The sequence below is a fragment of the Ursus arctos genome, unplaced genomic scaffold (assembly GCF_023065955.2).
Source record: "Ursus arctos isolate Adak ecotype North America unplaced genomic scaffold, UrsArc2.0 scaffold_14, whole genome shotgun sequence".
Taxonomy (NCBI): domain Eukaryota; kingdom Metazoa; phylum Chordata; class Mammalia; order Carnivora; family Ursidae; genus Ursus; species Ursus arctos.
The window spans coordinates 15,397,438-15,654,882 of NW_026622808.1; the positions used below are offsets into that span (position 1 = coordinate 15,397,438).

At 56.9% G+C, this 257,445-nt stretch overlaps 5 protein-coding genes, 1 long non-coding RNA gene and 1 other non-coding gene across 29 annotated transcripts; 3 read left to right on the top strand and 4 right to left on the bottom strand.

The window, feature by feature from the left end:
• Window positions 1-2,144: 2,144 nt before the first annotated feature.
• TICAM1 (TIR domain containing adaptor molecule 1) lies at window positions 2,145-15,268 on the bottom strand. Of its 2 annotated transcripts, XM_048227166.2 has the most exons (3): window positions 15,152-15,268; window positions 10,109-10,401; window positions 2,145-4,771 (listed from the first exon to the last, which is right to left on the bottom strand). In XM_048227166.2, exon 3 carries the CDS (start codon window positions 4,632-4,634, stop codon window positions 2,403-2,405), a length of 2,232 nt encoding a protein of 743 aa, XP_048083123.2. In that variant the 5' UTR covers window positions 4,635-4,771; window positions 10,109-10,401; window positions 15,152-15,268; the 3' UTR covers window positions 2,145-2,402. The 2 variants fall into 2 exon arrangements, with proteins under 2 accessions (XP_048083123.2, XP_026336900.3); XM_026481115.4 differs by lacking the exon at window positions 10,109-10,401 and having other exon boundaries at window positions 15,152-15,246.
• Window positions 15,269-22,335: 7,067 nt separating this feature from the next.
• Window positions 22,336-43,190, bottom strand: PLIN3 (perilipin 3). Of its 11 annotated transcripts, none has more exons than XM_048227056.2 (9): window positions 43,140-43,190; window positions 40,554-40,637; window positions 36,773-36,971; window positions 36,516-36,598; window positions 32,133-32,430; window positions 27,134-27,333; window positions 25,580-25,705; window positions 24,774-24,971; window positions 22,336-23,196 (listed from the first exon to the last, which is right to left on the bottom strand). In XM_048227056.2, exons 2-9 carry the CDS (start codon window positions 40,617-40,619, stop codon window positions 22,855-22,857), a joined length of 1,512 nt encoding a protein of 503 aa, XP_048083013.2. In that variant the 5' UTR covers window positions 40,620-40,637; window positions 43,140-43,190; the 3' UTR covers window positions 22,336-22,854. The 11 variants fall into 11 exon arrangements, with proteins under 11 accessions (XP_048083013.2, XP_048083011.2, XP_048083012.2 ...); XM_048227054.2 differs by having other exon boundaries at window positions 22,336-23,199; XM_048227055.2 differs by having other exon boundaries at window positions 24,774-24,974.
• Window positions 23,353-26,648, top strand: LOC123000189 (uncharacterized). Its single transcript, XR_006408011.3, has 3 exons — window positions 23,353-23,786; window positions 24,223-25,779; window positions 25,923-26,648. It is a non-coding gene; the product is annotated as an uncharacterized LOC123000189 (long non-coding RNA).
• Window positions 43,191-53,465: 10,275 nt separating the features above from the next.
• Window positions 53,466-67,935, bottom strand: ARRDC5 (arrestin domain containing 5). The gene is made up of 3 exons (XM_026481140.4): window positions 65,229-67,935; window positions 63,343-63,548; window positions 53,466-55,368 (listed from the first exon to the last, which is right to left on the bottom strand). Exons 1-3 carry the CDS (start codon window positions 65,578-65,580, stop codon window positions 54,841-54,843), a joined length of 1,086 nt encoding a protein of 361 aa, XP_026336925.2. The 5' UTR covers window positions 65,581-67,935; the 3' UTR covers window positions 53,466-54,840.
• Window positions 57,789-57,861, bottom strand: TRNAE-CUC (transfer RNA glutamic acid (anticodon CUC)). Its single transcript has one exon. It is a non-coding gene; the product is annotated as a tRNA-Glu (tRNA).
• Window positions 67,936-68,605: 670 nt separating the features above from the next.
• On the top strand, window positions 68,606-98,305 carry UHRF1 (ubiquitin like with PHD and ring finger domains 1). Of its 3 annotated transcripts, none has more exons than XM_044377932.3 (17): window positions 68,606-68,816; window positions 70,113-70,279; window positions 78,488-78,751; window positions 79,236-79,396; window positions 81,355-81,570; window positions 86,067-86,167; window positions 86,283-86,469; window positions 86,845-86,968; window positions 87,067-87,174; window positions 87,475-87,579; window positions 88,360-88,466; window positions 89,783-89,945; window positions 90,023-90,160; window positions 91,570-91,720; window positions 91,798-91,952; window positions 93,708-93,812; window positions 96,854-98,305. In XM_044377932.3, exons 2-17 carry the CDS (start codon window positions 70,127-70,129, stop codon window positions 96,998-97,000), a joined length of 2,385 nt encoding a protein of 794 aa, XP_044233867.2. In that variant the 5' UTR covers window positions 68,606-68,816; window positions 70,113-70,126; the 3' UTR covers window positions 97,001-98,305. The 3 variants fall into 3 exon arrangements, with proteins under 3 accessions (XP_044233867.2, XP_026336923.2, XP_048083134.1); XM_026481138.4 differs by lacking the exon at window positions 68,606-68,816 and adding an exon at window positions 69,336-69,451; XM_048227177.2 differs by lacking the exons at window positions 68,606-68,816; window positions 70,113-70,279 and adding an exon at window positions 71,148-72,433.
• A 4,330-nt stretch (window positions 98,306-102,635) lies between these two features.
• Window positions 102,636-234,360, top strand: KDM4B (lysine demethylase 4B). 10 transcript variants are annotated; one of them, XM_048226814.2, is made up of 25 exons: window positions 102,636-102,753; window positions 137,404-137,494; window positions 148,688-148,853; window positions 154,352-154,527; window positions 155,363-155,477; window positions 159,657-159,850; window positions 180,849-180,898; window positions 185,045-185,148; window positions 189,806-189,943; window positions 206,023-206,219; window positions 212,845-212,946; window positions 213,736-213,935; window positions 219,625-219,887; window positions 219,972-220,076; window positions 220,322-220,442; window positions 222,550-222,728; window positions 224,953-225,175; window positions 226,396-226,472; window positions 226,795-226,850; window positions 227,082-227,190; window positions 231,132-231,317; window positions 231,396-231,560; window positions 231,897-232,016; window positions 232,497-232,589; window positions 233,741-234,360. In XM_048226814.2, the coding sequence occupies exons 3-25, from the start codon at window positions 148,713-148,715 to the stop codon at window positions 233,915-233,917; spliced, it is 3,291 nt and encodes a 1,096-aa protein (XP_048082771.1). In that variant the 5' UTR covers window positions 102,636-102,753; window positions 137,404-137,494; window positions 148,688-148,712; the 3' UTR covers window positions 233,918-234,360. The 10 variants fall into 10 exon arrangements, with proteins under 10 accessions (XP_048082771.1, XP_048082772.1, XP_026336928.1 ...); XM_048226815.2 differs by having other exon boundaries at window positions 219,975-220,076; XM_026481143.4 differs by having other exon boundaries at window positions 219,625-220,076.
• Window positions 234,361-257,445: the final 23,085 nt, after the last annotated feature.

Below are 257,445 nucleotides of genomic sequence, written 5' to 3' on the forward strand. Positions count from 1 at the left end.
GGACGTGCGAAGTATTGCAGTTCCAGGCCTGAAGTCACTAGGACCACGTACGGATGGGAAAGAGGAGGCCCAGGAAAGGGCTGCGACTTGTCCCAAGTCTCAGAGTTTCTCAGGGACGAAATAAAGACTCACGCTCTGAATGTGCCCACTTGTCCCTCCTGTGCCTCCACCTGGGTCCAGCCCCCATCACGGCTGTCCTGGACCAGCGATGTTGCCACTGCTCTGGTCCCAGGCTAAGGGCAGAGCCCCCGCTTCCCGGGCTGTCCTTCCAGAGCAGCCACCAGAGGGCGCCTGTGAGCCCTTGAGGCAGGTCCTGCCCTCCTCTGCCCACAGCCCTCCAGGGCTCCCATCTCCCTGAGGGAAAAGCCCAGGGAAGCCCGCAAGGCCCAGCAGGAACCCGCTACCGTCCCCTCCCTGCCCTTCCCTCCTCCCTCTCTCCCCTTCGCTCATTCTGCTCCAGCCACACAGGCTCCTCACTGTTCCACCAACTTGCCAGGCAGGGCCCTGACCCAGGACCTTTGCACGAGCTGTTTCCTCTGCTCAGAAAATCACCCCAGTCCTCAAGCTCTTCTCATCATGGCCAGCTCCTCTTCCTATGGGTCTTGGCTCTAACACCACCTCCTCAGAGAGGCCCTCTCTGGCCCCTCGGGTCAAAGTTGTCCCTCCTGGAACACTCCATCTCACCGTTCATTTCTTCTGCTATCCCTTCGCTATCTGAAATTATCTCACTTTTTCATGTGATGACTCATTTGCTGTCCCCTCCCCTCCATGTCTGACTGAAAGGAGAGCAATGGTTAGATTGCGTCTGCCTTTGCGTCTACTGTGCTCCAGTGCCTGGAACAATCTGGGTACACAATAGGTGCTCAATAAATGTTGTTCACATGAACGAATGGCCTGTTCACCGCAATTGTCCAGTTATTTGCAGCTGGCCCTCGCTTCCATGATCAGAGACTGGCCGTCCACAAAGCCAGCCCACCTCGGCCCAGCCTGGAAGCTGGGCTCCCGGCTCCTCCCTGGGTTTCACTTCAGTGCTGCGAAGCCTCCAGGAAGCCGAACCCAACAAAATCTGAGTCAGCGACTGAAATAACCCTGTATCTGACGGCCTGGGTGACTCAGCCAGGCCCGCCCTCTGGGGCCTCAGGAAACCGAGGAAAGGGCTCGCAGAGTTAATGTTTGACCGAGGCTGCCGGGTGGGAGGGCCAGCAGCTTCCTGGCTCCGCCAGCTCGAGTGCGCCCTTGCTGCACTCCCTCCCTTGAAAATGGTCATTCCTCCACTTCTGACCCGTGTGCTCGTGGGGACCCGAATCCACCCTTTTTGAGCCTGTTTTCCCTATCTGTAAAATGAGCCCAACAGTATAAGCTTCTACCTTGAGGGGGGTCAGTTTTAGGTATTAAAATAGGGTCAGGAGTGCCAGGCTGGCTCAGTGGGTGGAGCATATGACTCTTGAGCTCAGAGTCGTGAGTTCAAGCCCCACCTTGGGCTCAGAGATCACTTTAAAAGTAAAAATAAAATAGAATAGGTGTAGATCTTTAAAGCCTGTGTTATCTGTGAATGTGAATGCCCAGCAAGTGTTAATTCTATTCTTTCTCAAAGGTCTGTGACCCTGAACAAAGATTAACCCCCTCCGTGCCTGCAGTTAATGAGTACTTATGCTGTCCCTGGACCTTCAGGGCCTCGCACAGGATCTGCTGACAACCTTGAAACATCAAACCCACTTCTCAGACGAGAGGTCGAGGCTCGGAGGGCCGAAGGCCCTTGGCCAAGATCACGTGGTCAGATCTGAGCCCAGCGAGGAGGAGAGTGGGGGGCACGACACAAGGCGGGAACCCTTGGCAAAAAAAAAACCCAAAAAAACAAAAACAGAGGGACTACAGCAGTAAGTGTTAAATGTCCGCCCGTGTCTTTTCTCTCCGTGTTCTCTGGTTGGAACCAAAACTTTTAGCAAAGCGCATTGCTCAGCAGAAGACTACATTTCCCAAAGTCCCGTGCAGCCGAGGGCCACGTGACCATGCTCTGGCCAATGAAATGAGAGAACCTGTGCACAACGTCCGGTCCATGCTTCACACAAGGAGACGCGAGCTCCTCCCTTCCGGTTCCCTTTTGGGGAAGAGTAGAAGTCTCCCGGAGGAGAACGGCACCGGTAGAAAAGTTCAATAAATATTTATTATAGTTAAAACACAGTACCCACGTCCCCCAGCCTGCTCCCCCCCCCCGACCACCACCACCCAGGTGAGAATTTGTAAATGCCACAGCCAATCCTGGTCACCCAGCGCGCCGGAAGCTCATCGGGGCCCATTCTGCACGGTTTCCAGAGAGGGGCAGACGACGTCACGATCCTCTGCAGCCCCGCAAACGGTGCGGGGCGTCCCCGAGGTCCGGGTCCTCCGGCCCAGCCGCCTGGTCACTCTGCTCCTTGCGTCTTGTCCTCGGGCGCCTGGGCCCCTCTCTGGTTCCACATGTGGTTGTTGAGGCCAAGCTGCACCATCTGGGCGTGGTGGATGATGAGGGGCTGCAGCCCGGGGCTCTGAGGGGGCGCCGGGGCCGCCTGCGGGAAGGCGGGGTGCGGCGGGAAAGTGGGGGGCGGCGGGTAGGTGGGCGCGGGCGAGCCGGCCAGCCACGGAGGCGCAGGGGGTGGCTGGTGGCCCGGCCAGGAGGGAAAGGGCGGGGAGGGGCTCCCGGGGGGCATCTGAGTCCCAAACGGCATGTGGCTGTCGAAGGCCATCCGGAGGGTCTCCATCTGCGCCTGCCAGGACAAGCAGCTCTGGAAGTAAGCCGAGTAGGCGGCGTTCAGCGCTGCCACCTGCTGCCGCTCGCCCTCCAGGTGCCGGCGCTGCTCTTGCAGGGCCCGGACGTCCTGTTCCTTCTTCCAGTTGGCCTTGCGGGCTCGTAGCCTCTGCGCCTTGAAGGTGTTGGCCACCCTCCTGGCGAAGATCTGGGAGCGCTCGTCCAGCCACACCAGGCCGGTGAGCAGCCTGGTCGTGTGGGGACTGAGCGGGGCCTGGGAGCTCTCCAGGGGCAGGAAGGGGATCACGCAGTCTTGCCGCCCAGGCCGGGTGAGGCTGTTCATCAGCGACTGGCTGGCCTGATGCAGGCCCAGGCGGCAGTCGAAGTTGGGGGTGAGCAGCAGGATGGTGAAGGCCGAGTGGTCGATGGCGTCTTGCAGGCAGTGCAGCTCGCCCCGCCCGGGCACCTGGAAATCTTCACAGAAGGTGGCCCCATCAGGGACCCCCAGGGCCTCGAGCCTCTCCCGGACCCTCAGGGCAATGTGTTCGTCCGCGGCAACGTGCAGGATCACAAAGTTATAGAATTTCTGCTCGGACTCCAGCTCGGGAGAAGGGGGGCACAGGCTGGAGGAGGCCAGGCCAGTGGAAGGAAGGGTGGCTGGAGAAGGGCGGGGAGGGGACGTCCTCGGGGGTGAGGGTGGAGGTGGGCTGGCGCTGGCCACCTGGGAAGCGGTATCTTCTACAGGAAGTGGGAGTGGGCTCTGGCCCTTGTCAGGCCAAGTGTTTCTGGAGGGCAAGGAGAGAGATTTGGGGGCTGCCAACGCATCGGTGCACTCCACCGGGTAGTGGGTGCTGATTTCCAGAGCTCTGGGGGGGTCAGGCTGGCCAGCAGAGCTTGCATCTGGGACCAGCTCAGTAAGCCTAGGGGCTGCGCTGTTTGGTGGCATCCGGGAGCTGGTAGTCTCCCCAGGCGAGGGGCTGGCAGTCTCCCCCGATGGGGGGCTGGCTGTCTCTCCTGATGAGGGGCTGACAGTCTCCCCTTGTGGGGGGTTGGCAGTCTCTGCCGATGGGGGGCTGACAGTCTCCCCTTGTGGGGGGTTGGCAGTCTCTGCCGATGGGGGGCTGACAGTCTCAACTGACGGTGGCCAGCTCACCTCCTGAGGCTCCTGGCAGCCCGGGGGGGCAGGCTCAGGCACCAGACTGGCCTGGGGCTCGTCACACAGCTTGCTGGGCCCATGGCAGCTGCGGTGATGGCTGAGAAAGGGCATGGTGGGCGACTGGCTGATTTCCAGATTGCTGGCCAGGGAGGCGGGGCTGCCAGTGGATCTCAGGGAACGCCCTCTGCTCCAGCCTGAAAGGTGCTCTATGGGCTGTGGAAGGCTGCGGGTGCCTGAGGGTGACACTGAGGATGGTGGCAGGCAGCCCAGATCAGAGTGAAGGGGCTGGAAGCTCTCTGGGTCCCCGATGATGCCCCACCCACACCGGTCCTGGGCCTCTCCCTGGAGCTCGGCGAGCCGGTGGTCATCCCTGGAGCTGAACGTATGGAGGGCGGCCTGGTAGGCCATGTCCCGCATAGTGGCTGGGCACAGCTTCTCCTCGGCGAGCAGGTGGTATACCCGGGCAACTGCCCAGGACAAGTCTGGGGGCTCCTCTGGGACCTCGGCGCTGTCCATGCCGGCCCACTGGCGTGCCACGAGCCGGGCCACCGCGTCCGCCTTCAGTGCTTCCAGGGAGATCCTGGCCTCGGTCTCCTGGCCCAGCTTCAGGAGCACCATGGCGTGCAGGAGGTCCGCCCCCCGGCAGCCCGGGCGCAGGGTCTTCAGCTTGTGCTTAAGGTGCAAGAGCTTGCCCTCCCCTGCGGCACCTAGAATGTCAAAGGCGCTGGAGAGCGACAGGTCCGCGCAGGCCATGGGCGTTGGTGGGTGCGGCCTCGGGCAGCAGAAGCACAGGGTGGTGGAGGCATGTTCCACAGCACCTGGCTTCCTGCATGCTCGGAGTCCCCTACGTGCTCACCATACCGAGTCCCATGGGGGACACTGCAGTAGACCTGGGAAGCAAGAGAGACACGGTCACCTCCAGAAAAGGGGCAGTTCTGGGAAGTGGCCCAGACCCCCCTCCCCCACCTGCCTGCCTTCCAATGCCACCACGACCTATCAGGGTGACCTTGGGAAAGATGCGTCACCTCCCGCCACCTCCATTTCCTCCTCTGCAAGATGAGAGCAGTCAGCACTTGCCCGGTGTCACCCAACAGGTGCACACTACTATTTCCCCCTTTGCAAATGAGAAAAGTGCGCCAGAGAAGGGAAGTCACTTGCCGCAAGTCGCACAGCCGGTGGGTGACAGAGCTGGGACTTGAACCTGTGAAATCTGGCTCCAGAGGCTGAGTGCCCAACCACAAAACTATACTGCCTATTGGAAATAAGAATATGCTCACTCATGGGGTCATTTCAGGGAACTGTGCTGCCTTCACATACGGAAAGTTCTGAGCCGGATGACCGGAAGTCGGTAGGCACTCAGTACGTGTTCGCTAGGGAGGTAACCGGGCTCCCAGACGGTCCCCAGTGGCCTCCGTCCTGGTGTCCACGGCCCAGGGCGGTGCTTCCAGCGGTGAGTCAGAGCCGACCGCTGTGCCTGACGGACTCCGGCATTAGCGAGGGGCTGTCACTAGTGACTTCAGGTTATAAGACCTGGCTCTCAGTACTCTCTGTCACCCTGTCGGGGGGAAGCCTCATTGTGAGCAGCCTCTGGAGAGGCCCATGTGGTGAGGAACTGACGCCTCCCTCTGTCAGCCACATGAGGGAACGTCTTGGACTCCGGGGAACTCTGGCCCCGGCCGAGCCTTCAGATGAGGCAGCCCTGGCCAACAGCTTGACCGCGACCTTGTGAGAGCTCCAAGCTTCCAGAGCCACCCAACTCATCTTCCTCCAGATTCCTGACACCGAGGAACTGTGTGAGAGGATACCTATTTGTGGTTTTTACACCACGACATTCTGGGGTAATTTACACAGCAACGGCTAATTGCTGCCGGTAGTGATGTTGGCATGAGGAGCTAACCATCACTGAGGCCAGCTCCAGGCCTGACAGTGCTGCCAAGCCATTTGGAGACTATTCCTTACTCTCCATGTCTCAAAAACTGCCAGGCTGGTTCCGACCTCGGGCTCCTCGCAAGCGCTGTTCCCTCTGCTTGGAGCGCTCCTTCTTCAGACGTTTGCCTGAGGGACGCTAGTCTCATCATTCGGCTCTCAGCACAATGGCGCTGGCTTGGGGGCCCTGAACGACCCCACTGTCCTTCCCAGTCTGTCTCTCCCACATCACCTTGTTCCCCCCCAGCGTGTCACTGGGTGAACTTTTCTTGTGTGTTAGACTTTTCACCCTTTTCACACTTTCCACATGCCTTCTGACCCCCAGGGACCCGAGGATGGGGCTGAGGTTCTCCCAACGCTGCTGGCTCACTGAACCACAGAGCGGGGACCTAAGCTCGTGGAATGAATGAATGAGGCCAGAACTCCTATCCTCCCAATGCTGTGGATGAAAAAACAGGCACAAAAAATGCCTTTCAGGGCATCTGGGTGGCTGTGTCAGTGAAGTGTCTGTCTTCGGCTCAGGTCATGATCTCAGGGTCCTGGGATCGAGTTCTGCATCGGGCTCCCTGCTCAGCCAGGGAGCCTGCTTCTCCCTCTCCCTCTGCCCCTGCTCCTGTGCTCTCTCTCTCTTGCTCTCACTCTGTCTCTCAAATAAATAAAATCAGAAAAGAAAAGAAAAGAAAAGAAAAGAAAAGAAAAGAAAAGAAAAGAAAAGAAAAGGAAAGGAAAGAAAAGAAAAGAAAAAAGACCTTTCCCAAGGGCATGCCACAGGGTGCTAGGGAGAATGTTCCAAATCCCATAACGGAGGTCCCCAGGTGCTCAAATCACATCATATTCAGACTTAGGGGAAAAAAAACAACACAATAACAACAGACCACGACTTCAGATCCATTCCAGGAGACTGAGAACCCTTTACATGCCCTTCAGCTGGGCTGGGGCTTCTGTGTGGTCCCGCCCTAGCACCCATGACGACACCCCTAGAGCCTAGAGCAGTGCTTCTCAACCAAGAACACCTCAGACCGCCAACACCCTGCCCCCACCCTTGATAATGTCTGGGGACATCGAAGGTTGTCACGACCGCAGGGAAAGGTGCTCCTGGCATCGGGTAGGTGCGGCCAGGGATGCGCTCACTCCCCCTCCCCTGACAGAGGGTGACGCAGCCCCAAGTGTTGCTCAGAGCTGACATTGAGGATCCTGGTCCTCAAAAGCTGACTCATGGATCACAGACCGTGAATCACAGACCTCAGTGCAGAAATGATTCAGGATTTTTTTTTTCTTAATCATTTTGAGTAGATGCAGGTCACTGGGGCCCCAGGGTCAAGGTCAAAGATTCGAGGAAGGTCAGACACAGGCCAGAAAGAGCATGGAGAGAGGCAGCCGTGGGGGCAGAAGTGCAAGGGGGACAGGACTGAGCTCCCACCAGGAGCCGGGCAGAAGAGAAGTGGCCAAGAAGGGGCAGAGGGGGTGGTGCTGGGGGGAAGGATGTAGAGAGGCGAGTGGCTGTCTGGCTGTTTCAGAAATAGAAGTGGCCCGATATGCTGACATGCGGACTTGGGGGGGTGAAAAGCACAGACACCCCCCCCCCCATGCAACTGACTTCCTTGTGTGGAGGACAGACAACCGACAGATGAGTGACATTCATAGCACATCAGCTGGGAATAAATGCTGTGGAGAAACATGAAGATGGAAGGAGGGTCACGAACCCTGAGAATCGGGGCGGGGGTGTTCACAGTTTTAAACAACATGGTTCAAGAAGGCCTTGATGACAAGAGAGATTTCAACAGGACATACAAACGTGACCCAGAGGGATAGCTGAGGGAAGAGAGTCCCGGCAAAGGGAGCAGCATGTGCAAAGGCCCTGGGGCAGGACCAGCCCAGAGTGATGGAGGAGCAGTGAGGTCGCCCACTTGGCTGAGTGAGTGAGGGGGAGAGAGGGAGGAGGGGGGCAGGGAGGGGATCCGGCAGGGCTATGTGGGCCGTGGGGAGGACTTGGGCTTTCACACAGAGGTGGGACCTAAAAATTTTTAACCATCTTAGACCTGACTAAATGCGGTGGCTGTGACTTATGTGTGTGGCCATGAGGAAAAACAACTCCACGGGACCACATCAGCTAACACTTCGAGACAAGCCAGAAATGCAGAGTTTCAGGAAACTGCTAAGTTTGGCCAAGTTCACAGGCAATTCAAATATTCTTTTAAAGACTTATTTATATATTTATTTGAGAGAGAGAGAGAGAGCGCTTGAGCGGGGGAGAGAGGGAGAGAGAATCCCAAGCAGACTCTGCGCTGAGCGCACAGCCCCACGTGGGCCTCAGTCTCACGCCCCTGAGATCACGACCTGAGCTGGAACCGAGAGTCAGAGGCTCAATCGACTGTGCCCCCCGGGTGCCCCTCAAATATTTTTGAGAGACCTTGGGAGCTTAAAAAAAAAAAAGGGTGTGGGGCGCCTGGGTGGCACAGCGGTTAAGTGTCTGCCTTCGGCTCAGGGCGTGATCCCGGCATTATGGGATCGAGCCCCACATCAGGCTCTTCCGCTATGAGCCTGCTTCTTCCTCTCCCACTCCCCCTGCTTCTGTTCCCTCTCTCGCTGGCTGTCTCTGTCTCTGTCAAATAAATAAATAAAATCTTTAAAAAAAAAAAGGGTGGGCCCATATGCAATCTATGGGGTAAAAACTCCACACGTATTTGTTGCATGATACATAATGAAGTGTGTGAGAAGGAGGAAGGAAAACATTCATTCGAGGAGGAATTTCCCAGCATCTGCCAGGTTTTGGGCACCGCTGAACCTACCAGGACAGAGAGAAGAAAACAGAAACAGCTCTTTGCTTTTAGAGCTGCCAGTCCAGTGGGCACGATATTTATATAGCGTATGTCTGTATAGTGTATGCACAATAGGGTGGTAAAGTGGATACGTGTGTATATAATACTTAACCTAGCAGACCCTTCCCCGAGGACCTACTCTAGGCCACTGGTCTTCCTGCGGTTCTTCAAACTCGCCAGGCATGGTCCTGCCTCGGGACCTTTATTCTGGCTGTTCCCTCTGCCCGCAACACTTTTGCCAAGTACCCCCACCGCTCACTGTCTGTCCTCCTGCAGACTCTTTTAAAATCAAGATTGGCTTGAGGATGGGGCGCCTGGATGGCTCCATCGGTAGAGTGTGTGTGACTCTTGATCTCTGGGTCGTGAGTTCAAGCCCCACGTGGGGTGTAAAGATTAGTTTAAAAAAAAAAAAACTGCAAAGAACTACCTAGAACAGAGACCAATGACATTCCAGACACTCTGCATAACTGCCCTGGACAGACGTCACTGGCTGTTTTCATATTCTTGGCACACACCACCGCGTGGCCACTGACCGCCCACTGAGGGGCTGCAGCCGTGCCCGCGTCGCCTGCAGCGCTGAAAATATTCACTTTCTGGCCCTTTACGGGAAACTGGCATGTGACTTTTTTCTCCACTAAGATGGCCCGGCGAGTGACAGCTACTGGGCACCCCTGGATGTAACCACACAGCCCAATGCCTCTCTCTTTGGCCCATATAATCATTGCAAAGCATAATGGGCTATTCCTGGCTGAACTGGGTCTCCGTGAAGAATTCACGGGCTGGAGCCCTAAGCCCCGGGACCTCAGAATGTAACTGCATTTGGGAATAGAGTTTTACAGGGGTGCTGAAGTTAAAATGACTTCATTAGGGTGGGTCCTAATTCAGTATGACTAGTGTCCTTGCAAGAAGTGGAGGGGAGGACACAGACGCGCACTGAGTCATGACCCGTGAGGACACGGGGGCGGGGGGGGGGGGGGACTCGGGGTCAGCACGCCCAGGAGAGACGCCTCGGAAGGAACCAAACCTGCCCCCAGCTTGATCTCAGACCGCCGGCCTCCTGAGTCGTGAGACCACACGCCCCTGGTGTGCAGGCCGCCCCGTCTGTATTTTAAGGCAGCGACGTGTGGCTACTGAGCCTTAAAAATGGAGCCACTGGTACTAAGGAGAAACCGAATTTTAAAGTGGGTTCATTTTTAAATAATCAAAATTGAAATTGATAAGCCGAGGCAGCGTCAAATATTCTCTCCCTGTGGAACACAGTCTTGTCCTGGAAGGACCAGATTTCCCTTAGAAACTGTTGAAAATACAGCGTGGGAATCGAGATCCGGTAAAACACACACCAGATTTTGAAGAATTAGCACGTGCGCGTGCGTACACACACACACTCACAGGTAGGTAAGATGCCTCACTGGTAAAGTTTTATATCGGTTACACGTTGGCTCTATTACCACACATAGGATATATTGAGAGAATGATTTTTACCTGTTTCACTTTTCCTTTTGTTCATAGAGCTGCCGGGAAGTGTACAGAGAAGGGTTTAGACGTTGGCAGCACGACCCGGTAAGGCTGGGATCATCGGCGTTTTTGACGCAGGAAATACGGAGCTCCGAGGAAGCAGCCTCAGGTGACGGCTCCGATGCCGCGCGGCTCCCTGGGGCCCGGGAGGCAGGCTGCGCGGTAGCGGCTTGCTCCCTAGTGCAGGTGCAGGTGAGCAGTAAGACACAGAGATGGCATAAGGTTCCTCCTAGCTGTGAGGTGAGCTCCGGGTCAGCTGCCTAACGGGATAGAAACGACATTCAAGATCGACTCCCGCACGACGGGCAAGTCTTTTTGAAATTAGCAAGATCGCTGCTTGGAACATGGTCTGATATCCTCCCTCAACAGCAACGACTCACAGATCCACTGTATATACAACTTAAAAGGAGAAAAACCCAGATGTGTTGACATGTGCCCTCCAATTTTTTAAAGATTTTATTTATTTATTTGAGAGAGAGCGCTGGAGAGAACAAGCAGGGGGAGCAGCAGAGGGAGAGGGAGAAGCAGGCTCCCCACTGAGCAGGGAGCCGATGCGGGGCTCGATCCCAGGACCCTGGGATCACGACCTGAGCGGAAGGCAGACGCTTCACTGACTGAGCCACCCAGGCACCCCCCCCCCGTGCCCTCCAATTTTTAACAGATAAAAGGCACAGCGGCACCCGGGAGAGGGCACGGGGAGGGCGGGGCTGGACGGCACGTTCTGTTCCACGCTGTGTTCGCTCTGAAAATTCATCAAGTTCAAGACTTCGTATTTGTGTCCTATTCTGAATTCAGGTTTTACGTCAATAAATTAAAAGAAAAAAGTTCAGGGCGCCTGGGTGACTCAGTCGGTTGGAAGTCTGGCTTCGGCTCAGGTCATGCCCCTGGGGTTCTGGGATCGATCCCTGCTTTGGGTTCCGTGCTCAGCAGGGCGTCTGCTTCTCCCTCTCGCTCTGCCCCTCCCCAACCCCTGCTCATGCTCTCTTTTGCTCTGTCAAATAAATAAATAAAGTCTTTAAATAAAATAATAAAAGGAAAAAAATTCAAAAAGAGTTCTCCAACTCTGCTCCCGGCAACAATATAGCCAGCGAGAACAGAGCAGCGGCTGTCCTTGTCCGAGGGCCAACAGAACAGAGCAGTGGCTGTCCTTGTCCGAGGGCCAACGTCCGCCTCACCCATGGGAGGCCCACCTGAAGTGAGTCACCTCCCAGGGCAAGAGAGAGCAGTCGGTAGGCAAAAAATGCCCTTGGGGTTCCAATCTCAGCTCCACCACTCCCAGGCTAGGCCCTTGAGCAGGCCATGTGCACACGGGTGCCTCAGTGTTCTCATCTCTGAAATGTGTGCAATGGGCAGCCCTATCTGCTGGCGTCGTCATGGATTGAAGGGGGTCACACATTACAGCCGTTGGAGCGGGGCCTGGCACTCCGTGGGTGCTCTCTGGGCATTCACATGCATGACTGCTGCCTGCTTCCAGCAGCCTCCGGACTTGGAGGCCCCCCCAGGGAAGGCTCAGGCTCTGAGCCAAGATCAGAAGCAGCAAGACAGGACCGCCCCGCCTGCATTCCTGGAAAATATCGGAAGCCACACACGTTCTCCATCTCCCCACCTCCCCACCTACCGACCTGAGTCCTGACTCAGGGGCTGCACCAGCTTTGCCCGCCTCCCAGGACCAGCCTCCAGTCTGTCCCCCATCCACCCGCCCTGCCCTGCCCAGCTCCCACCCCTGCCTGCCACAAACCCGGCTCTCATTCTGCCCCACCCTCCACGGCCTCCAGGGCAGAGTCCACTGCACACCCCACAGCATGGGCGCCTGGTAGGATGAAAGTACCCACAGGGTGGGGGGCCTCGCTCCGCCACCGCCCGTTTGTGGTGTCCGCTTACATCAGTTTCCTCAGAACCTGAAAGGGGTGCTCCCCAGGAGCCGGAGCTCAGCGTAACAACATAATAAAGCATAAGAATGAATAAAACTTGGCAGAACTTATTTTTTCCTTCTTTTTAAAACACTTTTAACCACATCTGGACTCATGCTCATTCCCTCCTCTTCTCCTCTCCCACAGTCGCCAATGTCTCTCTGTGCGTGGGCAAGTTTTCATTGAGCACCTACTATGTGCAAAGACCCGTTGTAGCTGCCGTTGCAGCCCACGATGCACAGAGACCCTGCCCTCGCAGAGCTCACAGGCCAGCTGGGGGAGACCGATAATAGATGAGAGACCGATCCACTGCAGAGAATGAGAAGTTCATGGAGAAAATGAAACAGGGTGTAGTAGTGAGGAACAGGAGAAAGGCTACTGAGGAGTGAGGGAGGCCTCTGGGAGGAAGTGAGAGGGAGCAGAGATCTGAAAGAGGGAAGGGAGTGATTCAGGTGAAGATCTGGGGGAAGAGAGTTTCAGGCAGCAGGAATAGCACGTGCAAAGGTCCCGAGGTAGGACAGAGGCTGGTGTGTTGGAGGAACAATGAGGACGCCCGTGTGGTTGCAGCAGAGTGAGCGAAGAGGAGAGGGGCACGGGGGCAGGTCGTGCGCGGGGGGGGGGGCTTGGGGGCAGGGGGGAAGTGGGAGCCCCGGAAGGCTGTGGGCTGAGGACGGCGGGGCCTGATTCGGGGGCTCAGGGGCGTCCTCCTGTGGCTGCTTCAGGGAGAACGGACTTGGAGGCGGGGCAGGAGTGTGGGGCCTGAGTGGTAACCATCTGCTCAGGCAAGCAATGATGGGGGCTGGACCCGGTGGGGGTCTCCAGGAAGGTGGGGAATGGTTGGATTTGTGGATAATTTGGAGAAAGGGAGAGGCACAGGAGGAGGCAAGGAGGGCACCTGGGCTTTGGTCCCAAATGCTTGAGACAGGAAATGTGGAAGAGATGGTTTGTGATTAGGAGGGAGAAATCAGAGGTGTCTCAGGCAGAAATCATTTGATGGGTCTTCCCTGTGGCCCCTGTCGCCTCCCTGACCCTCCCATCCAACCATACCTCTCCTTAAATGCACCACACTTGATCCTGCCTCAGGGCCTTTGCATCGGCTGTGCCCTCAGCCTAGGACACCGTTCCCCAGATAGCTGCATGGCTGGCTCCCCTGCCTCCTTTAGTTCGCAGCTCAAATGTCACTTCCTCATCAAGGTCAACCTTGGCCACCCTGCCTAAAACTGAAGCCCATTCCCCCACACTCCTTGCTTTATTTTTCTCCTTCCGACTTCTCCTTACATGACACTACAGATTCACCAACTTTCTTTGTTGAGAAGGCATCGCTTCCCACCTGAGTCAGCACCACTAAAACAGGGAGCTTCATTTGTCTTGTTCACAGCTACATTTAATGACTGGCACACAGGAGGCGCTTAATAAATGCTGACTGACTGGATCAATCAGTGAATGGACAGAACAGCACCTGGCACACAGTAAGCGCTCAATAAATGTTTCCTGCTGAATCGTCTCCCCAACAAGACAAAAAGTCTAATGTGCTCCCACTGGGACTGGCGTGGAGTCGAGGCACCCTTCACTCCTCTGGGCTGATTAAGAAACGTGACAGGACATGGAAGACAAAACGTCGCCAGACTGTCCCTGAAAAGTCTGCAGGAGCAGGAAAGCGCCTTCGGTCACTCCGTGTTTACCGAGCACCCACTAGGCAGCGGCGCCCGATGAAGCACACTGTTTTGACGTTAGGACTGTTTTGACGGCCCTTGTGCACATCAGAAGGGAGGCACAGAGAGGGAGCGCCCCCTGCCCTGGGTCACACAGATGGAAAGTAAGGGGGCAGGAATTTAAACCAGGCAGCGGGGCTCCAGGGCCCTCACCCTTATTCACGGAGTATGGACTGTGTACGGCCCCTTTCCGCGCCCGGATCTGAGGAATCCTCAAGCCAGGCCAACGGAGAAGCTGCAGGATACCCGCTCTCCACGTCGGGCACACCTCGCCTTGACCATTCACGGTTTTTGCTTATTTTCTCGACCTTGTGAGGGCACGACTTTGCCCCTGCTGTGTGCTCACACGGACAGCAGGTTCTTAGCCAGTAGTTGCTGAAGGACATGCCCCTATTCCGAGGCGGAGACAGAGGCCCAGGCGGGAGCCCCCTGCACCCACCTACCCACCCCCAGAGGCCGGAACCTACACCCCGGGCCTCCAGCTTGCCTGGGCGTCTCGGCGGGGCCTCCTACTTCAGCCACAGGGAAAGGGAAGAAATGGGGGGGGGGGGGCCGTGAGGATCTCCTGGGGCTACCCAGGTCTGAGTGGTGACGGCAGCCAGCACTGGGCCGACTGGCAGTGGCTCCTAGGCGGGTAGCAACCAACCCCAAACCCCACCGGAAGGGGTGGAGGTGTGGGGCCTGGAGATTCTCAGATCTCCGCTGATGAGGGCCCGAGCCCAGGGAAGCACGCTCCTGCCTCCGGCCGCAGGAGGGGGGTCCCGAGAGCCCCTGGGAAAAGTGGATTCAGGGTTCGGAAGGGGCTGGGGGGAGGGGCGGCGCAGGCGGGGCAGGAAGAAGGGGGGCGGGGGGGGGGCAGAAGGCTCCAAGCTCTGGGAAGAATCAGAAACGTGTGTGTGTGTGTGTGTGTGTGTGTGTAATGGGCTGTACCGGAGGAGAATGGGGGGGGGGGGTTGGGGAGAGGTACCGGATGTTAGGGAGAAATCGGGATGTCGGAGAGGAATTCTGGGTGTGGGGAGTTGGAGAGAAATCGGTGGCCTTCGGAAAGAATTGGGATGTTGAGGGGGGGACCCAGGAAGGTGGGAAGGAATCCGCGAGGGTGGCGCGGACTTCGAGGTGTCGGAAAGGAATTCGGGGTGTTGGGGAGAGATCTGGGGTGCTGGGGAGCAATATGGGGAGGAGGATGAGGAGAAATCAGGGGGTCGGGGAGGACCAAGGCCACCCGGGAGAGGAGCTGAGCGCTGAGGGGGGCACCGAACAAGGGGCGCGACGGCACCACGAGCGGGGCGGGGGAGGGAGGAGGTGGTGTGCAGCTGGTCGCGAACCCGAGGGAGGAACCGCAGCCTCCCCAGCCCAACCCAGCCGGCGCTCGTCCCCTCGCCACCTACCCGGGATTCCGCTCCATCGGTGGTCGGCGCGGGGGGGGCTGGCGGCCTGGGCGGCCTGGCGACGGTGCCCGCGGGTGGCCAGGCGCGGAGGGTGCGCGGGCGGCTCCACCCACTCCCGCCCCCCCCCTCCGCCCGCCCCTTCCGCGTCCCGCGGGGAGCCAGGCAGGAAGGTGAGGTCACACTTTACCCGCGGGACAGGGAAAGTCCCCGAGGCGCCCCGCAGCGACACCCTGCGCCCCCCAGTCGTGGGCTGCCGCCTTCGGAGACTTTGGGCACGTCCTGCGCGGGCGCTTCGGCCCACGGGAGGGACAGAGCCTCACCCTCAGGGCGCCCGCAGTCTAGGGAGAGCGTAACTACAATTTAAAAATTAGATCATCTCAACTAGTGATAATGCTTTCCACGGAATAGAACAGGGGGATAGGGTAATACTGGGGGAGGGCTACCCGAAATTAGCCACCCCGGAGGGGCTTGGGCATCCCCAGGTGGCTGGAAGAGGGGCAGCCGAGATGGCATATCTTGAAGCTGCAAACACATTTAAAAATTCATAAGGGGCCCTAACCTTTTGGGGGTCCCGGACCTGGTGCACACCTGTCCACTGGGCATAGTTAAGATGTGGGACCATCACACTTTTAGGGACCCACGAAAATGTTTTCATTTCTTTCCAAATCGGAAAGAAAACGATGAATATGGTCCATCCTGCATTATATTCGTCTTTATACCAACACAGTTGGAAATATAATTTTTATTCATTTATTTATTTTAGTGGACAGAGGACCTATGAACGTCATAATGCCTTTGACTGGGTGTCTTTGTCAATTTGGAGAAGCTCCCAGCGTCTTCTCAAAATACCATTTGCAGATGCGCGGAACAAAATACAAGAAGTTACAAGGAAGTCCATTATGTTGAAATACATTTATTAAAATATTTTTTTTAAATGACTTAGTGATCCGTTATCACTAAATGGGTAAACACAAGTTGGTCCATCCATACGTGGGACTATTATTATTCAGCCTTCAAAAAGAAGGAAATCGGATATCTGCTACAGCGTGGATGGACCCTGGGGACATCATGCTTAGTGAAATAAGGCAGACACAAAAGGACAAATCCTGTCTGATTCCACTCATAGGAAGTCCCTAGAAGAGTCCAATTTATAGAAACAGGAAGTAGATGGTGGGAGCCAGGGGCTGGGGGAGGGGGTGGGGCGTTAGTGCTGAACGGGGACAGAGGTTCAGTTTGGGAAGACGGAAGGTTCTGGAGATGGAGGGTGGGGGTGGGCGCAAGACAGTGTGAGTGCTTCGTGCCACCGAGCTGTGCGCTTAGAGATGGTTAAAGCCGTAAGTTTCATCTTGAGTATATTTCACCACAACTTAAAAAATTGTGTTTAATACTTGTAAGATAATCATTTCAAAATCCTTTTGAAATAGAGCTACACTAAAACAAACAAGGCTTCGGGCTATGCCTTTATATTTACCACCTCATTAACTGACAGGATCTAATAACCACAGGTGTCTGCCATATTTCGAGTTGTTCGCAGCAATGCAATCTAATATGAAAATATCTGTGGGTTTCTATTGGGGACAAAGTCACAAGTTCTACTGTTGCCTTCATTCATAATTGAGGAAATGGTGAGTATCGGTCAGTGAAAATAAAGACGTGATTTTTCCCCCCATTACTTCATGAATTCCATCATCAGGTTCCCATGAGGTCCGCGGACCCCAGGCTGAAGTTCGTGTAAGGAGTCATGAGAGGAGGATCAAATGGAAGTTATATGAATGTTAATTCCTCCCCACCTAGTGCGCCTTACTTCGCGCGTGTGTCTGGTGGGAGAGAAATCTTACTGAGCACTTACTGTGTGCCAGGCATGTCTAGGCTCTGGGGATCCATTGGGGAGGAAGAAAGAAGTGGTCCCTACCTTCAGGGCCTCTGCAGCTAGAGAGGGAGAGGGCATTAAGCCCATCTTCCCATGCCTCTTGGGTCTCCCGCCCTCGTCCCACCATGAAACTTTTGGAGTTTCATTAGGTACTTGTTGCCACACGTCTTGGTGGTCATCTGATCCATGTTTTTAAAACAGCCCTCCCAGGTGGATTGGAATGTGCCCATTTTATAGGTGAGAATACTGAGGCTCAGAGAAGGTAATGTGGCGGGAGCAGCCAGGCTTCTGGGGGGAACCCCTAAGCTGCAGATCAGTAAATCTGACCGCCCGTGATGGTCTCACGAAGCATGGCTGTATTACAACTTCCTGAGTCCCCAGTCATTGGACACACCGCTTGCTTCCACTATTCCCTGGGAAACAGGCATCACTACCATCTAAGGTGGTAGTTGTGAACACCAGGCAGCGGATGTCTGAGTGCTGGGTTGAAATCCTTACTCTGACACTTAGTAGCTATGAGGTGGGGCCGAGGGTCAACCCCCTGAATCGTGCCTCAGTTTCCCTCCCTTATAACCTGGAGATGCTAACGGCACCTGCGTCGTGGGGTCGATGTGAGGCTTAGGTGACTTAGTGGACAGCGTTTCTCTAGGATGGCTGTGGAGAAGGGGAACTTCTCAGACTTCTCCTCAGACGTGAAGAATATACATTCTCACTCTTACTAAATACTGCCCAACTGTTCTCCAAATTAGCACTCCCTGGGTACACTCCCACCGGAAGGAACAAAAGGGCTCATTTCCCCCAATCACCTCAGCATGTTACTTTCTCTTTCTTAATTTGAGTTGAAGGATAAATCATAGACCCTAAAGAGTGTAAATCCTTTTTTTTTTTTTTAAAGATTTTATTTATTTGACAGAGAGACAGCCAGAGAGAGAGAGGGAACACAGCAGGGGAATGTGAGAGGAAGAAGCAGGCTCCCAGCGTAGGAGCCCGATGTGGGGCTCGATCCCAGAACGCCGGGATCACGCCCTGAGCCGAAGGCAGGGCAGATTGAGACATGTATACGTCATTCTCAGCCCCTGGAAGGCCCCGAGCCCGTGGGCAACACTTTCTGATTTCTCTCGCCATAGCTGAGCCTGTGTTTGGAAACTTCACTGACAGGGAATGAGAGTATGGGTTTTCTTGGGTCTGGTTTCTTTTGCTCAATATGGTTCGTGTGAGTTTCACCCATGATGTTGCTCTGGACCTTAAAAATGAAATAGCCCGTTATTTTTCCAGCAAAATTAACTTATTCAAGAACAGCAGAAGAATTGCAATTTGGGATGGCAAGATGTGGCAAATCCTAGCCAAGCCCAGACAGCAAAGGGGAGAAGCTGGAAGGTACTGCTTTGAAGGAAAGTTCGTTGGAGGAGAGGGAGAGCTGGTGCAGAGGATGGCTTCTCATTGGCTGAATGTGGGTGGCTTCTCATTGGCTGAGTGGTGGCTGTTCCTCATTGGCTGAGTGGTGGTGGTTCCTCATTGGCTGGCTGGGCTGTTGCTGAGCGGGAGAAAACCTTCCTCCTGCTGGGGTAGTAAAGTAAGCTTGTTCCTGCGCAAGGTTGCTATGTGAGAGCTCCCCCTTTCTGGGTTTTCTGACTCCATTCTTAATGAGGTTTCTCTTTATTTTCCTTTTTTAAAAAGGTTTTTCTTTTTAAACAAGTATTTCTTGATTTTTAAAAAATATTTTAGTATTTATTTAAAGTAGACTGTACCCCCAGTGTGGGGCTTGAACTCATGAGCCCAAGATCAAGAGACCCCGGCTTCACTGACTGAGCCAGCTAGGTACCTCTTTATTAATTTTCATATTGTGAATGTCAGTGATTTATCCATGTTCTTTGCTGCATAACATTCCACCATGGGAGTCTTTCCCAATTTATTTGTCTACTCTCTTTTGGATACAAACTTGCCTTTGAGGCTATTAAGAATTGGGATGCCTCGGTGGCTCAGTTGGTTAAGTTCCTGCCTTCAGCTCGGGTCATGATCCCAGGGTCCTAGGATCGAGTCCCACATTGGGCTCCTTGCTCAGTGGGGAGCCTGCTTCTCCCTCTCCCTCTGCCTGCCGCTTCCCCTGCTTATGCTCTCTTTCTCTGACAAACAAAATCTTAAAAAAAAAAAAAAAAGAATAAAGTGGCATGAACATTTGAGGTTCTTTGTGTGGACATCGGTCACACCGAGCTTGGGTGTAAACTCAGGAACGTGAGTGCTAGAACCCGGAGGTGCCCCAGGTTGCTTTTTTAAGTAAAGGTTTGTAAAACTTTGTCCAAACCCAGAGCCCCTGGGAGAAGGTGAGAGCATCCCGTTTTGCTGATGAGAAAGCATAGACGGTCATTTCAGTTCCCTGCTGGGGCTGGAGGGAGACCCCAAATCCCCCTTCTCACGCCTGTGTCTTGGTTGGGGACAGACATTGTACTGGTCCATTCCATCGTGCCAGCACCAAGGATTTGCTTCCCTGTCCCCCAAAACCGCCACTGTTACCCTCTGCTGGAGATCCGCCCACACCCTTAGCCCGAGCACCCTACGTGACTCCACGATGTTTCCAGGTCCTGCAGCTAAACACATTGCAGCTTTTAAGTACTGGGAGAACTGTTCTTGTCTAAGCAGTTAAGATGCGACAGGAAGTTCTCAAGCGGGGGCTGGCCAGCTTTTCCTATAAAGGGTCAGGTGGTAAATACTTTAGGCTTTGGGGGCACAGACCGTCTCTGTTGCATATTTTTGTTTGCTTTAACACCCTTTAAAAATGTAAACTTTTCTGGGGCGCCTGGCAGGCTCAGTTGGTAGAGCATGGGACTCTTGATCTTGCAGTCACGAGTTCAAGCCCTCTGTTGGGGGTAGAGCTTGCTTAAATAAATAAAGAAAAATGTAAACTGTTCTGAGCTCACGGGCCATGTCAACACACACGAACAGCTCTTTGGGCGGCCTGTGAGGATTTGCGCTTTTGGTCTAAATAATTTTGCACCGTGACTGCACGTAGAAAGTATTCATTACCAAGTCTGAGAGTCAAGGTTTCTGGTGTACCTAATTTTGAATTTGTAACTGCATCTTCTTCTTCTTTTTTTTTTTTAAGATTTTATTTTATTTATTCGACAGAGATAGAGACAGCCAGCGAGAGAAGGAACACAAGCAGGGGAGAGGAAGAGGCAGGCTCATAGCGGAGGAGCCTGATGTGGGGCTCGATCCCATGATGCCGGGATCACGCCCTGAGCCGAAGGCAGACGCTTAACCACCCAGGCGCCCCTGTAACTGCATCTTCTTTTTCTCATATTGCCCCAAGATGTTGAATCTTTTTAAAAAATTGGGATATACTTGGCAGAGAGCACAGTATTCGTTTTAGGGGTAGAAGATAATGATTTCACAGGTGTGTATGTTGTGAAATGCTCACCCGAGTAAGTCTAGTTGATGTCCGTCATAGCTACAGTTGTTTTCCTGTGATGAGAAGTGTTCAGATCCACTCTCTAAGCAACTTTTAAGTTGACAACACAGTGTTGATTATAATCACCACGGTATTGTTACGTCCCCGGGACTGATTTCCTTTCTAACTGGGAGTCTGTATCTTTTGATCCCCTACCCACCCAACCCCAGAGGGTTGAGATGAGGCTGGAGCTAACAACATCGGGCAGGTGGTCAGAACAGCACCCGGCTCCCGGCAACACCCAGTGCTTAGCGTTGTTAGGTGCAAAGAGATTTGCTCCCTGACAGAGGAGTGGGCCCGCAGGCAGAACCTCGAGGACTCATTTAAGCAAAAAGGCAGAAAAAGACGTGTTTGGGGGTGAAGCCAGCTGACTTGGTGGTTCTCACCAGGGTCCGGGTCTGAGGACACGGATGGTTGTCACAACTTGGGAGAGGGGGAGTGCCCGTGACATCAAGTATGTGGGGCCAGGGATGCTGCCCGACACCAGGGTACCCAGGGTGGCCCCCAGAGAGCGACTCGGCCCCAATGTCAGCAGTGCTGAGGGGGAGACGCTAAGATAACCTAAGTGCCGGGTTTGTCAAAGGCGCAGTCCTACAATCTGTGCTCCAGATCTATGTGGAAGCTGGTCTGGGATGATTGCTGAAGGCCAGAGAGGCCGAGGCCCGCCCAGGGTCACTCGCGAGGGGACCAGGGAGCTGGCCGGCGCACCCACGACCCATCCCCAAGCTGGAGCATGGGACGCCGGCCCTGGGGAACGTGCGAAGGACAGAAGGAGCAGGACTGTGCCGTCATGGGTGGGCCGAGGGAGGTAAGCCCCCGCCCGGCAGTGTGCTCCCGTCCCTTCATCCGTGAAGTGGGGACACCTAAGCCGCAGAGCGGACACAATTAAAAGGGCTGGCGGGTGACGTGAGTGGGACAGCCCTGGGCCAGAGTGGGCACGACAAGAGGATTCGGTTTCAGTGTTTTCTAAGGAGATGTGAGCACGGCAGTGGGAACATGGCCAGTCAGAGAAGGGGATGGAAATTTGGGAATCTCCGAGCTGGGGTCTGTCCAGGAGCAACCTGGAGTTCCCTGTGCCCGGGATGAGTCCCCCGGGGCTGCTGTCACAAAGAAACACACACTCAGAGGCTGCAAACATCACAAACAGATCACCTCCCAGGTCTGGAGGTCAGAAGTCTGAGATGAGTCTTATGTGGCTAAGATCAAGGTGTCGGCAGAGCTGGATCCTTCTGGAAGCTCAGGGTGGGGGGATCCTGTTTTCTTTGCCTTCTCCGGCTTCTCCAAGCTTGAGGTCTCTTCCTCCATCTTCAAGGTGAAGAGAACACCCACCCATCTCAAATTCTGACCTCTGCCTCTGTCCTCACACCCTCTCCAACCGACCCTCCTCCCACACACCGGGACCCTCACAATGATGTTAGGGCCCACCCGGATCATCAGGACCCCCCACCCCCCATCCCCAGCTCCCTCACTGAATCCCATCTGCACAGGGTCCTCTGCCACGTGAGGAACCATATTCATAGGTCCCGGGGATTGGGACATGCACAGCTTTGGGGGGCAGCTTGCCACACCATTCCCCCACATGTCTAGGAAGGTCTGGGAAGAGCAGTAGGCCTTCTGCTTCTGCCGGCTCCCCAGGACACAGCACAGGCGGCAGGACTTAGGGGAGATGAAGGACCCTCACACCCTGCTCTTCTCCTGTCCAAGAACTTCAAGCCCCACGCCAGATCTGGCCCTGTCCTGTTCACGTCCTTGTGAGCAGAGCAGAAAAGGGGCCAAGGCGGCCACACACGGACCCCGTGTTGCTCAGCTCCTGGGGGAACGTGAGCACGCACACACATACATATACACACGCGTGCACACAGCCCACACTTAGCTGCAGGTAAAATTTATTAAGGCACCACTGAAGCCTCAAGCGCCTTCGGCCAACCAGGCAGAGCTCAACCCCCGTCTGCTCTCGAATGGGCCTCAGCAGCCCTGCCTCAACCCCATCCCCAGGAGGCCCACTTCGGAGGCCAGAAGTCCCAAGTCCGCAGCTAAAGGCTGAAACCCAGGGGCCTTGATGCAGAAAAGGAGGCGGGGATGTAAGAAATCTGTCGCTGGTTTTTAAGAAAAAAGAAACTGGGGGGACTGAGAACCTCCTGGAAAGCATTTTTTTTTTCTGGAAACTTCCCCCTAGTGACTGAGGAGGTGAGGCTCAGGACGTGCTCCGTCTGAGTGTGCAGAGGGGGAGGGACTGGTCGGTGGTCTGCTTCCCGAGGCGGCAGCCAAGGCGGGCTGGGGGGATGGCGAGGGACGCGTGTTCCAAGCGAGGCGAGGCGGCGACGGGTCCGGGGCGCGGGCCGGCCCCTCCGGGAGAGATGAAGTCGCTCGCGCCTCCTCCTGCCCGTCCTATTTCTTCTCTTCCGGGGCTTTCTCAATGAGGCCCGGGGCGAAGGGTCCCACCAGCCACATGATGGGCGTGTTCTGGGCCACGTACTCCACCATGTGGTCCAGGGCCTCTCGGGCCTTGGCCACCTGCTCTCGGCTCTGCGTCAGGATCGTGCTGGACAGGTCCTGGAAGGAATGGATGCCAGAAAAGGTGGCTTGGAGGTCCTCGACCTGGCGGCGGGCCTGCTGCACCTGGTCCTTCACGTGGCTGGGCAGCCCCTGGATGCTGGAGCCCAGCGAGGCGCACGTGCCCTGCAGCTGCTCGGTGATGTCCCGGAACATGGTGAGCGTCTGGGTCTCCACCTGCTGAGAAGGGGCGGACAATCAGGACCGGGCGCCTTGGGGGCAGCCGGATCCCAAGCCAGGGGAGAGAAAGCGGGGCTTCTCCCGCCGGCCTTCCAGAAAACCCTTCCCTAGGAGAGCCCGTCCAGGACGTGGTTTGGGACACCTGCTCTTTTGAGTTTCGGACACGTGACACATGTACCAAAGTGAAAAAGAGGCGGAGAGATTTTTTCCAAAGGAGATCAGCAGGTGGCCAATAAGCACATGCGAAGATTCAACTTCACAGTCATCAGGGAAACGCGGCGCAGACCCTCCGGGAGGCACCAGCTCGCGCCCACCAGGACGAGCAGGATCAAGAAGGGACCAGTGCTGGCCAAGACGGGGAGGACCTGGAGACCTCATACGTTGTGGGTCTCGTGCAGTCACTTTGGGAGACAGCCCGGTGGTCCCTCAAACTGTCCAACTACAGAGCTGCCCTACGACCAGCAACGCTACCCCTAGGAATCCCCCCCAAGAGAAATGGACACACGTCCACACGAGGCTGGTTCACAGGGCACCGTCCACAGGAGGCAAAGTGGAGACAACTCGCACGTCCATCACCTTGTAAACAGGTAAACACATGACCCACCCACACGCGGGCACGTCACTCGGCCGCGGACAGGAGCGGGGTACCCACCTGCGCTGCCCCGGGGACGGACCCCGAGGCCATGGCACTCAGGGAGGGAACCAGACACAGACGGCCCCACGGTGTGTGAGTCCACGTGAGAGACAGTCCAGAACAGGCTCCTCCACGGACGGGAAGGGGGCTCGTGGGGGCCGGGGGGAGTGACTCCTGATGGGGACAAGATCTCCTTTTGGGTTGGCGGGAACGTTCTACACAGATCACGGTGACGGTCTCACAACCCCGTGAATACACTGAAAACCACTGAACCGCACACATGGCTGACTTGTAGAGCATGTGAGCTGTATCTCAAAACTTTTTTTAAATAGAAGAAACTGCATTTTATATCTCCAGTTTTAAAGTTTTTTTTGTTTTTTTTTTTAAAGAGGTCTGGAAGAACCTTCCAGGTGGAAGCCGTACGTGGTGGGAGAGACTGCAGTGCACATTGGGACCTTAAGCTCCCTCCCCCACAGGGGAAGAGCGCAGGCTGGGTGGCAGGACTTTGCCCTGAACTCGTGGCAGAACACTCTGGATTTGAACGTGGTAGGAGGTGCCGACCAGAGTCAACATCTGCGTCTTCTTGTCGCCGCACTCGGCAGCTGGGGGAAGGGAGCGGGTCTGGGTGGTTTGGGTTTGAACGCTAACAGTTTTGCATTTAGAGGTACTGGTGATGGCTGCGTAAGTATCGACTGTGCGGCTACGTGTACTTGACATAGCAACTCAGAACGTCTCCCACTCAAGTGTGCCATTCCATAGTCTTTAGGAGATTCACAGGCTTGTGCGACTACTAGCTCTACCTCCAGAACATTCCATCACTCCCCCGAAGAAACCTCATCCCCATTAAGCGGTCAGCCCTAAGCCCCTCCACCGGCATCCCCAAGCCCCCTTCCCATCCATGGAGGAGCCTGTTCTGGGCATGTCTCTCACGTGGACTCACACTGTGGGGCCGTCTGTGTCTGGTTCCCTCCCCGAGCGTCGTGGGCTCAGGGTCTGTCCCCGGGGCAGCGCGTGTGGGCGCCGCGCTCCTGCTCGTGGCCGAGGGACGCTCCGGTGTGTGGATTAACACGCTGTCTTGCTCCGTTCGCCCATCAAGGGACACCTGGACCGTCTCCACTTTTGGCAACTGTGAGTCCTGCTGCTGGGAACACAGTGTGTGGGTTTGGCTCACTTAGCCCGAAGAGCCCTGCAGGTCCTACAACCCACTGACAGATGGGGAAACCAAGGCCCAGGGAGGTTAAGCGGAGAAGCTATAGTGTGAGGTCAGCCCTGAGACCGAGGGATGTTCATAATGGGGCGTGAGAGTCACGTAAGGTGTTGACTCAAGGAAAGTCTCCGTGAGCGATGGTAGAAGCAGTGAAAGTCAGAGCCCGGCAGGACAGGCCGATGCCTGGGACAGATGGAGGGACCAGAGGACGTTAGTGAGAAGTCGTCACCAGGAGCCAGGCAGGGGAGTACGGAGGGCTCGATGACGCCGGGATGGGGGAGAAGGTAAGTGAGACATGGCTTAGAATTTTAGCAGGTTGAGAGGTGTCTCTATCAAGTATCCCACAGTTCAGAAGCAACACCCACACCCAAGAGAGGAAATCCAGGTGGGCTTCCTGGAGGAGGTGCTGTTGTGACCCAAAGGCAGTGAATGGGAGGAGAGGCTGTGGAAAGTATTCCCAGCAGGTAGGTCCATCCGGCAGAGGCATGGAGAGGGAAGTCAGGGCCCTAAGCACCCCCATGTGTTCCCCAGGCTGGTACCTCCGGTTTGGCCGGGTTCCCGTCTGTGTCCTGGAGCTGCTTCTGGTTCCAGTTGAGCCACATCTGGTGTAGTTTCTCCTGGCCCTCCACCAGCTTCTGATCGACCCCTTGCTTGACGGTTTCCATCTGGAGCAGGAGAGCAAGGAGTGAGAGAGTGAGAGACACACAAGGAGAGAGGCTGCCTCCAGCGCCTGACCGAGGTCAGCAGAGCCCCGTACATGTCCCAGGAGAGGCCCACGAAGTCCTCTTCCTATCTAATATGGGATGGTTGAGAGGGGGAGGAAGGCAGGAGGGATGCTGTTCTCACACAGGCTTTCCACAGCTACGGTCTCATCACCAACAGGTGCGTGCACCGTCTGCCACGTGCAGAGGAAGGGGCCGAAATTCTCTGCAGCTCCTCCCATTCTGTCTGGTTCTCCTTGTGACTGGGCCTGAGCCACAGCACTGGCTGTGGCCAACGAACGTAAGCAGGAGGAACATAAGCAGGGTCTTAAAAGTGCTCCAATGGAATGTTATTCAGCCTTAAAAAAGAAGGGACCCTGACACCTGCCACAATGTGGAGGGACCCCGAGGACACAGTCCTCAGCGAGAGGAGCCAGACCCAGAAGGACACATCCCGCAAGACCCCACTCCCAGGAGGTCCCCAGAGGAGTCCCGTCCATACAGAGGAGACGGTGGGAGCCAGGGCTGGGGCAGGGGCTGGGGAGTCTGTGCTTCCTGGGGACAGAGTCTCCATGTGGGGAGACCGGAAAGTTCTGGAGACAAACGATGGGGGTGTGTGCACGAGGGTGTGAGTGTGCTTCGTGCCGCAAAGATTTCATGTTGTGTGTAGCTTACCCCAATTAAACATTTACAAAGAGAAAGGAGAGCGCACTGAGTGGAGGAAGCTAGGCAAAGAGGAAGACGGCAGGAATTCAGCTCTTAGGGAAGAGACAGAGAACCCCGGCGGGGAGGGGCGGATGTGACTGCAGACAGGCGGGTGGCCCTCTCTGGGGTGATGGCATCCTTCCACATCTTGACTGTGGTGCTGGTCACGTGTCTGTTGATGTTTGTAAAACTCCTCAAACCATATACTTAGAAACGGGTGATTTTGCTGTCCCTGAATCACACCTCCACAGAACAGACTTGAAACCAAAACACCGCGTGGGTCCCTCAGTCCCCGGCCAGGAGGACAGCCTCCGCCGGCCTGTCTGCGCTGAGTGACGTCCCCCACGCACCTATGCTGGAGCCCTGACCCCCCAGGACCTCAGGATGGGCCTGTGCTTGCAGATCCAGGCTTTAAAGACGCAGGGGCCCGACTCCAATACGAGGTGAGCAGAGGGACGCCCGCTGAGGCCCCGGGGAGAAGACGGCGTCCGCACGTCCAGGCGGGAGGCCCGGAGGAAGCCGCGCTGCCGCACACCCTGATCTCACACCTCCCGCCCGCAGGCCTGGCTGACAGCTCGTCCTTGAAGCCCGCTGGTCGGGGGCCCTCCCGAGGGCCGCCCCCACCCCCCCATCCAGGCGGAGATGCACACGGGGGCGGGGGGAGCCGCCGGGTGTGGGGGTGCTCACCAGGCTGAGCGCCTGCGCCAGCTGCAGCAGGGCCTCCTGCGCGCGCTGGCGCGTGAGCTGCAGTTTGCCCAGCGAGTGCGCGTAGGCCCGCCGGCGCAGCCGCTCCGACAGCGAGCCCAGGCGCACGAAGTAACTCTGCTCCTGCCGCTGCTGCTGCACCGATGCGATGTCGAAGCCCTCCAGGGACGTGGCGAGGCTCGCTGCGGGGAGGAAGGCAGGAGAGGCCACGTCAAGGCCCGGATGCGGCAAGCGCGGCCCGGGCTCGCGGGGCGCACCCCTGGGCGCGGGGCCCGTGCGGGCTTGCACCTGCTGCCAGGGTTTTCTGTCTGGGGGCTGCCGCTCACAAGCAGGGAAGGCTTGGCACGCGGGAGTCCCCTGCCTTGCTTTTCCCCATCTGTGAAATGGGTATGAGGGGAACCGAACTTCCCAGGATTAAGAGACCTTGGACTGACTAGTGTGAGGGTCTGCAAACCAAGACCCTTGGGCCACATTCGCCCGGCCTCTGGTTTTGTACCACGCCTGAACACAGCCCTGCACGTCGGTTATATATTTTTACGGCTGCTTTCAAACTACAGTGGTTTGTGGCCTCTTGGCCCATGGACGCTAAAATATTCACGATCTGCTCCTTTGCAGAAAAAAGCCAGCCAAGCCTGTATTAGCAGCCGGCACATATGCGGCCAATATTTCACAAGGTTCTGGTGCGTTGTGTGTGTTCTCTTTAAATCTCAACAACTCTTCGAGGGAGGCCCCGTTACCCCGGTTTTACAGATGAGGAGACAGGGACTCGCAGGTGAAGTGACTTGCCCAAGGTCACGCAGCTAGGCAGTGGCGAGTCAGGATTGGAAGCCAGGCCTTCTGACACCCGTTCTTAACCATGATACTTGCCAGGGGGAGAAGTCTGAGCCACATGAAAACCGTCTTAACAGCTTGTAAGGAAAAGTCAGGGCTGTCTAGTCCAGAAAGAGCCCATGACATTACAATACGGCAGGATGGAAACTGCCCGCCCTGATGATTTTATCCTAGTTCATCTGCTCCTTTCAAACTTTAACATAGTAGGTATAAGCCTGAGTTTTGGAAATAACCTGATATGGATTCGACTCCAGACCTCCTGACTCACTGGCTTTGTAATGCCCTATAGCATGGGTCCGCCAACTGCGGCCCCCAGGCCGAACGCCGCCTGTCTCTATAAATAAAGTTTTATTGGCACACAGTCACACTCATTCGCCTATCATCTACGCTTCTGTGTTAACAGCAGACTTAACTAGCTGCAACACAGACCGTCCGACCCAAAAAGCCAAAAATATTTACCATCTGGTTAAGAAAACGTTTGCCACTCCCTGCTCTGCACAAAAGTGATTTTGTAAGTAAGTAAGTCTCAGTTCCCCCTTCGGTATGACCACCCCAGTCAGAGCTGCCTGGATTGTGGAATTTGGGCTACCTCGTACTCCAAAACGGCACCCAAACGAGCATTTAGTCATTTTCGTCATCGATTTACAGCAGATGGTACGGCATCCTGTTTTCAGTAAGCGCTAAAGTTTCCTTTCTAGAAGAATCTGGAAAAGCTCATTTAAAGAAGTGTATCAAATAAATACTAGAGGGAGCAGGGTAACACAGGAGACGTGCCCCTGGTCGGGCAGGAAGCGCCTGGCTGTTCTGATAAGTAGGTGAGCTCTCTACTTTAGCCCCATTTTTCTGCATATCCTTTGGCCAGCCACGTTTCCAGAAACAAAAAACCGTGGAAAATCAAGGAATGAAATCCCACAGGCGGTCCCTGACCTCTTGCTCAATCAAGGTAAGCCTTCAATCAGGGCACTGCAGTTGCTTCTGCAAACATTACAAGTTCTGGAAGAACATACTCTCACCCGGGGGGCTGATGAACTTTCTGTATGCGGCCAGATGGGCAATGTTTTTGTCTTTGCAGGCAGTTCTACCGCGCCTCAATGAGTCAAGTCCGCAGTTGTCGTGCAGACACTCACAGACAACACGCGTGCTGGTGCGTGTCGCCGTGTGCCAATAAAACTTTATTTACGAATGCAGGCGGTGGGCCTGATGTGGCACGGAGGTAGTCTGACACAGTCAGCTGGGGAAGAGGAGGTCATGGGAGGATCATTCCGTGGTGACATTTAACAAAAAATTAACTACAGACACGTGGGACACTTAGAGGCGGACAAAATAGAAACCTGCATCTTGAGAAACAGATCTTCCCCCTTCTCCCACCAAAAGCGGGTTTGCAGAGCCTATCCCAAACCAGCGACGTCTGGAACCTGCTGCAGCCCAGAACTTCATGGCCCTCCGGGAACCCGGGGCTCTGCCCTTGGAAGTGAAAGCTTTGTTAGTTAGGCCTGGACGCCTGGCGGAGTCCTCGCACGTCTGAGCAAGCCGGCAGGGCCTGGCGGAGTGGGCAGGGGCCCTTGGCAAAGGGGAGAACCCTGAGGGGGGAGGAAAGAGGGCTGTTCGCCTGGGCCGAGCCCCCGAGCACACACGCCTAGGTCTGCCCGCTGCTGCAGAAGCTCGTACCTTCCCCCACTAGATGCCCGCCCCCCCCGAAACCACAAGCACCGGCGTGCACAGCGATTTCACCCTTACTGGGCGGACACAAATACACAAGCAGAGCTGGTCAGATGGATCCCTTCTCTGCAGTGGCCTCCCCGAGCTCAGGACTTTCCTTCCAGCAGACCCTGCTTCTCCCCCTGCCTTCAGGGGCCGAGACCCACGGCTGGCTCTACCTGGCTTCGGCACCCACCATGGGCCGGCAGCTCCCTTCCTTCGAGAGGTTCGGGGTTGGGTTTGGGACCCTCAAAGGACAAGTGACATGCTACGCTCAAGCCACACACTTCAGGGCCGAAGATGACCAGCCCACCTGAGACATCAAGTTTCTCCAGAGAGCAAAGGACCATGACTTTCCATGGAGGAGTCCCAGGGAGAATCAGGGAGACTCAGAGCCAACCTGAGGGGGGTCTCCAAGCGGCCAACAGTAGCGGGACAAGGGGAAGGTCAATAAAGCAAGCGTGTAGGATTGGAGTATGTCGTGTGATCAGCCCACTCACACCTATCACATGAAAACCCGCTGCTGACAGTGGAGGAGGCAGACGAACCAGCCCGCGAGGCCAAAATAAATAAGGGGGGGAAGCTAGCCACCTGCCCTGCTTTTCCTCCACAAGCCACACCTGGGTTCATCAGAGCTGCCACAGAGAACTTTCTCCAAGACAGTTTCCAGCTAACGGAGAAAGCGGTGACACTTGGAGTAGTGACATTCTGCAGTCTCAGGCGAAGGAGGCAGTGGGAACGAGGAGGAGGTGCCCACCCACCAGGGAACCCCACGATTCCCTCTGCGTGAAGTTCTAGGAGAAGCGGGGCGTCTCACCCGGGAGGGGACACTGGGCAGTGTCTGGTCGTACTGGGGGTGCTCCAGGCACCGAGGGGGTGGGGCCAGGGATGCGCCCCCCCCCCCGCCCCGAGAATGACCGCTGCCGTGGGGAACCCCTGATCTGGTCTGTCCTGCAGCTTTCTCCAGTTGTCCCAAATGTCTGGCTCCTCATTCAAACCAACCAACCCTGGCCAAAGTCGGATGGAGCGTGGTGTCTAGTTACAACCCCGTGGGCCCTGGCTGCCGTGGGCACCAGAGTCTGCACCGTGGCGTGGCCAAAGTCACAAGAGCCACGGGTACGAGAGCGTGACTGTGGACCACAAATAGGATGCTGCTTCATCTCAACAGCTTTGTCCCCGGTTTGTCTGTCTATTCCTGCCTCCACCTGGACCAGCCCGCGTCACAACTGCGGGAGCAAGCACCGTCCCCTCCACCCTGGTCCCCAGTCCCGCCCTCACCCCCCAGTCCGCCATCCCCTCAGCGGCCACCAGAGGGCGCCCGTGAGCACCGGAGTCAGGTCATGTCGCCTCTGCCCACAGCCCTCCAGGGAATCCCACCTTCCCGGGGTTAATCCAAGTCCTCCCCGCGGTCCCCTAGGCCCTGCACGACCTGCCCTGTACCCCTCCCCATCTCCCCCTCGCCCTGGAATTCCTCTAACCCACCAGGCAGGTCCTGCCCCAGGGCTTTTGTTATCAACACTTCTCTCTACCCTGACAACACGCAGCTAGCCTGCTTGCTCGCCTGCCCCATTCGTGGTCATGTCACCTCCTCAGAAACATCTACCCAATCCTCCCCCCTGAAACTCTCTCCTTTAATCTGACTTCCTTATACTTTATACTGTGAATTCCACGAGGCAGAATTTTATCCACTGATGTATCCCCAGGACTTGGCCACACGGCAGAAGCTCAAGGAACATCTGAAGGGACAAATGCATGCCTGGGGGTGGGGGTGACAGAGAAGAGTTTGAACGCCTGCTGAGCACCAGGCCCCGTTCTAGACGTGGGACACAGCAGTGACCAAGACAGAAGCGGCTGCTTCGTGGAACTGTGAGAAAACACAGAGCCCAGCCGGGAGGGGGCGGGGAGAGAACTGTATGGACGAGGGAGTAGCTATTTTAGCGGCTTTACTGGGGAGGTGGCATCTGAGCACAGCTGGAGGTGGAAGGGCATCTAGGGAACATCCAGAAGGATGTCTAGGGGAAGAATGTTCTCAGTAGAGGGAACAGCTGGTGCAAAGGCCCTGCAGTGGGAGCATGGTCAAGGATCAGCAAGGAGTCAGTGTGGCTGGAGTAGAATGAATGAGGGGAGGTGGATAAGCACAAGGGGGGGGTGTTATGCGGAGGACTTGGGTTTCTACCCTGAGGGACCTGGGAGCCCCCAAGGGCTGTGGGCAGAGAACAGGACCTGACTCGGGTGCTCACGGGGGCCCTCTAGTGGTTGCTCCACGGAGAACAAACACTGGGGGCCAGGGTGGAGGCCACCGCACTGATGCAGGTGGGCGCTGACAAGGGCTGCAGCCGATCCGAGGGGAGGTGGCAGGGTTGAGCTGCCACGGAGGGATAGACTCGAGGTGGCTGAGAGGGGTGGGAGCTCTGGCGGGCGGTGGGGGGTCCCAGGCCCAAGGGCTACTCACCCAGCTCAGCGTCCGTCATGGGCAGGTGGTTGTCAACCCACTCCTCCGACTTGCCCAGCACCGTGTCTACCCCACTCAGCACCATCTGGCCCACACGGGAGCCCATGACCGACTGGACGCCGCTGGTCACCATGGACTTGGTCGCATCCACACCAGTCTGCACGGCACCCCGGGTCACATCAACTGCCTCCGTCACTCGGGTGGCCACTGTGTCCTTGGCGCTGGACACTGTGCTGGACACGGCTTCTCGGGCCCCCGACACCTTGGACGAGACGAGCTCCTTGGTGTCCGCCAGAACCTACAAACAGGCTAGCGTCAGCATCTTCGTCCTCTCTTTGAACCTGGGGACCCCCACCCCTGCACCCCAGCCTCCAGGGAGGCCAAAGGGAGGAGTTCCAGCTCCTGGATGACCCCGAAGGGTGGACGTGGAGTCTGGCAGCGAAGACCTCGAGCTCTGGAGCCTGGCGTGAACCCTGGTTTGTTAGGTCCTAGCTGTGTGGCCTCAGGCAACTGGCCCCACCTCTCTGTGCTTCCATTTCTTTATCTGCAGTGTCACGGGCCTCAGTGTGTTGAACCCTAATCCCCATGACGTCAGAATGCGATTATTTGGAGATAAGGTCTTTACAGAAGTGATGAGGCCAGAGGGGAGGCCAGCGGAGGCCAGTCTGAAGTGCAGCAGGGGCCTCCCGCAGAGGAGGCAGCCCTACCAGCGCTCTGTGACCTCTGGCCTCTGGGACCGGGGGACAGGAAGTTCCTGTGTAAGCCGCCCAGCGGACAGATGTGGCGGGTCAGAACAGGGCTCGGCTCAAGGCTCCATCTGCGTGGCAGAGGAAGCTAAGATACCCCTGCGACGTGACCGCCTAGTCAGGCGCTGAGAATCCTAACCTTGGCCGGAGAGACCGTGTGCGAAGTCCCTTCGGACAGTGGTTCTCTAGGGCGATTCTGTCCCCAGGGGATGCTGGGCACTGTCTGGGGACACGTGTGGTTGTCACACTGCGGGAGCTCCTGACATCCAGGGGGTGGGGCTGGGGACCCTGCTCTGCCCCCGAGAGAATGCCCCCCCAACATCAGGGGTGCCAAGAGGGGAGGCCCGGACCTAGAGGCCCCGGAGCAAAACTAGAGCGACACGGAGGATGTACGCCGGTGTCTAAACATTCTGTCCCCACGAACTCCCAGCTAACCACCTTCAACTCCGCACGGCAAATGGGGCTATGTGCCCAAAACGTCACTGTGTTTGGGGATTTATTCCTGAAGCTTGTATTAAAACAGTAAAAACCAACACTCTATACGAACCAGCCGCTGTTCTGAGCCTTCAGATGATGGACCCGCTTCCGCCCTTTAAACCCCTGAGAGAAGGAGCGTACCCATTCCACCCACGAGAAAGTGAGGCCGGGAGGCTAAGCAGCCTGTCCGAGGGCCGTCTAGGTGCCAAGGACAGGACCTGGATTTTAACCTCGTACCTTGACTCCGCCACCTCTAACGTGGGTTAGCAGGACAGTTAAGGGGTCGGCAACTTTCTCTGGAAGAGGGCCACGGAAATATTTTAGCTTGGCAGGCCGACGGTCTCTGCCTCAATGACTTAAGACTGCCCCTTGTAGAGTAAAAGCAGCCCTGGGTGCTGGGAACACGCGGTGTGTCCACGTGCGAGGAAAACCGCATTCAGCAGAGCTGGTGCAGGGCCGGCGGTGTGGACCCCTGGAATGGCTCTGGAACCCCGGAGACGCGGCCACAGCACCCACTGGGTGTTCCTGGATCCGCACCTATTGTTCCCGAGTCTACGCCTCGGAGCAGACCTCTGTGCGCAGAGCTCTCTGGAAAGTTAAAAACCACACCACCCCCTTCCTACCCTTCTCAGCTGGCACCCCTCTGAACACCCAGACCTCTCGTTTCTTTGGGGTGGGGCTGTCACCTAGCTCACGCTGGCCCAGCTGACCACGCCACGTCTCACAGATCCGGGGACCGCTACGTCTTCCTGGGGCGAGCCCGGGGCGGGGGGGAGGGGGGTTGACGTCACAGGCGTCCAGAGAGCACTGCGCCTCTGAGCTGGGGGCAGCTCGGCTGGGTGACCTTGTAGAGCGTCGCCCCGAGCTCATCCCTTCTATAAACGGAAGGAATGTTGGCCTCGAGCGGCGGCAGCAGGACAGGAGAACGCAAGCGCCTGGCCCTGAGGAGCTGGCTCTGCGGGGAAGCTTCTCCAGCCTTCTGTGAATTGGGCAGTTTCCGCAGTTTCCACCTTCAACCCCCAGCCTGTTAATGGCCTTTGCTGGGGAGACTCCTCCCCGGCTGCACTGAGTGCTGCCTGAGAGGCTGGGGCCGGCCTGGGGGGGTGCATAGCAGTCTCCCACCGACAGGAGGCGCCCGATAGCAGGTGGGGGGAGGGGCCAGCTCCCTGTGGAAGCAGGGGGGCCTCAGGGCAGAGCTCAGGAGAACTGGAGCTGCGGCGGGCTTGGCCCATGGCTCCCCCCCGCCCCCACACACACATCGGGGACCACAGAGCTCTGGTGAGAGAAACTGGACACGAAGAGGCACACCTGAGCGTGGCCGTGTGTTCCACGAGGCGCAAGCGGGACTCAGCATCCAGTCTGCCAGGCTAGAGTACGGGCGCCAGACAGTGCCCCCAAGCAGTGCGCAGCCTCACCCCACTCGGGAAGACAAACGCGCAGTTAAACAGCCCTTCGGATGGCGTAGGGCCTTACAAGCCCACACAACCGGGACACCCGCGCTCAGAGCGGCGGGACTCACAAGCCCCAGAAGTGGAAGCAATCCACTGACAGGTGCAAGGCTAAACAAACATGGTCCGTCCACACCCTGGAATATTGTTCAGCCTGAGAACGGAAGGGACCCTGACACAAGCCACGCCATGGAGGGACCCTGGGGACACCAGGCTCAGCGAGAGGAGCCAGACCCAGAAGGACACATCCCGCAGGACCCCGCTCCCAGGAGGTCCCCAGAGGAGTCCCGTCCACACAGAGAGGAGTTGGTGGGAGCCAGGGCCGGGGGTGGGGAGTCCGTGCTTCCTGGGGACAGAGTCTCTGTGTGGGGAGATGGAAAGTTCTGGAGACAAGGGGTGGGGGTGGCTGCAAGACGGTGTGAGTGTGCTTCGTGCCACGGAGCTGTGCGCTTAGAGCTGGTTAAAGATAACACATGTTATGTTGTAAAAGATTAACGTAACTGGTGCACAACTGTCCAGCAACATTCCAACAGCCAAGAAGTGGGAACGACCTGAACGCCCATCGCCCGCTGAATGGATACACACATGGTCCCCCCGCTCGGGAGCGAGGCGCCCACACGTGCTGCCCCGGGGACGGACCCCGAGCCCACGACACTCAGGGAGGGAACCAGACACAGAAGGCCCCACAGCGTGAGTCCACGTGTGTGACACGTCCAGACCGGGCTCGTCCACGGGTGGCAAGTACCTGAGTGGTTGCCAGGAGTGTTTGGCAGGAAAGAGATTAACAGCCAAGGGACGTGGGGCTACTTTTGGGGCGATGCCCACACAACGGCTGCACTAGAACCACTGAGCTGTAGGCGTTAAATGAGCTCATCGTGCACGTGTGACTCACGGCTCAGGGAAGCTGTCGTGGCGCGCTACAGCGATGCTGGCCACGGGCCACGCGCAGCTACTTACACCTAAAATTGGTCAGTGAGTTCCTCAGTGACACCAGCCTCATTCTAAGGGCTCCGCAGCCAGATACAGCTGGTGGTTTCCAGACTGGACGGCGCAGAGAAAGAACGTGGACATCGGACACAGTTCTGGACAGAGCTGAGCGAGCAGGACCTTCTTTAAGAGGGAAGGGAAGGCCTCTGAAGAGGCGGGATTAGAACAGAGACCTGAAAGTCTGGTTCATGAAGAAGGAAGTGCACGTACAAAGGGCCTGAGGTAGGACTGGGACAGACACGTTCACTATATTTGCTTCCCACGGCCTCCCCTGAATGAAAGTCCCACGAGGGCAGGTACTCTGTTCCCATCCCTGTGTCCGGTCCACACGGGTACTGATGTGCCTCGACACGGAGTGCAGAGGCTGGCGGGGCCGGCGGGGGACAGAGGAGGTGGGCAATGAGGGCTGGGAGGCTGTAGGGCCTGATCGGGTGGGCCACCTGGGCCGTAAGGACAGCCTTGGCTCTTGCCCCAGGCAAGGTGAGAGACCCAAGGGGGTTCTGAACACATCTGGCTGGTGTTTCGATCACTCCTCCAGCTGCCCAATGGGGAGCAGATTCAAGGCGGGGGTGGGGACAGACCGAAGAGGGCTCAGGGAGAAAGCAGTCTCATGGGTCTATTCTAGCAGAGGCAGGGGTGGGACCACAGACTCCAGAGCCCAGGAGGCCCCCCACCCCCGCGGAACCCCCAGCCCCCAGGGGCTGCTGATGGCGGAGCTCAGTTACCTTCTCCGTGTGCTGCTGCAGGATGGGAAGGTTCTCCTCCAGCTTGTCCAGCCCCCGGTGGGCGTATTCGCTGGCCGACGCGACTGCACGGGGCAAGACAGGAACCGTGGGTCACAGGACGTACGCAGCCCTCGGGGCCGGGAAGGCCGGCCGGAGCTGGCTGGGGGGAACAGGGCCAGGAGTGGGGCAGACCCCCCCCACTCCACCCCCCGAAACCGCCAACAGGAAGGTCCCGGGCTCTCCGGGGCTTCACTCACTCTGTGGCTCCAGCTTGGAGAGGATGGGCTGGGCCCCGCTGACGGCGGCCGCCGTGAGGGTCTTCACGCCCTTCTCGGCTGCGTCGCAGACGGTCTTGACGTGGGGGTGGCTCTCCTTGGTGGAGGCGTAGGCCGCGGACACCATGTTGCAGGTGGAGCTGATGAGGGGCATGCCGGCCACGCGGTCGACCACGCTGGGCTACGGGGACAAGCAGCTCAGCGGGCTGGGCCTGCAGCTCGGGGTGCCCTGCCGTTTCAGGCCACGGCTCCACGCACGCTTGTCCTGCATCCAGGGGGTCGCACACGCCACGGCTTCGAGGTTGCCCCACGAGCACTTCTTACACCTTAGCCCTGCCGCTCATCTGTTCGAACGTACACTGGACGCCCACTGGGCGCCGGGCACAGACAAGAGCCCCACTCTCACGGCGCTTCGCGTCTACCGCTGGGGTCAGCAAGCGACAGCCCACGGGGCCCACACCTCATTTTCTTATTCTTGTCTGGTTTTTCCTAACAGCTGAATCCAGAAGTTCACAGATCGTTAATTCCACTACTTTACAGCGCACGACTCTAACATTTTTAGTGTTTTCATTAGGTTGTGCAACGGTCGTGGCTAATTCTAGAACTTTGCCATCCCTCCAGAAAAATGGTCACTCCTCATTCTCCCCTCCCCCAAATCCCGGCCCCCACGAGCCCCTTTCCCGTCCATGGATGAGCCTGTTCTGGTCGTGTCACAGATGTGGACTCACACGCTGTGTGGCCTTCTGTGTCTGGTTCCCTCCCTGAGCGTCGTGGGCTCAGGGTCCGTCCCTGGGGCAACGCGGGTCAGTGTTTCATTTTTTAAATTGTGGTAAAAATGCACATAAAACTTACCATCTTAACCATTTCCAAGTGCACAGCTCAGTGGCATGAAGCACACTCACGCTGTTGAGCAGCCACCCCCACCCTCTGTCTCCAGAACTTTCCATTTCCCCACACGGAGACTCTGTCCCAGGAAGCACGGACTCCCCACCCCCGGCCCCGGCTCCCACCATCTCCTCTCAGTCTCTGTGGACGGGACTCCGCTGGGGACCTCATCTAAGTGGATTCATACAGTACTTGTCCTTTTGAGTCTGGCTCATTTCACTAAAGGATCACGTCCTCAAGGTCCAACCACATTGTGGCAGGGGTCAGTGCTTTCTTCCTTTATGTGGCTGATATTCCATTGGTGGCTGGTTCTATAAAGTTTTATTAGCACATATCCACCCCCATTCATTTACCCTCTAAGAGCGGAACAGAGTCGAGACAGCCCTTCTGAGGCTCAGCTTCCCCACCCACCACACGGGGAGACTTCCTGTCCGATAGGAGTCACAAAGATCACTTGGGAGAAGGCACCGGCAGAAGACGTAACTCACAGGGGCTGTGTGGAGAACCTGTGTGTGGGGAGTGTCCATTCATTTTATGGAAGGGTTAACTGAGGCACGGAAACCTAAGTCAGCCACCTAAAGTCACAAACCCAGCCAGCGGCAAAGCTGGGCCTTGGACTCAGGCCCTCTGCCTCCAGCTTACCCCCGAGGTCTCTTTAGGAGTTAATCCCAAATCTCCCCTGCAATCCAGCAACTCTGCTTTTAGGAACCTAGCCCAGGACAGGAAACACACGTCCACACAACACGCGTACGTGAATACACATGGCAGCCTCATTCAGAATGGTCAAGAAGTAGGAACAGCCCAGACGTCCATCGCTTGGTGAGGGGATTAAAGAAATTATGGTGTATGAAGTATGTTTTTTAAAAATTCACAGCCTCAGAGCCTCAGTGAGCCAGGCTGGGCTCACTCGGTAGAGCATGTGACTCTTGATCTCGGGTTGTGAGTTCGAGTCCCATGTTGGGCATAGAGTTTACTTAAAAAAGAAAAAAACTGGGGCGCCTGGGTGGCGCAGTCATTAAACGTCTGCCTTCAGCTCAGGGCGTGATCCTAGTGTTCTGGGATCGAGCCCCACATCAGGCTCCTCCGCTAGGAGCTTGCTTCTTCCTCTCCCACTCCCCCTGCTTGTGTTCCCTCTCTCACTGGCTGTCGGCTGTCTCTGTCAAATAAATAAATAAAAAATCTTAAAAAAAAAAAAAAGAAAAAAAAGAAAAAAATCATAGCCTCCAAATGGTCAATAGGTACACAAAAGACGCTCAGCGTGAGGGATCACGAGGGAAATGCCAAAACAACAAGGAGACACCACCTGACACCCGTCAGGATGGCTACTAGCAAAATGAAACAAATTAACAAGCAATGGTGAGGTTGGAGAGAACCTGGAACTCGTGTGCCTTGTGTGGGAGGGAACAGGAAGTGACCCAGCCACTGTGGAAAACAGCACGGCGAATTAGAAAGAATTACAAACAGAAATCACCCTACGAGCCCGCAATCCACTTCTGTGTCTATCGACCAAAGGACTGAAAACAGGGCGCCTGGGTGGCTTGGGTGGCCGAGCGCCTGCTTTTGGCTCAGGTCACGATCCCGGGGTCCTGGGATCGAATCCCGCCTCAGGATCCTTGCTCAGCAGGGAGCCTGCTTCTCCTTCTCCCTCTGCTGCTCTCCCCCTGCTTGTGCTCCCTCGCTCTCTCAAATAAATAAAATTAAAAAGAAAAAAAAAAAGGAAATGAAAACAGAATCGCGAAGAGATCCTTGGACACTCATGTTCAAAGCAGCATTATTCACAGTGGCCGAAGGATGGAAACAGCCCAGGTATCTGTGGACCGACAAACGGAGTGCAGTCCGGGCAGATAATGGAACACTAGCCCGCCTTACAGAGGACATCCCGACACCTGCCTCGATGTGGGCGGGCCTTGAGGACATTGTGCTCAGTGACAGAAGCCAGACCCAAAGAGACAAATCCTGTAGGATCTCACTTATGAGGGACCTAACGTCAAAGAGTCTACTTTTATAAAAGTGATTTTATCTTCCTACTTACGTGAAACGTCCAAAAGAGGTAAATTCATACAGAAAGCAGATTAGTGGGTGCCAGGGGCTGGGGGAGGAGGGAATGGGACTAACTGGTAATGGGGATGGGGTTCCCATCTGGGGTTTGATGGAGGTGGTTCTCCTACATCATGAATGTACTGAACGCCACTGAACTGGACACTTCAAAATAATATTTTTTCTTTGTTATGTGTTGTTTTACCACAATTTTAAGAAAGGGAGGAAGCACTGACACCCGCTACAAGGCAGATAAACCCCCAAAACATGACACTCAGTGAGAGAAGCCAGACAGACTCCATTCGAAATGTCCAGAACAGGCAAACCCACGAGACAGCAGATGAGCAGCTGCTGGGGCAGATGAGGAAGGAGGAGGGAGTACGAACCGGACGGGGTCTCTCTGGGGGGATGAAGCATGTCCTAACGCTGTACGCTGATGGCTGCAGGACTTGGTAGCTGACTAAAAACCACTGGGGAGCACCCTTCCCAACGGTGCATCTTACGGTATGTAAATGATATGTTAATAGAGTTGTTTATGAACGCTACATAGTTATTACTGAAGCTGCGAACAAGGAGAAGAAATGGGGGCTGACTTCCTAGGATGACCCTCCAAGCACCTGCAGACAGGACAGCGGTGGGGGTGGGGGGAGACAGGCGGCTTCAGAGCAGACCCGATCTGCCCAGAGCCTTCGGGATTCCCGGTTCTGCACCCCCCCCCCCCCGCCCCGGGTCTGCGTGATGGTTCCCCTCAACCGCAGAACCCCCCCCCCCCCAACGCTACCAAAGGCTCCCCGCCCTACGGTGTGGGAAGCCTCATCCCACGGTCCTGGCCCTCCCTCACCTGCTGGGCCGGTTCTTCTGCTGTCGCCTGGGTGCTGGTGGTGGCTTCTGTCTCGTTGGCAGACATGGTTCCCCGAAGCAGGCACTGTGGTGGACAGACGGGCTAGTCAGGTACAGGGTGCCCTATCCCTCCCTCCAGGAGAAAGTGCAAGTTCACAGCACCCTGCAACTCCTCCCCCGTTTCTTAGAGCCCCGCCCCTCAATCTTTCACAAGCACCTGTGGCCGGGGCAGAGGCAGGGAGCTGATTCAGCAGGGCCAGGTGGGGCCGGGAGTCTGCATCCCTAACCAGCTCTCAGGTGCTGCTGATGCAGCAGATATCAGGGCCACACCTCGAGGGCCAACTCCAAGGGCTCCACTCCGTCAATGCTTCGGGGAGACGCCTGGGGTGCGAAACCTTTGCGGAGAGCAATTTGCCAGGGGCTGCCTGCTTTCAAGAGTCATTGTCCCTGTGACCCGGAAACCCTGAGGGGATGGTCCCACACCTGTACTGCCATGTGGGCAGAGCCGTGTCGGCCACAAGAGAGTGGAAGCAACCTGGTTCCCCCGCAGAAGGGACCTGGAGAAAACAAGGACCTAGCCCAATGCAGTGGCCACAGACTAGAGACCTACGCATCCCTGGCTGGACCAGGATTTTCAGAGACGAAGAGTGTGCACGGGGCGAAAATTGGTGCTTCGTTTGCTCAGGATCTTTAGATACAGGAAACTGTTAACAGTGACCACCTTCCAGGGAAGATCAAGCAGCTGGGGCAGGCCTGACTTTTGAGCCACGTAGATAATATTACTAGTTCAAAAAAAAGGTTAAGCATTAAAAACAAAACACCCCACAAACCAAGTAAGGGAGACCATGCCTGGCCCTACCGCAGACCAATCAAGTCAGGCTCGGGAGGGAGGGCAGGGCAAGGGGGGCGCCCCAGGTGAGGCCCAGGCGCATGTTCACAAGGTACGATGCGAGCCACCACGGCTGTGCTCCGTTTTCCTGGCCAGCTGGCAGGAAGTGGGTAAAGCGTCATTCCCAGTCCTCCCATGCTATACCGTGCTGAGCAAGGAGTCTTCTCTTCGCTGGCCTCAGTCCTCTCACCTGTGCAGAGGAGCTAAAGGCAGAACCTGCCTTCAGGGCTGGTTCCCCTGGTAATTCTGGGATGAGCCTGTTGTGAACCCCTGACCTTGACTCTGACCATTTCCTTCTAGAGGAAGGGGGCCCATCCTCCTGGCTGTCGTGTTGCCCTGTCCCCCAAGCAGAGCTCAGCAAACTGAGGCTTTGAGAGCATCAGTGCTGGAGTCCAAACCGGTTCTAATCCCAGCTTTGGAACTCGCTAGCAGTGGGAGCTTGGGAAAGCAGCACCCTCTCTCAGAGCCTTGCTTGCCCCATCCGTAACATGGGGATAACCCGTCCTAGCTCAGAGCCCCTACAGATTGGCAGAGCGACATGTGGCGCTTAGCTCAGGGCCTAGCATAAAGTAGGTGCTCAATAAACGGAACCATTTCACACATGGGTGAAGCCGGCCAGGAATGGGCTTCTGCTTGGTACTAAGGTCCCCAGACTGGGAAGTGAAGCGAGTAGGCACACCCGTCCCCGGTTATCATCAGGAGTCCAGTTATTCCCCTCGCCCTCCCTGGAGCCTGAGCTCACGTGGGCACCTTGGAGGCCCATTCTCCCATCAATCCCTCCTAGAGCGGGTTCAACCAAGGGCGGCCACTGCAGATGTCAGCACCCCATTAAAGTCCTTGGGGTCCGCAAGCCTCCCCCTCAACCGCTCAGTGAGAGAATTGGTTTGAAGCTGGCTCCAGCTGCCAGAATGAGAGCTAGCTGGAACCGGTTGTAGTCACGCAGACGTCCAGCTGCAGCCGGAGCACGCTGAGACAACTTCCAAAGTTCCCGGAGCCGAGGTCCCAGGCCCCTCCGTTCCAGCTCAATCCTGACAAAGGTCCCAAGGACTCAGATAAGGGGTAGGCCTTCCCAGCCGCCTTGAGCAATCCACTGGCCACACCCACCTAAGGGAAGAGGGCGGGGTCTGCCCGGGAGCTCCCCAGAGCCAACTGGGGTGGCGGGGTAGAAATCAGAAACTCGGGCAGGGGAGGAGCTAAGCCCCCGGGCGGCCAACCCATTTGCCGAGGAGGGGTCCTTGCTAGGCAGAAGGCCCCCTGATTGGGGGGCTAGGGGCGCTCTGGACCCAGGGAGGGCCGATTTCCTGTGCAGGATAGGTTGCGGCTCGCCTCCAAACTGCGTTTGCAAAGCACGCACACTTTTTAGAGAGGATGTGTTTTAGCAGGGGGGGATTTACCCCCTCTTGATACTGCCACTTCTAGGGGGCTCTTTCAGGCGCCCCCTCCCCGCCCAACGAATGTCTCAGGAATTGAAAGGGTAGAGTTTTAAAGTTTGACTCTGCTCCAGAAATAGGTGGGAGGGGGGTTTGAGGGGGCGGAGCGGGAAGAGACAGGAGAGCTCAGGCCAGGCTGGAGACCCCTCCCCAGGCCGCAGAGACCAGCAGAACCCCCAGGAAGGTTCTCCCCGCTTCTTCCTGCCCTGGGACGCCCCGGGACTCGGCGGACCCCGCCCCCCACCTCAGTCGGGCCCCCTCCTCTCACCGCGGTCAGCGGGACGTACACGACGACGAGCTCCGAAACCGTCTGGCCCGGCCCTGGGGAGGCTTTTATACTCACGGGGGCGGGCGATCGGGAATGACGGGCCGGAGGACCAATCGTATAGGGAGATTGCCCGCCGCCTGGCCACGCCCCCGCTCGGTCTGGGACGTTGGAGCCACAAGTGAAGTCCGGGAAGGGCCAGACTTTTGCGGGCGGCGCGTGCGGTCAGCGCGGTGGGACGCCTGTAAGATGCCTGATCCAGCCAAGGGCGCCTCCTCCCGACCTAGGGATCCTATGAACTCGGCCCAGGGAGGGGCTATCCGAGTTCTGGGGTCCACCGGTCCCCCTTTTCTCCGGGGGTGGTGAGAACTCAGAGATCGTTGTTTGATGCCCCCAGCGTGTCAGGAGTCGCGCCCCAACCCTGCCTGGGCAGAAAGGTGATAGAGCCAAGCTCGACCCAGCAGTATGAGCAGCCTTCACAACAGCGGTGAACAGAGATGGAGTGTTTTCCTCCTGCCCTGACCTGCATGACACCATTTAATCCCTTCCCAAACTGGTCCTTTATCATCCCCATCTTACAGATGAGAAAACTGAGGCCCAGAGACGGTCAGCCAAGGGCAGTGCTGGGATCAACTCCCGGATCTCTGACTCCTGGATCAACCCCTTCCTGAAGCAGGAACCACTTGGATTCCACCCTCCCCCACATCCTTTATCTTCTTGGTCTATAAAACGAAGTCTCAAACTCAGATAGCCCCAGAGACCAAAAGGAAGTAAATGCCTCCTCTAAAGTGTTAGCAGCATGGCAGAGCATTGCCCTGTGGAAGACCCACCCAGAGATTCCCATATCCATGGGGATTCTAGACTAAAGCAAGTGTCCTACCTTTTAGAAAACCATTGGACCAAATAAAACCCAACCGGGACCATATTCAGCTAAGGAGCCACCAATGTGCCACTTATACTAAATTATGTGGGGTGGGGTAGGGCGGGGCCTCTGAAACCTCCGGAAAGAACGTGGAAGGAAAGCTGGTGTCTATGACTGAGTGCGTTTTTTGGACAGTGGCTATAGCAACACCATGCCATAGAGCTTTCTGAGATGCTGGGGATTCTCTAGAATTTCCACCGCTCAGAATGGTGGCCACGAGCACCATATGGCTTTTGCACATCAAGAAACAGAATATTCACATCTAAGTAACCACATGTAGCTAGTCAGATTCTCGAGTGAGTCTGAGGCACCAAAAGGATTAAAGCAATCAGCTACAACAGTTAAAAATTTCACATTGGCTGCTGGCCTTGTTTCCTACTCATTCATTCAGCAAGTTTTATTGTGCTGCTATGCTGGGTGCTGGCAACATAGCCGTGAGTAAAACAGATCCCAGCCTTGTGGCGCTCACCGCCAGTGGCAGAGACAGACAATCAGCAAGAGAGATGAGTGAAATGCGTAGTGGGTCAGGTTACTGAGAAAAGCAAAGCACTGGGATGGAGAATGTGGGGTGTGATTTTTTTTTGTGGGGGGTATAATTTTTAATGGGGTGGTCAAGGGAGGCCTCCCAGATTGGCATCTGAATGCAGAAGTGAGGGAGGAGAGGAGAGAACCATGTAGAGAGCTAGGAAAGGAGCATGTTCAAAGGCCCTGAGGCAGATCATGCTTGGTAAGTTGGAGATGCAGCCAGGGAGTTGATGTGGCTGGAGTGGAGTGAGTTCTTGGATGTATAGAGCTCTGAGAGGTTAAGTGAGTTGTCGAAGGTCACACAGCTCCAAAGTCACTGGGAGAAATGTCTGGTGGCCTTGAGCTTCTAAGTGGCCTTCAGTGCTGGGACATGGCCAAAATATTCCTGGTCAAGGAGATGTAACGTAATTCTGATTTGCAAAATAAAGTCCTGGTGATTTTGCCCCACATCTTTTCAACAAAAGGAGAACAGCCATGCTCACCATCCTTCCTGGTGTGGCACTCAACCCCCACCTCCAGTTCCCTGTGAGTGCAATCAAGGGCGTTTGCCATTGCGCATGTGCACTTGGTGGGGGAGGGGAAGGAAAGGGCGCTGCCCCACCGGCCCTTAGCACTTCCTTTTCAACCCCACAGCGGCCTCCTCCTGGAAATCTTTCAGCCTTCTTCAGTCTCCCCCAAGGCGAAGGCTGCCAGAGTAAATAGAGGATGCCCACTTCAATTCGAATTTCGGATCAACAAGGAATACATTTGGGGGGTATAAGTATATTCCATGCTGTACCTGGGATATACGTCTATTCAAAAATTATTCCTGTTGACCTGAAATTCAAATTGAGCTGGGGATCCTTTTTATTTTATTTTATTTTATTTTATTTTATTTTATTTTTTATTTATTTTATTGTTTTCGCTAACTCTGGCAACTCTACCTCCAAACTCAGATCCCTTTTTCTGCCCCAGCCGTGTCCCTGGAAAACTGTCACCTCCCAGCCTTGGTGGGCTCCTTGAGGGCAACACCTGTCCAGGATTCCCAGTGTGGGAGGTAAGAAACATATCGTTTTCTGAGATATTTTATTTCATTATTCAGAGGCCTCTTTGTATTGTCCCCGCTTTCTGGGTGAGGAAGCTGAGGACTGCAGAGGTGATTAACGGGCCCCAGGTCACACAGCCAGAAATGGACGGCCTGAGCTTGTTTGAGATCTCAGTGTACCCTCCTCCTCCGCACCCTGCCTCCTCCCTCTCTCCTCCTTCCCCCTCCGTCCCTCCTCCTCCCCACCTCCCCTTTCTTTCCCTCCTCTATAGTGCCCTTCTTCCTCCTCTTCCTTTGCACACTTTCCAGTGGAAGGGCTCTGAAAACTCCCCAGCTGTTTCCCACTGAGCCCAGGGAAAGAAGAGACAGACCAGCATTGTAACACAAGGTGGCGCTGCTGGTCCCAGATTGGTCTCCTCCTGGCCCAGGTGTTCCTCCCCCCACCCCCATCTACCCTCTGACCCTTCCCACCTTCCAACCATCCATCTAGTTATTGAGTATCTCCTATTATTGTGAGCCAGGCCACCTGGCCGTGAGGACCCAGTGATTCACTGGCTATGCAGTCAGGCAACAAGCAATTATTAAGCACCTGCTGTATACCAGGCCCACACTGGGCAGCCCTGGGGATTCGGCCTCCACCTCCACTTTCAAGGCACTCATAATCCAGTAGGACGCATGCATGGGACCAACAGGACTGCCTTAAGACTTTCACAGCCCTGGGGTGCCTGGGTGGCTCAGTCAGTTAAGCAGCTGCCTTAGGCTTGCTGGGCTCCCTGCTCAGTGGGAGTCTGCTTCTCCCTCTCCCTCTGCCCCTCCCTCCCGCTTGTGTTCTCTCTCTCACTCACTCGCTCTCTCTCAAATAAATAAGCAGCATCTTAAAACAATTTTCACAGCCCTAAGGCACTTTTGCCATTGTGGGTCCCTCCCTCTGCGAAAAAATATTGCAAACAATCTTTTACGACTGCATTGGTATTATACTCCTTGTTTTCTTCTGATTTTAAGATAAATTAAAAACAAACCACTTCCATGGGCTCTTAAAAGTGTCATGGGCCTGGGTCTCCTGTGTCTGACCAATGAGTTGGCTCTGGTGACTGAGGGCATAAAATACAGGTGATCGGGACTGTGATGGGGGCTGCACATGCATGGGGGCCCAGAGGAGAGCTGGGCCCAGGTTGTGGGTGGTGCTGGGAAGTCTCCAGGAGGAAGTAATGTCTAAGCTGAGGCATGAGAGAGAAATCAGCATCAGGCAGGTGAAGGTCCTGGAGAGGTATTCCGGGCAGGGAACCTCTGGAGTGTGCGGGTGCACAGTGAGGCCGGAGGGTAGAATGTGGCCCCGGCAGCGTGTCAGGGAAGAGAGCCGAGATCAGACCGTTTGGCAAGGGCCAGGCTGATAAGAGCCCCGAGGACATTACGGAGCCACAGGAGGTTCTGAAGCACGGTCAGCAAGGGCAGGTTGGAGCATTGGAAAGATGTCTTGGGCTGCCCTATGGATAAAGGAAATTAGGAAGAGGAAGATGAACCCCCTTGCCTCAGGTAAGTCTTAAAGAAATGGTGGAAGTCATAGGAAGATGGAAGGGGGTGGTGCAAGGGGATATTCTAGGCATCTTGATGAATTATTCATTCAAGAGGTATTTATTAAACACCTCTGGTGTGATCTGCTGAATACAGCAGTGAAACAGAGAAAAAGACTCTCTGGAAGAGGTGTGTTCCAGGCAACAGGAATAGCCTATGCAAAGGCCCTGGGGCAGCACTGGGCCCAGTGTGTTGGAAGAACGGCAAAGGCCCTAGTGGCCAGAGCAGAGTGATCCAGGGGGAGAGAGGGAGAGGACAAGGCAGGTGGGCTAAGGGAGGACTTGGGCTTGTACCCCAAGGGAGGTGGGTGGCCTGAAGGGCTGTGGGCAGAGGAGGGGGGCACCTGACTCAGGTGGGGGCTATGGTCTGTACCAAGGGTCCTGAAAGATCAGGAAGCTTTTGGGGAACCATGGCTCCTTCTGGGAGAGGGGGCTGGGAACTGGGAGTAGGGGTTGCTTGGAGCCCTGCTGGGGAAGGGGCTTCGAATGTCAAGCAGAGCCTTTGGGCCTTTATTGTTAGAGCAGTGGGGAGCAACTGTGGGATGCAGAGCAGGGAGGCCCTGTTTAGGTCTCTGGGGAAGGGGGGTGGAGACTTCAGGATGCAGAGAAAGGCAGGGGTGAGGGCAGGGCAGGCGGGAGCTGATGGCCCATGACCAGGCCTGCAGGAAGTGGGGGTAGATGGGAGAGACTACAGCATGGAGTGGACAGGCCACGCTTCAGGAGGTGAGGCTGACTTGGGCCTCTGTGAAGGACCCAGGGAGGTGGAGGACACCTGGGCCGTCCCCAGGGCTAGGACCAGCGGTGGAGCAAGTGTGGGAGGACGTCAATGAGCTTAGTTTTGCCTCTCTGAGAGCCTGTGGCCTAGGGTTGCAAATTTATCACATAGAAATACAGGATACCCAGTTAAATGTGAATTCCAGATACACAATGTATCGTTTTAGCATAAGTATGTCCCAAATATTGTAAGGGACATACTTATGCTAAGAAATATTCATCTGCCTGTCCTGTAGTTTTTCTAGCAGCCCTGCCCCGGCCACCACAGGCCTGCCTCTGTCTTCCCCACGGCTGCAGCTATGGCCAGCGGCTGGACGGTCTGACCAACGGTGGCCCGATGGCCAGAAGGCAAGGTTTTGTCTCCTTGGGCCGGCTCACGGCGGGAAACCGGGGTCTTTTAACATGCAGGCCCTGGCCTGTCCCCGCCCCCCCTCCCCGCCCTCATGGCGCCAGCTGCCCGCTGTCCTTGCACGGAGGTACGGGCTTGGGGGAGGGGAGCTGCTCTGAGACCCACTGTCTGTCCCCTGGGCCAGCCCCTCCCCGGCCAGGCAGGTCCCACTGGGCACCCCTCACCCCAGAATGCCAGGTCAGGGGTCCCAGCGGCCGGAAGGGCTCCACGTGGCCTTTGTCCCCCCAGCTCTGGTGGCCCGTCCAGCTCCAGCCAGACGTCTGAGGCCCCGTGGCCTCTCTGTGAAGTCCTGCAGGCAGAGCAGGCTGACTTCCTCGTCAGAACATACCGGAAGGACCGAGGCCCAGGGCCGGTTGACCAGGAACTAGATCCCTCAGTGCCACAGCCACCCCCTGAGCGCTCCCACACTGAGCGGCCTTGTCCGGGGTGGCCAGGCCCGGCAGCTCAGGGCACGGCTCTCCAAGTGCCAGCTGCCAGGATGTGCCGGTCACGTTGGTGGGGAAAGAACACGCCGTTCTTGGCTTTCCTGGCTGCCCCTTTGTTCCCAGGCAGAGGTGGGGGGCTGTTGCCCTGGCAACCAGCCCCTTCCCCCTCAAACAGTCCCTTGAGGTGAGGATTGAAGGCACCTTGGGTCTGGGGGTTCTGGCCGGGAAGGGTGTCCCCTGTCACCCAGGGGGTCAAAGGAGCACCCTCCCCCCAGCCGGCCCTGGCTGCTCAGAGCTCAAGTGTCCTGGGCCGTGGGGGAGGCCAGGTCACCCCCTTGGGATTGGAATGCCGGAGGTGGCAGCAGCAGGGGGGAGGACATTCCCAGCGGGGCAGGCGCCGTGGTGGCAGCTGCTGGGCCCCGCCTGTCCTATGTCCCCTGAGTTGGAGGCTGCAGCTGGTGTGGTGGCTTTGGTTCCCGGGGGGAGGTGTTATTTTTGGGGTAGGGACACAGGAACGTGAGAGGTGCCTCCCCCCAGGGCAGGAAGTGGGGTGGTCCCAGCTGTGTTCTCCCGTTGGCCCACCTGTCCCAGTGGGCACCACAGGCCACCGCACAGGAAGTGTTCCCAACGCCCGCCTGTGTGACCTCCTGAATCTGGGGCCCAGAGGGGAGGCAGCCAGTGGGGAGGGTGCAGGGGCCCGCTATTGCGAGTCAGAATCTTCCAGAAGCCCCCAGCTGTGGTAACAGCAGTGCCTATGGAGTAAGCGCTTACTTTGGCTGATGCATTTATAGACGTAGGCTGTTTGATCCAGCATCTCGGGGAAGGAGGGACTAATGATGAATTTGAGTTTTACAGGTGGGGTTACTGAGGCTCAGAGACACCAGTGACTTGCCCAAGGTCACACAGCATATAAATAGCAGAGCTGGGAATCTTATTAGCATTTACTATCAGATACACTAACTCAGCATAGACCGCCAACCCTATCATGTGGACAGGGGCTACCACTTGGGTTCGATTCTTCTCCCAGAACCCTCAGAGATTCTGTCTCCGCTTGGGATATCTGGAGACATTTTTGGTTGTTCTGACTGCGGGTACTCCTGGCACGGAGCGGGTGGGACCAGAGTTGTGCCAAGGTGAGTAATAGTAATTAATATTTCATAACAATGCCAGCTATTATTATTCATCGCATTATTCTAAGTATAATAATTATTTCTCATAATTATTTATGAGAAAACTGAGGTTCAGAGAGCCTGTATTTTGGACCTCCAGCCCTTCTGAGGTACATGAATCCTGACTGCTTCCATAAGACCTTGTAAGCTTTGCAGGAACCCATGATGATAATGAGGACTCAAACCCACAACCCCAAGGACAGGCTCAGACAGCCCACCACACCCCCGGTCCCCACCTCAGCTTGGCCACGCACTGGGAGCCCAGGCTGGCCATGTCACCTGCCTCAGCTCTGCATCTCTGAGACGGGTCCCTCCCTCCTTAGCCGAAGCAGTAAAAATAAGAGTCTCCGTGGTGCTCAGAGAGGCACTACCGAGGGTGGTTAGGGGATCTCATCCTGGCTTTGCGAGCCTGGGCACCCCTGCACTTCTCTGAGCCTCTGTTGGCTCGTCTGTGAGATGGGGCATTCATGTCCTGACTCACAGATGATGGGAGGATTAAAGAAGCAGTCCACGGCTTAGCTCGGTGCGCGGAGTACAGTAAGCACCATATAAGGCTTGGGTGTTGCTATAATTAAAAACATTTTAATGGTGGTAAAATACACATACATAAGCTTACCTTAATTTATCTCAGCCATTTTTAAGTTCAGTGGCATTGAGTGCATTCACACGATTGCCCAGCCATCCCCACCATCCCTTTCCAGAACATTCTCATCTTGCAAAACTGAGACTCCGTCCACATGAAACACTGACTCCCCACCCCTGTCCCCATCCCTGGCACCTACCATCTACTCTCTGTTTCTGTGGATGGGACGGAAGCCTCTAGGGACCTCCTAGAAGCAGCAGACAGGAATCGTCCTTTCGAGATGGGCCTATTTCACTTAGTGTAACATCCTCGAGGTTCATTTATGTTGTAGTGTGTATCAGAATTTCCTTCCTTTCTAAGGCTGAGTGATATTCCGTCACGTGGATGGACCACATTTGTTTAGCAGCTCATCCATCCGTGGACACTCGTGCTGTGGGACCAGCCTGGTGATAATGGAAAGAATAAGAGTCTAGAAGGATACTAAAGGTGGATCCAATGGGATTCATCAAGGAATCAGGGAATGTGGTTTTAACAAATATACCCATGGGGCGCCTGGGTGGCTCAGTCAGTTAAGCACCTGCTTTTGGCTCAGGTCATGATCCTGGGGTCCTGGGATCGAGCCCCACACCGGCTCTCTGCTCAATAGGGAGCCTGCTTCTCTCTCTCCCTCTGCAGCTCCCCCTGCTTGTGCTTGCTCTCTCTCTCTCAAATAAATAAACTCTTAAAAAAAAAAAAATACACCCACAAGGGGTGCCTGGCTGTCTCAGTCCATAGAGCATGTGACTCTTGATCTCCAGGTTGTGAGTTTGGGCCCTAAGTTGGGCATAGAGCTAGCTTAAAGTAAAAAACAAAACAAAAAATAAGACAAAGAACCCCAAAAAACCATCCACCGATGTTTTGACACTCCTTTAAAAAGGTGGAGCTTAATTCTCTTCCCCGTGAGTGTGGGCTGAACAGAGTGACTTGTTTCTTAAAGACAAAATATGGCAGAAGTAATTGTGTCGAACACCTCAGAGACTAGGTCGTGAAAGTCACCGTCCCCTCTCTGCTCTCTCTTGGGTCACTTGCTCCAGCGGAAGCCAGCTGCCATGTTGCGAGGACATCCAAGAAGCCCAGGTGGCGCCAAGAGGCATGTGGGTGGGGCTTCTTGGGAGGGGCTTCTCCAGCCCGTCAAGCCTGTAATCGCGCTCTCTCTCCAGCTGCTGTGTGGACAATGGACTAAGGGGGCAGGGGTGAGAGCAGAGCCACTTGGGAGGCCGGTACAGCAATCATCCAGGTAAGCATTGGTGGTGGCCTGGATTCAGGCGGTGGCAGGGGAGATGGAGAGAAGTGGACAGGTTAAGCAGTTACGTAGGAAACAAAACAAACAGAGCTTGGGAGAATGAAAGGCTTAGGTGGGGTCTTCAGTGACATGGGGAGCTGAAGACGGAACAGGTGGGGTACCGGTGGGAAGAAGACGAGGTGACAGGTTTAGTTGTGGCCGTGTTGAGTCCATGTCCCTAAAATGTCCAAAGGCCTCCGTAAATGTAGCTACTTGTATGATAAGAGTAGACTAGAGGCTCTCAACTGAGGGTGATTCTGCCCACCCAAGGGATTCTTGGCAGCGTCTGGAGAAATTTCTGTTGTCACAACTTGGGGGATGCTACTGGCATCTAGTGGGTAAAAGCAGGAGATGCTGTTCCACGTCCTGCAGCGAGCAGGATTGTCCCTCATAAAAGAAATATCTGACCCCCAAATGTCAATGCGCAGAGCTGGAGAAATCCTAGGGTAGACCAAGGGCTGAAAGAAGTAATTGTCAATTTCAGCGGATATTGTTTATTTAATAAAGTTTTATTCCTTGTCTTTGCAAAAATCGCATAGATCAAGTTTCCTGAGCAACTTCCCTTCAAACAGTCCTCTCCAAACAGCTGGCAAGAAGGGAAAGAGAGGACAAGATTCCTGTGGCCACTTTCTAATGGATCTCGCCTGAAGTGACTTACATCACTTGGCCAGATCAGGCACATGGCCATTGGCCATGATCGTCTTACTTGCCATTGGTCAGATCAGTCACATGGCCACACCTGACTGCAAGGGATGCTGGGAAATGTAGTCCAGCCTAGGTGCCCAGGAGGAAGATGGAAAGCGTGATGTGAGTGGAGCTAGTCCTTGCCGTGGTGTTATTGTCCTCATTATTTTTGTTATTATTTAGATCTATTGTCTGCAGGGATGACCCTTGAAGTTCAGGCATGTTTCAGTACCTAGTAGAGGAGGGTGAGAGGTGCTGCCTGGTAGGGGTGGAAGGCTCTCTGAAAGAAGAGGCATGGGTCATGCGCCTTTGAAGAAAGCAGACACCAAAAATCTGAGAAGTGGGGGAAGAATAAGAATGGTGTGGCATCGGGGAAGTCATTCCTTCATTCCTGACCATGCAGAGCCTTGTAGGCCAGGGTGAGTGCCGTGGGGACCCAATGGGCCGAGGTGGCCTGATTTGTCCTGAGAGCCTTCTAGTTGCTTGAGGAATCAGATCGCCAGGTGAAATACAGGACATCCAGTTAAACTGGAATGTCAAATAAACAACAAATGATTGTTTAAGCCTCAGTATATCCTAGATATAGCATGGGATGTACTTATGCTAAAATGGTATTGTCCTTCTGAAATGCAAATGTAACGGGGCATCCCAGATTTTTATTTGCAGGGAGGACAGAACGTAGGGGACAAGGTCAGGTGCAGGTGACTGACGATCATGGATGAGACATCGGCAGATATGCAGGGCCTGTGTTGGGAGAACTTTGGCTTCTACTGAGTGAGGTGGGGTAGCCCTGGGAGCCTGAGTGTAGGACAGCTGTGCTCTGACTTGGGTAGGAGGCTTCCAGACCCAGCCCTGGCACTTGGCAACCACCTGCCCCCGTGGATTGTCCCCGCCCAGCGTCTTTCCCCTTCAACAGTGCTGACATTTGGGGCCAGATCATTCTCTTTAAAAAATTTTTTATTTAAATTTCACTTAGTTAACATACAGTGTGATATTAGTTTCAGGTTACAATACAGTGATTCAACATTCCCATACATCAGCCAGTGCTCATCGCAGCAAATGCATGACTTAATCCCCATCACCTATTTAACCCATCCCCCTACCCACCTCCCCTCTGGTGACCATGAGTGTGTTCTCTGTACTTAAGAGTCTGTGGGGGCCAGCTCATTTTTTTTTTTTTTAAGATTTTACTTATTTATTTGAGAGAGTGAGTGAGAGCGCACAAGCAGGGGGAGCTGCAGAGGGAGAGGGAGAAGCAAGCTCTCTGCTGAGCAGGGAGCTCAATGCAGGGCTCGATCCCAGGACCCTGGGATCATGACCTGAGCTGAAGGCAGACTCTTAACTGACTGAGCCCCCCAGGCGCCCCAAAGGGCCAGATCATTCTTTATTTGGGGGGGCCCAGAGCATTCTTAATTGTGGGGGGCCGTCCTGTTCACTGTGGGATGTTGAGCAGCATTCCTGACCCCCACCCACTCAATGCCAGGAGCGCTTGCAGTCACGACAACCACAAATGTCCCCAGGCATTGCCCAGTGTCCCCTGAGGGGCAGGATCCCTCTGGGTGAGACCCACTGGGTTAGGGGAATCTGTGGACCCCCAGGAGACTCTGCGTTCCGTGACCACCTGGCTGACTGACCGAGGTCCTGGGGTGCTGCACACATTTAAATACACACATCAAGCGGGAGGGAGAGAGGAGGGAACTCACAGACGCTGGGGGGGTCACCCGTTTCCACCGCCTGATCCATGGGGATTTGTTCTGGTGTCTAGTGTGAGCTAGGGATCAAAGTCAGTTTTTCCCTCTGATAACGAATGCACATTTTCTCCCTCTTGGCACTATGGACCTTTGGGGCCGGATCATTCTGTGGGGTGAGGCCAGCCAGGGCATGGCGGGACAGTGAGCAGCGTCCCTGGCCCCCACTCACCCAATGCCAAGTGCAGCCCCGCTTCCCCTCAGTGGTGAAAACCAGGTCCAGCAGACTTTGCTAGTGCAGCCGGCAGGCAGAATCGCCCCAGCTGGGGACCCTGGGTCTAGGCACTGTGCGACCCCAGCACGGAAGTGGGTCTGGAGTGCTAACCACGGTGGGGAGCTCCCGGAAGGCCTTGTCAGTTCCCTTCATCTTCTCCTGGCGTTTAGTGAACCGTCTGGGGTGGGAGAAACTGATGCCCAAGTGGCTGCAGTGTGGGGAGGCTCAGGCACGTGCCACCCACGCCCCGACCCACCCGAAGCCCGTCTGTGCCAGACAGAGAAAGGGCTGTCCTAGGGTCTGATAAAGCTTTTAATATTTAGAAGTTTGGGCACTTAATCCTGGCACTCCTGGCTCTCGGGTGACGCTGCCCCCTCTGGCAGCGGGCAGCCGTCTGGGTCCACAGGGGCACTGGTGATGATGATGGGAACCTTGGCCTTCACACTGGTCAGGGACCAGGGCAGGTGGACTGTGCTGACCAGCTCGTAGCGGGTACTCATGATCTCGCCGTCCCGCGTGCAGCTGCTCACGGACAGCACCTGCGGGAGGTTGAGGGTGCTGACGATCTTGGTGGTGTTGAAGGGCGTGATCTGAGTGTTGGCCTCCTGCCGGAGCAGCTCACTGCTGTCCACCCGCGAGCGCCGCTCCGCGTTGGGGGTGAAGCCCTCGTATTGCACGTGGGCGTAGAGGGCGAAAATGACAGTCTTGATGCACCTGCTGGTCTGGTTGTTGATCTCCGTGGTGAAGATGACCCTCTCCCCCGGCGCGAAGGTGTTCTTTTCCATCTGGATCTGTAGGCAGATGGTGCCCTGGCTGCAGCAGTTGTAAGAGACCTTCTTCTCAGCCTCCACCAACAGAGGGTTCTAGAAGGGGGGATGGACAACTGTGAGGGATCGTGGCCACAAGATCCGCTCGCCTGCCTGCCATTCCTCCATCGTAGCTCCTGCAAACCTTGAGCTTCTGGGACTCTCTTAAGTAAGAGGCACTGAGATGGGATCTGGAGGCTTGGGGATGTGGCAGCCAGACGCCTGGCATGATCTCCCGGCTTGCCTTCATCAATACCCTTTGCCTTTCTGAGTATCAATTTCCTCATCTGTAGAATAAGCCTAAGAAATCCACAAGACCCTGGCTTTACTCCTACCTCCCATGCTCGCTTGCTGTGTGACCTTGAGCAAGTGGCTTGACTTCTTTGGGCCTTGGTTTTCTAGAAGACAGGAAATGTCTCACAGTCTAAGCCCAAGACTGGGGCTTACCCAGGCAGTTCAAACTTTAGGAGCGAATATTATGGGCTCTGAATCATGAAAGGAAAACCGTAGAGTTGAAAGTGGGTAGTGTGTTCAAATAAATGCCTCAAAATGCAGCCATTCTATCAACTAGTCAGCCGCTGGATTGCAAATAAAGTCACACATACACTATATTTAATGAGTGGCTTTGGTGACATTTTACTTTTTATTTGTGGATAATAGTTTAAAGGATTTGATGTGCTGTTGGCGGGGGGGGGGGGACTTAAAATGAGCAGTCTCCACTTTTGCTGGCTTCCGGTGTCTTCTTGCAGAGGAACTTGATACTTTTACAAGCGTGTGTGTGTGTGTGTGTGTGTGTGTGTGTGTGTGTGTGTGTGTGTTCCCTTTCAGCATACCAAAAGAGAGAAAGAGAGAGAGAGAGAGAAAATGGTGTGAAAAATACTTCCCAAACTCCCTCCCACTTCCCATTAGTGATACCAAGTTGGTCACTTGAAATTGGCCCTGATGGGAGTATTTTCACCAGGGAAATTGGGAAACATCACGCATCGGGGCTGCCGCACACCAGAGCTGGGTGTCGGCCATTTCCTAGCCCGGCACCACCGTTTTCCTACGACCTGCTTCATCGGCATTTACAAATTCTCCTGATTTGTTTCAGATCTCTGCTCGTTTAAGGAATAAAATATCAGACTTGCACAACTGTGCTAATGTACTCAACACTAGTGGTTAAGATGGTAAATTTTATGTCATGGATATTTTGCCGCAATTTAAAATAAAAACATGAGCGATCTGGTTGAAGGCCCCACGGACCCCTCCCTAATGCCATCCCCCCATATCCCTTGGCTCCCTTTGTCCTGAACTGGGGGTTTATCATATCTGGATTTTTAAAAAAGATTTTATTTACTTGTCAGAGAGAGACAGAGAGCACAAGCAGGGGGAGCAGGAGGCAGAGGGAGAAGCAGACTCCCTGTCGGGCAGGGAGCCCGATCCGGGACTCGATCCCAGGACCCTGGGATCATGACTCGAGCCGAGGGCAGACACTCAAGTGACTGAGCCACTCAGGCATTCCTGGATTTTTTTTTTTTTAAGATTATGTATTTATTTGAGAGAGAGAGAGTGAGCAAAGCGGGAGGGGCAGAAGGAGAGAGAGAGAATCTCAAGCAGAGTCCGTGCTGAGCACAGAGCCCCATGCGGGGCTTGATCTCATGACCCTGAGATCATGACCTGAGCCAAAACCAAGAACTGGACACTCAACCGACCACACCACCCAGGTGCCCCATATCTATGGATTTTTAAGAACACTCCTAAACATTATTAAGAAATCTAACTCAGGGAGGGGCGCCTGGGTAGTGCAGTGGTTAAGCGTCTGCCTTCGGCTCAGGGCGTGATCCCGGCGTTCTGGGTTCGAGCCCCACATCAGGCTCCTCCACTAAGAGCCTGCTTCTTCCTCTCTCACTTCCCCTGCTTGTGTTCCCTCTCTCGCTGGCTGTCTCTCTCTGTCAAATAAATAAATAAAATCTTTAAAAGAAAAAAAAAAGGAATCTAACTCAGGGAAAACTCCATGCAGTAAATATATAACTGTGAGTTATTATGAAGTCAACTCTTGTAACCTCCATCCAAGAAGTAGGGATTTGCCAGTCCCGCCCCCCCGAAGTCCCTTACATGTGCCCAGCCCCCACCCCTGCCTGCAAAGGGCAGCCTCCTGAATTTTATAGCAATTGCTTTGTTGTGCCTACACACTTGTGTTATTATTTACATAGAGGGACCTATACAGGATGTATCATCTTAGAAGAAAGTGTGTAAGGAACAATATAACAAGCTCAAATGTATGTTCTAGGAAGAAAAGAAACATTAAGGATTCCCCTGAAATCCTGTGGGTTCTGGGTGCTTTGACCCTTGCCTCCTCCCCTTCTTTGCCAGACTGGCGTTTGTCATCCTCATATGAACTTTTAGATTATTTAGGGATGCATCTGCTTGTGGTAGAAATATACAATACTGTTTTACATATTTTTTTAATTAAAAAAAAATTTAAGTATCCTCTACACCCAACACGGGGCTCGAACTCACAACCCTGAGATCGAGAGTCCCATGCTCTACCAACTGAGCCAGCCAGGTGCCCTGTTTTACCTATATTAATACTTTAAATATATCGAGCTGTCCATGTTTTCTCGCATCTCGCTTTTCTAGCTCGCATTTTGTGTGAAATGCATTCATGCCAACGCCTGTCATTCTGCTTTATTTGTTTTCACCATGGCCACTGAGTGTGTCGCCAAATAATTTATTTACTCATCCGCCCCCGCCCCCCGGACAAGATGGACACTTACATGCTATGTGCTACATTTAGGTTTCTGTGTGCTTGATATCATAAAAGTGCTGGAAGAAGCATCCCGAAGACAGTTTTTCCTGGTCTTACACACGAGAGCTGCTCTCGGCCATGAGTTGGTGAACTTTTTCTGTAAAGGATCTGATGACAAGTATTTTAGGCTTTGCAGGCCACATACAGTATGTGTCATATAAGTATTCCCTTATACTATTCCCCAGCTCATGGTGGGGCGCCTGGGCGGCTCAGTGGGTTAAGCGTCTGCCTTTGGCTCAGGTCACGATCCCAGGGTCCTGGCATCGAGCCCCGCATCGGGCTCCCTGCTCAGTGCGGAGCCTGCTTCTCCCTCTCCCTCTGCAGCTCCCCCTGCTTGTGCGCTCTATCAAATACATAAAATCTTAAAAAAAATAAAACAAAAATGTTCATCGCAACCTTCTGGATTGTTTTCTTGTTACGTTTAGTCTTTATTCTATTATTTCGTTTTATATAAAACCAACACTCCATAAACATTAGCTGGTTATAACCCACCCAGTTAATTTTGTTCTGATAAATTCGATATGCTACTTATTCACAACTATTATATCCTGCCCGACACATTGATGTTATCAAAACAAAGCTGTTGAGACCCACCGTGTTTATATTTTGTTCGATTCTTTCATTTTTACAAAGTCGATCGCAAGCCACCAACCAGATTTTCTTCACTTCCTGTTCTACTTATTTTATTCTCTGTTCTGTTTTCTTATTCTATTAAAAACACACACACACAAAATGTTTGCAACCCACAAAATGGACTTCTTTCTGATATTTCCTAGTTCGGTCTTGTGTATTCTTTCATTTTACACAAATATACGTGCACCCCACTGAACTGATTTTGTAACCCGTGAATGGGTCGTGACCTGAGGTTTGAAAAACACTGCTCCGGATCAGCCGCCTTTCCTCTTGGGAGACCTGGGGCTGACCCCTGACCCCAGGTGACCTCACCTCTTCCCTAGCCTCTGGCCCCCTTGCCTCCTCAGTGTTCCCCTCCCTCCCTCTCCACCGGGAGGCTAATTGCAGCGGGTTTTATTCTAAATCCCTCCAGTCTTATTCGAAAATTCCTCGCATGCGTTAGGACCCTGCGGGCATTGAGGAACTTGTGGCTCTAACTCAAGGCCTGTTCTGGCCTGTACCTGCGAGAGGGGTCGCCCCGCAGTTCCGACAGGGGCCCAGGGGAGACCCCCGCGCTAGGTCAGGCAGGGTGGCCAAAGTGCCCCGATTCCCAGTAATGTTGCGGGTACACACCCAACACTGGATTTCCTGGATCTGGGAGTGTTTGGGAGCCCTGCGTTTCTTTGGCATATGTGAAACTTTGGGGGGATTCATCCAAACGGTATTTATTGGCATCCACTTGGTGCCAAGTTCAAGGGAAACCCATAGCAGTTAAGACCAGCGCTGTCCCTGCTCCGGTGGGGGGTAGACGGACACACAATGGGCTCACTGAAAATGAACCAGGTCATTTGTGATAGGGACAGTGATGAGGCTGTGGCTGGGGGCACACTGGGGCTATGAACTACGGAGAGGTGTGGGAGGGGGGCTCCCTTGGAGCCAATGGTTAGGAAATGTCTCTAGGACAAGCTCCTTTCCCAAACGGGGAGGCAACACCGTCTTGTCTTTCAAGATTCTAAAGGTACAAAGAGTGGAGAGGAGGTGGGGAAACTGGAGCCTGTGCAGGGCTGGAGGGAAGGCAACAACAGTCCAGCTACTGTGGAAAACAGGCTGGGGTTCCTCAAATGTGCAAGGGAATGATTGTCTGACCCAGCAGTTCCACTCCAGGTATCTAGCCAAGAGAAACAAGAAGATACATCCATGCAAACGTGCAGGGCAATGTGCGCAGCTGCACGATTCACAGTAGCCAAGAAGAGGAAACAACTCAAGTATCCACCAGTGAACGAACGGATACACACAAGGGGGTCCAGCCCCGCAGTGGAATGGCAACGGAACATTATTCATCGGTAAAAAGGGGCGAGTCACTGACACAGGCTACACAGGTGAGCGAAACCTGCCAGATGCCTAAAGCCTCCGTATCATACGATTCCATTTCCGTGAAATGTCTGAAACAGGCAAATCCACACAGAGAGGAAGGGGCTTAGTGGTTGCCAGGGCTGGGGGAGGGGGGCGTGGGGAGTTCAAGGGGGGTGACAGCAAAGGGAGGCAAGATTTCCTTTTGGGGTGATGACGGTGTTTTAAAATCGACTGTTGGCGACGGCCGCACAGCTCTGTGAACACGCGGGAAGTCGTTCAGTTGTACACTTTCCAGGGGTAGATTGTCAAAGATGTGAATTACAGCTCCATACAGCTGTTAAGAACAAGGGGAAGGGGAAATGTTTGCTCCTCCTAGCTCCCCGGCTCCCCTCCCAGGGGTGCAGTGTCTGTTGCTAGTTTCTCTGATCTCCTTCCGGACGTTTGTTACACCTGCAAGGAAGTGCATTTCTCGCTTCCACCGCCAATGTGCCAGGCTAGACATGGTGTTCTGAACTTCGCGGTGCTCACTCAACCCAGTGACTGAGACGTTGATGCCAAGAGCTGCCTTGTTCTGTCCCTGTTTCTCTCTAACTTACCTATAGAATATTCCTTTGCTACTTTAATTCGCTTAGCAATGAACGTTTAGGCTGATTCCAACTTTTTTGCCGCAAAAACATTCCTGTGAGAGGCCATGTCACAAGTGAAAGGATATCAGTAGGAGAAATTTCTAGAAGGAAAATGGCTGGGGCAAAGGGCATGTTCATTTTAATTTGAATAGATACAGCTAAATTGCCCTCTGCTGGGGTTGTGAGAGTTTATTCAGCCAGGTGAGTGCCTACCGGGCTTCTGAACAAAGATCTGAAGGATGAGGGGGAAGGATAGGAAGGTCATATCGTAGTGTTCCAGGTGGAAGGCACAGTGTGTGCAAAGGCCCTGGGGCAGGACCAGGTCTGGTGTACTTGAGGAACAGCGAGGAGACCTGTTTGGCCGGAGCAGAGAAAGCAAAGGGGAAAGGGCAGAGAGGAGGGTCGCGGGAGGGGGCAGGTCATGCAGGGCTCTGTGGGCAGGGGGGACTTTGGCCTTTACCCTGAATGAAACGGGAGACCGGGTGGGCTGTGGGGACAGAGGAGGGTCATCACCTGACTGCCTCTGGCTACTCTGAGGACAGACTATTGGGGGTCAAGACTCTGCTTCTACCCAGGGATGCCTGGGTGGCTCAATCCATTGAGTGTCCCAACTTTTGCTTTCAGCTGAGGTCATGATCTGGCATGTGTGGGATTGAGCCCCACGTTGGGCTCTGAGCTCAGCGTGGAGTCTACTTCAGACTCTCTCTCTCTCTCCCTCTCTTCCCCCTGCTTGCAAGCTCTCTCTCTCTCTCAAATAATTTCTTAAAGTCTTAAAAAAAAAAAAAAAAGACTGCCTCTACTGGGTTGAGCCCCATCCTTGCTCACTGGGCCAGAGTGGTAAGCTCTGCCCTGGTCCCCCAGCTCCTGCCCTCCCCTGGCCCCCAATGTCTATCCTCCTCCAAGCAGCCAGAGGGAGTCCAGTGATGACCCCCTGCCCACCGGGGGTCTTACCTGCATCAGTCCAAGTCTTCCTGAGGCCTCTTATTACCTCCCTGCCGTTACCTTCTTCCCTCTCACCCCCTCCTTCACTCTGTCCCAGCCATGTGGCCCCCTCACTGTTCCTCCAACATGCCGGGCACCAACCTGCCCCAGGGTCTTTGCACGGGCTGTTCCCTCTGCTTGAAACCTTCTATCCCAGATATCCCCATGGTTTCCCCCCTCTCCTCTTTCAGTTCTCTGCTAAGATGTCACCTCCTCCAAAGGGCTTCCCTTGCCCAGTCTGGTTAAGACAGTACTGAGTAGTTGAAAAAACACACTATTTTCATATCCTCAGAACTTATGTGTGATAACTCCCTTTGCTGCTATGGTCTTGATTTTAGATCTTCCCACTTACGGGACACTTCCTGGGTGTGGAGACACCGTGCTGAGCACTTTGCAGTCTTCACAGGCACCCATCTAGGGAAGTATTATGCTTCTCATTGTACAGTCAAGGCTGTGGGAGGTGTTGTGAATTGCCCAAGGCCATCTAGCTAATGAAATACCTGTTGGCAAGATCTCAGGCTGGGTCTCACGCAACCCCAACATTTCACCCCAGCCTCTGCCTCGTGCCCCCCGCACTCTAGATTAGCTCTGAAGGGAAGGCCAGAGAAGGGCCACAGTCTGCTCAGGGTAACACAGGGAGGAGGTGGTCAAGCGGGCCTTGAGCTCAGGTCTGGTCATCCCAGGGCTAGTCCACCCCTCCAAGCATCTACTCTTCCTGGGACTCTCTAGGACCATCCCAGGAGGTTGGCCAGGCTAGAGGTATCCCTGTGACATATATAACAATACTGGTGGTGGAGGCAGTGACAAGATTCTTGGGGCCCATCCCCCAACCCGTGCCAGGCACTGTGGGAAGTTCTTCAAGCTAGGCACTATCTCTCTGCCCATTTTACAGACAAGGAGATGGAGGCACAGAGAGGCAACGTCATTTGCAGAGGGTCACACAACAAGAAGTTGGGGGCTCTTGGATTTTTACCTAGATCTTGAAAACTAAAATGAGCCACCATGCTCTGATAACAGAGTCCCCAGGGGAGTGACTTGGGCCAACATCACTCCACCCACCTCGACTTCACCTCTGCACCTGGGCCTCCAGGAACCATCCAGAAAACCTCCTCTGCTCAGCCAGACCAAGGCCGCATGACCTTTTCTTTCCCAGGGCCAGAGCCACCCCTTTTCCTTGCTTCTTTTGGTGGAAGCACCATCTCTGTTGTCTGAGGGCTCAAAGACCCTGGAGAGTCATTGAGCATCCAGGCCTCTCACCCATGAGTCATGGGGTGGGGGGGCTCTGAACAGCTTTGACTTATTACAGGGTCAAGGACATTGGGGCCCAGTCATTCTTTGGGGCGAGTGTCCTGGGCACGGTGCGGTATTGAGCGGCACCCTGGGCCCCCACCCCCTCCATGGCCAATAGCCCCTATCCCCAGTCCTGTCAACTGTAGATGTCCCCGGATACCACCCCATGCCCCCTGGGGAGGCAGGATTATCCTGGTTGAGAGCCACTGCTGGCTTAGGTCCTACTAAGGATTCACCTTTTGTGAACTCGGGGGGCCCAGGGGAGCCATCAGCACCTTTCCTTCTTCCTGGTAGGGGCTCTCTCTGTTCGCTGCCTTCCCGCCTGCCTCTGGTGAGCTTGGAGGACAAGCCCCACCGCTGCCCCTCCCCCATCACTACCTGCAATGGGTTTTCTTTGTGGAAGTCCGAAGTCCCTTGAACCAACAAGTACATTCTCTTCTTCGCCAGAATGTGCTCCCGGCCCATGCAGGAGGCTTGTACAAAGTAGAAGACGTGGCCAATTTTGCTGGCGAAGGTAGAAGGAAGCCTGGGAGGTAAGCTGAAATGGAAGTCAAAGGTGTGGCTGCCTGCACTTAACCAATTATCTGAAAGCAAAACACACCGATGCCATCAGAAGGTTCTAGAATCTTTTTTCTTTCTCCCCTCCCCCCCTTATTTATTTGTTTTGGCAGGGGATTTGTTCTGGGCCTGGCCCACCTGTCCCTGAGCTAGGGATCTCCATGGTCCACAAATATCAGGCCTAGGCTTCAGCTGGGCTGGAGGGGGATGCGTGGGTAGGTGAGGTGGCTGAAGTAGTCACCCCGAACTACCTGTAGGGCTGTGCTCACCCCTACTCTGGGTCTGAGAAACTGGAGCTCCAGCCCTCAGTCACACATTGGTTTAACAAACCCATCTTGAGCCCCTCCTGTGGGCGAGAGGCTGTTTTAGACAGTATTTACAGTAGTGAGCAGGGCCAGCACAACTCCTTGCCCTCATGGAGCTTGGCTTTCAGTGCACAGCATACAGTAGGTACTTAACATTGGCTGAGTGGCAACTGAGGACCAGGGAGAAACTCACATGGCCCCCATTTCTGCAACCTCTGCATTTTATTTATTGTTTCTTTCATTTATCCAAAGCCTCTCATTATTGTGTCTTTCCCACTGGATGGCAATCCCAGGGACTCCAGGGACTGCGTTCGCTTTATCCGTTGCCCCACCCCCAGCTCCTGGCCCAGTGCCGTACACAGAAGGTGCTCAATAACTGTTTGCAAAATAAATGAGGGAATCCATCAAAGGCTTGGGCTTATGCTTTTGAGGGGAAATGCTTGGCAGTGGGAAGAGGTGGTAGCTGATGCTGGGGGTGTCTAGGTGGGGGAGTGTTAGGGTCGAAAAACTAACACTTATGAAGCACTTACTGTATGCCCCACACTATTCCAAGCTCTTTATATACCATTAAATCATTACATTCTCAAAGCGATCTTAGGAGGCAACCCCTTTTTCTAGTTTCCGTTTTCCAGGTGGGTTAATGGGACTCAGAGTGGCAACAGGACGGATGAGCCGTAAGGGCTGGCATGTTGCCATTCCTCCCCTAGATACCTGCACGGCTGGTGTCCCTCCCATCACTCGGATCTGAGCTCAGTAGTTCCCTCTTTGAAGAGACCTTTCCATGACCTCCCTATCTGAAAATTTTAAAAGTCTAAAATTAAACTTTGTTCAGCCAGGCGTTGGCCGAGAGTTGTGGAATACCTGGGAACACTCCCATGAGCACATTTTGGAAAGCACATGTTGCTCCAGGCAGCTCAGCCTCCCTGATATCTGTCCAGACTGTGGATTTGAACCTGCTGGAGTTGGGAACTGGTTATTCTCGCCCTAGAATGTCTCCCCTGCCTCCTCTCTCTTTCCCTGGGACCATAGGACTCCTTATTTTGTCTCCTTGCATTTCACTGCCAGAGGGAGATTTATCTGTAAAATAACAAGACAGATGTTTTTATTGGCCTCCCCAAGTAGTCATTGGGCTAAGGATAGCATTCCCCCCTCCCACCCCAGGAAACAACTTTGAAAGTTGATTTCAAATATCTGGGTTCTGATCAGCTCCTCATGTCTTGTTATTTTCGTGTTAATGTGTATCTGATGGTCATTGTTACACACAGCTTCCCTCCCAGGGGGGAACCAGGCCTTTGCCCATTTCTGCTATCCCTGGGGGTTTGCAGATCCACTACAGATGTGTTTACCTTCCAGACCCAGCTTCCTATTATGGCCAGAGTTGGCTGCTGGCTTCGCCCTTACCCTCTACTGGGAACGTCTTCAACTTGTGCACATAGTCGGCCTTGTTGTTGCAAATAACATCTCTGCTATAATCACGGGATGCCCCGATTTCTTCATTCCACTCCACATAGCCCCTTCCCACGAGCTCCACCCTCACAGTAGGGTCCACCAGGGTGCTGTTCAGGATTAGAACCACCTGCCCTTTTATGCCGGAGCCGGCCAGGTAGACTGCATCCTTGGGCAACACTAATTCGATCGACTTCACCACAGACATGGGGGGTTGGGGTGGTGGAGAAACATCCTCCCTCCTCCCCCATGCCACTGAGATTCCCGGTTCCTTTGGCGCAGTGAGGTCACCTGTCTGTGACATCATCCAGCCAGGGTTCTGGGAAGGGGGTCCCTAGTGGCCAGGAGGGGAGATGAGGCTGTTGTGCAGGGGTGGGACCGAGCTTGGGTATTCCAAAGACCTCACTGGTGTAGGAAATGATAGCCTGACCACTTTTTCCTAGGAAATAACAGATAAATAAGCCAAACCAACCGCAAGACCCTAGCATTCCTTCCTCATAGGAACACCTCTGTCATCATGCCGGGAGGTTAGAGGCTTGGGTGGGAAGAACTCATTATGAGCTCTACTTAGAGATGGGGAGGAATGAAGAATGAACCCCAAGGTCTTTTCTGCTCTATCAGATGGCCCCCAAATGTGGTATGTGCATTTCTCAGCGTTCGTACACAGGTTAAGTTCATGTACAATCATTGTCATTTTAATGGCTTGCTTTCTATATCAACCAGTCCCTGTTAGAAAAAAAAAATGACAGATATGGCCAGGACATGAAATCCGGTGTGTCCCGACTGATCGGAGCACTGTGTGCTCCATCTAAACACGAACACCGTCTCCTTACACATCTGACATTTCTCTTTACACCTGTCTCCCCCATTGAATGCGAAGTCCCTGCAGGGTGGGACTTAGTTTCTGTAAGCTTTGTGCCCACCAACGTCTGCTTGACTCCGTTCAGACATGAAGGGTGTCAATATGTTTGTTGAGTGACTTAACAACCTTCAAGAATAGATCATTTTGCAAAAAGGAAACTGAGGCTTTTGCCCTCTAATGGTTTTCCTGGTGCCTGACTCACGCATGGGCTGATGCCTATGCAGGAGGGCCACTGGAGAGGAAGAGGGGCCAGGAAGTGTCCATTCTCTGGACTCTGGCGGGCCTCCTTCATTGTCTTTTTTGTACCTTGCTTTGTTATTTCATGTGATGTCTTTTGAGACATTGCCATCTCGTCTCCCTGAATGGTTTGTAAGCTTCCTCTGGAGAGACCTGGCATAGTCTTTCATTCATGTATGTTGATGAACCCAGGCAACCTCTCCAATTTTCTCAAAATGGCTGGAGAAATGGGGCTCTCCAAAATCTTTTCTGCAGGGAAAGCCAGACCTCTTCCTGGGTTACTTGACTTGAGGTATCCAAGCGGCCTGGGCTATGCCCTGCTCTAAATACGCCTGAAGAACGTATTCCCTCTTCTGGTCCTGTTGAGGTTCTGCGACAGTACGTACAAACAAATGATATGCTCTCACCAGGAATAGGCCAGGTTCCTGTGGCCGGTTCTTCATGCGAAAGATCTCATCTGCCTCACCAACTCAGGGAGGCCTGCTTGAAACCTGCCCGTGCCTGAGATGTGGTCTATACGTGGCTGATGACTGTGGGTCCAGAAAGACACTCAGTAGCAAAGACGGAGTCCTGAAGTTGGAGGACGTTAACAGCAGGATTTGGACTTTGTATTTGGACTCGATTTGTTCCCTATGAGTTCTATAACAAATCCCCACAATTCTAGTGGCTTAAAAACCACAAATTTATTCTCCTACAGTTCTGGAGGTCAGAAGTCCAAAATGGGTCTTAAGTAGCTAAAATCAAGGTGTTCTAGGAGAAAATCTGCCCCTCCCCGTTTCCCACATTCCTTGTCTGTTGGTTTCATCGTTCCAACCCCTACTTCCCTTGTCACTTCTTCTCTGACATGGCCCTTCTGCCTCTCTCTTTCACTTGTTAGGACCCTTGTGATGATTTTGGATCAGCCTGCATCATCTAGGATAATCTCCCCCACCGGGAGATCTTTAATTTGATCTCATCAGCAAAGTCCCTTTTGCCACAGAAGCCACCATATTCACAGGCTCAGGGATTAGGATATGGCTAGCTTGGGGGGCGGGGGACATTCTTCTGTTTACCACCTGGGGAAAGAACAGCAGAAGGACCAGTGCCTGGAAGGGACTCTGCTCAGTGCCAGAGAGACCTGTACACATGGAAGTTAGAGGTCATCGCTCTTCTGCTCACAGCCTTCCCGTCCTGCTTACTGCTCTCAAGAGATAAAGACCAAAGGCCCCCTTGAGGCCTTAGATGACAACTCTCTGACCTCGTCCCCTCTTTGCCCAGCTACACTGGCCTTCTGGCTGCTCCCCTTACATTTCTAAGCCTTTTCCCGCCTCTGAGCTTGTCTGTTCCTCCTCGACCCATCTGTCCTTGGTTTCTATCTCAGATCTCAGCTCAAATGTCATCCTTTCAGAGAGGCCCACCTCTCCACCTCAACCAGAATGTCCTCTCTGCCCACCCCCACATGCCTCTCCAGCTACTGTCCTCTCTTCATTGCACGTAGTAGTATCTGAAACGATTTGCTTTACTTATTCATTTTTTGCCTGTCTCTTCAGACAAGAATTTACCCTTCTGGAGACCACCAACAGGGTTGGCCTTGCCCACTGTTGGCCCCCCTCCCCCCCCCCCCCAGCTCCGAACACTGTGTCCAGGCGCTGTGTAGGTACCCAGCATGGGTCACTGTGTGCCCGCCAAGACTGGCCAGAGCAGAGCAGGCAGGGTGGAGGGGGCAGGGCAGTCCTGCCCGCCTGGACAGCCGGAGAGGCGGGAAAACGAGGCGGGAAAACCCAGCAAACAAGCCCTGCGGGTGGGTAGGGTGGGGAGCTCTAGCAGGCCCAGACGCCAGGAAATGGAGCTTGGGACGATCAGGCTGGCCATCGGGGTACAGGCGGTCTCGAGAGGGGGCCCCACATTCTACTGCAGCGTTTAAACATTGATTTTGGCCTTCTTTGCCCTACTGGTCAGTGCATGCCCATGCCCCGGGAGAGGGGCTGTGGAAAAGGACTTAAAAGGTCAGGTCAGGGGGTCTCTACCCGGGGGTCCCTAGGGCTCCCGAGGGACACGCATAGTGGGGGGGCCCAGCTCCCGCCACCGGGCCGGGTTGCACACTGGGCGCGCCCAGCAGAGCGCGCAGGGCTGGGCGGGGCCGCGGCCCGCAGGGCGGAGTGGGGGTGGATGGAGGAGGGGGCGCCCCCCACCCCCTTTCTCGCTTCCCGCCACTGCGGCGGCCAATCACCAAGCAGGAGCCCGCCCCTGGCGCGGCCTCCCGCGGCCCCGCAACTCCCAAACGCCGAGTTTTCGCGGGAAAAAAAATCAGAGCAGCTGGCAGCGCGGCGGGCAGTGGTGGCGGTCCAGGCGCTCCGGGTCGCAGGCAGGTCCGCGCGGGGTCCGGAGCCACGCACGCGTCTCTATTGCCATCCCCAGCCGGGCCAGGCGCGCAGGCAGGAGAGTGGATCGGGGCGGCCGGAGAGGTGAGCCTCCGGACTGATCGGACTGCCATCCCGGGCCGGGGGAAGGGCCCGGCGCACCAGGCGGGGAGACTTTGCAAAACTTTTGGGAGCGGTCCGGAGACGCGCGGCCAGCACCAGCGCACGCGTGCCCCGCAGCGTGGCTATCCTCCACGCCGTCTCGGGCTGTGCCTCCGCCCCGGCGGCCCTCGGGAGTCCTCTCCCGCAGCCCGGGCGCCGGGAGGGGCGGGAGGAACATACCCAGAGCCCCGCGGGGGTCGCGCCGGCTGGGTGGGGGAGGGCCTGGCGAGCCGCAGGGGAGGATGTCAGGCTCCGCGCCTGCGCGCGGGGCGCCCGCGATTCAATTGTCGCGCCCGAGCCCGATTTCGCGCGCCCTTAGTTCCCCGGGCGCGCCTGGGCCAATGGGGAGCGGGCGGGGCGGGGCAGCCGGGCGCGGTGGAGCCAATGAGCTAGTCGGCTCAAGTGAAGGGGGGCGGGACTTGGCGCGCGGGGCCCCTCGGCCGGTCCCGGCGGTGGGGGTGGGCGTGGGCTAGTTGGCGTGGCCCGAGCTGGCGGGCGGGAGAATAAGAGGGGCTCTGGGTCCGTGGGTCGGGGTCCCGGGAACGCGATCCTGCGCGTGAGGCCACCGCGGGGCCGAGGTGAGCAGCGCGGCGCGCGCGGGGGCGGCCGGGACGGGGCGGCCGGTTGCCATGGCCACCGCGGGGCCGGCCGTGTCGCGCACGCGCGCGGGGGGCGGCGGGGACCGCGGGCGCCCAGGGTTGGGGGCTCCAGGGTCAGGGGGGTGGTGGTCCTTCCCCTTGGGTCACACTTAGTTGAGTTACTGGGACTTCTGAAGTTCCAACCCGCGCCGGACTTTTGGGTTTTTCTCTTGCGTCAGTATTGATCTAGGGAGTGAATGAATGAATGAATGAATGAACGAACGAACGAAGGAACCTGGTTCCTCGCTATTTTGCTGTGCCCTCTTTACTTCTCTGGATGTTGTGTGTTTCCCACCCCCCGCACCACCCCGCCGTGAAAGACGGAGTGGGTTGGACTGAGTGGTCCGAGATGCCGTTTACCTTCCCCTACTTCCCTCCTCACTCCTCCGCCGTTGCTGGTCATTAATGCGTTAATTCCTTCATTTACTCTGCGGGGCCCTGGTCAGCTGTGGCTAGTCCGCGGACCAGCGCGCCGGGAGGGCGTCCTGGGAGTTTCCTAGTGGTCCACAGACTGGACAAAAGCCGAGGTGACCTGAGTATGGCACGGTCTGGTGGTGGCAGCCGCACCACTGACCTAGAGGTCCCGCTCTCTCGCTCTCAGCACCAGCAGACACCATGTGGATCCAGGTTCGCACCATGGACGGGAAGGTGGCCCACACCGTGGACTCACTGTCCAGGCTGACCAAGGTGGAGGAGCTGAGAAGGAAGATCCAGGAGCTGTTCCACGTGGAGCCGGGTCTGCAGAGGCTTTTCTACAGGGGCAAGCAGGTAAACGCGCCCTGCCGGCTGCCGCCCGCCCAGCACCTTTGTTCTTGCCTGGTCCAGGCGTCGTACATATACTCTCCCCGCCCCTCGTCCGGTCCCGCTTCACGTCTCCACAGAAACCTCAAATGCCTGAGCCAGGAACAAAGGCTCCACTTGCAGATCGACATACGGGGCAGGAAGCTGGCACTCCAGTCTGTAGCATTTGGGCTTTTAAGTCTGCCTCCCCTGTTTTTTGAAGCTCCCCTCAATATAATTTCTAGAAAAGGAAGTTGGAGGTAGCCAATGGAGGACGGATGAATTTCAAGGAAGAGCCTAGAATGCTTCCTCAGATAGGACAGAAGGGACCAGATTTCTCTTTGAAACACACACTGATGGCCCACAGCCTGGACCTCTTTTGAGTTTGACCCCACAGGATCTGTTTTCGAGAAATTTGGATCAGCTTGTTCCGAGGCCGGAGATGGCGCTTGCTGGTCAGGAATTTCCGCCACCCTGGGCCTGCTCCGTGGAGTGAGCAAGAGCTCGTGCTTTCCTCGGGGTCTGCGGGCCCCGCTTTTCTGTGTCTTTTCTTCTCGCTCTCTCCCTGGCCCCTGGTAGCGTTTAAAATGGCCACCCCTTGCTTTCTCAGCTGCCCACATTTGGGACGCTTTCTCCAGGGGCAGTGGGGGGTTTCCGTTTTTGTCGGTGTGTCTTTGTGGGGGGGACGGCGCATCCTACTGTGAGTGGGATTTCCCCGGGTAAGATAAGATGGTATGACACAAAGCGTCAGTCCTGTCTGCCGGGGCCATCGTGGAGTGGGGTGTACGGTAGGGACAGCGGCAGGGACAGCGGCGGCGTAGGGACTGTGTCCTGGATTAAAAGTCTTCAGTTGGGCTGCGCGTGCTTGACTTTGTTGTTGTTGCATTTTGAACTGGGTACTGCCGCCATCTGGTGTCTCCATTGAGAAATAAACACTCTGCAACCGGCCAGGAGTTTTGGGGGCTGGGAGGATCCAGTGTGCTTAACTTGAAATGAGACCTGCTGATTAATTTCTTGGGCTCTTGGTGCCCTGGGAGACCTTCGCCTCCTTCCCGGGAGAGAGACGACGACTTGAATGTCTTTAGAATCTGAGTGAACCCGCCCTGCCCGGGGAGGGGAGCCGGGCCGGCGGACTCGTTCGGCTGCGTGTTGAGCAGACAGGGCTTGTGAGTAAGCTCTGCCGAGGTGCTCTGTCCCGCCGCCTCCAACGGCTCATTTTTTGTGGCATCCAGACTGACTTCGATTAGCCACTCAATCTCTTTGTTCAGCTGAAGGACCTTTCACAGAGTTTCTGAAAACCTTCCGCGTGTGCCTGCTAGGCAGTTCACGGCGTGATTCAGAGGTGGGACGGCTCGCGTCCTCTCAAGTGGGAGTATCTGTGAGCGCCTGCCACGTGCTAGGCACTGTTGTTAATGTTTCCAACGAGCAGAGAAGTTGCAAGAGCCACGAACCCCTAAGCATCTACCCCTAGATTTTGCCCCCGACATTCGGCCACGTTCCAGTTAGCACATCTTTCTCGGTCCTGCCTGTCCACCAACCTGTTGTGGGTTTTGGAGTGCGTTTCAAAGTAAGTTGCAGACACAGGTTCACGCCAGCCCTAAGCACTTCGTTAACTGTCATTAACTAGAGTCCAGGACAGGTTTGTGGGTCTTGTTTATTCAGGTAACACACGTATGTAGCGAGATACGCACACGTAAGGCGGGCCATTTGGAGTCTGGACAAATGTCTACACCCCTGTAACCAAATCCCCATCTCCCTTCATTCATAACACGAGATCTGACCCATACAAAAGCCCTTACGACTCCTGTGGAAGTTATAAAGCCTGATGATACCAGGAACACCTGTGGGCGGGAGACGCGAAGGGTGTACCTTTAATTGGCGGGATGTCCGCGATGAGAGACGGAGCTCTTGACGCTGCCTGCTCACGACACGGCTTTCACACTTAGCACAGGCTTCCTGCTTCCCCTGTGACCTCCGTGACTGTCGCCCGATCCCCCGCCTGGCGCTCCTTCCCCACTCGGCAGCTTTGTGAGGGAATGTGCAGTCGTCTCTGTCTTCCGGCCCAGGAAGCCAGGCCTAGAGCGTGATGCAACTTCCCCCGGGGATGCCGGCGAGGCCCCAGCCTGGCCTGGCTGCCGGGAGGTGGGACAGGCCCGGAGGTGGGACCGTGAGGGTGGGGGGGACAGGCTGGGGGGGCGGATGGGACACGGACAGGCAGGGCATACGGCAGCACCTCACAGTGAGCCAGGGAGTCGGGTCTGCCAATAGAGCAGACTAACAGCAATAGAAAGCGGCAGAAAGCAGCGTAGTTTCCAGTGGGGGCAAGAGGGCTGTTTTTACAGAATGTTCTAGAAGTCTTCGCAATCCTTTCCTTTTTTTTCCTTTTAAAGAAACATGTCGTGAGCAGTTCAAGATCTGCAGTGAGGTTGATTGAGACGATAAAGCAGAACATAGTTGAGTCTTTCTTCAGGATATGGGAGGTTTCGTGGCCGGCTTGTTTGGGCTGAATAGGTTGGCGGTTATGTCGCTTGATTGGCGGAAATGCAAGAGGCCGAATGGGGGCAGGGACCCGGGCGGCAGGCCCAGCCTGGGCAAGGGCGAGAGGCATCTGGCGCCTTTTTCTTGGCTGCCCATAAAAATAACAATAGCTGTCATTTGTGGGGACTCCAGCACGCTCAGGTGCAGGGCTCTGCCCTTTACATAATCCTGCTGCGTCCCCTGCCCAGGTGGCCCCGGCCTGAGCTCGGCGCGGCTCTCCCAGTGCGGCCGGTGCGCGGCCGGGCGTGGCCCCTCGCAGTAAAGGCGCTGTGAGTCAGCGCCGGGTCTCTCCCACCTCGGCCTTGCTGATGTGGGAGGCCGGCTCATTGTCCGGAATTGCCCCCATTGAGAAGTCCTAATTTAGTAGATAATTTACGTTAGGAAAACAGCGAAATCGGCCTCAAAGGCCATATTAAGATCCGTCTGAAAGATAGGTCTGAAATGGTGCCCTGGAAACGGCCTCGCGAGGGTCACCCATGTCCTAGCACCCCACCAATTCAGATTGGCTTTTCCCGAGTGCTGTCCCTGATTTCCCAAAGGGCAGAGTGGGGCAGCAGAGCCCTGTCCTTCAGGCTGTGTGAGGGAGGGTCCCCTTCCCCTGGAAGAGCTCCCAGCTGGAGGGCATGCCCTCTAAGCCAGGCGTCAACAAACCCTTTATGTAAATATTTGTCTCCCTGGGGACTGCTTACCCCTGCCATTGGAGCATGGAAGCAGCCACAGACAGTATGCAAATGAATAGGCATGTCCCAGTACAATAAAACTTTATTTACAAAAACAGGCGCAGACTAGACCGGCAGGCTGGCTGTAGCTCGCCAGTCACACACTATCGTTGTTCCATCCAGCGCCCTTAGTTGCTGATCCGGGTTTTACTGTTAGGAACAGCACTGCTGTGGAATGTACTAGAACAGGTCCCCTAGGGCACAGGGTGCAGAGTGTTCGATCCCAGGACTTCTTTTCCCCCTCCAAAACCAGTTGAAGACCCCAAAGAGCTTTTGTTGATGTGGAAGGGTCACGTGTGGCTTTGAGGTGCCATCCACTCTGCTCGCTCCCCGCAGCGTGGGAAGTCGTGTCCCCTCTCCCGCGTCTACGCTCCTGCTTCATGCAGTTTTCTTCTCTCCTGCTTCTGTTGGGAGACTGCATGTCTGCCCGTGGGGTTGCTGCGGAGCCCGGAGGCTGAGCAGGACAGGTGAGGGCCCAGGGCTGTACCCACAGGTACAGGGGGGCAGAGCAGTTTCCTGCTTCCTCCCTCTCAGCCTCCCAGCTCAGCCCGGCAGGCCCTTGTCAATGCTCCCTTTCCTCCTCCAGCTGTAGGTCCTTATTGGTACGAGGCTCACTGTCCCTTCCACCTCACCCCGAAATGGCTGCTTAGAGCCGACCTGAGAACTACCACTTGCCAAGCCCAGGGACACGTGTTTCCTGCCCTCTTGGGCCTCTGGGCAGCACCCGGAACCCTGAAAAGTATCCCTTGAAAATGTTACGAGGGGGCAGAGAGCGGACAGAAACGGTAGGCACGGCAAGCTTTAATCCCAGTTTCCAATAGGTACCAACATGCTTAGTTGTCAAATTGTATACGTGTTTATTTTATATGGTGCCCGTGGCCGAAAATTCCAAACGTCCAGAAATGTCCAGAGAGCATACTTGGATTAAAACCGAGAGAAAGACGCTAACACTGTGGACAGTTTTGTCTTTAGACCTGCATCTGTCGTATCTGAGTTGCCAACTTCAGGTTTCATTTGAACGTCAGGACCTCTGACATGAGGTGCAGGTCACCCGTTGTGCTGTTTTTGTAGCTTTTATTAATAACATTAACCTCGGTTGGAATTTTTGGATTTTTTTTTTTTTTTTAAGATTTTACTTTTAAGGAATCTCTATACCCAATGTGGGGCTCAAGCTCAATAACCCCGAGATCAAGAGTTGCATGCTTCTTCAACTGAGCCGGCCAGGTGCTCGAGAACTTTCTGATCTTGATAATGAATCTGAATGTAGAACACATTGGCGTGAGGCAGGCTGGGGCCCAGTCTCTCTCCGCCATGGTGCCCAAACATTTGTGCACAGCTTTGGGCAGGCAGGGTGAAGGGAGAGGTGCACACAGCCCCCCCCCCCCACCCCCCCGTCCTACAGCCAAAGGTTGTGTAGCCTTCCTGCTGGCTGCAAGGGCCCTTCTGGAAAGTTCTAGAAATGGCCACAAGAAACAGCCAGACCAGCTTGTGACTGGGAGGCAGAGCCCTGTGCCCGCCTCCCCCAGCCTAATGCCCCCTTTCCTGCCCCGTTTGTGCCTCTGTCCGAGTTCTTGCACCGGTAGGCACGTCGGCCTCCTCCACGGAGCCTGTGCCTGAGCAAATCTGTAAGCGGACGGAGCCTGGCTTCCTGACCAGCCTGGACGTGAGGGGCCTGGTCGTGCTCCTGGTTCCAGCTCTCTCCCACTGCCTCTCTGTCGTCCAGGTGCCTTGGTATATGCTTTATTTCCCATCCCCTGATTTGTTCTTGTTTCCCTTGATGCCTGTGGGAGCCGTGTCTGCTCTGCTGCCTTTCCCTGTCACGTGCAGTTGTGTGGCACTCCTTTGTGTGACGAGGCCACGGTTTTCCCTGCAGATTACGCTGCTGTGAACGCCCTGGGAGGTCACTGTGTGTCTCAGGCACACGTGTGAGGGTCTCTCTAGCTCGGTGCTTCTCCCTGGGGACGATGCTGTTCCTCTGGGGATGCTGGGCGGTGTCTGGGGACATCTGTGGCTGTCACAACGGGGGGTGCTCCTGGCGTAGAGCAGGCGGGGCTCAGGGATGCCGCTCAGCCCCCCACAGTGCCCAGGATGGCCCAATGTCAGCGGTACCGAGGGGGTGTCTGCCTCACGAGGTGCTGGACCCCAGGGTACCTGCGTCTTGTTCATCCTTTCCAAGGCCATTTGGCCCACCTTCTGCTGGTTTCCTTGCCCCACTTACACTGGGGACACTTGTGTTTCTTCATCTTTTTAAATTAACTTATTTATCGTGAGTTTATATGTTTATAAGCTTATTTATATTTATGTACTTATTTCTGAGTCTTAGGTGCTTAGCAATGTCAAGGGGAAGGTTCCTGCCTCCCACACACCCAGTCCCCCCAGCTATCGGCATCCCCACCTGAGTAGCACGTTTGTTAAGTTGGGTGAAGCTACGTTGACCCATAGCTGACATTAGGAATCGTTCCTGATGTGCCTTCTGTGGGTTTGGACAGACGTGTAGCGTGTGGACCCGCCACTGTGGCTCGGAGGAGCCTGCCAGCACTGAACCCGAAGTCCTCAGTGCCCCACCTTGTCAGTCACGCCTCCTCCCCCAGCCCCCACTGATCCTTCTGCTGTCTCCACAGTTTTGCCTTTTCCAGAATGTCACAGAGCTGGCATCACACGGTATGCACCTTTTTTGGATTCCCTTTTTTTCAAAGAACAATAGCTTCATTGAGCTGGAATTCACATACCATACGATGCCCCCACTTCAAGTGTGTAATTTGATGTTTTCAGTGTCTTCACGGTCGTGCAACCATCGCCGTAGGCGACGCTACGACATTTTCTTCACCTCCATCCTCTTTAGTATCCTTCTCAGCCTGACAGCCGGTCACCCGCTTTGTCCGTGGATGAGCCAGTTCTGGACGTGTCTCACACGTGGACTCACACGCCGTGGGGCCTTTTGTGTCTGGTTCCCTCCCTGAGTGTCGTGCGCTCAGGGTCCGTCTCCCCGGGTCAGCGTGTGTGGGCGCCTTGCTCCTGTCCGTGGCCGAGGGACGTTCCCATGCATGGGGGACACGTCGTGTGTGTGTGTGTCCCCCCGGTTGGTGGACGCTGGGTTTCCACCCTTAGGCTGCTGTGAATCCTGGTGCTGGGAACGTGTGTGTGCAGGTTGACTTGTTTCTTTCCATCTGTGTCCCCGCTACGCGTTGTCGCAGCTGTCCTGTGTTGGCCCTGTGTGTGGGGGAGCTGGCATTCAGTCTCGCCCACCTCGGCCTCCCTGAGGTTCATGGGCAGGGCTGGGCACATCGGACGCCCCCCTCCCCCCCACGCTGGGCGAACCCGTGGAGCGGGCCCTGGAAGCTCCGTGGCTGTAGGCAAGTGTCGATGTGTTCAGCTGCCTTTTTCGGGGGGCGGGGGGCGATCATTCCTCAGATCCTCAGGTCTGTGCTGAATAAAGCCTAGCAGCCACTGCAGTGACCAGCTTTGGATCCTGGGGCTCACCTGCGTGTGACCCCAGTGGGCTTCTTGCGTATGGACGGCAGCCAGGCCCTCACACCGGTAAACACTGCTGAACTGGGTAGTTCTGCTGTCAGGGGACACTAGGCAGTGTCTGAGGGCATCTCTGGTCGTCTCGACCGGGAGTGCTCCTGGCATCGAGTGAGTGGGGTCAGGGATGTTGCTCCCCCGTAGTGCCTAGGACGGCCCCCCGGAGAACAGCCTGGCCCCGTATGTCCACAGCACTGAGGGCAGAGACCTGCCTTGGGGACGTGGGGAGAGAACAAGACGCGCTTTTGAGGGTCCTTGTTGGGTGCTGGCAGAGTTCTAGTTTCTAATAAAAGATAGTTTCTAATAAAAGATAACTCCTTGGGCTTTCGTGCCACCGGGATGTGGTGCAGATGACGAAACGCTGCACACCCTTGCCGCGCCACGGCCGGGGCGGCAGATGAGAACTGTGCCGGCTCACAGGCTCCCGTCAGTGACTCGTGTGGGTGGAATTCGGAGAAGGGAGTTCGCAGAGGGGCCCCACTAGAGCCGTCGTGGAAACTGGCCATTGTTGGGTGTGTGTCTCGTTTGGTTCGTAGCGGACAGGGTCTCCCCGCTCGGCACCGTGAACGTCAGGGCTGGATCATTCCCTGATGTGGGGGTGTCCCGGGCACCGTGGGAGGCCAAGCAGCATCCCTGGCCCACCCCAGTTGTGACAACCAAAATAACCCCAGGTGTTGTCAAGTGTCCCCTGGGGGGAGGATCACCCAGGGTGAGACCCCCTGGGTCAGGGGATTCCGCTGACTCCCTTCCCCCGCAGGAGTCTGCATCTGGAACCGTCTGACCCGCTGAGGTGCTGAGGTGCTGCACATATTGAAATACACACACTGCGGGGGGGGGGGGGGCGTGACTCTCCCATGTTGGGGTCACTCTGGTTTCCTCCGTCTGACCCCTTGGGGATTTATTCTGGTGTCTGGTGTGAGCAGGGACTGGACTTAATTTTTTCCCCCTAAATAATTAATGCAGAGGGTCTCTGCCTTGACGCTGCAGACATTTGGACCGGATCACCCAGTGTTCCCAGGAGGGCAGGCCTGCCCTCAGTTGGGCACCGGTGATAAGGCAGTGTATTGTTATTGTGATAAGTGACAAAGGCCGAATATTAAGAAACGCTCCCCTGACATGTGATGGGTGTACCCAGCACGGCTGGTTATGCTGGGTGCTCCCAGAACATTCTCCGTATGACACAGGGAATCCTCATTCGAGAGGCTCTGAGGATCCTGAAGGAAGGGGGTGACGATGTGTACCCCCTGGCAGCGGACAGGTTTTATTGTCCTGTGCTCTGATCTAGATCCTGCCCCCCACCCCCCCGAGGGCAGATTTGATACTTTGCTCGTGGCATATTCCCGCTGCCTGGCACCCAGAAGACAAGCGCTAAACGTCTGGCGGGCTGGTGACCTTTGTCTTGGCGTCTCTGCAGATGGAGGACGGCCATACTCTCTTTGACTATGATGTTCGCCTGAACGACACCATCCAGCTCCTGGTCCGCCAGAGCCTGGTGCTCCCCACCAGCAGCGTCAAGGAGAGGGACTCGGAGCTGTCGGACACGGACTCGGGCTGCTGCCTGGGCCAGAGTGAGTCTGACAAGTCCTCGAACAGTGGCGAGGCGGCCTCGGAGGCAGACGGGAAGGCGGGCTTAGCGGACGAAGACACGTGGGATGAGACGGAGCTGGGTCTGTACAAGGTGAGTCTCTCGCAGAAGGTTTGGGGTTGGGTGTGCTCCCCACGTGGCTGCTCCCTTCACCCCCAGGGCCCTGGGTAGCATGCCCCGTGCCCCTCCATCGTCGCTAGCTTTCCAGTCGGCCAACTGCAGGGTCAGGCCAGCTGCCCTCGCTCCCTTGGCTGCCCCCTGCCCCCCCCAGTCCTGCTATAAAAATGGCCAGTGGGTGGGCTCGCGAGGCTTCCCTGTGGAAAGAGAGTAGCCCAGCATCCGTTTGTGATCCTTGACGGCAAGTGTCGTGTCTGGGTTTTGCAGGGGTCTCTCTGCCCTTCCCAGTGGAAGGAGAATTGGAGATTCACCAGGCCCCGATGTCCTCTTACAGTCCTTCGGGTTCGCGTCCTGATCCTGACGCATCCAGCGTCTGAGAACCCAAGCAGCCTCTGGGCCGTGTGGCTGGTGGGACGCGCCTTCTCTGGCTGGGATGAGAGTGGTTTCTTGTTCCCGGCAGGCCAACGAGTATGTCGATGCGCGGGACACGAACATGGGAGCGTGGTTCGAGGCCCAGGTCGTCAGGGTGACGAGGAAGGCCCCGTCTCAGGACGAGCCCTGCAGCTCTACCTCCAGCTCGACGCCGGAAGAAGACGTCATTTATCACGTGAAATATGACGAGTGAGTGTCACTGCGGTTGGGTGGGCCAGGGTGTTGGCTCTGCGTCCCTGGGACCTGGAGTTTAGCACAGGCTTGGGGATGATGGTCAGCATTCGGGGTCACTACCAAACCACCTGGGAAGCCCCTCCCAGAGCGCTGACGTCAGGGGGACCCACAGCTAGGCTAACCCCCTCCCTGGGTCATCTAGTTGGAAATGTACCCCCCCCCCGACAATTTCCTGTCGTCTTCAGCTTGCGTGAAGCCTCTCTAGAGTCTGTCCCTTACTGGGATACACAAGTCCTTAGCGCTTACCGTGTGCTAGGCATGGGGGATCCTTGTCTGTGCGCGTAGGGCGGGTCTTGGACGGGCTCGAGTGGCCATGACAGGAGACTACAGGCTGGGTGGCTGGCCCTCAGGGTCCTGGAGGCTGGAAATCCCAGATCACGGTGCTGGCGGGTGGGTTCCTGGTGAGGGCCCTCTTCCTGGCTTGCAGACTGGCTGCCTTCTCGCTGTCCTCACATGGTCTTTCCTTTGTGGGGCCGAGAGAGAGCACCCTGGTGTCTCTTCCTCTTCTTGGAAGGACTCCAGTCCCATTGGATTAGAGCACCACCTCTGTGACCTTGTTCAACCCTGTTTACCTCACTAAAGGCCCCATGTCCATTTGTAGTCACATTAGGGGTTCGGGCTTTACCATGGGGATTTTGGGGGATACAACTCAGTCCGTAACAGAGCGCAAGCAGGCCTCCCCACAGAGAGCTCACGTTCGGGGGGGTGTGGGGGCTGCTTCTCTGCCAGTTTAGCTCTGCAGAAACGACTGGAGTAGTTGAATGAATGAGTCAGTCAGCGCAGGACTCCCAGCCTCCTGGTTGGGGTTGCAAACTACGGCCTTGGGGCCAAATCCCGCTGCCTGGATTTGTAAAGAGAGCTTTATCAAAGCACATCAACGCCCATTAGCCCATTCGATTCTTTTCCGCCTGTGGCTGTTTTTGTGGTGATAGAGTTGAGTATTTAGGGACCTTCCAGCTCACAAGGAGTCTGACCCTTTACAGGAAAAGTTCAGCAACCCTTGTTCTTGGTGATTTACTGGGGAAAAGGGAGTGCTTCGCCCTGTGGGGAGTTGTCATAGCTTTAGGGATTCCCCCTCAGCGGGGATTTAACTTTGTTGTTGATAGAATGTTTCTTTCAGTCCAAGTATTTTATGCCTTTTTTGAGGCTGCTAGAATATTCCTACACATCTGGAATAGTGAATTCCTATTGTATTCTAATACCCAGTTGCTTGTATTTATGCAAGCTGAATGAAGTGGTAAGCTCCTCTCCAAAAGCCCCTTCCGGATGTCCCCTGTACTTGTCCCCCAGCGCTGCAAAAACAAAGGACCTCAGACCAAGTGGCCTTATAATGACAAGTTTATTCTCTCGCTGTTCTGGAGGCCAGAGGTCCAAAATCAAAGTCAAGGTGCCGGCAGGGCGCCACTCCCCCTGGAGGCTCTCAGGAAGGATCCCTCTTTGCCTCTTAGAGCTTCTGGTGGTGGCCGGCAGTCCTAAGCTTGTGGCCGTGTCCCTCCGTTCTTTGGCTCTGTGTTGCTCTCCCATTGTCTCATTCCCTCTTCTAAGGACACCAGTCACTGGATTTAGCCCCCCCCCCCAGTGTGACCTCATCTGAACTTGATGACCTTTGCAGAGACCCTGTTTCCACGTGAGGTCCCATTCCCAGGTACCAGGGATTAGGACTCCCAACGTGTCTTTTCAGGGGACGCTGTTCAACCCACAACACCTTCTGTAATTCAAAAGCGTCTTCTAGGCCTGGGTATTTGCTGTACTGGGAGATGAGCTCATCGGGGAGGGGACTTGACGTGCCACTGTGGCCAAAGTCAACCGAACCCGTGTTGGCGCAGCCTTTTCTGCCTCAGCTTCCATCTCCCGTCAAGGGAATGAAGTTGGGTGTTACCCGGGACCTGATGTGGATGGGGTTTTCCTCCCAGCTACCCGGAGAATGGGGTGGTCCAGATGAGCTCCCGTGACGTCCGGGCTCGTGCCCGGAACATTCTGAAGTGGCACGAGCTAGAGGTGGGCCAGGAGGTTATGCTCAACTATAACCCCGACAATCCCAAGGAGCGTGGCTTCTGGTACGATGCAGAGATCCTGCGGAAGCGTGAGACCCGGACGGCGCGGGAGCTGTATGCCAACGTCCGGCTCGGGTGAGTGACGCGGTGGCCCTGAGGCTGTCCAGCCGGGGCTCCGGAGGTGAGGCCCTCCGTCGCTCACATCCCTCCGTCTTGGAGGACTGTCTCCAAACCCCAGGCCCCGACAGTGGGGATTTAAAGGTGCCTTTTTCTCTTTTTTTTGTGTGTTGTTTTGAATTTGGTGAATAAGTTATCTCAAATGTGTCAAAATCCAGAAAGTACTGAAGGAATAGTCTCCCTTCTTCTCTAACCCTTGGTCACCCAGTTCCCTTTCTGGAGACCTCCCTCTCCTTGTCACCTTCTGGGGATATTCTGTGCGTAAGCAAGCGTGAACATGCACAGAAGCAAAGCACATGTGGGGTGTACGCTCATCAGGGACCAGCAGACTGCAGTCTACGGGCCAGATCCGGCCCTTGCCACGTTTTGGCAAATAAAGTTTTATTGGCACACAGCTGTGCCCATCTCTTTACTGATTATGTGGCTGCTTTGGTGTTACAAGGGCAGAGTTGATTGGCTTAGAGGCTGTGTGGCCCACAAAGCCAAAAATATTGTCTCTTTGTAGTAGGTATTTGCCAAGCCCTATTCTACCCTGGCTCTGTGTGTGTGTGTGTGTGTGTGTGTGTGTGTAGATATACATAACAAAAAACTTACCAGCTTAACCGTCTCTAAGCGCACAGCTCCGCGGCATGAAGCGCACTCACGCTGTCGTGCAGCCACCCCCACCCTCCGTCTCCAGAACGTTCCATCTCCCCACACGGAGATTCTGTCCCAGGAAGCACGGACTCCCCACCCCCTGCTCCAGCCCTGGCTCCCACCATCTCATCTCTGTCTGTGTGGACGGGACTCCTCTGGGGACCTCCTGGGAGTGGGGTCCTGCGGGATGTGTCCTTCTGGGTCTGGCTCCTCTCGCTTGAGCCCAGTGTCAGGATCCCTCCACGTCGTGGCAGGTGTCAGGATGTCCTTTTTTTGTGGTCAGATAGTATTCCATCGTGTGTATCACGTATATACACACACATATTTGGGCAACAGTGTCTTGAGCACAGGCGCAGCAAGTGCAGAGGTCCTGGGGCAGGGCCATACCTGGTGCATTTCTAGCAAGGCAGCTAGTGGGGTGCAGCAGAGGGAGAGAAGGTGGGAGGAATCAAGACCGTGGAAGCCTGCAAGCGGCATGGTCCACAGAGGTTCGGAACCGATGTTCTTTCCCTTTTGCTGGTAGCCATGGGAGCGTTTGGGCACAGAAGCCACATGCTTTGACCTACAGTGAAGAATTCTAGCTCTGGCAGCCGAGAGGGGGGTGGACTGCAGAGGGCAGCATGGGAGCAGGGACACCAGGGTGGAGAGTGCAGGCGGGTAGGGGCGCGGTCCTGGGGCGCAGGCCAGGCTGCGGCTATGTTGTTGTTGACAAAGAACCAGCGCGTTCTTCCGTTGCTTTTCTCTCTTCTTGTCTTCAGTTTCATTGGTTTCTGCTCTCATCTTCTACATTTTCTCCCTTCTCCTTTCTTTGGGTTGATTTTTTTTTTTTTAAGATTTTATTTATTTATTTGACAGAGAGACAGCCAGCGAGAGAGGGAACACAAGCAGGGGGAGTGGGAGAGGAAGAAGCAGGCTCCCAGAGGAGCAGGGAACCCGATGTGGGGCTCGATCCCAGGACCCCAGGATCACGCCCTGAGCCGAAGGCAGACGCTTAACGGCTGCGCCACCCAGGCGCCCGTCTTTGGGTTGATTTTTGTTCTTTTTCTAGTTTCTTGAGGTAGGACTTAGACTGTCGACCTGAGGCGTCTCCCCCCGCCCCCCAGTGCCTATGCTCCGTGCTATCAGGTTAGCCCTCAAGCACTGCCTTCACTGCTCTCCGTGGAGAAGTTTGCTCTGTTGTAGTTGTCTTTTCTTCACCATTCTTTTTTTTTTTTTTTAATTTCCTTTGAGACTTTCTCTCTAGCTACCGGCTTCTTTAGAAGTATTGTTTAATTCCCAAGTGTTTATCGAGACTTCTGCGTTGTCCTTCTGTTACTGATTTCTAACCTGACTTCATCATGGTTTCTTCCACGGCCCCTGGTAGGGTCTAAGTTGGTGAATATTCCACGGTTGCTGGAGAAAAGCCAGTATATTCTGTTGTTGGGCAGAATGTCCTACTTGTATCTGTCAGAGCCTGTCGGCTGATGGTGCTCCCTTCTTCCTATTCTCGCTGATTGTCTGGTTCCCCATCAGGTGCTGAGGGGTGCCGGGGCGCCCACCTTCGCTGTGGGGGTGTCTGCCTCTCCTCTCAGCCTCACGGGTGGGAGGCATGGTTGTCTGGCGCACACATACTTAGGGCAGTTGTGTCTTCCCGGTTGAGAAACCTTTCTGCCGTGTTGTGATTTCCCTCTGTCTGTCCAGTAGTTTCCTAGGCTACGAAGCGTGTGCGTGTATGGACTCACCTGCTTTGCTTTCTCAAGTTAATGTTTGCAGGCTGTATCCTTTTCTTTCCTTGTACTCTCAACCTATGTAGTTGAGTTTGCAGTGAGTTTCTTGTAAGCGGCATAGGACTGGGTTGTTCTTAATCCACCCTGGCATCTGGCCTTTTGATCGGCACGTTCAGGCCACGCACACAAGTTGATCGTTGGTACGTTAGGACTTAACGTCTGCCAGTTCGTCATTTGTTTTCTGTTTGTTTCCTCCATTTCTCTTCTTCCATCTTCCCTGTGGGTTACCTAAACACATTTTAGGATTCTGTCCAGATTTGTGTATGGTCTTTTGAGTGTATTTCTGTGTATAGGTTTCTTCACGGTTCCTCTGGATTTTATCGTAAACGTGTGACCTACCGGTTGTCCCTTTTGCTGGAAACCCGTCTTTACTTACGTTCTCTTGTACTCACTGAGTAGCAAATGGGGTTTGGATCTTTATTTCGGTCCTCACCTGTGACTTCGAGAACTCATAAGGAGGATAATCTGTCGTATGGGCCCACGTCTCTGCTTTTTCTGTCTTACTTCTGTTGCTCCTAGGATTCCTTCCAGTATCACTTCCTACCTGTCCGAGGAGCCTCCTTCCTTACCCCGTCAGGGCGTGTCTGCTGGCAGTGGACCCTGTTAACTTTCCTTCATTGGAGAGGGCTACCACCCCTGTCGTACTGAGGCGACTCCCAGGCATTGATTTGTTGTCATCCATACGTGCTATACAATTCATTTTTTATTTTTATCTTTTAAGATTTTATTTATTTGAGAGAGAGAGAGAGCACAAGCGGGGGTAGTGGCTGGGGGAGAGGGAAAAGCTGACTCCCTGCTGAGCAGGGAGCCCAATGCGGGACTCGATCGCAGGACCCTGAGATCATGACCTGAGCCGAAGGCAGATGCTTCAGTGACTGAGCCACCCAGGTGCTGCACGATTCATTTCTTTCAAGTGACTCTTCTTAAACAGTTATGACGATATCGTCACAACGTAAAGATTAGTCATAATTTCTTTTTTTAAAAAATTTGTTAGTTTGTGTATTTTAAGCCCTCTTTACGCCTTAGTCATAATTTCTTAATGACGTCTTCAGTCACTGGTTTGTCTTCCAATTACGTCACTTCCCCCCCCCCCCCCCCCCCGAACCGTTTGTTTGGTCGGGATATGCGCAGCACACACAGACTTCAGTTAGGTCAGTCAGTGTCGTCGAAGCCCCTCTTATCTTCTGGCCTCCCGTCCTTTCCTCCTCCCCTGCTTCCTTACCAGGTTATTTACTGGGGAAGCCGGGTCGTGTGCCCCGCAGAATCTCCGCGGCCTGGGTTTTGCCTTGCACACCTCATGGCACCACTTCTGCTGCGCCTCTGTGCCCGGGTTTCCTGCGAGCGGGCGGGACCGTCTGCGCCTGCGCGGCCCGGGTCCGTGGCCACTCGTGCTGCCGAGCACCCGCAATGTGGCGAGCGCGGGCCGAGACGACCGGGAGCGTAACACGCACGCCGGCGTCAGGGCCTCGGTGCTGGGAAAGAACGCGAAGTAGCTCGTTCATCGTTCTGTCCTAGTCGTCACCCGTGGAAATAATATCTCGTGTACGGCAAGTTACGTAGAACCCGGGGTTGATTCCATCCGTTTTTGCTTCATCGGCGTGGTGGTTGGAAAATGCCGAATTACACAGGCGGCATGTGTCTGGGACTCCCGCTGGCTTGCCGACGGACGCTGTTGATGGCGATGTGGGCTGGATCCCTGGGTCACTTGACCCTGGAGGAGTCGTGCATTTTGATACAGGGAGACTGATCAGACTTCACCTTTAGGTTTCGTGTCTTGGGCCTTGTTGAATCAGTGTTGCCTGCTGAATGGTTAGAAATTCTCTCAAACGCATCGTGTAATGAAACCGTGGTTTCTGTGTTGTCTTCGTCTTGTTTCTGATTTAGTAGGACTTGAACTGGCAAGGGGGGAGCTCAGTGAGTGCGTGAGGCCCTGACAGAAGTAGAACCAGAGGTATTTCTCTGCTCTGAGAAACGTGTTAGGTGGCAGAGTCCCTGCTGAGGTGCCTCGGCGGGTTGGCCAGCTGGAATGTTCTAACGGCTTCTGTCTCACAGGGGTGGTTCTCTCAATGACTGTCGGATCATCTTCGTGGACGAGGTGTTCAAGATTGAGCGCCCAGGCGAGGGGAGCCCCGTCATCGAAAACCCGATGAGAAGTGAGTTCTGATCCTGCCCTGCTGTGACTCCCACGTCGGGTGTGGGGTGGGGGCTCCCTATCCCAGCTCTGCGCGGCCGGCCCCACCGGAGCTGAGCCCCATGTCCCGTGTCCAGGGAAGAGCGGGCCCTCGTGCAAGCATTGCAAGGACGATGAGAGCAAGCCCTGCCGGGTGTGCGCCTGTCACCTGTGCGGGGGCAAGCAGGACCCCGACAAGCAGCTTATGTGTGACGAGTGTGACATGGCCTTCCACATCTACTGTCTGCGCCCGCCCCTCAGCAGCCTCCCCAAGGAGGACGAGTGGTGAGTGGATGGGCTCCTTCTCGCTGCCCGTTGAATTTCCCCAGGGGTGTCCCATATCCCAGCTGGATTTACCCCCATTGTTGGGGGGGGGGCACCGTGAAATCCCTTGGGAGACAGATGAGTGGCTGGCGTCCGGCAGGATGTTCTCGCTTTGCACTGCCCACCAGGGCGCCCATGGCTACCGAGCACGTCCGTCGTGGCTCCTGTCACCGAGGGGCTGGACTTCTTGCTTCACGTTCATGAGTTTAAACTGAAATGTTCCCCTTCCCCGGACCGCGCGGGACGGCAGGGAGCCGGGGGAGCTGGCCTGTCTGCAGTGTGGGGCCCCAGGGCGGGGGCGGGCGTGGGCAGGAGGTGACGTCCCTGCTGTCACAGGTATTGCCCCGAGTGTCGGAATGACGCCAGTGAGGTGGTGCTGGCAGGGGAGAAGCTGAAAGAGAGTAAAAAGAAGGCGAAGATGGCGTCAGCCACGTCCTCCTCGCAGCGGGACTGGGGCAAGGTGAGGTGGCCCCGCGCCCTTGTGCCCTCCTGCCCTGCCCGCGCCCTCCCTGCCCTGCACGCGCTCACCCTGCTCTCCCCCTGTTTCCGGACGGACAGGGCATGGCGTGCGTGGGGCGTACCAAGGAGTGCACCATCGTCCCGTCCAACCACTACGGACCCATCCCGGGGATTCCTGTGGGCACCATGTGGAGGTTCAGAGTCCAGGTACCCCCGGACTTCCTGGGCTCTGGGGCTGGGCCGACAGGTACTGGCCTCCCAGAGGCCCCTGAGCCTGGGCAAGGACCACCCTGGGGGCAGGTGGCAGGGCTGGACTTCAGGCCAGCTCCTTCCATGGCATGGCTCAGACTTGGGGTGTCTGGGCAAGTGGCTCTTGTAACGGGTGTGATGCCTTTGGCAGAAAAGTCAGGCCGCTGGCTTTGGAAGTGAGAGCGAGGAGGGTGGGGCTGACCTTCTCTGTAGCAGCGAGTCCCAAAGGTGCCGTTCATTTCCTCGTGGTTCTCATAGGTCAGCGAGTCGGGGGTCCATCGACCTCATGTGGCGGGCATCCATGGCCGGAGCAACGATGGGGCTTACTCACTGGTCCTGGCTGGGGGATATGAGGATGACGTGGTAAGTGTTGGGGGGAGCTGTTCCAGATTTTTATTTTATACACATAAAATTTGTTCTCTTCACTATTTCTAAGCAGACAGCTCTGCGGCATGAAGCACACTCACCCTGTCCTACAGCCACCCCAAGCCTCTGTCTCCAGAACTTTCCACCTCCCCATGTGGAGACTCTGTCCCCGTGAAGCAGGACTCCCCACCCCCTGCCCCAGCCCTGGCTCCCACCATCTCCTCTCTGTGTGGACGGGACTCCTCTGGGGACCTCCTGGGAGTGGGATCCTGCGGGATGTGTCCTTCTGGGTCTGGCTCCTCTCGCTGAGCACGGTGTTCTCAGGGTCCCTCCACGTCGTGGCAGGTGTCAGGCTCCGTTTCCTTCTGAGGCTGGATTGTGTTCCAGCGTGGGGATGGACCGCACCGTGTTTATCATTCACCCATCAGTGGACAGTGGGTTTGTTTCCATGTTCAGCTGTTGTGAATAATGCCACTCTGAACATGGGTGTGCAAACATCTCTTTAAGACTCTGTTTTCACTTTTTTTGGGTATAGACCCACAAGTGGGACTGCTGGATCATATGGTAATTTTGTTTTTAATATTTTGAGGAGCCTCCATACCATTGTCCATAGTGGCTGCGTAGCTTGCACTCCTGCTAGCACATGGCAGCCCAGGTTGTCCTCATTCTGTGTCTTTGACCGTTGACCTCCTGAGAGGTGTGTGCGGGGTTGTTTTCGGTCGAGTCTGTCCTTTCCTGTGTGTGGAGGGCTCAGCTTGCCCTTCTTGTCTGTTTCAGGACCACGGGAACTCTTTCACGTACACGGGCAGTGGTGGTCGAGATCTTTCCGGCAACAAGCGGACTGCGGAACAGTCTTGTGATCAGAAGCTCACCAACACCAACAGGTTTGCAGAAGCAGGTTTTCTTTCTTTACCAGCAGGCCTCTGCCTCGTCCTCTGGCAGCTACACAGGGAGGGGGTTGGTTCTTTTTTGGGGTGTATGTCCAGCAAGTTAGAGTCCCGTTAAATCGAAGCAATGGTGAGATACTGTGTATTTCCCCTATAAAATTGGCCACAAATTCTAGAATGTTGAGAAATACCAGGACGCAGGCTAGTCTTCCACTGTTGGTAGAAATACAGACAGGTGCTGTCTTCCCGGAAAGCTCTTTACCTGTGCGTGTGAAGAGCCTTGAAAACGTTCTTACCCGTGACCCTGTAAATCGACTTTCAAAGTGTGTTCATGAGATGTGGGGATGTGAAAATTCTATACGTGGTGATAGTCTGTCATTATCTAAGATAGCAAGAGTATGGGGCGCCTGGGTGGCTCAGTCGTTAAGCGTCTGCCTTCGGCTCAGGGCGTGATCCCGGTGTTCTGGGATCGAGCCCCACATCGGCTCCTCTGCTGGGAGCCTGCTTCTTCCTCTCCCACTCCCCTTGCTTGTCTCTCTCTCACTGGCTGTCTCTCTCACTGGCTGTCTGTGTCAAATACTATTTTTTTTCTTAAGCTTTTAAGAGTAAATACGAAATAAAATGGGGAGGGAAGCTCATGTTAGTGTATAGTTATTTGTCTAGTGGAATATTTTAATTTTGGTAGCTGTTAAATGCCCGTGGTCAGGAAACACTGGCCGTGGTCGGGAAACACTGGCCGACGTGAGGCCTGCCCCACGCTCGCGTTAGAGGTGACAGCGGGGCACGTGCCTCCGTAGTCCTCCTGAAGGAGGTGCTGAGCCCGAGCCCCCGTCTGCTTGTCCCTATGGCCCTTGGTAGGACGGCCCTGCCCGGGTTCACACACCTCCACCTGGGGTGTGGAACTTATTCTAGCATAATTTTGGAGCCCACACTCTGAACTCGAGGGTGGGCAGGGCCGTGCTCCCTCTGAAACCTCTGGAGGGGGCATCCTCCCTGCTGCTTGTAGCTCCTGGTGGCCGCCGGTGGTCTCTGGTGTCCCGTGGCTTGTAGACGCGTCCCCTCCAGCCTTTGCTTCCTTACGTGGCCGCCTCCCCGTATGCCCGTGCCTCCACTACCCTTCCTTATAAGGACACCAGTTGTTTTTAGGGTCACGCTAGTCCCCCTGATCTCCTCTGAACTTGACTCCATCTGCCGTCACCCACTTTTCAAAGGTCACAGTCGCAGGTTCTGGGGGTGAGAGTGGGACCCTCTCCTCTGGGGTTTGGGGGCACACGATCCAGCCTATACCTTGCGGGGCCCGGCTCTGCCCACAGGGCGCTGGCTCTCAACTGCAGTGCCCCCATCAACGACCGCAAGGGGGCCGAGGCCAAGGATTGGCGGTCCGGGAAGCCGGTGCGGGTGGTGCGTAACGTGAAGGGCCGCAAGCACAGCAAGTATGCTCCCGCCGAGGGCAACCGGTACGACGGCATCTACAAGGTGAGCGGCCGTCCCTGCCCCCTCCGGGCCCCCACCGGGCCCCGCATGGCGCCCACCTCCATCGTGCTTCCCCACAGGTCGTGAGGTACTGGCCAGAGAAGGGGAAATCCGGCTTCCTGGTGTGGCGCTATCTCCTGCGAAGGGACGACACTGAACCTGGCCCCTGGACGAAGGAAGGGAAGGACCGGATCAAGAAGCTGGGGCTGACCATGCAGGTGTGTCCAGGCTGGGCCTGTCGCCTCCTGCCTGGGGGCCCGGCTCTGTGCTCTGTGGGCCCGTCCGGGGCCTCCTGCGACACAGCCCAGGCTTTGGGCCTGGCCTGCTTGGAGCCTTGTCTTCCTGGCCGGTCTCTAGGGACTGTGGGAGCCTGCCTTCTTGGCCGGAAGCTCTCGGGGGTTTCTGTGACCTCAAGTGATTTCTGGGTACCGAGCTGGTCACCTCTTGCTGGCCATACCCCTTGGATTCTTTAGCCGGTCGATCTCGGCGGCAGGCAGCCGGTGGTTGTGTCTGTGCTCAGAGGTTGAGGGCGGAGAGCCAGCCCTCCTTGTCAGAGCTGTGTTCAGGGAGGCGTTTGTGCGCAATCAGCGTGGAATCCTGGTTCCTGGTTTTGGCCAGGCCCCACGCCTCCTCCAAGCACGCACAGGCAAACCCACACAACCGGTGGGATGTGGGGAGGAATGCCCCCTTGGAGCCCTCGCTCACCTCCTCGCAGCAGCTGGAGCTCGAGTTCACCCGGTGCGCGGCGTGCCTTTTCTGCCCCGTAATTATGGTGTTTTTGTTCATGGGGCGAGTTCCCTTACAGCTGATAACTCAGTGTGGGACTATTTAAGGAATCTTAATTGCTACTGAGAATCAGATAGCGCCTCCCCCCGGGGGTCACAAAGTTGTCTTTTGAACATGATGTTTGTACCATGGAGGATTTCAGAAGCTAAGGAACTAGGGAAAAAAATAGCCATGGGACGGCAGCCACCAGCATCTGGCGGGAGTATTTGTGACTTTGTGTTCATGTCGCTGAAGACGCTCGACAGTTTCTAGATGACACACTGGAAAATCCCACATGATTGGAGGTGTCTCAGAGGTGGGGTTATCGTCAGATAATGCCTGTTAGACCCTGGGGGAGCCCCAGACGCCTCAAAATTGGGTTGGTGAGCCAAGGCCTCGGGGCTGCTTCCTTGTAAATGAAGTTCCCTGGAGGCCCGGCCGCGCCCATCCATTCCCTTCTGGGCCCTGCCTGCTTTTGGGGACAGCGGAGCCCTGAGGCTGGAAATGCTACTGCCGGGCCCCTCGTGGGAAAGCTTGCCTACCTCTGAATGAACGAATAAGGGTAGCGATGAGACCCTCTTACTTGCTAAGTCTGATGGTGCGCATTTTCTCGGGTGCCGCGGCGCCCTTGGCCCTCTTCTTCCTGGGAAGTTTGGCGATTAGGGGTTTATTTGCCAGAGGCTCCCTGGAGGCTGAGTCAGGAGAGGGAGTCTGAGTCTGAGGCGACAGTGAGGACTGGGGAGGGAGGGTCTACGAGGTGAGGGTAGAGGGAGGGGGCAGGAAGGGCGCCGGGGGAGGCAGCCCCTGAACCCCCCCGCCCCACAACCCCGTGCTCCTCACGGCTGACTCCACCCTCTTGCAGTACCCGGAAGGCTACCTGGAGGCCCGGGCCAGGAAGGAGAAGGAGAAGGAGAACAGCAAGAGAGAGGCCCAGGAGGAGGAGGAGGAGGAGATGGAAGAGGAGGGGGCCTTCACGTCCCCCAGGAGGGGCAAGCGCAAGAGCAAGTCCGGAGGTGGGTGTCTCTGCGGGCTGCCTCCATGTGCGCACGCTCGGCTGCCCGCCCTCACCCACTCCGCTCTGTCCCCGCAGGGGGCAAGGCCGGCGCTGGGTCCCCGGGGGGGACACCTAAGAAGAGCAAGGTAGAGCCCTACACCCTCACGGCCCAGCAGAGCAGCCTCATCAAGGAGGACCAGAGCAACACTAAGCTGTGGAGCGAGATCCTGAAGTCACTCAAAGACGGGCCGGTGAGTGCCCGCTGCGCCCACCCTCCCTGGCCTGGGCGGCCTCTCCCCTCATCTTTGTTTATGTGGTGAAATGGAAATAATTCCTCATCGTAACCATCTCTAAGTGCACAGCTCAGTGGCATGAAGCACACTCAGGCCGTCGTGCAGCTACCCCCACCCTTTGTCTCTAGAACTTTCCATCCCCCCACACGGAGACTCTGTCCCCAGGAAGCACGGACTCCCCAGCCCCTGCCCCAGCCCTGGCTCCCACCAGCTCCTCTCTGTGTGGACGGGACTCCTCTGGGGACCTCCTGGGAGTGGGGTCCTGCGGGATGTGTCCTTCCGGGTCTGGCTGCTCTCGCTGAGCACAGTGCCCTCAGGGTCCCTCCATGTCGTGGCAGGTGTCAGGGTCCTTTCTGTTCTAAAGCTGAGTAATAGTGCAGCGCGTGGCGGACCGCACTGGGTTTGTCCATTCACCTGTGGGTGGACGCTGGCTGGCTTGCACGTCTGCCTGCGGTGGCCTCGGTGTTACGCACACGAGTGTGAACATTGCAGCTTCCCTGATCTCGGGCACAGTCCCAGGCACGGGACTGCTGGGTCCTAAGGTCCCTCTGTGTTCAGCTTGCTGAGGAATTGCTAAACCAGGCCTGTCTTTTTACGATCCTCTTGCCCTGAGCAGGATGAGTGACCTAGATGGGTCACGCCGGCTCACTGTCCTCTGGCCACCGCCCATACCTGGTGGGAACGGGCTCTCTGTGCCTCCGGCTGGACAGACGCGTCCCTTGGACTCTGCTCATTACCTCTCACATCCTCTTCCGGGTTCTTGGCCCTGGTCATCTTGTCTCGGGCCCTTGGCCCTCGCGGTCCCCTCCGCCTTGAGTACTTTCCCCCATAGTGCTCCCGCACGGGTCCTCTGCGGCATCTGTGACGAATGACCACAGACCTGGTGGCTCAGAACACCACTGATTTCTTCTCTCGAAGTTCTGGAGGGCAGAGCCAGAAAGGAGTCTTTCGGGGTTAAGCGCAGGTGTGGGTAGGGCTGGTTCCTTCTAGAGGCTCCTACGCGTCCCAGCTTCCAGAGGTGCTGCGTCACTGGCCCCAACACACCGCTGCAGAGTCTGCCTCAGTGGTCACACGGGCTTCTCTGTGGGTCAGACCTCCCTCTCTCCCCCTCATGGGGACCCTTGTGGTGATGGAGGGCCACCTGGGTAACTTAGCATATTGTCCCATCTCAGGGTCTTTAATCCCATCTGTGAAGTCCCCTTGAACCACATGTGGTGACAAGCACAAGTCTCCAGATTCAGATGTGGCATCTTGGGGACCATGACCCGGCCGGCTGCATGTCCTCCAGGTCACCTCCTCCACGGAACACGGACCCCCCAGCCCCTGGCTCCCTGCTGTCCTCCCCCCAGCACTGCCGTGATGCTTCTGTCCCTACCTGTGTCGTCTTCGGTCTCCCCACTGGCCTCCATGCTCCGTGTTGGCCGGGTTTCTTCTGTTTCACCAGCTGACGGGCCCCGACGCCCAGGCCTCACAGCCGGCATTTGGCAGCCGGTTTATCGAGGGAATGGGACGCCGATAAACCCACTCTTGACTCCGAGCCGGGTGTGCTGTGGACCGCGGGTCCCCTCAGTGTGATCCTGGGCATGGCCCGCCCCTCTGGGGTTCTGTTTTCTCATCTTTACGTGGGGCAAGAGCTGCCTCCGGCCGCTGGGTGGGGGCGCCGGTTCCGACGCTGTCGGGGGGTCCGGGCTGCTCTCACGGGCTCTCCTCCAGTTTCAGAAGTTCCTGAGTAAAGTGGAGGAGGCCTTCCAGTGCATCTGCTGCCAGGAGCTGGTGTTCCGCCCCATCACGACTGTGTGCCAGCATAATGTGTGCAAGGTGAGTGGGGTGGCCACGGGGCCGGGGAGGGGAGGTGCTGCACCTGCCACCACCCCCTGGCTTGCTGGCTTTGCCTCTGCACGCTCCTGGCTCCCAGGCCTCCTAGGGCCTGGTTGTCTTTGTCTGGGCGGCCTCCTGACCTTTATCACAGGCTCCCATCACCCCCCTGCTCTGCTCCTCACCCTCCCTTGTCCCTGCTGTGCTGCAGAGTAAAAGGCAGCACCTCCCTGCCCACCTCCCTGTGACCTTAAGCCACACTGGTCCTCTGCCTGTCCCTCCAGCAGGGCGTAGCCTACTTGCCTTAGGAGTGTTCTCTGGTTCTGCCCCCCCCCCCGGAACATTCTCCCCCAGCCTTCTAGATGGCTGGGGGTCCAGGACTGGAGGGGATGGGTGGCAGTCTTGGCCTGAGGTCTGGTTATTATAAATGATGATTGAGCATGCTGTGGACTGGGATGGAGAGGTGTGAGGTGCTTGGGTCCTAGAGGAGCAGGAGGGAGGACTTTCTAGAGGAGGGGGCATCTCAGGTGGGCAGAATGGCATGTGCAGAAGTCTGGACAGGCAGGCAGGTCGGAGCAGCTGGGCTGGTGGGGAATGAGGGCTGGGAGGCCTGAGGGTGGTCAGTCAGGAGGGCTGGACGGGAAGAGAACCAGGGAGTAGGAGCGAGAGGGGGTGGTCAGGGTCTCACCCCTGCAGCCGTGCTGACTTGGGGTGGGTCACTCTCTGTGGGGTGTCCCGGGCAGCCTCCCTGGCCCCGCCCCCTCCGTGCCGGGAGCACCCCAGTCGTGATAGCTGCAGAGGTCCCTGACACCACCCCGCGTCCCCTGGAGGCAGAATTGCGCAGTTGGGCGCGCTCGTCGGGAACGGGAATGGCTTGTTTGCAGTGCTTTCTCGTTGGAGTTGGTCAGTAGGAACTTATGGGCAGCGCAAGCAGTTGCAGTAGAAGGGACCATTCCTGCCTCCCGGCCACCCTTGCTCTCTGAGCTGCTGGTCCCCTTTCTTGCCTTGGGGTCGTCTCAGTCCAGGCTCATGTGTTAGCTGTTCCACCAGGGGAGGGACTCCGAGACCATCAAGCAGTGTGGCAGGTTAGGCCCTTCCCATTCCTGTCCTTGGACCCTGCCCATGGCCCGATAAGTCCCTTCAGCGGTGTGGCCCGGGAGAGAAGCCGCACGCGCCCCAAGCAGAGGCTCAGCCGCTCCCGGTTGTGTGGCCTTGGAAAGCCGCCCAGGCTCTCTGAGCCTCAGCTGCCTTGGTGCAGAGCAATGGCGCGGGACCTTCCCGGCCAGCTTCTGTGCTGTGGTGGTCTGGGCCAGCACGCGGGCAGACAGACACCCAGCAGGGCTGGCAGGTCAGGCCGCAGAAACGGAGTGGGTTGTGAGGGGTCCGGTACCGAGCGTCTCAACAGAGCCATCGCAGGTGCTGTGGAGGAAGGGGCTGCTGGCGTTTGTGTCTGTCACTGGTCGCCGTAAGAACCTCAGCCTCTGAGCTTCGGCCTACATGTCTGAGCCCCCAGTTTTGTTTTTACTGTATTAAAAAACTATCATTGTGGTAAAATAACCACAGAGTAAAAATTGCCATCTTAACCATTATTAAGTGCACAGCTCAGTGGCGTGAAGCACACTCACCCCGTCTGCAGCCACCCCCACCCTCCGTCTCCAGAACTTTCCATCTCCCCACATGGAAACTGTCACCATGAAGCACGGACTCCCCAGCCCCGGCCCCCACCAGCTCCTCCCTGTCTGTGTGGACGGGACTCCTCTGGGGACCTCTGGGAGTGGGGTCGTGCAGGATGTGTCCTTCTGGGTCTGGCTTCTCTCACTGAGCACCGTGTCCTCAGGGTTCGTCCATGTCGTGGCAGGTGTCAGGAGCCCTTCCCCTTTTTTTTCTTTCTTTAAAGTAGGTTCTAGGTAGGCTTGAACTCACAACTCTTGAGATCAAGACCTGAGCTGAGACCAAGAGTCAGACGCTCAACCAACTGAGCCACCCAGGTGCCCCTTCCCTTTCTTTTTAAGGCTGAGTAACATTCCAGGGTCCAGATGGGGTGTTCCCATCTTTTGGCCATTGTGAATAATCAGCAGTCCAGAACTGGATTTTTCGGTGTGGATCTGAATCTTAGTTGCGTAGAACTGCTTTGGTCTCTGGAATCAAGGCCGTAGACTATTGAGAAAAGAATTGAGGAGTTCTGCGAATGGGAACAGAAGCCGCGGCCTGTGTCCGGTGGTTGGATGAGCCGTGGCATCGGCAGGCTCTCCGCTGTGTTGACCTTTAGTCCTTCACCCGCTTCTCGGACACCACCCTTCAGACGTGGGCGCCCGCGCAGCTGCTTGCAGACCTGCGAGCGCCGTCTCCGGGGGTGGGTGGTGTCTTCTGCGGGGAAGCTGAGTGGGAAGCCGCCTGCCCAGGGCTTGTCTGCCTCTTAGCCTGTTCCCGCCTGGCTTTCTTCTCCCACTGTCACATGGTTGAGAATGGCGTGTGAACCCAGAAGTCTGGCTCAGGGCCAGAGATCGTGCCTTTCTTTCGGCCTTTCTTCCCAGCACGTGTTTATTGAATGTGTAAAGCGTGTGTCAGGGTCCTGTGCAAGGTGCTGGCGGGGTCAACAGGACCGCTCCAAGTGCCAGGGAGCGTCTGACCTATTTCACACAAGGACGTTAGTACGAGGTGATTCCAGAAGGTGGAAGGTGCTGTTTTAAGACCGGTAGCGTGGGAGTTGCTTCTGATATTCTAGGGTTGTCAGGGAAGGGTCCTCTGAGGAGGTGACTTGAGCTGAGGGATGAGGACACACCTGTTAGGTGGCGCAAGCTACAAGAGCCAAGGCCTGGAGGCCAGGATGGGCTTGGAGCCTTTGAGGAGCCCCAGGGAGGCCAGCCTAGAGGTAGAAAGTGAGGCCGAGGGTCCGGGGGGACCTCTGGACCTCGTGAGAAATCAGTCGCTGCTGCTCAGCCCACGCCCGGGGGACGGGGGACCCATGGCTGCTGCGCAGTGCATGTCCGGGGGACGTGGGTGGCTGGCTGGGACGGGGCTTCTCACTCAGCCCTCTCTTGCAGGACTGCCTGGACAGATCGTTCAGGGCGCAGGTGTTCAGCTGCCCGGCCTGCCGCTACGACCTGGGCCGGAGCTACGCCATGCAGGTGAATCAGCGGCTGCAGGCCATCCTCAGCCAGCTCTTCCCCGGCTACGGCAGCGGCCGGTGATCCTCAAGCACTTCCCGCTGGCAGTTTTTAAAACACGTGTCACAGGGGTCTCTGCCCCCTATTTTGTTTTTAGTGGGCTTAACTTAAACATGTAGTTTTCTTCCACTCCCTGAAAAGCCTTGTCTTCCTGTTTTGTTTTTTTTTTTTAACCTATAAATTTTCAGAAGTTTGTATTATGGCTCAAAGAAAGAAAGTTGGACTTCTCAGTGTTTTTATTTTGGTTTTTAAAAAAAATACCAAGCCTGCAGTTCATCAGCAAAAAACAAACAAAAAATTTTTTCTGAAGATGGAATGAAAAACGCCTTGGCGTGAAGGCTGCTTGTGTTCCCAGCGCCAAGTTCCCAGAAGTTCCCGCCACCGCTGAGCAAGAAGGCGCCCGGCTGCCTAGAACAATCTTTTCAAGGTGTGTGGCTTTGGCCCCTGAAGTGGAAAGCCAGCGCATCTCCCTGATAGCGCTTTGCCGCCTAAAAGCCAGCCAGGGGGTGCCTGGCCCCGCTGTCACCTGCTGGGAAGGTGGTGGGAAGAGAAGTCCCGGCAGGTGTAACCGCCTGTCCCGAAGCCACGCCCCCCAGTCCACTGTCACGTGGCAGCCACGCCCGCAGAGCCCTCTCCCCGGGCGAGTGGGGGGCCTCCGCTGCCGGACTGCTCTGCGCGGGGCTGGGCGTGCGGCCAAGGGCCGGCCCGCCCGCAGCACCACGGAAGCACACGTTGGAAGCCATGTTCAAGTGCCTTGGGGTCTGTCTTCTGTTGTAAACACGGGGCTCTCTTTTAGCACTGAATTGTTGAAAACGCCAGCCAGATTCTAAAACTGGGGTTAGTCAGTTCTTCCTGATACTGGGTGAGTGTTTGGGGGTGATTTCATTTCTGTGGATCCTTTCAATTGAATTGTCAGCTCACCAACTGAGAATTATAAGTGGGAATTTTTTTTAAGTACTTTTTGGAATGAAATTTTTTTGTAGTTATTGTATATGTACCAAGAAAGCTATAACTTAGGGTTTGGTCGTGTTTTTTGTTTTTTTGTTTTTTTTTTTTTCTTTTTTTGGTTTTATATTTTTTTGGAATGATTTGTTGATTTTTCTAACTTTACCAAAGTTTGCAGCTTTTACCTCAATAGAACAGGAATATTTTAAATCCCATAACTGCAGACAAACTGGAGCGATACTGTTTTAAAAGTTTTTCTTTCCTCCTTATTGTTAGGTTTGTTAATGTGTTAGGAAGAAACAACAAAATCCTGTGTAGGCTTTTTCTAAAAAGTTCAACATCCTTTGTCCAGATTTTAGATTCTCAGAATAAATGCCTTTTACAGATGCGTCGGGTTGTGTCTTCTGTTTGAGAGCTGTTCTGTGGTCCACCAGGCAGGTGCCTCTGTCCCTGCCGGGCGGCAGCATCAGTCCCGCTAGGGGGACAGGACAGGTTGAAGACACAGTGATGTGCCGTGGCCCTAAGTGCCACTGGGGAGGCGTTGGGCTTTGACCTTTTACAGGGTCCACAAACCCGACCCCAGGGGCCAAATCCAGCCTTGCAGCTTGGAACCAGGGGTCACTTAATGCTGGCCAAGGTGAGTGGCACTGTCCCCACTGACATTTGAGGAAACAGACGGCCTTAGTAACCCGGAGTCACCTGATCCCAGAGAGGCCTGGGGACATTGGGGCATGAAGGGGGGGGGTCCCTACGACCCGAAATGCAGGCTCCAGCAGAGGATGGAGGCCAAGGAGGGGGCAGGTTTAACGGTCGATTCCGGGGAAGGGAGCAGCTACGCTCTGCAGAAGTGATTATTCACATCGACCTATCGCGCGCACCTTTTATTGGTGGTTAAGTAATGATGTGGGCAGATCTGACTTGATAACGAGGGAGAAGTTCTGCCTCTCTGGGTGCTTTCAGATGTGTCAAGTGTGCCCTTGAAAACATGCTGAGTGGAGGTGGGGCTGTTTCGTGGGGCGGGCAAGCATGTTCTGGGTTTGCCGATGGCTGCACACATCTGGGGATGTACCGAAATCCTTCGAGTTGTCCACGTCTTGAATGGGTCAGTTGTGCGGTAGATGAATTACAGCTCAAAGAAATGTCAAGTGTGAACATGAAATAAAACCAGGAACGATGGGGCGCCCGGGTGGCACAGCGGTTAAAGCGTCTGCCTTCGGCTCAGGGCGTGATCCTGGCGTTCCGGGATCGAGCCCCACGTCAGGCTCCTCCGCTATGAGCCTGCTTCTTCCTCTCTCACTCCCCCTGCTTGTGTTCCTTCTCTCGCTGGCTGTCTCTATCTCTGTCGAATAAATAAATAAAATCTTTAAAAAAAAACAAAAACAAAAAACAGGAACGATGCCCAGCTATGAGGAGCAGAGGAAATGCCACCAATGTCCCCAGGCAGGCCCTACCCCGGGGGGCGGAACACACTGAGGTGGGTTCCTTGTTGAGATTGCTGGCTTTCTGGATGCTTCTCTCATTTGGAAAGTTAAGAACAAGGTCATTGTTAAAAATTAGCAAAACCCAGAAAAGTGTATATGGAATTGCTATGCGGAAAAAAATCACAACATTAGGCGTGTTTCTTTCCTGGTAGGGTTGGGTTGGGTTTGGTTTTTATTCTGTAACAGCTTTATTGAAATACACTTCACATTGCCCTAAAGTTCACCCATTTAAAGCATACAGTTAACTGGTTTTTAGTACATTCAGAGTTGTGCAACCATCACCTCTAGTTCTAGAACATTCTCATCACCCCATCAGCAGTCCTTCCCCCAGCCCCCAGCACCTTTGAGCCCCCTTCCTGTCCGTGGAGGAGCCTGTTCTGGACGTGTCACGCATGTGGACTCACATGCCTTGTGGCCTCGTGTGTCTGGTTCCCTCCTGAGCATGTCTGTGCTGTACTCCTTTTAAAGGCTGGATAATATTGCATTATATGGATTAACCGCCTTTTAAGTTTTTAATTTTTTTTGAAGATTACTTATAACGTATTTGAGTGAGAAGGCAGGAGCAGAGCAGGGAGGAGCAGAGGGAGAGGTAGAAGCAGACTCCCTTGCTGAGCAGGGAGCCCGATGTGGGGCCTGATCCCAGGATCCCCCGATCAAGACCCGAGCCGAAGGCAGACGCTCAGCCCACTGAGCCACCCAGATGCCCCTGAATTAACTACCTTTTTAATTCCACTCACTTGGCTTTTTAATGTAAAGGTGTTCCTTCTTTTCCTCCACTCCAGGTTATAAAATTAGTTCACATCATCAGGCTTTATTTACACCTGTTGTGCACCTGTATGGGTTGGTACCACGGCTGGCTCCTTGGGGAGTCGGCTTGAAAGATCCTCTCTCCCCCTCTGCCCCTCCCCCCAGCTCGTTCTCTCCTCCCCCCACCCAAGTAAACAAAATCCTAAAAAACAAAAGCAAAGTGAGCTGGCCCTGGGCTGCTCCAGGCTGGGGCTGGAGGGCCTCCCGGCTTGTTCAGGGCAGAGGTACCAGCTTGGCTCCTACTCCCAGCCTTTCGCGAGATTTGCACCTGTCTGCAAAAGACCTGAAGAAAACCCAGGTGATTTATCCCGGAGTGAATTTGCCCATTTGGAAATTCTGTGTCCTTCTTACTTTGCACAGACCCTTTTTAGTTAAATGGCAGCACTTGTATTTTTTCCCCTAACATTCTATCATACAAACTTCCAAACAGAAAAGTTGAATTGTATGGTGAACGCTCAAATACACCCAGTGTCTGGATTCTACAATTGTTAATGTTCAATTTTAACATAAGAGATGGCATTAGAAAAAAAGTCTCCCCAGACAAAATAAGAAAGTTGGCAACCTGTGTAGGTGCTCCAATTAAAAAAAAAATTTTTTTTTTGAGTGTCATCTAAACACCTGGAACTCACTGTCTTACAGGAGAACAAAAGGCCTGTGTGTTTTGGGGTGGGGGGCCCTCCATTGCTGTACCTCGGATACTGTGTTACCAAGATCAAATACCGTTTGTCTCTCCCACTGGTTAGGGAGTTCCTTGGGGGCAGATGCTCTTTCTCATTTTTAAAGTTAAATTTTAACTACAGGAGGAGTCTATGAATATGGTCCCATGAGAACAGACAATCTCCCTGAACAGGTTCAAGTCCCCACTGACTAGCCTTTCTACGAGTGTGGATCTCTCTTCTCTCCAAAGATTTTCTTTTCTGCCTTCCGGGGTGACCTTTCTCTGTGCATTGCCCCAGATGCGTGCTTTTGGAGACCCCACGACAGGGGTCTCGGTGTATTTCCTCCATAACGTAGGTTACTGGACACCGAATTCTGGGTCGTTCTGCAGCTTGCTCACGAAAGTGTATAGGGGATCATTCCAGGGCAGTGCATGGAGACCGCCCTCTTGTTAAACTGCTACATAGTTTAAAGTGCTGCGGAGTGCCCCGTGCCACAAGATTACCTGGTCGGTACCCTGTAGATGGGTGTGTAGAGCGACACGTTTGGCGCTGAAGACGTGAGTGAGCTCCGAGGCGTTGCTCGGGGTGCCTGACCTCGGCGGGGGGGCGGGGAGGGAGTACAGTATGGATAACACTTAGAAATGTTAATGGGAAACGCCCCGCTGCCAATTCACACGACTGCCCGCTAGCCGGGGCGCACCCCACGGTTGCCTACTACACAAGTAGTAATGTTGAAGACGGTGGTGAACCCACTCGGTTGAAGCCACCCGCTCAAACCCTTTGTGTGTGGCGTCCCACTCATTCTTGCAACATCCCTTGGGGAGGGGCTGGCGGGGTCGGGTGTGTGTGTGTGTGTGTGTGTGTGTGTGTGTGTGTGTGTATGTGTGTGTGTTACCATCATACCCACTTCACAGGGGAAACTGAGGCCCAGCGAGGTTCCAGTGAGTCGTGGGGTCCAGCTGAGCTTGGAATGTTGGTGTTAGGGACTGCCTCGTGTTAGGGAACTCGCGGGAGCGCACCTAACTGCCCGGTGGACCTTGCCGATTTGGAAAGGTTTGTTGATTGTGATGGAAATAAATTTGGCTTTTTGAGGGGCAGAGGAGGCACGTTTGCTGCGTGACTTTTTATTTCTCCAGTTCTTGGTTCTCCTGTTTTGCACAATGGGTTGCACCGGAGTGTTTTCCCACGTCAGGACTGGGGAACTGGGGAACTCTACGTCCAAGTTCCGGCCACGGGTCTCGAACCCTTTCCGCTTGCCTCCCCGGCCTGGTGCTGATGTTGTGCTGGGTCTCACGTACTCAGTTGCAGCCTGATAACCGGGGCGGGGCCCGGTCCCTGATTGGCATTCTCCTCAGCCAGTCCGCGCCTCGGGCTCGCCCCATAAGCCAATGCTCACTTGCCCCCGTGCGGTCGTTGGGCGGTCCCCGAGGCGCCCTTGTCAATCCGAGGCCCAGCCACCGTCGGGTTGGTAGCGGCTGTCTTGGCTGGCGTGCGCCGCTTCCAATGAAAACGGAGCCGGTCAGCGGGCACGTGGGTGGGCGCCGGCGTGTCCCGGTCAGTCAGCCAATGGGGAGGGGAGGCCCCAGCCGGCGCCCGCCCAATCGAGGCGCGCAGGGGGCGGGCCGTGAGATGTTGATGGGACCGGCAGAGGGGAGGGGCGGAGCTGTCAGCGTCAGCCAATGGGCGCGCGGGCGTGGGCTCGGGGGCCAATGGCAGCCAGGGCGGAGCTGGCGCGGGGCCTCATAAGCCCCGCCCGGGGCGCTCGCGGAGGGCTCGGCCGCCAGCGACCGAGCGGGGCCCGGCCCGAGCGGGGCCTGGGGGTGCAACGCCGAGGGCGGGGGAGCGCGCGCCGCTGCTCCGGACCGGGCCGCGCGCGCCGCCTCAGGTGAGCCCGCGGGGAGGCGGCCGCCGCGTCCGAGCTCGGGCCCCGCCGCCGCCACCGCCGCCGCCGCAGCCGCCGTCGCCGCCGCCCCCGCGCCGCGCCCCGGGCTGCGGGCGGGCGCCCGGGACGCGAGGCCCAGGCCTCGGGCGCGGCCTGCTCGGGCCGCGGCCGCCGCGCTTTGTCCCGGCCCGCGAGGCGGTTGGGGGCGTTAACCGCCCGGCCCGGGGGCGCCCGCCGGGCCTCGGGCGGGGGCGGCGCGGCCGGACAATGGCGGGGCCGGGGGCGGGAGGCGGGGGCGTCCGGCCCGGGGCCGGGGGGCGCGCGCGGGGGCTGGGCCGGGGCGTCCCCGCCGGCCCTGCACAAAAGATGACAGCGTGGGTGGCCCGGCCCGGCCGGCCCTGCCCGGCTGGGCCCTTCTCTTTTATTATTCACAACAATCCTGATAATTAAAAAAAAAAAAAAATGAAGAGAGAGGCAGAGACAGAGAGCTCGCGAGCGCGAGGGAGCGGGCGATCCCAGGCCCCGGCTAGCCCCCGCCTGCGTTTCCGCCTCTCGGGGCGCCCGGCGGGGTCACCGGGGCGCTGTCCGGTGGCGGCCCCCGACACGGCCATCGCTGCACCCCACCCCCAGCCCCGAGACAGCCCGCCGCGCCGTCGCGGCTTCCCAACTCGCTTCGTATCTCTGAGCCCCCTAAAATTAAGCGTGCGGTCTGGATTTTTTTTTTTTAAATTAAAAAACGTATCCACTTGGTATGCACCTCGCAGCTTCCAGACGCGTCCCCTCAGTGCCTCCCTCTTAGAGCCCCATCGCCATCTCAAAGACCCCCTTCTCTGTAGGAATAGATTGTGGAGTACCTCCAGCGGCGACCCCGGTGGGAGCTGGGGGACGGATTCATTCTGAAAGGGACCTGCCCCGCAACGTGCAGGGGCCTGAGTCTGCGCCCAGTGGGCACGATGACACCAGGTGGAATGGGGTGCGTGTCCACCTGAGCACGGTGGAAGGTTTTGCAGGAGATCGGTCTTCCCCTGGGGGCGGGGGAGGCGTGGACTGCGCTTCGGTGTGTCCCATCTGTTTGGCTGGGGGGAGGATGCTTTTGTTTTAATAATTCAGGTGCACCTGGGGAACTGTTTCTCGAGTTATGAAACTAGTGAGAAGGTGGTTCTGCTCAGTGGAATCGAGTGATCCTACAACATGGGAAGAGTGTGTTCTTGTGCATGTGTTTGTCAGCTTCGTTTATTCAGCAAGTTCCTGTGGGTCCCACTGGGTGCCGGCTGTGTCTTGGGGCCAGCGGGTACTGGGATGCAGTCAACGCTTGGGTGCCGTGCCCCACCCCTCTGCCTCAACAGCCATTTATGTGGTTGTCCCCAGGCTGGAGAAAGCCCCTAAAATGGGCTCATTAGATGACTCTATGGGCTTTTATCGCCGCCATCCGAGAGCTAATGACTCCCCTAATTCTCAAATAATAGCTTCCTTATGAGGCTTCAGGAGGGTTTGTCAACTCGCTAGTCAGCCTTTTCTCGCCACCTCTGCAAGAGCAGTGGACATACTCTCCCGTCTTTGCAGATTGTTTTTTGGAACCCTGAAGGACAGAGTGTGAAAGTCGTGCAGTCAACTTGTGATTATCTGAGTCGAGGGTTTCTGAAACTCGCTGGCCCTCTTTCCGTGTTTCTGATTGGATGCTTGGCAAATCTTGGTGTTCCTGCATTTGTGCGGGGGACACCATGCCGGTCAGGCTGCCCTGCCCTGGGGGATGTCACTTCTGGGGAGCAGAGGGGGTGGCCGAGGTGTGGTTGCCCAGGTGTTGCAGCACGTGCATGCCGGTCCTGTGTCAGTCGCCGCCTGTGTGTGTGTGTGTGTGTGTGCGTGCGCGTGCGTGCATACTCGTGTGTAGCTGTTGAGGTCTTGGAACAATTGATTTTCTCCCATTTTCTGATCCTCTCCTCGTTGAGGGTGGGCTGCTAAGGAGATGTGAAATACTGGCGCTGAAAGGTATTGTTGATTGGTCATTTAGGACCCCGCCCGGCCTTTGTTGTGCTTTTCCTCGGTCCCTGTGCCATCCTGCGGGAGCCCTCTGGGGTGGTCAGCCCCCTCCCCCCACCCCCACCCCACCAACCCCCTTTCCCCCACCCTGGCCGCTCTGTCTGTACTTGATCCTGCGTTTTGCCATTGCCTCTGCTGGTTTCTTGCCCCTGCCCTCCCGTGCCCCACCCCCTTCCCCTGGAGGGGCTCAGCCATCTGTTCCTGGTTTCTATCTGACACCTGTGAGAATGGGGGGGGGGCGCGGTGGAGCACTGGTACAGGTTATAGAGAATTTCTAACTTGAGGGGGCCTCGGTTCTAGTGGTGGAAGGGAGAGGTGGGGGTCCTGGGATGTGAAGCCCACCATCCGTGGGGCCTGGTTCAGGGAACGGGCAGGAACGGGATGGGTAGTGATGGACTGAGGCGCTGCAGATGAGCCTTTGCGGGTGGCTTTCTTCCTGGGACGTGGAAGTGTGGTGTGGGGTTCAGAGCTGTGTGACCTTGGGCCAGTCACTTGTTGAGGAACAAAGTTGGGGGATCACTAAACCTTCCCAAGTTGGGGGGCAGGGTGGAGAACAAATGAACTACTTGCAGAGGGCATGACTGTGGAGGGCCCCACAAACCTGCTCGGTCACCACTGTGCCTCACCCACAACCTTGGCCGGTCGGGGTTCCTGGCTCTGCTCCAGAGACTTGCCCCGTGGCTGCTCCGTGCCTCTGTGCCCCAGCTCTTTTCTGCCCCGCCCTGGTGCCTCTGCTTCTGGCTGAAGATGCTGGGCAGCAGAGGACAAGGCCGAACCTGGATTCCATTCTGACCGGCTGTTCTTGGCCATGTCCCTGGATTCCTGTCCTCCTCTCCATTCCCCAGACACGCTTCCAAGTGTGAGGGACCTGGGTTCAAATCCCTCCTCTGGAGCAGGTCACTTCCCTTCTCTGGGCCTTGGAGCCCTCATCTGTAAAATGGGTATAATGAGAACCCATCCTAGGTCCCATTGTGGGGATCAAAGGGAATGAGAAGCACTGAATGCTTTGTGTGGCACCAGAAGCTCAGAGCCGGACTGGGTTGATGACTGGTGTGTGGCGTCAGCTTCCGTCAGGGGCTCTCTCTGCCCGTCCACATTCGATCAGATTGTCCTCCATAGGGACGTCCTGGGCACTGTAGGGGGGCTGAGCAGCTTCCCCGGCCCCGCCCACTTGATGCCAGGAGCACCTCCAGTGTGACAACTGCAGATGTCCTCAGACATTGCTGAGTGTCCCGTGGGGGACACAGTTGCCCCGGAAGGAGATCCTGTCACTTAACCTTTAACCCTGGAGCAGCCTGGTATTTGGCTATGACTCAGATCTGCCTCAAGTTCTGGTTCCCTTTGTCCCCTTCCTCCCCTCTGTCCTTGAATAGGGAGGGGCTTGTGTTTGCAAACAGTGTCTGGCCAAACAGCCTGGCTGTTCAGGCCCTTCTCGGCTGTCGCCCTGCCTGTCCCTGGCCCTTCTCAGCCTGCAGCTTCCCCTCCAGGAGAGGAGCGCACCCACAGACTTGCCCATGCTGCCTGGCAGGCATGGCACAGGGGTCTTCCGGGGCTGTCCTCACCCCCAGCCCCGTGCGGGTGCCCTGCCCAAGCTGGCTTCCACCTGTCACCGTACCCGCCCCCCCGCCCACCCCCCCCCCCCCCGTCACCATACCCCTTCCTGTCACTTTGCTTAACAGTTCTCTTTAAGTTGACTTTGAGGTGACTCACTTCTTCAATCTTGCCTCCTACTGAACAGTAATGTCCATGAAGTCGTGGCGCTGTTCATATGCTGGTTGCAGACGCTTTTATCCAGTGAAATGGATTTAACTCTGATATTAAAAAGTTTGTGTCACCACAGTAGTAAGGCCCGAGTAGACTGATGAATTGATTTTGTTGTTGGATGAGTTGGTTTTTGAGTTTCTTCCCCACTTTAACTTGGCCTGTTCAGGGAGCGGCTTGTTGGTTAGATAAGGTGTCTCCGTTGGTCTGTCACTTTTCACTCCTGCTTCCTCAAGGAGCTTTTAGAAACTTTAAAAGTGGTCTGCCTCTACTCAGAACGCTTCGGTAGCTTCCTGTTGCTCCTGGAAAAAATTTGAGACCCCTTCCGTGGCCTCCGTGCTCTGTCCTCTGTGGTCTGTCCTTTCTCCTTGCCCTACTGCTCCTCCTCCTGTGCCTGCTCCCTCAGTCGTAACCAGCTTCCCTGCCCTGCCTCAGGGCCTTTGCACGTGCTCTTGCCTCACTCTTCTAGCCAGCTGGCTGCTTGTCATTCACATCTCCTCTCAGAGGCCATCCCTGGCCACACTGCCTAAACTCACCGTCCAACCACCCTCTCTCCCCATCCTGCCTGTTCTCCTTTGCATTCAGCACTACTGTAAACACACACATTAATTTGTTTACGTATTTATTGTCTGTCTCATCCAGGAGAACAGAAGCTCTTTATATAAAGGGCCAGAGAGTAATAGTTTTGGCTTTGTTAGCCGGTCTGTCCCAACTACTCCGCTCTGCCACTGTAGCACAAAACTATGGGAATGAATGAGAGGGTCTGGTTTCCAATAAAACTTTATTTGTGGTCACAGAATTGTGACTTTCACATACTTTTCACCTGTGATGAACTCTTTTTCTTCCTTTGATTTTTTTTTTCTCACCCAAACACTAAAAAAGGTCAAAGCCATTCTTAGCTCAGAGGCTGTACAAAAACAGGTGGTGGGCTGGGTTTGAGCCATGGGCCACAGTCTGGGAACACCTGCCACCAGGGTGTGAGGTCTGTGCTAGAGGAATGACGTCTCTGTTGGCTGCTACGTGTCTCCCCATCACCTCGAGCAGTTCCCGGCATGCGGTGGTTGTTCAGTCAACGCTCCTTTGCTGAATGAATGAATTTCCATCTCTCTTACATCAAAGCAGTCAGAGTCCTATTCTATATTAAAAAAGATGGGTCCTGGGTTGTTTAAAGGGAAATATAAGAAAATGTTATGACTCCGTCCACCAAAATAACCCCAAAATGAGAGAAAAAAAAGTAGCTGTGAACAGGGGCGAATACTTTGCAATTTGCGATGCTTGAACCCGACCTTTTCATGCCCCCCCCCCCCCCGCCTGCACACCACACCCCAGAAGATTGGGAAGGAATATTCTCAAAAGAAATATTCTCAAAAGGTGGGGAAGGAGTCTTCTTGGCCTAAGGAGTTTTGTTTTACCTGGCAGAGGCTGAGGGTTTAAAAGGAAGACGGGTTTCCCAATCATTTCATTTTGTAAGCATCTGACCCACCCTCTTTACCAATACTTGCGCCCTGGTCAGGAGGGGTGGTGAAGTCCTGCGAGGTGGTTTTTTTAGTCACCCGGCTGCCGGGTCTCCACAGGGACACTGGGAAGAGGTGGCTTCCGTAGGTGTGAACACTGAGCTTTGTGGGGCACGTGGATGACAAGGTGACTGGCGGGCCCAGGAGTATGTCCAGCAGCACTTGCTGGGCCTTGCTCCTCTGCTGCGACCGCCACCACGGCGGGAGGAGAGCGGCTGATGTGGGGTTTCTGAGCCAAGGACATCTTTAGTCTTAGATTTGGTACCTTCCCAGGAACGTTCTGACTTGTCAAGAAAGCACACCGTTCATTTGTGGTCACACCTTCAGTTGATTGAAATAAACAATTTGGAGAGGGTTCCAAAGTTGCCTGTCCTTTTTGGACTCTCTCTCTTTCTGTGCCTCTCCATCTCTCCACCTCTCCCTCCCTCCTTTCCTTCCCTCCCCTCACTTCTCACCCCCCTCCGTGGTTCCAGCGAGTGCGCGGGCACTGGTGGGCGCCGGTGGCATCGACGGAGCGCCTGTGCAGAGCTGTCTTTGGCCCACGGGCGGCTGTGCTTTTTAGCAGTGGTCGAGCGCAGAGCTGTCCTGTCGCTCTGGACTGTGACTCTTGGGGCTGGAGGCCTCGGGTGGGTTTGTTCAGTGGACAGAGAGCGAGTAGTCAGAAAGCAGGCCGCCGAGGGCTGCTGTGCCCCCCGAGTGGGTCTCCAGTGCAGATCAGAGCAATAGCTAATGTAGGATTTGCCCATCTTTGCTGACACGTGATCACAGTTATATTTCTCAGATGAGCCCATACAGTGAGCTGTGAAGAGGTGATCTTTAGGTGAGGCGCTCCAGATTTTCCCCCAAATGATGGCACCTTCTGGGCAGGTAGGGGCGGAGGTGGGCCCACCTTCCTGGTTTCGTGGCTGCTCGCTCCCATCTCCAGGGAGAGAGATGATTTGTACGATGAGCTGGCAGTGCCTCTGGAGTTGTGCTTTGTGCAGAAGAAGCCAGAGGATGGATCCCCGAGGCCTCCTTTGACCAAGAGCCAGTCTGAAGCCACCAGCAGGCGCAGTGTCGGCCTGATGACGGGGGTGTGCGGGGATCCCTGGACCGCAAGTCGTGTGGGAATGGGCTGCACGCCCCAGCATTTCTGGGCAGCCCAGACAGCGGCCCAGGAGCCGGCTGGGGTGGTGTCCCCTCTTGGGGACCCCAAATGAGTGAGGGGGACCCTGGCCAGGTAGCCGGACTGGGAGATTCTGTCATTTTGCTCCCGGCCCCTTCAAATGCCCGCTGTTCCCCCACTGTCTCCTTTAAAATCCCGTCTATCAGGAAGAGTCGGGCCTCGTTGCGGTGGGCCTCCTGTCTTAGGTTGGCGGGTTGCATGGATCTGATTATCATAGTCACGAGTTGAGAGGCTTGCTCGTGTCTAGCTTGCGTGTGAGTAAAGCCCCTGGAATTTAAACTCTTGATTCACTGCGTTATTCCAACTCCGTCTCCCCAAGGAGGAGTACGGAGTCAGGAGAGAGAGCTCGTTCAGTGACACCCGTCTGGAGAAGGCGTCCTGCCGCCCTCTCTTCCTGGGCTGCAGCGTGTGGAAGCCACAGAAGGGTCGTGGCCGCGCCCGGGTCCTGTGTCCCACTTGCACTGAAGGCGGGGCAGAGCCTCGACTCCCAGCAGTGTGTTCATCGAGGGGCTGGCTGCTCTGCGTGGAGCGCCTGTCGCTGGGCCCCGCAGAAGGCGGGCTGGGCGGTCGGACGGATGGCTGCGGGGAGCTCGCTCGCCATCGAGCCCTGCAGCTGCAGCGGGCGGGCGCGGTCAGGTGCAGGCTGTGCATCACGGGGAGAGCGGGCAGGGCGGCTTCTGCAGACACCGCAGCCGCGCGGCCCGCCGGCCTCTAGGCAGAGGTGCAAAATCAAGAACCACAGAAGCCTCCTCACACGTGGCCCTTGGGCTGCTGACGCATGGCTCATCTTCGTGATCGGGCCGGGGCTTTATAGCGGACACACGGCTGTGGGAGCCCTGGCTCCATCTGAGGACGTCCGCCGGTATCTGTTGACGGTGACAGTTGTTGTCAGCCTTGCTTGGGTCTGGCCAGGTGCTGGTGGCAGCTGGATGAGCAGCGTCTCCTGCCCACAGGGGGTGTGGCCCATGGTGGAAGGCAGAGGGGCTGGGGGCCCTGGGGGGTGAGGGGCAGGGGAGCAGAGCTGCCAAGATACATAGAAACCGGGCCGGTGGAAGCACAGGGCAAGGGCAGCGTCTGCTGGCTTGGGTGGTGGCCAGGAAGATGATAGAAGAGTCACCGCTTGAGCCGAGCCTTGTCGTCATGGGCGATGGTGAGCTGGCAGGTGCCGGAAGGGGGGATCTTGGAGGGGATGCTCAGGGCCATGGCCTGGGGGACCAAGTGAGGAGCACAGGGGAAGCAGGGAAGCCTGCCTGTCTCTTGGGTGTCTTTGCCCCCGCCACTCTCTCCCACCGCACCAGGCTCCGAGGGATTAAGGGGAGAGGGGGCCCTCAAGGATCCCAGAGTTTAAGAGTAGAGCTGCTCAGGTCACCAGGGAGAGCCACAGGACAGCTGCCAGCCACTGGCTCTGGTAGGATGACCGGACCCTGAATTTTCTAGAGTAGCCCTTCATGAAGTCCTCCTGCCCTGTTGTTGTTATTTTATATATATGTTTTTTCAAAGTAAACTGTGAGCCCGATACGGGGCGCGAACTCGTGACTCCAAGACCAAGAGGTGCATGTTCTGCCGACTGAGCCAGCTAGGTGCCCCTTTAAAAAAATTATATGCATTATATATATATAACTATATATTTTGTATAATATGTCTTATATAAAAATATATGTAATAATTAAAAATATATATATTTAAAATTTTTTTTATTTGACAGAAAGAGAGAGAGAGAGCACAAGCAGGGGGAACGGCAGGCAGAGGGAGAGGGAGAAGCAGGCTCCCTACTGAGCAAGGAACCCGATGCGGGGCTTGATCCCAGGACCCTGGGGTCATGACCCGAGTGGAAAGTAGATGCTGAACCGACTGAGCCACCCAGTTGCCCCTCATATTTTTATTGAGATTGTCACATACCAGAACATTCACCCTTCTCAGTGGACAGTTCATTGTTTTTTAGAATGTTTATAGGGCTGTGCAGCCATCACAACTATCAAATTCCAGAACATTCCAGAACCTCAGAAGGAAACACCATACCTATTAAATGGTCACTCCCCCCCGCCCCCCAGCCCCTGGCACTCACAAACCCCCTTCCTATCTATGTATGAGCCTGTTCTAGACGTTCCGTGTAAATGGACTCACACACCGTGTGGCCTTCCGTGAGCATCTGTGCGGGGAGGCTGGACCTGTGGCTGTGGGGATGGGTTCTGAAGATGAGGGAGAGCTAGCACGTCAGGCACGATGACCCAGCGCACCTGCGGGAGGTGCTCAGGCTGCCCTTTGTGTGCCCAGTTCTGGACTCCTGTATTCAGCGGTGAGTCCTCACCTGTCTGCTCTCTTTTTGCTCCAGCCCGGGCTGGCCCCGTGGGTCCCCTGCGGGACCTCTCAGTGCACAGCAGGGCCTCCGAGTGTCTGTTCCATGGAGCACACACCCTTCTGACCCCTATGGCTCTGGCTTATCCATTTCCTGTGTCCTGTAGGTTCACCTCCTGATCTGTAGGCCTGGGGCCTCCCTGCCCAGAGTCCACCATGGCTTAGGCCAGAAAGGGGTGTCCTGGTTCCTGCTGGCCTGGTTGTCCGTTTGTTGTCCAAGCCTGAGTGGGCCTCCCTGAGAGCTTCATGTGGTTGGGAGGAGCCCTACTTGCGCCCTCCTTTTTGAGGCTACCCCCCCTCCGCCCTGCAGCCTGGCCAGCGGCTTTTAAAGTGAGCTGCCTCCTTTGGGCCACTTTCCTTTCCTGTTCTGCCTGGCCCCAGCCTTACCAGGGTTGCGATTTGTCTCTTAGAAGGCAGGGGCCGGGTGCTAAGTGTCCCCTTAGCCCTTACAGGGCCCCATGAAGCCCGCTAGCCCGTGAGTTGCAAGTGGGCCACGGGTCCTGGCCAGGTATTCCCCTACCCCACCAAGTGAAAGAGGTAAGTGGGTGCCCCCTTGCCCTCCGGGGGGTGGCATCACCACCCTGGGCGGTTTAGAAATGCATCTGGGCTCTCTAGGGAGGAGTGAGGGCCTCAAGGGGCGTGGGTTCGCAGCAGCACACAGCTGGACAGCCCCACCCCCTCCTGCATGCCTGGCTGGCGCCTTCCCTGTGGGGGCAGTGACGCATGCCCGCGTGCGTGTGCCTTTCCGTCCCCCTGGCAGAGGATACCCGTGAGCCGGGGTGTCCTGAGCTCATGGGAGGGTGCCCTGTGGGTACATGAACGCCCTCCGAATGTCACGTGACAAAGTTGGTCCCCTGCGTCATGCCATAGACAAAAACTGACTCCAAAAGACTCAGTGACCTAGATGTGAGACATGAAAAAACGTCCTTCCTGTGGCAACGCCGTCCAGTAAAGACGCAAAGCAAGCCCGTTGTGTAAGTGCCGTTTTTCTAGTAGCCACACTGGAAGGTAAAAGGAAACAGATGAAATTAATTTGACTAATGTATTTTTATTGAACGTAATATACCCCAAATTAATGTTTTAACATGTAATTGCTATAAAAATAGTTACGGAGTTTTTTTATACTCCTTTGTGTTTTGTTTTGTTTCGTTGGTACTGAGTGTTCAGCATGCTGGCTGTATCTCACGCTTACTGCTGGCCCCCACGGGCTGGTGCTTTGCGGGGACCTCAGTCCCTGGATGAGCTGAGCACCGTGATGGGGTCGGGGACGCTAGCCATGGAGGTGCTGGCGCTTAGTGGAGACCGGCTCCTTCCATCGGCCTCCTGTTCCTGCCTACCTTCCTGGTCCATCAGAATTTCTGGAGCTATCCGCCTCTAGCTGGAGAGACGAGACAGAGCCAACATTAACTGGCTATGGCCGCTGAGGGGGAAGAGGGGAGGGCATTGACCCACTACAGGGGGGGTGCGGCTAAGGGAGAGCCCTTTGTGGGGGCCCAGGGGAGGCCCTGAGCCTTTCATGGAGGTGGTAGAAATCAAGCCAGCATTTGGAGGAGGAGGAGGAGGGGGAGGAGGCTGTGGGCCGACCCAGAGGTCAGGACAGCCTGCCTCCGGAAGGGCAGGGGCTGAGCCCTGGAGAGCCCTGTATGGGGTCCTGTGGGGAAGTGGAAACAGCCAAAGTCTGGCTCTTGAGATGCAGTAGCTGAGCCCCCCTGGCCTGCGGTGCTGCCTCTCACTCTGGGGTGTTGGGCCCCATGGCCGTGGTCCCGACCCTTCCTGTGCACCCCTGCAGTGCTGCCTCTCATGTTGGACAGGAGCCTAGAACCCCATCCAAGCTGAGGCCCAGGGAGTCCTGGTGGCTAAGCCCAGGGCAGGTCATGTGTGGCATGGATGCGGGCTGTGCTGGGGAGCTGTGAGCTTAGAGCTCAAGCTGCTTCCGGGAAGGCCTTGGAGGCACTGGGAATGCTGCTTTGGCCGTGGGAGAACCCAGGAGAGAGGCTCGTGCAGAAGTGTAGCTTGGAAATAGCATCCCCCAGCTGCAGACGGTCTTAATGGCCTGAGGTCTCAAGGCAGGATCGCCGAGTGGGATGAGCAGCCAGAGGCTTGAGCGCATGCGCCTCACCTCCCCGGTCTGTGTGCTTACCTCCAAAATGGGGACGAAGGCGAAGATCTCTGCTTCAAGGGTGGGTGAAATGAACTGAGTCCATACCTGAAAATCCATTTGTGGAATAGTTCCTACCCCAGGGCAGCTGTGCTCCCAGGGGATGCCGGGTGGTTGCCTGGTGACATCTGTGGTTGCCATGAGTTGGGGGAGGGATGCCGCTGAGGCCCCCACGGTGCCCAGGACGGCCCCCTAGAAAACAACGGGCCCAGCCTTGTGAGCCTTCAGTCGACCACAGTAACAGCTTTTCTCTGCATTTCTGTCTTTCCTTGCCTGTGAATCAAGGTATTGCAGCTGAAGTTTCTAAAACCACTTTCCATTCCAGAGTCGCCCATGGTTTTCACACCGCTGTTCCATATTTATGCTGGGAAGGAAGTTAAGAAACAGTCAAGGTTATTAGAAGGCACCTTGAAAATAAGTTTGTTGTTTTTTTTTCCTCTGAAGCTTCTCTATTTTAATGGGGCAGGTAGGAGGGTTTGGCGGGGGATTTACGGACCAGGAAGCAAGGGCGCTGTTCCCCGGGGAGGCTGGGCCGGAGGCAGCCAGGCCAGAACTCGGAGTCCTGTGGCCTGTTCCACATGCCTCATTGGATTTTCTCCTCCAGTGAACTTGGGGCTGCCATAAAAATGAACTTGGAGCCACCAGCCTGGAAAACCGGTGTCCTGGGCCGAATGGTGCTGCTTGGGCCTGTGTGTGAGCCTGTGGATTTTGCAGACTGGCCTCGGGTGTGAACAGCTCTTGGTGCGGCTTTGTGCCCCTTGGCTGTCACGGCTCAGGCACAGGCGTCCTTGATGTGGCCCCTGTGACACTGGGCACCGGGAGCTGCTGCCTCTGGGTACCAACACCTGCTCCTTGAAGCCCCAGGTTTCCTTATATTAATTAACTTGGCCTTTAACCAAAAGAAGGCCTGGGAACTTTGGGGTCGGCCGAGTCACATGGCTGTTTTCCTAACAAGCCTGCTGGAGAGGTCTTTATTACAAACGTAACTCATCTTCGTGGTAGAAAACTCAGCAGTGCCTTTGAGCCAAAACCAAAACTACCTTCTGTTGTCCCTGTGAGCGTCTGGTGTGTGTGCAGCCGGTGGACTTTGTGAGGGTCCCTCTGCGCTCCTGGGGTCCGGTGGTCAGTTTGGGGCTGATAGGACGTCCTGCTTGCCCTGAGGGCTGAGGCGGGAGTTGGGGAGGCCGGGGTCCCTGGCGGGGACTGGCTACATGGCCCTGTGAATGACAGTCAGGGTCCTGTCACGTAGGCTGGGTGCCTGGGAGGCCTGGAGCTCAGCGTGGTCAGGATGGGTGGAGGGCTTGGGCGCGGGCCTGGCCCCGAGCCCTGCGGAGAGGGGAGATCGTAGCGGGTGCTCCAGAGGGCAGGGCTGCTTGAGGTGCCCCTGCTGCTCAGGTGAACTGGGCCTGAGAGAGCCCCATGCTCCGCTTGGCCGGTGAGAGCGTCCAGCCCCCAGGCCAGAGCTGTCCCTGAGGACTCGGACTGGGCCCGTGGAGGAGGGCATGGCGAGGGCTCTCCGGAAACCACCGGAACCCTCGGCCCTTTGCCTCCGTGTGTCTGCGTTTGGGATTTCCACGCTGGGCATTGAACAGCCCCACGACATAAGAGAGAGCCCCCCCCAGCTCTGATTGGTCCCCTAAATGGCGACCTTGCACCCTGAGGTGCACACCCCCCTTGTTGGCTCCCGCATGAGGCTGGCCTGGAGCAGTGGTGGCTGTGGGACCTGGAGAGGGGCCTGGGTGGGGGTTCCATAGCTGCCCCCTGGGGACAGGACTCCCTAACAGTCCACAGGCTCAGGAAGACCTCGCTGGGGGATTTTGGGGGAGACCAGCCTCTCCTCAAGACTTGGTTGGGGTCTAGAGCCAGTGCTGAGACTAGGACCCCAGTTCCCAAACCTGCTGTGCCACTGACCCGGGGTGCACGCCACCGCCTCTCTGGGTCTCGGCACCCTCCCATGCTCTCCTTGCTAGATGTAAACGGGGCGAGGTACATTAAGAAGCGCTCGGCGGGGCGCCCTCATCCCTGGCTGGCCAGTAGGCGCTTCGGTGCTTACCACTGGCTGACTCCCCAGCCCCAGCTCTGTAGAAGACAGCAAAGGCACAGTGCAGCCCTGATGGCCTGCCGGACGCCTCCATGCTTACTGTGCCAGGCTGGGTGCTAAGTAGCCCGCAAGGAGGCCATGGCTCCCGGGTTCGGAAGCAAGGTAGTGATTTGACTGGGAGGTACAAGGGGTGATGCTGCTTTAACTGGGTGGACAAGAATCCGGTCCAAGGAGGTGACATGTGGGCAGAGATCTGAAAGACTAGGAGGTGCCAACCTTGAGGAGATCTGGAACAAGAAGTTTCAAGTGGAAGAACAAATAGTACGTGCAAAGGTCCTGAGGCGGAAATGAGCTTGGCATGTTTTAGGATTGGAAGGAGTCCCATGTAGCTGGAACATGAGCTGGCAGGAGGGTGGTAGGCCCTGAGGTTCAGAGAGGCCAGGCGGAGTGAGTGGCTCTGCCACTTAGGCTCCGGTAAGCCAGACCCCATTAAGGGCAGGGAGAAGCCTGGGGAGGTGATGATGAAGTCAGAGATTTATATGTTTTCAGAAACCCCTCTGGTGGCTGTCAGGAGTAAAAACAGGGAGGGAACTCCAGCGGTCATCCAGGTGAGCCGTGGCAGTGGCTCTGAAGAAGGTGGTCTGGTCTCGGGGCAAGGAGGGGCTGGACTTGGGGGGCTTTTGGAGGTGGCAGACCAGCAAGGCCTCCTGAGTAGATTGGATGTGTGGGAAAGAGGAATTACTGCTGACTCCCAGGTTGGAACAGCTGGTTTGAAACCCAGGCTCCACCCTTCCTCTGAACTGTGTGACCTTGGGCAAGTCACTTAACCTCTCTGGGCCTCATCTTCCTTATTGGTGATAGGTAACATAAGGGGACCTACCTGGGAGGATTGTTGTCGTCATTGGAGAAGGTTGTCTGTGGGGAACAATTGGTGCAGCGCTCCATGAGTGGGCCCAGAGTGGAAGGTACTGGGGGGCGCTGGTTCTCACTTCTTCCAGGATGACCGGGCAAGGTTGGGCTGTGTGAGCTCACCCTGCTGCTTGTGTCAACCAGTCTTCCTTTCCTTTATTGCTCTCCTTAATTTATATATATATATATATATATATATATATATATATATATATATATAAATTTAAAAGTTCTTATATATATATATATAAATTTTAAAGATCTTATTTATTTGAGAGAGTGAGCGAGTGAGAGAGCAGAGGAAGAGGGAGAAGCAGACTCCCAGCTGAGTGGGGAGCCCTATGCGGGGCTCGATCCCAGGACCCCGGGGTCATGACCGGAGCCAAAGGCAGATAGATGCTCAACCACCCGAGCCACGTAGATGCCCTACATTTTCTTGTTGAGAAAGAGTTGAGACCTTGGTGTGAGAGCAGATCATTTTCACCTGGAGATGGGGACTCTGAAAAGGAGAAACCTCCTGCAGAATGCCAGACTCCGAAAGCTTTGCAAAAATTCCCTGCCCGTGAGCAGTTCAGGTTTCTGCTCCAGAATGAGGGCTTGGGGGTGGGTGAGTCCTGGCAGGACTTGTCGCCTTGGCTGAAGGAGAAATGCCGTATGGGAAGGGAGAGCCTGGCGCTGGGCAGAGCTCATTTTAGAGATCATGCGTATTAGGCGAATCTCACATGCTGCTTGGAGTACATTATTCAAGGTGGCATTCAGACTGCCCTGTGTCTCTTTAGGGTCTGTGTTGTGAAAACACTTGGGCACTGTTTCGGGGAGCATATCAGGCAAAAGGGGCTGCAGACTTGATGGTACGGTTTGAAGGGTGTTTGTAAGTCTGGATGGAGAAGACCCTTGTTAGTGGCTATTACTGTGTTTTTCCATGTATTTTATATTTTAAGCTTTTTATTATGGAGACTTGGAACACATGCAGAGGTAGACAGACTAGGATAAAGAACCTGCTTGTCCCTGTCACCCAGCCCCAGACCACCAACTCATATGACAATCTGCCCTTCCATCCTGCTATCCATGCGAAATATTTTTAATATTTTTTAAAACTTTTTATTTTTCAAGAGTTACAGACTCCCAAGAAGTTGCAAAAATGGTACAAATGGGGTCTCCTGCGTCGCTCAGTTGGTTAAGTGTCTGACTTCGGCTCAGGTCATGATCTTAGGGTCATGGAATCGAGCCCCGCGTTGGGCTCTGTACTCAGCAGGGTGTCTGCTTCTCCCTCTCCCTCTGCCCCTCCCCCCGCTTGTTTTCTCTCTCAAATAAATAAATAAAATCTTAAAAAAAAATGGTACAAAGAGGTCCCATGTACTCTTGACCCATCTGCCCCCAGTGGTGACAATTTACATAACCACAGTCGATTGTCAAGACTAGGAAATTGACATTGGCGTAATATACCCCGGGCATCACTGGGATTCCACCAGTTTTATTGTGCGCTCACATTTTGTGTGTCCTCGTGACATCAGCTGCATAGATTTGTGTAACCCCTTCACACCCAAGATACAGAGCTGTCCCACCAACACGAACGAGCTTGCCCGTGCTTCCCCTTCCGGACTTAGTCCCCACTCTTGCCCCCAGGTCCCTGCAACCATTGATCTGTTTTTCTCTATGATCTAGTCATTTTGAGAATGTGATGGAATCATGCATCATGTGTCGCCTTTGGGGATCCAGGTGGTTGCCTGTATCAGTAGCTCCTTGCTTCTTGTTGGCTCAGTAGCTCTCCAGGCCACTGTTATTTCATAACCCTTTGTATTTCTGTAAGGTGGCTGGTAGTGGTAGTGTCTCATCTTTCATTCCTGATTTTAGCAACCTGAATCTTTTCTTGCTTGATCAGTCTACTTAAAGGTCTATGAATTTGGTTGATCTTTTCATGGAGCTGACTCTTGCTTTAGTTGTTTTTCTCTTATTCTGTTCATTTCTGCTCTGGTCTTTATTATTTCCTCCTTATTGATTGCTGTAGTTTTAGATTGCTCTTCTTCCGGCGTAAGGTACAAGTTTCGATTATTGACTTGTGAGCTTGCTTCTTTTCCTGTAGGCAGCTGTGCCTTTCCCTCTAAGCACTGCTTCCCTGTGTCCTGTAAGTTTTGTTTTAGCGTGTCTTCCTATACGTTCACTTCAAAGTTGTTTTTTTTTTTTTTTAAAGATTTTATTTATTTATTTGACCGAGAGAGAGAGACAGCGAGAGAGGGAACACAAGCAGGGGGAGTGGGAGAGGGAGAAGCAGGCTTCCTGCTCAGCAGGGAGCCCCATGCGGGGCTCAATCCCAGGACCCTGGGATCATGACTTGAGCCAAAGGCAGATGCTTAACAACTGAACCACCCAGGCGCCCCTCACTCCAGAGTGTTTTCTGATTTTGCTGTGATTTCTTCTTTTACCCATTGGTTATTTAAGAGTATGTTTTTTTTTTGGGGGGGCACGCCTGGGTGGCGCAGTTAAGCCTCTGACTCTTGGTTTCAGGTTCATAGGATCAAGCCCCACATCGGGCTCCGCACTCAGTGGGGAGTCTCCCTGACTCTTGCCTTCTCTCTCTCCTGCGAGTGCTTGCTCTCTCTCTCTCTCAAATAAATTAATCTTAAAAAAAGAGAAGAGTATGTTTTTTAATTTCCACATACCTGTAAATCCCCAAATTTCTTTCTGTTATCGATTTCTAATTTTTATTGTGGTCAGAGAACCTACTTTCTATGATTTGAATTCTTGTTAATTTAAACGAGGCTTGTTTTACAGTCTAACATATGGTCTGTCTCAGAGAACATTTCATATGTACTGAGAAGAAAGTCTATTTTACTTTTCTTAGTGGGGGTTCTCTACAGATGGCTGGTGGTTTGGAGTGTTGCTCAAGGCTTCTCTTTCCTTGTTTCTGCCTGGTGGTTTTATCCATTGTCGAAAGTAGGGTATTGCTGTCTCCAACTATTGTTGTTGAATTGTCTGTGTCTCCCTTCATTTCAGTCAGTTTTTGTTTCATGTGTTTTGAGACTTGTTATTAGGTGCATATAAGTTTATAATTATTCTATCCTCCTGAGGGATTGGTCCTTTTATCATTATAAAACGTCCATCTTTAACATGTTTTTTAAAGTGGTTTTGTGTGATAGCAGTATAACCACTCCAGTTTTCTTACAGTTGCTGTGTGCACGCTCTACCTTTGTCCTTTTATTTGCAACCTGCTTGTGTCTTTGAATCTAGTGTCTCCCATAGACAGCGTATAGTCGGATCTTGTTTTGTTTTGTTTTTTCCAGTTTTGACAATCTCTGTTTTTTAAAAGTTTTTATTTAAATTCCAGTTAGTTAACATGCAGTGTAATATTAGTTTCAGGTTTAGAATGTAGTGATTCGACACTTCCATGCATCACCCAGTGTTCATCACAACAAGTACACCCTTTAATCCCCATCACCTGTTTTACCCATCCCCCTCCCACCCCCCCTCTGGTGACCATCAGTGTGTTCTCTGTAGTTAAGAGTCTGTTTCTCGGTTTGTCTCTCTCTTTTCCCCCTTTGCTCACTTGTTTTGTTTCTTAAACTCCACGTACAAGTGAAATCATATGGTATTTGTCTTTCTCTGACTGACTTATTTCACTTAGCATAATACCCTCTGGTTCCATCCACGTCGTTGCAAATGGCAGGATTTCATTCTTTTTTTTGTGGCTGAATAATATTCCATTGTGCATATATAACACATTTTCTTTATCCATTCATTAGCGGACAGACACTTGGGCTGTTTCCATAGTTTGGCTATTGTTGATAATGCTGCTATCAGCATCAGGGTGCATGTATCCCTTCAAATCAGTATTTTTGTATTCTTTGGGTAAATATCTAGTTCTGTTTTTAACTTTTTGAGGCACCTCCCTACGGCTTCCCAGAGTGGCTGCACCAGTTTGCGTTCCCACCAACAGTGTAAGAGGGTTCCCCTTTTTCCACATCCTCGCCAACATCTGTTGTTTCTTGTATTGTTGATTTGAACTGTTCTGACAAGTGTGAGGTGATCTCTCATCGTAGTTTGGATTTGCATCTCCCTGATGATAAGTGACGATAAGCATCTTTTTTCATATGTCTGTTGGCCATCTGTGTGTCTTCTTTGGAAAAATGTCTGTGCATGTCTTCTGCCCATTTTTTAATCTGATTATTCATTTTTCGGGTGTTGAGTTTTAATATGTTCTTTATATATTTTGGATACTAACCCTTTATTGGATATATCATTCGTGAATATCTTCTCCCATTCTGTAGGTTGCCTTTTAGTTTTTGTTGGTTGTTAACTTTGCTGCACGGAAGCTTTTAATTTTATTTATTTATTATTTATTTTCTTAAAAGATTTTATTTATTTATTTTGAGAGAGAGTGTACATACACTCTGGAGGGGAGGAGGGAGAGAAGCAGACCCCCTGCTGAGTGGGGAGTCCGACAGGGGACTCGATCTCACGACCCTGAGATCATGACCTGAGCTGAAATCAAGAGTCAGTTGCTCAACCCACGGAGCCGCCCAGTTGCCCCGAAGCTTTTTATTTTGTTGAAATCCCAATAGTTTATTTTTTCTTTTGCTTCCCTTGCCTTTGGAGACGGGTCTAGTACGAAGGTGCTGTGGCCGGAGGGCTGATGTCAGCAGGGTTACTGCCTGTGTTCTCCTCTAGGATTTTTATGGTTTCATGCGTCACTGACATTGGGGTCTTTCGTCCATTTTGCGTTTATTTTTGTGTGTGGTATAAGAAAGTGGTCCAGTTTCATTCTTCCACATGGGGCTGTCCAGTTTTCCCAACACCGCTTGTTGAACGGACTGCCTTTCCTGCTTTGTCGAAGATTAGTTGACCAGAGAGTTGCAGGTGCCTTTCTGGGTTTTCTGTTCTGTTCCACTGATCTGTGTTCTGTTTTTGTGCCAGTACCGTACTGCTTTGATGACTACAGCTTTGTAATATAATTTGAAGTCTGGAATTGTGATGCCTCCAGCTTTGCTTTTCTTTTTCAAGGTGCTTTGGCCATTTGAGGTCTTTTGTGGTTCCATACCAATTTGAAGATTGTTCTAGTTCTGTGAAAAATGCTGGTAGTATTTTGATAGGGATTGCATTAGATGTGTAGATTGCTTTGGGTAGCGTAGACATTTGAACAGTATTTGTCCTTCCAGTCCCTGAGTGTGGAACGTCTTTCCATTTGTGTTTGTCATCTTCAGTCTCTTTCAGAGGGGTTCTGTAGTTTTCAGAGTACAGATATTTTACTTCTTTGGTTAGGTTTATTCCTAGGTATCTTACTATTTTGGTGCAATTGTAAATGGAATTGATCTCTTAATTTCTCTTTCTGCGGCTTCATCGTTGGTGTATCGAAGTGCAGCAGATTTCCATACGTTGATTTCGTATCTTGCAACTTTTACTGAATTCGTGTATCAGTTCTAGCAATTTTTTGCTGGAGTCTTCTGAGGTTTTTAAGAAATTGTTTTTAGAGAGTTTATTTATTTGAGAGAGAGAGAGAGAATGAGTGGTGGAGAGGGGCAGAGGGAGAGGGAGCAGCAGGCTCCCTGCTGAGCAGGAAGCCTGACACAGGGCTCCATCGCAGAACCCTGAGATCATGACCTGAGCCAAAGGCAGATGCTTGACCAATGAGCCACCCAGGAGCCCTTGAGTTGTCTATATAGAGTATTATGTCATCTGCAAATAGTGAAAGTTCTGCTTCTTCCTTACTGATTCAGATGCCTTTTATTTCTTGTTGTTGTTTTGATCGCTGAGGCTGGGGCTTCAGTAGTATGTTGAATAATAACATTGGTGAGTGTAGACATCCCTGTCTTGTTCCTGACCATTGGACAGTCTCTGTCTTTTGACTGGACTGTTCAATCTATCCACGTTTTTTAAAACTTTTATTTATTTATTTATTTATTTGAAGATTTTATTTAATTATTTGACAGAGAGAGCAAGCACAAGCAGGGGGAGCGGGAGAGAGAGAAGTAGGCTCCCCACTGAGCAGAGAGCCTGACCCGGGGCCTAATCCCAGGACCCTGGGATCATGACCTGAGCCGAAGGCAGATGCTTAACCGACTGAGCCACCCAGGCGCCCCTCCCTCCACGTTTAATGTCATTACTGATATAGTTGGATTTATGTCTGTGATTTTCCTTTTGTTTTCTGTCCCCTGCCTTTGGTTCCTCTCCTTTACTGCCGCCTTTTGCATTAAGTGCATATTTTCTAGTGTAATGTTTTAATTGCTTTAATGACTTTTCCACTGTATTTTTTGAAGTATCTTCTAGTGGCTGTTCTCGGTCTTACCATCGACATCTTATCAGAATTTTCAGTATTATTTGAAACAAATCTATGCTGATTCCACTTGAACTGGGCTTCCTCAGGATTAAGTTCACTTGATCAATGAAAGAGTGTGGGTTTTTCAAGGACGTGGACGTGGCGGTCTGCCTGCGGTGCCTGTCTTTTGCCCATTTCTCCTCACAGTCGGTGAAATGAGCGCGTCAGAGCCCTCTTAGGGCTTTTGTCCCCGAAAGTATTTGTGAGGCTTTCCCATCTTGGGCTCGGGCTTGGGAAGGCCCCGACTGTCATCACCCTGCCTGTGGTGTTGGCCTCTTCTCCCTTGCCCCATCTAAGCTGACTGGTTTGTGGCACTCGATCCTGGCCCAGGATTCCAAATCTGGGTCAGCGTGTCACGCCCACTTGCAGGCCGGCAGGTGTTTGGTCTTTAAGGCGTGCCTGGTACTCAGCCTAGAGACCAGTCTGCAAAGGCCGGCAGAGGTGGGGGGTTGTGACCTGCTTGTTAACCGACCCCTTTTGTGAGAGCCTAGGAGGGCAGCCTGTGCGGCAGTGTCAGGGGCGGACGACGCGGGTGGCCACGGTGCTCTGGCTACGTTCAGTCGAAGCCTCAAAACAGCATCGAAGTGGTGGTCAATCTTTGGGGAGCTCTGATGCGTACATTTTCTGGCTGGGTGTCTTTTTTTAATAGTGGCTTTATTAAGTAGAATTCCCATGTCATACATTCATCCTTCTAGAGTGTACGAGTCTGTGGTCGTTGGTGTATCTACGGGGTGGTGTACTGATCACCACCTGCCAGGGAACCCTATACCTTTCAGATAGTCCTGCCCACTCCCCTCCCCCAGCCCTGGCAACCACTCAGCTGTTTTCTGTCCATGGATGAGCCTATTCTGGACGTGGCACACACGTGGACTCACACACCGTGTGGCCTTCCGTGTCCGATTCCCTCCCTGAGCGTCGTGGGCTCAGGGTCCATCCCCGGGGCAGCACGGGTGGGCGCCTCGTTCCTGTCCGTGGCCGAGGGCCGCTCCCATGTGCGGTGGACACACCGTGTGTATCCGCTCCCCCACTGATGCACCCTTGGATTGTTTCCCCTGTTTGGCCGCATGACTAAAGCCTATAATGCACAATAAGAACACCGCGGGGCTGGCTTTTGCATGCTCGCTTGTTTCCATTTCTCTTTGGTGGATACGTCGGAGTGGAATTGCCGGTCATAGGGGGACTCCATGTTTCACACTCGAAGAAACTGCCACATTGTTTTCCAGCGTGGCTGCACCATTTTTGCAATCCCACCAGCAGTGTATGAGGGCTCCAGTTTGGCTAGGTATTTTTTTTTTAAGATTTTATTAATTTATTTAACAGTGATAGAGACAGCCAGCGAGAGAGGGAACACAAGCAGGGGGAGTGGGAGAGGAAGAAGCAGGCTCCCAGCGGAGGAGCCTGATGTGGGGCTCGATCCCATAACGCCGGGATCACGCCCTGAGCCGAAGGCAGACACTTAATGACTGCGCCACCCAGGCGCCCCTTGGCTAGGTATTTTAAATTTGAATTAGGTAAAGAGTGGGTAACATTTTGGTGATGGCTTAATCCCGGGACACTTTGCCTCTTTCCCCTGAGATTGGTTTTTGTCTACACGATGGAGCAGGCAGTTAGGCTGCTGGAGGGACAGGACCTCTGGTGTCAGGCACGGCTCTCGAGGTGGGCTCTATTTTTATAAAAGTCAGTATGAGTATTAACACTGAGGACAGAAGTCTGTGTGAATTACAAATGTCCCCAGACCCCACCCCCCAGAGATAACCATCCCTGGCGTCTTGGCCAAGGCTCTCCTGGTTATTGACTGCATCTGTCTTCATTTTTGTAGGGGCGTGGATGCCTCTCTCTTCTTTCTCCTTAAACAATGCTGTGGTGAACATCCTCGAGACTGTTCCCTTTAGGTGAGCTTCACCTTGTGGGCCCTTGGTGTGGACACCTTTTGTATCTTGAGGTACATTGCTCGGTTGCCCCAGGAAGGTGGTTGGGGTTGATGCTCCCACAGTGGCTGGAGGCTCCCATCATACGGGGGACAGCCCCAGTTTCTGTCATCTCCTCGTTGCCTTTTTTTTTTTTTTTTAATTGCCAGTTCATAGCCATGGCCCACCCATTAAACTGGGTGTTTATATTTTCTCTTGACTTATAACAGAATTTCTCAAACGATTTGATGTCCTGAGCCAGGCCATTCTCTGGGGGTGTCCCAGGCGCTGTGGGGGTGACCAGCATCCCTGGCCACGATGTCAGGAGCCCCCCTCCCCCATGTGACAGACATAGATGTCTCTAGATGTTTTCCATTGTGCCCTTGGGGGCCGGATCGTCTCTGGCTGCGAAGCAGTGTTTTATAACATCCTTTCCTGTATTAGGGCTGTTAGCACCCTTTTGTGTCACACGTTTTTTTTCTCAGTTTCTAATTTATCTTTCAGCTTTATTTTTGACGTGTTGGTACATAGAATGTTTTCAAGTTTATTGCCACTTTAAAGCTCCTGGTCTTGTGACCTCCTTGGAGAGGTCTCCTCTGCACCCCCCAAGATTATAGAAACATTGACCTGTGTTTTCCTGCTTGCACGCTTACAGAGTTCGTAGACTGCAGTCTAGAAGCTGTGGGTGGGAGGAGAGCTCTGTGTCTTCTCGTGTCTCCCCGCTGGTCTGCGTGGGCTCGTGATCCATGTAGAGTGTGGCTGCCCCGTTGCTAGCTCTGTGGTCTCAGACAAGTCACTCCACCACCCCGTGCCTCAGTTTCCTCATCTGTGAAATGGGCTGTGATGACAGTGCCTGCTTCCTGGGGTTGGGGCTGATCAGACATGCCAGGCGTTTAGAGCCGTGCCCACACGTGGGTTAACTGTGCCCAGAGTGGACTCTAGAGGGAGGGTAGCTTTCAGAGAGGCCAGTGAACCTGTGCAGACTCACCAGGGCCACAAGAGAGGAGCAGTTCCTCTCTGGGCACGTAACTCGTATACCTGTGCGCTGTCCAGCCCCAGTCCCACCCAGCGCCTGCGCACAATTATAGGGCACGTGGGCAGAGACATAGGAAGATCAGTTTGTTACTGATTATGGTTTTATTTATTTATTTATTTATTTATTTTTTTTTTTAGATTTTATTTATTTATTTGACAGAGATAGAGACAGCCAGCGAGAGAGGGAACACAGCAGGGGGAGTGGGAGAGGAAGAAGCAGGCTCATAGCGGAAGAGCCTGATGTGGGGCTCGATCCCATAACGCCGGGGATCACGCCCTGAGCCGAAGGCAGACGTTTAACCGCTGTGCCACCCAGGCGCCCCACTGATTATGGTTTTAAATGGTGAGTTGTGGAACATCTAAAACCTGTACAGATGAATAAAGAATGGGCAGGTGTTTCGAGCATCTGCCAGGCCCCTGGCTTTGCAGGGAGCTTGGTTGGGGGCTCCCAAGGATGCTGGCATCAACCCCTCTCTCTGTGTGGCACCAGCCCCTTGCCCGTGGCTGTGGGCCAGGGGGCCAGGTGGCCTTTGCTCACGCTGCTTCGCTGACCCTGTGGAGCCAAGTGAAGATGGAGGTGGGCTGGCAGACCCAGAGCTTGTCCCTGACACTCCGAAGCAGGTGCCGGCAGCCATGTCCACGGCATCCTGGACTCCTGGCTTTTCGTCTGAGCAGTCCCTCCTACTTTGATTTCGCCAATCCAAGGGCTTCCTTTTTATTGTTTGTAATTCAAGGTTTTGGAGACATGATTTCAGATTTACAGAGAAGTTGCGAGAATAACACAAAGAATTCCTGGATGCGTTTCACCCAGTTGCTTGAGCGTTAACAGTTTACTCATCTGCTCTATTCCTTTCCCCTCTCTCTGCATTTTTCCTGAACTGTTTCAGAGAGATGCCCCTTTCCCTCTAAATACTTCAGTGTTTAGTTCTTCCAGACAAGGGATTCTCTTAGCAAATTACCCAAATCAGGAAGTTAATTCTCAGAATTCTCAAAAGAGAGCCTAGGCTCACACATGTATTCGCTTGTCTGGCTGCTTTCATTGCTCTTGAATTGGAGCAGTTCCCGAGACCATGTTTGTAGTTCATGACTTTGACGTTTGGGAGAGGACAGGCTGGTGGTTCTGCAGGATGTCCCTCAGTGTGGGCTCGTCTGATGGTTTCACACCGTTACATGCTTTTGGCAGGAATATGCTGGAAGTGACCTTGGCGTCCTTCTTAGTACATAGTATCCGGAGGCCCCTGGTGTCAGTTTGTTCCATGTCTGGTGATATTAACCTCCATTGCTTGGGTAAGGAGGTTTCTCTACCCTAAAGTGACTATTGTCCAATTTGTATTTAGTAAGTTTCTGGTGGGGAGGTAGTCTGAGACCATGTGCACACCTTGTTGTTCCTCCAGCATCCAGTGTTGGTTGGTTGGTTGGTTGGTTCATTCATTCATTCGAGAGAGAGAGAGAGAGAGAGAGTGCACAAACGGGGGGAGAGGCAGAGGGAGAGGGAGAAGCAGACTCCCAGCTGAGCTGGGAGCCTGACATGGGGCTCGATCCCAGAATCTGTAGATCATGACCTGAGCTGAAGGCAGAGGCTTAACCATCTGAGCCACCCAGGAGCCCCTCCAGTGTTGGTTTTAACAGGATTGTTGATTCTGGCCAAAGGGTGATTGTCTGATTCCATCATTCCTTTTGCATTTTTATTTGAGAGAGTGAGCGTGAGAGAGAGAACACGAGCTGGCAGGGAGGGGCGGAGGGAGAGGGAGAAGCAGACTCTCACTGCTGAGCAGGGAGCCCGATGTGGGACTCGATCCCGGGACTCTAGGATCATGACCTGAGCCGAAGGCAGATGCTTAACTGACTGGGCCACCCAGGGGCCCCTCCCTTTTGCATTTGTTAATTGGCTTTCTGCTGTAAGAACCGGCTAGCTCTCTCTTCTTCCCCATTTGTTTATTTATATCCATGTGGACTCGTGGATTCTTAACCTGACTCAGTAGGTTATAATCCATCGCTAGCATTATGTGTTTGCTTGCTCCAGTGGTCCCAAATTTATCCAGAGGGCGAGCCCATATCACGCTGGCTCCTTGTGTCTTTTGACATGTCCTCGCCATTCCCCTGGGTGCTTCCTGACTTTCGGACACAGTGAGCGTTCCAGGCCTATCCTGTACCCCTCCTGCCCCCTGCTCTGGGCTTGACCACTTCTCCAGGGAGCCTTGGTTCTTCTTGTGGACAATGGCATTCAGAAACCAAGATCTGGGTGTTCAGTGTGCTTATTGCCACTGGGGTATCTTTGCTTCTAGGCCTTCTTATTGGCTAGAGCTGGGAATAAATACATGTATGTGTCTATTTAGCGTTCCTATGTGCACGCGTGTATATATCACACATACACACAAAGACGTTTCTGCTTCCAATCATCCGCGTGTATGCAGTGGTGCCCATGAGTTCACATTGGTACTTCCGGTCCCAGTCTCCCACAGAAGCTCCTTGCTGTCTTCCCCTTTCCTTGTTGATACCTCCCTCTCTGTCAGCAAGAAGCCGCCTCATCACCAACCGTAAAAGAAGTCTGTGGAGTAGAAGTTCATACTTCGTTGTGTCATTATTTCCAGAGCATATGGTTCCAAAATTGTGTTTAAAAGTGGCCTGAGTTCTTCCTTTTCTTCTTTACTGTGGTTCTTCTATTATTACTTGAAATATGGTTTTATTTGTTTCTGTTCTGTATTTGTTGTAGATTCCGCGCCACCCCCCCCCCCCCCCCCCCCGCAATCAACTCTCATTCACTCGGTAGGTGGGACATTAGCATGGCTCCGAGTCCAAGTGCAGAAAGGCATCTGGAGAAAAATGTCCTCACTCGTCCCTGTAGGGAATGATCTCCCTAGTCCCTGGCTTATCCTGGCTTATGTTTTCTTATGTCTCCACTTTTTTCCCATGAAGGGTGGCACCGTGGGAATCGCTCTTGAACTTGACTCTTTTCACTGAAGCACACATCCCAGAAACCACCTCACCTGGCCGTGGAGATGTCCCCTTCTGCACGGTGTCCGCTGTGAGGCACAGCAGTTAACAGCCTCTGCTGTATGTGGGCATTTAGGTTGTTTCCAGTGTCCTGCAGGTGTAAATGGTCCTGCTGCGAATGCCCTTGTGTATTAGGTACTTTTGTACTCGTGGAAGAGTATCTTCAGGGTGGATTTCTAGCAGTGAGATTGCTGGGCCAAAAGTTAAGGGTAAATGTGTTTTGTCAGCTTCTGCCCAGTTCCCTTCCAGAGGGTGGTATGGATTTACTCCCGTCGACCCTGTGGGATGACAGGTCTGGTCCCCACAGCCTCACCAGCAGGATGTGCTGTTCTATTTCAAATGATCTGCCAGTCTGAGAGGTGCGAGAAGTGGGGTCTCAGTGTGGTTTAATTAGCACTTCTGGAATGACGAGTGAGGCTGAGCAGTATTTAATATGTCAGGGGGCATTTTTGTATCTTTTCTGTGAACTGCCTGTTCATGCTTTTCACCCTTTTTTCAATTGGGTTTACTCACCACCACCCCCACTTTATTTATTTATTTATTTAATTTGAAAGATTTTTAAAATTTATTTGACAGAGAGACAGAGAGAGCACAAGCAGGGGGAGCAGCAGAGGGAGAGGGAGAAGCAGGCTCTCCGCTGAGCAGGGAGCCAGATGTGGGATTCGATCCCAGGACCCTGGGATCATGACCTGAGCCAAAGGCAGATGCTTCACTGACTGAGCCACCCAGGCACCCCCCCCCCCAAATTTTAAAACTTTAATATACATTAGGGAGATGAGCCCTTTGTGGTATGTTTGTAAATATTTTCTTTGAGTTTCCCAGTTGCATTTTGACTTTTTTTTTTTTTAAGATTTGTTTGTTTTATTTTAGAGAGAGGGATTGAAAGAGAGACCATGAGCACAGGGAGGGCCAGAGGGGGAGAGGGAGAGAGAATCTCAAGCAGACTGTCCACTGAGTGCAGAGCCCGACGCTGGGCTCAATCTCACCACCCTGAGATCATGACCTGAGCCGAAATCAAGACTCAGATGCTTAACCGACTGAGCCACTCACGCGCCCCTGCAATTTGACTTTTTAATGGTGGGTTTTTGTTTTTGTTTTGGTTGGTTTTTGTTTTTTTTTGCCCTGAAGAAGTGTGTTTTAAAATAATTTTTGGTAGAGTCAAGTTTATGGATCTTCCTTTTTTTATTGCTTCTGTATTTGGAGTCCTAGTTGGAAAGCCTTTTCCTATGCTGAGTTGGAGGGGAGTTCATGTTTTTTTCCAGTACTGATACGGTCACATGCTTTCCAAGCAGACCCCTCACCCATTTGGCGTTCATTCTTGCTGGTGGTGTGAGGTATGGGTCCGACTGTCTTTTCCCAAATTGTTGCCCAGTTGTCCCGGTGCGGTGAGTTGAAAGCCCATCCTCATTCAGTACTGTGAGATGCCACTGTTGTCTCGCTCCCTCCCTGATCTGTGGCCCCCAGCCGCCCGGAGGAGGTCATCGTTGAGAAAGACAGGTTACACGCTCCTTCCTTCCCAGGATGTGAAGCGTGCTCCGTGTGTTCCGCAGAACTGGGCACCTCGCCTCCAGGCGTCTCCTGGTTCACACACACCTAGCCGGGACGTCCCCAGTCCCGGTGCTCCCTCCGAAGTCTTTATTTACCCCGCGCCCCCCTCCCCCCTCCTCCAGGTGCCAAGTTGTTGGCAGCCTTTCGCGCTCCAGACCCTGCGGAGGAAGGTCCTGTAAAGGAGTCTGAGTGGACGGGGGGCTGTGTGTCCCAAACACGAAGGCCGAAGGGCCGCTGGCTGGAAGCAGGTGGGGGTTTCTAAAACAGAGAGACATTCTGCATGGCCGCTGGGAGCATGGTGAAGGCACCCCCCCCCCCCCCCCCCCGTGTCTTCAGAGCTGCCTCCTTTGCCTGCGGGAGCCACGGAGGCGACCGGGCCCCGAGCGGCTGCCGACCGTGGAGGGCTTATGGTGTGCCTGGGAGTCCTTCAGGCACTTCTGTCAGTGGCCTTCCTTAGCCCCCCACGATCGTGAGTACGGCGTTAACGTGGTGACCCCACTTTACAGATGTGGAAACTGAGGCCCAGAGGTTAGGAACTTGCCCTGGTTACAAGGCTGGAGCTGGGCCCAAGCCTCTGGAGCCTGCGCTTGTCACCCCGAGCCCGCCGTGCTCTCCAGGGTAAAGCCTGAGAGGACGTAGAAGGACATGCCGTGAAAAGCGTCATCCTCACAACGATAAGGCTCTGCCACCTCGGTAACAGGCCCCAGCTGCCCTGTCCTCACTTTCTCTGGAGTTTTGGCCTCTTTTTTCCTCACTTGCTCTGTCGCTGTGACGTCGCGCATCTTCTCATGTGCCGGTCGGCTGTTTCTCTTCTTTGGAGAAACGTCCATTCAGACCTTTCATCTGTGTGCAGATTAGGTGGTCTTTCTGTTGTTGATCCTTTAGAGTTCTTTATATATTCTGGCTACAAGGCCCTGGTGGGATAGATGACCTGCAGATACCTTCACCCATTCCGTGGGTCGTCTTCCCTTTCTTGATTATGTCCTTTGAAGCGCAAAGTCTAATTTATCTGTTTTTTCTTTTTCTTTTTCTTTTTTTTTTAAGATTTTATTGTCAGAGAGAGAGTGCAAGAGAGCACAAGCACGGGGAACAGCAGGCAGAGGCAGAAGCAGGCTCCCGGCTGAGCAAGGAGCCCCATGCGGGGCTTGACCCCAGGACCCTGAGATCATGACCTGAGCCAGAGGCAGTCGCTTAACCGACTGAGCCACCCAGGCGTCCCTCACCTGTTTTTTCTTTTGTTGCTTGTGCTGTTGGTATGGCATCTAGAAACCATGGCCTAACCCACGGTCACAAAGATTAATTCGTGTGTTATCTTCTCTGAGAGTTTTATAGTTTTAGCTCCTGCGATTAGGTATGTGATGGTTTTGAGTTAACTTTGCATGTGCTGTGAGGTAGGGGTCCAGCTTCATTCTTTTTCACGTGGGTATCCAGCTGTTGAAAAGACCGTTCTTTCCCCATTTGAATGGTCTTGGCAGCCTTCTTGAAAATCACTTGGCTTCACAAGTGTGGGTTTATTTCTGGACTGTCAACTCTCTTGCACTAATTTCTGTGTCCGTCTTTATGGCGGTCGCACACTGCCCTGTTTACTGTGGTTTTGTCATCCTGAGTTATATCTGGTCTCGGGGTGGGGGTTAAGGAAAAGGATGTGGTGCTTACATTTCCATGAATGAGACCAGACCCTTCTCAGTTGGGATTAGACAGCCCGGGGTGCCCGCGACTTCCCTGGCTGAGCCCTCCCGACTTCCACAGTGGGATTTCAGCGTCCATAAGGATATGGGGGATTTGGTGAGGTGTTTGTAAATAAGAGGCTCTTTCGCCAATATGGAAAGATTGAGGAAACATGTCACTTTTTCATCTCTTTCAAACAGGAAGGATCTGAAACTTGTGTTCCCCAGGTTGGGTCTTTATCGGGTCCTGAAACTGGATGGTAGTGTGGTGTCAGCTTGCTTTTTCTTTTCTTATCAGTTTGGATCTTTTTACAGCCACTCTCCTCTTCCAGCTAAAACCTGCTGTGCAGCGAGCTTCAGAGGACAGAGGTAAAGGCTGGCTTTTTCTTTTTTTTTTTGAGTTTTTATTTTGAAATAATTTTAGACTTATTGAAAAGTTACAAAGACAGCACGGAGAGTTCTTGGGTGCTTTTCAGCCCCCTCCCTAATGCTAGCATCTAACATAACTGGAGAAGAATGACCCAAAGTAAGCAAGGAGCACGGAGGAATAGTATTTAGCCTTTCTTCGAATTTCCCTCCTTGTCACATGCATGTCCCTTTTCTGCTCCAGAGCCCCGTCCGGGACCCTGTAATGCATTTAGTTGTCAAATCGCCTCTGGCCCGTCCGGGCTGGGACTGTTCCTCAGCCTTCCTGATCTGTCGTGAGCTCGACACTTTCGGAGAGCACTGGGCGGGGATTTTGCGGAACGTCCGTCCGTCCGTGTGCTTGGCTTTGTGCGGTGTTTTCCTGGGATTCGATGAGGGCTGCAGTTCGGGGCGGGCTGCCTTCTCCGTGCAGGATGTTGGTGTGTCGCTTTGCTGGTGATGTCAGCCTCGATCCCATGGTTACGGCGGTGCCGGCCAGGAGTCTCCACTGGAAAGTTACTAATTTTCCCTTTGGGGACTGTGCAAATACCTTGTTTCCTCTCGAACGTTTGCAGGCCTGTCTGTGGCTCTTCCCGGCCACAACTGTTGCTGTGATGTTCACACGGTGACTTTGTATCACCCTCGCGGCTCCTCCACGTACCAGTTAGATTCCTTTGTAGAAGAGGGCCCGGCAAAGACTTACGCGTATTTGTTTTATCCTGTGGGTTATAGTCTGGTACAGTCACTGTTTATTCTGTTGCCCGAATTGTCCTTGCTCTGGCCAGCGGGCATGTCTTCTTTGGAATCCTGTGTCCTTCCTTCCTGACCTCGTCCCCGAGGGAGGGTTGCCTTCCTTCCCGCTGCCACCAGATGCTCAGGCTCACCTGTATAGTCCCTGCCCCAGCCCCGGAGTAGACCACGTCTCCAAGGAGGCCTGGTTCCTCAGGTTGGAGAGTGATACTTGACCCGTGATCTGGGTGCTGGGTGCGCTCCGTGCTAGGGGGTGTTGTGGTATCTTCTGTCAGTGGACAGAGCTTGAACCATGTAAACCCTAACCTGTGCCTGCACACCTGTGTTTATTTTTGCGTCCATCTATCTGTTTATGTACGTTTTCCAAAAACCCATGAGTTGGTTCGTACTGATCCGATGATAGAATCTTCGGGTCAGTGGTCTTTCTGAGGCTTTGGTTGCTTCCCTGCCCTGTAAGAGGCATGTATAGTCCTTGCAGGCTTGGGGGAACAGCAGGGGATGCCAGGCCCCTTTTGTGGGCCCCTTGGGCCCCGTGGCCGTGGAAGAGCAGGCAGAGTTGGACAGTAAGCCCTTCTGGGTCAGGTAGCTGAGTGAGTAGGTAAGGGCTCCTTTCCTGTCTGGCCCCGAGGCTGCCTGCTCAGCTCTCTGCGTCTCAAAACCCCGGGCCTAGCCCCAGGGCGAGAGTGGGCAGTGTGGTCTGGTATGGGCCAGCCCCGGGCAGCTGAGAGCTGATGGGACTGGGGGACACGGTACCTTGCCCAGGGTGGGGAGGCCAAGCCCGTGGGGTCCCCGGAGATGCCACCAGCTGGTGGCAGTTCCTAATGCCTTGGCCTTTGGGTACATCTGTCTCTTTCCCTGTTTCCTGCTGCTGCTGCTTCCTGGCCCCACCTGCCTGCCCTTTGCAGAGGGCGTGGAAGCGGAGGCCACTTTGCACGGTGCTTCCGCGGCTGCATGCTCGCAGTGGGCGCGTCGGAGTCACTACATCTTCCAACGGTCCGACTGTGCCTTTTTAAGGGAGAAATGGTCGGACTGTGCCTTTTAGGGGCATCCACGTCTGATGTCTCAGGTCGCCACTGGAAGCTCTTACCTTGCTGCAACCGGACTCTCCTCCTGAGTTCTATTCTTAGTGCCCCAGATTTCCTGGGACCCACAGTGAGGTCAGCGGCTGGGCTGGGCCAGCCTGGGCAGCGGGAGGCATCAAACCCGGCCTGCCTGCGCCTTTTTGTTTTGTTTTCTTTTTGAAAATTACTGAGACTTTATTTTTTAAAAAAACCATTTTGAGATTTGCAGAGAAATTGAGAGTGTTTCCCCTGCCCCCTCCCGCCGCGCCCCCCCCCCCCCAATGATTCCCACTGGGCTCTTCTGTCGGGCTGGGACCCTGTTGCAGTTAATGGACCCATGTTGATACATTCTCAGTAAGCAAAGTCCACAATTTATTCCGATTTCCTCAGTTTCCCCCAGTGTCCCTTTTCCGTCCCAGGACCCTGTCCCATGATCCTATATGACCCGGAGTTGTCATGTCTCCTTGGGCTCCTCCAGGCTGGGACAGTTTCTCAGACTTCTCTGGGTTTTGAGCTCCTTGACAGTGGCACGGAGGACGGGGCAGGGGTTTTGTAGGAAGCCCCTTCCTTGGATTTGTCTGGGGTTTTTCTCGTGGTGAGACTGGGGGGATGAGTTTGGGGAGGAAGGCCCCCAAGCAAAGTGCCCTTCTGACACCATCTCGGGGGGGCGTGCTGTCACCATAGCTTGTCACTGCGGACGTTGGCCTTGGTCCCCTGGCTGAGGTGGGCGGTCAGGTGTCTCCCCTGCAAAGTCACTCTTCCCAGTTTCCATGCTCTTCTGTTCGGGAGGAAGTCACCATGCCTGGCCCGCATTCCAGGGCCCTCTGATCCCTCAGCCCCGGATTGCCTTGTGCCCAGTGGGCCTGTGGCTGTATCTGAGGCTGGGCCCTGGCATCCCAGAGCCTCCAGGGTGGCTGCTGGCCAGCCGTGAAGGGCCTGCAGCCCCTGAAGGAGCTGTGGAGGTAGGCGAGCCCAGCCCCTTGTCCACGGCGGACATGAGTTAGGGTGGATGAGGCCTCACTTTGGGCTATGGCCTGGGAATTGGGGCCTGACCCCAGACCCAGAGCTTCCAGCCTCCCAGCATGGGGGTCAGGGCTATTGGCCCCCAGAGCATGAGGGCAGAAGGACCCACGGTGTTGGTGGCCCTGCAGCCATGGGTAACAGCAGACTGAGGTCTGTCCAGCTGAGAACCCGAGGCCCTAGGGGTCTCTGTGCCTTTCAGACCATGTGCTGGTGGGCTTGGCCCACGCCTAGCGTGGGAACAGCTTGCACGGAGATAGTTACTAGTGATGAGGGAGACATGTGGTCCCATGAACACAGGAGTGAAAGGTGGAGGCCAGCAGTTTGCCGCCTAGAGCCCCCACTGTCCATGGAAGTGAAAAGATCCCTCAGCCGCCATGAAATCTGGGAAATGCACCTCGCACCTTGAAGCTGCTGTGTTAGTCTCCCTGCGCTGTTGTAATGGAGAACCGCAGACGTAGTGACTTAAAGCAGCACGTGCTGATGATGTCCGACCTGGAGGCCAGAAACCCCACCTGGGTCTCACTGGGCTGCTGTCAGGGTGTGGGCAGGGTGGGCTTCTCCTGGAGGCTCTGGGCAGAATCCGTTCTTCGCCTTTCCAGCTCCTGGAGGCCCCACATTCCCCGCCTAATGGCCCCTTCCTCCATCTGCACGGTGTGCCTGTGTGGCCTCTACTGCTGTTGTAATGTCTCTTTCTCTGACTCTGACCCTCCTGCTCCGCTCTTGTGACAACACTGGGCCCGCCAGGTAATCCGGGATCCCCCCCCGCCCCCGCACCCCCTAGAGTCCCTTTTGCTGTGGAAGGGAGCGTGGCCACATATGCAGGGATTAGGACCTGGACACGTTGGGGGCTGTGACTCTGCCAGCTACAGCTCCCCGGAGGGGTTCCAGAGTCATCGGATCCTCAGACGTGAGCCTTGCTGATGGCAGGTGCTAGCAGGGCTGTGGAGCAGGGAAGGCTTCAGCTGCACAGGTGGGAGAGCCCCCGGCAGTTTACCTCTCCCAGAGGGTGTGTGCAGCCCGAGGTCCAGCAATCCCACAGCTCGCTGTTGTTTTCAACCCAGGGCCTGACCTGTTAAAAGACAGTGAGATCTGTTTAATGGGGTCATGCCCAGGAATCTTAAAAACCAGAGAAAAATAAGAGAAAATTCCAGCCTACATTGCACGCTGTGAGAGGTGTTGGTGAAGCTTTTATGTGGAGAAAGTTTGTGGAACTGCATTTAACAAAGCCACAGCCCTGTGGGGCGAGCTGCCCTGGCCAGGGGGACAGGCCATAGGGGACACTGGAGTCTTGGGTGGCAGGCATATGAAGGCACAAAGGTGGGGGTGAGGGTGGGGATCCGGGAGATTTTGTGCTGTCAGGAGCTCAGGTGTCTGGAGAGGTGGGGGCAGGGAAGGTGGGAGAGTCAAGGTAGTGGCCATAGCCTGGATCGTCAAAAGTCGGGAGTCTTGTCCTTCGTCCATTCAGTGAGTGTTGGGGGTCTCTGTGCCCAACTGTAAAGTCAGTGGTTGGGACCTTGTCCTCCGTGGGATCTTGGCTCTGTGCAGTCCCTGCTATGCTCTCTCTGCGTGCTTTCTGCCTGCTGGGGGCGTGGGTGGTAGCCACTGGGCATTGGTGTTGTCCCTGTGACTTTCCTCCTTGGAGGGGTGCCTTTCTGGCTTTAGGGGTTTGGAGGAGGCAGAACTTCTCGTAAGCCTCTCAGTAGCCGCCTGTACCTTAAGGTTTCCAGAAGCTTCTTTGGTTTAATTTGATCGTTTCATGGAGCCTCTTACTTCCTCCACTACTGATTTTTAGGAGCTGAGCTTAAAAAGGGCAGTCATGGGAAGACTTTAATGGGGAAAGTGCTTATAACTATGGATTTCAGTGTTCTTGCAAATTGGTAAGGAATTGGAAATGTCTGAACGAAGGCAAGAGTCCTTGGGCTACGTGCAGCTGTTCAGAGTAGAATTTGGACTTAAGGTTCAAGCATGTAGTCAATTTAGTTAATCGTGCTTTTATTTTGTGCATTTTAGGAACCGTCACCATTGCTGAGACCTGATAGAAACCCCTGCCAGTTACCAGGGCACCTCTCATCACGGCCTTGGCTACAACCGGGTCTTTGAAGTAAGTACTTGGGCTCCTGGGCCCAGGTGGCCACAGGCCACGGCCCCTCCCATGATTGCACGCACTGCGGTGGGAGAAGGGGGCTCCTGTTTGGTCCCGAGTTCAGGGGTGTCCAGGGTCCAGGCTGAGGAGCCTAGAACCCCCTCTGAGGTTTGTTCTGTGGGCTGTTTCTTCTTTAGTCCATGTGCTGACGTTTGTGCTCTGGTCCTTCAGTGTCTGATGCCTGGGCCACGCTTCACATTGTGCATTTTGGGGGATGCTGGGATCACCTGGGTGGAGCTGTCCCGTCTGTGTCATGTGGATCAGGTGGGCTCATCAAGGGGCGTTTTCACCCCATCCGTGCCCTACAGGAAATAGCGACCAGTCACAGTGGAGTGGTGGCGGGGATCTTTAAGAATGGAGAATTATTTTTAAAACGCCTTTAAAAGAATCTCATTGCCCAGCTGTTCTGGGTTTTAAGGATGTCCACTTTGTCCTGTACTTTTCTTTAATCTTTTTTTTTTAAAAGATTTTATTTTTTATTTGTCAGAGAGAGAGAGAGAGCGCACACGCACAAGCAGGGGGAGCAGTAGAGGCCGAGGGAGAAGCAGGCTCCCCGCTGAGCAGGGAGTCCCATGTGGGACTCGATTCCAGGACCCTGAGATCATGACCTGAGCTGAAGACAGATGCTTAACCGAGCCGCCATACTTTTCTAATAAATGGGGGGGACAAAGGGTTTTAAAGAGGTAGCCTCTGATGGCAGTCCAAGGCTATGGCTCATAGGAAGAGAGGGCACAACCTAATCACTCCCCGGCTCCCATCCCTGGGTGGGGTGGCGGGGGAGGGGTGACCTCCATGGAGGGTTGGTCAGTGTGGGACGCACAGTTCTGTGTGCTCCCTGGCCATTCCACATTGGCTGCTCCCGGTGGCCTGAGAATCGTGTTCAGTGTTGATCTCCAAGGCCACACGGCTAATTGGGCTAAGCATGGGCTGAATTGTGGCCTTCTCTGTTCTGCCATGATTTAGGAACTCAGGGAGATGGGCAGTGGAACTTTGGTGCCCCTTTAGGAGGGGTGAAGTCACGGTTTTGATTCTTAAAGGGTAGACTTCAGGCATCTGGTTCTGGGGTCAGCAAACTGTGGTCTACAGACCAACCCGGCCCACTGCCTGTTTCTGTGAGTCAGCTGTTATTAGCACACAGCATTCATTGACACGTCGTCTCTGTCAGCTTCTTCCTCACAATGGTAGCATGGAATGAGCCGTTGTGATAGAGACTATGTGACTGCCAAGGCGAGAGTATTTACTGTGTGGTCCTGTACAGAAAAGGTGCGCCGCCCTTGACCCAGGTTCGTTTGTTGCTCGCTGGGGCTGGATGGTTTGCAAATGGTCTGTTCTGACTGTGCCTCCTAAGACATTGATTGCTTTTATCCTTAAACCTAGTGCTTTGTTGTAAGGCAACCAGATCTCTAAAACTTGGCTGTTCTCTTCGTACCCAGATCAATGTGACATGTTCTGTGTGCGTAGCTTCCCCCATGCGGCTAGATGAACCTTTAGCGGTCCCACACTGCGGTCATCCTGACCTGTCCTCTGCCTCCATCAGTCCATTTTACAGCCGAAGAAACTGGGCGCCACGACTGGAAGGTGCGAGGAGGCTCTCTGGCAGAGGGGAAGACGTGAATGGCACTCGTGGCTCCTTCTCCAAAAGGCCTGGGACATTCAAGATCAGAGTCCTTGAGACAGACCAGACCGGTTCACGGTGGCCTGGCAGGACCCTAGCAGGCCGCTGTGGACTTTGTAAAAAATTCATTCTTATGCAGACATAATTCACATACCATAATAGTCACCCTTTAAAGTGTACGATTCAGTGATTTAGTATGTTGCACAGACATCCAACTGTCACCACTGCCTAATTCCAGAGTGTTTTATCACCCCAAGAAGAAACCCATCTTGTAATGTACATTAAGCAGTCACCCCCTCCCCACTTCCCCAGCCCCCGGCCCCCACGAGCCCCCTTCCCGTCGTGGAGGAGCCTGTTGTGGACGTGTCACACACGTGGACTCACACGCCGTGGGGCCTTCTGTGTCTGGTTCCCTCTCTGAGCGTCGTGGGCTCGGGGTCCGTCCTTGGGGCAGGTGCCTCCGTGCCTGGCCCCTGTCCGTGACCAAGGGACGTGCCTGCGCGTGGAGGGACACGCTGTGTGTAGCATTCATCCGTCGATGGACTCTTAGGTTCTTTCCACTTTGGGGGTATTATGAACAATGCTGCTGTGAACATTCACATACAAGTTCCTGTGCAGACGTATGTTTTGCTTTTCTTGGGGGGATGCCTCGCGTCGAATTGCTGGGTCACGGGCCCCTCTACGCTTTGCCCTCTGAGTTACTGCCACCCTGCTTCCGCAGCGGCCGTGCCCAGGCCTGCCAGCGCCGATGTGGGGTTGCAGGGTGACGTTGTCTGTGGGGGTCACACGTCCAGACACAGCTTCTGTTTACATGGCTCCCGCCTCTGGCTGCCCCCCCGCAGATCTAACACCGCGGCCGGAGGCGGCCGGCTCTCCCCGCTCCGTGGCCCCGGGCGCTGATCCACGTCTGATTAGACTGAGGGGAGAACAGGGGTTGCAGACCCCTGTTTATAGCTCCGTCCCGTTTCCGATTTTCTAGAAAGCGCTTCTGTCTGAGTGAGCGTGGGCAGATGGGCTCCTCTCCCCGCCATGCAGCGAGCGGCAGGCTTCAGGTTGGAGGGAGGTGATGACTCTTCCTTCTTTCTTTGCATGATGGCTTTTTCACATGGCACTTGCAGCAGACTGAACAGTGCTTCCCGAAGGTGCCCACACCCCACTCCCGGGAACCTGTGACTGCGTTCCCTCTTGGCATCTGGGATTACGTGAAGGCCCTGAGATGGGAGATGATACTGAATCATCCAGGGCCCTGATGTCAACACAAGGGTCATCATGAGAGGGAGGCAGAGGGTCAGAGTCCGAGAGCTGGGCAGACCCCGCACTGCAGGTAGTGAGGGGGGAGGAGGGGCTGCGGGCCAGGGATAAGGCCCCTCTGGAAGTCAGAATAGGCAGGGAAGTTCCAGAAAGAACACAGCTGACATGCCATCCAGGACAGCCTTCCGGCCTCCAGAAGGATAAGGTAATAAAGTTACGAGGTTTTAACCCTTAGGCTTGGGTGATGTGTTACCGCAACTGTAGAAATGAGCGCACGGGGTTATGGGCGATTCTTCCCTTGGGCTTCTCGGACTTCGTATGTCTCTCAAATAAACGTTAGGCTAGTCCTTGGTCTGCTGCTCGTGGCTCCCCGCCTCTTCAGTGCCCGAAAACCTGGTCCAGCTATGCCGCCTTCCTCACGGCTCTTGACCTTGCATTTCTTACTTGGCCCTGGCCTCCTGCTTTCCCGCCTCTGGGAGACACTCTGCCTGCTTTGTCCCCTTGTGTGTCTGTGACCATTTCAGGCCGGCCGGTTTGGCGGGAGCAAGTCTGGCGTCTTCTCTGGGCTGTACCCGGTGCTTCTGCCCACGGCCTGCCCTCGTGAGCTGTCCTTCTGGGCCGCCTGCTCCCACTGGCCCATTTCTCCTGCTGCTCGGAGGGCCGGCACAAAAAGCTCCCCCAGCTGTGGTGCCACGGGCCACAGGCCGAGGGTTCTGTGCCACTGGGGTCGGCAGGTGGTTGTTCCCCCACCTTGCGGGCTCCACGAGGTCAGGGGTTGTGCCTGTGCCTTCTAGAGAACGTGGGGCATAGTCGATGCTCCTGGTGGAGGAGGAGGACATGGAGGACGTTGTACTCTGTCTTCCTTGCTGCGCATGGACCACATGCAGAGGAGTCCGGCCCTTGTGGAGCTGCTTGTGGGACACGGCCACAGCGAGGGATGGGGCTCTTGTGTCACCTCTGCGGTAGGCTCTGTGTCCACCGCTGGTGAAGATGTAGAGGCTCCTCCCGGGACCTGCTCCTGCTCTGGGGCCCCTCTGCTGTCATCCCCACCTGGGAGCTGTGCTTTGCTGGCAGAAGCCATACGGTGGTGGGAGCAGGGAGCCCATGGCTGGGCTAGGAGGTTCGAGCTTCATGCAGTGGCCAGACTGCCTGGGACGGGGACTGGCGGGAGCAGGTGGAGGTGAGGGGCCAGGATAGAGAGCTAGGGGAGAGATGCCCCCTTGGGGCAGGGGATGGGCCTCCCTGAGAAGGACTGGGGTCCTCAGGGAACTTTCAGACCTCGTGTCATGGAGCCCCTAATACTTTCCAAGACAAGTGTAGAATATTTCTCAAGGTTGTACTTCCCTCATGGTTAACTTTCCAAGACAAGTGTAGAATATTTCTCAAGGTTGTACTTCCCTCATGGTTAACCTTCCTTTGCTCAGAGGACGTACTTTCCAGCGTCCTGAACGTCAAAACCTCGAAGATACGGGTCCCGCCCATTTCATTTCGGGAAAATGTCTGCCATTGGGCCTCATAATCCCTGGGGGTCAGTCTCTGAGCCCGTAGGTCAGAAAACCAGGCTGACGCCTGGGCAGGGCAGTCCTCTCATCTCTGATTCTGGTTTCCATACGGATGGACAGGCTGGGCGCTGGCTGAGCGGCTGTCGCCTGGCGCTGGGAGGCCCATCCCTCAGGCGTTTCTCGCCCACTCTCCGGGGCGGCTCTTGTGGCTCAGTGCACCCCCACTGTCAGGATCTGGGGGGCTTCTGCCCCAGGGTTGGAGTCCAGATATGGGGAGAGCCTTCTCCTGAAGAGGTGGTGCTGTGGTGGGGGTGGGAAGGACGGCCACCCAGCTGGGCAGTGTGGTGCCCGTGGTAGTGGAGAACTCCTCAGGGTGGCCGGAGTGTCGCATCCCCAGCTCCTGTGTCCCTGCATTTGAAGGCTATCCCAGGTCAGGTGCCAGTGTAGTTCAGCTTCCCTGGGCCCAGAGCCCAGCAGGTAGCCCCGGTCAGCCTGGCCCGAAGTCTCTGCTCTTGTGACACATCCCTGGGCGGACAGTGTTCCTCTTCCGGGTGTGGGGAGGAGCTGCCGGGATTGCCTGGGACAGCCGGGGGACTACCGCCACATGCTGTGATCGTTGGTCCCAGGTGATGGGCTGCAGGTGAGCATCAGGTCAGGAAACAAAGGACCTTAAAAAATTAAGAGCTTTCTTGAGCTATAATTCACATGCTTGCAGTCCACCCATTTGGAGTGCGTGCTTGAGTGCTTGTTGGGTACCTGCTCTTAGCCTCAAAATGAGGAGCAGAGATAGGGATGCTTTCTTTTCCTGTTCAAGATTTTGCGGGCCGGGTCAGGTGAGTCGTGGGGGGGGAACCCACCAAGAGGCAGCCCTTCCTGTTAAAGCATATACCTGGTGGACACCCCCGCTGGCTCTGGCTTCAGGATGCTGCCCAGTCTCTGCACAGGTGGTGGGGCCTGGCTCAGGTGTGGGGGAGCAGCAAGGATGGAGGGGAGCCCCCAGCCCGGCCCAGGCCTGCGCCTCGTGCATGCTGAGCATGTGGCTGGAAGTTGAGCGACACTCAGATCGAACAGACCGAGGACATGAGGGCTCCGGGGTGCCCATTGTGTGAGGTGGCCATGGCTCACACAGCCCGGGGAGTCTCATGGGCCGGGGGAGGGGGAGGGGGCGGTCACGTTCATGGAAATGCCGAAGAGCTTTTTGGGAACACGTTCGCCTGATCTCGCGAGAGCTTCCCTGGCTGCTGGAACAAACGGCCACGAACCTGGTGGCTTCATTTTCTTCCACTTCTGGGAGGCCACGAGTGTGAGTGAGTCCTGCGGGCTAAACGCAAGGCACTGGGAGGGCGGCTCCTTCGCAGATGTCAGGGCAGAACTGACTTTCGTGATTTTTTTCAGCATCAGAGGACTGCCTGCTCTCCCTGGTTAGGGGCTCCTTCCTCGAATCCATCCAGCCTCTGCTCCCCCATCGCGTCTCTCCTCTCTCCCTCTTGTGAGGATCCAGGATCATCCCCATCCTTAATTCATCTCACCTGCAAAGTCCCTTTTGCAGCAGAAGGGGGCATAGTCAGAGGTCTCGGGGATTAGGACTTGGCTGTCTGGGGCGGTGCATTCTCCCGCTCACCACAATCTTGTCCAAACCAGCCTCTCCCACCTGCCGCGCCCTCCATCTCCCCCTTCCCTGCACTTGATTCCTCCTTCCTCGCCCTTGGCAAGTTTTGTTGCCTCTGTCCTCGAAATGCATCCAGTCCCCTCCTCCTCACCACTGTGGTCCCGAGCTCTGCCCTTGTCTGCCAGCTTCCATGCTGGCCCTGCGCAGCCAGGCCCGACGGCAGAGCCTGTGGGACCCAGGGCCAAGCGAAACCCCAATGCCCCTCATTCTAAAATGGAAGAAATTCAAGAGGGTGACAGCCAGGCATTAAACACGGGCCGGCGCTGACTGCTGGGGTCTTTTGCCCCGACGAGGCCGGCCCTACCTGCGGTTCGTTTCCCACAGCCAGAGGGGGCTTTCTCAGGATGTAAATGGGATCTGTGTCCTTGCTCTAAACTTCCAGTGGCTTCCCGGTCAACCCACGCAGCACACACTCCACCACGGAGCCTGCTCGGCGGCCTGGCCCCCACTGTGCCTCACGGTCTGCGCCCCTTTTCCCGGCCACTGCCAACATCCTTTCCTCTGCCTGGAGTTTTCTCTCGCCCCAGACCTCTGTGTGACTTGCACCCCCTTCGTATTCGATATTAAATTTGAGTCAAACAGCCCCCTGCCGCCCGGTGCTGCCCCGTCATGCTGACTTTATCTGTCTTTGAAGTTCTCACTCGCCATTCTGTGACGTGTTCAGCTCCTGACTTGGCTGCTTCTGGCTCCAGAACTTAAGACCTCCTGTTCCTGGGTGGCCCTGGGGTTGGCTCAGCCAAGGAGGATCCCCAGCACCCCACGGCCTGCGCAGGGTCCGCGAGGGCCAGTGCAGAGTGGATACACCCTGGCTTCGCGCCTTCAGAGCTGCCGAGCGTGAGGAGTTCTGTGCGAGTTTGTCAGCGTGGAATGGAAAGAGATCCAGAGATTGTTGAAAATAAAATCCCCTCCTTGCTCCCCTCCAACAGCGCGCCTTTCTCCCTGGAGGAACGGTCTTCTTCCCGGTGTGGAAGACCGAAAGGGGTCCCTGATGGAGGGTGCGCCTGGCTGCAGCCCGGCGGGCCAGCGGGCAGGGGCGCAGTCCCCGATGGGAAGCAACGTGGGAAGGGCCTGGCGGGCAGCAAGTGTCCGTGTCCGCCGCGCTCGCTTTTGCTGTACTTCCACACGTGTCTGTATTTCAACAAAGCATCTCGGCGTGCATCACAGGCATCACGACTGCACCCCTAAGTAACACAGCGACATCCTGAACATGAACCACCGTTTCCTAGTGTCACGCGGCATCCCGCCCGTGTTCACATTTCCCCCCTTGTCCCCACGTGTCTTCACGAAGAGTGCGTCTTCCACGCATGGGGCGCCGACGTCTCTGGGTGCCTGCTCTTGTTTCTCCAAGGGCAGAACTTTCTTCCTCTTTCCTTCTTGCAGCCCTCCACCCACCTCTCCCTCTTTCTAACAGGGGTGGGTAGTTAGCAGCCTTACGGAACTATAATTCACACACAGAGTTTGCCCACTGAACGGGTACAGTCCCATGGTCTCTAGTGTGTTCCCGGAGTCGCGTGACAGTCACCACGGTCAGTTTCAGAACATTTCCATCACCCCATGAAGAAACCCTAGACCTCAGCCCTCTGTGTCTGGTTCCTTCCCTGAGCTCATGGGTTTGGGGTCCGTCCCCAGGGCAGTGCATGTCGGTGCCTCACTTCTGTTCGTGGCCGAGTGATGTGCCTGTGGGTGGGGGACACGCCGTGTGCATCTGTTGGTCCGTCGATGGACACTTGGGTTGTTTCTACCTTTCGGCCGTTGTTGACAATGTTGCTGTGAACCTGGATGCACACGTTTTTGTGTGGACACATGTTTTCATTTCTCTTGGGCCTATTTCTACGAGTAGAAATGGGTCATCTGGTAATTCTAGGTGTAAATTGCACTGTTCTCCTCAGCGACTGCCCCATTTTCCGTGACCCCCACCAGCCGTGTGTCAGGGTTCTGATTTCTCCACATCCTCCCCAGCACTAGTTGTCTGTTTTTCTTTCTTTCTTTTTTTTTTTTAAAAGACCATCCTGGGGTGGGGGGGTGAAGCGTTTCTCGTCACGGTTTTGGTTTGCATGTCCCTGATGGCTAATCACGTCATTGTCATTTCGTGTGCTTGTTGGCCATGTGTGTATTTTCTTTGGAGAAATGTCTGAGCTCTTTGCCCACTTTTAAACTGGCCCGTTTGTCTTTTTATTATTCCATTGTGAATGTGCCCACTTTTTGACGTGCCACTGACCTGTGAAGAGCACAGTGGTCTTTCCGGACTGACCTGCACGGTCCCTCAGGGGGTGCTCACTTGGTCCTCTGCCCCCGCCGTGTTTCCAATAAACTGGGAAGTTGGCCCAGGGCTGCTGTTCGCTGAGATTCCTTTCTCATTTCTTAAGTGTGTACACGTATGATTTTTTATTTGCCTTCCTTCAGAAAACGTGTCAAGGGTATGGAGTGTTGGGATTATAAACCATTTAAATTTTCTTCTATATATTTACCTACTCAAAACCTTCATTTCAAAAGGCACAAATAAGGCCGAGGAAAAATCACACATAATCCGCCGCTGAGCTGCATCTCGGTGATGCCGGTGGTTGGAGTAAAGCGTGTCTGGCTCGCGCGCATGTGCAGAAAACCCACCTGCTGTCTTATCATCTGCTCTTTCCACCTCCTAGATGGAAAACTCATCTCTGCATCGTGATTTTTGATGCGTGAGGGAGCGTGTGTGGGCAGGACCCTGGGCTGCCCTGGCTCTGGCTGGGATGAGCTGGTCCTGGGGAGGTGGTGGGCGTACCACACGGTGCCATCTCCCCCCGCTGGCACCGGGTGGCGGACGGGCCAGAGGCAGCCCCCACTGGAGGTGACACTGCTTGTCCCGAGGCGCTCAGAGGAGCCTGTGCACCCTCCCCTGTAGGCCACACGTGAGCTAGCCTGGGGGGAGAAGCAGCCAGCTGGCCAGGACCGGCCAGGCCAAAGATGGGAGCTGTTGAGTGTGGGGACTCAGGCCCTGCCACCTACCTGCATGTGGCCTGGGCACATAATGTCCCCTGAGGCCTCAGTGAGCTGTGCAAAATGAGCTGATTGTGTGGAGTGGACGAGTCACCCACATCAGTCACATACAACAGGGCTGGGGACTGTTATGTGCTCACCTGCCCATTGCCAGCCAACCTGGGCACTGTCCACAGCGGGCTGAGGGCTTAGGACCAGGGGCTGCGACCAGGTGATCATGTCCAGCCGCAGGCGGGGTTCCTCATCCACACAAGACGGGTGGTCAGCGGGGTCCCCCGGGGGCTCATTGCACTGTGCTGTGGGTGTGGAAAATCCTGGGGGGTGGCAGGGAGTGGGGTGGGAGTGGCAGGGTTGGGGGAGGCAAGGAGTGGGGTGGCAGGGTAGGGGAGTGGGGTGGTGGGAGGCTAGTGGGGGGTGGCAGGAGTGGAGTGGCAGAGGAAGGCCGATGAGAGCAACTGCAGCTTATCCTCTTTGAGTTCAAGCTGGTGTCTCATGTCTCATCTGAGGTCCCTGCCTAGGGTGGTCTCCCCACCACCCCGCCCTTCTGTGGCTCCCTCCACAACTGACAGCCCAGCTCAGTCCACGCTGATGTTCTAGGAGTGTCAGAGTCAAGGTCATCCCCCCAGACCATGAGCTCCCCCAGGACAGACACTGTGTCCTGTTGCCAGCCGCATAGGCCATAAGCGAGCCCCACGTGGTGGCATCTGGGCTGGAGGGGAGAGGGCAGGGGGCTGGGGTGGGGATGTAGGCTAGGGGGCTGGGTTGGGAAGGCATGGTGGTCAGTCCCAGGGACTGGTCAGGGCGCTCTGATGGGGCAGCCTCCTGGGTGGGCAGCCTGGCTGTGGCCTGGGTCCTGTGGTCCCTGCTGCTCTGGAGGGAGGTTGGTGACAACCCCTTTCCCTTTATGAAGCTGTGTTTTCATGGGAGTTCCTTGTGATCCCATGCAGAGCTGTTGTCACACTGTCCCGCACTGCCATGCACACTCCCGTTTTGTGGCCACTCCACAAGGCGAGGCCTTGGGATTTGCTGTGTACATGGGGCAGAGGGCCATGGTGGGGTCCTAGCCCAGGATGGTGATGACCCCCCGTGTCAGGACCCTCAGGAGCCCTTACTGGCAGGCAGTCTGTCATCAGAGCATGGCCTTAGTGCTGTCCCCCTGGTCCCAGCCCCTTCACCGCAGATGGGGAATGGGGTATCAATACCACCATCAGTCCACCCCCAGCAGGGTCTGGAAGGGGTGTCTGGGTCTCCCAGCACCTACCCAGCTGATAGTGCAGGCCTTAGCAGCGATTTCTGGGCTCATGCTGCCCTCTAGTGCCTGCCAGGGGGAGTGCCTTTGGGGAGGCTGCGGCCACATCTAGGCGACTTGGAAGCCCCCTCCCAGGGCCGGTGGTCTTCCTGCACTTCAGAGGAAGTTGGGTTTGGCTAATTGTCTTCCGGGTTCTCAGGTCTGTATGCACTTGGCTTCCGACCTTTTCCAAGGGACCCTTCCCCAGAGTCTGTCCCCAAGCCCCTCCCAGCTTGGGATGGGCCACCGACTGCCTCGCTGGGTCCTCTTAACTCCTGGAACAGGAGGGGGCCACTGCAGCGTGTGGCCGCCTCTCCAAGAGGAGCCTGATGCCCAGCCTCTCTCCGGGCGCCTATGGTGAATCTCGGAGCCAGCACATCAGCCACACTCTCGGCTCCTACGCAGAAACTTCCAGGCTTGGTTGCAGCTGAGGGTGACACTCTCACACACAGCCTCATTCACCTTCGAAAGCCACCACCGGCTGCTGTCAGTGTGGGTATCCGGCTCCGAAGTAGATGCGTTGATTTGAAGCTGATGCCAGTGGACCTAGATAAGACGTCCCCGATAAGGAAAGCTTTTATTTCTCAGGGCCCCTGGTTTGAAATTAGTACTCCGGCTTCCAGTATTGCGTTGGCTTGGAGAACTAGGGCGCCTCTGTTTTTAATTAGTTGCAGTCATTTTGGTTTTTTGTGCCAGTGCGGGGAGATGGAGTCTGCTCCCAGGCTCCTCTCCGGCCCCAGCTTAGCTGCGTGGCCCCTGCCTTTGTCTTCCCGAGGCCGTGGGTATTGTTAGCATGTCTGGACCGGTGGCGGCACTGATGCGCTCATGCTCTCTTGTCCTCCCCTCACAGGTGTGACAGCCTCTCCGTGGCAGCCATGGGGTCTGAGGATCATGGGGCCCAGAACCCGAGCTGTAAAATCATGACGTTTCGCCCAACCATGGAAGAATTTAAGGACTTCAACAAATACGTGGCCTACATCGAGTCCCAGGGAGCCCACCGGGCAGGCCTGGCCAAGGTGGGTGACGCCCCAGGCCCAGCGCCGCCTTCCACCAGCCCGGCCCTGTGCGTGCCCTGGGGCCCCGGGCCTGGCGTGGCTGTGCTTGTGTCCACTGAGCCGCCCTGATCTCGTTGTCAGAAAATGTTACGGAGTTCTTCCTGTGTGCCAGGCTCTGTTGTAGGCCTGGCACGCAGACATGAGCCCCGCAGCCCCTTTCCCTGCGGGAGCCGATGGCTGAGGCCAGCCCCAGGGGCAGCGGGCGCCTAGGGCCTTGTGGCGGCAACACGCAGTGAGGCTCATCCCGCGGCGGGGCGGCGGACAGCGGCGAGAGGGCGTCGAGAGTCGGGGAAGGCTTCCGGGGAGACCGGCACCCGTGAACCGTGTCTCCTCCCATGATGTGTCGCTCGTGCGCATGTCCGTGTGAGTGCGTGGTGATAGCAAACAGACAAGTGCAGCCCGTGTGCAGTTTACCAAGAACGGTCCATGGGAAGCCGCGTGCGTGGCGCCGCTCTCCAGATCATCTGGACGGTTTGTAACCTGCTTGTTGTGTGGCCTAGTGGCTGCCGGTGTGCTTAGCTCTTTCTCTAAGGTGCCTGGTTCTCTGTTCTTAAAACTGAGGGGTCAATGAACCTTTTCCACAAAGAGCCAGGTAGCAAATATTGTCAGCGTTGCGGGCGGGGCGGTCTCTGTCCCACCACTCAGCCCTGCCACCTCAGCGACCTGTGAGCCGGTAGGTGTGGCTGTGTGCCAATAAAACTTTATGCACACCGAAATGTGAATTTCGTGGGACTTTCACTGGTCCCGAAACATTTTTTTTGTTGTTGTTTTTTTCCCCTAACCATTTGAAAAGGAAAAAAACAACACCCCATATTCTTGGCTCGCGGGGCCGTGCAAAAGCAGGCGGCGGGCGGGATTTGGCCCAGGGCCACGGTTTGCTGCTGCCTGGCGGTAGTGGGGAGAGGAGAGTCGCTCCCCCCATTCTTGCCCCTACCTGGTTTGGGTGGTTTTGTTATGGGTATCAGTCTCTCTCCTGTTATGGTCATGCCTCTAATCTCAGCCTAAGGAGACAGGGCGGGCAGCTGCTTGCGTCGGCTTCCCGCCCCTCCGTCTTGATCTTGTCCGTGTGCAAGCGCCAGCATGGACACAGCGTTCTACGATCCGGACAGTCGGGGACCAGAGCCCCCGCTGTTGTGTTAGCGTTGCTTCTCCCTTTAAACTCCGTCAGCTCCCGGGTTCTTGGGGCTGACTGATGGGCAGGTGTCCAGTGTCAGGGGACGGTTTCCTGCCTGGTCCGCCCTGTCGAGGGTCCCTGTTGTAGGGTGTTTGTTGGGGGGTGGGGGTTCCTCTGCCTTGTCTCCTGTCATTGGCCTGCTTCTACTTTTCCCGGGATGCGACAGCCCTTCTGTTTCTGGTTCAAGTCGTCCCTTGCTGGAAGGTGTAGCAAGTTGCTGTCCTGCACATCTCTGCCCGGGGCACCTTGAGGCCCCCACAGCTCTCATCCCTGCTCGTTTCTTCTGTCTCACTGTCTGGGGCTCCTGTGTCCTGGCCGGCCCCATGGCCCTGGCCATTTCTCGAGTTTTCCATTCACAGCGCTGTGGTGGCTGCGGGCTCCGTGTCCCCTGTGACCCCGTCTCCCCGTGCCTCTGCCTGCCTGTGCTCCTTCCCGGTTCGTCTCCTTCTCGGCCTCTGTGCTGCTCCTTTGAGCCCCAGTGTTGCTGCTTTGAGCTCTAGTCCCAGTGGAGTCATTTTTTGCTAATTTCTTTGGATCGGAGGAAACTGTTTGGACTGGGTGTCTCCTGAGGTGGGAGTTTCCTGGGTCTGTTTTCCCTCTGCTTTTTGTTTCATGTGCTCCTTTTTTAGCTTCTCACATGGGATTCTGTTGGCAGCTTTCTCTGACTGGTCATCGCCTATGTGTGCGGGGAGGGGGGGGGCGGGGAGGGCACGGCGTTCTGTCGCACCGAGGCACAGGCCGGAGGACGTTGGCAGTTGCAGAGTTGTGCCGACCACACGTGCACACCTGGCTGGGACTGCATGGCGGTCCCTCGAGTCCCTCAGCAGCCTCCCTCCCACTCTGGGGGGACAGGCGGGGCTTGGGAGGCATGTGCCAGGGGCCTTGGGCAACCACTGCTTCTCTCAGAGGGGGCCCCAGCTCTCAGGGCTGCTGGCCTCTTTGGAGAAGGGGCACGGTGTCCTGCTGGCCCAAGCCAGCTCTGCAGGTGCCGACCTCCCCTCACCCTGGTCTCGTTGGTCTTGACCGCCCTTCTTTGTGCATTCGTGTGTGTAGTGCTAAGGGTTTTCAGTCTCATCACAGCCGAATTCCCCACCCCCCCACAAAAGTTGCGTAGGGCCCTGTGGAATTGGGTGGGGGTGGCTATTCAGCAGGTATAGCTGGGGGCCAGGGTCCAGAGCCAGAAGAGGCTCTGAGGGTGTGGGGGGCCCCACTCTGGGGCTATTGGGGCACCCCTGTCTTTTTTTTTTTTTTTTAAAGATTTTATTTATTTATTTGACAGAGATAGAGACAGGCAGCGAGAGAGGAAACACAAGCAGGGGGAGTGGGAGAGGAAGAAGCAGGCTCATAGCAGAAGAGCCTGATGTGGGGCTCGATCCCAGATCGCCGGGATCACGCCCTGAGCCGAAGGCAGACGCTTAACCGCTGTGCCACCCAGGTGCCCCGGGGCACCCCTGTCTTGTTCCTTGGCTGCTCTGTGCATCCCCCTGCCCTCTCAGGCCGGTTCTGCACCCCCCACCCCCGAGGCTGCTTGAGAAGCACTGGGGTGGGAGGGAGCCAGGCAGGGGCATGGCGTTGGGTCCTGCGGGAGGGGTCAAGATTCTGCGGTGCTTGGTTGTGTCCCTAAGGACTGTCCCTGCAGGCAGGAGGTGCCCCGGCACCGCCTTTAGCCACCTGTCCCACCACCTGCAAAATGGCTTGTGGAGCGGGAGGTGTTGGGGGCAGAGGCTGGCCCCTCACTTCATTCCCTCCTACAGGGTCCCCCGCACCTTCTAACCCAGCTGCTCAGACACCCCGAGCCGACTGCCTGGTGCCGCCTCATTTACCTGGGGAGTGTGGCCTGTCCGCCGCTGGCAACCTGGCTGAGGCTTGCCCTCCAGGAGCTGCGAGGGAGGGTCTGTCCAGGGCCATGCCATGCCCTCCAGGCACCGGGTGCAGTCAGGACGCTCAGATGTCATCCGCTGGTATCCGTTAGAGGTGGCTCGCCCGAGAGCCTCCCTTCAGACCCTGGTCTCGCAGAGATTTGAGGGCATCAGGCGACAGCACATTGATCTTCCCAAGGGCTTGGGGTCCTAGACCCGCTGGAAGTGGCTTTCCGTCACGTGCGTGTTTCAGAACCTGCCTAGTGTGTGTCCGCACAAGCGTAGTTCGTGCGCCCCAAGCGTCCTTCTCCGGTTTTCAGGTGTCTGTACCCAGCAGCGCCCGTGATGGGGAGAGACGAGCAGAGGGGCCCAGGGCTCTCAGAAGGGAGCCGAAGCTTTGGGAGTGACGTGTTTGCTTCCTTGTGCAGCCTTGGTTCCTGGGCGGGCTTCATGGAACGGAACTGGAGGGGCGAAGTCCCAGTTCCCCTGCGAGCACGCGTGGGGGCAGGAGGAACCACTGGCTTCTCTGGGAAGAGGAGTCGCTGCCCACGTGGCCAAAGAGCTCAGGCTCACAGCCCTTCGGCCCAGACGCCACTCCTCTGCGAGAGTGTCTCCCACGCTGGGGCCACCGGCCCTTTCATTTGTAGTTTTTGCGTTTCCGGTCTCAAGTGGGTTAGTTGATCACCTGATTCTTCAGATTTCTCACTTGAAATCTAAGAAAACCGTTGACCCGCAGGCTGCCCCCAGCACCCCGTTGTCATGAGGCCTCATACCACACATGGACACCCATGTGGCTTATTGCAGCTGTGGCCAGGGAGTGGGGGGAGGGCATGTCCCCAGAAAGAGCTTTGACGGAGCAGCCGTGTCTCCATTTAACGTAAATCGGGGTTCCTGGCCTGGGCTCCGTTGACGTCGAGGCGGGTCGTTCCTGTGGGGCATCCTGGGCGCTGTGGGGCCTGAGCAGCATTCCTGGCCCCACCACTTTGATGCCAGGAGCCCCCTGTCGGACAGCCACAGACGTCCCCAGACATGGCCCAGTGTCCTCTGGGAGCAGGGTCAGCCCGGGTGAGAGCCTCTGACTTCCTCTTACTGCTGCTGTTACTTATTTATGTGCCGCCAGTAAACCCACGAGTGCTGACGGTGGGGGCGGCACCTTTCTGTTGTCGACTGGTACCTGGAGAATGAGTGTTTCCATGGCCAAGCAAAACGTTTTGTTGCCCTGATGTCTCTCGGGGAATCCTTGGGGATGGCAAATGAATTTCAGCCGTTCTGGAAGTGGTGGGCACACCTGGGCGTTGGTGTGGTGTTCTTCCCTCATTCGCCCCGAGCTGGGTGAGGCCTGGGCCTCGGCCTACCCAGAGTTCTTGGCTGCCGCACTGAAAACAGGTTGGTTTGGTTCCTTTTCTCAAAGCTGCTGGGTGGCTCGCTGGGTGCCCCAGAAGGAGAGCTGTTGTTTGCAACACCTGCCCAGGACTGGGAGAGACCGGCTGTGTTGGCCCCAGGGGCCTTGGCAGCAGGGAGCCGGGCACCCAGGAGGCCCCGGCTGGGCCCAGAGGCCACGCCCAGCGGAGGAGGGGAAGCAGGAGGGCCACGAGGCCAGTCGGGCAAGCTCGGTGGAGACCCAGTGCTTCCCCACCCTGCGCAGCCCTTCCCAGAAGCCCTTCCTGCAGGCCTCTGGGGGCTCTCTTGGAGAGGGGCAGGGGGTGGTCGCCTGGAGGCCCCACTGCCACCGTGAAACGGTCGCGCTGTTCCTTAGAGTGATCCTCTCAGGTCTTGTCCGCTTGGATTTATGGCATTATCGCTCTCCTGCATCTGGTGCCTCACCAGCACTTCTCTGTTCTTTGCACTCAGGGTCTGTGCCCTTTCTAGTTCCCTCATCCCTTACCGCATCGTACTAACTGCTCGCTCCCGCAGTGGAAGGCCGCCATGGAGCTTTGCTGTTCCATGTCCCCCCCGGCACCCAGAGCTGTGCTTGTCTCTAGGAGGTGTCCCGGACTCCCAGCCTGGCCCTGGTGGTCCTGAGCCAGGCTCGCAGTGCTGTCTTCCACAGCCGGGGGTGGGCCGCAGAGCACCTGACCGGGCGAGAGTGTGGGAGCCCCGGCCCCCCGCCTGTTTGTGATCACGCACATATGCATGGGGGCCGGGCCCTGGGCTCTGGGGGGCTACCGCTCCTAGCTCTCAGAGCCCAGGCTGAGCTGCAGAGGGCCCGATGGGCGGCGTCGGGAGGCCAGCACAGCTGCGCCCCAGTGGTAGTGCCCATGGCCCCCACAGGCCACCTGGGAGTTTGAGGAAGTGTGGAGATGGTTCCTGGTGCCCCTGCGGTGTGGGGCCCGGACGCGTTCCCAGGGAGCCGCGGCCGGTCTCCTGGGGGAGGGCAGTTTGTCCTCCTATCTGGAGGCGCCGCTGACTCCCCTCTCGTCTCGCAGATCATCCCCCCAAAGGAGTGGAAGCCCCGGCAGACGTATGATGACATCGACGACGTGGTCATCCCGGCCCCCATCCAGCAGGTGGTGACGGGCCAGTCGGGCCTCTTCACACAGTACAACATCCAGAAGAAGGCCATGACGGTCGGGGAGTACCGCCGCCTGGCCAACAGCGAGAAGTACGTGGCTGCGGGTGAGGCGGGTGTCATGGGGGGCCCCGAAACCCGGTCTCTGAGGTGGAACCATACCTGAGGGCCCCTAGGCAGCTCCTGACTCTGGGGGTGCAGAGAGAGTAGGGCATGGTGGGGACTGGTCCGTGTCTTCTGTCCCTGGAGTGCTTCCCCACACCCTCCCATGACATCTCTGGTCCGATGGCATCTCCTTGGGTAAGGGCTCCCTGACACATGTCCCCAAGTACTGTTTCCTAGTTCACTCACAGGCACGCTTATGCATTCCCTTGCACATCCGGGTGCATTTGCAGGCAGGCATTCACAGCACACACCCCGGGCTCACTTGGACGCCCACTTCCAGTGTCGACTCTTCCTTGTTCTCTGTTCCCCAAGCCTCCCTCGCTTGCTGAAATGTGTGCCTTTCCGGCGGTCTCTTTGCTCTCAGACATAAGCATCCCACGGGAGCAGGGCGTCGTCTGCCTTGTCCTGCCGTCCTGGCGCCCGAGACAGGGCCTGGCCTCTGGTCGGTGCTGTTGGTATTTGCGAGCAGAAGGCTGATGAGAACCAGAGCCTGCGCCCCTCACCTACTCCAGCTGTCCCCGGCGTGTGTTCTGACTCGGGTGCCCCAGGCCCTGGTGACCAACGAGATGGGACGAGTGGGCGTCATTCCGGGGGGGGCCTACTGCCCATCACGTACCCCCCTCAGCCCCAAATAAACGCTCTCCCAGGGCCACATCCACGTTCTCCACGCTGTGCCCCGAGGTGGGGACGGAGAGTGCGCATGTAACCGCGCCCCGGAGGGGTGAGCCCCATGGCCATGGTCGCTGTGCTGTTCGTTCGCCAGGTACTGTACCCCACGGCACCAGGACTTCGATGACCTGGAGCGCAAGTACTGGAAGAACCTCACCTTTGTCTCTCCCATCTACGGGGCTGACATCAGTGGCTCTTTGTATGATGACGTGAGTACCCAGGGCCCCCCGAGAGATTCTGGGGGAATGAGGGACGCCTGGTAAGCGGTGGAGGGAAAGGCGTGTGAATGGGACTTTATCATGAAACCCGGATGTTACCATGCCGTGGCCAGCTTAGCTGGGCGTTCTGTCCAGACTCTGGTTACAACCACATGTCGAGTCTCAGTGAAGAAAGAAGGGATCTAGGGGTGTTTCTGATCTGCAGAATCTTTCCTACGAAACTGTTAGTCCCTCCTGCCCTGATCTGACCTCAGGTAGCCTGCAGCTGACCTCCCAGGGGCCTCCTTATTCTTAGTTCGTCTAGTACTTTTCCTCTCCAGTTCCTCTCACTGTGTCTTTGGGGAGCCCTGGGGCCCTGAGTTCTAGCCCCTGGGCTGGGCTAGGAGGGCCCTGGGGGTACCCGGGGCAACGGAGGGGCCTCATGCTGGTCTTGGCCTGTCCAGGGGCATAGACCAGACACTGGTGGAGACGTGATGCTGAGGCCCCGCAGGGTGCTGCTGTTTAGCAGGTGGGGGTTTGAGTGGGACCCACACTCTTTTAGGGGGCAGTTTATTAATTTTTATGGGCCCTTTGATAACCCTGGGGTGGATCTATCAAGACTGATTGATTTCTAAGCTCTTAAGCTTGACTCTGTCCTGCATGTGTTTTGCCCTGGGGCTCTCCCCAGGGTGGCCCCTCAGCTGTCATCTCTGCCCCCTGCCCTGAATCATCACTCCGAAGGTCATCTCTTGCTGGAACATTCTGTCCACTCATCCATGGTCCTTGTGAGAATAGCTGGGGGTGCCTCCTGAGTCCTGGGCTTGGGTGGGGCTGGTGTGGGTGGGAATAAAGCCCCCTCCTGAGAAGGGTCAGATCTTCCTGAACCCAACAGGAAGTTGGCGGTCACTTGTATTTCCCGAAAGGTGTTGGAAGGATGTGACCATTGTGTGGGTCCCAGCAGTTTGCCCAGCTTGGGGAACCTGTCTGACCTGTGGCCCACTGGTCTTCCAACTAGGGGGTCCTGCTTCATGGTGGGGGCAGGTTTGCTCCTCTGAGCTGGGCACCAAGGGCGTGTCAGTCTCAAAGGGAGCTCACCCCTCTGAACGCGAGGGAGACGCCCTCGCCCTGGGAGGTCAGGGACCAAGCTGACTCCTGGCCCTGGTTCCCCCTTTTTGGACCTCGGTTTCCCCATCCACTAGAAGGGATATGGCAGGTGTGTGGCTGTCCTCCAGCAAGGGCATCCTGAACGAGGAGGTTGGGCTTTTCCCTGGGACCATGAGCTCATCCACTTGGCCTTGACTCCACAGCAATTGGAAGCTTTTGAGGCCACGTGGCCAGGCCTTACCCTCGTGAGTGTGCAGTCTGAGGGCAGAGCTGCATGCACACCTTGGGTGTGGCGAGGACAGGAGGACAGGGTCCCAGAGGCCCTGTGGGCACACACACATCTAACATGAGGGGGCACAGCCCAGTCTCTCATGCTGCCCCCAGCACACCTCAGCTGGCATGTGGCTCACCCCAGGACCTCAAACTTTCCAGGACTGTGAGCGGTTGCCCTGTTTATGGTTGCAGAAGCGTTCGGCACCATGAGCCAGCTTGCCCTTGCGCCTGGCTCAAGGCGTAGAAATTCCTATGGCAGATTGAGTGGGGAACAGTGGGGCCATGTCCCTGGGCTTTTTTGGGCCTGTCTGGGTCCGTCCACCTGGGTGGTGGCTGCTGGTCCTGTGTGCCTCTTCCAGACGCCTGCGCTGCCACTGTTCCCCATTTCTGCGCTGGCTTCAAGGGCTTCCTGGGCCTGTAAGAGGGGCCCAGCTTCCCAAGCCCCCTTTCCCACGTCAGGCTGCCAAGGTCCAGAGGGCCCCATCGTGGCAGCCCCATATCAGGCCTTGCCTCCGACCCCATTCCATCTGGGCTTGTGGCACCTCCTTGAAGGGATCTGGCAGGAGGCCAGCAGTGGGTGTCCCTGTTGCTGCACCCCTGCTCTGCGAGAACACGAGGAGAGCGATTTTCCTGGGGCCTCTGCAGGAGCCCTGTTCTTGATGTTTGTGACGTTCTGTCCTCCTCCCTGCCTCAGGTGGGGACCTTGAGGCTCAGCAGCTGGGATCCTTGTCCCTGTCCCCATCCCACTCTCCGTGCGCAGTCTCAGCCATCGGTGCTCTTGGCGCGGCCACAGTTGGGATGACGCTCCGGAGCTTGTGGGCCGGCGCTGGCCCTGCAGCTCTGCTTCCTAGACTCCAGATCCTGACTTCTAGGAAGGGAATCTGACCCCAACAGCCGGCGGGTTGGGAGAGCTGAAGTTCCTGAGTTGCGTTTAGGACGAGTGGGGAGTCACATGCCTGTTTGTCAAACGGGCTGCTCTTTTCCACCGAGTTCTACAAAGTTAGTGCTTGTGGGGATTGTTCACTCGTTTGTCCATTGTCTTGACTTCCTGCGTCTTTTTTGAAGGAAGCATTGTTGAGATGTAATTCACACACCATATAGTTCCCCCACATAGAGCATACAATTCAACAGTTTCTACTGTATTTCACTGAGTCGTGCAGCCATCACCACAATCAATTCCAGAACACTCATGAGCCCAAAAAAGAAGCCCCTTCCTCATCAGCCGTCACTCCCCGTCCCCTGCCCGGCCCCCACGAGCCCCTTTCCCGTCTGGAGGAGCCTGTTCCGGACGTGTCACACACGTGGACTTAACACACCGTGGGGCCTTCTGTGTCTGGTTCCCTCCCTGAGCGTCATGGGCTCGGGTCCGCCCCCGGGCAGCGCCGGTGTGCGCCTGGCTCCCACCTGTGCCCAGTGGCCCGCCGTGAGTGGTGGACACGTCGTGTTAACCATTCACTTGGATTGTTTCCAGTGTTTGGCCACGGTGAGTCATGTGTCTGTGAATGTGCGTGTGCAAGTGTTTGTGCAGACTTATGTTTTCATTGCTCTCGGGCACGTCCCTAGGTGGAGAATTGCACTCCTCACGTGCTCGCTCCACGTTTACCTTCTGAGGAACGGTCTGTGTTTTCCCCCAGAGGTCGCCCCGTTTCCCATCCGCAGCAGGAGGGAGTGTCTGAGGTCCCCGCCTCCTCCCCTTCCTTCCCGACACTTGTTACTGTCTGTCTGTGTGACCCTGCCGTCCTAGCCGGCGTGACGTGGTGTTGGCGCTGGGGTTTTGATTTGAGGTTTTCTGTGGGTTAATGACGTTGAGCATCTTTGCACCTGCTGGTGAACCGTGTACATCTTCTTTAAGGAGAAACGTCCATTTAGGCTCTTTACCCATTTTTTAATCGGGTTATTTGTTTTTCTCTTGTAGTTACAGGAGATCTTCAGAGAGGACACAACCAGTCTCTTACCTGATAAATGACTCACATGTATTTCCCCCCTTCTGTGGTTCTCTTTTTCACTTTCTTGATTTTTTTTTTTTTAAAGCACAGAAGTTTTTAATTGGATGAAATCCAATTTATCTGTTTTTGTTTTCCTTGAGCGCTTGTGATTTTGTGCTTATGTTCCAGGCTTCTGCCAGGGGCTCATCTTGCCAGGACCAACCCCTGGTTCAGGGACCTGTTGTGACGGGGAGGGTATGAGTGGGGTGTTGGGCAGGGTGGGCTTGGGCCAGAGAGAATGCCGACGCCCACTCAGCATCTCAGCAGACGTGGAGGGTTCTCCGGGGGCCGGAAATGGATTGATGTGTTAGGAGCTGTCATGACAAGATGGGACCTGTCTGTGGCATCAGAAATAGATGAGTCCAGCAGGCAGGGATTCTGGCCTTGTTTGCCTGGTTCCGAAAACCGTCCCTGTCTCCTCTGGTGGAAGGTGCCGGAAGGACTGTCTGGCATGTTTGCTGAGCTACCCCCGCTCCACGATTGTCTTCCTACTTCCATGTCATTGACTTTGAGGCATGTTAATTATTCATGACCAAACCTCAGCCTTCACAGCATGGCCTTCGCTGCCTGTGATTAATGCACAGCTCAGTGTGTCATCCGGAGAAGGGCCTGCCTGACTGCCTGGCCCAGGCCTAGGGGCTGGTGTCTCCTGGTGGGAGTAGCCCCTGCTGGGTTTCAGATGCTGGAGCGGGTGAGGCTCTGACGTGGGCAGGTTTGGGGTTGACTGCGAGCTCTCGGGCCCTCTGTGGGGGCCGCCCTGTAGCCTTCCTGTGCTCCCGCCAGCCCCTGGGGGTGACCCGCCACCAACTGCATGCTCGCCGTCCTGCAGGATGTGGCCCAGTGGAACATCGGGAGCCTGCGGACCATCCTGGACATGGTGGAGCGCGAGTGTGGCACCATCATCGAGGGCGTCAACACCCCCTACCTGTACTTCGGCATGTGGAAGACCACCTTCGCCTGGCACACGGAGGACATGGACCTCTACAGCATCAACTACCTGCACTTCGGGGAGCCCAAGTCCTGGTGAGTGTCCTGCCAGCAGCCGGGCCATGGGGAGGGGCTGCCCAGGGCTCCTCAGGGGAGCCGGCGTGGGTGGCCCCTGGGGACAGGGGGGGCCTGTGACCGGGCAGGCAAAAGTTGAGGGGCTCCAGCAGCTTGTGCTCTGTTGGCCCGGCCCCGGTTGGCTTCAGGGGCAGCCTCAGTTGGTGATGGGGGTGCGTGTCCCCAGAGACGAGCTTCCTGCTCCCCGGAGCTCATGGTTTGCACCCGTGGGGGCGGCGTCCATGGAGTGTCTATTGTGCTGGGGACTCTTCCTGGGGCTGTGAGCCCGGGGGAGCGGTGGCTGTGAGCCCTGAGCCTTCCCTGGCTTCCCCTGTGGCCTCCAGGTTCAGGGGCGGCGTTAGCCGCCAGCCCCCTGCTGTCAGGGGTGTGGGCCAACCACGGGTTTGCAGGGCTGGAGTGGGCTCGCGCCCTGAAGGCCACCCTGGGAGCGATGGGCCCGGCAGGCCGGGTGGAACGTCCAGCGCGATCTGTGTTCTGGAATCTGTGAGCCGAGCACCCCCTTCACATCCAGCTTCCGCTGGCGGGACAGCTCGGAGCTGCCTTCTGTGCAAGGCCTCCTTTGTTCAGTGTGGTTTCCAGCAGAGATTTCTGAGCTGGGCCTTTACATCTCCTTGCCTCTTCTCAGCTGTCTTAGAAGGTTCTGTTACAGTAATCATCGTAGCTCAGAGGGAGTGGGAGGGGAAGCAGGGGCCCCAGGAGCAGATCGTGGCACTCCAGAGCTCAGCCAAGTGCCTCCTTGTGTCTGATGGCGGGGGCGGGGGTGCAGAGGCCCCAGCTTAGTCGGGGACCCAGGCCAACCCTGGCTAAGGTGCCACTCACCTTGGTGTCCCAGCGGGGAGCTGACCCCCCGAGCGGCTGAGCCTGTGCCCACAGGCATGAGGGAAGGCCACCCCCGCTCCCATTAAGTCACTGGGACATCCCGGAGCCCTTTGCTAAGGGAGGGCGGGAGCAGGCACTCTGGAGCAGAAGGCTCAGAAGCCAGCAGGAGGCCCCAGGGGGGAAGCCAGGCCTCCCTGTCCAGGTGTTGGCTATGTGACCACCCTTTCCTCGCCTCTGAGGGGGACGCAGTGGAACCGCGGCCCTGCTCCGTGACAGCGGACTCCTGCTCAGACGGGGAGGGATGCAGAAGTGTGGGGGACGAACACGGCAGGGGCTGCGTAACAAGTGACTACAAACCTTGAGGCTTAACACACGTACATTCTCTGACGTTTCTGGACGTCAGGAGTCTGACTCAGGTCGCACTGGGCTAACGCAGGCATGAGCAGGGCCGGTTCCTTCCAGAGGCTCCAGGGGAGACCCGGCTCCTGCCTTTTCCTTGCCCGCCACCCATCCTCCATCCTCACCGCCAGCAGCATGGGGTCTGCCCATCTCTGGGACTCCCACCCTCTGCCTCCCTCTCGTGAGGACCTCGTGAGGACGCCGGGTCCCCCGGGAACCCAGGGTCACCCCACCTTGGGGCCTTGACTTAATCCCACCTGTAAAGTCTCTTTACTGTGAGGTGACATACTTAACGAGCTGTGGTGATGAAGATGTGGACATCTTTGGGGCCGCCGTCCTGCTGGCCACAGCTCTCCCGACCTTTGCACTGTGCGGCTTTGTTACCTCGTGCGTTTGCTGGGATCCTGTTTGAACTCCACAGCTTCTTGTTTTCGGTCTACTTGTCTCTGGCTTTGCGGCAGGTCTTGACCGTTGAAACCTCTAGCTGGGAGCTCTTCACCTTTTAGGAAAAATCTGGAGAGAGGTTGACAGGGCTGGTGTTGCCCGTTGCACAAAGGCCTGAATCTCACCCCCGAGCGGTCCTGAGCGTGTGGGTGGAGGCATGTTCTGGTAGGCAGTGTCACCCCAGTGCTGCCCAGGAGGTCCCAGTGACCGCTTGGTCACCCCATCCCCTCCCCTCCATCTCCATGGCCAGGCCAGGCTGCAAGTCCGTGGAGGCCCCAGTCCAGGCCCGTGGAGAGGGGCTCCGCTCTGCCCCAACGCCATAGCTGTGAGCAGGGCCTGGTGGTGCAGCTCATGAGGCGAGGTGCTTGTGCCCCGTCCCTGGGGGCTCTGCCCGCCGGCTCCCAGCGGTTGGCGTCCTCCGCATGGGCCGTGGCAGGCTGAGCGCAGATGAGGAGCCTTCTCGCTCCCTGTACAGATCCACAGGCTGGGGCTGTGTGCACAAGTGCGTATGTGTCAGTACGTGCGTGTGAGAATGTGCGAATGTGCGAGTGTGCATATGTATACATGAAAGTGTATATGTGTATGTATTCGTGTATGTTGGTGCATACGTGTTTGTGAAGGTACACAAATCTATGTGTGAGTATGGGCGTGCATGAGTTCCGTGTGTGAGTGTGTATAAGTGTGCAGTCGTGTGTTTGTGATGTATGAGCGTGTGTGTGCTGCAGTCCCAGCTCACTGGTCTGGATGATTCTAGTGCTGGGGCCCCCGGGGCTGGGGGTGGAGGGGATGGGGTGTCTCTGTCCTCCCAGCACCATGTCCCCTCCTGGCCCCGCGCGGTTCCCCGAGCACCACTAGATGGCGCCCCCACCCTTCAGCACTGGCGGCCGCTCCTGCGCTCATGGAAATTTCCCAGGTTCTTCCATCCTTTTTATGGACTCCTGGACCCCAGCAGTGATGGCCCCAGAGACTCCCTGGGAGCGGCAGCAGGAGGAGAGTGAAGACTGCTGGGGCGGGCCGTGGGAATGCTCAGCCCCCTGTGGACGCCCACATTTTGGCCTGGGTCTACCAGCCAGAGGGATCGGAAAGGGAGAAAACCCACCTTTTCTTTAAAACACAGAACAAAACAAATAAAAGAAGCCACTGCTGAATTCTGGCACATGCCAGCCAAAGGCAGGTTGAGCTTCAGCCATGGCCCTGCCTGAGGATGGGGTGGCCTCAGGCAACTTGGGGCAAAGCGTGAGCTTTTGGTGGGCAGCAAGGGTCACAGGGAGGGTGACTTGGGAAGTGGCCCGGGGAGCCCAGGGAGGCAGCTGGGCCAGGCCCGTCCCGAGGCCAGGGTGGCGGGGGGGGGGGGGCAGGGGGCTGGCTTTGAGGGAGGCAAAGGAGAGGGCACTGGGGTAGCAGTCCCCGGCTGATGGGGCAGCTGACAGGCAGGACTGATGTCCGGCTCTCCATGCTCACCTCCTGCCTCCAGCGGCTTGGGGTTCTCCAGACCACAGCCCCAGCACCCCTGTCCCCTGCTGTCCACCCACCCCCCATTTCTGCCCCTTCACCACAGCCCACTCCTGAGAGCCCTGGGGCAGCAGTCGGCAAGGCTGGCATTGGGCATAGCGGCGGTTCATCTGTGGGAAAGAATGTTCTGGAAGGCAGCTTGACTTTGGTCTTGATTTCTGGTCCTGAAGGGGGATGGGATCGCACATGGGGTTCCTCATGCTGAGTGTGGCCGGTGGCAAGAAGCTTCTCAGTGCAGCTGTGTAGGATCCAGCTGTTGAGGCTTCCCCCACCCCCCTCTGCCAAGCTCCCTGCTCCCCTAGCCCCAGCAGCTCAGCTCGGCACCATGCCCTCTCCCCAGGACCCGGGTGGGGGCCCCAGATGTTGGTAGGGCACCCCACCCTCGTACCAGCTATGTGTGATATTGGCGTATCTCCCCATCAGATTGTGGACCCTGTGAGGGTAGGGCCCTCGGTCTCCCCCGCACCCCCACCCTGGGTCCCTAGCCCCCAGCAGGGGCCTGGAGCAAAGAGGGGGCCCTGTGCCTATCAGGGTCCTGGAGTGCTGGTGCCACGTCCGTGGGAACTGGTCCTCGGGGCCGAGACCCCTCTGGGGCACCCCTGACACCAGCCCAGGGGGTGGGTGCGGTGCCTGGGTGCCTGGGCTGGTGGTTCGGGGGGCCCTTGCCCCGGGCCCTGAGGGCTGCTCCCCAGCAGATCGCGCTCACGCGCCCGTTTCCCTGATTGCGTTGTTCCTCCCGCGCCTGCAGCGGCTTAATTGCAACCATTTCCGAGTATTTCGGTAGCAGTTTTTTTAAGTGTCGGCGTCCTCAGGTTTACAGTGTTTCGTGGAGCCTTTCTGGGTCTGTTGCTACTTCGCTAGCGTGATTTGTGTGTCGCAGCGGCGCGAACAGCCTGGTGTTGATAAAAGCATGGAATTGCTTCAAAAGGCCGGCATTAGGTGGTGCTCTCAGGCAGCAAGGCTAAGAATATCTGAAGCGTTTGAGTGCTTCAAAATCCCTTTTGAGATGGGGATTTAAAATAGACCTGAAACTTGCAACTCACCCCCTACCCGGCCTTCCCGGGGCCCGGTCAGTTAGCGAGGCCAGGAGGGCGGGCACGCGTGGGCCCCGGGCATGCGGGGAAGGCTGCGTGATTCTACCCTGATTCAAGTGGCTCGGGGCGGGGACAGTGCCCCGGGGCTCGGCGTCCAGGGAGTGGCTCCCACCATCCCAGGCCCTCCTGGAGCCCCTGGTGGCCGTTGAGCTGGAAGCGATGTCCCACGGCCTGTCCCAGGACCCCTCCACCAGATGGCCCCCGCAGCTGTTCCCCACACGCTGTAGCCCCTGTGGGTCCCAGGCCTTGCGAGCTCGCAGTGGGGAAATGTGAAAATATGGGAATGGCACCCCCCCCCCCCCCCCCGGCCTGGCCCGCCTTCTGGCTCAGATGCCGCACCCACACAGCGTTCTGGCAGCATCCCCTCCTGTTTTCCCTGCCACTTGTGCCCGTGGGGTGGGGGCGAGGGGTGGGGTGGAGGAGGGCAAATAGGGGGAGCACAGGCCTTCCAGAGGCCTGCTCAGGGCCCCTGGGTGGGGACAGCCAGCGTTCCCTGCAGGGCGTCTGGGCCCTGACCCTGGCCTTCAGGCCCGTGGCTCAGCAGCAGTCCCTCAGAGTGGTGGGCTCTGGCCCTGGAGTTGTGTCTCCAACAGTTTTCTTGAGGCTTCCCCAGCCCCTCCCACCCTCCTGGTTCTATTTGCCTGGGATGCGGTCTTTCAGGTCCTCCTGGTGCCCCACGGCAGGGAGCACGTGCTCAGATCCGCACGTGTGCCCACACGCATGCCTGCCTGCGCACACGTGTGATTCATTCGTGCAGGCTCCCTGCAGGGGGGCTGGGGAGAGGGCCTCTCGGATCGTGCTCCCACAAAGGGCATGGAGTCCCCCAGCTCATGCACCATCCTGGGCACGATGAAAGGATCCTTCTAAGCAGAGTCTGGGGAGGGGGTGTAGGTGGGGGGGGGATGGTACCAGAACTCCACTTCTCTGACCTTTAAGAAGCCCAAGTGAGCAGGGCCCCGGGGTGCACTGAGAATTTTTCCTTTTGACGCAGCTGCACCTAGAGTTTTTGTTTGGCACTTTCCCTTAGGAGAGTTTCACAGGAGAGGGACTGGGCGGCCTTTCTTTTGTTGCCGGGAAGCTTGACTCTCAGCGAGCACGGCCGTCTCTGCCTGCACGTGATACTGTGGGGGCCTGTGTGCGTGCGTGTGTGAGTGTGCACGTGTGTGCATGCGTGCACGAGTGTGGGCACAAGTGTGCATTTGAGGACGTGTGCTCCCTGCTGTGGGGCACAAAGAGGAAGAGCGTTGTGGGTACAGATGCTGGTCAGCTCCCCTGTTACCTGCTCTTGCAGCGCGGGGGAGAGGCTGGACGTGCCAGGCCCAGGATCGGTGGGTCTGTGTCTGTTGCTCAGGGAGGCAGAGCAAGGCTCTTTTGGAGAAGGGGGCTGCTGGGCTGCTCCCTTGCCCCTTGGTTGCGTGTCTTCCTGGCCCCTCAGGACCTCCTTGCAGGCCCACTTGAGCCTGTATCAACCCACCTCCCAGCAGTAGCTCCTTCCCGCATCCGTTAATCCCTCCCAGTGAGCCTTTAGGGATAGGCACCTGCCTCCCTGCCTCCCTCCCTCCCTCCCTCTCTACCTCCCTCCCTGCCTCCCTGCCTGCCCCCCTTCTTGCCTCCCTGCTTCCTTCTTGGTATCCAAAGCAGGCTCCCCAGGCCTGGCTGCAGGGGGCGCTGCTGCACCAAGTGCTGAGCCAAGCCCCTTGAGGGGGCTCTGCTTAGTCCCCAGGGAGCTTGGGACTGAGAAGTCCAGCTGGTGGATGGAGCCAGGTGCAGCTGGCCTGGGCAGCAGCCGCGAAGGCCCTTGGTGGAGAGGGCCAGCACCTGAAGGAGGAGGCACCTGGAGAAGTCTTGGAGACTTCATGGCTTCTGAGAGCCTGGCTCAGTGGGGACCAGGGCTCCCCATTCCCTGACTCAGGCACAGCCCCTCATCCGGCGACAGGATGCCTGGCTCTGGCCCACGAGAGGCCCCATGGTGTCAGGGAGGGCTCGGCGCCACACCGATATGGGTGGAGATCGGTAGGAGCCTGACAGCGTCACAGATTGGCTTTAATAACTCAGCTTCCCAGCACTGTGTCCTGTCACCCGCGCAAGATGTGGAAGGGAAACAGACACTCTCCCTCCTTCTTCCATTCCCCCCCGCTCCGCCCCGGGCTAAAGCCGCATTTGGGCATCTGGGGACAGAGCCCCGTGGCAGCTCAGTGTGACCGCTGTGCCTGGGGAGGCCGGATGGAGAAGACCCACCAGGACGCTGGAAGGAGGGCCGTCCGTCTGCGGCTTGTTAGCGTGCGGGGCACCCGGCCAGGCTCCAGGGCCTGCGCTGAGGCGGCAGAGACAGCAACAGAAGGAGCGTTGCCGAGCAGGAAGCTCCCTGAGAGCAGACTCCCACGGAGGCAGGAGGTGTCGGAACCCCGCGATTAAAAGGGAATAGATAAGGGGGTGAGGTGGGTCACTCGGCGTGTGAGTCAGCACGCCGGGCCGCGGAGGCCTGCTCTTAGGGCCCCGTGACTGCTCCCGGCAGAAGGACCCCCTTCTGCAGGACAATGGCCACTGTCCCAAATGGCCGGGTGCGGCCCCGAGAGCGCTGAGCTAGACCTACTGAGGCCCAGCTTCCCGGCCTGTTGGTTCTGGGTCGAAACCTCTGCCACCTGCCGCTGGGCCTGCTGTGGCACTCGGCTGCCCCGTCTGCTGCGCGGGGACCGTGGGCAGGCAGGGAGAGCCTTCTTGGTCCGGCTTCCAGAGTCTCCTCTTTGGACAGTGACCATGGCCGCGGCAGCAGAGCCGATTGTCCTTTGTCCCGACGCGCCTGACCTGTGTGCCCGCCGTCCCCTTCTGAGGAGCAGGTGTGTGTGTGGGGGTGACCCGTGCAACTTCCCTGGTCCGAGCCGGAAGTCCTGCATCCTGGAGCCTCTGTGAGTCGGGCCGACTGCGGGCTCTGGTCACCCGAGTGTGCAGATGTGTGTGCGCATGACTGTGTGCACTTGTGGCGTGCACGTAGGAGAGAAGGACCAAGTGTCCCCTCCCGCAGGCAGCCTGTGAGTCTGTCCTCCGGAGTACCCCCACGAGACCGTGCCCCGAAGACCGGGGACCTGGCGCTCCGGGAGCTCACTAAGAGCCACCTTACCCACCTCACCCATAGCCCTTGGTCAGAGCCACAGCATTCTGCTTCTCAGGGTTGTGTAGGAAACCTAACAACCGAAAGCTGATTTTAGCTTTGGCAAATTAACTCCTGATGCTGCAGAGACCTTTGCGTCTCAAATCGGGGCTCAGGTGTCATCAGACCGCGAGGATGGGATTGCGTCATTAGTTACCACAGCGAGTACGACAGGCAGTTTTGGAGAACTTTGCACGGCGTGGTGCAACGCAGTGCGAATTCCAGATCATTCGTTTGTCTGATTCCCTTCTTCCGGTGTCATATGCCCGAAAGTCTAATTGCCTGGCGCTGCTCCGGCAATACCTGACAGCATGTCACGTGACAGCACGTGCTGTGTGCCACTCGGGGTGGATCAGAGGACCCCAGAGACCTGGTGCGTTTCAGGGCGCCTTCCCAGGGACTCTGCTCGGCAGGCGGCAGGATCGGTGCCCGTGGGCTGGCTCCTCGCCTCTCGCGGCGTGCTGGCGGGGACAGACACAGTCGGTGTTTGTTCAGGGAATGCAAAGTGATTTTAACATCGTGCTAAGCAGAGGAAGGTCAGCCTTCTGCTAAGGAAAAATCTCACCATATGCTCTCCTCCACAAGCCAGTGAGAGGGAGTGGGGGTTCTGGTATTGTGGACGGCCTGACGCCTCGCCACGAGCCCGGACAGCGGGCAGCACTGCGGCTGGTGGGGTCTGGGAATCGGGCTCCGGGTGTCGGGACCCACCCCAGGCAAACCCTCTGCCGCGGGGCGTTCTCCTTGTGCCTCCCGTGGTTGTCACAGGCCCCTTTACCCACTGTTTTGGTGGCATACTCTTTTTTTTTTTGGTGTTTAGAACTGTTTTAGATTTATGGAAGCACTGAGGAGCTAGTCCAAATGCTACCCCCACCCCACGCTGATTCCCCACTGGGCTCTTCTGCCGGGCTGGGACCTTGTTGCAGTTAACGGACCTGTATTGATACATCCTTAGTAAAGTCCATGATTTATTCTGATTTCCTCGGTTTCCCCCAATGTCCCTTTCCTGTGCCAGGGTCCCATGTGACACGGAGTCTTCGCGTCTCCTTGGGCTCCTCTGCGCTGGGACAGTTTCTCAGACTTCCCTGGGTTTTGATGCCCCTTGACAGTGGCGTGGAGGACAGGGGAGGGGTTTTGTAGGAAGCCCCTTCCTTGGATTTGTCTGGGGTTTTTCTGGTGGTGAGACTGGGGGGGATGAGTTTGGGGAGGAAGGCCCCCGAGTAAAGTGCCCTTCTCCTGATGCCATCTTGGGGGGGCATGCTGTCACCATGGCTTGTCACTGCAGACGTTGGCCTTGGTCTCCTGGCTGAGATGGGCGGTCAGGTGTCTCCCCTGCAAAGTCACTCTTCCTAGTTTCCATGCTGTTCCGTTCAAAGTGTCCTCTTCAAAAACAAAAAACAAAAGAAACTTCCACTATCAGAAAAGGGAAGAGAATCGTGAACAGACCGCCTCGTGCCCACTGCCCATGTGAGCATCCTAGCGTTCTTCTGTCAGGGATTTTTGATCTGTTTCTTTTCTCCTAGCCTCGAGTGGAGGTGGTTTTGGCTTTCGGTTGCTGCGTGACAAACCAGGGGGCGCGCGGCCTACGTTTATTTGCTCTTGGTTCTGTAGGTCAGAACTGAGGCATGGGCCAGCTGGGTCCTCAGTTGAGGCTCTCAGAGGCTGGAATTGAGGTGTCGGTGGGCCCCGGGGAATGTTCACCTCCAGTCTCATCTAAGTCTTTGGCAGAGTTCTGTTCCTTGCAGTGGTGGGAGTGAGTTCTCACGTCCTTGCTGGCTGCCAGCCCTGGGCTGCTGTCGGCATCTAGAGGTCACTCAGGGCTTGCCTCCCACTGGCACCGCGGACTTGAAGAAGGCTCCCCCCCCTTTTTGAGGGCTCACCTGCTTAGGTCAGGCCCACCCAGGGTAATCCTGGGTAGTCCCGATGTGGGACCTTTGTTAAAACAGCAAAAACCCTTCACAGCAGCACCAAGAGAACATTCGAGTCACTGTGAGCAGGGGCCAGGCGTCTTAGGGGCATCTGAGAACAGTGTCCGTCATAACGCTTTTGTTGCGAACTATACACGGTGCAAAGAACGTGCAAAATAGGTACGTGGCCCGGAGATACGTATTCACGTACTAAATGTTTATTGGCTGACTCTGCAGTCAACCCTGCGTAACCCCGGCAACGTCGGGAAACGAACCTCCCCCCACTGCCCACCCCGTGCCCCTCCCCGCTCAGAGCTGATGACTGTCTTTCTGCCTCTCCTCCTCCTGACTCGATGGTGCTCCTGTTGCTGCTGCTCTGGGTCCTTTTCCTACGTGTGTCTGTGGCCCCAGGCAATGTGGCTGAGTGGTGGCTGGAATCGAGCGCCGTACACATAGGCTGCGAGTTGGGGAGGAAGGCGCACCCTGTTCCATGTGGCAGGAGTTCATTTATTTCTGTGGCTGTAGGGTTTTCCGCTGTAAGGGTTCGCCTCCATCTGTTCATCTGTTCACGGGGGATGGGTGTCCGGGCTCTCTCTGCATTGGGCCACCTGCACACGCCGCTTTAGCGTTTGTACCTGATGCTGGTACACGGTTCGTTACTACGCACGGGGACGCGCTGAGAAATCCTGACAGTAGGGGCCGCGGGGGATGCCTGTTGCAGCCCCACACCGCCCCCCTGCACAAGTGAGGCTCAGGCTGGCCGGACACCTGCTCAGCGCCCTGGCGCTTGGAGGTGGTGGGTCCGGGGCCCAGCCCACATTCCCTGCTGCTGCTCCACCCTGCCCCTCCCAGTGGAGGGCAGCCTTGGGGACAGGGTGTGTCCTGTGGCAGAGGTGGCCTGGACTTGAAGGTGTGGGAGGGAAAGGACTCTTTCCTTGTAGAGTCCCCAGAACGGTCCCTCAATCAAGCCGAAGCTGGTGGGTTCCTGTGGGAGATGGAGACAGGAACTTGGGGACCCAGGCTGGCGGGTGCTCTGCCATCTTAAGTGCATGGCCTTGGCAGAGGTCACCCTGGGCGTCTAGGTGGGGCAAGAGGGACGATGTGTTCCAGAAATTCTAATGGGCGGGCACAGGAGGCAGAGCCCCAGGCTTCCTCTCACCTCTTACTGCCCGGTGCCTGGTCACATGGCCACACTTAGAGCCAGGGAGCCTGGCCAACACTGTCCAGCTACGGGGCTGGGAGGACAAGGGAGAGGAGTGTGTTTCATGCGTCAGCTCACGTCCCGCTGGAGTGTCCACTCTGGAGCCAGCACGGACCGTGCCGGGATTGACACTACCTGTCAGGACGAGAGCTCATGGTGTGGCCCACACCTGTAGAGCAGGGCCAGGCTGGGTGGTGGCCGGGCGCCCCCATGTGGGGTCAGGGAAGCCCGCAGGGCTGAGGCCGGTGGGAAGAGATAGAACTGGGCAGCCCATGGAGCGGGGCCTAGCAGAAGGGTGGGCAGCCGGGCCAGGGGCGTGGGACTGGAAGGTTGGTGGTGGATGAGTTCCTCCCCTCAGCCACGTCCCAGCAAGAGGATGCATCAGCTGGGAGGGCGGGCCCAGGGGTGGGACTTGGGGGCCTGGGGCCAGAAGGTCAGGCTAGTGCCCTTCTGCTCCTCTGGCCGTCATCCTCTGTCTCCCTGCCGCTCACGGACACCGACATCGCTGGCCTGTCCCGCCACCCCACCAGCTTTGTCTGGCAGGAGCAGATGGCCCTTCACTTCGGAGTCTTTCGTTCAGAGAGTGGTAATGTGCACTGGGGTAGATTAAGAGAAGCAGGGTTTTGGCTCTAGGGCGGCCCGAGCTCCCGCTCCCAGGCTGGAGCGCCAGGCGAGTAGCTGGAGTCCTCTCTCTGCCCAGCCCTCTAAGAAACTATTGGTTCTTCTGTTTGAAATGTCGCTGGGCATGAATTCCCTTGCTGAGATCCTCCCACCCGGTAGCGTTTGGATTGGGACCTGATGAGCCGCCGAGTCTGCGGCTGGTGGTGGGGACCCCTCCTCCCGCTGCCGAGATGAGGCCAGCCTGGCCAGGAGTCACCCCGCCCCCCCGCCTGGTACCGTAGACGAGCCATCAGAGATTTGGGGTCTGCGTGCAGGGTCTGGTTTCCATGGCAAATTTCTCTCCTGTTAGTGAGGTTGCTGCCGGCAGATTTCAGCTCCTCTGAAGGGAGATGCCTGCAAATCTGTGCGGAGAGAGAGAACGAGTCTCTGTCAGCTTTGCTTAAAAATCTGGCTGTGATTGGGCTCCCCCTTCACGTTGGCATGGCAGCAGGAGGTGGGGAGGCCTTGCGGCCTTCAGAAGGAGCGGGGCGGTCATGGGCCATCTTGGGTGGTGCCCACAGCACTAGAACGAGACCTGTTAGCGGCCCTCCTTCAGCGGCTCTCTCCAGCCTGGTGGCCGACTCAGCCCAGGCATGAGCCCAACCCTCCCAGAAGTGCCAGGGCCTGGAGTGACCCCAGGAGTGACCCCGAGTGCCCTTCACTCCCAGACAGTAGGCTGAGACTCACCTGGTCTGACACGTGGAAGCTGGAGCCCCTGGGCACCTGTGTATAAAGACGGCATAATCTGTGTGCTCTCCAAAGCCAGCCCTGTAGTTAAGAGGGCACGTTGGAGATACCCAGGGCCACCTCTGGTCAACAGAGGCCTCACTGTCCGCGTGTGTCCACATGAGGGTCAGTAGGCCTTGCTGTCTGTGGGTGTGTGTAACCATGAACGCCGACGTGTCCAGGACATGGCAAATGACTTTAGCAGACCTGAGCCCCCCCCCCCCCCGAAGATGTCCTCCTGATTGCTCTCAGCCTGTGGAAAGAGCTAGACTCCCAGCCACCCTCCCAGGCCCCAGCCAGCTTATTGGCATGTCCTGGGCTCGTGCTGCTATGAGTTGGGTACTGACATTGGCCTGTCCAATTCCTCTCGGCTGCGGACGAAAGGGAACGGCCATCCTTGGCTCTTGAGCCACTAGCCCCGTCCCTTCCGAGCCCTTGTGCTCTCACAGACCCGCCCCTGTTCCTGCCTGTTCACACCGCCTGCGTGTTTCAACACCAGCACATCAGGGGCGTCCCCGCTGCAGCACACACCACGTCTTGAGGAGTCTGGGGGCCGGAGCAGCTGGCCTGTGGGCCGTGGGTGCGGGTGCGACAGGAGGCTGCCTCCGGCTCACTTTATGAGCCGAAAATCAGGCCAGTTCTTCCAGGGGGAGACGGCGGTGCTCTGTGCCGGCACTGTGTCCCCATGCTGGTCTCCTTTTGCCGCTGTGACTGGTGGCTGCACCCTCTGTGTCTGCCTTTGGAAGCCTCACCTGAGAAGGGCTCCCCCACTGCTTCAAACGCCTCAGAAACAAGCACGCACGTGACTTGACATTTGCAGTCCCGTCCTAGGACAAAAATAATTCACAGGTCTGAAATAAACCGGCGCTTGGGATCCGATGCCTCCAATTCGGGATTTAATGGCAGGCTCGACACCACTCGCCTTGTAAAGTCTCTCTTAATTAACGTGGGCTGGCCACCTGTGAACTGGGCCCGGCGCCTCCGCATCCCCGGTTCCCGTGGGGCGGTGCCGGCACAGGTGGGGAGCCGGGGCCCTCCGAGAGGCCTCAGCATCCCCTCCCGCCCACAGCGCCCCTTTGTCTCCATCCAGTAGGCCGGTTCATTGGGCATCCTCGCGCGGTCATCCCATTGGAGGCTCCCTGTTTTCTCTGTTTATCTCCTATGTGCATTTCAATAAAAATGTCATTATTTGAAATCGTTGACACTGCTGTGCCAGACACGGAATTCCATCACCTGTTGTCCCGTAACACGATCCATTAAAGATAAGACCGCCGTGGCTCAGTAAGGCTCTTTCCTGGGAATGAGCCACCCTGTTCCTTGGCCGATCCCATCTCCCCAGCAAGTGTTCGTATTTGTTGCAGAAAGGGGCGCCGGGACGAATGAGGGAGGCTGCCTCTCCGTGGACTGAGGTTCCTTGGTTAAGATGGGGTTTCTTGCGAGAAATTGGGCAGGTGTCTGTTTGCCGGCAGACAAACGGCCGCTCAGGGAGGGGGCTGTGCAGTCTAGGCTGAGCTTGGTGCAGCGGGAGCCTCCCTGGGCTGGAGGGACTTGGAAATGTGCTCTGGTTTCTCTCCTGAGTGTCTGGGACAGGGTCCCAGTGTCCCCTCCTTCCCCAGGCCAGGTCCTCTCTCCCCCTCCAGGTAGACCGGGCTGGTGACAGCTCTAATTCATCCCGTCCCGGTGGGCATGGGGACCCCAGGCTGTCTGTCTGTGCAGGCCTTTGCACCTCTTTACTCCTGGTTTAAAGGCAAGTCTGTCTGCCGGATGCTTTTTCTAACGTCTTATTTCTCCAGACTGGTGTGTGGGGTAACCATCTGCCCTGGTTGACCCATGCCATCCAGTGTACTATTATTAGTGCTCCTTTCACACTCCTACCATCACGATAAGGACAGCCTGCTCACACCCAGTGTAGTGACCCCACCACGCTTGCATCATGAAGTCAGCCGGCCCTCATGTCAGATCACAAGGTGGTCCCCTTACCTCGTTTACTGAAGGACTAGCTCACAGGTGAGGGGGCATTCTGATGTGTGTTTGTGGCTCTCCTGCTCTGGTCAGAGACTATGAGTGGTCGCATTCCCCAGCCTCACCAGCTTCGCAGAGAAGCCCATCAGCTCTCTGGGGTCAGCCTCTGCGATTCTGGCAGTGGTGAGCACACACGCAGATTATGTTTGACCTCCTTTGTGGGAAGGAGCTCCTGCTACTGGACCACAGACAAGGGTCAAGTCTACCCTCGTGGGTTTCGTGGCCTGCTGTGAATGTCTTTCTGGTTCAGATGACATCAGGCTGTCCTCACGCCCATTGTTTGTTCTGCTCCCTAATTGGACTACTTCATTCTGTCTTTTACCAGCTTGTTCTTAGTTTTCCCAAGTCGAAGGTTGTGTTGTTCATAAAAGAGTTTCTGTCTTCCCTTCTTATTGTTACTGTCCTTTTATCTTTTTTCTTGACCTGTGACAGTGGCTAGCATCTCCAGTATGGTGCTGAGTGCTGTGATAATGGGCAGCTTGCCTTGCTCCCGACTTTCCAGAATGCCTCTCTTGCCTCATCATGAACTATGACCATGGGGAGGTCCCTCCTAGCCTAGTTGCCTAAGAACGTTTATACTGAATGGCTTGAGATTTTGGTCTTATAATACTCTTTGGTGTCTGATTTTCTAAGATTTTATTTAGGACTTTGCAGCTATGTGAGACCGGCCTATCATTTTCCTGTGTGTCTTTGTCCTGTGTTGGTGACAGGTTTTCCCATTCATTGGTTCATTCATTCATTCATTCAAAAATATGCCACAGTCATAGAAGGAGTTCAATAGCATCTGATCTTCCTCTCTGTTTGGTAACCATATGCATTAGTGGGCACTGGCCCTATACTGTGAAGGTTTTGTGGGGCTCTTAGTAAAACCACCAAGGCCTGGTGCCTTTTCCAGAGCGGTTATCTGTAGGTTTCCAATTCCTCTGACAGGGCTCATATTAACCTGGTGGATGCCTTGGTTCAAGGCCCAGAAGACAGTGGAGGGCCAAGTGCATCTGTGGCACTGAGCCCAGAAACTGGGGCAGGGACTTACTCCTCACTTCCACATCCACAGGGCTGGGGCATTGTTAATAGATTTATCGATTTATAAAAAATAGATTTATAACTTTCTTGCCACACATGAAATCCTAGACACAGAAGTCACCTGAGGTACTTGGACATTTCAGTCATGACTTGTCTTAGTGATCACCAGATCATGGGTGACCACTTGTATCGTGTTTCTCTGGGCCCTCCTGCTCCACTAACCAGCTCAGAGATGGTGCCCTGGCAGCTGGGAGGCTTGTGGGGCAGCCCATCCGGTGACTGGGTCATTCTGCTTGGCCTGCCCAGGCCACGGGGCCGTGTGCTAGAACTGTCCAGCCAATGTGTGGTTAGAGCAGGTGTGGGCTGTGGGCCGAGATGGGGCTTCGTGTTTGAGGATTGCAGCAATAATGGCTTTTCCGCATGCCCAGCACACGGGGGCCCTAGCGGGGCTACTGGCATTTGGAGCCGCTGAGGCCTCCTGGGCTTGTACGGGCGGCTGGCTCATGCCAGGTGGCCTCCAACTTGACACATGGTCTCAGCACTTCCAGTAGCCTCTGCCTTCTTGTTTCTGTTTCCGTAATTATAGCATGTTAAACGGCCAGGGGCCTGTCTGCCCAGGCCTTGTGCACACACTGTGAAATTAACTTCCTCACCCTCCAACACGCGTCAGGCTGAGCTGACATTTCCAAAGGGCTCCTAGCTGGACCTCTGCTCTTGGCACGCATTCCTCAACAGAGAGGAAGGCCGGGGAGATGAGCCTTCTCATCACGGCCCCTGATCGCCGGGAACCTTGTACAGGGGACGCTGTCAGGCTGGGCGACTGTCACCGGCAGAGAGTCGCACAAGTCTTGGGAAAAAAAAGAAAGTGTCACGGTGTTGCATGTCCCGACTCTGAGCAAGATGTTTCCAAGCAGGGGCCCCAGCAGGGGCTGAGGGGCCTTGTGAGAAGGGTGGTTGGGGATTTGAGAGCTTTGGCCCCAAGCAAGTCTTGTTACCCTTGCAGCAGGCAGGAGAACATACCGTAGAAATGCTGCCCTCCTGGCAAGGGACCTGAGTCCGCCTGTAATGGGGCCCTGCAGCCTGGGGCAGCCAGCATGTTCGAGGAGATGAGGGGTGGCCGACTGGCACAGCCCCTGGGCGCTGTGGGGTGGGTGGGGTTCCTTCCACTGGAGTTTCACGTTGCTCGTCCTTTGTCCCATGAGCGTGGGGTTTCTTGCTGGTCTGAGAGGCAGCAATCCCTCTGGCGTTGCTGGTCTGCGGCCTGGGAGAGGCGAGGCAGGGGCCAGCCCCGCAGTGGCCTTTCTGAGGTTACAGGTAGCTGTCCACATGGGGGGCATTTGGGGCAATGGCACACAGGATCCCGGGGCTGCCGGGGGTCAGCTGGGCACATAGGTGCCCTCGTCCAAGGCATCCTGCCACCCCTACCCCCTGGCCAGGCAGCCGCAGGCACTCACGCCTCTGGCTGGAGGGGGGCCTGCACGGCCCACAGCCCTGCTGCTCATCGTCATTGTAACTAATGGCTCCCGAGCAGGTCCCTGCTCTCCAAGATGGTCTGTGTTCCTCTTCGTGACACACTCATTTAATTTTTAACTCACAAGGCATTTGCTTATTTATTTTCATTGTTCTTGATAATAATTCTGAGCCATTAGAGGGGAAAATTATATTCAAAAATGCTGTTTCACACTTTATTTGTTTGATGATTTAGAGCGATAGAAAATAGCACATTTGCTGGCTTTTATAGTCTGATAATTATTCACATCCATCAAGCCATTCCAGGGGAATAAACAAAACACCAAGAAAATGACACTATTAATAGCACCCTCCGCGGCAGACAGGAAGACTTTCCTGGGCCGGTGAGTCGGTAGGATGGAAGCTGCCTGTCCCTTGGCCGGCAAGCATCCCGGGCCGCAGAGGACGCCTCTCGTTTTAATTACCCAGCCCCGTCCGGCCCCGAAAGCTGCCCGGCTGCCAGCCTAAGGCCTCCGCCCGCCCAAGCACCCACCAGCTGCCTGGCGTCACAAGCCCTGGAGTGTCTTTGCTAGACCCCCGGGTGTGTTGTGACCCGTGCACACAGAAGCTGCCTTTTGTCTGGGGCCACGCGGTGTCCCTGACATGGCTCTGCCACCAGCTTGGACTCAGGCCTCTTGCCCTCTGGCCTCAGTGTTAGAACAGGAGCACTGGGCCGGCTGGATGGCACGGCTCTCTAGCATCCAGGCTGCGCTTGTAGGCAGGTCAGACCCCCCACCGTGTATCAGGCCGCAGGGCTCGGATGTGATTGCTCACTGCTCTGGCCCCGACCTCGTGGGCAGGTTTGCGGGTTTCAGCTTTGCCTTCTTGGGGTGGCTGTGATTGGAGGGGGCGCATTCCCTACGAGTACCTCAAAGTATAGGAGCAGGAAACACAGGGAAGGCTGGGGGACGGCCACCGTCCTGGAGCAGCCCATCTGGTCTCTCCCCAGACCTGGGTGTCGCTTCCTTCAGGAACTCGGTGTCTGGGTGTGGGGCTGGCAGCTCACGGTCACGCCTGAAGTGTGTTCCTTCTGGTTGGCTCGTCATTTGAACCATGAAACGGTTGGACAGTAGTGGTCTTTGAACCACTGCGCGTCACTCATCTTGTATCCTCACGGGGGGGACCCAGTGCCCGGGGCTCTGGTCTCTCGCGTTGCCTCCCGCGTAGCTTATTCCTAATCTAAAACTGTTTCATTTTCTCACCGAAGCCCCTGACGTTTGCAGACACCTGCTTTTCTGAAAGGGGCGTCTGGCAAATGTTGCCTGAATCTGGCATCTCGGCCTTCTGGGCAATTCCACGGCATTAAACCTGGAGTTATGGAGCCTGTCTGGTCCTGCTGTAGCCTCTGCAGGGTCACCTGGAGTGGTTGCCAGGGATACCATTCCGACAGTGCCTACTTTTCCAGGACTTTCTGGTTTAGTGTTGTCCAGAAGTACATTGTATAGAATGTTCAAAAACGAAAAGGCTGGTGAAATAAAGACCCCAAGTGGGACTCTGTAGAGAAAGTTCCAGATTCCTGACTCTGTAGAGAAAGTTCCAGACTCCTGCCCGGCCGACCTCAGGACCAGGATGCACCGTGTGTCCAGGTCATGGCCTATGCGTCCCTCAGACTGCCATAAGCAAGGAGTCTGAGTGACCCTCATGGGTGGCCGTTTCTCTTGCCGCCTTTCCCAGGCACCCCCCCCCGCCCGCCCGTCCCAGCCCCTGCACTCCCCATTTCTGGTTCTGGTCTCTGAAGCCTCCAGTCTGCGTGCCCTCTCATGGCTCACCAGGTTCTGGAGATCGCTCTGCCCAGTTCCTTTATCCAGCTACTCCAGATTCTTCCACCGTGACTTGGGTGCTGGGGCGTCAGACTCTCCAGGCCCCTTGGGCTGGCCTGGAGTGAGGGCCAGCCAGGTGCAGCCCAGGCCTGGGGGAGGAGGTGTTGATGTGGTCTGATGCGGTCTCAGGCTGGGATGTGGCCGGCCCTGGAGGAGGTGTTGGGCTGTTGGGCCAAGGGGACAGTATCGGGGCTGACGCGCAGCAGCATGTGAGGGGAGGCCGGCCTTGCTGGAGGGGGTTTCCTCACCCTGGCCGAGAGAGGGATGGGGAGAGCTAGGGGAGGTTCTGAGAGGACTCTGGGGCTGAGCGGGAGTGGGGAGAGGGCAGGAGGCCTGCTGGCCACCCGGAATGAACTAGACCAGAGCACTGGGGAGACTGTCCATCTGAGGGCACCGTGCAAGAGCGCTTTGCCGCCGGGCGGCTGGGGCTGCAGGTCCAGAGGGGTTTGCAGGCCGGCCAAGTGAGTCGATTTTGGCCGTGATGTTTGACCTTGTGATGGGGATGGAGGTCCTGGGGAGTGAGACAAATTGCCCCCATGTTGGTAACCAATAAAACCGGCTCTGTTTTATGGCCCCGAGAACTCGCTCGCTAACGGCCAGACAGATGCTCCTGCCTCGGGGTTGGTGAGCAGACAGACTCCGCCCAGACGGCTGCGTGTCCTTCTTTGCTCCCGGAGCCCGACCTGAAGAGGAAGGGATACCCCCACCAGCTGGCATGACGCTGGATGGGGCTGTGACCAGGGTGACAAAGCTCTGCTGTAGGGGCCCCATGGGGTCTGGAGGGGACTTTTCTTCAGGGGCCAGTGTCCGTTCCTGTTGGGAGGCTAGCTACCTCTGTAGCCAACTCACCTGGGCCCCCATAGTGGGGGGCCTCCCAGGGCACCCAGAGGGCAGTGGCGTGGAGAGAGGGCCCCGTGGGAACCTACGGCCCACAGGGCTGGAGTTTCTCACAGCTGTCGGAGGGAGCCGTACAGACGGAGCCTTCACGGACCCCCTCTTTCGGGCAGGCGGCCCGAGTTCGCTCAGAGCTGTGTGTTGTAAGGATCCATGCCCCAGTTCTGCTTGCCTTCCCCTGAAATCTGAGGCTTGCATCTTGCTGAGGCCCCAGGGGGTGGGCTGGGGGGCGCATTGCTGGCGCTGGGGCTTCTCGCCACCCTGAGGCTGTCGTTGGTTTGTTCCAAGTGGTGGAGGGGCAGCTTTCCCTTGGCCGTTGGAGCCCAGACATCCCTGGGGCTGTCGGCTTCCCGTCCACCCGTCCTTTGTAATCCCTCCAGGGCCCGCTCTTCTGAGCGCTCTGCCCAGCGTCCTGCAGTCTGTACTTTCCGATAACAGAGGAGCCACGTTCCAACGTATTAAACTTTTAACATCCACCAGATTCAATTAATCTTATCTTTACAACTCCCAATTACAGGCGGTAATTAAGTGAAAGCGGCATCGTAGACGGGGGATATTGCATTAATCATCACAGCCTTGGAGCCATAAATTAGTTCCTCCCGTCCTCCGGCAGCTTCCCAGAAGGACCGGAATGTTTCATTTCCTTGTTTGGGGGGACGTTAATCCCACAAAGGTGCTTTGGATTGGGATTAACTTTTATCACCCTTATGTAAGTGATAAAAGGCTGTTTAAAGAAGGGTCACCTCATCTTTGTCCAGACAGTGGAGAATTCTCCGGCGACAACAGAATTGGAGGTGCCGGGCCATCTCCTCCTGGGCCCTGCGGTGTGCCCAAAAATTAATTATTTTTATCCTGTTAGATTAGAGACCACCTTATCTCCTGCCCCTGCCCCTTTTTATTTTATTAAAAAGCAGTAATAACCCTCTCGATTGGAATGGACTGAGCCAGCTGCAGAGTCTGGGCTGACTTCCCTGTCCCGGGCTGTTCCCATCCTTCCTCCTTGGGACAGACAGACGACTGCGCGCAGCACTTGGTGGCGTTAGGGACCCACACGCCAGTTCTGCCTGCCTGTGCTTGAACACGGAGGTTTTCATCCTACCCCGTCTGGGTGATGTGTCAGCTGGGCTGGGGCCCCTTGGCATGCCCTGCCCAGGCTGTCCCCACCGGGAGAGAGTCCCCGCCGTCCCAGCACGCCAGCTCCCGCACACAGTGTTAGCGGGATGTCACTCTGGCTTCATCTGTTTGCAAACTTTCACCTTACATCTTTCTTATTTATGATGGAGCCTCAGGAATCTTTGAAATGTAAGACGTGTAAAAATAAAACTTAGGGAGTGGTGGCAGATGAAGTGTTTCTCATTCCTGAGGCTTCTTCCTGGGTAGCTCCTGGGACTGGGGGAGTGGGAGGCAAGGAGACTGCCCGAGGAGGGTTGGGGGGCCACCCCGGTCTCCTCTCCAGCCCCCCTCTGGCCCCTCCCCCTCCCCAATCCAGTGCTCACATTTTTAGGTTTTGCTTTTTGAGCCTCACGTAGATTTAGTGCCGCTGAGCGGGGAGCGTGTCCAGCCCGGCGTCCGGGAAGGCCATCACAGCCTGTCAAGCCCCTGGACCGTGGCCTTCTGTGTGGGTCCCTCCCCCGACACCCTCCCCGCTGTCCTTCACCGTTCTCATAACGCCCAGCGCGGCTGTGGTTCAGTTCTGCTCTGAGGCCATGGCCTCAGCCCGAAGGCCCCTCAGATGCGTGGTGGCCACGCGATGTCGTGTCTGACATGCCTCCCTTCTCTTGTAGGTACGCCATCCCGCCGGAGCATGGCAAGCGCCTGGAGCGGCTGGCGATCGGTAGGTGTCTGCGTCCCCGGGCCGGGAGCGGGGCTGTGGGTGGGCAGGGGTGGGGGGTGGCAGCCCCAGGGTCCCGGGTCTCCCTCTTGGTGCGAGTTTCCATCTCTGGGTGTGGTGGCAAGCCGGAAGATGTCACTGTCTGATTTTCCATTTCCTTTCCCGCGTGTGAACAGATCGCGGTACCCCCCCCCCCCCCCCCGCTATGGGGTTTGTCACATTGTGAACGATGCACAGGACGCTGTTGCTTTAAACTCTCTTTTTTCTGGGTTGTTAGCCGTGAGCTGCCAGACGTGACTGCAGGCTCCCGCAGGCCGGGGAGGGCAGCCGCGTTCTTTTGTCTCGCTCCTGGCGCCTGGCACTGCATCATGCCCTCCTCTAGGTCTTACAGTCTGTGTTTGGTCTGGAAAACGAGCAGTCTGGTGCGGGGCTCCCTCCTTGTAGCCTGCAGCTGCACGGTGGCCAGCAGGCTGTCTGCTCGTGTGTGCATGCTGCCTCCTTGGGCTCCCTCCGCAGACACCCCCTCCAGACCAGCTCCTCCAGAACGGCCCCTCAGGGGCCTCTTAGGCTGATGGGATTTGTCAGAGAGGGTCCCAGGCTGTGTCCAGAGAGGGGGCGCTGACCACTTTGGGTAAAGACAGGCCCTCAGGACATGGGATCCTTGGAAACAAGCCAGACACCCGACTGGGTGATGCTGAGGCCTCGACCACCCTGACAGAGGGGCTGGCCAGGTTCCCGCATTGCTCACCATGATAGCGCCCTGCTCTCTGTTCTGGTGTCAGGTGGCTGCAAGCCCCTGGGACGACGTGAAGAGACCCCGCTGGCCCAAAGAGTCTGGCCCTCACTGGCAGGCAGCACCCAGGCAAGGGGGCAGTTGGGGAGCCAGCCCTGTTGTTGAGGAGCTGCTGGGACAGCACAGGGGCCCGTCCGATCACCCTGACGCTCTGGGTGGCAGCGGCAGGCAACCTGACCCCTCTCCCCTGGCAGCCACGAAATCTTCCAGAAGCCATCACTCAGCGTTGGCGCAGCCTCCCTAATGTCCTGCTGCCGTCCTTTGTCCCTTCCTCATGCCTCCCCCAAAGAACACCGGCTGTGCTCTTCCCCTGCCCCTGTTGACTTTGGAGATGGAAACGGTGGAGCTTTCTGGAAAATGGGCCTCCTGTCCTAGCTGCTCCCGGAGTTGCCCATCTGTTCAGCAAACGCCTGCTACACCCAGATTCCCCGAGGATGAGGACAGAAGGAGACTTGTCAGAAAGGGGGGCCAGAGCCCCAGGCACAGGCTGGCCCAGCCCCGAGGTAGGCCGTGTTGTCATGGTGGCCTTTCTGTTGGAAACCCGGACTCTGTCTTCATGGGCAAGGCTGAAGCCCACGATCAGGGTCGCGCTTCCCACTGTAGAAATGCCAGGTACTGTCTAGCAAAGAGTGATTTCTCGTAGTTGTTAAGATCTAAAATAAAAACCAAATTAAATGTTTTCCCACCATATTTTTTAAAACACAAATTTAGAATACAAATATTAATTTCCAAAATATAAGTTCACAAGTATTTTTCCCTGTTGTTTTCTTTTCCTGTTGCCGTGGTAACAAATCTCCGCAGTCGCTCCAGCAGCACGATCCCTCAGTTTTGCTCTGACCCCGAAACTGCTCTAAAAGAGCCCAGGTTAAACCCCCAGGCCCAGTCCCTCATGTTTGGAGGTCAGAAGTCCCACACGGGTCTCGCTGGGCTAAACCCAGGCGTGGGCTGGCCTGGCTCCCCCGCAGGCTCCGGGGCGGGCTCTGCCACCCTTTCCCGCCTCCAGAGGCACTGGCTCCAGCCCGTGGCCCTATCTGTGGTCACGTGGCCTCCCTCTACGTAGCTCCTGTGGAGACCCCGTGGTGACCCTGGGGCTCCCATCTCAGGGTCCTGCACTTAGTCCCGTCTGCGGAGCCCTTGCCACACAGAAGGGAACATAGTCACAGGTTCTGCAGAGCAGGATGTGGCCATCTTGGGGGGCCACTGTTGAGCCTCCCACCCCACATGGAAGCAAGCACCACGAGTGGTCCACAGGGGTGCTTTCACCACAGTGCTGGTGTCACCCGCCCAGAAAGCCTAGTCTCTGCTCCTAGTGTCCCCCTGGATTTTGCAGTTAGCCACACCCAGCGTGTTCTTCCTCTCTGTGCCTTTTCTGTAAGAAAAGAAAAGTCTTGGATGATCTGAGTGTCACCTAGAAAAGCTAGAACTGGAATCCTTTGGGGCCATGGGCATTCTTTCTGGAGCTTGGCCTGCTCCCCACCTCTTTCCTGCCCCCGGGGCTCTGCTGCCCCTGGATCTGGCCTGGTTTGCTTTCTGGGCGCTTGCAGGAGGCTCAAGTGGCCAGGGCTAGGAGAGGATGAGCCAGGAGCCAGAGGCCTGTGGGGGCCACCTCATCGTTGCTTCGTGACCAGTGTGGACTCATTAAGTCACTCCTTGGCAGGGGGACCGGGGCTCTCTGTCCTGGGGGAGGGTGGGAAGCCGTGGCGTTGGCGGGAGAGCTGGCCTCATGCTTCCCCTGCGCCCTCCTCAGAGGGAGGATAGGAGAGGTTCTAGGGCAAGTGAGTCACTGCCCTCCTCCGTGTCCCTTCCAAACTTTTTGGGGGGGCATGCGTCACAGACTCCATTATTGAGATGGATGGAATGAGTTTGCGATGAATATGGAAAATGAATAGTCGAGCTCCAAATGGGCTCGCTGGGAGAGTCGTGGAGCCCACGGAGAGAGCATTAATGTGTTGGTTCGTTATTGGTACTAATCACTTAAAATGTGCGCCTTTATTAGAGCTTTAATGAGAGCCACTTAAACTGTGCATTAGAAAGAGGGACTGCAGAGAGGCCGCGGGCCGGGCGGCAGGGGCCATAACTCTAATTGAAACGCTTTTAGCACCGAGGAAAGTTGCTGGATTCAGTAATCCCTGGCACTTTCTAGAACCTGACAGTCGCAGTCGTGTCCTTGCCGGCGGGCATCCCAGCCCCCACCCCCTGACACTGTGGCTCAGAAGCCCCCACCGCCGCCCACAGCAGGTGTGTGGGTGGGGCCGTGTGCTCGCACACAGCACACGCACACACATGCAAGTGTGCTCTCTATAACTGTCCACCCATGGGGGGTGTGCACTGGCCTGAAGGCTGAGGGCCCACGGTCTGGGTCGGCTCCTGGGAGGGTCCCCGGGCCGGCTGTGCCTGGGGGTCAGTCCTGGAGGGAGCTGGATCCTGGGAGAACCGGCCGCTGCTGTGGCACTTCCCAGACCTTGCCGAGTCTGCGAGGCAGCCCTTCTTGGCCGCCTCTCGGTGACGGTTCGGGTGAGGAGCCCAGCGCCTTTGCGTGGAATCCCAGGGCTTTTCTTTAATCTCAAGACCTACACGTCTTTGGTGTGAGCTTCAGCCAACGAGTGGTTGTGAAGTGTTAGTGAGACACAGTTTCTGGGCAAGTAGAGCTGACGGGCTGACTTCCGTACATTTACGGACATCGTTTTAAGTGAGTTATGTGGTGTATACGGTGCGACAGAAAGCATACCCAGACATGCACTCAAACCACCTTGTGCGTAGCAGACGGTCAGGCCTGGGTCAGGCTGCTCTGCCCCTTTCCTGCCACACCGCGGGCCTCGGAGGGTCAGCCAAAAGCCGGGGCCTCCGCTTCCTCGCCTGCCGTGTGAAGCAAAGAGCCCAGGCAGAGCCTGTGCCCAGAGGGGGCCTCTCTTCCTCTTCGTTGCGGACTCGGTTGTGTGGGGGGCACTGCTCACGGCTTCCCAGGTTGAGAGCATCCGTTCCGGTGTCCCATCTCCCCTGCTGCACCGTTACCTTGGCTGAGTGATTGGCTGCATGCAATGCAGTGTGTTTTATGTGGGGGGTGCTCAGAGGGGCGGTCTGTGCAGCTGTGCCCTGGCCCGCACCCTATCTGTGGCTTCAGGGCAGCACGTTGTTGCACAGATGGCCCTGGCCCATCCTGGGCTCACTAGCCAGAGGTCTGAGGGCTGCCATGACTGCCACCAGCAGAGTACATGGCTTTGCGGCAGGGTCCTGCGTGTTTTGGGCCCTTGGAGCCACAGGCTTCATACTGCGTGCCTGATGGGAGGTGAATGCTGCCCAAAAGAGGCCTGCTCAGCTCCGGCCCATCAGACTGATGCCCATCTTTTCTGCTCCAGGGTTCTTCCCCGGGAGCTCCCAGGGCTGTGACGCCTTCCTGCGGCACAAGATGACCCTCATCTCGCCCATCATCCTCAAGAAGTATGGGATCCCGTTCAGCCGGGTATGTAGAGGCTGCTGGGGCCCCAGGCAAGGGGACCACCAATGTCCCAGGAAATTGGCTTCTTTTTTTTTTTTTTAAGATTTTTTAATTTATTTATTCAACAGAGATAGAGACAGCCAACGAGAGAGGGAACACAAGCAGGGGGAGTGGGAGAGGAAGAAGCAGGCTCATAGCGGAAGAGCCTGATGTGGGGCTCGATCCCATAACGCCGGGATAACCCCCTGAGCCAAAGGCAGACGCTTAACCGCTGTGCCGCCCAGGCGCCCCAGGAAACTGGCTTCTTAAGCCCGCAGAAGGTTCTAGAACACTGGCAAGCCAGGGGAGGGCAGGTTGGCTGGACAGTCAGCCTCCAGCTCTGCTGTGGTGGGGGGTGAAGACGGAAGAGGGGAGAGTCAGGTGGGGTTTTGCCTTCCGTAACTCTCATCCTCTCCCACGCTCACTCCCCAGCCCCGTGTGGTGGCTGGCTGCCCCCCTGCAGGGTCCTACAGGGCCGGGATTGCAGTGGAGGGGCAGCTCCCAGGAAGCCACAGGACAACTTGGGCAGTTCCCTCCCCCCCCCACTTTGCCCTGAGCTCTGGCTGCACCCCATGGCCCACTGCAGACGTCCTTTGCGAGAATGAATACCTGTTTAGAAATGAAATATCTGGCTCTCCCACAGCGTGAAGACTGTGAACTCATTCAATTTACTGCTCCAGGGAGTGATCTGCTTGTCCCCGGGAGAGGCTGTGATGAACGAGGCCTGAAGCTGGGGAATCGGGGTGGGGGTGTGTGGGGGGGTGGAAGACCAGCACTCGGGCCTGGGCCTTCGTCAGGGGCTCTGCTCCGGGGTGGGGCTCAGCAGGTATCCCCTGCAGGCAATCCCTTCCCTGCAGGCAAGCCTCCTGGATGGGAAGGTCTAGCCTGTGTCCCCAGGGTGGTCTTGACGAGAGAGATGTGCCCAGAACCTTCTGGAGAGGCTCGAGCAGATTCTGGGCTGGGTAGCGGGGGCAGGCCGGGAGAGGAGGCCCTTCCGGGGACTCTGGTTCCTGAAGATCCCCTGTAAAAGCATTTGTCGGGCACGGGAGCAAGTTCTGCAATCAGACCCTCACGCCTCACTCTTGCCGGGAGTGTCGGTGAGTTGGAAAGTGCTTCTGACATTTCAGTCACATCGCCCACAGCATTAGTGCTCAGATCGGAGATTCACTCTCGCTGTCGGGCTCATCCATCAGATAGCGGCACGTTCTGCTCTGAGAAATGCAGGTTTCCGTGTTCCCTCTCCTCCCTTCATCTTCTGATTTGAACACCGCCGGCTACCAGGAACCTCACAGACAGACACGGCATTGCTCCCAGAAGTGAGAAGTACTTGCTTTCCTGTGGTTTGTGGAGAACATTCTCCCAGGTGGTGCTTCCTAGAGAGAGAGAGAGGCCGGGCAGAGGAGTCAGCTGGCGGGCACCCTCCTCTCTCCTACGTGCTGTCCCCATGGCACTGTGCTTGGTGCATGGAATGCCTGGACATCACCCGAAGGCGGTGGCCTCCTGGCCCGGGGCAGTTGGCTCTCGGAGGCCGTGTTTCCCTCCCACCAGCCCAGCCCCCGGCTGTCCATGGGCCTGCGGGGCAAAGGCCAAGGCTGGGCCAGGAGGGAGCAGCGTCAGGCTCCAGATGAATGCCCCGTCAGGGTCCGCGTGGGTCCCCTCATCTGAATTCCTGGCAGCCCCCGGGGGGAGTGACTCCCGCGCTCCGCTTATAAATCTTTGTAATGGTATTTACTTCTAGAAGAAAAAGCAGATCAATAGCAGAGCTTTTTAATAATTAAAAGTGTGTATTTCTGTAATCTGCCATGGACTTCCTCATTTATCCTGCGAGAGTGCAGGCAAGCAGCTGAACTCAGGCTTCCTCCATGACTGGCGTGCGGGGCCGGCGTTCCCTTCGCTGCTTATTACTTTGCCTCGTGGCCTATCCATCATCCCAAGTGCCTTCTAATTTATTGTTGGGATAATGTTGACGGCGGTGACATGGAGGACAGACACCGCGGGCTCGAGGCGAAGCCAGCAGGATGTCGGTTTTGTGACAGGAACATCATCTTCTTGCCGGCTTTACTGAGCGCAGCGGTTCTAGGCCTTGGTTTATGGAGGGGTCGTCAGGGAAGGCGAGGCCCTGCAGTCTGCCTGAGCGGGGGACAGAGGCATCTCCCCTCGCACCCCGGCAGAGCCAGCCCCGCGGGGACCCCGCAGCGCACTCTCGAGGCTCCCTGCTCATGCCGGGCCTGCGCCCTGGTGGGTGGAGGGAGGGAGGGGAGCAGGCCAGCCGGCTTGGCCGGAGAACTAGGTGATGCTGTCCAAGGTCAGCTCAAAAGGGATAAGAAAATCGGTAATTACATTTTCAAAGAAAAAAAAATTCCTAAATTTTAATTGTGTTTTGCTACCCATTTCACACAGCCTCATGGCAGGAGCCAGCCCAGAGAATCCTTGCTGTGGCCGGGGGGTTGCTGGGGCCTCAGGGACACTGAGTGTTCTCTCCCCGCCCCCTCCCCTGCCGTGTGGGGGTCATCCCCCACATGCCTGTCACTTGGACAGGAATTTAAAAATATCACTTAATGCACACTGACTTCCCTTGATTGGTGCAATTCATTACTTGAAAAGAAAAATATCTTCGTGTTCTTGAGGACTGGCTTTTCTCCAGGCTGTGTCAGTTTTGATTGATTTTTGACTCCGTGGTTGGCTTTTGGAAGTCTCCCGCCCCCCATCTCCTGCCCCCCACCCCCTCTGGGTCTGACTTCTTGTTGGTTACTTAAATGAATCCAGCAATTTCTGCTCATCTCTCAGGAGGAATAAATAAAGATTAGCAAGCCTGAGAACGCCTACAAAGCTACAATAGAAAGATGAACAACCTGATAAATGGGGGCAACAGGAGACACTTTGCAAAAGGAGGTGTAAGCACCTGTAGGCCTCAGAGAAAGGGGATCAAAACCACGAGGAGGTACCGCAGCCAACCCGCAGGGACACCCCCGCACGCCGGCGAGGAGGGGAGCGATGGGGACTCCCCACCACCACCAGCACAGATGCTGAATCGGGGGCCGCTGCAGGAGACCACCGGGCAGGTTCTCGGGAACCCCTATGTGCTGCTGCCAGGAGACCCCACAGGAATGCAGCCACACATCTGTGAGAAGACTGGCCCCCACCGCATTCTTGCAGCTCTGCTCACCAGAGCCCCACTCCAGAAACAGCCCGCGGTCTGTGGGCAGGAGGACAGGGAAGCACCCAGCAACACATACACACGACGGAGGCCCTTTAGGAGCGAGAAGGGCAGAGGACTTGGAAGTCGCACCGAGGGACAGAGGCAGACACAGGAGCGCAGTCCGTGTAAAGCCGTTTCATGAAACCCGAGAAAGAAAAGTACTCCTCAGTGACGGGCACATTTCACGGTGGGGGGATTGCTGGGTGGGGGCTGCCCACGTGGTCCGTTTCTGTTCAGGCGCTGGTTACGCCCAACTCCAGACAACCTGTAATCTGTGGCTTCTACCAAATTTCAGTCAAGGACTTCAGAATCACTCCCTCACCACCAGCCTCGGTTTCCACGTCCATGGATCGGGCCTCTGGCCCCACCTCTCATGTTCTGGGACAGTGGCTGCTGTTAATTGTCATCCTTCTTTTGGATCCTGCATCTTCTGGAGTGCTTGGGTGATGGGGTCAGTGCTCCCCGGGGGGAGAGGGTTCAGAGGGGAGGCTGCTCCCCCCCCCCTTTTCCTCCAGGCCTCATGAGGTAGAGGTTCCAGAAGCCTCTGTCTGCGTTCCATGTGGGCCTTCTCCCCCATCACTCACACCCAGCTCCTTGATTTGGGGGAGGGGGGAGGTCTCTGTTTTTGGAAGCTGGATCAGGCCATTTGAATGGGTCTGGAACCATCAGCTCATTTGACAGAGTTCCGACCTTGACACATGTCCTTGTAACGTGCTGTTTCTCCTGCCTCTGTGACCTCACTTGGAAGGAGCCGCCTCCTGGGATATAAGGGACAGACCCGTGCTTATGACAACCAGAGGGCTTAGGTCATTTTCCAGGAATGTTTTGTCCATGCAGCTGGACCTCTTTTCCTCATGAGGGCAAGACCCTGTACTTAGAGCACGCCCCGTCCTCTGCTAGGGGGCTCTGTGGCTGCTGCCCGTGCCGTCCACACCCTCTCACCAGCCCCTGCGCTGTATCGGAATATCCTACAGTGGACCTCAGGCGGTCACGGCCACCTGCCTCCAGGCCAAGAGATCCCCTCCCTCCAGAGACTGCCTAGAGGCATAACATTCAACAGCCCGTTGTCTGGAGTGTCTGTCACCTTGGGGCCCCGCCTGGGGCTGGTGGCAGCTCTTGTCCAGGCCATGGCCACACCTATTGTATAAACCCCATGGGAGATTGGCTGGAGCCCTTGGACTTCGGCGGAGCTACCTTCCACTGGGCAGAACTCCATGGGCTCCTGAAGTCAGGGCTCCTTGGCACTTGTCGGGAAGTCCTTGTGCCCCCGTGCCCCTGCTGTGCTTTTTGGTGGCTCCTGGTGCCCTTGGCCACCAGCCTCTGCCTGCCCCAGGCCGGCCGTGCTACCGGGTAGGGGAGCCACGCGGTAACTGCCATTCCTGACTCTGGGCCTCGCCCGTTGCCTGTTGGCTGCTGCTCACCTGTCGGCCTTTTCCTCCTCAGATCACACAGGAGGCCGGGGAGTTCATGATTACGTTTCCCTACGGCTACCATGCCGGATTCAATCACGGGTTCAACTGTGCGGAATCCACCAATTTTGCTACTCTGCGGTGGATTGATTATGGCAAGGTGGCCACTCAGGTAAGTGCCGGCAGAACCTGTGAAAGGGTCTAAACGGGTCAGCCCCTCTCAGCCCGCTTGCTCCGACCAGGGCCTATGTGGCCTCCGCTTAGACTCGGCGGGGCCTGCTCTCTCCACCAGGGTCTGATTCTGGCATCCTCAGTGAACTCATCCCCAGGACGTTCCTCACCTGGAATGAGCAGGGAGGAGGCATGGGGCCTGCGGCCTGCATCCGGGGGCTTTCCTTCCCCGGCAGACCTGCTCTCTGGGGCCTGGTGTCTGGGCTGTCCGTGGAGATCATTGAAGGGCAGGGGACTCCTCTGATTCTTTTCCTGGGAATTTGCTGTTCCTGGTCTCAGAGGGCCTCGCTTCGAGACAGCGAGGAGGTGCTGTTGGTGCAAACAGGCTTGTACCAAGGGCCTTCCTCCGGGGATTGCCACTGCGGCCCTGGGCCCCCGTCCCGGCCTCTGCAGAAGACGGCGTGCTCTTCCCGTCAGGCTGGGCTCAGGCTTTGGCCCTGGGTTTCAGCCCGTCTGGCCTCTCTCCACTGCAGACAGGCCCAGTTACTCACGGGTGTCTCTCTAGCGCTGGGACATGTGGAACAGGAGAGCCCCTCCAGCAGGGCCAGTATGGTGTGAAAACGGGGTGCTTCCCACCAGCTTCCCAAGTTGGAGGCTGGGGGTTCCTCTGAGGAATCCCTTGGGCAGTTCTGAGTCAGCACCCAGGACTGGGGCAGTCGGAGGGTTTCTCACCAGACCCAGTAGTGGTGACCCCATGGGGATGAGCACGGGGGTCACTGGCCATGTATGGGTGTCATGGCCTTGAGCTGCGAGTGTCACACACGCCATGTCTGAGGCTTGGTGTGTAACAAGGGACATGAAATATCGTGCAGATAATTGGTTCATGCTGGTTATGTAGGTCATGTTTTTGGATAGGTTGTGTTAAACCAAAGATATCGTCAAAGTGAGTGTCGCCTGTTTCTTTTCACGTTTTGAATGTGGAGACCAGACTGAAGATTACGTAGGTGGCTTGTGTCCTGCTTCTGGTGGGCAGCTCGGGTTGAGATGGGTGGGCTCACCTTTATGTTTCTAACTACCTGCTTCTCTAGCTTCACTGTTTCAGTGCAGTTCAGAAGGAACTGGGCTTTGCAGGAAAGAGACTGGAGAGGCACTGGGGGTTAGCAGTGTCGGGATTTTTGTCACGGAGGGCTGTCTTTGGCAGACACCAGGCTTTGCTGAAAGAGAAGAGGTGGGAGCATCAGGATTTTTTCTTTTGAGCTAAAGGAACACTGGAATGTCCTGGAGCGAGTGGTTTTGCTCCCATGACTGTGGGGGCGCGGTGGACAGTGAGACAGCGTGCGGAGAATTCCATGGGGCCTGTGTGCACCGAGAGCCCCGGCCGCGGTGGGAGCTGCGATTGAGTCGTAAGCTCTGGACAAGATCGCAGGCTTGTCCTGGAGGTGCCGTCAGTGCCAGAACTGCAGTGGGGCCGGCAGGGACTGCCCAGATATTAAAAGCAATTTTGGGTTCAGCCATGCGTTCACAAACAAGTGACATCTGGGAAGTGCTGCCTTGGATTGGGCCCCCACGCTTGCATTGCCAGGCGGCGCAGCGTGAAATTACTGAGTGAGTGGCGCGCAGTGCTCCGCGCAAGCCGGGGTTCAGGCGGGTGGCTGGGCCCCGTGCTGGGCTCCCGTGCAGAGCCACCCCAGCTGCCCTGACCCCAGGGCGATGAGGCGAGGGGTTCAGCCGGGAGTGACCATTGGCCGTGGGGCGTCTGTCCGTGCAGCCCTGCATGGGAGCCCGCAGGCTTTTCGGCGGTGGAACAGGCCGGCAGTTTCTGCCTCTTACAAGCTCTGCTGCCCCGTTAACTAGTCCAGGCCGGAGACACGGCTAAGGCGCCTGGCCTCGCAGATGATGGCTCAGGCGCATCAGAGGCAGGACCTGGGAGGGGCAGGGGGTTGGTTGAGGTCGGGTGCTTCTCAGGGACCTGCTGAGTCCTTGGCCGAGTTTTAGGGAATGGAGAGTGGGATTGGGGGAGGATGCTTTTCTGAAGCAAGGGCTTCTCTCTGCTGGCCCAAGTTGCCTGCCCCTGTCTGTGCTTGGGACACTTCCTTTTGATACCTTACTCGGAACCCAGGGAGAGCATTTCTGCTTTCCAGATTTTTTTTTTTTTTTAAGATTTTATGTATTTGAGAGATCATGAGCAGGGGGGAGGGATAAAGGGAGAAGCAGGCTCCCACTGAGCAGGGAGTCCGATGTGGGACTCGATCCCAGGGCCCTGGGATCATGACCTGAGCTGAAAGCAGTCGCTTCACAGACTGAGCCACTCAGGCGCCCCAGCCACTTCCCAGATTTTAGAGACTTTCCAACTTGGTTCTTCACCTTCTTCAGGCTCTCAGGAAGTCCCTCTGCCCCCCCTTGTCCCTTTTCTTGTCCCCCCTTTGTCATGCTACCTCTATGCTGGCACATTAGATGCCAAATTCTTGCACTTGGCTGGCCTCTCTGAATTTCAGGTATTCGTGTTCTTTCTTCTAGAGCAGGGGTCAGCAAACGGGGGCCCACAGGCCAAATTTGGCAGGTTATCTTTGTGTCTGCAGCCTGAGAATGATTTTTACATTTTGAAAGAGTTGTGCAAAAGATCTCAAGAAGAATATGCAATACGCCACTTAGGTGAAACTCAGAGTTCAAGTTCATAAATAAAGTTTTATTGGCACACAGCCATACCCATTTGGTGACAGGTGGTCTCTGGCTGCTTTTGCCTGCAACAGCGGAGTTGGGTAGTTGCCCCAGAGACCACCTGGCCTGCAGAACCGAAGATAATTGCCTTTTGGCCATGGAAGAAGAAGTGTACTGCCCCGGATCTGGAGGAGTGATGGCATGGGCAAGCTCTGGCCTTTCCTGCCAGCCCTGGCTCGGGCCAGTCAGGGCCAACCAGTTGCCTCTTGCACCCTTTCCCAACCCCCAGGGTCTCTGGCATCAGAGGGGCTGCTCTCTCAAGCATGTGGGCCCCCAGTCCTGACCTCTACACCCAGCACCATGGCTGCTGCCTCTGGAGCTGCTGGATGGGCCTGTGAGGGGTGCTGGTAGCCGTGGCTGCCTGGCAGGCCAGGCCGAATGCCAGCATGCCACTTCCGTTCACCTGCAGACGTCCCACAGTGGAGCTCGAGGCCCAGCCCTCAGGCGCTGGTCTGCCCCCGTGGGCCAGAGGAAGCAGCCAGGCTTAGAGCCTCTTGCCAGCGCCCTCAGAGGGAGCTCCTCCGGGTCTTGCACCCGAGGTCTGCTCTCTGGCCTGGCCTTCCCTTGGCAGTATTCACACTGCAGCAGCTCCCCCGCCCCCCGGCCTCCGCAGTCAGCAGAAGGCTGAGCTGCCCTGGGTTTGCTGTCGAGTTGACATGGTGTTTTGGTGTTTGCTGTCTTCCATGGCTCTCCTTTCTGAGCCGCTTCGCTGGCATTAACCTTCGTGACCCATCGATGTGCAAGAGGAGAACCACACGGTTGTCTGGACCCTCCCAGGCCTGCCCTGTGATGAGATGGGCAGGAAAACGCTGCCTGTGTCTTTGTGCCAGACTCTTGCCATAGTTTCTGAATCCCACAGCCCTGTCACCGAGGCACAGCCACAGATGAAAACCCTTGATTCCTGGGCTTCTGGTCTCCTGGGCACAGCGCTGGGCCTCCATCTGGAGTAGAGATGGATGGAGGGAAATTGCCCCCAAGGTTTTATGTAATTAGGGAGAAGCCAACTAGGGGGCCAGGGTGAGCAGAGACCACTGAGTGCCCAAGGGTCAGGGCTGGGACTCCCAGAGGAGGAAGCAGTGATTACAGGGACATGGTGGGGGGTGGGGAACCCTGCCAGCTCTACCCCCCAGCAGGGGGAACAGAGGGGCCTGGCACTTTGAGTGACAAGTGTGTAACCCCACTGCATGGATGTGCGGGGTGGGGGTCGGGTACCCAAACGTTGCTGGATGTTAGCTCCATGTGGTAGAATTTGGGTCTCTTAAAAACATACACTCTCAATATGTTTCTTTTTTTACAATTTTTATTTAAAAACAAGTATAGCTCTTCAGGGGAGGGAGGAGTGGTCTTGCCCTTCCTGGGGGCTTCCTCCATAAATGGTCTGCAGCCCCCAGGGGTGTTTTGGCCACTGTTGCCCGTGGTAGATGTAGTCTAGTTGGTTTGTTTTATAAATGGGAATGAAAAACCAAACCAGCCAACAGGCCCAAACCAGGTCGCTCCAGCCCAATTTCTGTCCCCGCCCCCTGTATCGGGAACAAGGGGACCATAGAAAGTCACATGCAGACTCAGCCGCCTGAGAGCTGCTGAGCACCTTCTGTGTGCATAGGGGTGATCCGGGAGTGAGCTGGGCCTGCAGGGAGATGGTGAGTGGTGGAGCAGTGGACAGGGGTCCGGGGACCCTAGGACGCTACAGGGCCTGCGCGCAGAGCAAGTGTGGGGCCTGCCCAGCCCCAGATCACGTGCAGCTGCTCTTTTGTTTTGAGCCCCGGCTTTCCTCAGCTGGACCCCTCCTCGGAGGGAGCACTCTCTCCCTTCCTCTGTGTCTCTCCCTGCCTCTCTCCCTCCCGCTTTACTGATCGCACCACCCCACTTCCCGGTGACTCTGAACCTTGTGCTTGTGAGGGCCAGAGAGGTAAAGTGACTTTGCCAAGGTCATTGCAGCAAGTACCCAGAACGTCCACGCCCTGACAGTCGCCCTCATCCCACTCAGAGGCGGGTGCCCGTTGAGAGTTGTGGAGGATACCCTTCCACTCGAGGGTGTCTTCAGGCTGACAGCCGCCTCCTGGCGGGGGTCCAGTGCTCAACTGGGGTGGTGGAGTCACTTCCTGAGGCCTGTGTTCCATTTCCAAGAACAGAATTCCCTGCGCACGTGCTCAGATGGGCAGGCTTTGTAGTGGGATTACTATCGGGGGAGATCAGAGGGATGCGCCAGCTTCGCTCGGAGAAAATCAATGTGCGCACACCACCCCTTTTAGGTCTGAACTTGAATTAGTCCTACAAGGCTGCATGCCATGTTGGATTCGCTCAGCGCAGCCCCGGCTGCTCCCGTGGTGGGTGGCACTGGGCGAAGCCCGACAAGGGGCTCTTTCCTCCATCGACGTTGTGCCTGTATTCCCAGGCCACTCCACAAGTAAAGCACGGAAGTTGACTATGGGTTAAACAGAGCGAGAGAGATTTAAAACCCCGTTTGATCGGCCGGGAGCCTGGGTGCACTTAACTGATTTTCCGCCAGCTGTCTGGGCCGCCGCCCGCCAAGAGCTCAGCTTGCCCAGGAGCTGTCAGCTCCCCCCAGAGGCGTGCAGCAGGGAGGGAGCTTCTGCTGAGTGTGGAAGAGGGGAGAGGGCCCCCGAGTCCCCAGATGCACTGCACACAGGGTGTGGGGCCTCTCCTGAAGCCCCATCCTGAGGCCATTGGTCTTTGTTACTATAAAATGTGGAACACGTTGTTTCGATTGTGTACCTTCTATTTAGGTAAGGATGACGCCTGCTCCAACGATTAACCGGGAGCCCAAGTGGAGGTGGTAGGAGGCAGGGTCGGGGTGAGGATGGAGGTGTGAGGAGGTCCGGCCGTGCACCTGCCCTTGTGCGCCTCGCTGACCCTGTGATCTATGGTGCTGCACAGCCAGGTGCGTGGGGCTTGCTGCAAATCGCTGTGTGAAGTACGTTTTCCCCTCACTTCTTCCCCGGAGCTTCCTGTCACTCTGTCCTTTCCGGTGCAGGCAGGGTATCACAGCCACGCAGTACCTCCGGAGGCCCCCCAGGCCTCTCGGCTTTGTTTTGGATTCCACTGCACGTGGTGGCCTCCTCTGTGGCCTTTGTAAGTGTCTCGGGAACACTCTCGGGAAGCGTCTGGCGCTGAGTGCCGGCGCCCGCTCTGTTCTATTACCATGCGGGTCGTTGCTGTCTGTGCCGAACGGGAGGTGGGAGGGCCCAGGCTGCAGGCAGGCAGAAGGACTGTCCGGGCTGTCCCGGTGGGCAGGGTCACACCTGTGGGCGCCAGAGAGGGCAGCAACACATGGATGAGACTTCCGTCATAGAGAAAGGGGAGGAGGGTGACGCTGGAGCCCGGGCCTCCTGGGGGCTGCGTCGTGCTGCGTCCAAGGCCAGCGACCTCGCCCGCCTGGCTGGCTCAGGGATCTGCGGGAGGCCGCCCACAGCCAAGGGCCGAGGGGAGCCCTGGGAGCCGTGCACCTAATTGTTTTGTTTATGAAGCGCTTCTGAGAGCTTCCAGTGGATTTCCTAATGAACTGGTTTGTTCCGTCTCTCGCTGCAGCGCTGGTAATTACCTCAGAAACAGGGGGCCGCGGCGTCTGTGAGCCATCACGAGCAGATGTGGGCTCCTCCACTGGGTTTCTGCCCCCGTCGGGGGGTGTTTAACGCTTTGTGGGCCCAAGTGCCTGGTAGCCCGAGTGTTCTGGAAGAGGCACGTTTGTTGCCAGCCGTGTCGGACGTCTGCTCTGGTGCTGCAGGTGGAGGGTGGCATGTGGCTTTGGACATGTCGCTCTGCAGGTGACGGGGTCGTTGCAGGCCTGGCCTCACCACGTGGAGCATGTGAGGCCCACTCGTTCGTTGGTGGCCGGACCCACCCTGGTTCCCGACAGAGGGCAGGAGCCGTCACCCCCGCGTGGGTGCGAACGGGCGAGGGTCCCTGTGCTCAGACGCTGCTTGGGTTGATGATTTCACTGACCGACGTTTGATAGTTCCCTCTAGGCTGGCACTGCGTCTGCTCGGTCCCAGTTTGCTCTTCTACGTGAGCGAATTCTAATGTCGATCTTTTAAAAAGAGGTGGCCTCCGATTAAAGCTCGGTGCTATTTAAATTGGGGGGAAGTGGCAAACAAGACCCCACGGGCTCCGAGGCAGCCTGGCCTCATTACTTTGGAGCCTCCTGCGGTCATTTTCAGGGAGGCCCGTGTGTCCCGAGGCAGCCCGGAGCAGGCCATGTGCTGTTGGAGCTCCCGTCGGGGGTGCCTGGTGTTCCGATGGCCGTGGGTCCTACTGTAACACGTCCACCTTCACTGGGACCAGCATCAGGCTCCTATGCCTCTCTGCCATGCGTGTCCCAGCACAGATCAGAGCATGAGCGGCTGGTCGGGAATGGGGCCTGGCGCAGGACTTCTCACCCTGGGGCCTCTCGGGGGTCTGAGCGCGCCCAACAGATGCAGAATGGGGTGTGTGCAGCGCTGTGACCCTTCACGCGATGCCCCCCGGGGCCCTCCCCCTGACTTCCAGCAGCATAGCGTGGTCTTGTCCTCAGCGGGGAGCTTGGGGGGGACCTGGGCCCCTGCTGGCTTTGTGCCCTTGCCATGGCAACCTGACGGTGGTTATCGCCTCTGCGAAATGGCCGTTCTGTGCTAGGGTGGTCGGTGACTTTGACATCGGGCGTCGTCGGTGGTGTCCGTCCCTGCAGGTGAGCCTTGATCACTCTGGTTGCTGGAAAGATGCCAGGGGGCAAGGGGAGCCTGCAAACAAGCTGAAACATTCTGGGGGTGGGGGAGGGGAGGGCCAGTAAGCGAGTGCCGAGTGGTTTTTTCTAAAAATCAGAGTCAGCATTTTAAAGAATGTGGACTGGCACCCATGGGGGATACAGAGAGCCGCACAAAAAGAACAGGAGCATGTCTCGTTCTCCAGAAACATGGCGGTGATTGCCATTAGCAGAGTCAGCTGGGGGACGTGAAGTTAGTAGTTCACTCCAGCCGTAATGATATTAATTTTAGGATATAGAGGATCCTTGAGTGTGTAGAAGACTAGAAACAACCAAAATGCCCACACATGTGATGAACCAACCAGACTTTGGAATACTATACAGCCACGAAAAAGGGCGAGGCGGCTCCTCCAGCTCTCAGGTGGGGCCTTCCCCGAAAATGCGTCCTGGGGAAGAGGCAAGGTGTAAACAGTGGCTGTGGGCTGTCATCTATCTAAAAAGAAAAGGCCGTCTGTGTTGTGTTGGTATGTGGAGAACATTCTGGAAGAAGACACAAGACTGGGGGAGCAGCGGGTGCTCTGGGTAGGCCCCTGCACTCCCTCTGCTCTTCCCAGGGCTGTACCCTGTGAGGTGTTGGCGGTCCCCAAAAGTCTCTTCTGAGCTCTGTCTGTGTGTGCCTTCGGTTCCCCCTGCATCAGGTGAGCAGCTGCTAGCGAGACGGGAGCTCTCATTCTCTGGTGGGGTCTACCCTGGACATGGTAGGTCCCAACTTCTGCAGATGGCAGGCATTTGGGGCCCAAGGGTCAGTCGGGGGAGGTCAAGCTCTATGGAAGATTTTTGTGTGTTTGCTTCGCCTGGAGCCCCCCGAGCCTGATGGTGCATATCCCCTGGAAGCAGCTTTGGGGGGGTCTTGTCTGAAGTCCAGCCTACAGAGACCAGCAGAGTGGGGCCCAGGCCTGGAGGCAGAGGAGGGCGCAGACCCCAGCTGGGCCAGGGCTCCTGCAGCCATGGCAGCCTCGAGGTCATGGAGGACAGGGAGGTGTGTGTGGCAGGGTCAGCTGGTGGGGCTCAGCGTATGGGAGGGCTGTCCTTTGCTGTACGATGTTAAAGGAAGGTCTGGCTTTCAATGGTTTTTTTTTTTTTTTTTTATCTTACCTTACAGAAGTGCACTGTTTTATATGTTTTCAGTCATTTTGTGGGGGATTATGATGGCTGGTAGAGGGTAGTTCCTCAGAAGTTGAGAACAAAGCACCAGGCCTAGGAATCAGAGGCAGAGAAACACTTCTGTTGCCTTTCTCTCTCCTGCTAGATGAGTGGCACGGGGAGGGGCTGGAGAAAGAGGAGGCAGGGGTCTTGGTTTATGATCGGAAATGCGCTGATGCTGACTGATCTGCCAGCCCCAGGCTAGGAGCTTTGTTTGCGTGAGCTCATTTACCCCCCCCCCCCCAACGGCATGAGGCTGGTCCCCTCCCTCTAGAAAGGTCTATCATAATGACCTCCTACATCCGTCCCATCCCTGTCCCTGTAGGCAAGGCATAGCGCCAGCCTCCCAAGGAAGATGAAGGGCGCATTTCTGAGCCTGTGGGTTGATGCTTTCTTTACATTTAGCAAAAATGCTTGCAGAGGAGACCCCAGATCCAGTGGGACAAACGCCAGTGCCGTCAGTGGCTGGATGTGTCCTGGGCAGTGATGGGGAGCAGAGGGGCTTGTGGGGCGCCCAGTCCCAGAGGAGCCACGGATCCCTGGCTGCCTGCCACCTGCTGACTCAGACCTGCGCCCGCCATCCCGTGCAGTTGGGGAGCATTCCGTGAGCGATGGCGAAGTGCTTTGCACAGTGAGGGCCATGGGAACGATAATAAATGAGATCCTCGGAGATGTATTGGGCATTAATATTGATTTCTATGAAAAGGTTGATTTTTTTTCTTTAAAGCCTAGAGAGGGAGAGGTGGAGTAGAGGTGCTGGCCCTCAGTTATCATCCTGCGGTGGGGTCCCCTGTGGGCATCAGGGTCATCTTGTGTTGGTGGTCTGGGAGTCCCCGCTGCCAGGTGACCTGAATGCCGGGAGCCCGGATGCTGGTCCGCCTCCGTGGGCCCTCTGAGCCTGCCCTCTGCCCCCCCGTGGCCCAGACAGCCTGAGCTGAACACCACTGGGCCCCGAGGGCCACCCACTCTGAGCCTGACGACGTGTCAATTTCTATTTTTTGGGAAAGAAGAAACCTATTTGTCTCTGCTTGGGGCCCCTGCTCTGATAACCAGAGGCAAACCTCCACCCTACCCTGTTTTCTCATTTTCCTTGGTCTTAGCGGCAGATCCTGGGAGACATATGCATGAACGTCGGGCTGTTTGATATGTCAGTCTTCCAACCTGGGGTGACAGCCTCCCTGCTCCCAGGTTGGCGCTTAGATTAGGCCCAGCGCCCCTACACTCCATGGTCGTAACTCTTGTCATTTGTCATCTGGAAGTGACAAGAGTGCTTCTCGTTGAGCCTCTGGCTGGCACTCTCAAGATCCCTGACCTTTCTCGCGGTTCTGTGACAGAAATGATCCCCTGGGGGTCACAGAGGCCTACGTGGATGTGACAGGAGGCTCCGTGTTGGGAGCGCCCTGTTGGGGGAACGGCGCGGGCGCCGGCTGGGCTTCTGCCCTGGCAGGCTCCTGCCCCTCCGTCTCTCCTCTCCCCACTCCCCTACCCTCTCCGCCGGTCCCCACCAGCGTTCTCGAGGCCCCTGGTGAGATGTCCGAGTGAATCAGTTCCTGGGTGGGTGAGGAGGCATCCTGCCGCTGGCCGCCCCCAGGTGCTGCTCTGGTCAAAAGCAGCAGTAACTGGAGGGGCAGACGAGGAGCGTGCAGAGCCGGTGCTTGCTCCCGAGGAGCAGAGGAGGGCTCTGTGTGTCTTTTTTCCCCCGGTGCCACCGAGAGCTGCTGCAGGGAGGGCCCGACGTGCGGCGACACCGCCTCAATTCAGCCTCGCCAGTTGAGAGCATAGAGTAGTCCACACGTGGGAGATGGGATCCTCTTGGAGCTCAGTGTATGAAACCATCTTGCTCTGGGTTTGTGTGGCTTTAAAGTCTCCGAATCTGATCTGGGTACCTTTCTTTTTACACACCTACAACCTCAGGAAGTCATGGGCCCTTCCCAGCTGTACACGCTCCGGGCCAGACTGCGCTGGGCTGCAGGAGGCTTCGCGCCGGCTCCCCTGTGATGGGCGTCGGTCAAGGAGGCTGCTCCTGGGACTCGGGCCCCCCAGGACATGTCCCTCAGCTGCGCACAGAACGTAATCCCTTGTCGGTGTAGCATCATGGGACTGATTCAGGAAGAAGAGGGTGCCGCCCACACGCCTACCCGCACGGGGGAGAGAAGGATACCCCCCCAAGGCTGTTTGCCTTTCCTCTTCTGCTCTAGGCGCAGGTGTGGTGCTTCTGAGCAAACCCAACACCCCAGGGCCCGATCCCTTCATTCCTTAGGTGTCATTTCAGAGACCTCTGTGCTTGCGTTCCTCTGTGTGTGAGTACCTGGGTTCAGAAAATCAAAACAGCAGGCGGTTCTGGGCAGAGCGTGTGAAGTCCGTGGCTGGGAGTTAGGAGCCGGCGTCTCTGCTAGGAGGGACCCAAAGTCCCTGGACAGCATGGGGCTGGTCCTGTCTAGCCCCCGGGTACCCTTTGAGGCCAGGTCTGGGCCCTGGCGTGGGTGAAGAGCCACTGGCCCAGGCCCCAGGAGGTCCTTTTGACCTCCGGATGGTCCGTTTTCATGGTGAATGGCCAGCTTGGGCCGCAGGTATGGGGGGCAGGTGGCCCAGGGGGCCGAGGCTGAGGCCAGGCCTCTGTGCACCAGGCTCTAGGTGCTTCCTGGCACCTGGTGAGAGCTGGATTCTGGAAGCAGCTGGGGGGAGCGTGCAGCCTGCTGTGGTCAGTCAAGAACAGGACCGAGGAAAGTGTGCACAAGGACACCTGTCTCGGGCAGCTCGGGCTGCCGTAACAAAGGACCGCAGACTGGGTGGCTTGTAAACAGTAGGAACGTATCCCCCAGTTCCGGAGACTGGATGTCTGAGAGGAGGGTGCCTGCAGGGCTGGGCTCTGGTAAGAGCCCTCTGGGGGGTTGCAGACGGCTGCCTTCCCACTGTGTCCTTGCCTGGAGCGGGCAGAGGACTTGGTTTAACTGTACTTATCTCCTGATGTTCCCGTCTACAAACGTAGTCATTTTAGGGGTTAGGGCTTTCAACCTAGGAAAGTGGGGGGACACAGCTCAGTCCACAGCCATGTCTGTAGGGGTTCACACGGTTCACTGAAGTTGGCCTGTGGCACACGCCCCACTGAGGTCCTTGGGCCCCAGGCTACCCTCTGAGAATCATTCTGCGCCTTTAATCAAGGTTCAGCAAACTTTCTGTGGATGTTTGCAGGTGTGCAGGCCACGCGGCCTCTGTGGGACCGCTCCCCTTGGCCGTGTGGGGGGGTGTGTGTGCCAGCACAGCAGGGGGTGTGGCCGCATACCAATAAAACTTTATTTACAGACAGGTGGTGGGCCACGTTTGGCCCACTTCCTGTCATTTGCCCACCCTCCACTTAAATGACACACCTGCCCAATAAAGAGATTTAGGAAAGTAAATGGCACAAAAATGGTTTGGCCTCACAGTTGAAAGAGCTGTGGTTGGTGTCTGATGAAGGCCCCTGGCTTTTGTAAAGATTTTTGTTCATGACGGGGGCCTGACTGTACTTGTGAGCGTGCATGTTGTATTTCTTGAGCTCACGGATCCGTCCCCAGAACGTTTCTGTCATTTATGTGGTGCCCTGGACCAAGGCGTAGCAGCCGCGCTCGGTGCTGCCATGCGGATCTGCCCACGACCGTTGGACAGTCTGCTTACGGTTCCCCCCGTGTGTGCTCGTGGTCTTGTCCGAACTGAGGGGGAGGCCAGCTCCGTGCAGGCTTCTCACTTCCTCGGGTGAGGTCCCTGGGGGCGTGGCGCAGGGACACGCTTGCCTCAAGTGACCAGAATGGCCAGTGCCCGCGCCTCATCCAGGGTTTGCCAGGCTGTGCGTCCCGCTCCCACGGGGGCCTTACTGGGCAGGGTGGGCATGGGTGGGAGGCCGTTGCTCCCCCTCTGCTGTCACTCCGACAGCATGTGTTTTGCCCGCATTGAGGGGAGTGCCACTGAATGCATTGTGCCGATTAATTAAATTGGCGCGGGCAGCTCCTCCGGCTGCCTGTCAAGGGCGCTTTGAGGCACGCTTTGCAGGGCTGTCGGGCCCCGCTTGATGTGAGGGATCATCAGGGAAGCAGTTTCTGCTCAAACCACAGGTGCCGGGCCCCGTGCAGGCTGGCAAGCCTGGAATCAGGGGAGAGGGCTGGGGACGGGAGGCCAGCCCCACGGCAGGCAGGGCCTCACAGGTGAGGCAGCTGAGGCTGGGGGCGAGGGGGACCCCCCTGCCCGACATGCTCCCCCTCCCCCCGCCTCTCGCCTTTACTTCCTCCTCTGTTCCCAGATGGCCCTGGCTGGCACTTGCGGGACCACCAGCCACCCTGCCTTGGCCGATTGGGGCAGGACAGGTGCTGCTTGGCGCCCTCGTGACTGAGCCTTGCTCCGAGCGGAGCCCCGCCCGTGGTTCTGGCAGCGGGGGGTGGGGGGGGCTGTATGCCCTGGCGGTGGCGCAGGGGCCCCTCAGACCTCCTCCCCCACATTCGTGCCCCATTTCTCATCAGAAACTAATGACACAGCCAGCTCCCTTTGAGAGCATACACTCTCTGTGGTGGGTGCTGATGGTGGGGTGGGGGGCGGGCTGCTAACTCGGGGAGCTGGTAGGAGAGCAGCAGAAACTGTCAGCTTGAGTGACTCCAGCAGATCCTTGAAAATGCCTGTCTCAGAAGGTTCGGGAGTGGGATGGGGGCGGGCGGGGGAGAATGGAAATGAATAGAGCGATTTGCCCAGGCTGTCCTGAAGAGCCTGCCGCAAGCCTCCCCTCCCCCCACCTGCTCTGAGCCCCCTTTCAGGCCAGCCCCTGCAGCTTGGGGAGCTTCTGTGCTTGCCGCGGCCAGGCCAGCCACAGTGAGACAACGCCTGTGGTGTCCCCAGGCACAAGGTAGCCGGTGCGGAGGGCTTTTGGGGGTCTGGCGGGCTCGGCCCCAGGAGGAGAAGCTGGGTCTTTTTGTTGGCCTTAGCAACCTCGCCTCCCTGACTGGTGGGCCGACTGGAGGCTGCGGGTCGGTGGCACCTGTGCCCCGAGCTCAGCTGCTCTGCCCAGGTGGTGATGGGGCCGTGTCCTAAATCCCAGCAGCTGTCACTCCCCTCCCCTGGACCCACTGCTTGCTCCCTGGGTACTCCTGCAGAGGGGGAGTGTGGCTCCTCCCAGCAGCTCCGCCCCCGCCGGGCCCTGGGGCACGGGCCAGGCTCCAGGCCGCCCGGCAGTGCTCGGAGGAGCACATCCACGTGTCCCCTCCGGGCTGCACACAGGTGCTTTTTCTAATTACTTAAGGAAAAGCAATTGCAAAGCCACTCCATACAAATCCCTTAAGCCGCTGTCGATGGGGACTCTGGGGAGGCCACGGCCGGGCCAGGAATCTGAAACACGGGCACCATCTGTGCTCCCGCCACTCCGAAGCCAAATTACACCACCAGCCTTTCTCCCCTGCACAATTTTTCATTAAGTGAATTGCGTTTGCTGGGAATCGCTTGTCCATAAATATTCCCTCCTGCTCGGCGTGGTCAGGTTACTGCCGTCCCCAAGTCCGAGCTCCTGGATCCAGCCCTGGGGTGGCAGGTGGGGTGGGGTGGGAGCAGGGGCTGCAGAAAATTCCTTAGGCCGCTTCCCGAAGCCCCTCCCGCAGCCCTGCTGCGCCCACCTCAGATGGGGGTCCTCAGTGCTCACTGTTTCCAGAGCCGATGGCGCAAGTGTGGAAGGGCTTGTCAGGGCGGGGGGCATGCTTGCTGGATCCAGTTACATCTTTTCCTTCTTGCCATTTCCATTGAGAAAGTGACAGTGACAGCGACACGGTTGTAAGGAAGGCGAGACGTGTGTTTAAAATGGAAACACATTTTAAGCTAGGATTTTGGAAATGAGCTTCTCCTAAGCCTGTTTATTTGACAGGGAGGCAGAAAGAGGGGCAGAGAACGTCTGAGCAGGCAGGCATTCAGAGTCGGAGCTGCGGGGGCTGCAGCCTGCGTGTCCCCGGGTGTGTCCCTGAAGGGTGGCTGCCCTGAGGCCTCTGGTCAGCGCTCTCAGGACAGGCCTGTTCTGGCGATACATGTCCCCATAAGGAGGCAAGGAGTGTGTCTGCTTTTAGGCAGGAGAGGCACCCCAGGGTCAAGATTACCTCCTGGGGTCCCCTAGGCCACCTGCTTCCAGGGCCTGCTTTATCCTCCAGAGTCTAGAGTGCCCTTCGCCTGTTTTTGTAAATAAAGTTTTATTGGTACACCTGTTCGTTTAGGTATTATCTGTGATGTTTCTGAGCTACAGCGGCAAGTTGGGAGGTTGGGACAGAGACCGTGCGGCCCACAAAGCTAAAAATAGTCACTCCCTGGCCCTTTATGGACAGTTTGCCAGCTCTGCCCTAGACTAGTGTCCCCTCAGTTTCTCTCCCTTCTGGCAGTAGGATGATTTTCCAGTCCCATCGTGGACTCATCCCACAGGTAAGTTGGAGACCAGGGCTGCCCGAGTTCTTCCTACGGACCAGGGCTGCCCGAGTTCTTCCTACGGATGGGGGAAGGTCATTGGTTCACTGGCTAGAGCCCAGCTTCTGAAGTCTTTAGCTGGCTTTTCTGACCCACGACTTCCCTAGGTGTTAAGTGTCCCTGGGACACCCGCGTGCCTCCTGTATGGTGCCCAGCACTGGGGGCCACCACGACGCGATGACATGGAGGAGAGACTCTAGGAATACGTGGCTTGTGGGAGTTGTTCGGGGCACAAGAGGGATGGGTCTAGACAGCAGAAGAGGGGACAAGAGGGACCCCATTTCAGCCTGTCCTCGCCACACTTGTTTGCCCCGTGCTCGAAGCTTCCAGACACAGAGGACCCTCCGGTCCAAGGCAGTATTGCTCCAGGCCCCCCAGTACACTGTGCCAGCGCCATTCCTCAGCGGGCCACCTTCAGTCTGAGTTCTGGCCGCCCGGGGGCAGCCGCTGAGCCTCCGGGTCCTGGCTTCCTCTCCCCAAACCCGTGAGGCAGAGATGGGGAGCTGGCGTGTATGTGCCCTTGGGTGCCCTGCACCTTCTCAAAATCACTTGTTTCCTTTTTTGCTCTCAGCCTTTTGGGACTGACGGCCCTCCCCTTTTCCTAACCTTTGAAATGACTGCTGTTAGGAAGCATTCCACCTGCATTTTAACCACTTGGGGGTACGTGTGTCCGACAGATGGGAGATTTCAGTTAGAGGTGACACATGGGCAGCTGGAGGTTGGACCCTCATGACCTTGGGCTCTTGAGTTGCGTCTCTCTGCCTGCTGACCCCCGAGTCCCCCACAAAGGGTCCGCTGTCATTTCCCTGGGCCACGGGCTGGGACCCCACGGGGGTGGGCCAGAGGCTCCCACTTGAGGGCACGGCTTCCCCTTGGGATGGAAAGGCACCATTTCCTGTCTGGAGGTAGAGGTTCTGGAAAGGAGAGAGGCCAGGGTGGGATTCACCCTGTCTCTGTTCAGCTCGCCGGCCACGGGCTCAGCAGATGTCCCCTGCCCCCCGCAGTGCACGTGCCGGAAGGACATGGTCAAGATCTCCATGGACGTGTTCGTGCGCATCCTGCAGCCGGAGCGGTACGAGCTGTGGAAGCAGGGCAAGGACCTGACGGTGCTCGACCACACCCGGCCCACAGCCCTGAGCAGCCCAGAGCTGAGCACCTGGAGCGCCTCCCGGGCCTCGCTCAAGGCCAAGCTCCTGCGCAGGTGAGTCCCCCAGGAGCCCGAGCCACTGCGCCCTGCCTGGCTCTGGTGGTGACAGTAAGTGACTGCTGCCCCAGCCACCCACACTCTCCACCTGAATGGTGGCTGCAAGCTGTCCCCCCCCACTCCCCTTCCTCCTCCTCTCCTCCCCCTCTTCCTCCCCCCTCTCTCCTCCACTCCTCTCTGTCCTTCTCCCCCTCCTCCTCCCTCCTCATCCGTTCTTCCTCCCTGTCCCTCTCCTCCCCTCCCTTCCTCCTTTCCTTTTCCTTCCTTCCTCTCTTCCCCTCCTCCTCCTCCTGTCTCTTCTGCAAATGTATTTCTCAGGCCTCGACTTCCCCGACCATGGTCAGTGGGCCTGGGGGCAGGTGGTGTCTCTGTTGTCAGGGACTCAGGTTCCCTCCCACTCCTCATTCACCAGCTCCTAGGAGGCTAGCTCTTTGGCCCATAGGCCACACAGTTTCCTCTCTGGGAGGACACCGGCGGTCCCTGTCACTCTTGTGAAAATCCTGGACATGGGAGCCCTGTTTTTGCGTGGCAGGGCTGCTCGGGTCCCTTCTTGGCTCCGAGCGATGGCAGGTCTCGTGCTGGAGCCCGTTGGCTGTGGCACCCCTGCCCTTTTGCGTCTGCAGATGCTCATTTGGCAATTCCAAAATCCTGCTGTTCGGATTCGTGATCACGGCAGTGAGTGCAGAGCATCCTTTACACCCCCATTCTGGCTCGGACGGTCCCCTCTACACCGTGGACCCCTCCAGGCCCCCGCCCTTCAGGCCAGTGTGGTCACCACCGGGCCATGTGCCTGGCATTGGGAGGGGGAGGAGAGGGCAAAGTGACAGCACTTTCTTGGTGTGTCGGTGAGGCTGTGGGGACATGGGGGGCGGGTCTGGGCTGAGGAGGAAATCACCTTTGTACCAGGAATGAGAGACAGCCAGCAGCAGTGCCCGACAGCGCCCTGGTACCCAGAACATCAGTCCGTTTGCCTTTTGTGGGAACGCCCAGGCTCTCCGGGTCTGAGTGCTCATGGACAGTGTTCCCCCGGATTCCTTCCTGGTGCCCAAAGAACACTCAGCACATCCTTGCCGGGCCCCCAGCCACAAGCTGGAACCTTGCAGTGAGGGGCCTGATGGGCTCACAGCCACTTGACTGCATGAAAGCCGCCGTGGACGGTAGACATTCCGCAAACCAGTGCGCGTGGCGTGTCCCGGTAAAACTTGATGTGCAGACGTGGAAATTGGAATTTCGTATCATGTTCACCTGCCGCAAAGTAGGACCACTCTTGTAACTTTCTGAACCATTTCAAAGCGTCATCGCCGTCCTTGGCTTGTGGGCGCGGGCCACGCAGGCAGCAGGTGGATCTGTGCGCGGGTGGGGCTTTTCCATCTGCAGCCGCTTGGGCTCTTCTGGCTTCATCTTGTCTTGTCCCCACTGGCCGTGGACGGCGGGCTCGGGAGGCTGGGACAGAGCCCTCCTTTGGGGAGCCCCGTTGGTGCACTCCCACACCCCAGGGGGACAGACACCCTTGGACTTCTTTCTGGGGAAAACCGTCCTGGCCAAGGGGCCGGGCCAGCCCAGAGCCTGCCTGAGACCGGGCTGTTCTTGCTACCACGAGTGTGTCTGTGCCTCTGCGAATCTTGGGCGGTGTCAGCCTCACTGTGTGATTTCCCCACCCTGGGGCCCCTCTCTCTGAGAATGTTCTGGCAGCTCTGGAATACTTTCACAGCTGCTCCCGACAGCCCTCGTGAAGGTGAGTCTCTTTTTTTCTGCTTGCTTTTGTTGTCTGTCCTTTTGATTTCCCGCTCTCCCTGTGTTCCTTGTGGAGAGCAACTTCTGGGCGAGGCCAGCCTGCAACAGAGCAAAGAGTGAGCTTGTGGAAGGCTAGCTCCCAGGCCAGACGTGCATTTGCATAATGGCTAATTGATTGTGGCTCAGCCTAATTGGTCAACAGAGCGGATTGCCAATAAACAGGCATCGCATCCCAGAAATGGAGTGGCATGAGAGGCTGTCTGGAGAGCCTGCCCAGAGGACAAGGGACCCCAGCCTGGCGGCCCAGAACCTTCTGTGCCAGAGGAAGCTTCGCCTTCCAGCCCCACCACCAGGGCCACCCCCTCACTGTCGTAGCCCCCTTGTCATACACTCTTGCTTTCTGGAGCATTCCTGTCTTCCATCTCTCCCTCCCTCGCTGCCGACCGGGGGAGCTGTAGCGCGCCAGCCGGAGGGGACTTGATTACAAATCAGTCTTGTTCCTAAGGATGGCATTTTCTTTAAAGCCTTTAGTATGTAAAATATGGCTGATTCCCTTCTTTTTCTTTAAAGTCAGGGGTTGCGGGCCTTTCTCAGAAAAAGCAGAATGGGGACTCAGGGCCAAGCTGGATGCCGCTGCCCCTCGGCCTGAGCTCAGTGACTCTCCCATGTGACTCTCTCCTGGCCCCGTGGCACCCTCCCCTGACCAGCTGTGCCAGCTCCCCTGAGCCTCAGAGGGTTTGTTTTGAGGGAGGGATGTCTCCCCCTGAGAGCATCCTTGGCTTGGGCCAGAGGGTGAAGGGCAGCTGCTTCTTGGTCTTTGCTCAGACCAGCTCAGCCAGGCCCCCGTCCCCCAAAGGTTCAGCCTTCCTGACAGCGGCCCTCACCCCAAACATCGCCTCAGAGCAGAAGCCGGGTGTTGGCTTCTCCAGGAGAAATGATCTGCACCCTTCTTGCTGCTCTCCTGTGGATTAATCTTCCACACTGAAATCTGGTCGTGTGAATTGACCCTGCCCTGTGACGAAAGCGGCAGAGCTGTGACCTTCCACTCCTTGCCTCGCGGCTCCTTGCGTCAGCATCCCCACGCTCTGCCTCCTCCTGTTCTGAACGAACAGCCCTTCTCCGGACGCACACTGTCTTCCTCTCAGCTCCTTGTCACTTCTGACGAGGGCTTTGAGAAATGCCTGCATTGGCCGCACATTCCAGCAGGTGCGCGATGCGCAGGCCGCACGCCAGCCTTGTACAACATCCGAGCTGCCCCGTGCCAGCCGTGCTTGGCCGTCTACTGACAGGAAGCTGGAGAGGGGCGCACTCCCTTGTAGGGACCCATGGGGCTTCATCCTGCTGCAGCCTCTGCCAGCTCCCGTTGACCTTGACCCCTACCTGTCCACCTGGGCCGCTGTCCACCCACCACCCTCACGTCACCATGGGAACAGGGAGCCCCGGTCCAGCCTCCCACCCCTCTGATGCTTGCTGAGCCACGGGTGGCCTGTCTCCCCTCTCCTCCCTGTGCCTGACGTCCTGAGCCCTTCCCCACAGACGCACCTCCTGGCCTCTCAGGAGCGAGCCCTGTGGCCCCAAGGAGCTGGTTGCCCTGGTGGCCCCCTGCGTGTTTCCTCGATTGTTCTTCCCCAGAGCACGCACCACAGCTTCTGAAGATGAAACCCTTTCCTTGCCGCTCGTCTGCTGGTCTCTGGGGCCAGGGAGTGCTGGGGGGAAAGGGGAGTCGTGTCTTGGGGCTGGCAGGACAGGGTCAGGTGGGGGGCGGTGAGGAGAAGGGCCTCAGGCACAGGGCTCATGGCCCCCTGAGCCTGGATGCAGCGGCCGTGCTGGCCCAGGAGCCTTGGCAGCCCTGGATGCTCCCTGTGGAAGCAGAGGCCCTGGGCAGCGGCCGGTCCTGTGAGAGCTGGCACCTTGGGTGCTCTGGGCCCCTCTGTTGACCTCGCCAGGAGCCCCTCGGAGCCTGCCTCCTGGGCGGGGGTCCAACAGGAGCCCTCCATGCTGCCTCTGCTGCCACCTCTGCAGACATCTGGCCACTCAGGGGTCATTGGGGGGTGCGCTGGCCAGTGAGGAGGAGCCCGCGTGGCCTGGGGAGAGCTGGCTCCAGGAGGACGGACAGGTGGGCTGGGAGTCTGCTTGAGGGTCTCCCAGGGCCGAGGGGTCAGGCGGAGGACAGGGAGATCACGCCACAGAGGCTCCCTGAGCAGCTGCGGCCTCTGCGAGGTGTTTCGGGAAGAGAGAAAAGAACATTGCTTGGGACCCAAACACTGCGTTTCCGGATTAAAAAGTCTGGCGTAGAGAATGAAAATGACTCACACGGTGCAGGCGGCACTGTGCGGTTTCACAACTCTCCGGTTAGACAGAAGGTCCCGAAAGCTTCTGGAAGGAACCGCTAGGACCACATAAAGAACAAGAGACCCTAAAGGCATCAGACTTACGCTACAAGCTAATACGCAAAGGAGCAGGCCTTCAAAAATCAGAAGAGAAATAATTTTCAACCCAAAAGGATGTACCTAGCCACATTCCAGACTAAACGTGTAAGGGATAAAGATCTTTCTAGACACATAAAGCCTCCGATTTCCCGTTCTTTCTGAGGAAGCTACTGGAGGATGTGCTCCAGCCAAACAAGGGCATCAACCAAGAAAGACGTCACATCGAGGGACCTGGATCCAGGTCCCAGACAGAGCAGTCTTGGGGGAGAAGGCCCTTGGGTGTCCTCAAGGAGTGTGGGACACCCTGAGTCAGAGGCCACACACAAGCCTGGAGATCACCAGGAAAGCTAAGCATCTGAGACAGAGCCAATTCCCTGGAGGGGAACTCCAGGAGGAGCGCGCGAGCGAGCAGCTCTGTCGCTCACCGATGAATGACACCTTCAGAGTCAGAAAAAGGGAAATCTGAGTGTTCGCACATCGACCGTGGCAGCAGATGGGGGAGAGAAGCGGGGGGCCTGGAGGTGGCAGGAGGGCCACACCCTTCGTGTCTGTGCTGGCGGCAGGGCAGAGACGGCGTAGAAGCAAATACGAGCAGACACAGTAAAAGTGGGGGAGGCGGCTGATCTGGCGCGCTGGCCCCGGGGGCGCCACTGTGGCCAGACTGCATGACCCGGAAGTGCATGGTGGACGCCTCCTCCTGCCGCTCCAACAGACCGGCGACACATTCTTCCGGCGTATGTTTTCACAAGACGGGTATCTCTTTGCATGCCGACATTCAGCTTGCTGTGTGGTAGGCGGTGGCCTTCCACCTGTGTCTGTCAGTATGTTCCACCCCGTTCTGGGGGTCTCTGCATTAGCAAGGCCCAGTGGGGCTTGGGGTCTGGCACTGCAGCTAGGGCTGCCCAGAGCTCTGCGCCCCGTGGTGTTTGGGCGCTGGGGAAGGTCTAGGCTCTCTGGGACAGACGGGCAGACGGGCATGGTTGGCCCTGCGAGCCGCTGGCAGCATCCGAGGTGGCCTCCAATTCCAGGGTGGGGGGAGGGGAAGAAAAGGGGGCTGCAGGAAACCGTGGCCAGGTGAGTTGGCAGTAGGAGGATGCCCTTCTGCTGGCTGCTGCCTGGGGCCGGTATGGGGCTTCGCGGGTGGGTACCGTGCCCTGCAGCATTCCCAGACCTGGAGAGAAGCCCCTCCTGGGGTGACAGCTGCTGACGCGAGCCAGCTGCGCTCTGCTGCTGTCCTGGGGCTTGCTACCGAGCGGGGCCCGCATTCCCCAGAGTTGCTCCACGTGGAGCCCCCAGTGGCTCCGTGGTGGAAGAATGCGTTCTCCCCCCCCCCCATCTCCTGGCTCCTGTGCCCCCTCCTGCCTGGCTCCTTGCCCACGCGTTCTCCTGCCCCCCCCTACCCCGCACCCCCTGCAGTGACCCGTGCACGCCATGATGTGTGTGATGCCATGCCTCTGCCCATGACACTCCCTCCCCGGAATGCTCCCTGCTTTCTGCCTTTGGTCATTGGAGTGGTTCATGTGCAAACATCACCTGGGGCTTGTCAGCCTGGCCTTGCTCGGGCTCGGGAGATGAGCAGTGGGGGCCAGGGGCCCTCAAGCAAGGCAGCTGAGCAGTGAGAAGGACCAGCAGCAGTTAGCGTTAGGAGACAGTTAGGAGAGCCCCCTCCCCGCCAGGAGCTGGAGGGGACAGGCAGGGGGAAGGTGGCGAGGCAGCTGTCAGGTCCCTGTGTCCTGGGACAGCAGAGCTGTCGTGGGCACCCCCTTGGTGGGAGATGGGGGTCCTGGCATTGGGAGCCCCCAAGGCCTCGCTGGGCCCCCACCCGGCCCCAGTCACGAGGCCCTGCTTTGCTTGGTGACCTCTTGGTCCTTGGAGGTGTGGCTGCCACAGGGACCCCCATAGGGTCCAAACTGACCTCACTGGGGCCACACAGAGAGCCCCTGGGGGGAGGGAAGACATAGCCAGTGCCTCTCTTGGCATTGCTGACCCTCAGGGAGAAGAAAGTCTAGTGGACTCTGAGGCTTGAGGTTGAGACCCCCTAGGAGTGTCACCCCAACCCCTGGAGGGTGTCAGTGACTTGTCCAAGGCAGGCTTCTCCACACCCCAGCCTCTGTCCCCTCCTTGGAAAGTTCCCAGGGCCGGACAAGGAGGTCCGGGCCGCTGGTCTGCAGGTTTGTCCAGCCTGGTTGTATTCCTTCCTTTCTTTTTAACTGATTCTCTCTGGTTTGCACTGACAAGCCATCGCTGAACCTTAGGAGACTTCTCACTTGGGGCTGAAGGCCGAGGGCCGCCCCCAGATGGTCGTACCCTTGAGCGAGGCCGGGCCCTGCCCCGGCGGCCCGCGAGTGAGGGACACGGAGCACGGGTTCGGGCAGGTGCCCAAGGCCAGGCCCTTAGACGAGGCGTCCGGGGAGTCAGCAGAAGTGCTAGAGAAAAACTCCCTGACGTTTACATTCTAGACAAATTAGTCTGAAAGAAAACAGACACTGGAGAAAGACTGAGGAGGACAGAAAGGCCAGTCTAGAAAGGAAGAAAGAGCAGACCAGGAGGCCGGGGCCGCCGTAAGTCCGCCTTGCCCCTGTGCGCACGCATCTCACCCGCAACCCCGCCTCCACCCCCCACACAGCGGCTCCGAGCCAGCGCCCCGCGCCATCCCACCTCCCAGCCATCCGCACCCGCTCCGCCCCACGCGGCCCCGGGCCTGTCCTCCCTCCACCTTCCCGGCCCGCGAGCCAGCGTCCCCGCCATCCCACTTCCTCGTCATCAGCACCCGCTCTGCCCCACGCGGCCCCCGGGCCTGTCCTCCCTCCACCTTCCCGGCCCGCGAGCCAGCGTCCCCGCCATCCCACTTCCTCGTCATCAGCACCCGCTCTGCCCCACGCGGCCCCCGGGCCTGTCCTCCCTCCACCTTCCCTGCCCCCGAGCCAGGGTCCCTGCCATCCCACCTCCTCGTCATCAGCACCCGCTCTGCCCCACGCGGCCCCCGGGCCTGTCCTCCCTCCACCTTCCCTGCCCCCGAGCCAGCGTCCCCGCCATCCCACCTCCTCGTCATCAGCACCCGCTCTGCCCCATGCGGCCCCCGGGCCTGTCCTCCCTCCACCTTCCCTGCCCGCGAGCCAGCGCCCCCCCACCATTCCACCTCCTGGTCATCAGTACCCCGCTCTGCCCCACGTGGCCCCCGGGCCTGTCCCCCCTCCGCCTTCCCTACCCCTAAGCCAGCCCCGCTGGCCCTGGGCCCTGTGACTTCAGGGCGCCCTCCGGGGCTCCGTTCTGCCGGCTGGGTGGTGGGGCACACAGATGGGACTTCTCCCAGTCATTTGACCTCCTGTCTGATGACCGCCCCTCTCCAGGTCCCACCGGAAAAGGAGCCAGCCCAAGAAGCCCAAGCCGGAAGACCCCAAGTCGCCGGGGGAGGGGGCCACCGGGGCCGCCCTCCTGGAGGAGCCTGGAGGCTTGAAGGAGGAGGCGTCTCAGGAGGCCGACGCCGAGGAGGAAGAGGAGGAGCCCCAGCCAGCACCGCCACAGGGTCGGGAGGCTGAGGCCACAGAAGGTCAGTCATGGCCGGGGATCTCCGTGTGGCCAGCATTCACTGTGGCCACAGAGTCCCTGCTCTTAAGAGTCCAGTTCAGTTGCTTCCTTGGCCGAGTGGGGCGTCTCCGAAGGAGAGGGGTCAGCAGAGGCCAGGCTGCCCGACCAGACAGCAGACCGGCCGTCAGTGCGCAGGACAGGAGCGAGGGCCCTCGGTCGTGCAGGTGGCAGAAATGGAGGCCACCGCTCTTTGCACAGGGGTGGGGGGAAGGCGGCTCTCACACGCAGCCCCGAATGTCACAGGGCACACATGCGCTACGTCCCGTTTCTCTCAAGTTCAGAACACACGCCCAGCCAGACGGCGCATGGTTTAGGGGGAATTTGAGTCCGCGGAGGCAGCCGTAACGAAGGCCCCCGGACTGCAGGCCTCCACGCAAGAGTTTGTGGCCTCACAGCTCTGGAAGCCAGATGCCTGAGTTCCAGGGTTAGGACTTCAGAACGGGAATTTGGGGAGCACAGGGAGAAAGTATGGCTGAAATCAGCAGAGGAAATATAGTGCCCCCCGGCTGCCCCAGGTGGCTCCCTGCCGGTGGGGGTGGAGGGCACATGCGTGTTCCCAAGCAATGGGCCTCTAGGCCTTGCACCCCCATCGAGTATGCCCTGGGTTCTAAGAAATGCTGATGACCAAACACATATCCCATTAGATGGGTCCGCTGGCCAGAGCCTGGGCTGTGTTGGGTAAATCGTGGTTTCTCTGAGCTGGGCTCTGGGGTCCAGAGCCTGGTGTCTCAGTGTTTGCATTTGACCCCATAGGCCATGAAGTCACAGGGAGTGTGAGAGGGGAGCGTGTGATGTGGCCTGTTTGGGGGTCTGGCCCAAGGAGTTGGGAGACTCCATGGGGCGTCCCCGGCGGGGCTGGTGAAGGCTGGCACCGTGAGTCACCTGCCCCCGGGTGGCTGGCCGGGCCTGATGCAGAGCAGGCCGGGCCCTGTACTCCGGGCCTGGGCAGGCGGTGTGGCCTTGTCAAAGGAGAGACATCCTCCTGGATGCCAGGGCATGGGGTCAGGCTGGTGAGAGACAAGCTTCCTGTGGGGGTTGGTGGTAGGGAACTTGGTTTTAGCTTGACGTGGCTTTTTGCCTGAGTAGGAATGGCTCACTGAGGCCCAGCGGGTAGCCAGCAGGGACTCCTCGGCTGAGCAGTTCAGGTAGTCAGGAGAGACGAGGGTTTCAATGGGGCCCTCCTGGGAAGCGTGGAAAGGAGACCTCACAGCCAGTGACGTCTCTGCTCCCTCCTGAGCAGACTGGCCTGAGGCTGGCGGGGGGACAGCCGGGAGAAGGCTGGGCTTACCCAACTGCTTAGCAGAGGAATAATGGCTCTCTTTCATTAACTTAATTTTAACAGATCTTTGCCTAAATCTACTGACTCTTTAAAGGCAACTGCCTTCCACCCACGGCTGCCCACCACCTGGGGCATCACCGGCTCTTGGCTGCCTGTGCCCAGTCCCATTCTGGGGACACTGGGGGCCTGGTCTCCCCAAGTCTCGGGATTCTGAGTGAGAGCTGGCCCATCGAGTCCCCTTTCCCAGTGAGCCTTCGGCTCTTCTCCCATTTTCCCTTTCTGAGGTGGCTGCTGTCTAAAGCTGCGCGGGTGGACGTGGGGGGAGGCCCCATGTCCCCAGAGAGTAACACTAGCAAGCTGCAGACCGCACGCAGGCCGCCCAGAAGGGCCGGGTACAACAGACCCCTCCACCCCAGCATCTGCGGCCCCTGCCTGTCCTCGAGCCCAGTCTCACCCTGGAACCCCATCCACGTCTCGGGGCACGTGGACCTCGGGGCACGTGGACCCAGGAAGGGCGGGGCGCTGTCTGCTCAGGGCCGGCACACTCCCCCCTTCCAGACGTGCCATCCCTGCTCCACGCCAGAACCTGGAGGAAGAGGGATCGGGGGTACGTGGCCTCTTTAGAGAGGAAGCGGTCCATTTGGGCTGTTGGATGTGGCGGCCGCAGCCGAGAGCCCCATGCCACGCTCAGAACTGTCTTGTCGGCCATCCCCCAGCCGGTGGAGGGAAGACAACTGAATTCCTTGAATGAGCAAGTGCTCACCGTCAGGGGCGGCAGCCAACACACGTCCGGGGGACGAGCGGAAGATTTTAAAGTGCTTTCTGGCTAATGTCCCTAAAAGCTATAAGTGCTGAGGATAATGTCGTGCGCGAGCAGTAGGGAGTTTTGTTTTGGGTTTGCAAAGTGACAACAGTGAACGCTGTCACGCACAGCATGCTGCGGGAGGGGGTGGGCAGGCGCCTGGGGCTCTGCACAGGATGGGCCGGGGACTGACTGTCTCCAGGAGGAAGCTTCCTCCCACCCCTGACTTCAGGGGTCCTGAGCTGAAGGTAGAAAGCAGCCCATGTCTGCTGGGTTGTCAGGGGCTCCCGCCTGGAGGGTCATGGCCATCTCACAGGAGCTTACTCCCACCAGTGTCTTGGTGCGGCCACGGTCCTTTCTCGCAGCGGGGGCAGCGCCAGGACCCAGGAGTGTGAGTTCCATCACCAGGGTGTTTTCCCTCCCAGGTGGAGCTCGCAGCAAGGGACCCCACCCCGAGGGCCAGACCGGCTCTAGACCTTGGGCCGTCATCTCTTAGGGCGTCAAGGGGCTTGGCCCAGCCCCGGGGCTCAGGGTGGGGTCCCAGAGGCAGTCCACAGCCGTGGAGCCGCGGGGGTCGGACTGGCCTGACAGTGTGTGATGGGTGTTTGGGTGGCTGCACCCAGCAGGGAGTGGAGGCCAGGCCTGAGTGTATGAGGGTCTGTGCGTTACACTTGGACACCTGTCTGGTCACATGGGACACATGTCCCCAGCACAGTCCAGCCAGGACTCAGGCTCTGCGCGGGAAAGGCGTGGTGTCGGTGGGAGCGGCCTGGGCTCTGGGGACCAGGACTAGCTCTCCCAGGTTGGTGGGGAGGTCCCTAAAGAAGGGCAGCAACTTGGGGCACCACCCTGGTGGTCCCCCACCTGTCCTTCCACGGGCAGCATCCCTGCAGACATTGAGCTCAGGGGCCCAGACCTACCAGGCGCTCCGGTGAACTTTGGGGCCATAGACTTGTGCTCCCCAACCAGGCAGGCCTTTTGCATCTAAAGCTGGGGGTGGGGGGGAGTGCTTGGCCATGACTTAGCCCACCCGTCAAAAAAAGTGCTGAAAGACCCTCAGCTTGAGGGGGTGGGGGGTTCCTGCCATTCTCGGGGGAGGGGAGAGGCTCACGTGCTGGGGAGACACCTGGCTGGGACCCTCAGCCCTGTCTATGTGACTGTCGCCTGCTCCATTTCAAGGTCCCCTCAGCCCAGGCAGGTGAGGGGCTCGACAGGGTCCCAAGGGTGAGGCCCCTGCCCTGGGCCTGTGGTGGTCCGCGTGGTGAGGACAGAGCCCCGAGCACCCAGGTGTCCTTCCTGGCCGCTGGTTGTCCCCTAAAACAGTCCTCTGGGTGTCCCCTCCCCCCACCTCGTGGTTTCCCAGGGCCTAGGAGATGGGAAGAGGCCGGGCGTGTTCCTTTTTGACCCCAGAGCTTGCTTGAGAGAGTGAGCAGACGGTAAGTAGGTCCCACTGTCCTCAGGCAGGGGAGAGCTCAGCTTGATTCCCATTCCAGCGGTTTGCCCTATCAGGGCGAAGGAGTACTGAGTTTCCTTAGAGAACAAAGCCATTTATTGGAAAGTGCCTTTTACACAAATAGGACAGCCTTGTTGCCCTTTCTGTAAATTAGTAGAACCACTGACCTGCTTCGCCACTTGCCTGTGGGGCCTGATGTCCTGGGGCCCTGCGCCATCCCCCCCCATCTCTCCCTCCAGCCCCATCTCTCCGCTCCACATCTCCCCCTCCACGTCCCCCCCTCTGCCACCCTGTCTCCACCCCCCACGTGACGGCTCCCCCACATCTCTCCCTGCTCTGTCTCTCCCCTGGCGCCATCTCTTGCCCCCCACGCCTCTCCCTCCGATGTCTCTTCCCCACCTCCACACCCCCCCCCACCTCTCCCACCTCCACCGGCTAGCTTTCATTGCAGGGGGCCATCCGAGCCCGGCATCTGCAAGGGAGAAGTGGTTTTGTGTGTGGAGCAAAGTGTCTGTTATGTGCTTTCCTCAGCCAGATTACTCTTCCTGAGGTGCAGGTGGGACGGGGGCCTAGGGAGCAGTCAGGGCTCCTCCAGGCGGAGCGGCGCAGGGGGGAAAGAGTGGCATGGGCCCCTGCAATACTCAGGCCTGGGGTGTGAGCCAGGCAGGGACAGGCTCTCCTTTCTCCTTAGGACTGGTGTAAAACACGGGGGGTGTGCTTGCCGAAGACAGGAGAACAGGACAGCCTGGGCTGTCCCAGCAGCCAGGGCAGGGCTGGAGCCTGCAGATGGGATGCAGTGGGGAGAGGTGGGGAGGGCCAGGGGTCGGGCTTGGAGCCTCTGCGGGCTGACCAACTCATTCCGGGTTCCCCAGGAAGCCCTCAGTGTTGAGCAGACCAGACAGTCACTGCCGTCACTCCTTCTGTGGCTTCTTGCGCCTGGGAAACTGGGACGTACAGACGGGGGCCCGAGCTAGTGTGGCCATTCTCCAGTGCAGCAGGCCAGGTGCGAGGTTCCGGAGCTCACTGTTCCTGAGGGCAGGGGTGGCCCCTGATGCCGTGCATGCCTCGCCCCGAGCACAGCAGGCCTCTCGAAGGCCACCACCTCTGGAGTTCCCTGTGGCTGCTGTGACCATGACCACAGACTAACATTTACGCTCTGACTCCTGGAGATTAGTAGCCTTACATGGGTCTCACAGCTGTGGGCAGGGCTGGCCCTGGCCTGAGGTTCCCAGGGAGACTGTGTTCCCACCTTTTCCAGTTTCTGGGGGTAAGGCATTCTTGGCTCACAGCCCCTCTTCCATCATCAAAGCCAGCAGCGTGGCAGTGAGCCTCCCTCTGACCACAGCTGGGAAAGACCCCGGGCTTCTAGGGATCCCTGTTCGTACACTGGGCCCATCCGGGTCATCTCTCGTGCTGAGGTCCTTAACCCCATCTGCAGACTTCCTCACTCCGCTGCCGTGTCAGGCTCCATGTTCACAGGTCTGGAGCTAGGACCTGAGGATCTTTGGGGACCGTGATTCTGTCAAACTTACCACCCATTCGTTTTTATCTGATGTCCCGGCCCCCAGTTAAGATGCCGCTGCAGACACGCCTCGCCTCCCCCCCTCCCTACCCTGTCACCTGTCAGGAATCCCCCAGCATCGGCCCTCCGCGGCGGCCCTCCAGGCCCATCTGGCTCTTGTGTTCTGCTCAAGTGACCACTCTCATGGCTTGTCGGATGAGGTTTCACTTTTTAAAAATCGTACAGGCTGCACAAGTGAACCGTGGAAACTTACAGAACCGGATACCATCTTTTGTTTGCCACTCCCCCCCCCCCCCCAACCCCGGTCAGGAGCCCAGAACCACAAAGCAGCTCTTCCCAGCTGCTTTCTCACTGCTAGTTCCAGAAGGCCCTTGGAGCTCCTGGCAGTACCAGGAGGCCAGGGACCAGGGGCTACCCCAAGGCTTGGGCATGACTGGTTTCTGGCCACCTGGCAGGGTGACCTGGTAGCAGTTTGAACTTGCTGGAAGCGTGTGTTTTTTGGGGGAAGGTCACTTCCTGCCTCGGCCGGGGGGCTCTCAGGAGAGTGCGTGGTTGCTGGCCTCAGCTCTGACCTGTCTTTCTTCTTTCCCTGCAGAAGACGGGAGGGGCAAGCTGCGGCCGGCCAAGGCCAAGAGCGACAGGAAGAAGAAGAGCTATGGTTCCCCACATCCCCACCACCCCCTCTTGCCCCAGCTGCCGCCGCCCCCACCCACCCAGTTCCCTGCCGAGGAGGCGCCCAGGCTGCCGCCCCCGCTGGAGCCCCCAGTACTGGCCCCGGGCCCCGCGCCAGCTGAGGAGAACCTCCCACCGCCACCTCTCAACGTCGTGCCCCCCGAGGCACCTGGCGAGGAGCCAGAGGTGAAGGCGCGCCCCATCATCCCCATGCTGTACGTGCTGCCGCGGCCTGGCACGGGGTGTGACAAGGGCCGCGTGTCCTGCCAGCAGGCCTTTGAGCACTTTGCCCAGAGGGGCCCCACCTGGAAGGAACAGGCGGCCCCCATGGAGCTGACGGGTCCCGAGGAGGATGGCGGAGCCGGCGAGGTGCAGGTAGGGAGGCTGCGGCGGAGGGCCCTGGGGCTTGGGGGTCCCACCTGCCCCTGCTCCTGCCCGGCCCTGCTCGTCTGCAACAGCCCCCACGGTTCGTCACAGAAGTGCCACCGTGGCTCCTGGGGCCTCGCACCCACGACACAGGCCCGCTGAGAAGAGCAGGCCGTCCGCTTTTCCCCGATGGGCCGGGCTCTGCTGCGCCTGCGAGCCATGCCCTCCGCACATGCCCCCTGGTCTGCTTCCAGGCGCCATCCGCGTTCTCCAAGTTGAAGATGGAGATCAAGAAGAGCCGGCGCCACCCCCTGGGCAAGCCGCCCACACGCTCCCCGCTGACGGTGGTCAAGCAGGAGGCCTCGAGTGACGAGGGTGAGGCCCTCAGACCCTCTCCCCCACACGGAACGTCAGACCGAGCAGCCCCTCCCTGCTCAGCCTGCAGTGCTCCCCGCAGCCAGGCCCCGGCTGTCCCACAGAGACACCCCAAGGCGTGGCCCCCACCCCCATTTGCTCTGCTTCCCACCTTGGGGTGCTTGCTTTGGGCTGGTCCCAGGGCCTGAGACGTACACCGTGGCCTGTGAGGGGCAGGCTGCAGGTCACGGGGGCTCAAACCGCAGCCTGCCACCCAGAGCCCAAGACCACGGGGGCCTTTAACCTTCGTGTGCCTCAGTTTCCCTATCTGGAAAACAGGGACTGGCAGTCCTGTGAGGCATTCTGCCGGGAAGGTTAATGGAGCCGATGTCTAGAAGGCGCGCCATGCGGTGCTGAGCGCATGCTGGGTGCCGGGAATGCCGAGGCTGGGTTATGGCCCGTGTGGCTGTTTGTGCCTACGTCCCCCCCACGTACCTGCTCTCACACTCCTCGGGAACCTCTTCTGCCCCTGCTCAACTGGTGAAAGTTGAGCGGACTCTGTTCCTGCCGCAAGCTCCCCCCACCAGGCCTGGGCTGCCTGCCCTCTGCCCCTGCCCCCCCTTCCGTGGCCCCTGTGCGTCCACATCCCTAGCTGGCCCCCAGGCAGGCGAGGACCGCGCCTTCTCTCACGGGCTCTGCCGGGCTGCCTGGTGCAGAGTAGGCTCCCAGGCCAGCGAGCGAGTGAGCCGGAGGCCATGCCTGTGCCCCGTGTGCCGGCCGCACCCCCGCATCAGGGTTTGAGAAATGGTTCAGAGTCAGAGGATCACAGGGCTGGGCGGGCCTGAGGACTGCCCCGCAGACGGGTCCTGGCTCTGTGACCCCCATGCCCGTATGCGGGAGCAGCGCCGCAGCTGCTCCCAGAGCCACTCGTGACCTGACCTGTGGCCAGGCCGCCCGCCCAGCAGGGCTCTTCCTGGTGGCCCTTGGTGGCTGTGGGGAGGATGGAACAAACACGCTGTGGAGCTGGGGCCAGGATGCCGCTGAGAGCCAGAGGCACAGCCTCTTGGGGAAATCCTGCCGAGCCAGCTTCAGCCTGTCGTGTAAGACACACGTGGAGTTTACAGATCGTCTGGAGAGCACCTTCCATTCTGAGTCGGATCTGAGGGCTAGGGCGAGGAGGGGTTCTGGAGGCGCCGGGGATCGCAGGGCCAGAGCCCCCAAGAGTAGGGGGAGCTCACGGGAGGGCCAGACGCAGCTGGAGCCCTGCAGGCCCGTAAAGGCTGTTGTATCTTGCATCATTTCCAGAAGGTGCCTCCAGGGCTTCCCCCTCCCCCAGCCCGCGGGCCCCTCGGTGAAGCTGCGGCTCTTTGCTGTGAGACCACTGGGCCCCAGAGCCCAGCGCGTGTCCCGGGTTCTTTGGTGACAGAAGGCAGGCCAGCAGTTCTTGTCCCCTGCAGAGGGCCCGGGCCTGCGTGGGGCCTCCTCAGACAGAGCGGTCTTAGCCCTCGAGCCAGGCCCCGCCTCCAGCCCTCAGAAGATGGGCACATCCATCCCGGGGGTCTGTGCCGACCTCCTCCTCCCTCTCGGGAGTCCCAAGTCCCACACCCAGGACTCCAGGCCCCTGTCTGCTTTCTCTTCCCACCGTGCCTCGTTGGCCCCGCAGCTGTGAAGCTTGGCGCCTCAGGCACGAGTACCCCGCTTCTCAGGGTCGCCTCCTGCGGGGCCTTGAAGCTCAGCCCCGTGTCCTCAGGAAATGCAGTAATGAATGAGACATTGGGGGCTTGGGGCGTGGCTGGCTGGTGCGTGAGGCCAGCAGAGGCCACCAGGACAGGTGACAGGCGAGGTGGGGGAACGTCTGTTTGTGGCTTCCATCTTTCTACTGACACTATGTCACCGAGTGCGTCGGAGTGACACCGCCTTTCCTTGACTCCCGGCCATGGCCCTCTCTCGGGTCTGTTGAGCTCGGGGAGCCTGAGCCAGACCCGCCACAGCCGCGGAAGCGGGGACCTGTCCCCACCAATGCTCGCCGCAGGAATGGGCCCGCAGGGTGGGGAAGGCAGCTTCCTCTGGGCCTCCAGCCATGCCGAGGTTTCTCTCCGTCCCCTCCCGCCCTCCTGTTTTCCTCTAGAAGCCTTCCCTTTCTCCGGGGAGGAGGACGTGAGTGACCCCGAGGCCTTGAGGTCTTTGCTCTCCCTGCAGTGGAAGAACAAGGCTGCCAGTTTCCAGGCCGAGAGGAAGTTCAATGCCGCGGCCGCCCTGACCGAGCCCTACTGCGCCATCTGCACCCTCTTCTACCCTTACAGCCAGGTGAGCACCAGGCTGGCCCCGGAGCCCCGGGGCGGTGTCCGTCTGCACACGGGCACTCACTCGCTCCGCCTGACGGCGCTCTGGGAAGGGTGGTGGAGACCAAGAAGCTGTTTGCCAGAGGACCCATGGTGGGATGAGTTCGGAGCCTGGCCTGAAGGGCGGCCTGTGGGGCTCAGGACCGCCGCAGGGCAGTGGGGAGGAGGGGGAGCCTGGGGCATTTTGGGGCGCGTGAAGCCGAAGGCTCCCTTGGAAGGGCTGTAGGGAGGAGAGAGCCCGGTTTCCGAGTTTTACCGGAAGGGATTTATCAATGGGCCCGGACCAGGGCGGCTCGTGCAGGGGAGGGGCCTGGCCTGGAGGGGCACAGACAGCTGTCCTCAGGAGTGAGAGCAGCGCGGGGCTGGGCCCTGATGGCTGGAGCCGAGAGGCAGACTGGGGCCAGGGCAAGTGCCCGGCCTCACCCAGCAGGACTGACTTGTTCCCAACTGGGCCCCCCCTCTGTCCCGTTTCCCAGGTTGGGGACTTGGCCTCTCCCCGCCCTCTGTCTCATGCTGTTAGCCACCAGGTCCTGCCCGCTTAACCTCTGGCTCCTCCGTGTGGCCCCTCCCCCCACCCTGGCCTGCCTTCTAGCTCGCTCTTCCCTCCCCTGGCAGGGGTCCTTCCTGTTGGTGCCTCACTGAGGCCCGGGCATGTGTTCGGGAGGCCACTCTGGCCATGTGTTCCCTGGCTGCAGACTCCACCAGGGTCACCACGGGCCCCAGACTCAGTATGTTCCCATGGCCTTCCTCTGCCCTGATATCTGCCCCCCGCCACACACACCGTGACAACGTGCTCTGTGCTGACCCCCAGGGTCCCTCCCACCCACCTACCCAGCCCCCTGCCCTGCCAGACAGATTTCTCTTCATTCTTTGAGTCTGCCCAGCTGCCACCTCTTCCAGGAAGCCTTCCTGGGCCTGCTGTCCCCGTCACACCACACCCCAGGCTCTCCTACCCACATCTGCTCTTGCTCCAGCTCTGTGTTTATCAGCTCCTAGACCGTGAGTCTCTGGAAGACGGGATTCCGTCTCGGTTGATTTGGGTCCCTGGCTCCTAACCTAGTGCCCACTTAGCTGAGTGGCTCTGAGGTCTGGGCCCCGAGCCGAGGGCAGCATGCTTGTCTTAAAGGCACTGCTGCTTCACACTGCCTGGAGCACTGTCTCCATGCAGACGTGTGCAAACAGGACAGAACACGGACATCTTCTCCAGGCACGGCTGTTTTAGTGCTGCTGGGAGTCAGGGTGTCAGGAACTCCAGGCTGAGATGTGAATCTCCTTGAGTCTAGTGTCTAAATTTCATTACGCCCACACTTCTGGTGGGTTTCTGCTGTCAGAGCCCTTGGAGTCAGGGACCAAGCCTCACTTGTCCCATGAGGGTGACAGATGTCATGCCTGCACATTCTGTCTGCTTGGGAACCAGCTGGTCCCTTAACCCGAGGTGCCAGGCAGGGTGCCTCCAGCGGAGCACTTCCCTCCCGGGTCAGGAGTGGTGCAGTCTTCCTGCCACTGCTCTGTGGGTGTCCAGAGACGGGCCTGGGGGGTGTGCGACCTGGGTGCCGTGGGCAGGACGTTTTCATCATAATGTGTTCATGTGGTGGTAATCGGGGGGCTCAGTGAGGACTGGGGTATGGCCTTTATGGGACATATGTCAGAGGTGCAGAGAACACGCTGTATAGATTCACAGTGTCGGGTCGTGGTCAGGATCACAAGAACACACAGAGCAGGGGTGAAGGGCTGGGGGCCGCTGGTCTTGTGGGCGGGCTGGGCTCTAGAGCATACACAAGCAGACATCTGAATGTTCCTGGAAGTGGGAACGGTACATGCAAAGGCCCCGGGGCAGGATGGTACCTGGCTCCTGGAGTGTTGGAGGCTGAGCGAGGAGGCTGGTGTGGTTGGAGGGGCATGAGGGCTCAGGACAGCGTCCATGCCAGTGTGACCCTGAGTGGGGGATTTTCAGTGGGGCAGGACAGGGTCTGACTGTGTTTGAGGGCATCTCTTGAGGGTCAGGGTTGGGGGTGGGAGTGTGGGATGGGGGCAACTGCAGGAGAGAGTGAGGAACAGACCATGGGGGGTATTTGGGGCCAGCAGAGGGCATTAAGGGTGGCCACAGTGCCTGGCCTGCTTGGCCCACGTCAGGTGGCCCGCCCGCCCATGTTGGACTCCCCACTGAAGGTGGCCCCCTCTTCCTACAGTCCCTACAGCCCGAGAAGGAGGCTCCCCAGGCCTCCCTCGGGGAGGGTCCCTCGGCTGCTCCTCCTTCCAAAAGTGGCCAGAAGACACGGCCACTGATCCCTGAGATGTGCTTTACTTCCGGTGGTGAGAACACGGAGCCCCTCCCCGCCAACTCCTACATCGGTGACGACGGGACCAGTCTGCTCATCGCCTGCGCCAAGTGCTGCCTGCAGGTCCACGCCAGTGAGTCCCGGGCTGGGCCGGGCCGGCGGCAGACTGCTATGCGCTCTGTGGCCCCTCCCCAGGTGGCCCCCCTGCTTCATGCTGTGGCCCCCTCCCCGGGTGGCCCCCCTTGGGTCTGCAGAACCAGCAAGCCCCTTCCCTCCGGGCTGCTGTTTGGGGGGCGGTCCCAGTGCCTGGCGTCATGGGGTGGCCTTCCCCCTGGCTGATTCTGACAGTTCCACTGAGGCCTGTCCTCCCCTCAGGGCTCTGGGCAGCAGTAGCAGGAAACGAGGTGCCCATCACCTCATTTAAAAGTGCTATGATACTGTTAAAATCCTCACTTTGGGGCAGGGGTCAGAATCGATGGTAAAGCTGAGGTTCTAGAGTGGTCCGGGGGATCCCATCTCTCTCTGCCATGGGCGACCACCCTCTCCCAGACCTGAGGGCCCGACGTAGCCCGAGACAGGAAAATGGATGTCTGCCCCTTTCTCAGGCATGAGGGGCAGCAGGTGCGAGCTGGAGCTCCCAGGCCAGGAAGGAAGCTCTCTGGAGCCGTTAGCCCCGTGGGCTGCCCAGCAGACGAGGCAGCCGTAGCTGTCTACACAGCCCCTGCAGAGGCCCGCCCCGAGCTCATCTTGTCCCCTGGCTAGGAGCCTGTTTGCTGCTCTGCCTTGCTGAGCCCAGGTGTGAGACGTGCTCCTGGGCGGGCGGGCCCCCAGGGGATGGCGGTGCAGGCCCAGGCCAAACCCCCCTCCTCGATGCCCTCTCCCCATTTCTAAACCAGTACCAAGGTCCTAAGCAAACCCGGATCCCCCAGAGCCTCCAGTTTCTGGTTTTGTGAGCAGCGATTGTGCCTGACCGCAGGGCCCAGCGGGCTCCACGATGCCTTCTGAGCTGCAATAGCCGCGAGGCCCCCTTTCCGTCGTGTACAGCTCCGTGGTCACTGTCCCGGCTTCCCAGCCTCCCCCGGCCAGCAGAGCCTGGGCAGGGCCTCCAAAACTAGACTGGAGACAGCAAGGGCTGCCCGGCAGGGGCCCTGCTCTCCTTCCCCCTACTTGAGTTCCAAATGAGCCATTTCCAGACTGTTCCTGCTGCGCGCAGTGGCCTGGATTCAGGGAGAGAGAGCAGGGAGAGCAATTGCCCTAAATGCTGCCGCTGAATTCCAGAAGGCCCCGTGGACTCTGCATGCGGCCTGGCGACAGATGCTGCCCGTCTCAGCTGCTCCCTCCCCTGTCTTGCAGGTTGCTACGGCATCCGCCCTGAGCTGGTCAATGAAGGCTGGACGTGTTCCCGGTGCACGGCCCATGCCTGGACTGCGGTAACTCACCCCTGCAGCTGGGTGGTGCCCTGAAAGCCGTGGAGGCCTGGGGGCGGGGGTGGGGGGTGGGCCTGGGACACGGGCTCTGACCTGGTCCCCAGGGTGACCTCGGGCTGGCCGCCTCGCCTCCTTGGGTCTCGGTTTCTTCAACCTTGGCAGCGAGGGGGTAGAGCCCAGTGCACCCCCCAACCCTGGCCAGTCCCTGCCGTGGCCGCTAGTTTGAAATGTAAGGACCGCGGGCAGGGGCCAGAGCAGACCCCAGGGCAGAGAGGCACAGCTCTGCCCCGCACCCCCTCACCGTGTGGTCGTCCGTTTCCCGCAGGAGTGCTGTCTTTGCAATCTCCGGGGAGGAGCCCTGCAGATGACCACTGACCGGAGGTGGGTGGCAGGGGCTCCTCCTGGGTGTGTGGCCTTGGGCCCAAGGCGTGTGGGGGGACCAGGAGGAGCCGCTGGCCCAGAATGTCCCTTAAGGTCCTGTAAGTCCCCACCAGCCAGCGGCACAGGGGTCGTGGGGGGCAACAGCTGTGAGATGACCCGAGGGCCCAGGGGTGGGGTGCACCCATGAGTCCTCACCCTAGCCTGCCCCTCTGCCCCCCCGCCCCCCGCCAGGTGGATCCATGTGATCTGTGCCATCGCTGTCCCCGAAGTGCGCTTCCTGAATGTGATGGAGCGCCACCCCGTGGACATCAGCGCCATCCCTGAGCAGCGGTGGAAGCTGGTAGGTGCCCGACGCCTTGCCCCATGGGTGCAGGGTGGTCACCCGGGAGCCAGAGGCCGTTGGTTGCAGTTCGGCCAAACCAATGTCTTTTCAGAGGCGCAGCAGGCCCCTGGCTTCCGGGGTCTCTGTGCAGAGACGTCCGCCGCACAGCCAAGCAGTGTGTGCAGCTTGTGCCTTCCCGTGTAGGGGAGGCTGCCCTCCCCCTGCCCTGGGCTTGTGTAATTACCGTGAGCTCGGCACTCAGACAAGCCTCCCGTTGCACCGGGCAGCGTCACTAACCGTGGCACGCTGTCGTAGGGACGGCAGAGCGCGCGGCTTGCTCCTTGTGCGTGACAGAGCTTTACACGCACTGACCCGCCACCGCCCGGCCCCCTCCCTTGGCCCCCGCAGCCACCCTTCTGCTCTCCGCGTCCGGGAGTTGGACTCTGAGTGGGGTCATGCAGGATGTATTCTTCTGGGCGTAACAGCCAGTCTGTGTGCTTGCCGATGGCAGGACTTGCTTCTCCTGTGGCTGAGTAATATTCCATCGTGTGGACACGTCCCATCTCTGTTCCTCCCCTGGTGGGCGCGGGGCTGTCTCTGTGTTTTGGCCGCCGTGGGCAGTGCTGCCGTGAACACGGGCCGGCAGATACCTTCTGGAGATGCGGTTTTCATTTCCTTTGGGTAAACCCCTACCGTGGAATTACTGGATCGTGTGATGGTTCTGTTTTTTTGTAACATTTTTTTAAAGTAATCTCTATACCCCACTCGGGGCTCGAACGCACACCCTGAGACCAGCCGTTGCGTGTTCCACCTCCTGAGCCAGCTGGCGCCCCCGGGGGTTGTATTTCTCACTGTGTGAGGCCCCTCCGGCCTGTTCGCAGAGCGGCTGCACCCGTTTGCACTCCCGCCAGCCGTGTGAGAGGCTCCCCTTTCTCCGCGTCCCGGCCGACACCTGTCGTTTCTGGCGGTGTTGATCTTAGCCGTCCTGACAGGCATGAGGCGGTATCGCGTCGTGGTTCTGATCCGTATTTCCCTGCCGATAAGGGACGGTGAGCATCTTCCCCCGTGCCTATTGGCCACCTGTCGTCTTCTTTAGAAAAATATCTGTTGAGGTCGTTTGCTAATTTTTAAATTGGGGGTTGCTCTTTTTCTTGCTGCGGAGCTGTAGGAATTCTATAGCAGGCCCCTCTTGACGCCCATTGCACTTCCCTCTGCAAGGAGCACACAGCTCGCCTCGGGTGGAGCGTGGCCTCGAGGGGCTCCCACCACTTCCTCTCACCAGTGATGGTTACCCTGGGGGAGCCCCTGGGACAGCAGGCGGGGTGGGCAGAGTGTGACTGTGAACACGCCACCGGCCAGCCACGTGACTTTGGACAGATCCCTTGGCCTCTGCGGACCTCGGCCTTCCCATCTGTACGCTGGGCCGCCGTGGCCTCCTGCGTGGCGAGCAGTAACTGGGCCCGACCGCCCGGCACGGGCTGAGCCATCTGCGCACCAGCTCCTGCTCTCAGGCCCGTCCTTGCTGTGACTTCACGGCTTTGCTGCAGACGTGTGGGGCTCTGCCAGGGACGTGTGTCGTGGCACCTGACAGCACCGGCTGCTTTGCCCAGCTGGTTTATTTGCCGGCTGCCGTGGGCGTTCTGAGGGTGCTGTTCCTCCAGGCTGCGGGCGGGCAGGAGGCAGAGAGGGCTTCGGCCAGCAGGCCTTTCAGGGAGTCCTGTGGGGACATGGCGCTTGGAGCCCACAGGTGCGGGGTCCCCTGGCAGAGTGGGGCAGCCGGAGGGAGCCCGTGTGGGAGGGGCGGGGGGCCTTGGCCGCGGAGTATGCGGTGGCCGGCGCCAGCCCTGCCGGGTGCAGACAGGTGATTAGGAAGAGGCCGGTGGCCTGCAGGTGATCCTCCAGGAGCGCGGCCGTAAAAGGCTTCATTATTCAGGTGGAGGGATGGTGCGGCGCGCCGTGCCCGTGATAGATCCTCCCTCCCAGACGCTTTATGGATCATCTGACATTTCCAGCTTGCAGCCTCTTCATTACCAGCACTTGTAACGATGAATTAAAAATCCTTCTACACGAGGCTCACTTGTACTGCCTAATGGAGCCTCGCAAGGAAGCCAGCAGTTAACTCCTGCTTGCCCAGCCACCCGCCCACCTTCCAGGGCCACATGCTGGCCACAGGCTCAGGGATGGTCACTCCTGGTCATCTCCGTCCATCTGTCCCCATGACTACTTGCCTCTGGCCCTGGGCGCTGCAGGTGTCCTGGCTAGCGGGGGCGGCCCCGTCCATACCGTGGCTGTGTCCAGATGAGCTTTCGGGTTAGCCCGATCCGCGCCCGTGCTCCCTCCGTCACCAGGCTGGGATGATCCCCAGAGGAACTTTGAGGTCTGGCGGGGTCTCCCGAGTGGGAAAGATCAGCTTGTGGGGGTGGTGGAGGCAAGGCAGGTGGGGGGCAGGTGCTTTGAATCCGTCCTGCCCTCCTGTCGGCCCTACTTTGAGGTGGAGGGGCTCACATCAGCCAGCGTGAGGAGGGAGGCAGGCATCTGCCAAAGCAGGGTGGCGGGTGGGCGTGAGAGGCAGGCTGAGGACATGGGACCTGGTGTGCATGTGTGATGGGGGAGAGTGTCTGCAGGTGGGAGCAGCCTCCCCGGCCAGCGTCACACCCACCTGTGGCCCCGGCCCCCCCAGACCGCTGCTCTGCACCAACGTCTGACACACCCCCTGCACCCCCTTCTGCAGCCTCCAGGGGAGACCCAGATGCCCAGCACCAGGGGCTCCTGACAGATGGCGCGGCGGGGGCCTGGCCCGCATTCTCACTGGTGCGGAAGTTCAGAACGAGGGGTCACTACCCGCAGGCTGAAGTGCTTTGTGCCGTCAAATGTAGCCGTTGGGTTCCCCCAGGTCTCTACCGTGGGGCCGGCCCGGCTCTGCCCCGGGGGGTGCGGCAACGCTGCTCGATGCCCCACTGGCTTTGTGGCGGGACCTCCGCTCCCTGCCTTGGGGCTGCTGTGAGCCTCCCCGCCTGTGCGAGGAGGCCCCGTGCTGGAGGGTTAATGCCGCCCTGCCTGCCGTGTCCACGCCTGTCCCTGCAGGCTGGCGGGATTAGGTATTGACAGTTTAATAATGAGATCTCATTGCCATCGATCGGCGTCGGCCGCGCTCCTGCGGCGCCCTTTGCTGCGCTGGTTATCTGGCTTTTGAACATGGTTTACAGAGCGATAAAGGCCCGCTTAGTAAATGCTCAGAGTGAGGGCGCAGCAGGCCTGGGGGGTAGGGCTGTCCCACCTCGCGGACTCTGGGGGGGGCGGTGGGGAGCAGCCTCGTGGAGGAGGCAACGACACGGTGCCTTATATTCAAAATCGAGGTAGAATTTCCCATTTTAAAGCGTACAGTTGAGTAGCTTTTAGTACATTTCACAGAGTTGGGTAACCATCACCATGCTCTCGTTCCAGAACATTCTATCCAAAAAGAAACCCTGTCCCCATCAGCTGTCACACACACCCCCGCCTAGCCCCCAGCCCCCACGAGCCCCCTTCCCGTCCATGGAGGAGCCTGTTCTGGACGTGTCACACACATGGACTCACACCACATGGCCTTCTGTGTCCAGTTCCCTCCCTGAGTGTCGTGGGCTCAGGGTCCGTCCCCAGGAGCAGTGCCTGTCGGTGCCTCGCCCCTGTTTGTGGCCGAGTGAGGCTTCCGTGCGTGGCTCTCAGTGCCTGTTCCAGGCAACTCTGCAGAGAGGGTGTGTGGAGAAGGATCCAGAAGTGCTCCTGGGGGAAGCCACTGGCTGGGTTTGGGGGGCTCTCCCCCAAGGTCAAAACCCCCGGCCACGTGGAGCTCTGTGGGCTTTGCCCCCCGTGCCTCCCCCCACTCCACCCGCGGGGACCGCTGCCTTCCAGCCCTGGGTCTCGAGGGCCATCCCGGGGAGACCTCCCAGCCCCATTTTCTCTGCCTGTGCCCCCCCCAGAAGTGCGTGTACTGCCGGAAACGGATGAAGAAGGTGTCGGGCGCCTGCATCCAGTGCTCCTGTGAGCACTGCTCCACCTCCTTCCACGTGACCTGCGCACACGCCGCCGGGGTCCTCATGGAGCCTGACGACTGGCCCTACGTTGTCTCCATCACCTGCTTCAAGCACAAGTCAGGGGGCCACACCGTGAGTGCCCAGCCCGCCCCCGCCCGCCCCACCGCCGGCTGCCTGCGCCCTGACGCAGCCGTGTCCCTGCCGCGCCAGGTCCAGTTCCTGAGGGCCGTGTCCTTGGGCCAGATGGTCATCACCAAGAACCGCAACGGGCTGTACTACCGCTGCCGGGTCATCGGCACCAGCACGCAGACCTTCTACGAAGTGAACTTTGACGACGGGTCCTACAGCGACAACCTGTACCCGGAGAGCATTACTGTGAGTGGCACGGGGCGACGCGGGAGCGGGGAGGTGGCCCGAGGGGCTGCCCGGGATGCCTGCAGGGGAGGCACCGCCTGGTTCTGCGGACACAGGGCCGAGGGCAGTCGGTTCTAGACGAGCTTGCAGCCAGGGGGCCCCACGCACCCAGGCCCCGGCGCCCACACGCTCGCCTCAGGAGTTGAGGCCCAGCACGCCACCTGCCTCCTCGCCGCCAACACCCAGCAGTTAGGACGGATGAGCGTGCCAGGCGTGGCGTGGGGGGGGGGGTGCTAGCGACCCACCGAGGCCAAGGGTGCCCGGGGCCTCACCTCCTGCTGCCTTCTTCCCCTGCAGAGTAGGGACTGTGTCCGGCTGGGACCCCCACCCGAGGGGGAGTTTGTGGAGCTGCGGTGGGCGGATGGTAACATGTACAAGGCCAGGTTCATTTCCTCCGTGACGAGCCACGTCTACCAGGTGAGCGGGCCTAGGGGGCAGAGGGGCGGGTCCTGGCCAGCTCCTGCCTGCCCAGTGTAGACGGTCCGGGCTTGTTACATCTATAAGCTGGAAGGGTCTCAGTTGTCCGGTGTTTTCCCCATAGAGAGGTCTTCCCGGTGTGTGCGTGGCAAACAGCATACGCGATGTAACATTTACTGTGATAAGCATTTGTAAGTGTACAGTTCAGTGTCCCTGGGTTTCTTCCCATGATTGTGGAAGAGAAATTACTTAGCAGCCTGAAATCTTGGAGGAAAATCACCCACATTCCAGCCGCCAGAGTCGACGGCCGCTCCTCCGCGGCTGTTCTGCTTTCTGTTGTGTTCGCCAGCACCCTTCTCTCTCTGTATCACATCCCTTTTCCTCTCGCTGCCTTTCCACGATGAGTGGGGGCCCCCTGGGGGTGGCGCCCCTCAGCGGGAGGCAGTGGAGGCCACCCCTGAGAACTACGCCCCTTTGCAGGTGGAGTTTGAGGACGGGTCCCAGCTGATGGTAAAGCGTGGGGACATCTTCACCCTGGACGAGGAGCTCCCCAAGAGGGTCCGGTCGCGGCTGGTAAGTGGTGTGGCCCAGCCAGGTGGGGGCGCTGTCCCCAGAAGCCCTTAGCAGCCCTCAGGGAAGCGCCCGTCTGAAGGGGCTTGACCTCCCCTTCGTCCTGCTCGTCCGTGGAGGCAAGGACGGCTTGCAGGGCTGGTGACAGCCCCGCCAGGAGGACGCAGCCCCGCAGGAGCCTGGCCCCCGGCCACTGTGCTCTGTGGCAGCCGCCCGAACATGAGATCCGCCTCCGGAGTTGGTGGCACGACCATAGCCGCTTTGGCAAAGCTCACCCCCTTGCCAAGGGGTTAGTGAGGCCCGGGGTTGAGGGATGGTGACTGGCCTTTTCTCCCAGGCCTTTTGCGGTTGGCTTTCTTTCGTGTTTAATCCAAAGGCAAGGTTTTGAGGAGCAGGCGACCGTGGCGGTCGGTGGATGACCTCAGAGTAAGAGCTGGTGCGGTCGCACCGCTGGCCTCAGACCGAAGGTTCCCGCGGGGAGGGACGGGGCTCGCCGGACCCAGCCTGGCTGGGCTGCTCCTTGTAGCCACCGTCTGGTGGGACAGACCAGGCTCGGGCCGCCCGCTTTCCTGGGGGCTGGGGGCTGGGGGTGGAGGGCCCCTGTCCCTGGGCCCTGCCTGCTGGGAGGCTCACACGCAGGACTGGGGGTTCACGCAGAGGCAGGAGTGCTGAGCCACACCCCTGGTGACCGGTGTCACTCTCAGAAGGTCACTGGATAAGGGACGGTGGCTCAGGGCCCTTGGCCCCCAGCGGGATGGGCGTGTGCCCTGCCAGGTGCCCAAATGGAGCCCCCCTGTCAGTCTGTCGGGGCTGCTGTCATGAAGCCCCACATCTGGGGGCTTACGGTACAGACGGCGTTTCTCACGGTTCTGAAGGCTGCACCTCTGAGATCAAGGTGTGGGCAGAGTTGGTGGCGGGGACCGTGGCTTCTGGTTCACGGATGCCTCCTTCTGGTGTCCTCTCATGGCTGGAGGGAGAGGGAGAGTTCCATGGGGTCCTTTTGATTTAAGGGCACTGACCCCATTGCCGAGGGCCCCCCACTTCCTGATACCGGCACCTTGGGGGAAGGGCTTGGACAGATGAATCTGGGGGGACGCAGACTTTCCGCCCACAGCGCTGCCCCGCTAACCCCTGTGCTGTCTGGTCTCCTGCAGTCGCTCAGCACAGGGGCACCTCAGGAGAGCACCTTCTCGGGGGAGGAGGTGAAGGCCGCCAAGCGCCCGCGGGTGGGCACCCCGCGCGCCCCCGAGGACTCAGGGCGGAACCCGGACTACCTAGCGTTCATGGAGAGCCTCCTGCAGGCGCAGTGCCGGCCCGGGGCCCCCTTCTAGGACAGCCGGCTGCCCGGCGACCCCTCGGCCCAGCAAGGCAGGCGGCGGCGGGCCCTGGCGTTTGCTTGCTGTGAATTCCCGTCCTCGCCTCCCCCGGCCCCAAGAGGCTACCTCCGCGCGCGGCTGCCCCGCTCTGCGGCGACAGGAGCGAGCAGGACACCGGCGCGCGGCCCGGACTCAGGGAGCAGGGCCACGCGGGCTCTGGGGGGCCGGCCGGGGACTCGCGCCACCCCCACCACTCAGATTCGTAAACCATGTAAGCTCTTCTTCTCGAAAAGGTGCTACTGCCTTGCCTGCCTCCTGAGCAGCCTTTGAGATTGTGACTCCTGTACATACGTCACCTTTGTGAGGCTCTTTCTAGAAACACCTGTTGTTTAAAAAAAAAAAAACATGAGAAAAAAAGGAAAACAAAGAAAAGGAAAAAAACCCCCAAAGTTGTTTTCTAGATTTGTGGCTTTAACAATGAAACAAAACAAAACAAAACAAAACAAAAATGTTCTTTTTCTCAGAACCAAGATACGCCGAGGGAGATAAAAGCATCTCGTTTTTTTTTTTTTTTTTTGTCGTTGTTTTAAAACCTCGCTCGACTCCGCGAGCAGCAGGGAGGGGCCTGGGAGGCCGGGCAGGGTGACAGGGAAGAGCGTCGGCCTGTCCCTCCTCTCCCCGGACTTGGCGAAGGTCTGGGCGGCTGGCACCGCCTCCTTGACCAGCGCCTGCACCCGTCGCTCTCTGCACCGACAGGAGGAGGCCGGCCACGCCCTTTGGGGGCGACTGCTGGCCGCGGGGGTCCAGGAGCCCCCCTCCGGTCCGCGCACGCCTTCGCAAAATAAACACTCTCTCTTCTGGTTTGCTCCATCTTTTGCTTCTTCCCCTCGTGAGAACCACTGCACGGCTGAGGCCTCCAGTGTTTGCAAACGGGCTTGGTGCCCACAGAGTGTCCCCAGCGCTGCCCGGGCCTTCCATGGGCCTCCCAGCAGGTGCGTGGCTGGCTGCCTTTGGCCGTCTGGAGAGGGAGGACACGGGGCCACGCGGGACTCCCAGGTGACCCAAGTGTAGCCGTTCCCTGTGTGGGCGAGTTCTGTGTCCCTGGGCTCTGGCCACCCAGGTGCCCCCTGCGTTGGCTGCTGTCCCACGTGTGCAGGGTTGCCCGCTTTGGTTCCCGAGGGGCCGGCGGCACCCTATGTCCCGTTTGGGAAGTGCGGACTTGTGTGTCTGGGGGACAGCAAGAGAGAACCAGACCCGCCTCCTGAGAGCTGTGGGTCGGATTGGGTCGGATTTATGAGAGCGTGCCTGTGAGGGGCTTGGGACCCCCGCCCCCTGCTGTCCTGCCCAGGGACTGACAGCATAATTTTGCTTGTGTAAAAAAAAATTAAAAAATAAAAAAAGAGTGTTCTGATGGTTTCCAGGCCAGAAAGAACTATTATAAGGAGAACGGAAAGAATGTAAATGAGCCGAGAACCTTTCATTTCCTTGGTGGGGGGCGGGGGGCAGGTGCCCCTGGAGCGGGGCAGGGGCGGGAGGTCCGGAGGGGAGTCAGCCGGGATGTGGGGGTTTCCCTCTGCATGCAGCAGCCCCGCCCAGATGCGGCACTGTGTTCATATGTAGTTTGAAAATGCTATTTATATTGTAAAGAACAAAAGGAAGCGAGCTGGCCCTCTGGGTCAGAGGAGGGGGCCAGACCCAGGGGGTCTTTCTGGGTCTAGGGTGACGGCAGACGGGCTGCAGCTCGGCAAAGGGGAAGTGCACATCTCCCCACAAAGGTATATCCGTGTCTATGTACAAAAACGAGAAACAGAAAAACCCACCCACCCTGATTTTTCTCCCACCCGAGATTAAGGATGCGCTGTATTTTTGCCTAATTTCCCTGCCTCTAGGTTCATAATGAATTAAAGGCTCGTGAGCGCTGCGGATTACAGCTTGCTGTCGTGGCGGTGTCTTCATTTCTGGGGGGCGGGGCTGCTGGGAGGCGGGAGGGCGTCTCCTGGGGGGGGGGGGGCGTGCTGGGCCACCTGCTGCCAGACAGAGCCGAGGGGAGACCTCCCCAGGGTGGTGCAGGTGGGAGTGCGGCCTGGCCCCTCGGCTCCCGCTCCCAGCTCTGGATGAGGCAGTCCCTTCCCCGGCCCGTGTCTGTCCGTGGCTTGTGTCCCGCAGACCCCTCCCCAGAGGCTGTCGGGCTCCACTCGCAGGCTGGGGGAAGCGGTGGCTGGGGCAGTGGGTCCCCTCTGAAAGACAACTCTGCCTTTGACCCCTTGCTTGTCCGGGGCGGGTGGCCACCCTCCCACTGTCCTCCTGACCACCCAGTTCCAATGGCATCCGAGCCAAGGAGCACACCAGACCACGGGTCTCCCAGGCCCAGGATGAGACGGGGCCCCTCCCTTCATGAGTGTGCCACTGACCCCACGGGTCCTGAGTGTGTGGTACCAGTGTGGCAGGTCTCATCCCCGTCCTCATGGAGCCAGCAGGACTCAGGGAGGCAGCCGGTAAGTATGGCTCAGCAGGCGAGGCGGAAAGAGCAGAACAGGGAGAAAGGAGATGATGGAGTGTCAGCAGGCATGGTCTGTGCAAAGGTCCTGGGGCAGTACCAGGCCTGGTGTGTTGGAGGCCCATGTGGCTGGAGCAGAGTGGGTGAGGGGGAGAGAGAGGAGGGGAGGACGGGGAGGAGATGGGGACGGGTTGTGCGGGACCTTGGGGACCCCAGGGAGGACTTGGGCTTTTACCTTGAGGGAGGTGGGAGCCCTGGAGGGCTGTGGGCAAAGAAGGGCCCACCTGACTGGGTTGCTCATGGGCGTCCTCTGGTGGCCGCTACGGGGAGGCTGGACTGGGGCCAGGGGTAGGGGGTAGGATGAAGGCAGGGCTGTGCTGAGTGCCTGGAACGGTGGTTTTGCCACAAACGGATGAGGCAGGCCCGGGGCAGGGGAGACCAGCTTAGACCTGAGCGAAGACGCCACAGGTAGACCCACGACTGGATACGCTAGTCTGGGGACAGGGGAGGGTGGACCGTGGGGCCTTTAGGCAACACCAGCGTGCGGGTGATATTTACTGGATGCTTGACGTGGGGACCTGGGACTGGGCCCCGGGGAGCTGGCGTGGGACAGTGGGGACCCCAGACGGGGTGCCCATCTCTGGGCCTCGGTTTCTCTCCCCAGTGTGGTCGTCCTTGCATGGCAGTTCAGCCCTGAGCAGCTCTTTCCTTGGATAAAATCAGCCACTGCTGCCCTCATCCTGCTTCTCAGATCCTCCTTTTCAGGGAGCCCCTGCCTGCAGCCTCCTCTCAACAGCTCCAGGACTCAGTTTCCCCTTCTGCTACAGGGACCTCTGTGGCCCTGACTGGACAGGTCAGCATCGTCCCCGGAGGAGCCTCCCAGGGGCCTGGCAGCCACAGTCTGTTCTCGGCCCCGGGGAGGGTCTGGCATGGCCACAGAGGGCCCACCGCCTCCCCCACTCAGACGGGCGGCTGTGCAGAGCCCATGGGGGTCCCGGGCGCCCGAGGACAAGGGAAAGACAGCTGCTGCTTCTCTGGAGTTTGGGGTTCAGGAAAGCAGGGGGACCACAAACACAGCTTTGACACGTGCCCGCACGGACCGGAACAGGCAGAGACGCAGGGGAAGCTGGTGGTCACCGAGATCTGTTGGAGACGATGTCCAGAACACTCTTCTGGGAGGTGATGTCTAAAGGATCTGACCCCTCAAGGGACAGCCCATCAGGAAGACTCGGGACAGGTGCCTGACGTGGTGAGTACACTGTCCTAGGACCAGGTTTGGCGGCCTGTAGCCCCTGGGCCAAGCCTGGCCTTCTCCCTGTCTTCGTAAATAAAGCTCTATTGGCCCACAGCCATGCCCATTCATTTCGTTATCACCTGGGTGGCTTTTGCCTGCAGCAGCGGGGCTGCCCTGCCTGCAAAGACAGACACATTCAGCATCTGGCCCCTTACTGAAAACAAATGTGTTCATCCCAGACCTAGAGTGGGCGGGAGGCTGCCGTCACTACGTCCCCTCTGGGGGCAGCCCTCGGGGCCCAGACCCATCTCATCTCTCAAAGGCCCCCAGTTAGGCCACCTGCACCCTAGCCCCCCACCCCCTCCAGGAGCATGGTAGAGAGAGAGGCTTGGACCAAAGACCCCTCCACCCATCCATCATCCACCTGCTGGGGGGCTCTGGCCTCAAAGCCTCTGCACCCAACCGTGGCCCGCGGCCAAGCCCTGCAGGCTGCCCCCCGCCCCCCAAGTCACCACCTTTGGCAGAGGACAGCAGACAGGCCTCCATTGACCTCTGCGGTCTGGGACCGCTGCTGTCACAGTTCGTGGCTTTTATGATGGTGCTGGAACCTTTGCGCGGCAGCTCTCCCCCCAGTCTTGTCGCCAGCCTCCCCCGCGTCCCCCAGGCTGCCCGCCACCCCTGAGAGGCCCATCGGGGACAGAGAGTCACAGCCACCAGGGAGAGCAGCCTCCCAGAGACCCCAAGGCCCCACAGGCCGGGCACAGAAAGCAGCGGGGCTCACAGCAGGAGGGACAGGCCATGGAGCGCTGGGGACACTCGCCGGTGAGCATTATTTGTAGATGAGATCTACTTCGTGCTTCTGCTCCATTAACAGAGAAAAGAATTATTTGGTGCCTCGGGCAGCCCAAGGGGCGGCACTTGGCAGCAGGGACTGGGCCAGTGAGAGTGAGTGTCCAGATGCCCGGCGTCCCCTCCATGTAGCTTCCATCCTGGCCATTCAGCAAGCGACAGGGACAGATGACTCCCTCCCGGCAGCCTGCACAGGGGAGAGGCAGGGAGGGACCTCTCCCTCTCACCCCACTAGCCCCAGCAGCCCTTCCGAGTGGCCCCTGCTGGCCCCTGGACACTCGTGGCTCTGTTTTCCCAAATCAGCTTCCTGGGGTCGTGGTCACCAAGGACCATGAACTGAGTGGCTTAGAACAGCAGACACGTATTCTCTCAAAGTCCTGGGGGCCAGTTGTCTGAAATTCTGGTGTCGTGGGGCCAGCCTCCCCCTCCGCTCCCCGGAGTCTCCCAAGGAGGACCTTTCCTGCGTCTCCCTGCTTCGGTGGCCCCAGTGTCCCTTGGCTTGTGGCTGCATTGGCACATGACCGCCTCCCTGTGTATGTGTGTCCTCCCTGCTCTCTGTCTCCTGTGTCCGTCAGCCTTTCCTTTGTAAGGGCTCCAGGCGTGGGCTTTGGGGCCACCCGGGTAGGGCAGGATGCTCCCCTCATCCCAAGACCCTTAACTACATCCGTGAAGACACTTTTTCCAAATAAGGTCGGAGGCACTGGGAAGTAGGGCGGGGCGTGTCTTTGGGGACCCCCGGTCAAGCTGCTCCAGCATCCCATCCCCCCCGAACCCGGTGGTCCCTGCTCTAATTGCCCGATCCCCCCACTTGAGTGTGAGCCCCATGCGTGTAAGGACCCACCACGCTGGACCCAGGGCCTGGCAGGGGCATCTTTGAGTCCCGGTGTTGGCAGGGGGCTCCCGAGAGCCTTGGGAGGCAGGGCGCCTAAGGGGGCAGGTGGGAAAGGGTCTCGAGAAATGCGGCGTGGGAGAGAGTAGCAGGGTGGGCGGGCGGCCTCCGGGCATGCCCTTCGGAACAGCTCAGACGGACAGCACCGTCCTGGGCCATGCACCACGCACGGTAGCTGGTTAAAATCCAGCAGGACGTGCTGGGAATCCCGAAACAGAAAACCACGTGGGCCCAACTGTGCTGCCAAGGGTGTTTTGAAGCTGGTGTTTTGACTGGATACTGTTTGGTTAATAACAAAGCTACCAGGCGCCCGGGTGGCTCAGTTGGTTAAGCGTCTGCCTCCAGCTCAGGTCATGATCCCGGGGTCCTGGGATCGAGTCCTGCATCAGGCTCCCTGCTCAGCAGGGAACCTGCCTCTCCCTCTCCCACTGCCTGCTGCTCCCCCTGCTTATGCTCTCTGTCTCTCAAATAAGATTAAAAAAAAAAAAACACCAAAGATACCTACACACCGACTCTGCACACTTGTTAGAAAACCGTGTCCCCGGAGCTTCGCCCTTCTGGAGCTGCGTTATGTAAATACAGGGGTTGGACACATGCATAAAGTAATGGTCCATGATGAGGGCCAGGCCTCTCTCCATCAGAGAAAGAAATCGCAAGTTAAGTCAAGAGCTGGGAGGAGCTAGAATGGACCTTGTCCTGGGTTGGAATCAGGACTGTTGGGACGAACTCATGGTTTTCGTACACGGAGAGACCATAGGTGTGGACAGATGGATGGGCACCACGGACGGGCACCACGGATGGGCAGGGGTGCGCACGCGCGGGCGCCGTGATGCCTGCAGCCATGAGCACCCTTGGCACCTGGACTCTGGCTTCTAAATACCACCCTGCCATACGAGGAACCTGAGCTCCTCGGGAGATCATCCACTGTATGCCTGGGGCAAGGAACACACAAGATAAATTTGAGCATCCTGTGTTGGCAACAAGCAAGGAAATAACCGGAAAAGGACACGGACGCCTGGAAAGGCCACTCACAGGAGCCGAGGCCAGAACAACTGGAACCACAAACTCAGGGATGGTTTTGGACTCTAACCTATAGAATAAAATAAATATCCAGACTCCTGTAAATAATTGAATGAATGAATGAATGAATGAATGAATGAGAGGGAGAGGCGAAGGGACAGCTCTTCCTTGCAGATCCTAATTACTGAACGGAGGAAGGGAAGAGAGGAAGGGCGTTTACGTTCAGGCCACTTGCGTGCAGTCATCCGGCAAACGCTGATGGAGCGCCTTTCTCATCCTGGCTCCTTTCCAGGGGCTTGGGCTGCCCTGCAAAAGAAGACAGGGAAAAAAAAAAAAAACCTGCCCACAGGAGCTTACAGCCTCTCAGGGGAGGCAGATGGGGGTTGGGGGCTGAGTTTATGTACGGCATTCAGGGTCTTGCTGAGAATGTGACATCTGAGCAAAGACCCAAAGGAAGTGAGAGAGTGAGTCGAGTGTACATCGAGGGGATGAGAGCTCCACGTGGAGGGCACAGCCAGTGCAAAGGCCCTGGGGCAGTACCAGGCCTGGCATGTTGGAGGAACATCGAGGAGGCCCGAGCAGCTAGTGCAGAGTGAACAAGAAGGAGAATAAAAATGGATTAAATATTTATTAAGGGCCTACTGGATACCATGGCTTTAAGAAAAACGAAGACAGGAAAATGATAGGTGATAAGGAGGGGCTATTTTGGCCACAGATGCAAGATAGGCTTCACTGAGGAGGTGACATTTCAGTAAAAACAAGAAGGAGGTGAGGGAGTGAACTAGGTGGAGATCTGGAGGAAAGGTGTTCTTGGCAAAGTGAACAACACATGCAAAGGTCCTGGGGCAGCACTGGGTCTGGAGTGTTGGAGGAGCAACAAGGGGACCCATGTGGCTGGAGAAGAGTGAGGGGGAGAGGAGGAAGGGAGGGCGGGGAGGGAGCTGGAGACAGGTCCTGCAGGGCTTGGGCCCCCACCCGCTCCACTGGGAGGACTTGGGCTTCCCTCCCTCACCCCAGGAGGTGGGAGTCCTGGAGGGTAGAGGAGGGCGGGACCTGATGCCGGTGCGCTCAGGCGCCCTCTGGTGGCCGCTGTGAGAAGGATGGAATGCTGGGGTGTGAGGGCAGGAGCTTGGGATCGGGTTGGAGGGGACTGCACTGGTCCGGGCAGGAGAGGATGAAAGCAGAGAAAGGACCATTCTTCACGGTTGGCAGCGTGGAGGTCCCTGCCGACCCTGAAAAGGGGAATCAGGGTGGAGCAGGGGAGTGAATGTCTGGTTGGGGGCGGGGTCCACATTTTCAAACACAGAATTACCTGTTTGTTCTTTGGTGAAAAGTAACCCCTACGCAATTTTAATAAATCAATCAGCTATTAGTGGACACTAGGAGTGTCTCTGGTTTTTCCCAATTAGGAGCCACGCTGCAGAGAAGCGGGTTGGTTTGTGGGCTTTTTTACAATTTTATTTATTTATTCGAAAGAGAAAGCACAAGGGGGGAGGGGCAGAGGGAAAGCAGACTCCCAGCTGAGCAGGGAGCCCGATGTGGGACTCGATCCCAGGACCCTGGGATCATGACCTGAGCCGAAAGCAGACACCTAACCGACTGAGCCCCCCCCCCGGGCACCCCGAAGCGGGTATTTGGTACTCATGGGTATATGTCTAAAATACGTTCCCTTTAAAGGTGTGGGGTGGGGATTGCTGGGCGGAAGCATCTGGACTTTTAATTCCTTCAGCCAGGTGACCCCCTTGTGCCCGTGCCCCGCTGTGCGATGCGGGTTAATGCCACTTCCCAGACCTCCCGGACGGGAGCTGTGACCCAGCCAGTGGCCCTTGTCTACGGGATAGGTCTGCCATGGCTGCAGCATTCCTCCCCCTTCTAATGAGTTGAGCATCCTTTCACATGATTAAAAGCTTCTCGTCAGAACTGTCTTGAAACGTATTATTATAAAAATTCCCCAATGACCGTTCCCGTCAGAGAGAGGGGTTGATTGATGTTCAGTCTCTCTCCGTACTATATCCATCCCGCTCAGCGTCACTCGCTGAGCCCCAGGTCAGGGGCCACACCCAGGGCGACTTTTCTCTTATTTGGTTCCGTGAAATTAGAAAATCCAAGCCCATAATTACTGTGCAGCGAGAGTAGTGGCGAGCGGCTGGTGGCGGGATGTCAGCTCAAACTAGGACCCAGAACACACAGAGAGGTCTTGCCAAAGACCTCTTTCTTGCCGTCCCCCTGCAGGCTAGCGCAGGGGTGGGGTGCCATCAGGAGTGGCAGCCACTCCGCACCCCGACTTTTGTCCCATTGACTTGCAAAGAATCCCACATTTGGGTATTTGGGTCTGTGGAACATTTGGGTGCTGTTTTAAGATATACGCCCTGGGGCGCCTGGATGGCTCAGTCGGTTAAGGGTCCGACTCTTGATTTTGGCTCAGGTCATCTCGGGGCCTGGGATCGAGCCCCTTGTCAGGCTCCACGATCCGCTTGGAGTCAGCTTCTCCCTCTCCCTCTGTTCCTCCCCCTGCTCGTGCTCTCTCTCTCCCAAATAAATAAAATCTTAAAAAAAAAAGTTTCTCTCTCTCCTCTCCCTCTGCCTCTCCCCCCCCAAATATATATATTCAATGATGAGTCCCCCATCTTGTGCCCCAACCAAAAAAGAAAATCATCTTGTAGCACTGGAGACTCAGACGTCTGGTGACGGAGCCGTGTGTGCAAAGGCTCAGTCTCCGGAAGAAACCCCAGCTTGTCCTCGGAGTTGGAGTTGTCAGCTCCAAAGGGATGGCCCCAGGCTTCCCCGAGGGCAGAACACATCCCCACGAGCCCCGTCTGAGATAGCAGCCGTGGACGTGGCTGGAGCAACCGGTGTCACAAAGAAATGTCCTCTCCAAGCTCGGGTTTCCAAACTCAGGCCAGCGTCCCTTCCCCGGGACACCCGCGTCCTCCAGCGGGCAAAGCGCGGTCTTGTCACCGCCGCCCCACTCGTCACTCTGCAGAAGATTGTGACGGGGCCATGGTCATCACTTTCTTCCGACTGGGCTGCCAAGGCTCCTGCTGTCTGTCTCCCAGGCTGGTGGGCTTCCCAGACCAGCCCCACCCGCCCTCCCCAAGCTTCCCTGCGGCTCACAAAGCAATGCTCAGCGGGAGAGACCCTCCTCCTTGTAGAAAAAATTCTAGGTGATGAAACAGGGCAGATGCTATGGCAGGAAAACCCACAGACATCCCCACCTGCTTTTCCCTTGTCCCTGTCCTCCACTGAAAAGCCTGGAAAATAAAAAACTTGCCTTCCCAAACTCTCTTACCTACTCAGGGTCCCATGACATGGGTCTGGGGAATTAGAGGGAAGTTTTAAAATTTCTTGCTGAAAGAGACAATCAGGGCTGGTGCTGCCCCCTTTTGCATTCCTTTCTCCTCTTCCTCTCAAGTCAAATGTGGGTGTGATGGCTGGAGCCACAGCAGCCGTTTTACAGTCACCAGAGAGAGGTTGAGAGAGGTCCCTCACATCATTCACTCATTCATTGGATTGGTACTGTTTGCCTATTTCCATGGTGTAAAAATCCCACCAATTTCAAGTTGCCAACAGGATGTCACTGAACGCAGAGTTGGAAAGAGAAGCACCGAAGCATACCATTATATAATGTTTCCATCAAACAGATACAATAATTATAAAAAACCTCCAAAGCATAGATGGTAGCAAAATGTAGTAAAATAATTAGTAAAATGATGGGATTTGGATATTTATTGCCTTGGTCTTAATATAATAATGTATGTATTATTGTAAGTTTATATAATTTTATTTTCCATGGTGGCTGTATTTGGCAACCAGTTCACGGAATTCCTGAAAATTTAAAGATTGACTCCTGCAGGTTGGCATGAGCTGGCTCCCTGGAAACACAGGTGACTCGCCCCGGCTTTTGTGTGAGTGGCACGATGAGGAAAGATGCCTCCCCAGGTTGGTTTTGCTCCCGTGACAATCCAATGTACCAATTTGATACAGAACTGCCTTATTTTGCCCAAATTCAAGAGGGGGATAAACACATTTGTTAAGCCCAGAGGTCACTGCGTTCTGTTTGGAAAGGATTTGGTCGGGTTCAGCTTTATTTGGGGGCAGCTCAGATCACGAAGGGCCTTGCATCATCTTTCAAGGGTGTTTGAACAGGGCTCGAGGGGCCGCAGGTCCCACACATGCTGCCTGGTCACTGTTCTTGGCATTCACACAATTTCCAGGGTTTGCCAGAGCTCTTCACCCCCACAGCATGACCCATGCGGGCGACACAGTCTCCACTCCCTGTTTGGGCTGCCTTGAAGGCGCTGCTCATGCTTACGGCATATTTCCGGATTGCGGTATTTACCTCGGCTTTTACACCTCGATGAACCACTTTCGAGCCACTGATTCGTTTTCTTTAAGTTTTTATGGAAATATAACACACATACAGAAAAGTACGTTTCAGTGAATGACTCGATGAATTTTGGCAGCTGGAGCCCCTTTATAGTCATTCCCCAGACCAAGTTCTACGTCCCGTCTCCCTGGGGGGCCCCCCATGTGCCCCTCCTAGTCACTGCACCCCAAGGGGGTGCCCACGTCTCCCTGTTCATCACCCTAGATTCGCTTGCCTGTTTCATATTTTCTATAAATATGGAATCATGCGGCATATTCTCTGTGTGTCTGGCTTCTTCCACTCAAAATTGTGTCTGTGATATTCATATTGTCTATCTCTGTGAGTAGTTCATTTTTAAAATTTTGCATAAAATATGTGATTTCTGCATATGCTAGCGTCAGAATAAACCATGGTTCATTTATCCACTCTACAAGCGCTGGGCGTCTGGGTTGTGTCCACTTAGGGTCTCATGTGTAGCAATGCTGTGAACCTTCTCAAACAGGTGCAAGCAAGCATGTAAGCCCAGGAAGGGGACAGCTGGGCACACCCTTCACCCATTTTTATAAATGAGGGCAACAGCATGATGTAAAACTAGCCATGAGACGTGCTCATCCAGGGACAGTGAATGACAAAGCAAAAAAACAGTGGATGGTACTTGCTGGCACGTACTGGCCAATGCTGTCCTTGAGGCACATGCATAGTCTTTAGGGGACAATCTCACGAGACATTTGGGAAACGGAAGATGGACCCTACATTTCAATTTTGTGAACTGTATGCAAAGTTGTCTTGTTGTGTCTTCCTTGGAAACGATTACCCACCTGGAGCCACACGTGGAGTGACCTGGTCCTAACTCCTAACTGAGTTCTAACTCCTCAGCCTGGCACAGCTCCTCAGGTGCGTCATGGCCATGTCCCCGTGGCCCTGGACCACATGCCCTGTGCTTCGGGCCTGTGCCCAAGCTGTGCCCACCGCATGAAGGGCCCTCCTCATTACTCAAAGTCCATCTCTTACCTTACCGGTGGCGTGCTGTGGCCAGACCCGAATGCCCCTCCTCCAGTGTGGGTCTCCTGACCCCGGGTCAGAATTAAGCCTTTCCTCCCCTATGTTCCCATTCCAGCTTTAGATAGGGGTGACCACCCTCCTGGGCAGACATCCCAGAGGGCAGCTCAGGGCCTGGCCTGAAGCTAGTATTCCAGGTTAATTAAGTTAGCAATCGACAATACGGACAGAGAGCTATCACTCTTCGAAGAATCATGTTGCGGCAAAGTTCTTTACATGGCTTTCCTTCCCTGGTCTTTGCAACAACCCTGCAAGGCATATTCTCATTTTATATAGATGGGGAAGTGGAAGCACAGAGAGGTGAAGTAACTTACCCAAGGTCACACAGCAAGCAAGTGCCAGAGCTGGGATTTGAACCCAGGATACCTGGGCCCAGAGTCTGCATTTTTGGCCCCTTTGCAGTGGTGCAAGGAATAATCTGATGACAGTTGCAGGCAGTAGGGATTGGGGGGTCTATCTCAGAGCATCCAGGCTGCTGTGACAGAACACCACAGACCGGGCAGCTTACAAACAGCACGTGTATTTCTCACGGTTCTGGAGGCTGGGAAGTCCAAGATCAAGGGGCCAGAGATTCTGCAGCTGGTGAGGGCCACTTCTGGTCCGTAGTCCACTGTCTCTCCCCGTGTCCTTTCCTAGCAAAAGGGGCACGGGAGCTCCCCGGGGCCTCTTTCATAAAAACACTGATCCCACTCATGGGGGCTGCACCCTCATGACCTAGTCACCCCGAAGGCCCCGCCTCCTCACACTGTCACCTTGGGGGTAGGACTGAAAGACATGAATGTTGGGAGGACACAAACATTCAGTGCGCCATGAGGCTCTGCAGTCTGTGCGATCGGGACTGTCGACCCGACACTGTGGACATTTATCATATCATTACATATTCATGGTCCACATTTTAATATCAAGCGAATATTATAATTTTTTCGTTTAGCCATAATTGACATTTCCTAGACATACGTGAAGTTACACAGCTCTGTTAGCCTGGCAAATATATACCCTGAATACCCACCACCCAACACACACATAGACTATTTCCCTCCTTCCAGAATATTCCCTCATCAACCCTCCATGCTCAGAGGCAGCCACTGATCTGTTTTCTGTCCCTGAAGACTAAGGCTGCCCCTTCTAGAACCTTCCGTAAGTGCAATCATGTAGAACACAGGCATTTGTGTCTGGCTTCTTCCCCGCTGCACAAAGCATGTGAGATTCTCCCAGCTGTTGCGTATTCCTGCTGTCTGCTCCTTTTTCACTGCTGCGTAGTGTTCCCGGGCGTGGCTGGACCACAGTCTGCTTGCAACGCTGATGGGCGTTTGGCAATTGCAAGCAAGGCCTCCGTGAACTCACTCATACCTGTGTCTGTTTATAGATACTTTGTGAGAATTTACCCTTGGGTTTTGCTCCCTCTCACTGAAACTTCTCCCACTGGGCAACGCTCAAGGTGGTTTCCAGCCCGGGGCGCTTCTAAAGAATGATGCAGTGAGGGGCACCTGGGTGGCTCAGTCGTTAAGCGTCTGCCCTCGGCTCAGGTCATGATCCCAGGGTCCTGGGATCGAGTCCTGCATCCTCCCTGCTCAGCGGGGAGCCTGCTTCTCCCTCTCCTTCTGCTGCTCCCCCTGCTTGTGCCCTCTCTCTGTCTCTCAGTCAAATTAAAAAAAAAAAAAAAAAGAATGTTGCAGTGATGGTCCTGGCGCCGGATCGTAGAGCAAAGAGGGGACAGTGCAGGGGTGTGGGGTAAGGGGCGCAATGGCTGCCAGCGCGGCTGGAGCAGGGTAAGCGATGGGAGCCGACGGCCCGGGGCGGGGGGGTGAGGGATTTGCTGACAGAACAGTGGGGAGGCACTAGGAGCGTTCTGAGTGGGGAAACGGTAGGCCCGGCCCAGGGTTTGTTGCGGGGGATGGGAGTGGAGGTCAGGAGGGCCACCATGACGGGACTGAAGAATGAATGGGCTGCTGGCAGCCCTCGCACCCCTGCCTCCGCAGGAGAAAGCACCGTTGACACCAAGGCCATGACCATCTGATAATAGGATCTGTTTGGAACAGCTGCCTGGTGACAAGCATAATAAAGCGTATTAATGAGGCCATTATTACTCCCTAATTAAAAGCTAATAACTAAGAGTTAATTGCCTTTAAAAGATGAAGCAAGGCTGGGCTGGGATTTATCTCTGTTTGCCTTTGCTTGCCTGGATAGGCTGATATTTGGGAACTAATTAATTGAATCAAATCTTAAGAAAACTAATAATCTTCTCATGCCGTCTGGGCTGTGAATTACAAGGTGTTTGCGGTGTGTGTCTGAGGGTCTCCATCTGAAGGAGTCCTGTGCCCTCTGTTCCTGCCCGGGGGAGCCCGGGAGCTTGGCAAGGGCGAGGCGGGCGTCTGGGGGCTGCTCGTCCTCTTGGTGCTTCTCGCCCTTGGCCGGTGGGGCCCAGCATCCACACGGCCTCCAGGCAGGCTGCCCAGAGCTGCGCGGAGACCGGACAGCCCGGCCAGGCCGGCAATCCACTTCCCGTGCTACTAGTCCTGTTGGGACCTTTCATGTTGCATTAGCTTCTGTCTCACAAGAAGCGGCAAAAATAGTACAGAGAAGGGCTGTGCCCACGTCACCAAGCAGCCCCCACCAAGATGTCATCTTACCCCACCCTCGTGCCTCGTCGAAATCAGGAAATCGGCAGAATATGATCAACTCGGACTCCAGGCTTACGCAGACCTCATCAAGAATTCTCTTTTTAGGGGCGCCTGGGTGGCACAGCGGTTAAGCATCTGCCTTCGTCTCAGGGCGTGATCCCAGCGTCATGGGATCGAGCCCCACATCAGGCTCCTCCGCTATGAGCCTGCTTCTTCCTCTCCCACTCCCCCTGCTTGTGTTCCCTCTCTCGCTGACTGTCTCTATCTCTGTCGAATAAATAAATAAAATCTTAAAAAAAAAAAGAATTCTCTTTTTATTTTATTTTATTTTTTTAAAAACATGTATTTATTTATTTCAGAGAGAGCGGGGGTGGGGTTGGGGAGGAGGGGCAGAAGGAGAGAGAGAATCTCCAGCAGACGCCTCGCTGAGCAGGGATCACAACCTGAGCCAAAACCCAGAGTCAGAGGCTTAAGCGACTGAGCCATCAGGTGCCCCAGGCGTTCTCTTTTTAAAGACTCTTAAAATCCATACATATAAAAGAAATAAATAAAAACTCCGTATATACATTTTTTTCAATTTGGGAACATAAATCACATATCAGCAAGTTCAGCCTTTTAAAATGTACAATTCAGTGGCTTCTATTGTATTCATAAGGCCGTGCACCCACCACCTCTAGGTTCCAGAACATTCCGTCACCCATAAAGAAGCCCCGTCCCCATCATGTCACCTCCTCACCCCTTCCCCAGCCCCCGGCCCCCACAAGTCCCCTTCCCGTCCGTGGAGGAGTCTGTTCTGGACCTGTCACACACGTGGACTCACACCCCGTGTGGCCTTCCATGTCTGGTTCCCTCCCCAAGTGTCGTGGGCTCAGGGTCCGTCCAAAGGGCAGCGCGTGTGGGCGCCTCACTCCCGATCACGTACAAGTTTTTGTGTGAACATGTTTTTAATTCTCTGGGGGTCTGTATTCATTTTTAATTGTGGAGTTTTTAAATTGCACGCATAAAATGCAAATATGCCACTATCACTGTGAGCAAAGCTCATCTCTCTCCCCCTCCCCCCGACCCCTGCTCTCAGGGGGAGGCCCAGCTCCTACAGCGTGGCCCTCAGTGTGTCTGGAGACACCCACGTGCCCCCACAGACGCGTACGCACCAAGATAAATTCTTGGTTCTACTGAGATTTGGCTGCACTCCTTGTTTGTGTTTCTAGAAAATCCCCATAGAGTTACCTCCTTCTTTTAATTTTTCCTTCGTGCTTGTAAACTGAGTTATAGCTTAAATACAAAACAGCGTCTATCTCTGTGTCAGATACACCCCCCTGGGAGGCCGCCACCCTCGGGTCCCCCAAATGTGGCCCCTGCCTGTTTAGTATGAGCCTGAAGACTAAGGACGCTTTTACATTTTTAAATAGATTTTTTTAAATCAAAAGATGAATACCTCGCCACACACAATTGTATGAAATTCAAATTTCTGTGCCATCGACAGAAGTTTTCTGGGGACACAGGCACGGCCGTTCACCTCCGTATTGTCCGTGGCTGTGTTCATGTGACGATGACAGCAGAGCAATTGTGACAGAGACTCTGGCCCACGGAGCCGGACGTATTTATTCTCCACCCCTCTTCAGAAAATGTTTGCCACGCCTGCTCCATGAGGCCTGATCGGCAGGTCCCCTTCATGCCCTGAAGCCTCCCCACAGCCCACCTCCTCCTCCTTTGCTCCTACTTAGTAAGATTCAAATTTCGGGTCATTTATTTGTGCAGTAGATAGCTAACGGTGTCCCCTGTGCCCTTCTCGTGCTCGTTGAAACGGGGGCCCCTGGCCTGGCTTTTATGGAGCCCCCAGACTGGGAGGAGATAGAGCCCGAACCAGACACTCCTCGTCCTATGGGGTCAAAGCTGGGGGACTCGAGGGGTCTGGAGTGGGGCCCCCAGAAGCCTGCTTGGGGAAGCCATTGATGGAGCCAGGCTTTGGAGGACGAGGAAATGTAGCCTGGGGAGAAGAGCATCAGGGACGAAGGTACCGTGAGGCTAGGAGGGGGGAGGTGCCCAGAGTGGGAAGGGAGCAGAGGTACGCGGGCCCTGGAACTCCAGGTTAAAAGGACGCCCTGCCGGAGACAGCGACCGCGGGTCCGTCCCAATCACAGCGCCGCTAGTCCCTCAGCTGCTCATGAGCCCTCCATGGCTCCCTGTTCCCCCAGGATAGAGTCCCAACTATTACGAGCTTGGGTGACACGGGCCGTCGGCGTCTGGTCCCTGCTGACGCTCTGCCTCGAGTCCCCCAGCTGTTGGTAGGGACAGCCCCCCCCCCCATCGTCACCACATTGCAGGGCTGACTCTGTTTGCCATCACCAGCCAGGTGCCGCTCTGAGGCCCACTAGTGTCCTCTCCCTTCCGCCCACAGAGCTCCCTGAGCATTTCCCCGAAGGCGGGCTGGGCAGTGAGGACTCCTTCCACTTTCGTTTGTTCGGAAAGTCTTTCACTTTCCTTCATTTCTGAAGGAAATGCTTTGTTGGGTATAGAATTCTTGGTGGACGTGTTTTTTTTCTTCCAATATTTTGAATAGGCTGCCCCATTCGCTCCCGGCCTGAGGGGGTCCCGTAGACTTCTGGGGGCTCCCTTGCACGTGGCTTGTCTCTTCTGTGATCAGGGTCCACCTGCGGGTGAGGCCGGGGTGCTGCAGGTGAAGCGGTGGGAGGGGCTGGCTGGCGGCTTCCCGCAGGTGCGGCTGTCGGGCGGGCCGCCTCCCCTCCCAGGTGAGCCCGCTCAGGCCGGAGGGTCAGGTGGGGCCGGCGCCTCCCCCAGCCGCCTGCGGGCCACGCACATCAGCTCAGAGTCTGGGCTGGGCCACAGGCCAGGCGGCTTCCCGGCCAGACGTGGCCGTCACCTCCGTCTCTGCTGGGACTCCTGTTGCGGGGCAGGTAGGAACCCCGTCTGCCACCATGCAGACCCTGGCTGACGCCAGCCCCTCTCCCTCCTCCATCACAGTCCTATTGTCCCAGGTCAAGCCCCAAATACTCCCCTGCACGCCCCAAGGGGCAAGACCGGAGTGGGGGTTCCTAAGAAGCGACTCACAACACTGGGGGTGAGGAGCTGGATGCCCACCCTGCACTTCCTTCTCCCCCTGAAGCAGCTGCGGGTTCAGGAGAGACCCTGCGGGTGGCCCTGTGCCAGCCTGGGGGAGGGGCAGCGGGGTCTGTGTGCTGTAGGGGGTGCTGCGGCCTCACCCCTCCGTTCCAGGACTTTCTCTCGTGCTGTCTTGTCTGTGAATCGCTGTTACTTGTTGTTCTTGTGAGGGAGCCAAGTCAGCAACGACCTATGTCCCATCTTTTTTATTTTTACTTGTTTAGATTTCATGTGCTTACTTGAGAGCGCCAGCGAGCGTGAGCAGGGGAGCAGCAGAGGGAGAGGGAGAAGCAGACTCCCTGCTGGGCAGGGAGCCTGACGCGGGACTCCATTCCAGGACCCCGGGATCAGGACCCGAGCCGAAAGCAGATACTTAACGGACTGAGCCACCCAGGCGCCCAAACTCTGTCCCATCTTGGTGACTTTCCCTCTTCGATTCTCCCCTTTTTTATGCTCCAGGCAAGACTGCTCGCAGGTCCCCCCCACTCACCCCCTCCAGGCTGTGCATGTGCTGCTCCCTCTGCCTGCAACACCACCCCTTTAGCTGTCTCCCTTCTCTTTATCCTTGGGCTCTCAATTTGGATGGCCCCTCCTCTCGGAGACTTCCTGCCCCCCGAGGGCACTCCGGTGCCCGGCTCTCGGTGAGCTTGCTGCCAAGGACAGCTGTGTTCCATGCCTGGCTCTCGAGACGTGGGTGTGTTTTCGAGTGTGTCCTAGCACTGTGAACTCCTTAGAGGTTCCACAAAGAGAGGGAGATGTATTTGTAGACTGGGGTGAAATCCAGAAAGGGCTTGGCAGGACGGCAGGACCAGCCCAAGCACAGTCCCAGAGGCAGGGCTTTGCCAGAATCGGCCTGAGGGGGAGGAGTCCACACTGAGTGTGTCGGGGCTCCTGTGGGCTCATCACGATGCTTCGGTGCCACCGTGCACCTGTGCCGTGTGGCCACCTGCCAGGGCCCTGAGTGTGGCAAGAACAATTAGTGAGTGATAGATGGTGCTTCTGTGGGTCTTGCTGTTGGCAAGGCTCATTGTTTAAATAAAGCTTCTCCCGGGTGTTGGGCAATGAAGGAGGTGGTGTTTCTCAACTCCTGGCCCCACGAAGTTCACGGTGTGCCCGATCCCTGCGGGTGGCGCAGTGAGCTCCGCAGAGGTCCCATCAGCTGGCTGTTCCTAGTGCTGTGGTCTCTCCGGAAATAATTCTATCTCTGCTTGGGTCTTCGCAAGAGGCTGGGGAGCTTTGTCCTATAGAAGACCACAGACTTCGGTCTATGTTTTTAAAACTTTTTATTTAGAAATTATTCTGGAGTGATAGGAAGTTGCAAAATGTACAGAGAGCAAGTCTGGGCGTCACTCAGTTTCCTCCGACAGTTTACGTCTTACATAATGGTGACTGTTGGGGCCACCAGGAAACTGACATGGGTACAATGTGTCTAATTCTAGGCGGTTCTAGCCTACGTGCAGCTTGCTGACATCCGGACTCCATCTCCTTAGCAGTCCCTGCACTCCTAACCCCTGCAGCCGCGGACTCTTCCCCACCTCCGTAATTTTGGTTCTTTCAAGACTGTTATATAAAGGGAATGGTACAGTGTGCTGCCCTTTGAGATTGGCTTATTTCACTCAAAGTGATGCCCTTGAGATTCATCGGAATGTCCTGTGCCTGAGTGGCTTGTTTCTTTTCGTTATTGAGTACTATTCCGCGGCGCGGGTGCGCGGGTGCGCGGGTGCGCGGGTGCGCGGGTGCGCGGGTGCGCGGGTGCGCGGGTGCGCGGGTGCGCGGGTGCGCGGGTGCGCGGGTGCGCGGGTGCGCGGGTGCGCGGGTGCGCGGGTGCGCGGGTGCGCGGGTGCGCGGGTGCGCGGTGGGTTTGTTTAACTCTTCACCCGCTGTGGCTTCGGCCTGCTGTGAATAAAGCTGCTATGAGCAGTCGTGTCCAGGCTTTTGCATGGACATAAGTTCTCATTTCTCTGGGATAAATGCCCAGGAGTACAATTGCTGGATCGTATGGTAAGCGTTTCGTGCTTTAAGAAACTGCCAAACTGTTTCCCAGAGGGGCTGTACCATTTTACGTTCCCACCCGCAAAGCATGCAAGCAGGTGTCTCAGTATTCGGAGCATCTTTAACCTCCCGTCAGCCTTGCCCTGTTAGCCCCACACCCCTGACTCTTGGGGGGGGGGCGGTTCCGAGCCTCAGGGGGAGGCCTTGGAAGAGGAGAAAACGGGGGCTTGTGATTCTGTCGCGGGAGATCGCCTTAGCTTTCTTTCTCCCTGGAGTGCGCCATGCACTGCACGTTTGCCATCAGCCCCCGTTTGGAGGTGAGGTATTTGGAGGTGAGGCCTTTGAGAGGTAGTTGGGTTTGGTTGGGGCTGGAGGCTGGAGTCCCCAGGATAAGATTCGTGCCCTTGGAAGGAGATGAGGGGCCTGGAACGTGCTCTTTCTGGGCCATGGGACCACACAGCAAGGAGGTGCACCTGCAGACTGGGTAGGGGAGGGGGAGAGCTCTCGCAGAACCCGACCTCCCCGGCACCCTGATTCTGAACTTCCAGCCTCCAGAACTTGGGGAAAGAAATGTCTGTCGCTAAACCAGCCAGACAACGGCATGTTGTTAGGGTGTCGGAGCCAATTCTGACAGGCTGGGAAGCTCCCGGCCCCGGAGCGCCAGCCCCTCCGAAATGTTCGGGATCCAAGATGCTGCCCGGCCACCAGACAGAAAACCCACCCAAGTCAGGCGCCGGAGTTTGAAGCGAGAGTTGGAGGGTTCGATGAGCTTTATCCTAAAAAAATAAACTCCGCAGTTGGCTGCAGTTTCTTCTGTGAGCCGCGCGGTCCTACAATCGCAACTGTGTGCGAACCCTTGAAATAAACACACGGTCAAGCGTTTGCAGCAATTTTGGCAAATTTTTGTTCCCCGAAATCACACACGAGGATGACACATCTCTCTCTCTCGCTGTCTGTCTCTCTGTCCTTTGACTCTGCAGCACAAACAGTCACGGCGGCATTTCTGAGGGCAAAAAAAATCCATTAGTGTTTCCAGGAGTCTCTTAATCCATTGCTAACCAGATCTTTCTCTCTTGGCTCTTTACCCTTTTCTTTGGAAATAATTGTAGACTTCCAGGAAGTTGCAAAAATAGGACACGGAGTCCCGAGGAGCCTCCCGCTGCGGTGACCTCTTAGATGGCCGTGGGGCGTTGTCAGAACCAGGGCGGTGAGCCCAGGTCCGTGCTGTTAACTAGACAACAGGCAAACGGCGCTTTCTCAACAAGCATGCGCGTGTGTGCGCATGCACGTGGTCCTGCGCCGTTTATTCCATGTGCAGATTTGCGCACCCATCACCACAAGACCGAATGGCTCCGTCTCCTGGAGTGATTCTGCGCCTTTACCGGAACCCGATTCCCCTCCCCGGTCCTCAGGAAACCCGAGGCTGCTCTCTGCCTCTCCGGCTTTGCCATTTTTGCAAGTGCCGCGCTCGGGAAGTCAGACCGCGTGTCACCCAAGACCCGCTGTTCCCACCCCGCCTGCGCCTTCGAGTCTGTGTGTCCTCGGTGGTGCAGGTGTCAGTGGTCTTCTCCTTATCGTGGTCGGGTCATAGTCCAAGTACGGGCTTGCCAGCTTGCTCAGCCATTCAATCATCGAAGGACGTTGGGTTTCCAGTGTTTTGCTGTCATGAATAGAGCCGCTATGAACATCGGTGTACACTTTTTTGCATGAACATATGTTTTCTTTTCTCTGGGATAAATGCCCAGAAGTGTATTTGTTGGGTGGAATGGCAGCCACACGTTTCATTTCGAAAGAAACTGCTGATCTGTCTTCCAGAGCGGCTGTACCGCTTTACGTCCTGCCAGCAAGGCGGGGACACCCAGTTTCTGCACATCTGCTGCAGCATTTGGTGTTGTGACGACTCGTGGGTTTTTGCTCTTCTAATAGGTGCAAAGAGGGGTGCTGCTGTGGGCGTAGCTTGCATTTGCCTGGTGGCTGAGGACGCTGAGCGTCTCTTCGGTGGTCATTTGGCCTGAGATCGTTCTCTTTTTTAATGCATTGAGGCTTGGGGCGCCTGGCTGGCTCGGTGGGTGGAGCGTGTGACTCTTGGTCTCAGGGTCATGAGTTCGAGCCCCCGTGTTGGGTACGGAGCCTAAACAAACGAGTAAGTACATTGAGGCTTCCCGTACAGTAAGGAACAGAAATCTTCAGTGCAGACAGATCTCAGTAAATGTTCACGTTTGCAGAGAGCCTTGTGACCAGCACGCAGACCAGACCTAAGACATGGCCAGAGGGCCAGCCCCCAGCAGGTTCCCTCGTGCCTCCTCCCTTTCCCCTTCCGGCAGCAACCGGTGAGCTGGTTTGGCTTGCAGGGGTATGCAGAATGAGGGCTCCCCTCTCCCCGCAGGGATGTCTGTGTCTAACCCCCGGCCCTGTGAATGTTAGGTTACATAGCAAAGCGAAATTCACTTTGCAGATGGAATGAAGGTGTCTGGTCAGCCAGCCTTAGACTGGAGCGATCATCATGGATTATATAGGTGGGCTCAAGGTAATCACCGAGATGCATAAAAGTGGGAAAAGGAGAGAGAGAGAAATGTGGTTGGAGAGCCATTACTGCCAGCTTCATAGAGGCAGAAAGGGCCACGGGCCAAGGAACTTCTAGATCCTGGAGAAGGTGATGGTGGATTCTGCCCTAGAGCCTCCGGGAGGAACCAGCCATGAAAATGCCACGATTTTCACCCGTGAGAGCCATGTGAGAGCCACTAACTTCCAGAAACAGGGTGGGGGTGGGGGTGGGGGAATAAGTCTGTGCCGTTTGAAGCCACTTGATTCTTGGCAGCAGTAAGACCCGAACGCATTGCTGTGGAGGACTGTGTTCTCTGCTCGCAGTTTTTTTTTTTTTTTTTAAGATTTTATTTATTTATTTGACAGAGACAGACAGCCAGCGAGAGAGAGGGAACACAAGCAGGGGAGTGGGAGAGGAAGAAGCAGGCTCCCAGTGGAGGAGCCCGATGTGGGGCTCAATCCCAGAACGCCGCGATCACGCCCTGAGCCGAAGGCAGACGCTTAACCGCTGTGCCACCCAGGCGCCCCCGCTCGCAGTTTTTATCAGTGCGATCCCAAAGCGTGTGATCATTTGCCCCCAGCTACTTTCATGTGGCGTCTTGTTGACAGGCATCCCTGCTGTACGAATAATTCATTCCTTTTAATTGAAAAGTGGTATCCATTTTATGCATGGACCGGCTGGCTCCTGCATTCCTTCGGTCGTGGACAGACAACTGGGTGGTTTCCTGTTTGGGGCTATTAGAAATAAGGCCGCTGTAAATATTGGCACGTAGGTTCCTGTGTCATCGGACGTTTTCCTTTCTCTTGGGTAAATACCTATGAGTTGGAAGTGCGCGCCGTGAGTACGCAAATCATTAGCTTCATAAAAATCATTTCCCAGAGTGGTTTTACCCCATTCTGCGTCCCCACCGGGACGGGCTGTGCGCTTCTGATTTCCCACACCCTCCCCAACTCCTGATGTCAGTCTTTTTAAAGTCTGGATATTCCAAAGCCACGCGGTCCAGAATGGCAGCCGCTGGCCTTGTGTGGCGATTTAAGTTCAAATTAATTCAAATGAGGGAAAATGTAAAATCCAGGTCTCGTGCCGGCCACGTTCCACTGGTCCTGAGCAGCACGGGCGGAGAGCATTTCCATCCATCATCGCAGAAAGTTCGATCAGACGGTGCTGTGCTAGTGGGTACGAGGAGGCAGCTCACGATGGCTTTGATTTTTCATTTCCCAATATCATCTCGTAAGTCCCCCCCCCCTTTTTTTTTCTTAAAACCCTCCAGTGGGGGATCCTGTCACTGTCAGCCAGTAAGGGCCCTGGCTGTCTCGGGCGCGGTGCCATGTCCCTGCCCCCACTGTGGGCC

Bases quoted from the DNA above. Each gene is read 5' to 3' on its own strand.
- KDM4B (XM_026481141.4), top strand. From the start codon at position 148,713: ATGGGGTCTGAGGATCATGGGGCCCAGAACCCGAGCTGTAAAATCATG. The intron at 159,851-180,848 runs GTGAGTGTCCTG...CTTCTCTTGTAG, and splicing joins TTCGGGGAGCCCAAGTCCTG to GTACGCCATCCCGCCGGAGC. The intron at 226,473-226,794 runs GTAACTCACCCC...CGTTTCCCGCAG, and splicing joins CGGCCCATGCCTGGACTGCG to GAGTGCTGTCTTTGCAATCT.
- PLIN3 (XM_026481123.4), bottom strand. From the start codon at position 40,619: ATGTCTGCCAACGAGACAGAAGCCACCACCAGCACCCAGGCGACAGCA. The intron at 32,431-36,515 runs GTAACTGAGCTC...GCCTGTTTGTAG, and splicing joins TGCAGCAGCACACGGAGAAG to GTTCTGGCGGACACCAAGGA. The intron at 24,975-25,579 runs GTACCAGCCTGG...CTGTGTTCCCAG, and splicing joins GGAACCCGGCCAAACCGGAG to CAGCAGGACTCACAGTTGCC.
- ARRDC5 (XM_026481140.4), bottom strand. From the start codon at position 65,580: ATGATGTCACAGACAGGTGACCTCACTGCGCCAAAGGAACCGGGAATC. The intron at 63,549-65,228 runs GTAAGGGCGAAG...TTTTGCTTTCAG, and splicing joins GAAGACGTTCCCAGTAGAGG to ATAATTGGTTAAGTGCAGGC. The intron at 55,369-63,342 runs GTAGTGATGGGG...CCCCCCTTCTAG, and splicing joins ACAAAGAAAACCCATTGCAG to AACCCTCTGTTGGTGGAGGC.
- TICAM1 (XM_048227166.2), bottom strand. From the start codon at position 4,634: ATGGCCTGCGCGGACCTGTCGCTCTCCAGCGCCTTTGACATTCTAGGT.
- UHRF1 (XM_044377932.3), top strand. From the start codon at position 70,127: ATGTGGATCCAGGTTCGCACCATGGACGGGAAGGTGGCCCACACCGTG. The intron at 78,752-79,235 runs GTGAGTCTCTCG...TGTTCCCGGCAG, and splicing joins CGGAGCTGGGTCTGTACAAG to GCCAACGAGTATGTCGATGC. The intron at 81,571-86,066 runs GTGAGTGACGCG...TCTGTCTCACAG, and splicing joins TATGCCAACGTCCGGCTCGG to GGGTGGTTCTCTCAATGACT.